This window comes from Salmo salar, chromosome ssa29, assembly GCF_905237065.1.
Source record: "Salmo salar chromosome ssa29, Ssal_v3.1, whole genome shotgun sequence".
NCBI lineage: Eukaryota > Metazoa > Chordata > Actinopteri > Salmoniformes > Salmonidae > Salmo > Salmo salar.
Genome location: NC_059470.1, coordinates 33,173,393 through 33,461,750, shown reverse-complemented (window position 1 = coordinate 33,461,750; position 288,358 = coordinate 33,173,393). Strand labels below are relative to the sequence as shown.

At 46.5% G+C, this 288,358-nt stretch overlaps 1 protein-coding gene across 1 annotated transcript; it reads left to right on the top strand.

Moving 5' to 3' along the window:
- Nucleotides 1–53,986: 53,986 nt before the first annotated feature.
- Nucleotides 53,987–267,914, top strand: LOC106590619 (docking protein 6). Its single transcript, XM_045711018.1, has 8 exons — nt 53,987–54,228; nt 103,456–103,563; nt 111,421–111,535; nt 213,494–213,613; nt 219,986–220,175; nt 224,022–224,154; nt 229,424–229,532; nt 267,637–267,914. The coding sequence occupies exons 1-8, from the start codon at nt 54,163–54,165 to the stop codon at nt 267,792–267,794; spliced, it is 999 nt and encodes a 332-aa protein (XP_045566974.1). The 5' UTR covers nt 53,987–54,162; the 3' UTR covers nt 267,795–267,914.
- The last annotated feature ends 20,444 nt before the right edge of the window (nt 267,915–288,358 follow it).

Here is a 288,358-nt window from a genome sequence, read left to right as displayed (position 1 = left end):
CTCCAGCCACATGAGGTCTAGCATTGTCTTGCATTAGGAGGAACCCAGGGCCAACCGCACCAGCATATGGTCTCACAAGGGGTCTGAGGATCTCATCTCGGTACCTAATGGCAGTCAGGCTACCTCTGGCGAGCACATGGAGGGCTGTGCGGCCCCCCAAAGAAATGCCACCCCACACCATGACTGACCCACCGCCAAACCGTTCATGCTGGAGGATGTTGCAGGCAGCAGAATGTTCTCCACGGCGTCTCCAGACTGTCACGTCTGTCACACGTGCTCAGTGTGAACCTGCTTTCATCTGTGAAGAGCACAGGGCGCCAGTGGCGAATTTGCCAATCTTGGTGTTCTCTGGCAAATGCCAAACGTCCTGCACGGTGTTGGGCTGTAAGCACAACCCTCACCTGTGGACGTCGGGCCCTCATACCACCCTCATGGAGTCTGTTTCTGACCGTTTGAGCAGACACATGCACATTTGTGGCCTGCTGGAGGTCATTTTGCAGGGCTCTGGCAGTGCTCCTCCTGCTCCTCCTTGCACAAAGGCGGAGGTAGCAGTCCTGCTGCTGGGTTGTTGCCCTCCTACGGCCTCCTCCATGTCTCCTGATGTACTGGCCTGTCTCCTGGTAGCGCCTCCATGCTCTGGACACTACGCTGACAGACACAGCAAACCTTCTTGCCACAGCTTGCATTGATTTGCCATCCTGGATGAGCTGCACTACCTGAGCCACTTGTGTGGGTTGTAGACTCCGTCTCATGCTACCACTAGAGTGAAAGCACCGCCAGCATTCAAAAGTGACCAAAACATCAGCCAGGAAGCATAGGAACTGAGAAGTGGTGTGTGGTCACCACCTGCAGAACCACTCCTTTATTGGGGGTGTCTTGCTAATTGCCTATAACAGAAGTGTGATTGACTTGGAGTTACATTGTGTTGTTTAAGTGTTCCCTTTATTTTTTTGAGCAGTGTATATATATATATATATATATATATATATATATATATATATATATATATATATATATATATATATTGTATCACCTTGTTGACTTGATCCATCTATTTATAACTAGAAATATTTTAACATGTTAATGAAGATGGAGATACACACATTGTCTGTGTAAAGGATGTCACGTAGCTGGCTTAGCGAGTAAAGCTTCCTCCTGATTTGGTTCGAACCCAGGACCTCTTGTGACCTTGTGACCTTTTTTATTTTATTTTATTTCACCTTTATTTAACCAGTTAGGCAAGTTGAGAACATGTTTTCATTTACAGCTGCGACCTGGCCAAGATAAAGCAAAGCAGTTTGACAACATACAACAACACAGAGTTACACATGGAGTAAAACAAACCTACAGTCAATAATATAGTAGAAAAATAAGTCTATATACAATGTGTGCAAATGAGGTGAGATAAGGGAGGTAAAGGCAAAAAGGCCATGGTGACAAAGTAAATACAATATAGCAAGTAAAACACTGGAATGGTAGATTTGTAGTAGAAGAAAGTGTAAAGTAGAAATATAAATAATGGGGTGCAAAGGAGCAAAATAAATAAATAAATACAGTAGGGGAAGAGGTAGTTGTTTGGGCTAAATTATAGATGGACTATGTACAGGTGCAGTGATCTGTGAGCTGCTCTGACAGCTGGTGCTTAAGTTGAAGCTGGTGAGGGAGGTAAGTGTTTCCAGGTTCAGAGATTTTTGTAGTTTGTTCCAGTCATTGGCAGCAGAGAACTGGAAGGAGAGACGGCCAAAGGAGGAATTGGCTTTGGGGGTGACCAGAGAGATATACCTGCTGGAGCGTGTGCTACAGGTGGGTGCTGCTATGGTGACCAGTGAGCGGAGATAAGGGGGGACTTTACCTAGCAGGGTCTTGTAGATGACCTGGAGCCAGTGGCTTTGGCGACGAGTATGAAGCGAGGGCCTTCTTACCGGTCATGAAAAAAATAAAAAATAAACAAGGGAGGTGGTGAGACTTCAGGCTGAGGAGTGAGCTTCCCCGTGTTTTTCATTTATTTATAATTTTTTTACATTTTTATCTCTTATTCTTATTTGCATTTTTTGAAACTGCACTGTCGGTTAGGGGCTTGTAAGTAAGCATTTCACTGTAAGGTCTACCTACATCTGTTGTATTCGGCACATGTGACTAATAACATTTGATTTGATTTGATTTGTCCTTCACACCAATGCTTGGATTTGAAGTATAGCCTAGTTTCGACTGCCCCGTATACTGTCTCTTTCCATAGCCACCATTTTAATAAAACAGTACATCAGCATAGATGGAATCATGACAATGTGCTGGTGCAACCAAGACAAGGAAGTCTACTTCACAACCAGTCTCTTGCATTCCCTCACTTGTGTACTACTGCTTCCCCTCTGAGACGTGCAAGACAATGTTGCCATCTAGGGGACATTGTTGTTAATCACAGGATGCATTCGTCTCATTCTCCTCATTCTCCTCAAGCAGCAAAAGGCAGGGCACTGAGAATATGTGAATTGTTAATAATTTACCCCCCTAGAGTCTATTGACGCACCGATGCGTCAATCTAAGAAACATAATAAAGAAATCCCCATCAAAATCCGTCAGTTTAAACTGGAAATGTCTGGTTTTTTTTATTGTTGCTGCGTCTCAATCAACCAATCAATCTAAAGTCAGTACCGTCAATGTGCCAACTTCTGTTTGTAGAGTCTGAAACTGAGATTCTGAGATTCTCACGAACATGATGATGATCTCCATTTTGCTCTACGACCAAGTCATCTGAAGATAACCAGTACCGGTTAAAACATATAAGGATGAAAGTAGTTTTGTGCCTTCCTCATCTGTCTAAATGATTATCACCCGGTAGCACTGACATCTGTGGCCATGAAATTATTTGGAAGGCTGGTCATGGCTCATATCAACAACATCATCCCAGACACACTGGACCCACTCCAATTCGCATACCGCCCCAACAGATCCACAAATGACGCAATCTCTATTGCGCTCCACAATGCCCTCTCCCACCTGGACAAGAGGAACACCTATGTGAGAATGCTGTTCATTGACTACAGCTCAGCGTTCAACACCATAGTGCCCTCAAAGCTCATCATTAAGCTAAGGACACTGGGACTAAACACCTCCCTCTGCAACAGGATCCTGGACTTCCTGACGGGCCACCCCCATGTGGTGAGGGTACGCAACAACACATCCGCCACGCTGACCCTCAACACAGGGGCCCCTCAGCGGTGTGTGTTTTATCCCCACCTGTACTCCCTGTTCAGCCACGACTGCATGACCGAGCACGACTCTAACACCATCATTAAATTCGCTGACGACACGACGGTGGTAGGCCTGATCACCGACGACGCTGAGATAGCCTATAGGGAGGAAGTCAGTGACCTGGCAGTGTGGTGCCAGGACAATAACCTCACCCTCAACGTCAGCAAGACAAAGGAGCTGATCGTGGACTACAGGAAACGGAGGGCCGAGCACGCCCCCATTCACATCAGCGGGGCTGTAGTGGAGCGGGTTGAGAGCTTCAAGTTCCTCTGTGATCACGTCACACCAACACAATCGGGATAGAGGGCCCGACAACCCCTCTTCCCCATCAGGAGGTTGAGAAGATTTGGCTTGGGCCCTCAGATCCTGAAAAAGTTCTACAGCTGCACCATTGAGAGCATCTAGATTGGCTGCATCACCGCTTGGTATGGCAACTGCTTGGCATCCGACCGCAAGGCGATACAGACGGTAATGCATACGGCCCAGTATTTGGGCCGAGCTCCCTGCCATCCAGGACCTCTAATTTATTTAGGTTTGCCATAACAAAGGGGTTGAATACTTATTGACTCAAGACATTTTAGCTTTTAATATTTTATTATTATATAGTTTTTTTCTTCTAACAAAATTCCATATTGGCACTATGGGGTATTGTGTGTAGATTAGTGAAACAAAATCAAAATTTAATTCATTTTAAATTCAGGCTGTAACAAAATGTGGAAAAAGTGAAAGGGGTATGAATGCTTTCTAAAGCCACTGTATCTACCTCAATTACCTCGTACCCCTGCACATCAACTCTACTGGTACCCCGTGTTTATAGCCAAGTTATTACCTCGTACCCCTGCACATCAACTCTATTGGTACCCCGTGTTTATAGCCAAGTTATTACCTCGTACCCCTGCACATCAACTCTACTGGTACCCCGTGTTTTTGCCAAGTTATTACCTCGTACCCCTGCACATCAACTCTACTGGTACCCCGTGTTTATAGCAAAGTTATTACCTCGTACCCCTGCACATCAACTCTATTGGTACCCCGTTTATATAGCCACGTTATTACCTCGTACCCCTGCACATTGACTCTACTGGTACCCCGTGTTTATAGCCAAGTTATTACCTCGTACCCCTGCACATCAACTCTACTGGTACCCCGTGTTTATAGCAAAGTTATTACCTCGTACCCTTGCACATTGACTCTACCGGTACCCTGTGTATATAGCCACGTTATTACCTCGTACCCCTGCACATCAACTCTACTGGTACCCCATTTTTATAACCAAGTTTTTACCTCATACCCCTGCACATCAACTCTACTGGTTCCCCGTTTTATAGCCAAGTTATTACCTCATACCCCTGCACATCAACTCTACTGGTACCCTGTGTTTATAGCCAAGTTATTACCGCGTACCCCTGCACATCAACTCTATTGGTACACCGTGTTTATAGCCAAGTTATTACCTCGTACCCCTGCACATCAACTCTATTGGTACCCCGTATTTATAGAAAAGTTATTACCTCGTACCCTTGCACATTGACTCTTCCGGTACCCTGTGTATATAGCCAAGTTATTACCTTGTACCCCTGCACATCAACTGTACTGGTACCCTGTGTTTATAGCCTAGTTATCATTACTCATTCTGTATTTATTATTACTTTTATTATTACGTGTTTTACTTTTCTATTATTTCTCTATTTTCTTTCTCTCTGCATTGTTGGGAAGGACCCATAAGGAAGCATTTCACTGTTAGTCTACACCTGTTGTTTACGAAGCATGTGACGAACAAACGTTTGATTGATTTGATTTGACCGGCTGTATCAACCCCTATAATAATCATGCTTTCAAGCATATCAGATTGCATGTTGTATACGAAAGGTATTCTCAACAGACTTCCTGTATTATTTAGGCTATGAAAAACACCTTAGAGCTCTGACACACTGGGTTGTAGCATGGATAAAACAACATCTCAGGGCACAACAGGGACTGTGAAGTGACTTACACACAAACACTCTATCACACTCTAACACACACATTCTACACAAACATTATTATTTATTTGGATTGTTTCTATATCATTGTATGTTACATTTGTCTGTCAGTGTATCAGTGTTTTCTTACTTGTTGTGTTTTATGTTTTTGTGTTGACCCCCAGGAAGAATAGCTGCTGCTTCGGCTAATGGGGGTCTGAGTAAAGCTACAATCATCAGTCAGTCATTGGGTTATCCAGAAACCTCTCTCTGCAGTCTCTGCTTCCATTGCTACCCTTCGAGTGAAGGACACAGAGGCCTTCCAACCATTCTCAGTTGAACTGTTATAGAGTAAATCACAAATGTGACACAGCGGCATCCTCAGGGAACATCTCTGCACCACCACAATGTGATACACACACAACACACAACACACACGCACATATATATAATGGCCTACGCACAGGGCAGAGGACCCAAGAAACAGGCATCAGCCCAACGCAGCCTGCTCAGTTATACTGTGAGCTGAGTGTGTATTTGACATTTAATCAAACCCAAATCCCACAGTGCTTATTAACATACCAGGGCTGAATGTGGGATGCTTTAAAAAGTCAGACCAGAGAAATCCGGACCGGGACATTACCAGAACTCTGCCAGAACGATCTCTCTCCTCTCTTCACTCCCTCCCTCACCCCCCACCTACACTGATAAGTGCTTACAAGGCAAACCGTTAAGCTTTGAGATTTTTCTCTGTCTCCGCTCTCTCTCTCTCTCTCTCTCTCTCTCTCTCTCTCTCTCTCTCTCTCTCTCTCTCTCTCTCTTTCTCCTCTCTCTCTCGCTCTCTCTCTCTTTCTTTCTTCTCTCTCTCTCTGTCTGTCTCTCTCTCTCTCTCTCACTTTCTCTCAATTCAATTACATTTCAATTTAAGGGCTTTATTGGCATGGGAAACATATGTTTACATTGTCAAATCAAGTGAAATAGATAATAAACACTTAGTGAAACAAACAATAAATTAACAGTAAACGTTACACTTACAAAAGTTCAAATGTCATATGATGTCTACATACAGTGTTGTAATGATGTGCAAATAGTTAAAGTAGTTAAAGTAGTTAAAGTACAAAATAAATAAACATAAATATAGGTTGTATTTACACTGGTGTTTGTTCTTCACTGGAAGACATTTTCTTGTGGCAACAGGTCGCAAATCTTGCTGATGTGATTGTACACTATGGTATTTCACCCAATAGATATGGGAGTTCATCAAAATTAGATTTGTTTATTTGAATTCTTTGTGGGTCTGTATAATCTGAGGGATATATGTGTCTCTAACATGGTCATACATTTGGCAGGAGGTTAGGAAGTGCAGCTCAGTTTACAACTCATTTTGTGGGTAGTGTGCACATAGTCTGTCTTCTCTTGAGAGCCAGGTCTGCCTATGGCAGCCATTCTCAATAGCAAGGCTATGCTCACTGAGTCTGTACATAGTGAAGATTTCCTTAATTTTGGGTCAGTCACAGTGGTCAGGTATTCTGCCACTGTGTACTCTCTGTTTAGGGCCAAATAGCATTCTAGTTTGGTCTGTTTTTTTGTATATTATTTCCAATGTGTGTCAAGGTCAACTTGACCTTTTTTGGAACACCATTATTTTTGTCTTACTGAAACTTACTGTCAGGGCCCAAGTCTGACCGAATCTGTGCAGAAGATCTGAGTGCTGCTGTAGGTCCTCCTTGGTTGGGGAACAGTAGACAGTAGAGATTTGACTTCAGATTCTAGTAGGGTGAGGCCGGGTGCTGCAGACTGTTTTAGTGCCCTCGCCAAATCATTGATATATATGTTGAAGAGGATGGGGCTTAAGCTCCATCCCTGTCTCAGCCCCCGGACCTGTGGAAAGAAATGTCTGTGTTTCTTGCCAATTTTAACCTCACATTTGTTTTTTGTGTACATGGATTTTATTATGTCAGATGTTTTTTCCCCAACACTACTTTGCATCAGTTTCTATAGCTGGCCCTGACCACTCTACTACGGCAAATGACCTCTTTCACTGGTCAGGACGTGACACACAGTCCTTTTTGGGTTGGAGGGTTTGTATTTTGTCCTGTAGTTCATTCAATGTATGTCACGACTTCTGCCGAAGTCGATGCCCCTCCTTGTTCGGGTGGTGCTCGGCGGTCGACGTCACCGGTCTTCAAGCCATCATTGAACAGTTTTTCATTTTCCATTGGTTTTGTCTTGTCTTCTTACACACCTGGTTCCAATCCCATTCATTACATGTTGTGTATTTAACTTCTATGGGCTACGTGGGACGCTAGCATCCCACCTGCGGGACACAGCCAGTGAAATATCAGAATGTTGAATGTCATAATTCAACTTTCTCAAACATACAACTATTTTACACCATTTTAAAGATACACTTCTCCTTGATGTAACCACATTGTCCGATTTCAGACAAAAATAATCACACAGCCACAGACGGGTTATTTTTACCCATGTTATTTTTGTACGTTGGTTTTGGGGTTTGTTTTTGTTAATAAAACTACTCCAGTTTAACAGAGGTTGGTTTCTCCTGCGCCTGTCTTCCCTGCCACCTACACATACGACTATGACAATGTAATTGGAGAATCCAGTGCGTTCTAGTAATCTTTAATAGTTGATTCTAAGATTTGTATTTGAACATATACTGTATATGTTTTTGCTGTTTGTTCTTTGTTATAGAGCAAAAACATGTGAGAAGTAGTTTATCCATACATCTCCGTTTTGGATAGATAACTCTTCATGTTGTTTGTTTAGAGTTTTCCAATTTTTACTGAAGTGGTTAGATTCTATGGATTCTTCAATTACATTGCGCTAATTACTGACTTTCTGTCTTTTTCTGTAGTGTATTGCTCTATTGTTTTAGTGATTCACCATAGTGAAGGTGTAGACTCTGGTTTTCTGGGTCTCTATGTTTTTGGTTAGATAGGTTTCTCAATTTCTTTCTTAGGTTTTTGCATTCTTCATCAAACCATTTGTAATTGTTGTTCATTTTCTTAGGTTGTCTGCTTGAATTTTTTAGATTTGATAGGGAAGCTGAGAGGTCAAATATACTGTTAAGATTTTCTACTGCCAAATTTACACCTTCACTATTACAGTGAAACATTTTGTCCAGGAAATTGTCTGGAAGGGATTGAATTAGTTACATTTACATTTTAGTCATTTAGCAGACACTCTTATCCAGAGCGACTTACAGTAGTGAATGCATACATTTCATACATTTTTTTTCTCCGTACTGGTCCCCCATGGGAATTGAACACACAACCCTGGCGTTGCAAACACCATGCTCTACCAACTGAGCCACAATTAGTTCCGTCCTAATAGTTATTTGGTAGATTTCCACACTGCGTTCCTTCTATCTATACCATTTATTAATTTTATTCAGCTCCTTTGGCTTTGATGCCTCATGATTGAGCAAAGCTCTGTTCAAGTAGAGTGTGATTTTTCTGTGATCTGATAGTGGACTGACTGTGAAAGCTCTAAAAAGACTCTGGGTTGAGGTCATTGATAAAGTAGTCTATATACCTACCGTAGGAGTCCTCTTGATGCCTACCATTGACTATGTACATACCCAGCTTGTGACAGAGCTGCAGGAGTTGTGACCTGTTTTTGTTGGTTATGTTGTCGTAGTTGTGTCTAGGGGGGCATATGGGGGAGGGAATGTTGTCAACTCCAGGTAGGTATTTGTCCCTCTGTGTGCTGAGGGTGTCAGGTTCTTGTCCAGTTCTGGCATTTTGGTCGCCACAGATATTACATGCCCCCAGGTCTAGAAATTGCATCCCTCTAGGATGGAGAAGCTGTCATCGTTAAAGTATGGGGATTCTATTGGGGGGATATAGGTAGCACACATGAGGACATTCATTTCCTTATTAATTTCTAGCCAGATGTAAAATGTTCCTGTTTTGACTAATTTAATAGAGTGGGTTAGGTCTGCTCTATACCAAATTAGCATACCCCCTGAGTCACTTCCCTGATTCACACCTGGTGGTAGTTTGGTGGATGGGACTAGTAGCTCTCTGTAACCTAGAGGGCAACCAGTGGGTTCCTGCTCTTTAGGCCAAAGGCAGATGACCTCAGACCTTGTATATTCCAGGATGAGGTAGTAAAAGCTTTGTTTTTCATAGTGTCTAGTGTTGTTTTTGTGTGGTTTAGGCCCGGACCATCACTGTAGGTGTGAGCAGAGCATATTGAGTATTTGATACATACCTCTTAGGTCGCAGGACAGGGGTTGGGCGGGTGTAACAGTGGGGTTTGGGCCTGTTGCTCTGCTCACGGCCTGGGCATATGTCCTGCTGTCATATTGAGGACCTTGCTGCAGGGGCGAGGGTTATGGGGTGGGCGGAGAGGGCATAGGTTTGATATGGGGGGGAGTGTGGCCAGGGTTTGTTTGGGGTGGTCTCAGCTGGTTGGGGTGTGGCTGGTGATGCTGTGGTCTGGGTGTAGGTCCTCTTGGCGTGGGTTCTCTCGGTGCAGGTCATTCAGGGTCTGGCAGGTCTGGGAGTGTCTCTCTCCGGTCTGGGCAGGTTGTCCGTTGCTCTGTTGCTCCTGTGTGAGGTGCTGGGGCTACGGTTGAGGGTGGTGTCCTTCAGGGTTCTTGCAAAAGTTGGGATTGCTGTCTTGTGGAGGTGGACCTGGTCGTAAAGGCTGTTCAAGTCCATGGTGGTGTGGTGGGCCAGGTAGACATTAGGTTTTGAGGCAAAGTCCCTAACCCACTCTATTAAGTTAGTCAAAACAGGAACAATTTACATCTGTCTGGAAATTAATGAGAAAATGATCTCAACAGAGAAAAATGTCCTCATGTGTGCTACATCCCCCAATAGAATCCCCATACTTTAACGATGGCATTAAGGCCCTTGCCTCGTCTCTCAGCTTTGTAGAGGTTACCAGTGGCTATGGGGGCCGATGCTCTCTCTCTCTCTCTCTCTCTCTCTCTCTCTCTCTCTCTCTCTCTCTCTCTCTCTCTCTCTCTCTCTCTCTCTCTCTCTCTCTCTCTCTCTCTCTCTCTCTCTCTCTCTCTCTCTCTCTCTCTCTCTCTCTCTCAATTATTTAGCTGTTTCATGTTCATGAACATTAGCCAAACAACACAGTGGTCTTGAAAGTGCGAAAAGCACTCTGACTGCTTTCATCCATGCATTACATTAAAATCATTAGCTTTTTGTGATTTCACAAAGGCAAGTGTACTGTAAGCTTCTGAATAAGGCAAGTGTACTGTAGGCTACTAAATAAGGCAAATTACATCACTAAGCATTTCTCTCTAACATCCCACAGAATGTGATTATTTAGTAGCCTACAGTACACTTGCCTCATTCAGTAGCCTACAGTACACTTGCCTCATTCAGTAGCCTACAGTACACTGCCTTATTTAGTAGCCTACTGTACACTTGCCTTATTCAGTAGCCTACAGTACACTTGCCTTATTCAGTAGCCTACAGTACAATGCCTTATTTAGCTACTAAATAAGGCAGTGTACTGTAGGCTACTGAATGAGGCAAGTGTATTGTAGGCTACTAAATAAGGCAAGTGTACAGTAGGCTACTAAATAATCACATTCTGTGGGATGTTAGAGAGAAATGCTTAGTGATGTAATGAATGCTGGCCTTTCTTGGAGAGCTACTCTGACTTTAGCTGTATGAATCATCTGGGCCTTGCACTCCTGATGCGGAACACCTATGAAAAATGGTCATGATTTATGGGGTCAATAGCTGATGAATTGCAAGATTGGAGGAACTGTCATATTTCCCATAGCTCAGCAGAACTCTGTGGGTTGTTGGACTTGACCTTGGTCAAGGTCTTTCTGTTCTTGAGCTTCTGTCTTCACACATACTGTATTGACCCAAATGTTAGCCGTCTGTGTATGACAGACCCATACGGTGATTTTGTATTTGACACTGCCTTCAGAAAGTAGTCATACACCTTGACGTATTCCATGTTTTATTGTGTTACAGCCTGAATTCAAAATGGATTAAATAGATTTTTTAATCTCGCCCATCTACACACTATACCCCATAATGACAAAGTGAGAGAAAAAAAAATGAAATTCTTGCAAATATATTGAACTTTAAATAAAGAAATATCTCAAGTATTCACACCCCTGAGTCAATGTATGTTAGAATCATATTTGGCAGTGATTACAGCTGTGAGTCTTTCTGGGTAAGTCTCTAAGAGCTTTGCACACCTGGATTGTACAATATTTTTTATACATTATTCTTTAAAAAAATTATTCAAGTTCTGTCAAGTTGGTTGTTGATCATTGCTAGAAAGCAATTTTCAAGTCTTGCCATAAATGTTCAAGCCAAACTGAAACTAGGCCACTCAGGAACATTCAAAGTCGTCTTGGTAAGCAACTCCAGTGTAGATTTGGCCTTGTGTTTTAGGTTATTGTCCTGCTGAAAGGTGAATGTCTCCCAGTTTCTGTTGGTAATTTAGACTGAACTAGGTTTTCCTCTAGGATTTTTTTTATCCTAAAAAACTCGCTAGTCCTTGTCGATGATAAGCATACCCATAACATGATGTAGCCACCACCATGCTTGAAAATAAAGAGTGGTTACTCAGCAGTAGCGGTGTGTGGGTAAAATCACTGAGGATGCCAAGCCAGGAAAAAAAGCCATATTACAACCTATGTGTTGTGATAATTGCCTTGTGTTCTCTATAACCTGGTAGTTCATATGCCTTGCGACCGTGACATATAGGCCTAAAAGCTGAGACAATAAGAAGACACAGTGGCAGAATAAATTCAACCTCACCTTTGTTTCATCACAAAAACCGGAGAACAACCTCTGTTCGGTGAAGTTCACAAAGCATATTGAATGTAACAAACAGTTACATGACCTACAGCATGGTCAAGCAAGTTAGTGTTTCCAACATTTTCGGACAACTAAACTATTGATTTAGAACGACGGAGAGTTACCGCAAGTCGCAAAGAAAACAGGAGCTGCCTCCACTATTCCTGCACCATTTCAACTTCAACATTTCATCAATTCACCTATGCTCCGTCTAATACAGTGACAACTAAAATATACCAAAATCGATTTAGTCCAGTGAATATAAGCTAAATATGATGTGGCTGTCCATGGTTCATATTGAACTCCCATTCTCTCAGGCCAGGGTTCACAATGTATGAATTTATGGTTGGATCAGAATTGCTAATATAATCATTGGCCAGTAAAGATAATTAAGTAAAACCACAAGTCCAAATCCTTATCTCCATCCATGGCTAATTTAGGAAAATGCCAATTTTAGCTAGCTAGCTAGCCACTGGAGGACAACAAGATGAAACAATCAAAGTTGTTTCTGTCAATGACGTACTGCTCTCAATGTGATGTGATTGGAAGGAAGCCAAATCCAAACTGGCTTCCCTTGACACTTTTTATTGGTGCGCCAGGGCCATCCACAGTTGAGCTCACTCAGTTGAAATCAATGCTGATTGGCTATTATTTTATACTTTTTTTTACCAAGGGAGGCCAAATGCTCAATGGCTTCCTTTATATTCAATGCTACATGCTGCAACAATGTCATTCTATGTTTGACCAGACAGCATCAGATAGATGGCCCTCACACACAGAGACAGAGGGGCACTGTTTCGCTCACTCGAATGCTTTCTCCAGGGAGACACATTCATCTACTTACGAATTAGAAAGGAAATTATGAAACACAGAGAGACAAAAGATGATATAATATGTTTTATATTTTTTGGGGGAAGCCTGGCTTCACTTCTCATCCATGAATACACAACACTGGTGGTATTGGTGATGGGCTGTGTTGGTTTTGCCCCAAACATAATGCTTTGTATTCAGGACATAAAGTTAATTACTTTGCCAAATGTTTTGACTTAGTGCCTTATTGTAAACAGGATGCATGTTTTGGAATATTTTTCCTTCATTTAACTTAATATTGTGTAGTAACGACAATGTTGTTGATCCATCCTCAGTTTTCTCCTATCACAGCCATTAAACTCTGTAATTGTTTTAAAGTTTTCAAATAGTTTTGGCCTCATGGTGAAATCCCTGAGAGGTTTCCGTCCTCTCCGGCAACTGAGTTAGGAAGGACACCTGCATCTTTATGGTGACTGGGTGTATTGATACACCATCCAAAGTGTAATTGATAACTTCACTGTGCGCGAAGGGATATTCAATGTCTGCTTTTAAGGGGCCCTCCTTTGTGAGGCATTGGAAAACCTCCCTGATCTTTGTGGTTGAATCTGTGTTTGAAATTCAGTGCTCGATTGAGGGACCTTACAGATAATTGTATGTGTGGGGTACAGAGATGAGGTAGTCATTCCAAAATCATGTTAAACACTATTATTTCACACAGAGGGAGTCCATGCAACTTATTATGTGCTTGTTAATTAAATGTTTACTCCTGAACTTATTTATGCATGCCATAGGAAAGAAGTTGAATACTTATTGACTCAATACATTTCAGCATTTTTTAAAACAAAATGTTTATTGATTTTCCTTCTTTAACAAGACATATATAAGCAGAAATATTACTTGATAAAAAATAACAGCAAAAACCACATCAAAAGTTAACAGCAACAAAACAAAAGTGTTACGAAGTTACATTTTACAGTGGTCTGATCCAATAGGATAGAACATATTTAGGACAAATTTCAGATGAAACACAGCGCCACAAGTCAATCGGATATCTCTCACCACCACCCCACATGCACACAAAGCATAGTACACTACCCAGAGTATCCTTCATTAGCCAATATTTCACCCACAACACTCTGCTCAACAAAATCCAAAAATGATCCCCAAACCTTTTCAAAGGTGTCTTGTTTGCCCTTAAAACCTGTTACGGCTAGGGGTTCTGCTAGCGGAACGTTTCCACAACATCCGGTGAAACTGCAGAGCGCGAAATTCAAAAACAATTATTAGAAACATTTAACTTTCATACATTCACAAGTGCTACACACCAAATTAAAGCTTAACTTCTTGTTAATCTAGCCACCATGTCAGATTTCAAAAAGGCTTTACGGCGAAAGCAAACCATGCTATTATCTGAGGACAACACTCCATCAAACAAACCCATGACAATCATATTTCAACCCGCCAGGCGCGACACAAAACTCAGAAATAACGATATAATTCATGCCTTACCTTTGAAGATCTTCTTCCGTTGGCACTTGAAAATGTCCCATAAACATCACAAATGGTCCTTTTGTTTGATACATTTCATCGTTATATCCCCAAAATGTCCATTTATTTGGCGCGTTTGATTCAGAAAAACACCGGTTCCAACTCGCCCAACATGACTACAAAATATCTAATAAGTTACCTGTAAACTTTGTCCAAACATTTCAAACAACTTTCCTAATGCAACTTTAGCTATTTTAAAACGTAAATAATCGATCAAATTTAAGACGGGATAAACTGTGTTCAATAGCGGACAAAATGAAAGTGGAGCGAGCTCCAGGTTACACGCCCCAAACAAAACATTCCACTTGGCTATACACCCAGAAAGGAAAGGGCTACTTCTTAATTTCTCAAAGGAAAAACATCAACCAATTTCTAAAGACTGTTGACATCTAGTGGAAGCCATATGAACTGCAACCAGATGCTTCAGAAATCTAGATTCATATAGAAACCTAATTGAAAACACAGTCACCTCAAGAAAAAAAAAATCCTGGATGGTTTGTCTTCGGGGTTTCGCCTGCCAAATAAGTTCTGATATTCTAACAGACATCATTTTAACAGTTTTAGAAACTTTAGAGTGTTTTCTATCCAAATCTCCAACTACATGCATATCCTAGCTCTGGGCCTGAGTAGCAGGCAGTTTACTTTGGGCACGCTAGCCCGAAGAGGTTTTAACCGTATATGTTATATTTTCCATTGTTAGGCAAGACGGCATTTCCCTAAGCCATTGGGCAATACTAGGCCTGTTCACACTTTTCCAGGCAAGAGCTATCAAGCGTTTTGCTTGCAACAAGCACATATTTATAAGTGTTTGTACTTGGTTCTTTAGATGAGGATTGATTGGGTACAACCCCAGGATAAATACTACTGATACTATTTGGGATATCATATGTGATACCCCCTTCCAAAAATCTTTAATTTTCTCACAATCCCACAGACTAAAAACAGAGTCCCTTTAAAGTTATTGCACATATAGCATATATCTGGAATTGTACTATTCCAGTTATTTAACTTAGCAGGGGTTACATATGTTCGCATCAACCAATTGTATTGCAATAGTTGTAGCCGAGATTTCATAGTCTGTGTCTGAGCCTTAGTACATATACTACTCCATTCGTCCAAGACTATGTCCACCCGAATATCTTCTTTCCAAGAGTTCAGTTTGTGTGGAAAGGATTCGGTTGAGCCAGAATCTAGCATGTTGTATAGAGCTGGAATTCGACCCCTACCATCACAATGGGTTGAGATCACATTTTCTAAAGTGGACAGAATGGGTTCTGTTAGGTTTTGGGCAGCCGTGAGGAAGCTCCTTAGCTGTAAATATATATATTTTTTTAAATCTAGGAATGTCACATTTTGCTAGTTGCGAGTTCTTGAAATTACATAAAAATACCTTTCCTTAAACCCTTGATGGCCCATAGTTGGAAATCCAGATCAGCTCTCCCAGGAATTAAACTGTGTTTTCCCCAGATAGGTCTAAAACATGACAAAGAATGCGTTTCATCAAGGAACTTCCGCACCTCATACCAAACATTGATCATATTAAAAACAAAGGGATTATTATATAAAAAATTGTGTCTTGATATCAGCTGAGTAAATGTAGAGATTAAGGGGTAATTTGGGTACAACTGAAGACATTTCAATCTCCATCCTCAAAGGGAGAGACTCCGGGGTAAAATAGTACATAGCAGTGTGAACCTGAGCTACCCAGTAGTTCCACTGGATATTCGGCAAATGGAGCCCCCCTCTGTCATACGGTAGGTACAATAAGGACAAGCGAACTCTGGGATGTCTGTTATTCCAGATAAATATAGTGAACATCTTTTTAAGCCTTGTAAAGAGGGATGGTGGCGGCAGCAAGGGAATGTTCTGAAATAGATACAAAAGTTTTGAGAGGACATTCATTTTCAGAATGTTAATCCGGCCAATTATAGATATAGGTAAAGATGACCATCTATCTATCGATTATGTTACTGAATCTATGACAGGGTCATAGTTAGTTGAGACTATGCGGTCAATCTCTGCCACAATACGAATGCCGAGATATGTAAAGCATTCCGTTGCATTCAAAAAAGAAGTCAGAGGTGTAGGTCTACGTCTTTCCTCCTCCTTTAGCATCATAATTGAGGATTTAGCATTATTTATTTTGTATCCCGAGAACACCCCAAACTCTTTGATTCAGTCCAAAAGTGCGGGTATGGAATTGCACAAGTCTGTAAGAAACAAAATTACATTGTCTGCATAAAGGGCAATTCGATGTTCCATCTGATCTATTCTGATACCTGAAATATTGGGGTGGGATCTAACAGCTATGGCTAGAGGCTCAATTGCTAGGATAAACAGGAGAGGAGAAAGAGAGTAGCCCTGCCTAAAACCCCTGCAGATGACAAAAGGTTTAGATACCGTATTAGTAGTAAGGATCTCTGCAGTGGGATTTGTATAGTATCTCTATCCATTTACAAAAGCTCTCACCAAAACCAAAACGAGTTAACACTTCAAAGAGGTAGGGCCACTGAACCCTGTTGAAGGCCGTCTCTGGTCCAACGACAGGATCGCAGTGTCTGTCAGCCCTGTTGAAGGCCTTCTCTGCGTCCAACAACAGGATCGCCGTGTCTGACGACCCAATTCTAGCACGTAGAACACTTAGAACTTTCCTAACATTATGAAATCCTTCACGACCTTGAATAAAGCCATTTTGGTCTCTACCCACCACATCCGGGAGAAAACCCTCCAACCTCCTCGCAAGTGCTTTACAAAGAACCTTAGTGTTAGAATTTAAAAGTGAAATAGCACGATAGGAATCACATTTGAGTGATCAGAGCTCCTCTCAAAGAAGGGGGCAGGAGACCATTTTCATAAGATTCCAAAAACATCTCCAGGAGGGGAGTAATCTCTTGTAGATCTCAATGGGCAGCCCATCAGGGCCAGATGCCCTCCCCGCACTCATACTATCAATTGCATAGGACATTTCCTCCACAGTCAGCTCAGCATTAAGAATATCCTTGATTCATCTGAAATATTGGGAAACTCCAATCTACCTAAAAAGCTAGCCTGGGTATCAGTTTCAGGAGGAAACTCCGGTGCATATAATTTTTAATAAAAGGATTTAAAGGTATTGTTTATCTCCCGAGGGTCTACCATCACAGCTCCCTCTGCATCCTGAATTTAATTTATTGCTCTCTCTGCTTGCTGCTGTTTGATTTGCCAGGCCAACAGCTTCCCAGCTTTTTCACCCTGGTCATAATATGATTAGTTTAGTCTCAATAAGCTTGCTGCAGCTCTACCAGCAGAAATTCTGTTATATTGAGCCCTGAGCAAGAGAAACTCCTTGTGTGCACCTGTGGAATTAGTGAGGACCATTTCTCTCTCCAGCATTTTAATTTTGGTTTCAAGTCATTTCATTTTTTTTATGAGTATTTTTTGACTTGGAGCTGGTGGAATGTATAATTTGACCCCTTATGAAGCTTTAAAGGCTTCCCATCTAGTACAAGATGAAGTCTGTGTCGTATTAATTGATTGCTGTTCAATATATTCTGTAAAACTTGCATCTTGCAATCATTTAGGTTGGAAGCTCCATTTAGGTGGGTCACCTACTAAATTAGAATTTAAAATATATAAGAGATGCTGGAGCATGTCATAGATGACAATGTTATTACAAAAACAATCTTCAATTTTAGAGCGAAATGCTGCTGAGATAAAAAAAAATAGTTGATTCAGGAATAGGTCTGGTGAGTGCTAGAGTAACAGAAGTGTTCCACATCATCTGGTTTCATTTCTCTCTAAATCTCTATTAAGTTGAAATCCTTCATAAAATGCTATTTTTATGCTGCTGCTACTCTCTGTTTATCATATATGCATAGTCACTTTAACTAGACATTCATGTACATACTACCTCAATTGGGCCGACCAACCAGTGCTCCCGCACATTGGCTAACCGGGCTATCTGCATTGTGTCCCGCCACCCACCACCCGCCAACCCCTCTTTTACGCTACTGCTACTCTCTGTTCATCATATATGCATAGTCACTTTAACCATATCTACATGTACATACTACCTCAATCAGCCTGACTGACCGGTGTCTGTATGTAGCCTCACTACTTTTATAGCCTCACTACTGTATATAGCCTGTCTTTTTACTGTTGTTTTATTTCTTTACCTACCTATTGTTCACCTAATACCTTTTTTGCACCATTGGTTAGAGCCTGTAAGTAAGCATTTCACTGTTGTATTCGGCACACGTGACAAATACACTTTGATTTGATTTGATTTGGTATGGTTTTCCTAGATGAGGTGTGGGAGTAGTTTGAACCCAAGGTGCGATCTTTAACAGGATCTAAAGTGCAATTAAAGTCTCCTGCAACAATATAATTACCTGGAAGTGTGGAAAGGTTTAAAAACAAATCATTAAAGAATTTAGAGTCATCTTCGTTGGGACCATACACATGAATTAAATTTAACTGCTCGGACAGCAAGGTACCCCATATAATAATATATCTGCCGGCGGGATCACACATTGTTTGCAATATCTGATATGGAATGGATTAATGGATAAGAATAATAACTCCCCATGCATGGCAACTAAATGAGGCTGCAATGACCTGCCCAGGCCACCTCTCGCATATCTTAGGAATGTTCGCCAGATAATAGATGTGAGTCTTGCAAAAATATGATCTTCGCCTGAAGTTGTTTTAATCTACTTATTAGCTGTTTAATTTTGGTGATTTGATGTAATCCCTTACAGTTCCAGGATGTAAATGTAACCTTAACACTATGAGTCATCGAATTTACCAGGGACACTTGAACTAAAACATTGCCCCATAAGAGCACATTGGATCAGCCTAATATGCCAATAGTCCTCTGTTACCACCATTAAAAAACACCCACAAAGCATGCTTTAAAGCACGTCATTGCACAAAAACACATGCCTAACAATCAACCACAAACGTGTGATTAACCCTCTTACCCAAAAGTCTCTAACAGACGTCCCCCTCCCCCTCTCAGTGACATTCCGTATAACGTGCTCAACAGATCCACACACATGTGAGGAGCCGCCTCTGTGTTTTTCCCCCCTCTGTACACCTTCTGCCCCGCCACTTGTCATTACACAATATTGTGGTCACCATTTAACAAAGAACCAAACAAAAGACCAGGAGTGAGCCAGAATATAAGACCAGCGTGATCTAGCCTCCTATAGGCCTAAATTTAAAAAAAACCCTGCACCAGGATGTTCCGATGCATAAAAGCAAGGTTTCATGGTACATAAAATTATAATAAGGCTTGGCCTACTTGTAAATTTGCCATGTTACTTTATTTCAATAGACAGTGCTACCATGTTACTAGATAAATTATAACATCTTGAACTGGCTTAAACTTTAAATACCTGCTTAGACAAAACCGAAAGCAACAGTTCGAAAAATGTCAAAACAATTGGTTAAAATGTAACTTTACGTTGCTAGTTTTTTATTTAACCTTTATTTAACTAGGCAAGTCAGTTAAGAGCAGATTCTTATTCACAATGACGGCCTACATCGGCCAAACCCAGATGACACTGGACCAATTGTGCGCCACCCTATGGGACTCCCAATCACGGCTGGTTGTGATACAGCCTGGATTTGAACCAGGGTGTCTGTAGTGATGCCTCTAGCACAAAGACCGCTGCGCCACTCGGAAGCCCAAGAGGCTATTGCCTCTTCTTCAGTGTTGCTCTGGTTCCACACCTCTGCCTAGCTTTTTAAGAAACGGCTGGTGTTTCAAAAATGTAGGAACAATCGCCGTGGGAGACCCTCAGGCGCACTGGAAAGATGATTCCATACCGGATAGCCTTAGCCGTAGCCGCCGCTTGACACTGTCAAAGCGTTTCTGCTGCTTGTGGACTTCCATCGAGAGATCTGGGAAGAACATAACTTGTCGATTCTTGTAGAGTTCTCTCCCTTTCACCCTGGCTACATTCACCATGCGCATCTTATCTTTATAGTTTAAGAACTTCATTATCAGAGCCCTCAGGGGTGTGTTGGGGGCAGATCGTGGGCCAGAAATCTGATGAGCTCTCTCAATGATCAAAGGAGAGCGACTCCATCTCCAGAGCCTCGGGAAGTCACCTCTCTAGGAATGAGCAAGAATCGCTCCCCTAGGTGCCTTCGGGGAGATGTACTAGTCTCAACTTCGATCTCCTGCTGCAGCCCTCCAAATCAACTAGTTGAGAGGTAAGCGATTCAACCTTTTCCTCAAGAGCGGTGGTCGTTGCCTGCAGGGTTATAATGTCTTTGGTTCCAGAGACACGTACCACAGCCTGAGAGATTTGCCCTGCACATTCTTTGATTTCGTTTTAACGTTGTCCACTGCAGACAGTACATTTTCGAATTTGATAGAGAATTCTGTATCTTGATGGCCTTGAGGATATCTTCGGAGCTAACGGCACTGTACGTGTTTATCGCCTCAGTCCTGCTTCCACCACTAGCACATGAAGCTAGCACGGCGCCTTCGTCCTCAGACTCGAAACTTTCACTTGTTAAGTCTGGCTTTTTGGTGTGACTTTTCTTTGTCGGTATTGTGGGTTTCGGAAGCTAATAATCTATTACTGCCTTTCCTGGTAGTTAAGCTTAAGGGTGAACTTATTTCAGGATTTATTTCAAATTTATAGCGGAGCTCAAAAAGATGCAACTGATCAGCTTTGCGCCAAATCCTCAGCTTTTTATTTTAAATTCAATTGTACACATTTTTTAAAACAGAATTCCACTTTGACATTATAGTGTATTGTGTGTAGGCCAGTTACACAAAATCAACATTGAATCAATTCTAAATTCAGGCTGTAACACAACAAAATTTGGGAAAAAATCAAGGGTTGTGAATACTTTCTGAAGGCGCTGTATACAGTATACTGTACACTGTAAATGGATTGTCATGAATTTGACAGTAATTTACAGGCAGCTCGCTGACAAGTAAACTTACGTTTTTTAATATTACAGTGTGCCTACTGTAATATAAATACGGTATCAAAGCAAGCACTGTGTAATGACACACAGTACAATAATGTAATCTTATTACTACTACAAAGCAGCATGACTCCTCTGTGAGAGGCACTAAACAAGTGTTTGAAGTGGGATTAAAACCTTCACCTCTAGGGGAGACAGCGACCTAAACGCAGTGCCTTAGACCGCTCAGCCGTCCTGACTACGCATAAATCAACTGAGTATCATGGTGTTAGCAGTTGATGCTATTCTTCAATAACACAGACCCCAGAGCAAAAATATATTAATTCAAAGAGAACAAATCATAGTTGCTATGCTGGAAAGTAGATGGCAGATGGTCATTCTTCCCTGTCCTCAGTGTTTTCTCCACAAAACAAATTGACAGGATGTAGTTTATACCCAGGCCTAGCCTATGGTTGACCAATTAGAATTCCTTGCAGTAAAATTGGGCCAATGGCCAAATAACAAGTATCACATTTCAGGCTCAATGTATGGACAATTCGGACCAATGAGAACATGCCACATGTAGCTATGAGTCCTGGACTGAAATTCCTCCCATGTCCCTGACCCATTATTCTTCAGTTCCCCGTTACAGAAAACAACTATTTCCAATAGGACATGGAAAAATACTCAACCATTTAAGGTTTAGGACCTGCTGCCATTCCAATCTGTCCCCTATACAATTTAAATTGATTGGGCACTATAACCACATAGTAGTTAAATTGGTACAACATTCTCACTCACAAGTGCAACAAATATAGACTCTTACAAGGCACGCCTCAATATGTTAATGAACCAGTACCATAATGGTACAACAGACACCGGTTAGTCAGGCTGATTGAGGTAGTATGTACATGTAGATATGGTTAAAGTGACTATGCATATATGATGAACAGAGAGTAGCAGTAGCGTAAAAGAGGGGTTGGCGGGTGGTGGGTGGCGGGACACAATACAGATAGCCCGGTTAGCCAATGTGCGGGAGCACTGGTTGGTCTGCCCAATTGAGGTAGTATGTACATGAATGTCTAGTTAAAGTGACTATGCATATATGATAAACAGAGAGTAGCAGCAGCGTAAAAAGAGCATTTTATGAAGGATTTCAACCTAATAGAGATTTGGAGAGAAATGAAACCAGATGATCGGGAATACTTCTGGTACTCTAGCACTCACCAGACCTATTCCTGAATCAACTATTTTTTTTTATCTCAGCAGCATTTCGCTCTAAAATTGAAGATTGTTTTTGTGATAACATTGTCATCTATGACATGTTCCAGCATCTATATATATATTTTGAATTCTAATTTAGTAGGTGACCAGGACTCCAGTACTCGAAATACAGCAATTTTCCCTCAATGCACCATCATTTAAAGGGTGCTGCAGTAAATCGTTTCTGAGTTTTTTTTCTGTTGATAATAACAAAAAATGACAGTATATATTACAGTTTTCTGTTACAGCGTAGGCCTACCTACAGTACACTAACATTTTATTCATGTTGTTGTTGCTGTATCTCTTCTTGCAAATATTGCTCCCCCCCTCAAAAAAAAGTAGAACAGCTTTTTAATGACACAAGTCTCATATTTAAGTCAAATAAAAAAGGCAATGTTTGTTTCTGTCAACATGTTTTTGAAAGAGGGAGAAGAGAGTGACACGTTTTGGGATTAAAGTAGGGGCATGTAACAACATGATCATGAGGACTAAACAACTTTGACAAATCTGACATTTGAGTGCAAACCCCTGAGAGGGGAGAAGACTATCAAAGCCTAGCTGTTTGTTGGTGGGGGATCTTGGTGTGAGCCCTGCGAACACAACAAATACAACAGAAAACAAATGCATTGTGTTTTACTGCGACTCTGAAAAGCTGACACTTAACAAGTAGCAATGCTCAAAGCATCAATCACCCCCCCCCCCCCATTGAGGGTAGAATATAGATTAATTTTTTTTCAGGGGAGAAATACATGCATTAATAGCAACATTAAGGGGATTGTGGTGGCAGGGAAGTGGCTGGTTGAAATGCTGTAGTCAGTTTATAACAAAAAATCTATTCTGTGAAACAAGCGGTATTAATTTACGATGTCCTCCTCTGAGAGGTTCACTCTAAACAAGCAAATGCGAGAGGACCATTTTCAGATTTCAAAGCGGAGAGCGGGTTGATATGTAAAAGGGTGTTTACTGACATAAAAAAAGGGCTTGATATTTCCTTAATCACTTTGTTTACACAACTTTTCTTACATAAGCCCCCCTCCTCTCTGCAGCTCACAATTCTATTCAACATAACCAATTCAAATTTTCTCTCTCTATTTATCTATCCATCCATCAATCTCTCTCTCAATTTTCTCTCTCAATTGTCAATTCAAAGGGGCTTTATTGGCATGGGAAACATATGTTTAATGAATTAAACAATAAACAAAAATGAGAAGCTAAAACAGATAAAGGGGGGTTCTTCTCTAGGTTCATCTCTCTGTAGGTGAGGGCTTTGGGGAGACTCTTCTCTAGGTTCATCTCTCTGTAGGTGAGGGCTTTGTGGTGGAATGTGTGGGCATCACTTCCATTTAGGTGGTTGTAGAATTGAACAGCTATTTTCTGGAGTTTGGAGTCCTAATTATGCTCTGCATGAATTGTTTGGGGTTTTACGTTGTACATGAAGCATATTTTTGCAGAATTCTACATGCAGAGTCTGAATTTGGGGGTTTGTCCCATTTTGTGAATTCTTGTTTGGTGAGTGGACCCCAGACCTCACAACCATAGAGAGCAATGTGTTCTATAACTGATTTAAGTATTTTTAACCACATCCTAGTTGGGATGTCGATTTTTATGTTCCTTATGATGGCATAGAAAACCCTTCTTGCCTTTTCTCTTAGATCGTTCACAGCCTTGCGGAAATTACCTGTGATGTTGATGTTTAGGCCGAGGTAGGTATAATTATTTGTGCGCTCTAGGGCAGCTGTGTCTAGATGGAATTTGTATTAGTTGTCCTGGCAACTGGACTTTTTTTTGGAACACCATTATTTTTGTCTTACTGAGATTTACTGTCAGGGCCCAGGTCTAACAGAATCTGTGCAGAAGATCTAGGTGCTGCAGTAGGCCCTCCTTGGTTGGGGACAGAAGCACCAGATCATCTGCAAACAATAGACATTTGACTTCAGATTCTAGTAAGGTTAGGCTGCGAACTGTTTTAGAGCGCTTGCCAGTTCATTGATATACAGTGCATTCAGCAAGTATTCAAACCACTTGACTTTTTCCACATTTTGTTACGCTAGACTTGTTCTAAAATTGATTAAATAGGGTTTTCCCTCATCAATTTATACCCAATATATTACACAATGACAAAGCAAAAACCCTTTGCAAATTTATTGAAAGTAAAAAACTTAATTATCAAATGTACATAAGTATTCAAATCCTTTACTCAGTACTTTGTTGAAGCACCTTTAGCAGTAATTACAGCCTCGAGTCTTCTTGGGTATGAAGCTACAAGCTTGGCACACCTGTATTTGGGGAGTTTCTCCCATTCTTCTCTGCAGATCCTCTCAAGCTCTGTCAGGTTGGATGGGAGAATCGATGCACAGTTATTTCCAGGTCTCTCCAGATCGGGTTCAAGTCTGGGTTCTGGCTGGGCCACTCAAGGAAATTCAGAGACTTGTCCCGAATCCACTCCTGTGTTGTCTTGACTGTGTGCTTAGGGTCGTTGTCCTGGTGGAAGGTGAACCTTCGCCCCCAGTCTGAGGTCCGGATCGGTCTGTGGCAGGTTTTCATCAAGGATGTCTCTGTACTTTGCTCCGCTCATCTTTCCCTTGATCCTGACTAGTCTCCCAGCCCCTGCCTCTGAAAAACATCCCCACAGCATGATGCTGCCACCACGATGCTTCAATGTAGGGATGGTGCCAGGTTTCCTCCAGACGTGACGCTTGGCATTCAGGCCAAGATCAATCTTGGTTTCATCAGACCAGAGAATTTTGTTTCTCATGGTCTGAGTGTCCTTTAGGTGCCTTTTGACAAACTCCAAGCGGTCTGTCATGTGTCTTTTACTGAGGAGTGGCTTCCGTCTGGCCACTCTACCATAGAGGCCTGATTGGTGGAGTGATGCAGAGATGGCTGTCCTTCTGGAAGGTTCTCCAATCTCCACAGAGGAACTCTTGAACTCTGTCAGAATGATCATCGGGTTCTTGGTCACCTCTCTGACAAAGGCCCCTCTCCATCGCCAGCTCTAGGGAGAGTCTTGGTGTTTCCAAATGGCTTCCATTTAAGAATTATGGAGGCCACTGTGTTCTTGGGGACCTTCAATGCTGCAGAAATGTTTTGGTACCCTTCCCCAGATCTGTGCCTTGACACAATCCTGTCTCGGAGCTCTACGGACAATTCCTTTGACATCATGGCTTGGTTTTTGCTCTGACATGCACTGTCAACTGTGGGACCTTATATAGACAGGTGTGTGCCTTTCCAAATCATGTCCAATCAATTCAATTGACCACAGGTGGACCCCAATCAAGTTGTAGAAACATTTCAAGGATGATCAATGGAAACAGGATGCACCTGAGCTCAATTATAATGTACAGTATACATACTCTTGGTCCTTTGTAATATGCCCGAAAGGTTTGGAGAGGTGATTTATCCATACATCTCCATTTTGGATAGACAACTCTTCATATAGTTTTTTTTTTAGTGTGTTTCAATTTTCCCAGAAGTGGTTAGATTCTATGAATTCTTCAATTACATTGATCTGATAGTCCCGTACTCCTTCAAACATTCAACATCCAGCTGCGTACCCCTCTAGCACCAGGGTCAGTGCACTCTCAAATGTCTTTTTTTTGCCATCATTGTAAGCCTGTCACACACACACTATACGATACATTTTTTAAACATAAGAATGATTGTGAGTTGTCGTCACAACCCGGCTCGTAGGAAGTGACAAAGAGCTTTTATAGGACCAGGGCACAAATAATAAAAGAATAATAATAAATAATTTTGCTCTTTATTAAACCATCTTACATATAAAACCTTATTTGTTCATCGAAAATTGTGAATAACTCACCACAGGTTAATGAGAAGGGTGTGCTCATAACTCTGCAATGTTGGGTTGTATTGGAGAGAGTCTCAGTCTTAAATCATTTTCCACACACAGTCTTTGCCTGTATTTAGTTTTCATGCTAGTAAGGGCTGAGAATCCACTCTCACATAGGTACGTGGTTGCAAAGGGCGTCAGTGTCTTAATTAACAGCGCGATTTGCCAAGGCAGGATACTCTGAGCACAGCCCAATCCACAAATCTGGCAGTGGCTTCTGATTAAATAAAATATTCATAGAACCGCTTATTGCAATTTCGATGTGGCTCTCTTGTTCAGATATTGGTAAGTGGACTGGAGGCAGGGCATGAAAGGGATAATGAATCCAGTTGTTTGTGTCATCGGTTTTGGGAAAGTACCTGCGTAATTGCTCACCCAACTCACTCAGGTGCTTCGCTGTATCACATTTGACATTTTCCGTCAGCTTGAGTTCATTTGCACACAAAAAATCATACCATGATGCAAAGACCTGTGTATTGTCCTTGTTAATGCAGACAGAGTAGAGCTCCAACTTCTTAATCATAGCCTCAATTTTGTCCTTCACATTGAATATAGTTGTGGAGAGTCCCTGTAATCTTAGATTCAGATCATTCAGGCCAGAAAAAACATCACCCAGATAGGCCAGTCGTGTGAGAAACTCATCATGCAAGCGGTCAGACAAGCGAAAATTAAGGTCAGTAAAGAAAACTTTAAGCTCGTCTCTCAATTCAAAAAACGTGTCAATACCTTGTCCCTTGATAACCAGCGCACTTCTGTATGTTGTAAAAGCTTTACATAGTAAAAGCCATATCATTGCATAGTGCTGCCCATATCATTGCATACTGCATAAAATACACGAGAGTTCAGGGGCCTTGCTTTAACAAAGTTAACCATTTTCACTATAGTGTCCAAAACGTATTTCAAGCTGTCAGGCATTCCCTTGGCAGCAAGAGCCTCTCTGTGGATGCTGCAGTGTACCCAAGTAGCATCGGAAGCAACTGCTTGCACGCGCGTTACCGCTCCAATATGTCTCCCTGTTATGGCTTTTGCGCCGTCAGTACAGATACCAACACATCTTGACCCGCAAAGTCCATTTGATGTCACACAGCTGTCCAGTACTTTTAAAATATCCTCTCCTGTTGTCCTGGTTTCCAGTAGTTTTCAGAAGAGGATGTTTTCCTTAATTGACCCCCCATAAACGTAACGGACATATACCAGGAGCTGTGCCAGGCCTGCCACGTCTGTTGACTCATCCAGCAGTAATGCATAGAATTTACCAGCTTGTATGCGAAGCAATAATTGTTTCAAAACCTCTCCTGCCATGTCACTAATGCGTCGTGAAACAGTGTTGTTTGATGAACACATTGTCTGTAGTTTTTTTGGCCTTTTTCCCCAGCATTGTCCCAGCTGTATCCGCAGCAGCAGAAAGAATGAAGTCCTCCACAATAGTATGAGGCTTACCTGTCCTAGCCACTCGGTAGCTCACCATATAAGACGCGTATATCCCCTTCTTATTAATGGTTTCTGTTGCTTTCATACATGTCTTACTACTCGAAAGTCATCTTAATTCTCGCTCAAAAAACTCCTGTGGCTTATTTTTCTAATTAGCATGTTTTGTTTCTAAATGCCTATGTAAGAGTGAAGCCACACTGTGGCTGAGGAAAGACACTAATCCCACAATAAATTGACCCCAAATCAATGTAGTTCACATTACATTTGCGCCTCTTCGATGGTCCAACGTCCCTGTCTGTTGTTCAGTGCTTTCCCGGGTAAGGGAGCAGTAGCTCTTCGGCTGCATCAGATTCACAACTGGCAGTGTCCATGCTAGCTGGGCTAACAACAAATGCGGAATTACTGATGCTAGCATTGGATGTGCTCATGGAAGCATAACAACTTGTGTCGTGGACAGGTGCAGGTGTTGTACTGCTGGTAGTAGCAGTACTACCAGTAGAGCTGGTATGTGTCTATGGACGTAGGCCTTACTAAATGGACTGTTTGAAAATGTGAAGATTTTTATAAATAATTAAAACATTTAAAAAAATGAGAATCACATTTTTGTTTGGCCTACCCCTGGGGGTAACTGTTTAGCTGATAGGTCAAATATACTGTTCAGGCTTCCTAATGCTAAGTTTACACCTTCACTATTGCAGGGAAACATTTGTCTAGGATCGATTGGATTTGCTGTTAGTGAATAGTTGTTTGATAGGTTTCTGCACTACCCTCCTTCCATCCATAGCATTTCACTTATTAGGGTTAGGCATCCCGTCAGTGGGACACCTGTTGACAACATCCGGTGAAATTGGAGGGAGCGCAATTCAAATAAATAATCTTAAACATTTATGAACATACAAGTATCTTATATCGGTTAAAAGCTTAAATTCTTGTTAATCTAACTACATTGTCCGATTTACAATAGCCTTTACAGCGAAAGCATACCATGCGATTGTTTGAGGGCGGCTCCCCACATCAACATATTTTTCAACCAGCACAGGATTCATAAAATCACAAATAGCGATTAAATAATCACTTACTTTTTGAAAATCTTCCTCTGTTTGCAATCCCAAGGGTCCCAGCTACAACATGCATTGTTGTTTTGTTAAAATCCTTCTTTATATCCCAAAAAGTCAGTTTAGTTGTCTCCATCGATTTCAGTGATCCACTCGTTCAACATGCAGACAAAGGAATCCAAAAAGCTACCGCTAAACTTTGTTAAAACAAGTCAAACTACATTTCTATTTAATCCTCAGGTACCCTAAAATGTAATTAAACTATAATATTTCATACGGAAAAAGGTATGTTCAATAGAAAAGTAAAATTAGCAAGTTCGCGTCCTCTTCTTTGCGTGCCCACAGACTGATTTCCAACTGTGACTCCTTGTATCAAAACTCAAAATTCTTCCTCGTTTTAGAAGATACAAGCCTGAAACCTTGAAAAAGACTGTTGACATCTAGTGGAAGCCATAAGAATTGCAATCTGGGAGCTGGAATTGCATAGGACCCATAGATTTCCATTGAAACAGCATGGGATCTCAACAACAAGAAAAAACATCCGTTTTTTTTTTCTTTGGCTTTTTGGCTACCATATCAATTGTGTTATAGTCTCATACATTATGTTAACATTTCTACAAAGTGTTTTCTATCCAATGGTACAAATTATATACATATCCTGGCTTCTGGGCCTGAGTAACAGGCAGTTTACTTTGGGCACGTCAGTCAGGCGGAAATTCTGAAAAAAGGTCCCTAGCCCTAAGAATTAATAACATGCAGTTTGTTTGTTTTCCATACCTCATGGTTGAGTATTGCTCTGTTCAAGTAGATTGTGATTTTGCTGTGGTCTGACAGGGGTGTTAGTTGGCTGACTGTGAACACTCTGAGAGACTCTAGGTTGAGGTCAGTCATAAAGCAGTCTACAGTACTACTGCCAAGGGATGAGCTGTAGGTGTACCTTCCGTAGGAGTCCCCTTGAAGCCTACCATTGACTATGTACATACCCAGCGTGCGACAGAGCTGCAAGAGTTGTGACCCATTTCTGTTGTTTTTTTTTGTCGTAGATGTGTCTAGTAGGACCTATCTGGGAGGAAATGCTGTCACCTCCAGGTAGGTGTTTGTCCCCCTGTGTGCTGAGAGTGTCAGGTTCTTGTCCAGTTCTGGCATTTAGGTCACCACAGACTAGTACATATCCCTGGGCCTGGAAATTATTGATTTTCCCCTCCAGGATGGAGAAGCTGTCTTCATTAAAGTATGGGGATTCTAGTGGGGGGATATAGGTAGGATGGAGAAGCTGTCTTCATTAAAGTATGGGGATTCTAGTGGGGGGATATAGGTAGGATGGAGAAGCTGTCTTCATTAAAGTATGGGGATTCTAGTGGGGGGATATAGGTAGGATGGAGAAGCTGTCTTCATTAAAGTATGGGGATTCTAGTGGGGGGATATAGGTAGCACTCAGAAGGATATATTTCTCTGTTGAAATTATTTCCTTTTTAATTTCTAGCAAAGTGTAAAATGTTCCTGTTTTAATTCATTTAATGGAGTGGGTTAAGTCTGATCTATCCCAAATTTGTATACACCAGGAGTCTCTTCGCTGTGTAACACCTGGTAGTTTGGTGGATGGGACTTCCATCTCTCTGTAACCTAGAGGGTAACCAGTGGGTCCATCTCCTCTGTACCATGATTCTTGTTGGATGACAATGTCTGTATTTCCAATTTCTTTGATGAAGTCTACATTCCTGCTCTTTAGGCCAAATGCAGATGACCTCAGACCTTGAATATTCTCGGATGAGATTGTAAAAGCTTTGTGTTTCAAAGTGTCCAGTGTTGTTTTCGTGTGGTTTAGGCTCGGACCATTACAGTAGGTGTGAGCAGAGCATGCTGAGCATCTGATACATACTGTAAGTATTCAGACCATTTGCTATGAGACTCTAAATTGAGCTCAGGTGCATCCTGTTTCCATTGATCATCCTTGAGATGTTTCTAAAACGTGATATGAGTCCATCTGTGGTAAATTCAATTGATTGGATATGATTTGGAAAGGCACAATATATAGGTCCCACAGTTGACAATGCATGTCAGAGCAAAAACCAAGCCATGAGGTTGAAAGGAATTGTCCGTAGAGCTCCGAGATAGGATTTTATCGAGGCACAGTTCTGGGGAAGGTTACCAAAACATTTCTGCAGCATTGAAGGTCCCCAAGAACACAGTGGCCTCCATCATTCTTAAATGGAAGAAGTTTGGAACCACGAAGACTCCTCCTAGAGCTAGCCGCTCAGGCCAAACTGAGCAATAGGGGGAGAAGGGCCTTGGTTAGGGAGGTGACCAAGAACCCGATGGTCACTGTGACAGAGCTCAAGAGTACCTCTGTGGAGGTGGGAGAACCTTCCAGAAGGATAACCATCTCTGCATCACTCCACTAATTAGGCCGTTATGGTAGAGTGGCCAGACGGAAGCGCTCCTCAGTAAAAGGCACATGACATGGTTTTGCGACTGCATGTGAAGAAACTTCAAAAGTTCTTGACATTTTCAGGATTGGCTGACCTTCATGCCTTAAAGAAATGATGGACTGTCGTTTCTCTTTGCATATTTGAGCTGTTCTTGCCATAATATGGACTTGGTATTTTACCAAATCTTCTGTATACCACCCCGACCTTGTCACAACACAACTGGTTGGCTCAAACGCATTAAGATGGAAAGAAATTCCACAAATTAACGTTTAACAAGGCACACCTGTTAATTGAAATGCATTCCAGGTGACTACCTCATGAAGCTGGTTGAGAGAATGCCAAGACTGTGCAAAGCTGTCATCAAGGCAAAGGGTGGCTAATTTGAAGAATCTCAAATTTAAAATATATTTAGATTTGTTTAACACCTTTTTAGTTACTACACAATTCCATATGTGTTATTTCATAGTTTTGATGTCTTCACTATTATTCTACAATGTATAAAAATAGTAAAAATAAAGAAAAACCCTTGAATGAGTAGGTGGGTCCAAAGTTTTGACTGGTACTGTATATAATTAAATAAATCAGACAATCATATCCCAATGATCTATAACAGGCCTAGGCTTGCTCCAAATCTGAACATAAAAAACGCATCCATACAGCATCGTGGGCTGGGAGCAGTGGGATAGGGGCTGTTCTGAAGTGGGTCGAGAGCTTCAACTTCCTTGGCGTCCACATCACAAAGGTCTTAACATGGTCCACACACAAGTTCCTTGGAGTCCACATCCCTAAGGACTAAACATTTGATTTGATTTGATTTGAACATGGTCATCGTGAAGAGGGCATGGCAGTGCCTCTTCCTCTTCTGGAGGCTGAAAAGATTTGGCATGGGTCCTCGGATCCTCAAAAAGTTCTACAGCTGCACCATCGAGAGAATCTTGACAGGCTGCATCCCCGCCTGGTATGCACCACCCTTGACCACAAAGCTTTACAGAGGGCGGTGGGGACAGCCCAGTACGTCACTGGGTCTGAGCTCCCTGCCATCCAGGACCTCTATTTTAGGCGGGGTCAGAGGAAGGCACAAAAAATTGCCCAAAACTCCAGCCACCCAGGCCAAAGACTGTAAATTCTGTTACCATCTGACAAATGGTACTGGAGCATCGGCTCTCGGACCAACAGGCTCCGAGACAGCTTCTACCCCCAAGCCATAAGACTGCTAAATAGTAAATTAAAGGTACACAAACTATCTGAACTGACTCTATCTTGCATTGACCCAACACACACTCACTAGACTATATATACACGCTCACACTACATTGACAATCCCACACCACACACACCTCCATTTCCTTGGTGTCCACCACCAACAAACTATCCATTTTTTCATTAACCTTTATTTAAACTAGGCATGTCAGTTAAGAACAAATGATTATTTACAATGACAGCCTACCAGGGAACAGTGGGTTTCCTGCTTTGTTCAGGGGCAGAATGACAGATTTTTACCTTGTCAGCTCTGGGATTCGATACAGCAACCTTTCAGTAACTGGCCCAACGCTCTAACCACTAGGCTACCTGCCGCCCCAAATCATGGTCGAAACACACCAAGACAGTTGTGAAGAGGGCACGACAACCATTGAGAGCATCCTGACTGGTTGCATCACCACTTGGTATGGCAACTGCTTGGCCTCCGACCACAAGGCACTACAGAGGGAAGTGCGTACAGCCCAGTACATCACTGGGGCAAAGGTCTCTGCCAGCCAGTAACTCTATACCAGGCGGTGTAAGAGGAAGGCCCTAAAAAATTGCCAAAGACTCCAGCCACCCTAGTCATAGACTGTTCTCTCTTCTACCGCACGGCAAGCGGTACCGGAGCGCCTGAACAGCTAATCAAAAGGCACACATTGACTCAGTTCTGGTACACCCTGTATAAAGCCTCCACATTGACTCAGTTCTGGTACCCCGTGTATAAATCCTCCACATTGACTCAGTACCGGTACCCCTGTATAAAGCCTCCACATTGACTCAGTACCGGTACCCCTGTATAAAGCCTCCACATTGACTCAGTACCGGTACCCCTGTATAAAGCCTCCACATTGACTCAGTACCGGTACCCCCTGTATAAAGCCTCCACATTGACTCAGTTCTGGTACCCCCTTTATAAAGCCTCCACATTGACTCAGTACCGGTACCCCTGTATAAAGCCTCCACATTGACTCAATTCTGGTACCCCTGTATAAAGCCTCCACATAGACTCAGTTCTGGTACCCCGTGTATAAAGCCTCCACATTGACTCAGTTCTGGTACCCCTGTATAAAGCCTCCACATTGACTCAATTCTGGTACCCCCTGTATAAAGCCTCCAAATTGACTCAATTCTGGTACCCCCTGTATAAAGCCTCCACATTGACTCCGTTCTGGTACCCCCTGTATAAAGCCTCCACATTGACTCCGTTCTGGTACCCCGTGTATAAAGCCTCCACATTGTCTCCGTTCAGGTACCCCTGTATAAAGCCTCCACATTGACTCCGTTCTGGTACCCCCTGTATAAAGCCTCCACATTGACTCCGTTCTGGTACCCCGTGTATAAAGCCTCCACATTGACTCCGTTCTGGTACCCCTGTATAAAGCCTCCACATTGACTCCGTTCTGGTACCCCCTGTATAAAGCCTCCACATTGACTCCGTTCTGGTACCCCGTGTATAAAGCCTCCACATTGACTCCGTTCTGGTACCCCTGTATAAAGCCTCCACATTGACTCCGTTCTGGTACCCCTGTATAAAGCCTCCACATTGACTCCGTTCTGGTACCCCCTGTATAAAGCCTCCACATTGACTCCATTCTGGTACCCCGTGTATAAAGCCTCCACATTGACTCCGTTCTGGTACCCCTGTATAAAGCCTCCACATTGACTCCGTTCTGGTACCCCCTGTATAAAGCCTCCACATTGACTCCGTTCTGGTACCCCCTGTATAAAGCCTCCACATTGACTCCGTTCTGGTACCCCCTGTATAAAGCCTCCACATTGACTCCGTTCTGGTACCCCTGTATAAAGCCTCCACATTGACTCCGTTCTGGTACCCCTGTATAAAGCCTCCACATTGACTCCGTTCTGGTACCCCTGTATAAAGCCTCCACATTGACTCCGTTCTGGTACCCCTGTAAAAAGCCTCCACATTGACTCCGTTCTGGTACCCCCCTGTATAAAGCCTCCACATTGACTCCGTTCTGGTACCCCTGTATAAAGCCTCCACATTGACTCCGTTCTGGTACCCCTGTATAAAGCCTCCACATTGACTCCGTTCTGGTACCCCCTGTATAAAGCCTCCACATTGACTCCGTTCTGGTACCCCCTGTATAAAGCCTCCACATTGACTCCGTTCTGGTACCCCTGTATAAAGCCTCCACATTGACTCCGTTCTGGTACCCCTGTATAAAGCCTCCACATTGACTCCGTTCTGGTACCCCCTGTATAAAGCCTCCACATTGACTCCGTTCTGGTACCCCTGTATAAAGCCTCCACATTGACTCCGTTCTGGTACCCCTGTATAAAGCCTCCACATTGACTCCGTTCTGGTACCCCTGTATAAAGCCTCCACATTGACTCCGTTCTGGTACCCCTGTATAAAGCCTCCACATTGACTCCGTTCTGGTACCCCTGTATAAAGCCTCCACATTGACTCCGTTCTGGTACCCCTGTATAAAGCCTCCACATTGACTCCGTTCTGGTACCCCGTGTATAAAGCCTCCACATTGACTCCGTTCTGGTACCCCTGTATAAAGCCTCCACATTGACTCCGTTCTGGTACCCCTGTATAAAGCCTCCACATTGACTCAGTTCTGGTACCCCTGTATAAAGCCTCCACATTGACTCCGTTCTGGTACCCCCTGTATAAAGCCTCCACATTGACTCCGTTCTGGTACCCCGTGTATAAAGCCTCCACATTGACTCCGTTCTGGTACCCCTGTATAAAGCCTCCACATTGACTCCGTTCTGGTACCCCCTGTATAAAGCCTCCACATTGACTCCGTTCTGGTACCCCCTGTATAAAGCCTCCACATTGACTCCGTTCTGGTACCCCGTGTATAAAGCCTCCACATTGACTCCGTTCTGGTACCCCTGTATAAAGCCTCCACATTGACTCCGTTCTGGTAACCCTGTATAAAGCCTCAACATTGACTCCGTTCTGGTACCCCTGTATAAAGCCTCAACATTGACTCCGTTCTGGTACCCCTGTATAAAGCCTCCACATTGACTCAGTTCTGGTACCCCTGTATAAAGCCTCCACATTGACTCCGTTCTGGTACCCCTGTATAAAGCCTCCACATTGACTCCGTTCTGGTACCCCTGTATAAAGCCTCCACATTGACTCCGTTCTGGTACCCCTTTATAAAGCCTCCACATTGACTCCGTTCTGGTACCCCTGTATAAAGCCTCCACATTGACTCCGTTCTGGTACCCCTGTATAAAGCCTCCACATTGACTCCGTTCTGGTACCCCTGTATAAAGCCTCCACATTGACTCCGTTCTGGTACCCCTTTATAAAGCCTCCACATTGACTCCGTTCTGGTACCCCTGTATAAAGCCTCCACATTGACTCCGTTCTGGTACCCCTGTATAAAGCCTCCACATTGACTCAGTTCTGGTACCCCCTGTATAAAGCCTCCACATTGACTCCGTTCTGGTACCCCTGTATAAAGCCTCCACATTGACTCCGTTCTGGTACCCCTGTATAAAGCCTCCACATTGACTCCGTTTTGGTACCCCGTGTATAAAGCCTCCACATTGACTCCGTTCTGGTACCCCGTGTATAAAGCCTCCACATTGACTCCGTTCTGGTACCCCTGTATAAAGCCTCCACATTGACTCCGTTCTGGTACCCCTGTATAAAGCCTCCACATTGACTCCGTTCTGGTACCCCCTGTATAAAGCCTCCACATTGACTCCGTTCTGGTACCCCCTGTATAAAGCCTCCACATTGACTCCGTTCTGGTACCCCCTGTATAAAGCCTCCACATTGACTCCGTTCTGGTACCCCTGTATAAAGCCTCCACATTGACTCCGTTCTGGTACCCCTGTATAAAGCCTCCACATTGACTCCGTTCTGGTACCCCTGTATAAAGCCTCCACATTGACTCCGTTCTGGTACCCCCTGTATAAAGCCTCCACATTGACTCCGTTCTGGTACCCCCTGTATAAAGCCTCCACATTGACTCCGTTCTGGTACCCCCTGTATAAAGCCTCCACATTGACTCCGTTCTGGTACCCCTGTATAAAGCCTCCACATTGACTCCGTTCTGGTACCCCTGTATAAAGCCTCCACATTGACTCCGTTCTGGTACCCCGTGTATAAAGCCTCCACATTGACTCCGTTCTGGTACCCCGTGTATAAAGCCTCCACATTGACTCCGTTCTGGTACCCCTGTATAAAGCCTCCACATTGACTCCGTTCTGGTACCCCTGTATAAAGCCTCCACATTGACTCCGTTCTGGTACCCCTGTATAAAGCCTCCACATTGACTCCGTTCTGGTACCCCCTGTATAAAGCCTCCACATTGACTCCGTTCTGGTACCCCCTGTATAAAGCCTCCACATTGACTCCGTTCTGGTACCCCTGTATAAAGCCTCCACATTGACTCCGTTCTGGTACCCCTGTATAAAGCCTCCACATTGACTCCGTTCTGGTACCCCTGTATAAAGCCTCCACATTGACTCCGTTCTGGTACCCCCTGTATAAAGCCTCCACATTGACTCCGTTCTGGTACCCCCTGTATAAAGCCTCCACATTGACTCTGTTCTGGTACCCCTGTATAAAGCCTCCACATTGACTCCGTTCTGGTACCCCTGTATAAAGCCTCCACATTGACTCCGTTCTGGTACCCCCTGTATAAAGCCTCCACATTGACTCCGTTCTGGTACCCCTGTATAAAGCCTCCACATTGACTCCGTTCTGGTACCCCTGTATAAAGCCTCCACATTGACTCCGTTCTGGTACCCCTGTATAAAGCCTCCACATTGACTCCGTTCTGGTACCCCTGTATAAAGCCTCCACATTGACTCCGTTCTGGTACCCCTGTATAAAGCCTCCACATTGACTCCGTTCTGGTACCCCTGTATAAAGCCTCCACATTGACTCCGTTCTGGTACCCCTGTATAAAGCCTCCACATTGACTCCGTTCTGGTACCCCTGTATAAAGCCTCCACATTGACTCCGTTCTGGTACCCCTGTATAAAGCCTCCACATTGACTCCGTTCTGGTACCCCTGTATAAAGCCTCCACATTGACTCCGTTCTGGTACCCCTGTATAAAGCCTCCACATTGACTCCGTTCTGGTACCCCTGTATAAAGCCTCCACATTGACTCCGTTCTGGTACCCCTGTATAAAGCCTCCACATTGACTCCGTTCTGGTACCCCTGTATAAAGCCTCCACATTGACTCCGTTCTGGTACCCCTGTATAAAGCCTCCACATTGACTCCGTTCTGGTACCCCTGTATAAAGCCTCCACATTGACTCCGTTCTGGTACCCCTGTATAAAGCCTCCACATTGACTCCGTTCTGGTACCCCTTTATAAAGCCTCCACATTGACTCCGTTCTGGTACCCCTGTATAAAGCCTCCACATTGACTCCGTTCTGGTACCCCTGTATAAAGCCTCCACATTGACTCCGTTCTGGTACCCCTGTATAAAGCCTCCACATTGACTCCGTTCTGGTACCCCTTTATAAAGCCTCCACATTGACTCCGTTCTGGTACCCCTGTATAAAGCCTCCACATTGACTCCGTTCTGGTACCCCTGTATAAAGCCTCCACATTGACTCCGTTCTGGTACCCCCTGTATAAAGCCTCCACATTGACTCCGTTCTGGTACCCCCTGTATAAAGCCTCCACATTGACTCCGTTCTGGTACCCCTGTATAAAGCCTCCACATTGACTCCGTTCTGGTACCCCCTGTATAAAGCCTCCACATTGACTCCGTTCTGGTACCCCCTGTATAAAGCCTCCACATTGACTCCGTTCTGGTACCCCCTGTATAAAGCCTCCACATTGACTCCGTTCTGGTACCCCGTGTATAAAGCCTCCACATTGACTCCGTTCTGGTACCCCTGTATAAAGCCTCCACATTGACTCCGTTCTGGTACCCCTGTATAAAGCCTCCACATTGACTCCGTTCTGGTACCCCTGTATAAAGCCTCCACATTGACTCCGTTCTGGTACCCCCTGTATAAAGCCTCCACATTGACTCCGTTCTGGTACCCCTGTATAAAGCCTCCACATTGACTCCGTTCTGGTACCCCTGTATAAAGCCTCCACATTGACTCCGTTCTGGTACCCCTTTATAAAGCCTCCACATTGACTCCGTTCTGGTACCCCTGTATAAAGCCTCCACATTGACTCCGTTCTGGTACCCCTGTATAAAGCCTCCACATTGACTCCGTTCTGGTACCCCTGTATAAAGCCTCCACATTGACTCCGTTCTGGTACCCCTTTATAAAGCCTCCACATTGACTCCGTTCTGGTACCCCTGTATAAAGCCTCCACATTGACTCCGTTCTGGTACCCCTGTATAAAGCCTCCACATTGACTCCGTTCTGGTACCCCCTGTATAAAGCTTCCACATTGACTCCGTTCTGGTACCCCTGTATAAAGCCTCCACATTGACTCCGTTCTGGTACCCCTGTATAAAGCCTCCACATTGACTCCGTTTTGGTACCCCGTGTATAAAGCCTCCACATTGACTCCGTTCTGGTACCCCGTGTATAAAGCCTCCACATTGACTCCGTTCTGGTACCCCTGTATAAAGCCTCCACATTGACTCCGTTCTGGTACCCCTGTATAAAGCCTCCACATTGACTCCGTTCTGGTACCCCTGTATAAAGCCTCCACATTGACTCCGTTCTGGTACCCCCTGTATAAAGCCTCCACATTGACTCCGTTCTGGTACCCCCTGTATAAAGCCTCCACATTGACTCCGTTCTGGTACCCCTGTATAAAGCCTCCACATTGACTCCGTTCTGGTACCCCTGTATAAAGCCTCCACATTGACTCCGTTCTGGTACCCCTGTATAAAGCCTCCACATTGACTCCGTTCTGGTACCCCTGTAAAAAGCCTCCACATTGACTCCGTTCTGGTACCCCCTGTATAAAGCCTCCACATTGACTCCGTTCTGGTACCCCTGTATAAAGCCTCCACATTGACTCAGTTCTGGTACCCCCTGTATAAAGCCTCCACATTGACTCCGTTCTGGTACCCCTGTATAAAGCCTCCACATTGACTCCGTTCTGGTACCCCTGTATAAAGCCTCCACATTGACTCCGTTTTGGTACCCCGTGTATAAAGCCTCCACATTGACTCCGTTCTGGTACCCCGTGTATAAAGCCTCCACATTGACTCCGTTCTGGTACCCCTGTATAAAGCCTCCACATTGACTCCGTTCTGGTACCCCTGTATAAAGCCTCCACATTGACTCCGTTCTGGTACCCCTGTATAAAGCCTCCACATTGACTCCGTTCTGGTACCCCCTGTATAAAGCCTCCACATTGACTCCGTTCTGGTACCCCCTGTATAAAGCCTCCACATTGACTCCGTTCTGGTACCCCTGTATAAAGCCTCCACATTGACTCCGTTCTGGTACCCCTGTATAAAGCCTCCACATTGACTCCGTTCTGGTACCCCTGTATAAAGCCTCCACATTGACTCCGTTCTGGTACCCCTGTAAAAAGCCTCCACATTGACTCTGTTCTGGTACCCCCTGTATAAAGCCTCCACATTGACTCCGTTCTGGTACCCCTGTATAAAGCCTCCACATTGACTCCGTTCTGGTACCCCTGTATAAAGCCTCCACATTGACTCCGTTCTGGTACCCCCTGTATAAAGCCTCCACATTGACTCCGTTCTGGTACCCCCTGTATAAAGCCTCCACATTGACTCCGTTCTGGTACCCCTGTATAAAGCCTCCACATTGACTCCGTTCTGGTACCCCTGTATAAAGCCTCCACATTGACTCCGTTCTGGTACCCCCTGTATAAAGCCTCCACATTGACTCCGTTCTGGTACCCCTGTATAAAGCCTCCACATTGACTCCGTTCTGGTACCCCTGTATAAAGCCTCCACATTGACTCCGTTCTGGTACCCCTGTATAAAGCCTCCACATTGACTCCGTTCTGGTACCCCTGTATAAAGCCTCCACATTGACTCCGTTCTGGTACCCCTGTATAAAGCCTCCACATTGACTCCGTTCTGGTACCCCTGTATAAAGCCTCCACATTGACTCCGTTCTGGTACCCCGTGTATAAAGCCTCCACATTGACTCCGTTCTGGTACCCCTGTATAAAGCCTCCACATTGACTCCGTTCTGGTACCCCTGTATAAAGCCTCCACATTGACTCAGTTCTGGTACCCCTGTATAAAGCCTCCACATTGACTCCGTTCTGGTACCCCCTGTATAAAGCCTCCACATTGACTCCGTTCTGGTACCCCGTGTATAAAGCCTCCACATTGACTCCGTTCTGGTACCCCTGTATAAAGCCTCCACATTGACTCCGTTCTGGTACCCCCTGTATAAAGCCTCCACATTGACTCCGTTCTGGTACCCCCTGTATAAAGCCTCCACATTGACTCCGTTCTGGTACCCCGTGTATAAAGCCTCCACATTGACTCCGTTCTGGTACCCCTGTATAAAGCCTCCACATTGACTCCGTTCTGGTACCCCTGTATAAAGCCTCAACATTGACTCCGTTCTGGTACCCCTGTATAAAGCCTCCACATTGACTCAGTTCTGGTACCCCTGTATAAAGCCTCCACATTGACTCCGTTCTGGTACCCCTGTATAAAGCCTCCACATTGACTCCGTTCTGGTACCCCTGTATAAAGCCTCCACATTGACTCCGTTCTGGTACCCCTTTATAAAGCCTCCACATTGACTCCGTTCTGGTACCCCTGTATAAAGCCTCCACATTGACTCCGTTCTGGTACCCCTGTATAAAGCCTCCACATTGACTCCGTTCTGGTACCCCTGTATAAAGCCTCCACATTGACTCCGTTCTGGTACCCCTTTATAAAGCCTCCACATTGACTCCGTTCTGGTACCCCTGTATAAAGCCTCCACATTGACTCCGTTCTGGTACCCCTGTATAAAGCCTCCACATTGACTCAGTTCTGGTACCCCCTGTATAAAGCCTCCACATTGACTCCGTTCTGGTACCCCTGTATAAAGCCTCCACATTGACTCCGTTCTGGTACCCCTGTATAAAGCCTCCACATTGACTCCGTTTTGGTACCCCGTGTATAAAGCCTCCACATTGACTCCGTTCTGGTACCCCGTGTATAAAGCCTCCACATTGACTCCGTTCTGGTACCCCTGTATAAAGCCTCCACATTGACTCCGTTCTGGTACCCCTGTATAAAGCCTCCACATTGACTCCGTTCTGGTACCCCTGTATAAAGCCTCCACATTGACTCCGTTCTGGTACCCCTGTATAAAGCCTCCACATTGACTCCGTTCTGGTAACCCTGTATAAAGCCTCCACATTGACTCCGTTCTGGTACCCCTGTATAAAGCCTCCACATTGACTCAGTACCGGTACCCCAGTATAAAGCCTCCACATTGACTCCGTTCTGGTACCCCTGTATAAAGCCTCCAGATTGACTCAGTACCGGTACCCCTGTATAAAGCCTCCACATTGACTCAGTACCGGTACCCCTGTATAAAGCCTCCACATTGACTCCGTTCTGGTACCCCTGTATAAAGCCTCCACATTGACTCCGTTCTGGTATCCCCTGTATAAAGCCTCCACATTGACTCTGTTCTGGTACCCCTGTATAAAGCCTCCACATTGACTCCATTCTGGTACCCCTGTATAAAGCCTCCACATTGACTCAGTTCTGGTACCCCCTGTATAAAGCCTCCACATTGACTCAGTTCTGGTACCCCCTGTATAAAGCCTCCACATTGACTCCGTTCTGGTACCCCCTGTATAAAGCCTCCACATTGACTCCGTTCTGGTACCCCTGTATAAAGCCTCCACATTGACTCCGTTCTGGTACCCCTGTATAAAGCCTCCACATTGACTCCGTTCTGGTACCCCCTGTATAAAGCCTCCACATTGACTCCGTTCTGGTACCCCTGTATAAAGCCTCCACATTGACTCCGTTCTGGTACCCCTGTATAAAGCATCCACATTGACTCCGTTCTGGTACCCCTGTATAAAGCCTCCACATTGACTCCGTTCTGGTACCCCTGTATAAAGCCTCCACATTGACTCCGTTCTGGTACCCCTGTATAAAGCCTCCACATTGACTCCGTTCTGGTACCCCTGTATAAAGCCTCCACATTGACTCCGTTCTGGTACCCCGTGTATAAAGCCTCCACATTGACTCCGTTCTGGTACCCCTGTATAAAGCCTCCACATTGACTCCGTTCTGGTACCCCTGTATAAAGCCTCCACATTGACTCAGTTCTGGTACCCCTGTATAAAGCCTCCACATTGACTCCGTTCTGGTACCCCCTGTATAAAGCCTCCACATTGACTCCGTTCTGGTACCCCGTGTATAAAGCCTCCACATTGACTCCGTTCTGGTACCCCTGTATAAAGCCTCCACATTGACTCCGTTCTGGTACCCCCTGTATAAAGCCTCCACATTGACTCCGTTCTGGTACCCCCTGTATAAAGCCTCCACATTGACTCCGTTCTGGTACCCCGTGTATAAAGCCTCCACATTGACTCCGTTCTGGTACCCCTGTATAAAGCCTCCACATTGACTCCGTTCTGGTACCCCTGTATAAAGCCTCAACATTGACTCCGTTCTGGTACCCCTGTATAAAGCCTCCACATTGACTCAGTTCTGGTACCCCTGTATAAAGCCTCCACATTGACTCCGTTCTGGTACCCCTGTATAAAGCCTCCACATTGACTCCGTTCTGGTACCCCTGTATAAAGCCTCCACATTGACTCCGTTCTGGTACCCCTTTATAAAGCCTCCACATTGACTCCGTTCTGGTACCCCTGTATAAAGCCTCCACATTGACTCCGTTCTGGTACCCCTGTATAAAGCCTCCACATTGACTCCGTTCTGGTACCCCTGTATAAAGCCTCCACATTGACTCCGTTCTGGTACCCCTTTATAAAGCCTCCACATTGACTCCGTTCTGGTACCCCTGTATAAAGCCTCCACATTGACTCCGTTCTGGTACCCCTGTATAAAGCCTCCACATTGACTCAGTTCTGGTACCCCCTGTATAAAGCCTCCACATTGACTCCGTTCTGGTACCCCTGTATAAAGCCTCCACATTGACTCCGTTCTGGTACCCCTGTATAAAGCCTCCACATTGACTCCGTTTTGGTACCCCGTGTATAAAGCCTCCACATTGACTCCGTTCTGGTACCCCGTGTATAAAGCCTCCACATTGACTCCGTTCTGGTACCCCTGTATAAAGCCTCCACATTGACTCCGTTCTGGTACCCCTGTATAAAGCCTCCACATTGACTCCGTTCTGGTACCCCTGTATAAAGCCTCCACATTGACTCCGTTCTGGTACCCCTGTATAAAGCCTCCACATTGACTCCGTTCTGGTACCCCTGTATAAAGCCTCCACATTGACTCCGTTCTGGTACCCCTGTATAAAGCCTCCACATTGACTCAGTACCGGTACCCCTGTATAAAGCCTCCACATTGACTCCGTTCTGGTACCCCTGTATAAAGCCTCCAGATTGACTCAGTACCGGTACCCCTGTATAAAGCCTCCACATTGACTCAGTACCGGTACCCCTGTATAAAGCCTCCACATTGACTCCGTTCTGGTACCCCTGTATAAAGCCTCCACATTGACTCCGTTCTGGTATCCCCTGTATAAAGCCTCCACATTGACTCTGTTCTGGTACCCCTGTATAAAGCCTCCACATTGACTCCATTCTGGTACCCCTGTATAAAGCCTCCACATTGACTCAGTTCTGGTACCCCCTGTATAAAGCCTCCACATTGACTCAGTTCTGGTACCCCCTGTATAAAGCCTCCACATTGACTCCGTTCTGGTACCCCTGTATAAAGCCTCCACATTGACTCCGTTCTGGTACCCCTGTATAAAGCCTCCACATTGACTCCGTTCTGGTACCCCTGTATAAAGCCTCCACATTGACTCCGTTCTGGTACCCCCTGTATAAAGCCTCCACATTGACTCCGTTCTGGTACCCCCCTGTATAAAGCCTCCACATTGACTCAGTTCTGGTACCCCTGTATAAAGCCTCCACATTGACTCCGTTCTGGTACCCCTGTATAAAGCCTCCACATTGACTCAGTTCTGGTACCCCCTGTATAAAGCCTCCACATTGACTCCGTTCTGGTAACCCTGTATAAAGCCTCCACATTGACTCCGTTCTGGTACCCCTGTATAAAGCCTCCACATTGACTCAGTACCGGTACCCCTGTATAAAGCCTCCACATTGACTCCGTTCTGGTACCCCTGTATAAAGCCTCCAGATTGACTCAGTACCGGTACCCCTGTATAAAGCCTCCACATTGACTCAGTACCGGTACCCCTGTATAAAGCCTCCACATTGACTCCGTTCTGGTACCCCTGTATAAAGCCTCCACATTGACTCCGTTCTGGTATCCCCTGTATAAAGCCTCCACATTGACTCTGTTCTGGTACCCCTGTATAAAGCCTCCACATTGACTCTGTTCTGGTACCCCTGTATAAAGCCTCCACATTGACTCCATTCTGGTACCCCTGTATAAAGCCTCCACATTGACTCAGTTCTGGTACCCCCTGTATAAAGCCTCCACATTGACTCAGTTCTGGTACCCCCTGTATAAAGCCTCCACATTGACTCCGTTCTGGTACCCCTGTATAAAGCCTCCACATTGACTCTGTTCTGGTACCCCTGTATAAAGCCTCCACATTGACTCCGTTCTGGTACCCCTGTATAAAGCCTCCACATTGACTCCGTTCTGGTACCCCCTGTATAAAGCCTCCACATTGACTCCGTTCTGGTACCCCCTGTATAAAGCCTCCACATTGACTCAGTTCTGGTACCCCTGTATAAAGCCTCCACATTGACTCCGTTCTGGTACCCCTGTATAAAGCCTCCACATTGACTCAGTTCTGGTACCCCCTGTATAAAGCCTCCACATTGACTCCGTTCTGGTACCCCTGTATAAAGCCTCCACATTGACTCCGTTCTGGTACCCCGTGTATAAAGCCTCCACATTGACTCCGTTCTGGTACCCCTGTATAAAGCCTCCACATTGACTCCGTTCTGGTACCCCTGTATAAAGCCTCCACATTGACTCCGTTCTGGTACCCCTGTATAAAGCCTCCACATTGACTCCGTTCTGGTACCCCTGTATAAAGCCTCCACATTGACTCCGTTCTGGTAACCCTGTATAAAGCCTCCACATTGACTCCGTTCTGGTACCCCTGTATAAAGCCTCCACATTGACTCAGTACCGGTACCCCTGTATAAAGCCTCCACATTGACTCCGTTCTGGTACCCCTGTATAAAGCCTCCAGATTGACTCAGTACCGGTACCCCTGTATAAAGCCTCCACATTGACTCAGTACCGGTACCCCTGTATAAAGCCTCCACATTGACTCCGTTCTGGTACCCCTGTATAAAGCCTCCACATTGACTCCGTTCTGGTATCCCCTGTATAAAGCCTCCACATTGACTCTGTTCTGGTACCCCTGTATAAAGCCTCCACATTGACTCCATTCTGGTACCCCTGTATAAAGCCTCCACATTGACTCAGTTCTGGTACCCCCTGTATAAAGCCTCCACATTGACTCAGTTCTGGTACCCCCTGTATATAGCCTCCACATTGACTCCGTTCTGGTACCCCTGTATAAAGCCTCCACATTGACTCCGTTCTGGTACCCCTGTATAAAGCCTCCACATTGACTCCGTTCTGGTACCCCTGTATAAAGCCTCCACATTGACTCCGTTCTGGTACCCCCTGTATAAAGCCTCCACATTGACTCCGTTCTGGTACCCCCTGTATAAAGCCTCCACATTGACTCAGTTCTGGTACCCCTGTATAAAGCCTCCACATTGACTCCGTTCTGGTACCCCTGTATAAAGCCTCCACATTGACTCAGTTCTGGTACCCCCTGTATAAAGCCTCCACATTGACTCCGTTCTGGTAACCCTGTATAAAGCCTCCACATTGACTCCGTTCTGGTACCCCTGTATAAAGCCTCCACATTGACTCAGTACCGGTACCCCTGTATAAAGCCTCCACATTGACTCCGTTCTGGTACCCCTGTATAAAGCCTCCAGATTGACTCAGTACCGGTACCCCTGTATAAAGCCTCCACATTGACTCAGTACCGGTACCCCTGTATAAAGCCTCCACATTGACTCCGTTCTGGTACCCCTGTATAAAGCCTCCACATTGACTCCGTTCTGGTATCCCCTGTATAAAGCCTCCACATTGACTCTGTTCTGGTACCCCTGTATAAAGCCTCCACATTGACTCTGTTCTGGTACCCCTGTATAAAGCCTCCACATTGACTCCATTCTGGTACCCCTGTATAAAGCCTCCACATTGACTCAGTTCTGGTACCCCCTGTATAAAGCCTCCACATTGACTCAGTTCTGGTACCCCCTGTATAAAGCCTCCACATTGACTCCGTTCTGGTACCCCTGTATAAAGCCTCCACATTGACTCTGTTCTGGTACCCCTGTATAAAGCCTCCACATTGACTCCGTTCTGGTACCCCTGTATAAAGCCTCCACATTGACTCCGTTCTGGTACCCCCTGTATAAAGCCTCCACATTGACTCCGTTCTGGTACCCCCTGTATAAAGCCTCCACATTGACTCAGTTCTGGTACCCCTGTATAAAGCCTCCACATTGACTCCGTTCTGGTACCCCTGTATAAAGCCTCCACATTGACTCAGTTCTGGTACCCCCTGTATAAAGCCTCCACATTGACTCCGTTCTGGTACCCCTGTATAAAGCCTCCACATTGACTCCGTTCTGGTACCCCTGTATAAAGCTTCCACATTGACTCCGTTCTGGTACCCCTGTATAAAGCCTCCACATTGACTCAGTTCTGGTACCCCTGTATAAAGCCTCCACATTGACTCCGTTCTGGTACCCCTGTATAAAGCCTCCACATTGACTCCGTTCTGGTACCCCTGTATAAAGCCTCCACATTGACTCCGTTCTGGTACCCCTGTATAAAGCCTCCACATTGACTCCGTTCTGGTACCCATGTATAAAGCCTCCACATTGACTCCATTCTGGTACCCCTGTATAAAGCCTCCACATTTACTCCGTTCTGGTACCCCCTGTATAAAGCCTCCACATTGACTCCGTTCTGGTACCCCTGTATAAAGCCTCCACATTGACTCCGTTCTGGTACCCCCTGTATAAAGCCTCCACATTGACCCAGTTCTGGTACCCCTGTATAAAGCCTCCACATTGACTCAGTTCTGGTACCCCGTGTATAAAGCCTCCACATTGACTCCGTTCTGGTACCCCTGTATAAAGCCTCCACATTGACTCAGTTCTGGTACCCCTGTATAAAGCCTCCACATTGACTCAGTTCTGGTACCCCTGTATAAAGCCTCCACATTGACTCCGTTCTGGTACCCCTGTATAAAGCCTCCACATTGACTCCGTTCTGGTACCCCTGTATAAAGCCTCCACATTGACTCCGTTCTGGTACCCCTGTATAAAGCCTCCACATTGACTCCGTTCTGGTACCCCCTGTATAAAGCCTCCACATTGACTCCGTTCTGGTACCCCGTGTATAAAGCCTCCACATTGACTCCGTTCTGGTACCCCCTGTATAAAGCCTCCACATTGACTCCGTTCTGGTACCCCCTGTATAAAGCCTCCACATTGACTCCGTTCTGGTACCCCTGTATAAAGCCTCCACATTGACTCCGTTCTGGTACCCCTGTATAAAGCCTCCACATTGACTCCGTTCTGGTACCCCTGTATAAAGCCTCCACATTGACTCCGTTCTGGTACCCCGTGTATAAAGCCTCCACATTGACTCCGTTCTGGTACCCCTGTATAAAGCCTCCACATTGACTCCGTTCTGGTACCCCTGTATAAAGCCTCCACATTGACTCCGTTCTGGTACCCCCTGTATAAAGCCTCCACATTGACTCCGTTCTGGTACCCCCTGTATAAAGCCTCCACATTGACTCCGTTCTGGTACCCCTGTATAAAGCCTCCACATTGACTCCGTTCTGGTACCCCCTGTATAAAGCCTCCACATTGACTCCGTTCTGGTACCCCTGTATAAAGCCTCCACATTGACTCCGTTCTGGTACCCCTGTATAAAGCCTCCACATTGACTCCGTTCTGGTACCCCCTGTATAAAGCCTCCACATTGACTCCGTTCTGGTACCCCTGTATAAAGCCTCCACATTGACTCCGTTCTGGTACCCCTGTATAAAGCCTCCACATTGACTCCGTTCTGGTACCCCTGTATAAAGCCTCCACATTGACTCCGTTCTGGTACCCCTGTATAAAGCCTCCACATTGACTCCGTTCTGGTACCCCTGTATAAAGCCTCCACATTGACTCCGTTTTGGTACCCCTGTATAAAGCCTCCACATTGACTCCGTTCTGGTACCCCTGTATAAAGCCCCCACATTGACTCCGTTCTGGTACCCCCTGTATAAAGCCTCCACATTGACTCCGTTCTGGTACCCCTGTATAAAGCCTCCACATTGACTCCGTTCTGGTACCCCCTGTATAAAGCCTCCACATTGACTCCGTTCTGGTACCCCTGTATAAAGCCTCCACATTGACTCTGTTCTGGTACCCCTGTATAAAGCCTCCACATTGACTCCGTTCTGGTACCCCCTGTATAAAGCCTCCACATTGACTCCGTTCTGGTACCCCTGTATAAAGCCTCCACATTGACTCCGTTCTGGTACCCCTGTATAAAGCCTCCACATTGACTCCGTTTTGGTACCCCTGTATAAAGCCTCCACATTGACTCCGTTCTGGTACCCCCTGTATAAAGCCTCCACATTGACTCCGTTCTGGTACCCCCTGTATAAAGCCTCCACATTGACTCCGTTCTGGTACCCCTGTATAAAGCCTCCACATTGACTCCGTTCTGGTACCCCTGTATAAAGCCTCCACATTGACTCCGTTCTGGTACCCCTGTATAAAGCCTCCACATTGACTCCGTTCTGGTACCCCCTGTATAAAGCCTCCACATTGACTCCGTTCTGGTACCCCTGTATAAAGCCTCCACATTGACTCCGTTCTGGTACCCCTGTATAAAGCCTCCACATTGACTCCGTTCTGGTACCCCTGTATAAAGCCTCCACATTGACTCCGTTCTGGTACCCATGTATAAAGCCTCCACATTGACTCCGTTCTGGTACCCCTGTATAAAGCCTCCACATTGACTCCGTTCTGGTACCCCCTGTGTAAAGCCTCCACATTGACTCCGTTCTGGTACCCCCTGTATAAAGCCTCCACATTGACTCAGTTCTGGTACCCCTGTATAAAGCCTCCACATTGACTCCGTTCTGGTACCCCTGTATAAAGCCTCCACATTGACTCCGTTCTGGTACCCCCTGTATAAAGCCTCCACATTGACTCCGTTCTGGTACCCCTGTATAAAGCTTCGTTATTGTTATTTTATTGTTGCTCTTTTATTTTTTTACTTTAGTTTATTTAGTAAATATTTTTCTTAAACCTGTATTGTTGGTTAAGGGCTTGTAAGTAAGTATTTCACAGTAAGGTCTACACTTGATGTATTCGGCACATCTGTAAAATTACATTTGATTTGATTTTACACTCAACATATGGTGCTGCTACTCTGTTCTTTATTTTATTCTTATTATTATCTATCCTGATGCCTAGTCACTTTACCCTGCCTTCATGTACATATCTACCTCAAATACCTTATTATTATCTATCCTGATGCCTAGTCACTTTACCCTGCCTTCATGTACATATCTACCTCAAATACCTTATTATTATCTATCCTGATGTCTAGTCACTTTACCCTGCCTTCATGTACATATCTACCTCAAATACCTTATTATTATCTATCCTGATGCCTAGTCACTTTACCCTGCCTTCATGTACATATCTACCTCAAATACCTTATTATTATCTATCCTGATGTCTAGTCACTTTACCCTGCCTTAATGTACATATCTACCTCAAATACCTTATTATTATCTATCCTGATGCCTAGTCACTTTACCCTGCCTTCATGTACATATCTACCTCAAATACCTTATTATTATCTATCCTGATGTCACTTTACCCTGCCTTCATGTACATATCTACCTCAAATACCTTATTATTATCTATCCTGATGCCTAGTCACTTTACCCTGCCTTCATGTACATATCTACCTCAAATACCTTATTATTATCTATCCTGATGCCTAGTCACTATACCCTGCCTTCATGTACATATCTACCTCAAATACCTTATTATTATCTATCCTGATGTCTAGTCACTTTACCCTGCCTTCATGCACATATCTACCTCAAATACCTTATTATTATCTATCCTGATGCCTAGTCACTTTACCCTGCCTTCATGTACATATCTACCTCAAATACCTTATTATTATCTATCCTGATGCCTAGTCACTTTACCCTGCCTTCATTTACATATCTACCTCAAATACCTTATTATTATCTATCCTGATGTCACTTTACCCTGCCTTCATGTACATATCTACCTCAAATACCTTATTATTATCTATCCTGATGTCACTTTACCCTGCCTTCATGTACATATCTACCTCAAATACCTTATTATTATCTATCCTGATGCCTAGTCACTTTACCCTGCCTCCATGTACATATCTACCTCAAATACCTTATTATTATCTATCCTGACACCTAGTCACTTTACCCTGCCTTCATGTACATATCTACCTCAAATACCTTATTATCATCTATCCTGATGCCTAGTCACTTTACCCTGCGTTCGTGTACATATCTACCTCAAATACATTATTATTATCTATCCTGATACCTAGTCACTTTACCCTGCCTTCATGTACATATCTACCTCAAATACCTTATTATTATCTATCCTGATGCCTAGTCACTTTACCCTGCCTTCATGTACATATCTACCTCAAATACCTTATTATTATCTATCCTGATGTCTAGTCACTTTACCCTGCCTTCATGTACATATCTACCTCAAATACCTTATTATTATCTATCCTGATGCCTAGTCACTTTACCCTGCCTTCATGTACATATCTACCTCAAATACCTTATTATTATCTATCCTGATGTCTAGTCACTTTACCCTGTCTTCATGTACATATCTACCTCAAATACCTTATTATTATCTATCCTGATGCCTAGTCACTTTACCCTGCCTTCATTTACATATCTACCTCAAATACCTTATTATTATCTATCCTGATGTCACTTTACCCTGCCTTCATGTACATATCTACCTCAAATACCTTATTATTATCTATCCTGATGTCACTTTACCCTGCCTTCATGTACATATCTACCTCAAATACCTTATTATTATCTATCCTGATGCCTAGTCACTTTACCCTGCCTCCATGTACATATCTACCTCAAATACCTTATTATTATCTATCCTGATGCCTAGTCACTTTACCCTGCCTCCATGTACATATCTACCTCAAATACCTTATTATTATCTATCCTGATGTCTAGTCACCTTACCCTGCCTTCATGTACATATCTACCTCAAATACCTTATTATTATCTATCCTGATGTCTAGTCACTTTACCCTGCCTTCATGTACATATCTACCTCAAATACCTTATTATTATCTATCCTGATGCCTAGTCACTTTACCCTGCGTTCGTGTACATATCTACCTCAAATACATTATTATTATCTATCCTGATACCTAGTCACTTTACCCTGCCTTCATGTACATATCTACCTCAAATACCTTATTATTATCTATCCTGATGCCTAGTCACTTTACCCTGCCTTCATGTACATATCTACCTCAAATACCTTATTATTATCTATCCTGATGTCTAGTCACTTTACCCTGCCTTCATGTACATATCTACCTCAAATACCTTATTATTATCTATCCTGATGCCTAGTCACTTTACCCTGCCTTCATGTACATATCTACCTCAAATACCTTATTATTATCTATCCTGATGTCTAGTCACTTTACCCTGCCTTCATGTACATATCTACCTCAAATACCTTATTATTATCTATCCTGATGCCTAGTCACTTTACCCTGCCTTCATGTACATATCTACCTCAAATACCTTATTATTATCTATCCTGATGCCTAGTCACTTTACCCTGCCTTCATGTACATATCTACCTCAAATACCTTATTATTATCTATCCTGATGTCTAGTCACTTTATCCTGTCTTCATGTACATATCTACCTCAAATACCTTATTATTATCTATCCTGATGCCTAGTCACTTTACCCTGCCTTCATTTACATATCTACCTCAAATACCTTATTATTATCTATCCTGATGTCACTTTACCCTGCCTTCATGTACATATCTACCTCAAATACCTTATTATTATCTATCCTGATGTCACTTTACCCTGCCTTCATGTACATATCTACCTCAAATACCTTATTATTATCTATCCTGATGCCTAGTCACTTTACCCTGCCTCCATGTACATATCTATCTCAAATACCTTATTATTATCTATCCTGATGCCTAGTCACTTTACCCTGCCTCCATGTACATATCTACCTCAAATACCTTATTATTATCTATCCTGATGTCTAGTCACCTTACCCTGCCTTCATGTACATATCTACCTCAAATACCTTATTATTATCTATCCTGATGCCTAGTCACTTTACCCTGCCTCCATGTACATATCTACCTCAAATACCTTATTATTATCTATCCTGATGTCTAGTCACCTTACCCTGCCTTCATGTACATATCTACCTCAAATACCTTATTATTATCTATCCTGATGCCTAGTCACTTTACCCTGCCTTCATGTACATATCTACCTCAAATACCTTATTATTATCTATCCTGACACCTAGTCACTTTACCCTGCCTTCATGTACATATCTACCTCAAATACCTTATTATTATCTATCCTGATGCCTAGTCACTTTACCCTGCGTTCGTGTACATATCTACCTCAAATACATTATTATTATCTATCCTGATACCTAGTCACTTTACCCTGCCTTCATGTACATATCTACCTCAAATACCTTATTATTATCTATCCTGATGCCTAGTCACTTTACCCTGCCTTCATGTACATATCTACCTCAAATACCTTATTATTATCTATCCTGATGTCTAGTCACTTTACCCTGCCTTCATGTACATATCTACCTCAAATACCTTATTATTATCTATCCTCCATTCTTGTGTATTCAATTTTATTCCTGTTGTGTTACAATTTTATTCCTCTTGTGTTAGAAAAAAAACGTTTTTTTTTTAACTCTTTATTGTTAGGAAGTGCTCGTAAGCAAGCATTTCACGGTAAAGTCTACGTCAGTTGTATTCATCGCATGTGGCAAATAAAATGTGATTTGATTTGAGAAGAGAGACCATTGTGCATAGCGAAGCCTTCTGTTTTACGCGCACTGCCTGCTGCTCCCCTGCAGAAGAGGTGATGGTGCGTTCCAGGCAGAGCCCCCCCACCCACCCTCTCTATCCATAGACTGAATGAAATCAGCTGACGAATAGTATCTCCCTACTGCTTGATGGAACGCGCCGCTGCGCCGAAGCCGGCTGTTGCCCGAGCGTTGACACCGCAGCAGGTTGCCCGTGTTGCTTTTATGTTGTGGATGTCGGACTGATTCCGCGTTGGTAGACTTTTTTTGTGGCCGAAAAGGAGGTTACTTTTCTGGGGCAGTGGCGGACCACGCTGACCATGGCCTCCAACTTCAATGATATAGTGAAACAGGGATACGTGCGGATACGGAGTAAGAAACTAGGGGTGAGTGACACTTTGCTGTATAGGAGGAGAGGCTTCTACGTAGAGTTATTTGCCGTCAGGGCAGTAAGGGAGGAAGGCAGGGAGGCAGGGGCAAGGAGAGCTGGATTAGAAGAGGTTTAGTTGCTCCGTAGGCAGCTGTACTGCTGTGAGCTTTACAGAGGAAAATAACAGATGAGCAAAACAACATGATTAACTTTCCTTCAGGGGTTGCATTTAGTTAAGATTTGTTTGCTTAGAATGTAAGATATGTAACATTTAACAGAATATGATGGCAATAACAATGTTTCAATTTGTTGAAGATTCACGTATATTATTATCTTGCAATAAATGGGACTCTTTTTATATATATTCTTTATCACCACAACGATAACTATGTTGTTAAAAGTTATAATTTAGGCTAAGTGCCAGATCACAGAGTCAACTCTATCATTGACAACAGCTGTTTGCGTTGTATTATATTTATAGTACTCCATGCAAGGCTTTGATGGATATAGATTGTGTATTGGATAAAGACTGGATAGTATCCGAGTGGGTGTGAGAGACAGGCTATGTGGATAATGTAGCCTAGGTTGCTATAGCTCTGGTCAGAGTTGTATTGACCGCGAAGCACTGAAACGGTAACTAAGTTATAACACGGTAATAACACTAGCATTTTGCTACACCCGCTATACCATCTGCTAAACACGTGTATGTAACCAATACAATATATATTTGATTTGATTTAATACACTTATAATAATAATAATAGCAATGGATTATGTTTATAACACTTGTCTATGTGCTCAAAGCACTTTACACGACATAGGCTACAGTGATCTGTACCACCGACTGGACAGCAGGTTACCAATAGTACCTGGTATTGATAATGGTACACTCTGTCACCCACAGTGTCTCTGCCTGATGTTCCCTGAGTCATAAAGACAGCGGGTGTATTTTTACATCACCGTTATATTCCAGGATGACTGTAGAGCAGAAACATGTCGCTCTGACCATGATGGGTGATGCTGGCTAATGATGTCTGCTTCCACTCTCACCGCCCCCGCCTCATCACGACATTGTCTTCATGCGTTAAGATTTCAGAATAAGACTTTTGTAATTCATTTTTCTATGATGAAACAAAAGAGGAAAAACACACACTGTATCCTCTACTTCCATTTTAAAGCACTCTAGTTACATTGCTATTCATATTTGTGTGTGTATAGTGTGTATAGTGTGATCTGGCACAGTCCTTCGCTGCAACTGTCAGTTAGATAATTCAATATTAATTCAGTGACTTTAAGACTATAAGCTTAAACATGCTCTCTAAGGCACCTGTATATACCGTTTTTTTTTTATCATAAAGAGCTTAAGTGAAGGACATTCTTCTGAAAAAGTGGTAAGAAAAAATCCAAGTATATTGAACATAAATATAAACGCAACATGTAAAGTGTTGGTCCCATTTTTCATGAACTAAAATAAAAGATCCCAGAAATGTTCCATACCCACAAAAAGCTTATTTCTCTCAAATTTTGTGCACAAATTTGTTTCTATCCCTGTTAGTGAGCATTTCTCATTTGACAAGAAAATCCATCCACGTGACAGGTATGGCATATCAAGAAGCTGATTAAACAGCATGATCTTTACACAGTTGCAATTTGTGCTAGGGACAATAAAAGGCCAATCTAAAATGTTCAGTTTTGTCACAAAACAGAATGCCACAGATTTCTCAAGCTTCGAAGGGGGCGTTCAATTGGCATAGGAATGTTCAGCAGAGATGTTGCCAGAGAATTGAATCTTAATTTCCCTACCATAAGCCGCCACGTCGTTTTAGAGAATTTGGCAGTACGTCCAACCGGCCTCACAATCGCAGGCCAGGACTTCCACATCCGGCTTCTTCACCTGCTGTGCTGGATTGTCTGGGGGAGGGGGGGGTGAATGCCGAGGAATAATTCTGTCTGTAATAAAGCCCTTTTGTGGGGAATAACTCATTCTGATTGGATGGGCCTGGCTCCCCAGTCGGTGGACCTGGCTCCCAAGTGGGTGGGCCTATGCTTTCCCAGGCCCACCTATGTCTGTGCCCCTGCTCAGTCATGTGAAATCCATAGATTATGGGGCAAATTAATTTCTTTAAATTTACAGATTTTCTTCTAAGAACTGTAACTCAGTAAAATCTTTGAAATTGTTGCATGTTGTGTTTATATTTTTGTTCAATATAATTGCAAAAGAGGACCACAACCTATATTAATTATCAAGGACTTGGGACTAAGGTTCTATCAGAGTCCTTTTCTTTTCTTTAAGTTCCAGATCTCAGAACTGTTTTGTTATGTCTTCCTCTTTGATGACACTCCGTCCAATCATTTTTAATGACAACCCAGCATTGTGTGCTTGGTTAGCAGATTGAACCTCACAGCACCAAGTTCAAATTTGTCTGCTTTCTGATTCTTAATGGATTTTTTCCATCTTAAATTGACTTTTTCACAAATCGGACACATTGCACATGTGGAGGACTTTCTAAAGATCAACTCTATGTGAATAACTAATTTCTGACCAAAATGTCAGATTGAACCTAATAGTCCCAAGGCTGTTGTGGAGGTGGCTATGCCAGGCCAGATCCCTTTCATCATGGTGGTTGTTATTTGTTTCACTCTGTTAACCTCCCCCAGCTTGTTGTTTGAATCCCAGTTATGAAACCATACTGTGATGGTCGTGTTTCACCTCTGATAAAGCATGTAGTGACTGACTGACAGACTGAGACACGAGGATAAAGGTCTGATACTGGCCGTTTGTTCTCCATTCTCTCCAGCCTTGGTGCTTGACTGTTTCTGCGTTGAACCATATCAGCGGTACCCCTGCTAACATATAACCTTAACCAAAAACCATTAGGGGGTAATACACAAAGCTGATCTTACTGTAAACCTTACTGTGCCATCTGTATCTTTCCCTCAATATCACTATGGCTGTCCTCCCTCTCTCTTGTCTCTCCCTCTCTCATCTCCTCCCTCTCTCTTGTTTCTCCCTCTCTCATCTCCTCCCTCTCTCATCTCCTCCCTTTCTCACCTCTCCCTTTCTCATCTCCTCCCTCTCTCTTGTCTCTCCCTCCCTCTCTCATCTCCTCCCTTTCTCATCTCCTCCTTCTCTCATCTCCTCCCCCTCACCTCTCCCCCTGTAAACATTACACTCACAGAAGTTCCAAAAGAATAAAGACATTACAAATGTCACATTATGTATATATACTGTACAGTGTTGTAACGATGTACAAATGGTTAAAGTACAAAAGGGAAAATAAATAAGCATAAATATGGGTTGTATTTACAATAGTGTTTGTTCTTCACTGGTTTACCTTTTCTTGTGGCAACAGGTCACGAATCTTGCTGCAGTGATGGCACACTGTGGTATTTCACCCAGTAGGAGTGGGAGTTTATCAGAATCGGGTTTGTTTTTCGAATTCTTTGTGGATATGTGTAATCTGAGGGAAATATGCGTCTCTAACATGGTCATATATTTGGCAGGAGGTTAGGAGGTTCAGCTCAGTTTCCACCTCATTTTGTGGGAAGTGAGCACATAGCCGGTCTTCTCTTGAGAGCCAGGTCTGCCTACGGCGGCTTTTCTCAATAGCAAGGCTATGCTCACTGAGTCTGTACATAGTCAAAGCTTTCCTTAAGTTTGGGTCTGTCACAGTGGTCAGGTATTCTGCCACTGTGTACTCTCTGTTTAGGGCCAAATAGCTTTCTAGTTTGCTCTGTTTTTTGTTTTCTCATGATTAGTTTGGGTCTAATTGTGTTGCTGTCCTGAGGCTCTGTGGGTCTGTTTGTGTTTGTGAACAGAGCCCCAGGACCAGCATGCATTGGGGACTCTTCTCCAGGTTCATCTCTCTGTAGGTGATGGCTTTGTTATGGAAGGTTTGGGAATCGGTTCCTTTTAGGTGGTTGTAGAATTTAACGTCTCTTTTCTGGATTTTGTTAATTAGCGAGTATCGGCCAAATTCTGCTCTGCATGCATTATTTGGTGTTTTGACACAAATATTAATTTCCACAAAGTTTGCTGCTTCAATGTCTTTAGATATTTTTGTCAGATGTTACTATTGAATACTGAAGTATAATGACAAGCATTTCATAAGTGTCAAAGGCTTTTATTGAAAATTACGTGAAGTTGATGCAAAGAGTCAATATTTTCAGTGTTTGATCCTTCTTTTCCAAGACCTCTGCAATCCGCCCTGACATGCTGTCAATTAACTTCTGGGCCACATCCTGACTGATGGCAGCCCATTCTTGCATAATCAATGCTTGGAGTTTGTCAGAATTTGTAGGTTTTTGTTTGTCCACCCGCCTCTTGAGGATTGACCACAAGTTCTCAATGGGATTAAGGTCTGGGGAGTTTCCTGGCCATGGACCCAAAATATCGATGTTATGTTCCCCGAGCCACTTAGTTATCACTTTTGCCTTATGGCAAGGTGCTCCATCATGCAGGAAAAGGCATTGTTCGTCACCAAACTGTTCCTGGATGGTTGAGAGAAGTTGCTCTCTGAGGATGTGTTGGTACCATTCTTTATTCATGGCTGTGTTCTTAGGCAAAAATTGTGAGTGAGCCCACTCCCTTGGCTGAGAAGCAACCCCACACATGAATGGTCTCAGGATGCTTTACTGTTGGCATGACACAGGACTGATGGTAGCACTCACCTTGTCTTCTCCAGACAAGCTTTTTTCCAGATGCCCCAAACAATCGGAAGAGGGATTCATCAGAGAAAATTGTTTTTTTGGGATTCAGTTCATTTGCATGGCAAAGAGGAACTTTGCAATTAATTGCAATTCATCTGATCACTCTTCATAACATTCTGGAGTATATGCAAATTCCATCATACAAACTGAGGCAGCAGACTTTGGAAAAAGTAATATTTGTGTCATTCTCAAAACTTTAGGCCACGACTGTACATGGAGGATATTTTTGCAGAATTCTACATGCAGTCTCTATTTGGTGTTTTTCCCTTTTTGTCTCTCTCTCTCTCTCTCTCTCTCTCTCTCTCTCTCTCTCTCTCTCTCTCTCTCTCTCTCTGTCTCTCTCCCTCTGTCTCTCTCCCTCTGTCTCTCTCCCTCTGTCTCTCTGTCTCTCTATCTCTGTCTCTCTATCTCTGTCTCTCTATCTCTGTCTCTCTCCCTCTGTCTCTCTCCCTCTGTCTCTCTCCCTCTGTCTCCCACCTCTGTCTCTCTCCCTCTGTCTCTCTCCCTCTGTCTCTCTGTCTCTGTCTCTCTGTCTCTGTCTCTCTGTCTCTCTCCCTCTGTCTTTCTCCCTCTGTCTCTCTCCCTCTGTCTCTCTGTCTCTGTCTCTCTGTCTCTGTCTCTCTGTCTCTCTATCTCTGTCTCTCTATCTCTGTCTCTCTCCCTCTGTCTCTCTCCCTCTGTCTCTCTCCCTCTGTCTCTCTCCCTCTGTCTCTCTGTCTCTCTCCCTCTGTCTCTCTCCCTCTGTCTCTCTCCCTCTGTCTCTCTATCTCTGTCTCTCTATCTCTGTCTCTCTATCTCTGTCTCTCTATCTCTGTCTCTCTATCTCTGTCTCTCTCCCTCTGTCTCTCTCCCTCTGTCTCTCTCCCTCTGTCTCTCTATCTCTGTCTCTCTCCCTCTGTCTCTCTATCTCTGTCTCTCTACCTCTGTCTCTCTACCTCTGTCTCTCTACCTCTGTCTCTCTCCCTCTGTCTCTCTCCCTCTGTCTCTCTCCCTCTGTCTCTCTATCTCTGTCTCTCTCCCTCTGTCTCTCTATCTCTGTCTCTCTATCTCTGTCTCTCTATCTCTGTCTCTCTCCCTCTGTCTCTCTCCCTCTGTCTCTCTACCTCTGTCTCTCTACCTCTGTCTCTCTACCTCTGTCTCTCTCCCTCTGTCTCTCTCCCTCTGTCTCTCTCCCTCTGTCTCTCTATCTCTGTCTCTCTCCCTCTGTCTCTCTATCTCTGTCTCTCTATCTCTGTCTCTCTATCTCTGTCTCTCTCCCTCTGTCTCTCTCCCTCTGTCTCTCTCCCTCTGTCTCTCTCCCTCTGTCTCTCTCCCTCTGTCTCTCTATCTCTGTCTCTCTCCCTCTGTCTCTCTATCTCTGTCTCTCTACCTCTGTCTCTCTACCTCTGTCTCTCTACCTCTGTCTCTCTCCCTCTGTCTCTCTCCCTCTGTCTCTCTCCCTCTGTCTCTCTATCTCTGTCTCTCTCCCTCTGTCTCTCTATCTCTGTCTCTCTATCTCTGTCTCTCTATCTCTGTCTCTCTCCCTCTGTCTCTCTCCCTCTGTCTCTCTCCCTCTGTCTCTCTCCCTCTGTCTCTCTATCTCTGTCTCTCTACCTCTGTCTCTCTCCCTCTGTCTCTCTATCTCTGTCTCTCTATCTCTGTCTCTCTATCTCTGTCTCTCTCCCTCTGTCTCTCTATCTCTGTCTCTCTACCTCTGTCTCTCTACCTCTGTCTCTCTACCTCTGTCTCTCTCCCTCTGTCTCTCTCCCTCTGTCTCTCTCCCTCTGTCTCTCTATCTCTGTCTCTCTCCCTCTGTCTCTCTATCTCTGTCTCTCTATCTCTGTCTCTCTATCTCTGTCTCTCTCCCTCTGTCTCTCTCCCTCTGTCTCTCTATCTCTGTCTCTCTATCTCTGTCTCTCTCCCTCTGTCTCTCTATCTCTGTCTCTCTACCTCTGTCTCTCTACCTCTGTCTCTCTCCCTCTGTCTCTCTATCTCTGTCTCTCTATCTCTGTCTCTCTCCCTCTGTCTCTCTCCCTCTGTCTCTCTCCCTCTGTCTCTCTATCTCTGTCTCTCTACCTCTGTCTCTCTCCCTCTGTCTCTCTATCTCTGTCTCTCTATCTCTGTCTCTCTCCCTCTGTCTCTCTCCCTCTGTCTCTCTATCTCTGTCTCTCTCCCTCTCTGTAGTGTGTCAGACAGCTGAGACTGAGTGGAATGGCATTTCTCTATTCAGCGCCCACACTGCACCCTCTGCCTAACCTCAACCTCAACACACACACACACACACACACACACACACACACACACACACACACACACACACACACACACACACACACACACACACACACACACACACACACACACACACACACACACACACACACACACACACACACACACACACACACACACACGTCATTGCACGGCTGCGCACACTGGTCCAACACGGAGGAATTGGCACAAAATCCAACACAAACAAACAAGCAAACAATCTGTTGCCAGAGTATGTGGTTCTTCAGTTAGATCTAATCAGAGTCTGTGGTTCTTCAGTTCGATCTAGGCTGGCTTTGTACCATAAGCTATTACTTGTTTTCTCTGCTCAGTTAATCTGCTCGGGAGACAGACTGACAGACAGACAGACACACAGACCCAAATTAAATGGTGGTAAACTGGTGGTGAAGCGCAGGTCGATGTATCTGTAATAACAGATTTATCTACCTACCGCTGTGTAAGGAATAGCTGCGATGGCAGAGGATATTGCCGTTGTCCCCATATCCTGTCCCTCTTTTTGAGAAACGGCAGACATAATCGGTGGGATAGACTGTCTTGGGAAGGGAGCAAAACATGACCTTTTAGTCATTCATGTAATTGCTTGAAGGCAGCTCCATGTTCCTCAGGTTGAGGTTAGTGCTGGAGACGGGAAGGCAGCTCCATGTTCCTCAGGTTGAGGTTAGTGCTGGAGACGGGAAGGCAGCTCCATGTTCCTCAGGTTGAGGTTAATGCTGGAGACGGGAAGGCAGCTCCATGTTCCTCAGGTTGAGGTTAGTGCTGGAGACGGGAAGGCAGCTCCATGTTCCTCAGGTTGAGGTTAATGCTGGAGACGGGAAGGCAGCTCCATGTTCCTCAGGTTGAGGTTAATGCTGGAGACGGGAAGTCAGCTCCATGTTCCTCAGGTTGAGGTTAATGCTGGAGACGGGAAGGCAGCTCCATGTTCCTCAGGTTGAGGTTAATGCTGGAGACGGGAAGGCAGCTCCATGTTCCTCAGGTTGAGGTTAATGCTGGAGACGGGAAGGCAGCTCCATGTTCCTCAGGTTTAGGTTAATGCTGGAGACGGGAAGGCAGCTCCATGTTCCTCAGGTTGAGGTTAGTGCTGGAGACGTGAAGGCAGCTCCATGTTCCTCAGGTTTAGGTTAGTGCTTGAGACGGGAAAGGATTTCTCTCATGGCTCTGTCTTAGTCATAACTAATGGATATAGGAAGCACCATCTAACTACTTTACAGTCTTCTGGCTGTGAATCAGGCTGCCATTCAAAAATCACATTCGTCTAAATGTTCACACACTGTAAATGTGCCATGAGGGAGTGCGAGACAGAGAGAGATGAAAACAGCAGCTCCAGGACAAGGTAGCACGTCTGGTGAACAGGTCAGGGTTTCATAGCCGCAGGCAGAACAGTTGAAGCTCGAGCAGCAGCAAGACCAGGTGGACTGGGCACAGCCAGGAGTCATCAGGCCAGGTAGTCCTACGGCTCAGGTCCTCCGAGAGAAAGAGACAGAGAGAGAGAGAGAGAGAAAAAGAGAGAGAGAATTAGAGGGAGAATACTTAAATTCACACAGGACACCAGATAAGAGAGGAGAATTACAACAGATATAACAGAGGGAGAGAGAATTGTTGATATTTTTTCAAAAGAGCGCTATTGAGAGAAATGGAAAGTGAGAGCATCTTGATTTAATCTGACCCTGATTTTTATGTATTTGTTTTTGATTGAGCATTAATCTTGTTTGAGCCCTTTTTAATTATTTTCCCTGTTTAAGGTGAGTAGCTACATCGAGATCAGTAGGAAGACCCATGTGTACCATTTTCCCCCTAAATTGTTTCGCCCCCTGCAACATGTTGTTTCCCCCTAAGTTGTTTCCCCCTGATTAAGTTGTTTCCTCCTAACTAACCTGTTTCCCCCTAACTAACCTGTTTCCCCCTAACTAACCTGTTTCCTCCTAACTAAGTTGTTTCCCCCACTGCACCATGTTGGTTTCCCCCTAACTAAGTTGTTTCCCCCCAACTGACGTTGTTTCCCCCTAACTATGTTGTTTCCCCCAACTAAGTTGTTTCCCCCTAACTAAGTTGTTTCCTCCTAACTAGGTTGTTTCCTCCTAACTAAGTTGTTTCCCCCTAACTAAGTTGTTTCCCCCTAACTAAGTTGTTTCCCCCTAACTAAGTTGTTTCTCCCTAACTAAGTTGTTTCCCCCTAACTAAGTTGTTTTCCCCTAACTAACCTGTTTCCCCCTAACTAACCTGTTTCCCCCTAACTAAGTTGTTTCCCCCACTGCCCCATGTTGGTTTCCCCCTAACTAAGTTGTTTATTCCTAAGCTGTTTCCCCCTAACTAAGTTGTTTCCCCCTAACTAAGTTGTTTCCCCCAAACTAATTTGTTTCCCCTAACTAAGTTGTTTCCTCCTAACTAAGTTGTTTCCCCTAACTAAGTTGTTTCCCCCCAACTAAGTTGTTTCCCCCTAACTAATTTGTTTCCCCCTAACTAAGTTGTTTCCCCCTAACTAATTTGTTTCCCCCTAACTAATTTGTTTCCCCCTAACTAATTTGTTTCCCCCTAACTAAGTTGTTTCCCCCTAACTAATTTGTTTCCCCCTAACTAAGTTGTTTCCCCCTAACTAAGTTGTTTCCCCCTAACTAAGTTGTTTCCCCCTAACTAAGTTGTTTCCCCCTAACTAAGTTGTTTCCCCCTAACTAAGTCGTTTCCCCCTAACTAAGTCGTTTCCCCCTAACTAAGTTGTTTCCCCCTAACTAAGTTGTTTCCCCCAAACTAATTTGTTTCCCCTAACTAAGTTGTTTCCTCCTAACTAAGTTGTTTCCCCCAACTAAGTTGTTTCCCCCTAACTAAGTTGTTTCCCCCCAACTAAGTTGTTTCCCCTAACTAATTTGTTTCCCCCTAACTAAGTTGTTTCCCCTAACTCATTTGTTTCCCCTAACTAAGTTGTTTCCCCCTAACTAATTTGTTTCCCCTAACTAATTTGTTTCCCCTAACTAATTTGTTTCCCCTAACTAAGTTGTTTCCCCTAACTAATTTGTTTCCCCTAACTAATTTGTTTCCCCCTAACTAATTTGTTTCCCCTAACTAAGTTGTTTCCCCCTAACTAAGTTGTTTCCCCCTAACTAAGTTGTTTCCCCCTAACTAAGTTGTTTCCCCTAACTAAGTTCTTTCCCCTAACTAAGTTCTTTCCCCTAACTAAGTTCTTTCCCCCTAACTAAGTTGTTTCCCCTAACTAAGTCGTTTCCCCTAACTAAGTTGTTTCCCCCTAACTAAGTTGTTTCCCCCCTGCACCATGTTGTTTCCCCCTAACTAAGTTGTTTCCCCCTAACTAAGTTGTTTCCCCCTAACTAAGTTGTCTCCCCCTCAAATCAAATCAAATCAAATTTATTTATATAGCCCTTCGTACATCAGCTGATATCTCAAAGTGCTGTACAGAAACCCAGCCTAAAACCCCAAACAGCAAGCAATGCATGTGAAAGAAGCACGGTGGCTAGGAAAAACTCCCTAGGAAAAACTCCCTAGAAAGGCCAAAAACCTAGGAAGAAACCTAGAGAGGAACCAGGCTATGAGGGGTGGCCAGTCCTCTTCTGGCTGTGCAGGGTGGATATTTATAACAGAACATGGTCAAGATGTTAAAATGTTCATAAATGACCAGCATGGTCAAATAATAATAATCATAGTAGTTGTTGAGGGTGCAACAAGCACGTCCGGTGAACAGGTCAGGGTTCCATAGCCGCAGGCAGAACAGTTGAAACTGGAGCAGCAGCACGGCCAGGTGGACTGGGGACAGCAAGGAGTCATCATACCAGGTAGTCCTGAGGCATGGTCCTAGGGCTCAGGTCCTCTGAGAGAAAGACAGAAAGAGAGAAAGAGAGAATTAGAGAGAGCATATTTAAATTCACACAGGACACCGGATAAGACAAGAGAAATACTCCAGATGTAACAGACTGACCCTAGCCCCCCGACACATAAACTACTGCAGCATAAATACTGGAGGCTGAGACAGGAGGGATCAGAAGACACTGTGGCCCCATCCGATGATACCCCGGACAGGGCCAAACAGGCAGGATATAACCCCACCCACTTTGCCAAAGCACAGCCCCCACACCACTAGAGGGATGTCTCCAACCACCAACTTACCGTCCTGAGACAAGGCCGAGTATAGCCCACAACGATCTCCGCCATGGCACAACCCAAGGGGGGGCGCCAACCCAGACAGGAAGACCAACGTCAGTGACTCAACCCACTCAAGTGACGCACCCCTCCCATGGACGGCATGGAAGAACACCAGTAAGCCAGTGACTCAGCCCCTGTAAAAGGGTTAGAGGCAGAGAATCCCAGTGGAAAGAGGGGAACCGGCAAGGCAGAGCCAGCAAGGGCGGTTCGTTGCTCCAGCCTTTCCGTTCACCTTCACACTCCTGGGCCAGACTATACTTAATCATAGGACCTACTGAAGAGATAAGTCTTCAGTAAAGACTTAAAGGTTGAGACTGAGTCTGCGTCTCTCACATTGGTAGGCAGACCATTCCATAAAAATGGAGCTCTATAGGAGAAAGCCCTACCTCCAGCCGTTTGCTTAGAAATTCTAGGGACAATTAGGAGGCCTGCGTCTTGTGACCGTAGCGTACGTGTAGGTATGTACGGCAGGACCAAATCGGAAAGATAGGTAGGAGCAAGCCCATGTAATGCTTTGTAGGTTAGCAGTAAAACCTTGAAATCAGCCCTTGCCTTAACAGGAAGCCAGTGTAGGGAGGCTAGCACTGGAGTAATATGATCACATTTTTTGGTTCTAGTCAGGATTCTAGCAGCCGTATTTAGCACTAACTGAAGTTTGTTTAGTGGTTTATCCGGGTAGCCGGAAAGTAGAGCATTGCAGTAGTCCAGCCTAGAAGTAACAAAAGCATGGATATATTTTTCTGCGTCATTTTTGGACAGAAAGTTTCAGATTTTTGCAATGTTACGTAGATGGAAAAAAGCTGTCCTTGAAACAGTTTTGATATGTTCTTCAAAAAAGAGATCAGGGTCCAGAGTAACGCCGAGGTCCTTCACAGTTTTATTTGAGACGACTGTACAACCATCCAGATCAATTGTCAGATTCAACAGAAGATCTCTTTGTTTCTTGGGACCTAGAACAAGCATCTCTGTTTTGTCCGAGTTTAAAAGTAGAACGTTTGCAGCCATCCACTTCTTTATGTCTGAAACACAGGCTTCTAGCGAGGGCAATTTTGGGGCTTCACCATGTTTCATTGAAATGTACAGCTGTGTGTCGTCCGCATAGCAGTGAAATTTAACATTATGTTTTCGAATGACATCCCCAAGAGGTAAAATATATAGTGAAAACAATAGTGGTCCTAAAACGGAACCTTGAGGAACACCGAAATTTACAATTGATTTGTCAGAGGACAAACCATTCACAGAGACAAACTGATATCTTTCCGACAGATAAGATCTAAACCAGGCCAGAACTTGTCCATGTAGACCAATTTGGGTTTCCAATCTCTCCAAAAGAATGTGGTGATCGATGGTATCAAAAGCGGCACTAAGATCTAGGAGCACGAGGACAGATGCAGAGCCTCGGTCTGACGTCATTAAAAGGTCATTTACCACCTTCACAAGTGCAGTCTCAGTGCTATGATGGGGTCTAAAACCAGACTGAAGCGTTTCATATACATTGTTTGTCTTCAGGAAGGCAGTGAGTTGCTGTGCAACAGCTTTTTCAAAATTTTTTGAGAGGAATGGAAGATTCGATATAGGCCGATAGTTTTTTATAATTTCTGGATCAAGATTCAAGAGAGGCCTTTCAAGAGAGGCTTTATTACTGCCACTTTTAGTGAGCTTGGTACACATCCGGTGGATAGAGAGCCGTTTATTATGTTCAACATAGGAGTGCCAAGCACAGGAAGCAGCTCTTTCAGTAGTTTAGTTGGAATAGGGTCCAGTATGCAGCTTGAAGGTTTGGAGGCCATGATTATATTCATCATTGTGTCAAGAGATAAAGTACTAAAACACTTTACTATCTCCCTTGATCCTAGGTCCTGGCAGAGTTGTGTAGACTCAGGACAATGGAGCTTTGGAGGAATACCCAGATTTAAAGAGGAGTCTGTAATTTGCTTTCTAATGATCATGATCTTTTCCTCAAAGAAGTTCATAAATGTATTACTGCTGAAGTGAAAGCCATCCTCCATTTGCGAAGGCTGCTTTTTAGTTAGCTTTGCGACAGTATCAAAAAGAAATTTCGGATTGTTCTTATTTTCCTCAATTAAGTTGGAAAAATAGGATGATCGAGCAGCAGTGAGGGCTCTTCGATACTGCACGGTACTGTCTTTCCAAGCTAGTCGGAAGACTTCCAGTTTGGTGTGGCGCCATTTCCGTTCCAATTTTCTGGAGGCTTGCTTCAGAGCTCGTGTATTTTCTGTATACTAGGGAGCTAGTTTCTTATGACAGATGTTTTTAGTTTTTAGGGGTGCAACTGCATCTAGGGTATTGCGCAAGGTTAAATTGAGTTCCTCGGTTAGGTGGTTAACTGATTTTTGTCCTCTGACGTCCTTGGGTAGGCAGAGGGAGTCTGGAAGGGCGTCAAGGAATCTTTGGGTTGTCTGAGAATTTACAGCACGACTTTTAATGCTCCTTGGTTGGGGTCTGAGCAGATTATTTGTTGCGATTGCAAACGTAATAAAATGGTGGTCCGATAGTCCAGGATTATGAGGAAAAACATTAAGATCCACAACATTTATTCCATGGGACAAAACTAGGTCCAGAGTATGACTGTGGCAGTGAGTAGGTCCAGAGACATGTTGGACAAAACCCACTGTGTCGATGATGGCTCCGAAAACCTTTTGGAGTGGGTCTGTGGACTTTTCCATGTGAATGTTAAAGTCACCAAAAATTAGAATATTATCTGCTATGACTACAAGATCCGATAGGAATTCAGGGAACTCAGTGAGGAACACTGCATATGGCCCAGGAGGCCTGTAAACAGTAGCTATAAAAAGTGAGTGAGTAGGCTTCATAGATTTCATGACTAGAAGCTCAAAAGACGAAAACGTCATTGGTTTTTTTTTTGTAAATTGAAATTTGCTATCGTAAATGTTAGCAACACCTCCGCCTTTGCCGGATGCACGGGGGGTATGGTCACTAGTGTAACCAGGGGGTGAGGCCTCATTTAACACAGTAAATTCATCAGGCTTAAGCCATGTTTCAGTCAGGCCAATCACATCAAGATTATGATCAGTGATTAGTTGATTGACTATAACTGCCTTGGAAGTGAGGGATCTAACATTAAGTAACCCAATTTTGAGATGTGAGGTATCACCATCTCTTTCAATAATGGCAGGAATGGAGGAGGTCTTTATACTAGTGAGATTGCTAAAGCGAACACCGCCATTTTTAATTTTCCCCAACCTAGATCGAGGCACAGACACGGTCTCAATGGGGAAAGCTGAGCTGACTACGCTGACTGTGCTAGTGGCAGACTCCACTAAGCTGGCAGGCTGGCTAACAGCCTGCTGCCTGGCCTGCACCCTATTTCATTGTGGAGCTAGAGGAGTTAGAGCCCTGTCTATGTTCGTAGATAAGATGAGAGCACCCCTCCAGCTAGGATGGAGTCCGTCACTCCTCAACAGGCCAGGCTTGGTCCTGTTTGTGGGTGAGTCCCAGAAAGAGGGCCAATTATCTACAAATTCTATCTTTTGGGAGGGGCAGAAAACAGGTTTCAACCAGCGATTGAGTTGTGAGACTCTGCTGTAGAGCTCATCACTCCCCCTAACTAAGTTGTTTCCCCCTAACTAATTTGTTTCCCCCTAACTAAGTTGTTTCCCCCTAACTAAGTTGTTTCCCCCCAACTAAGTTGTTTCCCCCTAACTAAGTTGTTTCCCCCTAACTAAGTTGTTTCCCCCTAACTAAGTTGTTTCCCCCTAACTAAGTTGTTTCCCCCTAACTAAGTTGTTTCCCCCTAACTAAGTTCTTTCCCCCTAACTAAGTTGTTTCCCCCTGACTAAGTTGTTTCCCCTAACTAAGTCGTTTCCCCTGACTAAGTTGTTTCCCCTAACTAAGTTGTTTCCCCTAACTAAGTTGTTTCCCCCTAACTAAGTCGTTTCCCCTAACTAAGTTGTTTCCCCCTAACTAAGTTGTTTCCCCCCTGCACCATGTTGTTTCCCCCTAACTAAGTTGTTTCCCCCTAACTAAGTTGTATCCCCTAACTAAGTTGTTTCCCCCCTGCACAATGTTGGTTTCCCCCTAACTAAGTTGTTTTCCCCTGACTAAGTTGTTCCCCCTAACTAAGTTGTTTCCCCCTAACTAAGTTGTTTCCCCTAACTAAGTTGTTTCCCCTAACTAAGTTGTTTCCCCCTAACTAAGTTGTTTCCCCTAACTAAGTTGTTTCCCCCTAAATAAGTTGTTTCCCCCCTGCATAATGTTGTTTCCCCCTAACTAAGTTGTTTCCCCCTAACTAAGTTGTTTCCCCCTAACTAAGTTATTTCCCCCTAACTAGGTTGGTTGAACTCAGAGCGCACCATTGACACAACAGGCCAGTAACGGAGGAGAACAATGGTTTTATTGTGGGAGAGATTCTCCTCTCACTGTGTATTGTCACTCTAAACCATGACAGGCTGGCCTGGATAGAGGGCATCACAAGATTTGCAACAGCTAGGCTAACTCACGAGGCAACTCTCTCAAACTTTAGCTTCTTGTTCCTGGTGGTGAGATTCTGTTAAGAGGCATGCGGTTGCAATGAACTTCCCATTTCTATAAACATAAACTTTTTGTTTTCAATTTTTGTAAATGTGAAGTAGTTGATCTAAAAAGATTGGTAAAGGAGATGTTAACTGACTAAGTCACCATCACTGACTGACTGTATCTACTGTACTACTGTAGGTAGTGGTGAGATTCTGGAATGGGCAGTCGGTCGTTCTTAACTATTGTCAACTGAGCTTCCCTCTTACATAGTTTCAAGTACACTTTCAGAGGGAGTATTGTCGTGTAAAAAGCCTAACTACTGTTTACTCAGTGATAGATGTTGTTGAAACCCAGTGTATTAATTCACAGATATGCAAGGCCAGGCATTGGCATGGCTTCGTTCGTTCGGGCCAATTGGTTTTTCTGTTTTCAGCAGCTCCTATCAGACACAAAAGAGCTGAAGACAAATGGCTGGCTCTTATTGGTCCTGATGAATGGTGTCTCACAGGATATGAGAAACAACACAGCCAACATTATTGACTGTGAAAAATGTGCTACTATTATAAATAAATCTCTGCCTTCAGACAGTGCTTGAACATTTCACATCATTGATCCCCGCTGCTTTTAATTATCAAAAGAGCTTTTTACTCCAAACAGGGACAAATGTTGCTATTAGAAGTTGGGGATGTCTAAGGCCCAATTGATGAAATAATGTGTCACACAGAAGGGCCGGTGCTCACAATGGGGCATTGTGTGCATCAATACACTTTCTTCTCCTCTGCTCTCCTCCTCCTCTCTGCCATTCTCTCTTGACAATGCCCGGGAGGTCCTAACCTTCTCTCTCATTCTGTCTCCTTCTTTCACTTCCTGTCTTTCTATGTGTACTCTGTCTTTCTGTCTTTGCCCTTTCTCTTTCCGTCTCCCTCTCTCACTCTCGATCTCTTAAATCCTCTCACTAATACATGTAACATCAAGCCGTCTGTCCTGGCAATCCCAACAACAGCTTTGTGTTTTCTGTGTGTTTGTGATGAACTGCTCTGTAAACTGCAGAGTTCACTAATCCACACACAGGGAGGGCAGGGAGGGAGAGAGGGAAGAATGGAGGGAGGAGGGGAGAAGTCACAGCTCAGCGCGGACGGAGGGAGGAGAGGACTCCCTAACACGTCAATTTAATCTCCCAAATCAATCCCTGCAGACCCGTATACCCTAACGCTCTGGCACCACATTTTAAAAGACCAAATCACAAAAGGCCATCTATATAAACTATATATACTATATATACTATATACACTATATACACTATATATACTATATATACTATATATACTATATATACTATATACACTATATACACTATATATGCTATATACACTATATATACTAAATACACTATATACACTATATGCAATATACACTATACTATATACACTGTATATAGTATATACACTATATAGACTATATACACTATATACACTATATACAATATACACTATACTATATACACTGTATATACTATATACACTATATAGACTATATACACTATATATACTATATACACTATATATACTATATACACTATATGCAATATACACTACGCTATATATACTATATACACTATATAGACTATATACAGTCGAAGTCGGAAGTTTACATACATCTTAGCCACATACATTTAAACTCAGTTTTTCACAATTCCTGACATTTAATCCCAGTAAAAAATCCTTATCTTATGTCAGTTAGGATCACCACTTTAATTTAAGAATGTGAAATGTCAGAAAAACAGTAGAGAGAATTATTTATTTCAGCTTTTGTTTCTTTCACCAAATTCCCAGTGGGTCAGAAGTTTACATACACTCAATTAGTATTTGGTAGCATTGCCTTTAAATTGTTTAATTTGGGTCAAATGTTTTGGGTAGCCTTCCACAAGCTTCCCACAATACGTTGGGTGCATTTTGGCCCATTCCTCCTAACAGAGCTGGTGTAGCTGAGTCAGGTTTGTAGGCCTCCTTGCTCGCACAGGCTTTTTCAGTTCTGCCCACAAATTTTCTATGGGATTGAGGTCAGGGCTTTGTGATGGCCACTCCAATAGCTTGACTTTGTTGTCCTTAAGCCATTTTGCCACAACTTTGGAAGAATGCTTGGGGTCATTGTTCATTTGGAAGACCCATTTGCGACCAAGCTTTAACTTCCTGACTGATGTCTTGAGATGTTGCTTCAATATATCCAGATAATCTTCGTTCCTCATGATGCCATCTATTTTGTGAAGTGCACCAGTCCCTCCTGCAGCAAAGCACCCCCACAACATGATGATGCCACCCCTGTGCTTCACGGTTGGGATGGTGTTCTTCGGCTTGCAAGCCTCCCCCTTTTTCCTCCAAACATAACGATGGTCATTATGGCCAAACAGTTATATTTTTGTTTCATCAGACCAGAGGACATTTCTCCAAAAAGCACAATCTTTGTCCCCATGTGCAGTTGCAAACTGTTGTCTGTCTTTTTTATGGCGGTTTTGGAGCAGTGGCTTCTTCCTTGCTGAGCGGCCTTTCAGGTTATGTCGATATATGACTCGTTTTACTGTGGATATAGATACTTTTGTACCTGTTTCCTCCAGCATCTTCACAACGTCCTTTGCTGTTGTTCTTGGATTAATTTGCACTTTTCGCAACAAAGTACGCTCATCTCTAGGAGACAGAACGCGTCTCCTTCCTGAGCAGTATGACGGCTGCGTGGTCCCATGGTGTTTATACTTGCATACTATTGTTTGTACAGATGAACGTGGTACCTTCAGGCGTTTGGAAATTGCTCCCAAGGATGAACCAGACTTGTGGAGGTCTACAGTTTTTTTTATGAGGTCTTGGCTGATTTCTTTTGATTTTCCCATGATGTCAAGCAAAGAGGCACTGAGTTTGAAGGTAGGCCTTAAAATACATCCACAGGTACACCTCCAATTGACTCAAATGATGTCAATTAGCCTATCAGAAGCTTCTAAAGCCATGACATAATTCTCTGGAATTTTCCAAGCTGTTAAAAGTCAGTCAACTTAGTGTATGTAAACTTCTGACACACTGGAATTTTCATACAGTGAATTATAAATTAAATAATCTGTCTGTAAACAATTGTTGGAAAAATTACTTGTGTCGTGCACAAAGTAGATGTCCTAACCGACTTGCCAAAACTATAGTTTGTTAACAAGAAATTTGTGGATTGGTTGAAAAATGAGTTTTAATGACTCCAACCTAAGTGTATGTAAACTTCCGACTTTAACTGTAATTTATCTCATCTGTTGTTACATGTGTGAAATTAGTTTCTGAAGTTTACGTACACTTCGGTTGGAGTCATTAAAACTAGTTTTTCAACCACTCCACAAATAGTAGTTTGTTAATAACAAGAAATTGTGGTTGAAAAACGAGTTTTAATGACTCAAACCTAACTGTATGTAAACTTCCGACTTCAACTGTATATACTATATACACTATATACACTATATATACTATATACAGTATATACTATTTATACTATATACACTATATATACAATATACACTATATACACTGTATACACTATATATACTATGTACACTATATATACAATATACACTATATACTATATTCACTATATATACACTATATATACACTATGTATACTATTTACACTATATACACTATATACTATATAGACTATAAACAGTATAAATACTATATAGACTACAGTGAGGGAAAAAGTATTTGATCCCCTGCTGATTTTGTACGTTTGCCCACTGACAAAGAAGTGATCAGTCTATAATTTTAATGGTAGGTTTATTTGAACAGCGAGAGACAGAATAACAACAAAAAAATCCATGTCAAAAATGTTATTAAATGATTTGCATTTTAATAAGGGAAATAAGTATTTGACCCCTCTGCAAAACATGACTTAGTACTTGGTGGCAAAACCCTTGTTGGCAATCACAGAGGTCAGACGTTTCTTGTAGTTGGCCACCAGGTTTGCACACATCTCAGGAGGGATTTTGTCCCACTCCTCTTTGCAGATCTTCTCCAAGTCATTATGGTTTCGAGGCTGATGTTTGGCAACTCGAACCTTCAGCTCCCTCCACAGATTTTCTATGGGATTAAGGTCTGGAGACTGGCTAGGCCACTCCAGGACCTTATTGTGCTTCTTCTTGAGCCTCTCCTTTGTTGCCTTGGCCGTGTGTTTTGGGTCATTGTCATGCTGGAATACCCATCCACGACCCATTATCAATGCTCTGAGGGAAGGAGGTTCTCACCCAAGATTTGACGGTACATAGCCCTGTCCATCGTCCCTTTGATGCGGGGAAGTTGTCCTGTCCCCTTAGCAGAAAAACACCCCCAAAGCATAATGTTTTCACCTCCATGTTTGACGGTGGGGATGGTGTTCTTGGGGTCATAGGCAGCATTCCTCCTCCTCCAAACACGGCGAGTTGAGTTGATGCCAAAGAGCTCCATTTTGGTCTCATCTGACCACAACACTTTCACCAGTTGTCCTCTGAATCATTCAGATGTTCATTGGCAAACTTCAGACGGGCATGTATATGTGCTTTCTTGAGCAGGGGGACCTTGCGGGTGCTGCAGGATTTCAGTCCTTCACGCCGTAGTGTGTTACCAATTGTTTTGTTGGTGACTATGGTCCCAGCTGCCTTGAGATCATTGACAAGATCCTCCCATGTAGTTCTGGGCTGATTCCTCACCGTTCTCATGATCATTGCAACTCCACGAGGTGAGATCTTGCATGGAGCCCCAGGCCGAGGGATATTGACAGTTCTTTTGTGTTTCTTCCATTTGCGAATAATCGCACCAAATGTTGTCACCTTCTCACCAAGCTGCTTGGCGATGTTCTTGTAGCCCATTCCAGCCTTCTGTAGGTCTACAATCTTGTCCCTGACATCCTTGGAGAGCTCTTTGGTCTTGGCCATGGTGGAGAGTTTGGAATCTGATTGATTGATTGCTTCTGTGGACAGGTGTCTATTTACAGGTAACAAGCTGCGGTTAGGAGCACTCCCTTTAAGAGTGTGCTCCTAATCTCAGATCGTTACCTATATAAAAGACACCTGGGAGCCAGAAATCTTTCTGATTGAGAGGGGGTCAAATACTTATTTCCCTCATTAAAATGCAAATCAATTTATAACATTTTTGACATGCGTTTTTCTGGATATTTTTGTTGTTATTCTGTCTCTCACTGTTCAAATAAACCTACCATTAAAATTATAGACTGATCCTTTCTTTGTCAGTGGGCAAACGTACAAAATCAGCAGGGGATCAAATACTTTTTTTCCCTCACTATAAACACTATTAACATTATAAACACCATAAACACTATAAACACCATAAACACTAGATATACTATATACACTATAAACACTTTATTCACTACAAACATTTTATACACTATATACACTATATAAACTATGTACACTATTTTTACTCTATATACACTATATTCTATATACAATACAGTGCCTTACAAAATGATTCATCCCCGTTGGCGTTTTTCCTATTTTGTTGCAGTACTACCTGTAATTTAAATAGATTTTTATTTGGATTTCATGTAATGGACATACACAAAATAGTCCAAATTGATGAAGTGAAACTAAAAAAAATACTTAAAAAAAAAAATTATAAAAAGAAAAACCCTGAAAAGTGTATGTATTCACCCCCTTTGCTATGAAGCCCCTAAATAAGATCTGGTGCAACCAATTACGTTCAGAAGTCACATAATTAGTTAAATGAAGTCCACCTGTGTGCAATTTAAGTGTCACATGATCTCAGTATATATACACCTGTTCTGAAAGGCCCCAGAGTCTGCAACACCACTACGCAAGTACAACAACAAGCAAGTGGCACCATGAAGACCAAGGAGCTGTCCAAACAGGTCAGGGACAGAGTTGTGGAGAAGTACAGATCAGGGTTGAGTTATAAAAAAATATCAGAAACTTTGAACATACCACGGAGCACCATTAAATCTAAGAATATGGCACCACAACTAACCTGCCAAGAGAAGGCCACCCACCAAAACTCATGGACCAGGCAAGGAGGGTATTAATCAGAGAGGCAACAAAGAGACCAAAGATAACCCTGAAGGAAGTGCAAAGCTCCACAGTGGAGATTGGAGTATCTGTCCATAGGACCACTTTAAGCACTCCACATAGCTGGGCTTTACGGAAGAGTGGCCAGAAAAAAGCCATTGCTTAAAGAAAAAAATAAGCAAACACGTTTGCTGTTCGCCAAAACGCATGTGGGAGAGTCCCCAAACATATGGAAAAAGGTACATTATGCATAGGTTTTTTTAATTGTATTTTTTTATTTCACCTTTATTTAACCAGGTAAGCTAGTTGAGAACAAGTTCTCATTTACAACTGCGACCTGGCCAAGATAAAAGCATAGCAGTGCGACACAAACAACAACACAGAGTTACACATGGAATAAACAAGCGTACACTCAATAACACAATAGGAAAAAAAGAAAGTCTATATACAGTGTGTGCAAAACAACAATTTAGCAAATTAACACTGGAGTGATAGATGAGTAGATGGGGATGTGCAAGTAGAAATACTGGTTTGCAAAAGAGCAGAAAAGTAAATAAAAACAATATGGGGATGAGATAGGTAGATTGGGTGGGCTATTTACAGATGGGCTATGTACAGCTGCAGCGATTGGTTAGCTGTTAAGATTAGAGGTCGGCCGATTATGATTTTTAACCGCCGATACCGATTATTGGAGGAGCCAAAAAATCCGGTACCGATTAATCGGCCAATTAGCGGCGTTTTGTTCGTGCGTTCAAGACACTATCCGAAGGGTAACGAAGGGTGACGCGCCCAGCGCGTATCGTGACAAAAAAAATCAAAATATTCCATTACCGTACTTCGAAGCATGTCAAACGCTGTTTAAAATCTATTTTTATGCGATTTTTCTCGTAAAATAGCAATAATATTCCGACCGGGAGTCGTTGTTTTCGTTCCAAGACTGAGAAAGTAAAATGGACTCTTCACGTGCATGCGCGCACCCGTCTCATTGTTCTCAGATCGACCACTTACCAAATGCGCTACTGTTTTTCAGCCAGTAACTGCAGAGTCATCATTCAACGTTCTGGCGCCTTCTGAGAGCCTATGGGAGCCTTAGAAAGTGTCACGTTACAGCAGAGATCCTCTGTTTTGGAAAAAGATGACAAAGAAGGCCAAGAAATGGTCAGAGAGGGCGCTTCCTGTTTGGAATCTTCTCAGGTTTTGGCCTGCCATATGAGTTCTGTTATACTCACAGACACCATTCAAACAGTTTTAGAAACTTTAGGGTGTTTTCTATCCAAATCAAACAATTATATGTATATTCTAGTTACTGGGCAGGAGTAGTAACCAGATTAAATCGGGTACATTTTTTATCCGGCCGTGCAAATACTGCCCCCTATCCCCATCAGGTTAATGACATCGCTGATGTTGAGGATCGGTAGGATAGTCCGTTTTACGAGGGTATGTTTGGCGGTGTGAGTGAAGGAGGCTTTGTTGCGAAATAGGAAGCTGATTCTAGATTTAATTTTGGATTGGAGATGTTTAATATGAGTCTGGAAGGAGAGTTTACAGTCTAGCCAGACACCTAGGTATTTGTAGTTGTCCACATATTCTAAGTCAGAACCGTCCAGAGTTGTGATGCTAGTCGGGCGGGCGTGGGCAGCGAACGGTTGAAAAGCATGCATTTGGTTTACTAGCGTTTAAGAGCAGTTGGAGGCCACGGAAGGAGTGTTGTATGGCATTGAAGCTCGTTTGGAGGTTAGTTAACACAGTGTCCAAAGAAGGGCCAGATGTATTCAGAATGGTGTCGTCTGCGTAGAGGTGGATCAGCGAATCACCCGCAGCAAGAGCGACATCGGTGATGTATACAGAGAAAAGAGTTGGCCCGAGAATTGAACCCTGTGGTACCCCATAGAGACTGCCAGTTGTCTGGACAACAGCCCCCCCCCCCGATTTGACACACTGAACTCTGTCTGAGAAGTAGTTGGTGAACCAAGTTTGAGAAACCAAGGCTGTTGAGTCTGCCGATAAGAATACGGTGATTGACAGAGTCGAAAGCCTTGGCCAGGTCTATGAAAACGGCTGCACAGTACTGTCTTCGTTTAGTACCTTTAGTATGATATCGTTTAGTACCTTGAGCGTGGCTGAGGTGAGTCTGCTGCCTTAGTTTGTATGATGGCAATTTGCATATACTCAAGAATGTTATGAAGAGTGATCAGATGAATTGTAATTAATTGCAAAGTCCCTCTTTGCCATCCCAAAAAAACATTTCCACTGCATTTCGGCCCTGCCACAAAAGGACCCGCTGACATCATGTCAGTGATTCTCTGGTTAACACAGGTGTGTTGATGAGGATAAGGCTGGAGATCACTCTGTCATGCTGATTGAGTTTGAACAACAGACTGGAAGCTTCTAAAGGAGGGTGGTGCTTGGAATCATTGTTCTTCCTCTGTCAACCATGGTTACCTGCAAGGAAACATGTGCTGTCATCATTGCTTTGCACAAAAAGGGCTTCACAGGCAAGGATATTGCTGCCAGTAAGATTGCACCTAAATCAATCATTTATCGGATCATCAAGAATTTCAAGGAGAGCGGTTCAATTGTTGTGAAGAAGGCTTCATGGCGTCCAAGAAAGTCCAGCAAGCGCCAGGACCGTCTCCTAAAGTTGATTCAGGTGTGGGATCGGGGCACCACCAGTACAGAGCTTGCTCAAGAATGGCAGCAGGCAGGTGTGAGTGCATCTGCACGCACAGTGAGGCGAAGACTTTTGGAGGATGGCCTGGTGTCAAGAAGGGCAGCAAAGAAGCCACTTCGCTCCAGGTTAAACATCAGGGACAGACTGATATTCTGCAAAAGGTACCGGGATTGGACTGCTGAGGACTGGGGTAAAGTCATTTTCTCTGATGAAACCCCTTTCCGATTGTTTGAGGCATCCGGAAAAAAGCTTGTTCGGAGAAGACAAGGTGAGCGCTACCATCAGTCCGGTGTCATGCCAACAGTAAAGCATCCTGAGACTATTCATGTGTAGGGTTGCTTTTCAGCCAAGGGAGTGGGCTCACTCACAATTTTGCCTAAGAACACAGCCATGAATAAAGAATGGTACCAACACATCCTCTGAGAGCAACTTCTCCCAACTGTCCAGGAACAGTTTGGTGACGAACAATGCCTTTTCCAGCATGATGGAGCACCTTGCCATAAGGCAAAAGTGATAACTAATTGGCTCGGGGAACATAACATCGATATTTTGGGTCCATGGCCAGGAAACTCCCCAGACCTTAATCCCATTGAGAACTTGTGGTCAATCCTCAAGAGGCGGGTGGACAAACAAAACCCCACAAACTCCAAGCATTGATTATGCAAGAATGGGCTGCCATCAGTCAGGATGTAGCCCAGAAGTTAATTGACAGCATGCCAGGGCGGATTGCAGAGGTCTTGAACAACTTCATGTAATTGTCAATAAAATCCTTTGACACTTATGAAATGCTTTTAATTATACTTCAGTTTTCCATAGTAACATCTGACAAAAATATCTAAAGACAATGAAGCAGCAAACTGTGAAAATGTATATTTGTGTCATTCTCAAAACCTTTGGCCACGACTGTACAGTATATCACTATATACACTATATATACTGTATATACTATATACACTATATATAATATATACACTATATATACTATATACACTAAATACCATATATATATATATACTATAATACCCTATATATACCATATATATCATATATACGTTATATACACTATATTTACTATGTATACTATATTCATTATATATACACTATATAAACACTATGTATATTATATCCACCATATACACTATATATACAATCACCCTACCTCAACCCAATTCAGATGGTTTGGGATTAGTTGGACTGCAGAGTGAAGGAAAAGCAGCTAACAAGTTCTCAGCATATGTGGGAACTCCTTCAAGACTGTTGGAAAAGCATTCCAGGTGAAGGTGGTTGAGAGAATGACAAGAGTGTACAAAAGCTGTCATCAAGGCAAAGGGTGTCTACTTTGAAGAATATAAAATAAAAAATATATTTTGAATTGTTTAACACTTTTTTGCTTACCAAATAATTCCACATGTGTTATTTCATAGTTTTGATGTCTTCACTATTATTCTACAATGTAGAAAATAGTAAAAATAAAGAAAAACCCTTGAATGAGTAGGTGTGTCCAAACTTTCGACTGGTGCTGTACATCAAACATTTTGACTGATATAACAAACAATTCCAAAATATAACATAGCATACTGTATATACAGCAATATTATTCAAATAATTCATTTCTCAAAGGCTAAATACAAGATTGAGGTGATTTGAAGCGTTTCCCTGTTATAGTTTAGACAGATTTCATGATATACCGTTTACCATTGCTGTGGTTTTTAGGATTCTCCATGGTGTTATTGTGTTCTACAGACACTAGAGATTCAGCTATAAAATCCCGATGCTGGAGGTCTCTATCATAGTTCCTTTAACACTGTCTCTTAATGCTGGAGGTAACTATCATATCTCCTTTAACACTGTCTCTTAATGCTGGAGGTCTCTATCATAGCTCCTTTAACACTGTCTCTTAATGCTGGAGGTAACTATCATAGCTCCTTTAACACTGTCTCTTAATGCTGGAGGTAACTATCATAGCTCCTTTAACACTGTCTCTTAATGCTGGAGGTAACTATCATAGCTCCTTTAACACTGTCTCTTAATGCTGGAGGACTCTATCATAGCTCCTTTAACACTGTCTCTTATGCTGGAGGTAACTATCATAGCTCCTTTAACACTGTCTCTTAATGCTGGAGGTCTCTATCATAGCTCCTTTAACACTGTCTCTTAATGCTGGAGGTCTCTATCATAGCTCCTTAAACACTGTCTCTTAATGCTGGAGGTCTCTATCATAGCTCCTTTAACACTGTCTCTTAATGCTGGAGGTAACTATCATAGCTCCTTTAACACTGTCTCTTAATGCTGGAGGTAACTATCATAGCTCTTTAACACTGTCTCTTAATGCTGGAGGTCTCTATCATAGCTACTTTAACACTGTCTCTTAATGCTGGAGGACTCTATCATAGCTCCTTTAACACTGTCTCTTAATGCTGGAGGTAACTATCATAGCTCCTTTAACACTGTCTCTTAATGCTGGAGGTACAGTATCATATCTCCTTTAACACTGTCTCTTAATGCTGGAGGTCTCTATCATAGCTCCTTTAACACTGTCTCTTAATGCTGGAGGTAACTATCATAGCTCCTTTAACACTGTCTCTTAATGCTGGAGGTAACTATCATAGCTCCTTTAACACTGTCTCTTAATGCTGGAGGTAACTATCATAGCTCCTTTAACACTGTCTCTTAATGCTGGAGGTAACTATCATAGCTCCTTTAACACTGTCTCTTAATGCTGGAGGACTCTATCATAGCTCCTTAAACACTGTCTCTTAATGCTGGAGGTAACTATCATAGCTCCTTTAACACTGTCTCTTAATGCTGGAGGTCTCTATCATAGCTCCTTTAACACTGTCTCTTAATGATGGAGGTCTCTATCATAGCTCCTTTAACACTGTCTCTTAATGCTGGAGGTCTCTATCATAGCTCCTTTAACACTGTCTCTTATGCTGGAGGTAACTATCATAGCTCCTTTAACACTGTCTCTTAATGCTGGAGGTCTCTATCATAGCTCCTTTAACACTGTCTCTTAATGCTGGAGGTCTCTATCATAGCTCCTTAAACACTGTCTCTTAATGCTGGAGGTCTCTATCATAGCTCCTTTAACACTGTCTCTTAATGCTGGAGGTAACTATCATAGCTCCTTTAACACTGTCTCTTAATGCTGGAGGTAACTATCATAGCTCTTTAACACTGTCTCTTAATGCTGGAGGTAACTATCATAGCTCCTTTAACACTGTCTCTTAATGCTGGAGGTAACTATCATAGCTCCTTTAACACTGTCTCTTAATGCTGGAGGACTCTATCATAGCTCCTTTAACACTGTCTCTTAATGCTGGAGGTAACTATCATAGCTCCTTTAACACTGTCTCTTAATGCTGGAGGTACAGTATCATATCTCCTTTAACACTGTCTCTTAATGCTGGAGGTCTCTATCATAGCTCCTTTAACACTGTCTCTTAATGCTGGAGGTAACTATCATAGCTCCTTTAACACTGTCTCTTAATGCTGGAGGTAACTATCATAGCTCCTTTAACACTGTCTCTTAATGCTGGAGGTAACTATCATAGCTCCTTTAACACTGTCTCTTAATGCTGGAGGTAACTATCATAGCTCCTTTAACACTGTCTCTTAATGCTGGAGGTAACTATCATAGCTCCTTTAACACTGTCTCTTAATGCTGGAGGTCTCTATGATAGCTCCTTTAACACTGTCTCTTAATGCTGGAGGTAACTATCATAGCTCCTTTAACACTGTCTCTTAATGCTGGAGGTCTCTATCATAGCTCTTTAACACTGTCTCTTAATGCTGGAGGTCTCTATCATAGCTCCTTTAACACTGTCTCTTAATGCTGGAGGTCTCTATCATAGCTCCTTAAACACTGTCTCTTAATGCTGGAGGTCTCTATCATAGCTCTTTAACACTGTCTCTTAATGCTGGAGGACTCTATCATAGCTCCTTAAACACTGTCTCTTAATGCTGGAGGTAACTATCATAGCTCCTTTAACACTGTCTCTTAATGCTGGAGGTAACTATCATAGCTCCTTTAACACTGTCTCTTAATGCTGGCGGTAACTATCATAGCTCCTTTAACACTGTCTCTTAATGCTGGAGGTAACTATCATAGCTCCTTTAACACTGTCTCTTAATGCTGGAGGACTCTATCATAGCTCCTTAAACACTGTCTCTTAATGCTGGAGGTCTCTATCATAGCTCCTTTAACACTGTCTCTTAATGCTGGAGGTAACTATCATAGCTCCTTTAACACTGTCTCTTAATGCTGGAGGACTCTATCATAGCTCCTTAAACACTGTCTCTTAATGCTGGAGGTCTCTATCATAGCTCCTTTAACACTGTCTCTTAATGCTGGAGGTAACTATCATAGCTCCTTAAACACTGTCTCTTAATGCTGGAGGTAACTATCATAGCTACTTTAACACTGTCTCAATCTCCCCCTTCTCTTCTTTCTCCTTCATTAATCATCACTCCATCCCTCTGGGCTCACAAATCAAATCAAAGTTTATTTGTCACTTGCGCTGAATACAACAGGTGTAGACCTTACAGTGAAATGCTTACTTACAGGCTCTAACCAATATTGCAAAAAAGGTATTAGGTGAACAGTAGGTAGGTAAAGAAATAAAACAGTAAAAAGACAGGCTATATATGATGTCGAGGCTATAAAAGTAGCGAGGCTACATACAGACACTGGTTAGTCAGGCTGGTTGAGGTAGTATGTACATGTAGATATGGTTAAAGTGACTATGCGTATATGATGAACAGAGAGTAGCAGTAGAGTAAAAGAGGGGTTGGCAGGTGGTGGGTGGCGGGACACAATGCAGATAGCCCGGTTAGCCAATGTGTGGGAGCACTGGTTGGTCGGGACAATTGAGGTAGTATGTACATGAATGTATAGTTAAAGTGACTATGCATATATGATAAACAGAGAGTAGCAGCAGCGTAAAAAGAGGGGTTGGGGGGGAGGGGCACACAATGCAAATAGTCCGGGTAGCCATTGTATTACCTGTTCAGGAGTCTTATGGCTTGGGGGTAGAAGCTGTTTAGAAGCCTCTTGGACCTAGACTTGGCACTCCAGTACCGCTTGCCTTGCGGTAGTAGAGAGAACAGTCTATGACTACGGTGGCTGGGGTCTTTGACCATTTTTAGGGCCTTCCTCTGACTCCGCCTGGTGTAGAGGTCCTGGATGGCAGGCAGCTTAGCACCGGCGATGTACTGGACCGGCCCGTAATCAGGCTTTTCTCAGGAAGCAGTATGATTTTTTTGTCTTAGAATTAGACATCTAATGACTTGTTATCTGATTAATATCTCTCTGCTAGCTTTCATCAGGGAGCTGTAAAGGAGTTGGTGGTCCCCATAACCAGCCGGAAATAGCCTAGTCTTGGCAGTCTGTGTGTGTGTGTTTGTACTCTGTGTGTGTGTGTTTGTTTGTGTGTGTGTTTGTTTGTGTGTGTGTTTGTACTGTGTGTGATTGTGTGTGTTTGTACTGTGTGTGTGTTTGTTTGTGTGTGATTGTGTGTGTTTGTACTGTGTGTGTGTTTGTACTGTGTGTGTGTTTAGATTGTGTGTGTGTCCGCAGACGCTACGTTTTATTTTGGGGGGGTATATATTTTTATTTCTATATATTTAAAAACAAATTTAAAGGGTAGATCATCTTTAATGTTGCAGTTAGATCGTAACTTCCATCAATGTAATTGTCTGCATCACTTCCAATCACCCACATACATACATACATACATACATACATACATACATACATACATACATACATACATACATACATACATACATACATATCTTTAAAATGTCCTTTATTACCCTACAACCCCTCCCCCAATTGGAGCAAACTAGTGAACAACAACGCTTAGGCCTGTATTTCCTGCTTATACATACTATATACATTTTATGGTCACAGTCTATTTTGCAATAGTTTTATTTTGTTTGTTTTTACTCTTGTCCTTCCTCAACCCTCAACTTTCTCCCATATATTTATGATGTCCATCCAGTTTGATTTCTATTTGCCATATCTTTCAAACTGTGCTCTTTCTAAAAGGTTCTTAACCTATATATGTTGCACACAGACAAGTGTTACAGAAGGAAACGTTCTTCTCTTGTTTTAATGAGGGAAACATCAGACATTTTAATACAAAGACTACTGCATTATGAAGAACTCCAGAAGCCAAAATCATTTTCATAATGAACCTTCAGCCTAAGAAACAATATTTACTTTAATAACACCTATTATTATTATTATTATTATTATTATTATTATTATTTGGGAATGAGTGTAATATGAGAGAGTTAACTTGGGCAATTTTGTTGATAAAGTTTTGACAGCTAGCATCTCTCACAACACTCAGCAAAGTGGTGATGCTTACTTCTATGTCTTCAGAGATGAGTCCTCTCTCTCTCTCTCTCTCTCTCTTTGCCTCTCTCTCTCTCTTTGACTCGCTCTCTCTTTGCCTCTCTCTCTCTGCCTCTCTCTCTCTGCCTCTCTCTCTCTGCCTCTCTGTCGCTCTCTGCCTCTCTCACCATCTCTCTCTGCTTGTCTCTCTCTCTGCCTCTCTCTGCCTCTCTCACCATCTCTCTCTGCTTGTCTCTCTCACACTCTCTCGCTCTCTATCTCTCTCTCTCTCTTTCTTTATCCCCTGATCTCTCTCTCTCTCAATTCAAAGGGGCTTTATTGGCATGGGAAATGTATTTATATTGCCAAAGCAAGTGAATTAAACAATAAACAGTGAAATAAAGAAACAAAAGTGAGAAGACCAAACAATATCAACATACAACTATTAGAAATGAACAGTAAACATTGCACAAAGGTTTCAATAAGATAAAGACATTTCAAGTGTTATATTATCAGCTATGTACAGTGTTTTAGCAATGTGCAAATAGTTGTAGGACAAATGGTAGGAAAGATAAATAAACAGTTAAATATTGGTGGTATTTACAATGCTGTTTGTGCTTCACTGGTTGCCCTTTTCTTGTGGCAACGGGCCACAAATCTTGCTGCTGTGATGGCACACTGCGGTATTCCGCCTAACAGATATGGGAGTTTATCAATGTTTGATTTGTTTTCAAATTATTTGTGGATCTGAGGGAAATATGTGTCTCTAATATGGTGATGCATTTGTCAGGAGGTTAGGAAGTGCATCTCAGTTTCCACCTCATTTTGTGAGCAGTGTGTACATAGCCTGTCATCTCTGGAGAGCCAGGTCTGCCTATGGTGGCCTCTCTCAATAGCAGGGCTTAGCTCGCTGAGTCTGTACATAGTCAAGGATTTTCTTAATTTTGGGTCAGTCACAATGGTCAGGTATTCTGCTACTATGTACTCTCTGTTTAGGGCCAAATAGCATTTCAATTTGCTCCATTTTTTTGGTTGAATCTTTCCAGTGTGTCAAATAGTTATCTATTTGCTTTCTCATAATTTTTTTGGGTCTAACTGTGTTGCTGTCCTGGGGCTCAGTGGGGTCTGATTGTGTTTGTGAAGAGAGCCCCAGAACCAACTCTCTCTCTCTGTTTCATCTCTCTCTCTGTCTCTCTCTCTGTCTCCCTCTCTCTCTCTCTCTCTCTCTCTCGCTGTCTCTCTCTCTGTCTCCCTCTCCCTCTCTCTCTCTCTCTGTCTCTCTCTCGGTCTCTCTCTCTGTCTCTCTCTCTCTCTCTGTCTTTCTGTCACCCTCTCAGGGGTGTTCTTTTAATAGTAAGAAGTTGACAGTTAATTTTTCTCCCCATATGGGGTGGCAGTAAGCTACTTGTCTGTCCTGCTGAGTACTATAATGTAAAACAGCTTCCTTATCACAGTTCCTGGATTACTGTATCTGCCTGCTTAAAATATACTGGTTTCTAATGAGTTTCAGTGTTACAGAGAAACCTGGAGTACTGTCTCATCTGGCCGCAGTATGATCCACTTTCTATTAAGACAGCTGCTAATGTTTCCTCAAGAGTTATTGCTCGAGGAATGAATTTGGGGGAAGGGCTGCCAAAGGAAGTACTACATGTAATATATATATATATATATATATATTTTAATCTAACCTTTATTTAACTAAATGCTTGCTTGTCGTACAACAGCAGCCTGGTATCACCACTTCATGGGGCCATAACGGAGAAAAGAATGACTCCCGCAGTCATAAAACAAATAGAAAACCAGAAGGTCTTGGACAGTTTTCTGGATGGTAAATGTCTGTGATGTAGCCTATACAACATGTGTAGGTCAGAGTGGTTGAGTGGTTGAACTTTTGACCCCTGGGCAGAATGTATGGTATGTTCAATGTGCAAGAAGAGAATATTGAACTGATTTGACAAAAGACTGTTTGAAGTACTCAGCAGCAAGCATTTAGATCAGACACATTTCAGTTGAAGGCATTCAGTTGTACAACTTGACTGGGTATCCCCCCCCCCTTTCTCTCTCATTCTGATGAAAAGTCTTAGCTAAAGTGATAATTGCATTCCATAATGGCTCCATGCTGAGAATACGCACAGTCACGCTGAATCACTGCCCGTTTATTCCAACAGAGTGTGTTCTTTAGTTGAAATGAGACAAAAACAACATGACAAACTCCATCGCTGCACTTCCTTTGACGTCTACTATGAGCTAAAAGGCTTTTTTTTCACCCCTCTTCCTCTCTAACAAAACACGTGTTTATTTTACAGCGTGTAATTAGATTTGGAAACTGTTATTCGGAGCTGGTGGCTAAATCAAGTTAGTTACAGTTAGAATATGCAAGAGATCCCTGTTGCTTCTAGTAGTCGTGGTGAAACTACAGTTATAATCTAGATATAGAACCTAGTCTATGTACAGCCCAGTCCCTGTTCAATGCATCATTGAATCAGCCAAAACATTGCTTCAGTATTCATGTATGGATACCCCATATCCTCTGGTTGTAAAAAATAACACATTGCAGATGTACAGTAGCTACTGCATGAGTGAGCCAGCCTAAACATCAGTACTGCTTTAGGAGCCAAGACATCAGTGCTATTTTAGGAGCCAACACGTCAGTACTACTTCTTTAGGAGACAAAACGTCAGTACTACTTCAGGAGCCAAAACATCAGTACTACTTTAGGAGCCAAAACACCAGTACTACTTTAGGAGCCAAAACATCAGTACTACTTTAGGAGCCAAAACATCAGTACTACTTTAGGAGCCAAAACATCAGTACTACTTTAGGAGCCAAAACATCAGTACTACTTTAGGAGCCAAAACATCAGTACTACTTTAGGAGCCAAAACATCAGTACTACTTTAGGAGCCAAAACATCAGTACTACTTTAGGAGCCTAAACATCAGTACTACTTTAGGAGCCAAAACATCAGTACTACTTTAGGAGCCTAAACACCAGTACTACTTTAGGAGCCAAAACATCAGTACTACTTTAGGAGCCAAAACATCAGTACTACTTTAGGAGCCAAAACACCAGTACTACTTTAGGAGCCAAAACATCAGTACTACTTTAGGAGCCTAAACATCAGTACTACTTTAGGAGCCAAAATGTCAGTACTACTTTAGGAGCCAAAACCCCAGTACAACTTTAGGAGCCAAAACATCAGTACTACTTTAGGAGCCAAAACGTCAGTAATACTTTAGGAGCCAAAACATCAGTACTACTTTAGGAGCCAAAACACCAGTACTACTTTAGGAGCCAAAACATCAGTACTACTTTAGGAGCCAAAACACCAGTACTACTTCAGGAGCCAAAACATCAGTACTACTTTAGGAGCAAAAACATCAGTACCACTTTAGGAGCCAAAACACCAGTACTACTTTAGGAGCCAAAACACCAGTACTACTTTAGGAGCCAACACGTCAGTACTACTTCTTTAGGAGCCAACACGTCAGTACTGCTTTGGGAGACTAAACATCAGTACTACTTTAGGAGCCTAAACATCAGTAGTACTTTAGGAGCCAAAACATCAGAACTACTTTAGGAGCCAAAACATCAGTACTACTTTAGGAGCCTAAACATCAGTACTACTTTAGGAGCCAAAACCCCAGTACTACTCTAGGAGCCAAAACATCAGTACTACTTTAGGAGCCAAAACGTCAGTAATACTTTAGGAGCCAAAACATCAGTACTACTTTAGGAGCCAAAACACCAGTACTACTTTAGGAGCCAAAACATCAGTACTACTTCTTTAGGAGCCAACACGTCAGTACTACTTCTTTATGAGCCAAAACGTCATTTCTACCTTAGCAGCATAAACATCAGTACTACTTTGGGAGCCAAAACACCAGTACTACTTTAGGAGCCAAAACGCCAGTACTACTTCTTTAGGAGCCAAAACACCAGTACTACTTTAGGAGCCAACACGTCAGTACTACTTCTTTAGGAGCCAACACGTCAGTACTGCTTTGGGAGACTAAACATCAGTACTACTTTAGGAGCCTAAACATCAGTTCTACTTTAGCAGCCAAAACATCAGTGAGTATTCAGCCAACTGTACTACTTTAGGAGCAATCCTCATGGTGTATCTCAACCACGGGGCTAGGATTACCATTCTTAAGTCCTCTGATGATATTACAGCATCAAACTCGCTCATATCTGTGCATGTCTGTTCAACCCGCTATCATCCAGAAGGCGAGGTCAGTGCAGGGACCGAGAGACTGAAAAACAGTTTTTATCTCAAGGCCATCAGACTGTTAAATAGCCATCACTAACTCAGAGAGGCTGCTGCCTATATACATAGACTTGAAATCACTGGAACACTAGTCACTTTAATAATGTTTAAATATCTTGCATTACTCATCTCATATACTGTATTCTACGCCACTCTGACATTGCTCGTCTCTCCACACAACAGCCAGCACCTTCACAGGCTAGCTAGCTTCCATTTGGTCTCCCCACACAGCCAACACCTGTGTGACTAGTTTATATACCTGTAGTATAATTATTATATACTAACTATCATTGCCATAGAAATCTGAGACCAGGCTAATGGTTAGCCTAATGCAATGACACTAATGTAGCATGCTAATGCCTAGGCTACAAATGTAAATCCCTACAATAATAATTTGGTGGGTGCTTATATTTGTCCAGTGTTTTTTGCATATCCCTTCTGCCCCTGAGACACCCTTGGAGAGTCAGGTCACAGCCAGGGTCCACCATTATCAATAGCAACCCTGGCGCAATTAGGGTTAAGTGCTTAGCTCAAAGGCACATCAGCATATTTTTCACCTTGTCGGCTCTGGGATTCAAACTAACAACCTTTCGATTACTGGCCAAATGCTCTAACCGCTAGGCTACCTTCTTCCCACAACATGGCTATTATGAGCTGGGGTTAAATGTAGATGTTTGTGTGTTGTGAGGGGTTACGCTATCTGTTTCCCATGCTGAGACAGAATGAATACAATACTAGTGAATGTAGGACCACACTCAGACAGCCATTCTCATACACAATAATAGATTGACTAGTACACTCAGAAGAAGATTGCCATGGCCTGTTCTGTTTGTCTCTGTTTGTGCTGGGCTGAAAACGTTGTCGTCAGACAGACGACGGATGGAGGGAGGGAGGGAGAAGGGTTATTCTTACATAGTCAAATCCCTTTTTGTTTTGGTGTTATTGTCCGTGAACACAGCTAGTGGCAAGCAGCTTCAGCCTTGTAGATAGATTAAATGGAAATTGCTCTCTGGCTGCAGAGGGATTGCTGACGGAAGCTGTAATACTGAGAGGCATTGGGATAAGGGATGTTTTAAAGAGCAGGCAATTGTCATAATGATGACTGAGAACAGAATCTTTCCACTGTGAATCAATTGCCAGAGTATGTTTGTAACGACGGTTGTAGAGAGGGGACCAAAGCGCAGCATGTTGAGTGCTCATGATGAAATTTATTTTAACACAGAACACTAAAGAAAATAACAAAAGCGAAAACGATCAGCTCACAGTTCTGTCAGGTACACAGACTAACTAAACAGAAAATACAACTACCCACAAACAGAGGTGGAAAAAAAACCCTACTTAAGTATGATCTCCAATTAGAGACAACGAGGACCAGTTGCCGCTAATTGGAGATCATCCCCCCAAAAAACAACATTGAAATAGAAAAACTAGAACTTAAACATTGAAATACAAAACATAAAAAAAACACAAAACACCCCCTGTCCCGCCCTGACCTACTCTACCATAGAAAATAACATCTTACTATGGTCAGGACGTGACAATTTTAAAATGCACCGTTCGTCCGTCACAGGCGGCCAGTGGCACCTTAATTGGGGAGGACTTGCTCATCGTAATGTCTGGAATGGAATCAATGGAATGGTATCAAACACATGTTTTCCATGTGTTTGATACCATTACATTTACTCCATTCCAGACATTATGATGAGCCGTCCTCCCCTCACCAGCCTCCTGTGACGTCCATAGTAGGTACATCCTGCTCACATCAAATATCACAGATACACACCAGTCATTACATTGGTAAACAGTTTCAAATAGCAATAAGGCACCGCAGGGGATTGTGCTATATGGCAAATATTCCACAGTTAAGGGCTGTACTTAAGCACGACGTAAAGCAACGCAAAGCCATGAACCACAACCCCCGCAGTGCCTTATTGCTATTATAAACTGTTTACCAATGTAATTAGAGCAGTAACAATAAGTGTTCTGTCATACCTGTGGTATACGGTCTGATGAACCACGGCTGTTAGCCAATCAGCCGTGGTTCCAACCACCCAGTTTATAAACTGGAATCAGAAATCCCACGAGGACAGAAATGTACAAAACAATGTATTCAAAAAAATGTTACTTGTTTCAATATTTTAAACCAATAACATCAAGCAGTACATAGGACTGTGACAGTCATGGAATGTTGGATGATGGGAATTATCTAGCCAAATGACCGCGGTCACCGTAGTAACCATTTGGACGCACATTTTCTCCTCTCCTCTCAGGTCCTGACTGCGTGTGTTGCCATAGAAATAGAATGGATAGAACGTCCGTCCCCATTCAGGTCAATGATGTCATAACAGGTGGACTGGCAGACAATGGGAGGTGCAAAGCAGGAAGTAAAATATCTGCTAAAATATGTGCTGTTATTTGTTGATTCAACTCAGTACACATTACAAAAAATACATTGCATTCCATGAGCATAGCATTTATTTAGTATTTTTTTGGGGGGGGGGGGCTTATTTTATTTTCATGACGGTCTACATCCATAACCGTTGGTTCCATGGTTATTCGGTAATTGTGCCTGCCCTACACGTTTAAACCATCTTGGAGCACACATTTTAACCAGCGCAGGACATGTTCTGGAACTGATGTGATTGTGATTGCAGGGTACTGTGCTGTAATCAGGTTCATTTATAAAAATAAAAAAAATCAATGTTGTCAAACTATGGCCAGTGCTACTTCTGTAGGAAACCTTCTGACAGTCAATCATGTATTATGTGACAGCCAGGGCAGGCCGGCTAGGCCCAAGACTCCAGAACTCAAGCAACCGTGTGTGTGTTTATGTGTGTGTGTGTGTTTGTATTGTACATATACTGTATGTGTGTCAGTGTATGCAGTGACATGAGCAATACACTGTGCTATTTCCAGGAAACATTCCCCCGTACCCTCCACTCCCCCACACTTGAGAAAGGAGAAACTTCAATATTGACCTATATCTCCTTGAGAATAATTTGGCTCCTATTTCGGTCCTGTTTTTTTATTTTAGTAAGAATGCTCTGTGAGGTGTGATGACTGAATCCGCTGCTGTGTTTGACATTCTACCTAATGTTCCTCGTTCCACGCTACAGTGGTCAACAAAGGCCAGGCATCCCCAGTGTAATAAGAAAACACAGGGACAAGCACTGCCTTGGTTGCCTGTGCTTGACAGGAATATTTGCATGAGAATGGAGTGTGTTTTGGAAACAGAGCCTGTTGGCTTATTGACGTAGCACGAGATAGTATAATAGTGTTGTCTGAAATAGGAAATCTACTGCTGAAGAGCAACAGCTACAGTGTTTCTCTGTTGCATTATAGTCTATTCACAGTCTGGAAGTCCTTTTTAAACAGCTCATCTATCCTGATGAAGACCAGCACTACATCATAGCAGGCTTCTCAACAGCTCTCTTTCTCTCTTTCTCTCTTTCTCTCTTTCTCTCTTTCTCTCTTTCTTTCTTTTTTCCCCCTTTTTTTTTAAACCTTTATTTAACTAGGCAAGTCAGTTAGGAACAAATTCTTATTTTACAATGACAACCTACCCTGGCCAAACGCTCCCCTAACCCAGACAACACTGGGCCAATTGTACACCACCATATGGGACTCACAATCACAGCCAGTTGTGATACAGCCCAGGATTGAACCAGGGTCTGTAGTGAGATGCAGTGCCTTAGACTGCTGCGCCACTCAGGAGCCCCTTGTTGCTTGTGTCAAAGTGACTGCAGAGCCTGTGTTTTGGCTGAGAGCCACACTATCCTCTACATCTGGTGTCATGTTATATAACAGTGTAGCACAGCCATAGTGTGTTACAGAGTTATCATGTCTCCACTCTATCCCATTAGGACATAGTGTATTACAGAGTTATCATGTCTCCACTCTATCCCATTAGGACATAGTGTATTACAGAGTTATCATAGTGTATTACAGAGTTATCATGTCTCCACTCTATCCCATTAGGACATAGTGTATTACAGAGTTATCATGTCTCCACTCTATCCCATTAGGACATAGTGTATTACAGAGTTATCATAGTGTATTACAGAGTTATCATGTCTCCACTCTATCCCATTAGGACAAAGTGTATTACAGAGTTATCATGTCTCCACTCTATCCCATTAGGACAAAGTGTATTACAGAGTTATCATGTCTCCACTCTATCCCATTAGGACATAGTGTATTACAGAGTTATCATGTCTCCACTCTATCCCATTAGGACATAGTGTATTACAGAGTTATCATAGTGTATTACAGAGTTATCATGTCTCCACTCTATCCCATTAGGACATAGTGTATTACAGAGTTATCATGTCTCCACTCTACCCCATTAGGACATAGTGTATTACAGAGTTATCATGTCTCCACTCTATCCCATTAGGACATAGTGTATTACAGAGTTATCATGTCTCCACTCTATCCCATTAGGACATAGTGTATTACAGAGTTATCATGTTTCCACTCTATCCCATTAGGACATAGTGTATTACAGAGTTATCATGTCTCCACTCTATCCCATTAGGACATAGTGTATTACAGAGTTATCATGTCTCCACTCTATCCCATTAGGACATAGTGTATTACAGAGTTATCATGTCTCCACTCTACCCCATTAGGACATTAAGACATGGATATTACATTAATGGACTAGTTTGGCCCATGAATGTTTGATGAGGAGCTATAGTCAAACACAGGGAAAGAGGGAGGCGGTAAGAAGAGGGATGAAGAGGTAAAGAGAGAAAGACATGGATGCAGTTAAGAGGGAAGAAGGAGAGAGAGAAAGTAAAAGAAAGAGAAAGAGATCCCAACAGAAAGATAGAGATGGGTGAGGGAAATGATGACTGCTATGATTGCTGTACCAACTGTCCAATATATTTTTTTAACAAATCAAATGATAAAGGTGGGCACCGTGGTACTGGGCTGCCGCTGGCCTGCCTGTCTGAAATTGATTGCAGATTGCCAAAAGCAGTGACTGTTGCAGGGCCTGGTCTGACAGCTGTAGGGCGGGTGCTGTATCTGTAAGGGGGGGGGGTGCTGTATCTGTAGGGGGGTACTGTAGCTGTAGGGGGGTGCGGTGGCTGTAGGTGGGGGTGCTGTGGCTGTAGCGGGGTGCGGTGGCTGTAGGGGGGGTGCTGTATCTGTAGGGGGGTGCTGTAGCTGTAGGGGGGGTGCTGTATCTGTAGGGGGGGTGCTGTATCTGTAGGAGGGGTGCTGTGGCTGTAGGGGGGTGCTGTAGCTGTAGGGGGGTGCTGTATATGTAGGGGGGGTGCTGTAGCTGTTGGGGGGTGCTGTAGCTGTTGGGGGGGTGCTGTAGCTGTAGGGGGGTGCTGTATCTGTAGGGGGGGTGTATCTGTAGGGGGGGTGCTGTATCTGTAGGGGGGTGCTGTAGTTGTAGGGGGGGTGCTGTATCTGTAGGGGGGTGCTGTATCTGTAGGGGGGGTGCTGTATCTGTAGGGGGGGTGCTGTAGTTGTAGGGGGGTGCTGTAGTTGTAGGGGGGGTGCTGTAGCTGTAGGGGGGGTGCTGTATCTGTAGGGGGGGTGCTGTATCTTTAGAGGGGGGTGCTGTATCTGTAGGGGGGGTGCTGTAGTTGTAGAGGGGGGTACTGTATCTGTAGGGGGGGTGCTGTATCTGTAGGGGGGGTGCTGTAGCTGTGGGGGGTGCTGTAGTTGTGGGGGGGTGATGTAGCTGTGGGGGGGTGCTGTGGCTGTAGGGGGGGTGCTGTAGTTGTGGGGGGGTGCTGTAGTTGTAGGGGGGTGCTGTATCTGTAGGGGGGGTACTGTATCTGTAGGGGGGTGCTGTAGTTGTAGGGGGGGTACTGTATCTGTAGGGGGGGTACTGTAGTTGTAGGGGGGTGCTGTAGTTGTAGGGGGGGGGGTACTGTAGCTACGTCCATATTGGTTACTCTTTATTAGGCTTTTTTATGTGAAGTGAGGTGACATCAGTAGAATGGCAGTGATATGGTAATTAGCTAATTATTGTACTTGAGTGTCTTTGGGATTCCTTAAAACCAGCACCGCTATGTACCATTTGGTATCAGGTGGAATTCCTTGAAGTACAAAAACAGAATCCTTTGAGTACCTGGGAAATAACAGCTGAAATAGGGATGAATAAGAAAATGTTACCCCAGGCAATGGTAAAAAAATTGTCATCCATCCATGCTGCTTGATTTCATATCAAACTTCCCTTTCTGGGAACATAGGTCAGAGTTCTGGTCTCCTCTCAACATTAGATGTGTCCTGTTTCTTACCCAGCACCTGAGATATAATGGATGTTGTTACTGTGAGCACCACACTCGTTCCTGAACAGAACTTCAGAGAGACTTTGCTATTTTTACCTGACGTGAGATTAGTCATATACATGAAGCTAGCTGTCATTGGAAATCATGTAGATGGTGTCTCAGCCCGTTCAGCAGGTAAGTAATGTGCCTTCGGGGGCAGTTCACTTTTATTGAGAGGCCAGACACATCTTCAATATTGGCAGAACTTTCACAATGTTCTGAACGGATGGACTTATCATCAGGGTCCACTTACAGGAAATTACAGAGGTTTCAAATGTGACTCATTACCAGGGTTTAAAAGGTTATTTCACCATTTCACTTCTAAAGGAGCACTTTTACCGCAGCTGTGTTATGTTGTGTTTTGATCAGGCTACATCATACTCTGGAAGATTTCACTACACAAAACGAAATATGGACCGGATTTTAAATCAGCATAGCAGTGAAGAGATTATAGAAAAACATGTAGAAAATGACTCTGTTATCAACTTCATAAAACCTAAAATGATTGCAATGTAACATTTTAATGAGGCAGTTTACTGTCTGTGCCTCTGCCTCTAGCATTTCTATGAGAACTGTATCCTGGAGACATACTCAGCCCTTCCACCCACATAGGATATCATTGACTTATGAACATTATGTACAATATCTGCCATTGCTAAATATTTACATTTTTTTCACCTCTTTGTGTGCTGAGGATTGAATCGTATTCTGATTTGAAACATCTGTAAAGAAGAGTTCTGATTTGGAACGTGTGTAAAAGTGTTCTGAAGTGGAACGTGTGTAAAAAGTGTTCCGATGTGGAACGTGTGTAAAAAGTGTTCCGATTTGGAACGTGTGTAAAAAGTGTTCCGATGTGGAACGTGTGTAAAAAGTGTTCCGATGTGGAACGTGTGTAAAAAGTGTTCCGAATTGGAAGGTCTGTGTTGTTCAGAACACTCATAATGACAGGTCAGGACAGGCCAGTGACTGCCATTGAGATTTCAGAGTGCAATCTGCCTCCGAGATCTCTGCCTCCGAGATCTCTGCCTCCGAGAGCTGTGCCTCCGAGAGCTGTGCCTCCGAGAGCTGTGCCTCCGAGAGCTGTGCCTCCGAGAGCTGTGCCTATGAGAGCTGTGCCTATGAGAACTGTGCCTATGAGAACTATGCCACCAATGCAGAGCGGACAAGCTACACTGATTTAATTTGTTCTTTTGGCCATAAATATAATATGTCTTTGTGAACCACAATTGTTCATGATTTGTACAATTGGTTTTTTTCCACACTGAAATCAATATACTGTAGTTATCGTTGTGTCCCTTGTGGACTTCTGGCATCAAACTCCTCTAAGAGCTTTTGCTTTGTTATACAATAAGGGACTAAAGGAACATGAAAAATACAATACTCTTTTTGAAAAGCTCTTGTAGACAAATGGAAAAGTGTTATTTGTTAAAAGACAGCAACATACCGTAGCTACAGTAGGATTCTCTGGGGGTAGTTCTCCACATAAATGTAAGGGCCAGTATAGTAGAAACCATGTGCTTTCATCTTCTGCTAATAAGATCACACCTCAACGAAAAAACACTGATTGAACCCTCACAACATCTTTCATCTTTAGAATTATTTTGTCTTTCTGGGAGATGAGGCTGTCTTTGTTCAAACACACACACACACACACACACACACACACACACACACACACACACACACACACACACACACACACACACACACACACACACATCTCTATCTCTCTCTCCTCCTCTCTCTGTATAGAAAAATGTTCCGAATAATGTCCCGGCATTCTAATTAGTCACACATTCTAGAAGCGTCAGCGTCTCATTCACCTCAATGTAATTAGAATCAGTGTTAAAGTCTTCCTGAATAAGACCCAGAAACACTGCCAACAGTCGGCACTCACTACAAAGCATTTGACAACCGTAGAACAGGTGAAATTAAGCCTTTTCCTTCGTACCTTTTGTTCTCATAAACACTGTAGCTATCTCTCTGAGTTTGCTTTGTTGCATCGTAATGACGTCTCGGCGTTCGCCGCGTGAATCACTTTGTCTACGGTAGGCAATGAATGGTTTTGTTTCAAGAGGTGATTTTGATGCAGCAGGATTCAGTTTCTAAATGACAGGCATACTATTGGCGATATAGATCATGATCAACGACCAGACAATTCTTGCCTTTTGGGCTTTAATGGTATGTGTGTTTTTCATACTTACGTAAAATATTACAAAAGTATTATTATTATTATTGACTATGGACTCTTTTGTGATAGCACTTTCTAGATACAGCTCACCATTACCTTAAGTGTCCCATGCTACGTTAAAGCGTTGTTGTGCACCTCTCTCTCTCTCTCTCTCTCTCTCTCTCTCTCTCTCTCTCTCCTTCGGTCTCTCGCTCGCTTGCTCTCACTCTCTCTCTCTCTCTCTCTCTCTCTCTCTCTCTCTCTCTCTCTCTCTCTCTCTCCCTCCCCCCTTCGGTCTCTCGCTCCCTTGCTCTCACTCTTTCTTTCTCTCCTCTCTCTTTCTTTCTCTCCTCTCTCTGTCTCGCCTCCTCTCTCTTTATTTCTCTCCTCAGCTCGCTCTCTCTATCCCATTCTCTCTCTTTTTCTTTCTCTCCTCCTCTTTGTTTATTTCTCTCTCTCCTCCTCTCTTTCTCTCCCTCTCCTCCTCCACTCTCTTGCTCTCTCTCTCCCACTCCTCCTCTCTCTCTCTCTCCTCCTCTCTTTCTCTCCCTCTCCTCCTCCACTCTCTTGCTCTCTCTCTCCCACTCCTCCTCTCTCTCTCTCTCTCTCCTCCTCTCTTTCTCTCCCTCTCCTCCTCTCTGTCTCTCCTCCTCTCTCTCTGTCTCTCTCCTCCTCTCTCCATTGTTTGTATCTGTATAATAGGCGTTAGCCTCACTTAAGTGGCCCTGAGCTCCATCAGTAGGATCAGAACAGGTAAGAATCCACTCCAGTCAATTACCTGGAGTGTGAAGTTCAGGCTCTGTGTTCCTTTTATTATTAAGCACATCAGATGAATAAACAAATGATTCCTGGATACACAATCCCCCCACGGCGACGATGCAGAGAGAGATAATCATTGAAATTCAGTTGATATTCACACAGATGATTATCAGCTAGCTATGTCTGACAGGAAATACAAATATCCTATTTTACAAGATGAAGCCCCGAGACATGTTATAGCCTTCATAAGTTCTAGTCCACTCCTTATAAATGCACTTCAGATAACTGCATACTTTGTTGGATTGCACTACAGTTTTCACAACAGTGTTTCAGTCTTCCCAAAGTTGTTACTGTTAACCGGATGCTCTGTTTAAATACACAATATCACAACAATCAGAGGACTGGGCCATTCACCACAATATCACAACAATCAGGGGACTGGGCCATTCTACACAATATCACAACAATCAGGGGACTGGGCCATTCTACACAATATCACAACAATCAGGGGACTGGGCCATTCTACACAATATCACAACAATCAGGGGACTGGGCCATTCTACACAATATCACAACAATCAGGGGACTGGGCCATTCTACACAATATCACAACAATCAGGGGACTGGGCCATTCTACACAACATCACAACAATCAGGGGACTGGGCTATTCTACACAATATCACAACAATCAGGGGACTGGGCCATTCACCACAATATCACAACAATCAGGGGACTGGGCCATTCTACACAAAATCACAACAATCAGGGGACTGGGCCATTCTACACAATATCACAACAATCAGGGGACTGGGCCATTCTACACAATATCACAACAATCAGGGGACTGGGCCATTCTACACAACATCACAACAATCAGGGGACTGGGCCATTCTACACAATATCACAACAATCAGGGGACTGGGCCATTCTATAAATAATACCAAGCTATTTATCAGGACTGGGCTGTAGGCTTGTATTTGGTTTAGATCACTCTGTTCCAGATGGAAAGATGCTTTATGCATTTACAGACTGTTAAGGGTGGAGGACAACATTTTTGCTTCCCCGCCTTTACAGATGCCATTAAGGTATTATATATTAAGATAGTAAAGTGGAGCCAGGAAGTCTGTGAGCCAAACTCATCAGTGAGCTATAAATCAGTCAATGACCACAGACATCTTTAAGGGCTGACATCTCAGAGTAAATCACACAGAATAATATAATGATGTGAAAGGTTAAGGATTTACACTGTCAGTGTCTGGTCTGTTATGGATGATATAGGTGATTGGTTTATCTGGATCCCCAGTAGCTTTTGCAGAAGCAGCTGCTACTCTTCCTGGGTTGCACAAAAAAAAAAAACGAAACATGACAAGTAACAAACCACTGATCAACTGATGTGGATGTACTACTAGACTAGGAAAATTCTTTACTACAAAGAATAAGATGTTCACATGTTGATAATTCTGCTCGGATTTAATGTATCTTTCATGAAAGCGCGAGAGAGCAGTAGAGGAGAGAGGGGAAGATGGAGAGTACACAGTGGCAGAATACCTGACCACTGTGACTGACCCAACATTAAGGAAATCTTTGACTATGTACAGACTCAGTGAGCATAGCCTTGCTATTGAGTCTCCAGGACATTCACAGTATTAGGCAAGACTGCCTTCACTTCTTGTGCACCAGAGGCATGGAATAGTCTACAATCCATGCTTCATCTAGATATGTTAGTGCAACTGAATGAATGTAAAATATTGACGGGAGACTCTGTTGTTGTTGTATGTTTTAATGATGTAATGTATTGATTGTTGCTGCCTTCTTGGCCAGGTCTCCCTTGAAAAAAAGACTGTGTCTCAATGGGCTTTTCCTGGTTAAATAAAGGTTAAATAAAAATAAAATAAAATTGAGAAAGGCCGCCGTAGGCAGACCTGGCTCTCAAGAGAATACAGGCTATGTGCACACTGCCCACACAATGAGGTGGAAACTGAGCTGCACTTCTTAACCTCCTGCCAAATGTATGACCATATTAGAGACACATATTTCCCTCAGGTTACACAGACCCACAAAGAATATATATATATATAAAATGTTTTTGATAAACTTCCATAACTATTTGTTGAAATACCAGTGTGCCATCACAGCAGCAAGATTTGAAAATGGCAACCAGTGAAGAACAAACACCATTGTAAATAAAACCCATATTTATTTATTTTCCCTTATGTACTTTAACTGTTTGCACATCATTACAACACTGTAAATAGACATACTGTAACATTTGAAATGTCTCTATTCTTTTGAAACTTGTGGGGGTCTGTTTATGTTTGTGAACAGAGCCTCAGGACCAGCTTGTTTAAGGGACTCTTCTACAGGTTCATTTCTCTGTAGGTGATGGCTTTGTTATGGAAGGTTTGGGAATCTCTTCCTTTTAGGTGGTTGTAGAATTTAATAGCTCTTTTTTGGATTTTTACAATTAGCGGGTATCGGTCTAATTCTGCTCTGCATGCATTATTTGGTGTTTTACAATGTACACGGAGGACATTTTTGCAGAGGTATGTATAGTTTTTAGTATGCTCTAGGGCAACCGTGTCTAGATGGAATTTGTATTTGTGGTCATTATTTGTGTCTTTTGTCAGGGCCCAGTTCTGACAGAATCAGTTCAGAAGATCTTGGTGCTGCTGTAGATCCTCCTTGGTTGGGGACAGAAGCACCAGATCATCAGCAAACAGTAGACATTTAACTTCAGATTCTAGTAGAGTGAGGCCGGGTGCTGTAGAATGTTCTAGTGCCATCGCCAATTCGTTGATATATATGTTGAAGAGGATGGGGCTTAAGCTGCATCCTTGTCTCACCCCACGGCCCTGTGGAAAGAAATGTGTGTGTTTTTTGCCAATTTTAACCTCACACTTGTTTTTTGTGTACATGGATTTTATAATGCCATATATTTTTCCCCCAACACCACTTTCAATGAATTTGTATAGCAGACCCTCAGGCCAAATTGAGTGAAAAGCTTTTTTGGCATCAACAAAGCATGAGAAGACTTGCTGTTGAAGCATATCCCACAGTAGTTATTAGGGTCAAATTTGCCTCCACTTTGTGGATTCGGGTTATCTGTCCTTGGTTCCAAATATTGGAGAAGATGCCACAGCTGAGGATGATGTTAAAGAGTTTAAGTATAGCCAATTGGAATTTGTGGTCTGTATATTTTATCATTTCATGTAGGATACCATCAACACCACAGGCCTTTTTGGGTTGGAGGGTTTTTATTTTGTCCTGTGGTTCATTCAATGTAATTGGAGAATCCAGTGGGTTCTGGTAGTCTTTAATAGTTGAATCTAAGATTTGTAATTTATCATGTATATGTTTTCGCTGTTTGTTCTTTGTTATAGGGCCAAAAAGATTGGAGAAGTGATTTCTGACATGCTGTTCCTTCTTTTTCCGTAGTGTATTTCTGTATTGTTTTAGTGATTCACCATAGTGAAGGTGTAGACTCTGGTTTTCTGGGTCTCTATGTTTTTGGTTGGATAGGTTTCTCAATTTCTTTCTTACGTTTTTGCAATCTTCATCAAACCATTTGTCATTCTTGTTAATTGTCTTAGGTTGTCTGCTTGAAATGTTTAGATTCGATAGGGAAGCTGAGAGGTCAAATACACTGTTTCGGTTTTCTACTGCCAAGTTTACACCTTCACTATTACAGTGAAATGTTTTGTCCAGGAAGTTGTCTGAAAGGGATTTAATTTGTTGTTGCCTAATTGTTGTTTGGTAGGGGCATAGGTCTGATATGGGGGGCCTATATAGAGCGTGTCCAGGGTTTGTTTGGGATGGTCTTAGCTTGTTGGGATGTAGCTGGTGAAGCTGTTGGCTGAGTATAGGTCCCCTTGTCGTAGCTTCTCTCGGTGCAGGTCCTTCGGGAGGGGGTCTTGCATGTCTGGAAGGGTGTCTCGCTGGTCTTGGTGGGGTGTCTGTTGCTCTGTTGCTCCTGTCTGAGGTGCTCTCTCTCTCTCTCTCTCTCTCTCTCTCTCTCTCTCTCTCTCTCTCTCTCTCTCTCTCTCTCTCTCTCTCTCTCTCTCTCTCTCTCTCTCTCTCTCTCTCTCTCTCTCTCTCTCTCTCTCTCTCTCTCTCTCTCTCAAAATTCAATTTCAATTTAAAGGCTTTATTGGCATGGGAAACATATATTTACATTGCCAAAGCATGTGAAATAGATAATAAACTAAAGTGAAATAAACCAAAAAAATGTACAGTAAACAAAAGTTCCAAAAGAATAAAGCCATTTCAAATGTCATATTATGTGCAAATAGTTCAAGTACAAAAGGGAAAATAAATAAACATAAATATGGGTTGTATTTACAATGATGTTTGTTCTTCACTGGTTGCCCTTTTCTTGCAGCAACAGGTCACAAATCTTGCTGCTGTGATGACACACTCTCTTCTTTCTCTTTCTCTTTCTCTCTCTCTCTCTCTCTCTCTCTCTCTCTCTCTGTGTGTGTGTGTGTGTGTGTGTGTGTGTGTGTGTGTGTGTGTGTGTGTGTGTGTGTGTGTGTGTGTGTGTGTGTGTGTGTAAGAGAGTGTGAGAGTTTTTACATGTGTGTGTGTGTCCCATTTTTAATCTTGACCTTGTTGTGGCCCTTTGGCACACGGTGTGTCCTAGTGTGTGTATATGTGTGCCTGTTACTGTGCATTAGCAGTGTACCCAAACAAATAGGTCTGGCTTGATAAATAGATGACTGCACAAACAGCCTAGATTAAACTGACCGAGAGGAAGGCATTTGCTCTGTGAGATATTCATGTGTTGATGCACCGGTGAGCATCTCATTGAGTATGGATTAATATCAATACAGATAAATAATGAGAGATGCTGGCTGGAACACTTGGAAAGGAGCTGGACAAATTAATCAGTGAAGATGGTTATTAACGTATTCAATTTGTTTGAGTTTTTTGTTGTTGTTTTATACACTTGTAAATGAATACCTTTCATTGTGTTATGATAACCATGTGTTTTCCATGGTTTGGGGGTTCTTCTGCTGGGGGGTTCTGATGGACCTAAAGGTTCTGACGGTGGTGTTCTCCATGTGTTCTCTATAGATCTTCAGGAGGTGTTGGCTGATGTTTAAGAAAGCGTCCAGTAAAGGCCCAAGGCGGTTAGAGAAATACCCAGACGAGAAGGCAGCATACTTCCGAAGCTTTCACAAGGTAAACACTAAACATCACTTTATATACTGTCACTGTTTTTTACTGTGAAATATCCATCAAACCTCTCCTCCGCTCAGTTATACTGTATATATAGATTCACCTAATTGGATGTCAAAATAATATGTTGTCTGGAAATGAAGGATACACCCAGTAGACAGAGAAGTTTTTAGGCACAGCATGAGACCAGACAGACAGATGTTCATTTGTCTGAGTCTGTTGACCCTTTTAACGCCGCCCGCCGCATCATAATTTAACCACAACCTTGAAGTTTACCCAATAACAAGCCCCAACCACCATTTCACCTCAGAAAATATAGCAGAGCACTTCTTTTATTACAGATAAAACGTAATAAATCAAATTACACACAAACCGACACCAAACAATATTGTTTTTCTCTTTATGTGTTACATATGGAGTACATGTTGCTAAGAAGGCACATTTTGACTCTTTATCTCGTTCTTCTGGGGCTTTTCTCTCCCTTTGAGGAGGATAATCTGGGTTCTAATATTTATTTGCCTGTTTCTTAAACCCTTTGAAAATACCCCAATTAGGCCTCATTATCAGTGGCTAGGAAGACGATATTAAGTGAGTAATGTGGCTCTGCTGTAGTAATGAGAGGAGAGGAGATGGAGCTTCATGTAGGGACTAGCTGGCCGGGACACCAGAGCATTTTGATGTGGCTGGGATTTTTAATGTGTGGCTGTATTGTGAGAGGGGTTCTTTAATGTGTGGCTGTATTGTGAGAGAGGCTCTTTAATGTGTGGCTGTATTGTGAGAAAGGTTCTTTAATGTGTGGCTGTATTGTGAGAAAGGTTCTTAAATGTGTGGCTGTATTGTGAGAGAGGCTCTTTAATGTGTGGCTGTATTGTGAGAGAGGCTCCTTAATGTATTGTGAGAGGGGCTCTTTAATGTGTGGCTGTATTGTGAGAGAGGCTCCTTAATGTATTGTGAGAGGGGCTCTTTAATGTGTGGCTGTATTGTGAGAGGGGCTCTTTAATGTGTGGCTGTATTGTGAGAGGGGCTCTTTAATGTGTGGCTGTATTGTGAGAGGGGCTCTTTAATGTGTGGCTGTATTGTGAGAGGGGCTCTTTAATGTGTGGCTGTATTGTGAGAGGGGCTCTTTAATGTGTGGCTGTATTGTGAGAGGGGCTCCTTAATGTGTGGTTGTATTATGAGAGGGGCTCTTTAATGTGTGGCTGTATTGTGAGAGGGGCTCTTTAATGTGTGGCTGTATTGTGAGAGGGGCTCCTTAATGTGTGGTTGTATTATGAGAGGGGCTCTTTAATGTGTGGCTGTATTGTGAGAGGGGCTCTTTAATGCTCTGTAACATGCTGTCTAAAACACTATCATTAATTATCAGACACGTGGCCACCTCATCAAGGGGTGGACTGACTGGAGGCCTATGTTGATTTAAGGTCGCTGCAGTAGGCGTATGTAACTGATACTTTTGAGGAAATCTTCCACTGCGTTGTGTTGTTTTGTTTGCATCAATTTCAAGCTACTGTTGATACACAGTAACCTCACATGTCATGCTTATAGGGTTAGGATGCAGAACATTTGGGAGAGTCCTACATCTGTCTATGTGAGCCAACATAGGCTACATAGAACTCATGGAATAGTCCAAGTATCACTTTGGAACACCAGTTTCTACTACACCATACCATCAACCTACCCTAACTAGAAACCGTGGATAGGCGGCAGCATTCGCGCAAAACTGAAAGAGCGAACCACTGCTTTTAACCGTGGAAAGATGACTGGCATTATGGTCGAATACAAACAGTGTTGTTATTCCCTCCACAAGGCAATCAAACAAGAGAAATGTCGGTATAGGGACAAAGTAGAGTCGCAATTCAACAGCTCAGACAAGAGACGTATGTGGCAGGGTCTACAGGCAATCACGGACTACAAAAAGGAAAACCAGCCAGGTCACGGACACCGACGTCTTGCTTCCAGACAAACTAAACACCTTCTTTGCCCGCTTTGAGGATAATACAGTGCCACCGACACGGCTCGCTACCAAGGAATGTACTATCAAAGGTTCCATCTGAGGGGCCCCAGAAGAGTGCTGCAGAGAAAACAGACACCTTCACTGATTCATAAACAACAAATAAAAACAACAATAGTGGATTTGTTTTTGTGTTTTGAAAGGTGCTGCGTGTTCTTTATATCATGAACAGGAGCCACTCTAAATATCTCCCTGGCTTACTGTTTTGGATGTGTCTAGGTCGGGAGTTCTTGACAAAGGCAGTTAAATAATGGAGCCAATGGTTTTGTGCATAAATATGTCCATAGAGTGTAAATAAGCAGTGAAGTGCAGAGCAGTGACCTATACAGAGTTTATGTCTCTGGGGCTACAGTTGAAGTCGGAAGTTTACATACACTTAGGTTGGAGTCATTAAAACTCGTTTTTCAACCACTCCACAAAATTCTTGTTAACAAACTACAGTTTTGGGAAGTTGGTTAGGACATCTATTTTGTGCCTGACACAAGTAATTTTTCCAACAATTGTTTACAGACAGATTATTTAACTTATAATTCACTGTATCACAATTCCAGTGGGTCAGAAGTTTACATAGACTAAGTTGACTGTGCCTTTAAACAGCTTGGAATATTCCAGAAAATTATGTCATGGCTTTAGAAGCTTCTTATAGGCTAATTGACATAATTTGAGTCAATTGGAGGTGTACCTGTGGATATATTTCAAGGCCTACCTTCAAACTCAGTGCCTCTTTCCTACCAAGGGCTCTCTATGGTCAGGGTGTGACAGTACCCCCCCAAAGGTGCGGACTCCGGCCGCAAAACCTGAAACCACACGGGGAGGGTGTGGGGGGGGTGATTTGTGTCGGTGGCGGCTCCGGTGCAGGTCGTAGCCCCCGCCCAGACTCCGGATCCGGCGCTGGGTTGGACGCCGTGCCTGGACTGGGCACCGGCGCAGAGGAAGGCTCCGGCCTTGGAGCGGGACTGGACACCGTGCCTGGACTGGGCACCGGCGCAAAGGAGGGCTCCGGCCATAGAGCTGGGTTGGCCGCCGTGCCTGGACTGAGCACCGGCGCAGAAGAAGGCTCCGGCCATGGAGCAGGACTGGATACCGTGCCTGGACTGGGCATCGGCGCAGAGGAAGGCTCCTGCCCTGGAGCTGGACTGGACGGCGTGCCTGGACTGGGCACCGGCGCAGAAGAAGACTCCAGCCATGGAGCAGGACTGGACACCATGCTTGGACTGGGCATCGGTGCATAGGAAGGCTCCCGCCATGGAGCGGGACTGGGCACCGTGCCTGAACTGACCACCGGTGCAGGAGGCTCCGGACTGTGGACCGTCGCAGGAGGTTCCGGACAGTGGACCGTCGCCGGAGGTTCCGGACAGTGGACCGTCGCCGGAGGTTCCGGACAGTGGACCGTCGCCGGAGGTTCCGGACAGTGGACCGTCGCCGGAGGTTCCGGACAGTGGACCGTCGCCGGAGGTTCCGGACAATGGACCGTCGCCGGAGGTTCCGGACAGTGGACCGTCGCCGGAGGCTCCGGACTGTGGACCGTCGCCGGAGGTTCCGGACAGTGGACCGTCGCCGGAGGTTCCGGACTGTGGACCTTCGCCGGAGGCTCCGGACTGTGGACCGTCGCCGGAGGTTCCGGACAGTGGACCGTCGCCGGAGGTTCCGGACTGTGGACCGTCGCCGGAAGCTCCGGACTGGGAACCGGCTCGCTGAATAGATCCATCGGCCAATTTTTTGGGCCACTATACCTATTTTGCCAATTGGACTTGGACACCTCTGCTACTCGGAACCCTACTAATCCATCACGATTTAAGCACAGCTGTCAGAGCAGCTCGCAGATCACTGCACCTGTAAGTAGCCCATCTGTAAATAGCCCATCCAACTACCTCATCCCAATTCTGTATTTATTTATTTATTTATTTATTTTGCTTCTTTGCACCCCAGTGTCTCTACTTGCATATTCATCTTCTGCACATCTACCATTCCAGTGTAAATAGCTATATTGTAATTACTTCGCCACCATGGCCTATTTATTGCCTTACCTCCCATATCCTACCTCATTTGCACACACTGTATATAGAATTTCTCTACTGTATTATTGACCGTATGTTTGTTTATTCCATGTGTAACTCTGTGTTGTTGTATGTGTCGAACTTCTTTGCTTTATCTTGCACAGGTCGCAGTTGTAAATGAGAACTTGTTCTCAACTTGCCTACCTGGTTAAATAAAGGTCAAATACAAATAAAATAAACTGGGAATGTGATGAAAGAAATAAAAAGCTGAAATAAATCATGCTCTCTTATACACTGCTCAAAAAAATAAAGGGAACACTTAAACAACACAATGTAACTCCAAGTCAATCACACTTCTGTGAAATCAAACTGTCCACTTAGAAAGCAACACTGATTGACAATACATTTCACATGCTGTTGTGCAAATGGAATAGACAACAGGTGGAAATTATAGGCAATTAGCAAGACACCCCCAATAAAGGAGTGGTTCTGCAGGTGGGGACCACAGACCACTTCTCAGTTCCTATGCTTCCTGGCTGATGTTTTGGTCACTTTTGAATGCTGGCGGTGCTTTCACTCTAGTGGTAGCATGAGACGGAGTCTACAACCCACACAAGTGGCTCAGGTAGTGCAGCTCATCCAGGATGGCACATCAATACGAGCTGTGGCAAGAAGGTTTGCTGTGTCTGTCAGCGTAGTGTCCAGAGCATGGAGGCGCTACCAGGAGACGGCCAGTACATCAGGAGACGTGGAGGAGGCCGTAGGAGGGCAACAACCCAGCAGCAGGACCGCTACCTCCGCCTTTGTGCAAGGAGGAGCAGGAGGAGCACTGCCAGAGCCCTGCAAAATGACCTCCAGCAGGCCACAAATGTGCATATGTCTGCTCAAACGGTCTGAAACAGACTCCATGAGGGTGGTATGAGGGCCCGACGTCCACAGGTGGGGATTGTGCTTACAGCCCAACACCGTGCAGGACGTTTGGCATTTGCCAGAGAACACCAAGATTGGCAAATTCGCCACTGGCGCCCTGTGCTCTTCACAGATGAAAGCAGGTTCACACTGAGCACGTGACAGACGTGACAGAGTCTGGAGACACCGTGGAGAATGTTCTGCTGCCTGCAACATCCTCCAGCATGACCGGTTTGGCGGTGGGTCAGTCATGGTGTGGGGTGGCATTTCTTTGGGGGGCCGCACAGCCCTCCATGTGCTCGCCAGAGGTAGCCTGACTGCCATTAGGTACCGAGATGAGATCCTCAGACCCCTTGTGAGACCATATGCTGGTGCGGTTGGCCCTGGGTTCCTCCTAATGCAAGACAATGCTAGACCTCATGTGGCTGGAGTATGTCAGCAGTTCCTGCAAGAGGAAGGCATTGATGCTATGGACTGGCCCGCCCGTTCCCCAGACCTGAATCCAATTGAGCACATCTGGGACATCATGTCTCGCTCCATCCACCAACGACACGTTGCACCACAGACTGTCCAGGAGTTGGCGGATGCTTTAGTCCAGGTCTGGGAGGAGATCCCTCAGGAGACCATCCGCCACCTCATCAGGAGCATGCCCAGGCGTTGTAGGGAGGTCATACAGGCACGTGGAGGCCACACACACTACTGAGCCTCATTTTGACTTGTTTTAAGGACATTACATCAAAGTTGGATCAGCCTGTAGTGTGGTTTTCCACTTTAATTTTGAGTGTGACTCCAAATCCAGACCTCCATGGGTTGATAAATTGGATTTCCATTGATTCTTTTTGTGTGATTTTGTTGTCAGCACATTCAACTATGTAAAGAAAAAAGTATTTAATAAGATTATTTCTTTCATTCAGATCTAGGATGTGTTGTTTAATTGTTCCCTTTATTTTTTTGAGCAGTATATTATAAGGACATTTCACATTCTTAAATTAAAGTGGTGGTCTTAACTGACCTAAGCCAGTGAATTCTTACTAGGATTAAATGTCAGGAATTGTGAAAAACTGAGTTTAAATGTGTTTAGCTAATGTGTTTGTAAACTTCCGACTTCACCTGTATATGTTATTTTACAACAGCTCTGTTCTGTTCTGAGAGGAGAGGAGAGGAGAGGAGAGAGGGATGGGGAGAGGAAAGGAGAGAGGAGGAGAGGGAGAGGAGAGGGATGGGGACAAGGAGAGAAGAGGATAGAGGAGAGGAGAGGAGAGGAGAGGAGAGGAGAGGAGAGGAGAGGAGAGGAGAGGAGAGGAGAGGAGAGGAGAGGAGAGGAGAGAGGAGAGGAGAGGAGAGGAGAGGAGAGGAGAGGGGGAGAGGAGAGCGATGGGGAGAGGAGAGGAATTGGGGAAGGGAGGACAGGGGTGGAGAGGAGAGGAGAGGAGAGGAGAGGGGAGAGGAGAGAAGAGGATAGAGGAGAGGAGAGGAGAGGGATGGGGAGAGGAGAGCGATGAGGGGAGGAATTGGGGAAGGGAGGACAGGGGTGGAGAGGAGAGGAGAGGAGAGGAGAGGGGAGAGGAGAGCGATGAGGGGAGGAATTGGGGAAGGGAGGACAGGGGTGGAGAGGAGAGGAGAGGAGAGGGATGGGGAGAGGAGAGCGATGAGGGGAGGAATTGGGGAAGGGAGGACAGGGGTGGAGAGGAGAGGAGAGGAGAGCTGCCTTACCACACATGTCCAGAAAGCTACAATGCTGATGTGGTCTCGGTTGGCAGTTCTGTGTTATAATCATCTTTCTGGAGGAAGATAGGAACCATTTTCTCTTCATATTCACTTCCTATCATAGAAAAGGCAGACAGATGGAATCAATGCTATTTTCTGGATAATGAATTCTATAGCTTAACTGAAAAATGGAATCGAATCCCAGATTTGAACAACGTCACCTTCACAATGCCCTGTTACGCAGTTTCACAACAGTCTTGACCATGTAAAATGCTGTTCCCGAAACATCTTAAGAAATATAAACATTCTGCATGTGACATGTAAGTACTGTCAGGTCTGAACTTTAACAGTCAGGTTGTTACTATATGGGCAACACACACACACACACACACACACACACACACACACACACACACACACACACACACACACACACACACACACACACACACACACACACACACACACACACACACACACACACACGTGCACACACACACGCACACACATTCTACAGTATATGGGCAGTGAGCCTACCTAATAAATTCCCAACAGGCTGGCATTGTGTCCACAGTTTGCTCTGAGCTTTACACTAATGTCTCTTATCTGTCCAGCAGCGAACGGAGATCGTTGAATAAAGCAGCACAGTAAATGAACAAGATATTCAATGAAACACGACCTTGTCTCTTTGTTTTATTCCATCACTCTCAGAGTTAACATCGTGTGGTAGCTTTTTGATTCTGCTCCTGAGTATCGATTGGATCTGTAGTGATTCATTTGCAAAGTGAAGGAGGTTCACCATGGCTCCTGTTGTGTTTTTAGATCGGGCCAGAGCTACGGAAATCCATACTCTCATTTAGTAGACTGAGTTGATCCAATTTAAATGGCCTACTTCATACAATTTACATTGATTTCCCTGATAAAATGATAGTAGTGGTAATGAATTTCATTCATATAGCTAATTTCAACAGGTCTCACAGAGCTTTGTTCAAATAAATATGATATGTATTTGATATATGATTAAATGTATTTTTGTTTTGTACTTCTGCATGTACAGAACATCACCAACAGTCATTTAAGATGATGAATTAGCTGTTCAGGGAACCAGCCGAACAACAAATTTACAAGGTGGATTACATCTCTGAACCTAACTTAACTAGACGATGTGTTCCCATGGATTTCCCCTCAGCTGTCATCCTGTTGATTTTGGCTAATGTTTTGTTGTTTTGTCTGTCTTAGATCACAGAGCTCCGCAGTATCAAGAACATTACACGGATGCCGAGGGAGACCAAGAAACATGCCGTGGCAATCGTCTTTTACGACGAGACGTCCAAGACATTTGCCTGTGAGTCAGGTAAGCAATGCAACCCTGGGGAACGGAACGAGGGAAGCAGCGAAGGAGGGATAGTGGGATGAAGAGTACACAGGAAATGGAGAAAACAGGAGAAGAGAAAGAAGGAAAGAGAAGGTTCCAGAGTTTGAGGGAGAAAGATGAGTACTGAAGATGTCCTAAGCACCAGACATTTGAATCTGTATTGTATTAGCTAGAAGGGGGTTTGTTATTGTGGCAGGGGGTGGGGGGTGGGGTTCTGATATTGAAGGGACTTAGTCATTACTTTGTTTGTGATTCAGACCAATTGTACATTGTAACAATATATTGTTGCAAACCCTCTGGATCCTGGTAGAGCAGAAGGGATGCTGTGATCTGATAGGTTGTAATGAATTCTGCTGCAGGGATTGGCTTAGTTAATAGTGTTAGAGTCTTTATAGAAAACTCAGGAGAAACAGAGGATGGATGGATATTGGATTCATAGGGATGGGTAGGGAAAAAGAGAGAGAAAGGTGGGGACTTTGAAAGAGAACGAGAGAGAGAGAAAGTGGGGATGATATATATATATATATATATATATATATATATATATCCACATCTCCTCTCTTCTCCTCTCTTCTCCTCTCCTCTCTTCTCTCTTCTCCTCTTTTCTCCTCTCCTCCTTTCTTCTCCTCTCTTCTCCTCTCCTCTCTTCTCCTCTCCTCTCTCATCTCCTCTCTTCTCCTCTCCTCTCTTCTCTCATCTCCTCTCTTCTCCTCTCCTCTCTTCTCCTCTCCTCTCTTCTCTCTTCGCCTCTCCTCCTCTCTTCTCCTCTCCTCCTTTCTTCTCCTCTCTTCTCCTCTCCTCCTCTCTTCTCCTCTCCTCTCCTTTCTTCTCCTCTCTTCGCCTCTCCTCCTCTCTTCTCTTCTCTTCTCTTCTCTTCTCTTCTCTTCTCTTCTCTTCTCTTCTCTTCTCTTCTCTTCTCTTCTCTTCTCTTCTCTTCTCTTCTCTTCTCTTCTCTTCTCCTCCTTTCTTCTCCTCTCTTCTCCTCTCCTCCTCTCTTTTCCTCTCCTCTAATCTCCTCCTCTCCTCTAGTTACAGGTTGTAGGTGATTTCAGGTTGTAGGTGATTTGTGTGTGTGCACGTGTGTGTGTGTGTGCACGTGCGTGCGTGTGTGTGTGTGTGTGTGTGTGTGTGTGTGTGTGTGTGTGTGTGTGTGTGTGTGTGTGTGTGTGTGTGTGTGTGTGTGTGTGTGTGTGTGTGTGTGTGTGTGTGTGTGAGATGTGCTGATGTGAGCTGTAGCAGTGGATCTCAGAGGGGAGATTATGTGCCTTATGGGGTGCAGTGAATTCTATCTTCGTCGTCGTCCTCTCTCTCTCTCTCTCTCTCTCTCTCTCTCTCTCTCTCAGACACACGGCTCAGCAGTTACACGCCCACGGCTGAGTCCCTTGCCATATGGAGGGCTGTGTCCTCCGTGTCCACCACAGGGTCATTCACTTCCTACCCTCACACACACACACACACACACACACACACACACACACACACACACACACACACACACACACACACACACACACACACACACACACACGCACACACACACGTGCACACACACACACATGTCCACCCTACCCAGGAGGCTAACCTGCATGTCCTTCACTTCCTAACCCTCTCTGTGGTACTGTTCCAGTATCAGCTCCTCCTCTCTGTGGTACTGTTCCAGTATCAGCTCCTCCTCTCTGTGGTACTGTTCCAGTATCAGCTACTGTCTGTGGTACTGTTCCAGTATCAGCTATTCCTCTCTGTGGTACTGTTCCAGTATCAGCTACTGTCTGTGGTACTGTTCCAGTATAAGCTACTCCTCTCTGTGGTACTGTTCCAGTATCAGCTCCTCCTCTCTGTGGTACTGTTCCAGTATCAGCTCCTCCTCTCTGTGGTACTGTTCCAGTATCAGCTCCTCCTCTCTGTGGTACTGTTCCAGTATCAGCTACTGTCTGTGGTACTGTTCCAGTATCAGCTACGCCTCTCTGTGGTACTGTTCCAGTATCAGCTCCTCCTCTCTGTGGTACTGTTCCAGTATCAGCTCCTCCTCTCTGTGGTACTGTTCCACTATACAGCTCCTCCTCTCTGTGGTACTGTTCCAGTATCAGCTCCTCCTCTCTGTGGTACTGTTCCAATATCAGCTCCTCCTCTCTGTGGTTCTGTTCCAGTATCAGCTCCTCCTCTCTGTGGTACTGTTCCAGTATCAGCTCCTCCTCTCTGTGGTACTGTTCCAGTATCAGCTTCTCCTCTCTGTGGTACTGTTCCAGTATCAGCTACTGTCTGTGGTACTGTTCCAGTATCAGCTCCTCCTCTCTGTGGTACTGTTCCAGTATCAGCTCCTCCTCTCTGTGGTACTGTTCCAGTATCAGCTCCTCCTCTCTGTGGTACTGTTCCAGTATACAGCTACTCCTCTCTTTGGTACTGTTCCAGTATCAGCTCCTCCTCTCTGTGGTACTGTTGCAGTATAAGCTCCTCCTCTCTGTGGTACTGTTCCAGTATACAGCTCCTCCTCTCTGTGGTACTGTTCCAGTATCAGCTCCTCCTCTCTGTGGTACTGTTCCAGTATCAGCTACTCCCCTCTTTGGTACTGTTCCAGTATCAGCTCCTCCTCTCTGTGGTACTGTTCCAGTATCAGCTCCTCCTCTCTGTGGTACTGTTCCAGTATTCAGCTCCTCCTCTCTGTGGTACTGTTCCAGTATCAGCTCCTCCTCTCTGTGGTACTGTTCCAGTATCAGCTACTCCTCTCTGTGGTACTGTTCCAGTATAAACTCCTCCTCTCTGTGGTACTGTTCCAGTATAAGCTCCTCCTCTCTGTGGTACTGTTCCAGTATCAGCTCCTCCTCTCTGTGGTACTGTTCCAGTATCAGCTCCTCCTCTCTGTGGTACTGTTCCAGTATCAGCTCCTCCCTCTCTGTGGTACTGTTCCACTATACAGCTCCTCCTCTCTGTGGTACTGTTCCAGTATCAGCTCCTCCTCTCTGTGGTACTGTTCCAATATCAGCTCCTCCTCTCTGTGGTTCTGTTGCAGTATCAGCTCCTCCTCTCTGTGGTACTGTTCCAGTATCAGCTCCTCCTCTCTGTGGTACTGTTCCAGTATCAGCTTCTCCTCTCTGTGGTACTGTTCCAGTATCAGCTACTGTCTGTGGGACTGTTCCAGTATCAGCTACTCCTCTCTGTGGTACTGTTCCAGTATCAGCTCCTCCTCTCTGTGGTACTGTTCCAGTATCAGCTCCTCCTCTCTGTGGTACTGTTCCAGTATCAGCTTCTCCTCTCTTTGGTACTATTCCAGTATCAGCTCCTCCTCTCTGTGGTACTGTTCCAGTATACAGCTACTCCTCTCTTTGGTACTGTTCCAGTATCAGCTCCTCCTCTCTGTGGTACTGTTCCAGTATCAGCTCCTCCTCTCTGTGGTACTGTTCCAGTATACAGCTACTCCTCTCTTTGGTACTGTTCCAGTATCAGCTCCTCCTCTCTGTGGTACTGTTCCAGTATCAGCTCCTCCTCTCTGTGGTACTGTTCCAGTATACAGCTCCTCCTCTCTGTGGTACTGTTCCAGTATCAGCTCCTCCTCTCTGTGGTACTGTTCCAGTATCAGCTACTCCTCTCTGTGGTACTGTTCCAGTATAAACTCCTCCTCTCTGTGGTACTGTTCCAGTATAAGCTCCTCCTCTCTGTGGTACTGTTCCAGTATCAGCTCCTCCTCTCTGTGGTACTGTTCCAGTATCATCTACTGTCTGTGGTACTGTTCCAGTATCAGCTACTCCTCTCTGTGGTACTGTTCCAGTATCAGCTCCTCCTCTCTGTGGTACTGTTCCAATATCAGCTCCTCCTCTCTGTGGTTCTGTTCCAGTATCAGCTACTCCTCTCTGTGGTACTGTTCCAGTATCAGCTCCTCCTCTCTGTGGTACTGTTCCAGTATCAGCTTCTCCTCTCTGTGGTACTGTTCCAGTATCAGCTACTGTCTGTGGGACTGTTCCAGTATCAGCTACTCCTCTCTGTGGTACTGTTCCAGTATCAGCTCCTCCTCTCTGTGGTACTGTTCCAGTATCAGCTCCTCCTCTCTGTGGTACTGTTCCAGTATCAGCTTCTCCTCTCTTTGGTACTATTCCAGTATCAGCTCCTCCTCTCTGTGGTACTGTTCCAGTATACAGCTACTCCTCTCTTTGGTACTGTTCCAGTATCAGCTCCTCCCCTCTCTGTGGTACTGTTCCAGTATCAGCTCCTCCTCTCTGTGGTACTGTTCCAGTATACAGCTACTCCTCTCTTTGGTACTGTTCCAGTATCAGCTCCTCCTCTCTGTGGTACTGTTCCAGTATCAGCTCCTCCTCTCTGTGGTACTGTTCCAGTATACAGCTCCTCCTCTCTGTGGTACTGTTCCAGTATCAGCTCCTCCTCTCTGTGGTACTGTTCCAGTATCAGCTACTCCTCTCTGTGGTACTGTTCCAGTATAAACTCCTCCTCTCTGTGGTACTGTTCCAGTATAAGCTCCTCCTCTCTGTGGTACTGTTCCAGTATCAGCTCCTCCTCTCTGTGGTACTGTTCCAGTATCATCTACTGTCTGTGGTACTGTTCCAGTATCAGCTACTCCTCTCTGTGGTACTGTTCCAGTATCAGCTCCTCCTCTCTGTGGTACTGTTCCAATATCAGCTCCTCCTCTCTGTGGTTCTGTTCCAGTATCAGCTCCTCCTCTCTGTGGTACTGTTCCAGTATCAGCTCCTCCTCTCTGTGGTACTGTTCCAGTATCAGCTTCTCCTCTCTGTGGTACTATTCCAGTATCAGCTACTGTCTGTGGTACTGTTCCAGTATCAGCTCCTCCTCTCTGTGGTACTGTTCCAGTATCAGCTCCTCCTCTCTGTGGTACTGTTCCAGTATCAGCTCCTCCTCTCTGTGGTACTGTTCCAGTATCAGCTCCTCCTCTCTGTGGTACTGTTCCAGTATACAGCTACTCCTCTCTTTGGTACTGTTCCAGTATCAGCTCCTCCTCTCTGTGGTACTGTTGCAGTATAAGCTCCTCCTCTCTTTTGTACTGTTCCAGTATACAGCTCCTCCTCTCTGTGGTACTGTTCCAGTATCAGCTCCTCCTCTCTGTGGTACTGTTCCAGTATCAGCTACTCCTCTCTTTGGTACTGTTCCAGTATCAGCTCCTCCTCTCTGTGGTACTGTTCCAGTATCAGCTCCTCCTCTCTGTGGTACTGTTCCAGTATACAGCTCCTCCTCTCTGTGGTACTGTTCCAGTATCAGCTCCTCCTCTCTGTGGTACTGTTCCAGTATCAGCTCCCCCTCTCTGTGGTACTGTTCCAGTATCAGCTACTCCTCTCTGTGGTACTGTTCCACTATAAACTCCTCCTCTCTGTGGTACTGTTCCAGTATAAGCTCCTCCTCTCTGTGGTACTGTTCCAGTATCAGCTCCTCCTCTCTGTGGTACTGTTCCAGTATCAGCTCCTCCTCTCTGTGGTACTGTTCCAGTATCAGCTCCTCCTCTCTGTGGTACTGTTCCACTATACAGCTCCTCCTCTCTGTGGTACTGTTCCAGTATCAGCTCCTCCTCTCTGTGGTACTGTTCCAATATCAGCTCCTCCTCTCTGTGGTTCTGTTGCAGTATCAGCTCCTCCTCTCTGTGGTACTGTTCCAGTATCAGCTCCTCCTCTCTGTGGTACTGTTCCAGTATCAGCTTCTCCTCTCTGTGGTACTGTTCCAGTATCAGCTACTGTCTGTGGTACTGTTCCAGTATCAGCTACTCCTCTCTGTGGTACTGTTCCAGTATCAGCTCCTCCTCTCTGTGGTACTGTTCCAGTATCAGCTCCTCCTCTCTGTGGTACTGTTCCAGTATCAGCTTCTCCTCTCTGTGGTACTATTCCAGTATCAGCTCCTCCTCTCTGTGGTACTGTTCCAGTATACAGCTACTCCTCTCTTTGGTACTGTTCCAGTATCAGCTCCTCCTCTCTGTGGTACTGTTCCAGTATCAGCTCCTCCTCTCTGTGGTACTGTTCCAGTATACAGCTACTCCTCTCTTTGGTACTGTTCCAGTATCAGCTCCTCCTCTCTGTGGTACTGTTCCAGTATCAGCTCCTCCTCTCTGTGGTACTGTTCCAGTATACAGCTCCTCCTCTCTGTGGTACTGTTCCAGTATCAGCTCCTCCTCTCTGTGGTACTGTTCCAGTATCAGCTACTCCTCTCTGTGGTACTGTTCCAGTATAAACTCCTCCTCTCTGTGGTACTGTTCCAGTATAAGCTCCTCCTCTCTGTGGTACTGTTCCAGTATCAGCTCCTCCTCTCTGTGGTACTGTTCCAGTATCAGCTACTGTCTGTGGTACTGTTCCAGTATCAGCTACTCCTCTCTGTGGTACTGTCCCAGTATCAGCTCCTCCTCTCTGTGGTCCTGTTCCAGTATCAGCTTCTCCTCTCTGTGGTTCTGTTCCAGTATCAGCTACTCCTCTCTGTGGTACTGTTCCAGTATCAGCTCCTCCTCTCTGTTGTACTGTTCCAGTATACAGCTACTCCTCTCTTTGGTACTGTTCCAGTATCAGCTCCTCCTCTCTGGTACTGTTGCAGTATAAGCTCCTCCTCTCTGTGGTACTGTTCCAGTATACAGCTCCTCCTCTCTGTGGTACTGTTCCAGTATCAGCTCCTCCTCTCTGTGGTACTGTTCCAGTATCAGCTACTCCTCTCTTTGGTACTGTTCCAGTATCAGCTCCTCCTCTCTGTGGTACTGTTCCAGTATCAGCTCCTCCTCTCTGTGGTACTGTTCCAGTATACAGCTCCTCCTCTCTGTGGTACTGTTCCAGTATCAGCTCCTCCTCTCTGTGGTACTGTTCCAGTATCAGCTCCTCCTCTCTGTGGTACTGTTCCAGTATCAGCTACTCCTCTCTGTGGTACTGTTCCAGTATAAACTCCTCCTCTCTGTGGTACTGTTCCAGTATAAGCTCCTCCTCTCTGTGGTACTGTTCCAGTATCAGCTCCTCCTCTCTGTGGTACTGTTCCAGTATCAGCTCCTCCTCTCTGTGGTACTGTTCCAGTATCAGCTCCTCCTCTCTGTGGTACTGTTCCACTATACAGCTCCTCCTCTCTGTGGTACTGTTCCAGTATCAGCTCCTCCTCTCTGTGGTACTGTTCCAATATCAGCTCCTCCTCTCTGTGGTTCTGTTGCAGTATCAGCTCCTCCTCTCTGTGGTACTGTTCCAGTATCAGCTCCTCCTCTCTGTGGTACTGTTCCAGTATCAGCTTCTCCTCTCTGTGGTACTGTTCCAGTATCAGCTACTGTCTGTGGTACTGTTCCAGTATCAGCTACTCCTCTCTGTGGTACTGTTCCAGTATCAGCTCCTCCTCTCTGTGGTACTGTTCCAGTATCAGCTCCTCCTCTCTGTGGTACTGTTCCAGTATCAGCTTCTCCTCTCTTTGGTACTATTCCAGTATCAGCTCCTCCTCTCTGTGGTACTGTTCCAGTATACAGCTACTCCTCTCTTTGGTACTGTTCCAGTATCAGCTCCTCCTCTCTGTGGTACTGTTCCAGTATCAGCTCCTCCTCTCTGTGGTACTGTTCCAGTATACAGCTACTCCTCTCTTTGGTACTGTTCCAGTATCAGCTCCTCCTCTCTGTGGTACTGTTCCAGTATCAGCTCCTCCTCTCTGTGGTACTGTTCCAGTATAGAGCTCCTCCTCTCTGTGGTACTGTTCCAGTATCAGCTCCTCCTCTCTGTGGTACTGTTCCAGTATCAGCTACTCCTCTCTGTGGTACTGTTCCAGTATAAACTCCTCCTCTCTGTGGTACTGTTCCAGTATAAGCTCCTCCTCTCTGTGGTACTGTTCCAGTATCAGCTCCTCCTCTCTGTGGTACTGTTCCAGTATCAGCTACTGTCTGTGGTACTGTTCCAGTATCAGCTACTCCTCTCTGTGGTACTGTTCCAGTATCAGCTCCTCCTCTCTGTGGTACTGTTCCAATATCAGCTCCTCCTCTCTGTGGTTCTGTTCCAGTATCAGCTCCTCCTCTCTGTGGTACTGTTCCAGTATCAGCTCCTCCTCTCTGTGGTACTGTTCCAGTATCAGCTTCTCCTCTCTGTGGTACTGTTCCAGTATCAGCTACTGTCTGTGGTACTGTTCCAGTATCAGCTCCTCCTCTCTGTGGTACTGTTCCAGTATCAGCTCCTCCTCTCTGTGGTACTGTTCCAGTATCAGCTCCTCCTCTCTGTGGTACTGTTCCAGTATACAGCTACTCCTCTCTTTGGTACTGTTCCAGTATCAGCTCCTCCCTCTCTGTGGTACTGTTGCAGTATAAGCTCCTCCTCTCTTTTGTACTGTTCCAGTATACAGCTCCTCCTCTCTGTGGTACTGTTCCAGTATCAGCTCCTCCTCTCTGTGGTACTGTTCCAGTATCAGCTACTCCTCTCTTTGGTACTGTTCCAGTATCAGCTCCTCCTCTCTGTGGTACTGTTCCAGTATCAGCTCCTCCTCTCTGTGGTACTGTTCCAGTATACAGCTCCTCCTCTCTGTGGTACTGTTCCAGTATCAGCTCCTCCTCTCTGTGGTACTGTTCCAGTATCAGCTCCTCCTCTCTGTGGTACTGTTCCAGTATCAGCTCCTCCTCTCTGTGGTACTGTTCCAGTATAAACTCCTCCTCTCTGTGGTACTGTTCCAGTATAAGCTCCTCCTCTCTGTGGTACTGTTCCAGTATCAGCTCCTCCTCTCTGTGGTACTGTTCCAGTATCAGCTCCTCCTCTCTGTGGTACTGTTCCAGTATCAGCTCCTCCTCTCTGTGGTACTGTTCCACTATACAGCTCCTCCTCTCTTTGGTACTGTTCCAGTATCAGCTCCTCCTCTCTGTGGTACTGTTCCAGTATCAGCTCCTCCTCTCTGTGGTACTGTTCCAGTATACAGCTACTCCTCTCTTTGGTACTGTTCCAGTATCAGCTCCTCCTCTCTGTGGTACTGTTCCAGTATCAGCTCCTCCTCTCTGTGGTACTGTTCCAGTATACAGCTCCTCCTCTCTGTGGTACTGTTCCAGTATCAGCTCCTCCTCTCTGTGGTACTGTTCCAGTATCAGCTACTCCTCTCTGTGGTACTGTTCCAGTATCAGCTCCTCCTCTCTGTGGTACTGTTCCAGTATCAGCTCCTCCTCTCTGTGGTACTGTTCCAGTATCAGCTCCTCCTCTCTTTGGTACTGTTCCAGTATCAGCTCCTCCTCTCTGTGGTACTGTTCCAGTATACAGCTACTCCTCTCTTTGGTACTGTTCCAGTATCAGCTCCTCCTCTCTGTGGTACTGTTCCAGTATCAGCTCCTCCTCTCTGTGGTACTGTTCCAGTATACAGCTCCTCCTCTCTTTGGTACTGTTCCAGTATCAGCTCCTCCTCTCTGTGGTACTGTTCCAGTATCAGCTCCTCCTCTCTGTGGTACTGTTCCAGTATCAGCTACTCCTCTCTGTGGTACTGTTCCAGTATAAACTCCTCCTCGCTGGGGTACTGTTCCAGTATAAGCTCCTCCTCTCTGTGGTACTGTTCCAGTATCAGCTCCTCCTCTCTGTGGTACTGTTCCAGTATCAGCTCCTCCTCTCTGTGGTACTGTTCCAGTATCAGCTCCTCCTCTCTGTGGTACTGTTCCACTATACAGCTCCTCCTCTCTTTGGTACTGTTCCAGTATCAGCTCCTCCTCTCTGTGGTACTGTTCCAGTATCAGCTCCTCCTCTCTGTGGTACTGTTCCAGTATACAGCTACTCCTCTCTTTGGTACTGTTCCAGTATCAGCTCCTCCTCTCTGTGGTACTGTTCCAGTATCAGCTCCTCCTCTCTGTGGTACTGTTCCAGTATACAGCTCCTCCTCTCTGTGGTACTGTTCCAGTATCAGCTCCTCCTCTCTGTGGTACTGTTCCAGTATCAGCTACTCCTCTCTGTGGTACTGTTCCAGTATCAGCTCCTCCTCTCTGTGGTACTGTTCCAGTATCAGCTCCTCCTCTCTGTGGTACTGTTCCAGTATCAGCTTCTCCTCTCTTTGGTACTATTCCAGTATCAGCTCCTCCTCTCTGTGGTACTGTTCCAGTATACAGCTACTCCTCTCTTTGGTACTGTTCCAGTATCAGCTCCTCCTCTCTGTGGTACTGTTCCAGTATCAGCTCCTCCTCTCTGTGGTACTGTTCCAGTATACAGCTACTCCTCTCTTTGGTACTGTTCCAGTATCAGCTCCTCCTCTCTGTGGTACTGTTCCAGTATCAGCTCCTCCTCTCTGTGGTACTGTTCCAGTATACAGCTCCTCCTCTCTGTGGTACTGTTCCAGTATCAGCTCCTCCTCTCTGTGGTACTGTTCCAGTATCAGCTACTCCTCTCTGTGGTACTGTTCCAGTATAAACTCCTCCTCTCTGTGGTACTGTTCCAGTATAAGCTCCTCCTCTCTGTGGTACTGTTCCAGTATCAGCTCCTCCTCTCTGTGGTACTGTTCCAGTATCATCTACTGTCTGTGGTACTGTTCCAGTATCAGCTACTCCTCTCTGTGGTACTGTTCCAGTATCAGCTCCTCCTCTCTGTGGTACTGTTCCAATATCAGCTCCTCCTCTCTGTGGTTCTGTTCCAGTATCAGCTCCTCCTCTCTGTGGTACTGTTCCAGTATCAGCTCCTCCTCTCTGTGGTACTGTTCCAGTATCAGCTTCTCCTCTCTGTGGTACTGTTCCAGTATCAGCTACTGTCTGTGGTACTGTTCCAGTATCAGCTACTCCTCTCTGTGGTACTGTTCCAGTATCAGCTCCTCCTCTCTGTGGTACTGTTCCAGTATCAGCTCCTCCTCTCTGTGGTACTGTTCCAGTATCAGCTTCTCCTCTCTTTGGTACTATTCCAGTATCAGCTCCTCCTCTCTGTGGTACTGTTCCAGTATACAGCTACTCCTCTCTTTGGTACTGTTCCAGTATCAGCTCCTCCTCTCTGTGGTACTGTTCCAGTATCAGCTCCTCCTCTCTGTGGTACTGTTCCAGTATACAGCTACTCCTCTCTTTGGTACTGTTCCAGTATCAGCTCCTCCTCTCTGTGGTACTGTTCCAGTATCAGCTCCTCCTCTCTGTGGTACTGTTCCAGTATACAGCTCCTCCTCTCTGTGGTACTGTTCCAGTATCAGCTCCTCCTCTCTGTGGTACTGTTCCAGTATCAGCTACTCCTCTCTGTGGTACTGTTCCAGTATAAACTCCTCCTCTCTGTGGTACTGTTCCAGTATAAGCTCCTCCTCTCTGTGGTACTGTTCCAGTATCAGCTCCTCCTCTCTGTGGTACTGTTCCAGTATCATCTACTGTCTGTGGTACTGTTCCAGTATCAGCTACTCCTCTCTGTGGTACTGTTCCAGTATCAGCTCCTCCTCTCTGTGGTACTGTTCCAATATCAGCTCCTCCTCTCTGTGGTTCTGTTCCAGTATCAGCTCCTCCTCTCTGTGGTACTGTTCCAGTATCAGCTCCTCCTCTCTGTGGTACTGTTCCAGTATCAGCTTCTCCTCTCTGTGGTACTATTCCAGTATCAGCTACTGTCTGTGGTACTGTTCCAGTATCAGCTCCTCCTCTCTGTGGTACTGTTCCAGTATCAGCTCCTCCTCTCTGTGGTACTGTTCCAGTATCAGCTCCTCCTCTCTGTGGTACTGTTCCAGTATCAGCTCCTCCTCTCTGTGGTACTGTTCCAGTATACAGCTACTCCTCTCTTTGGTACTGTTCCAGTATCAGCTCCTCCTCTCTGTGGTACTGTTGCAGTATAAGCTCCTCCTCTCTTTTGTACTGTTCCAGTATACAGCTCCTCCTCTCTGTGGTACTGTTCCAGTATCAGCTCCTCCTCTCTGTGGTACTGTTCCAGTATCAGCTACTCCTCTCTTTGGTACTGTTCCAGTATCAGCTCCTCCTCTCTGTGGTACTGTTCCAGTATCAGCTCCTCCTCTCTGTGGTACTGTTCCAGTATACAGCTCCTCCTCTCTGTGGTACTGTTCCAGTATCAGCTCCTCCTCTCTGTGGTACTGTTCCAGTATCAGCTCCCCCTCTCTGTGGTACTGTTCCAGTATCAGCTACTCCTCTCTGTGGTACTGTTCCACTATAAACTCCTCCTCTCTGTGGTACTGTTCCAGTATAAGCTCCTCCTCTCTGTGGTACTGTTCCAGTATCAGCTCCTCCTCTCTGTGGTACTGTTCCAGTATCAGCTCCTCCTCTCTGTGGTACTGTTCCACTATACAGCTCCTCCTCTCTGTGGTACTGTTCCAGTATCAGCTCCTCCTCTCTGTGGTACTGTTCCAATATCAGCTCCTCCTCTCTGTGGTTCTGTTGCAGTATCAGCTCCTCCTCTCTGTGGTACTGTTCCAGTATCAGCTCCTCCTCTCTGTGGTACTGTTCCAGTATCAGCTTCTCCTCTCTGTGGTACTGTTCCAGTATCAGCTACTGTCTGTGGTACTGTTCCAGTATCAGCTACTCCTCTCTGTGGTACTGTTCCAGTATCAGCTCCTCCTCTCTGTGGTACTGTTCCAGTATCAGCTCCTCCTCTCTGTGGTACTGTTCCAGTATCAGCTTCTCCTCTCTGTGGTACTATTCCAGTATCAGCTCCTCCTCTCTGTGGTACTGTTCCAGTATACAGCTACTCCTCTCTTTGGTACTGTTCCAGTATCAGCTCCTCCTCTCTGTGGTACTGTTCCAGTATCAGCTCCTCCTCTCTGTGGTACTGTTCCAGTATACAGCTCCTCCTCTCTGTGGTACTGTTCCAGTATCAGCTCCTCCTCTCTGTGGTACTGTTCCAGTATCAGCTCCTCCTCTCTGTGGTACTGTTCCAGTATCAGCTACTGTCTGTGGTACTGTTCCAGTATCAGCTACTCCTCTCTGTGGTACTGTCCCAGTATCAGCTCCTCCTCTCTGTGGTCCTGTTCCAGTATCAGCTTCTCCTCTCTGTGGTTCTGTTCCAGTATCAGCTACTCCTCTCTGTGGTACTGTTCCAGTATCAGCTCCTCCTCTCTGTTGTACTGTTCCAGTATACAGCTACTCCTCTCTTTGGTACTGTTCCAGTATCAGCTCCTCCTCTCTGGTACTGTTGCAGTATAAGCTCCTCCTCTCTGTGGTACTGTTCCAGTATACAGCTCCTCCTCTCTGTGGTACTGTTCCAGTATCAGCTCCTCCTCTCTGTGGTACTGTTCCAGTATCAGCTACTCCTCTCTTTGGTACTGTTCCAGTATCAGCTCCTCCTCTCTGTGGTACTGTTCCAGTATCAGCTCCTCCTCTCTGTGGTACTGTTCCAGTATACAGCTCCTCCTCTCTGTGGTACTGTTCCAGTATCAGCTCCTCCTCTCTGTGGTACTGTTCCAGTATCAGCTCCTCCTCTCTGTGGTACTGTTCCAGTATCAGCTACTCCTCTCTGTGGTACTGTTCCAGTATAAACTCCTCCTCTCTGTGGTACTGTTCCAGTATAAGCTCCTCCTCTCTGTGGTACTGTTCCAGTATCAGCTCCTCCTCTCTGTGGTACTGTTCCAGTATCAGCTCCTCCTCTCTGTGGTACTGTTCCAGTATCAGCTCCTCCTCTCTGTGGTACTGTTCCACTATACAGCTCCTCCTCTCTGTGGTACTGTTCCAGTATCAGCTCCTCCTCTCTGTGGTACTGTTCCAATATCAGCTCCTCCTCTCTGTGGTTCTGTTGCAGTATCAGCTCCTCCTCTCTGTGGTACTGTTCCAGTATCAGCTCCTCCTCTCTGTGGTACTGTTCCAGTATCAGCTTCTCCTCTCTGTGGTACTGTTCCAGTATCAGCTACTGTCTGTGGTACTGTTCCAGTATCAGCTACTCCTCTCTGTGGTACTGTTCCAGTATCAGCTCCTCCTCTCTGTGGTACTGTTCCAGTATCAGCTCCTCCTCTCTGTGGTACTGTTCCAGTATCAGCTTCTCCTCTCTTTGGTACTATTCCAGTATCAGCTCCTCCTCTCTGTGGTACTGTTCCAGTATACATCTACTCCTCTCTTTGGTACTGTTCCAGTATCAGCTCCTCCTCTCTGTGGTACTGTTCCAGTATCAGCTCCTCCTCTCTGTGGTACTGTTCCAGTATACAGCTACTCCTCTCTTTGGTACTGTTCCAGTATCAGCTCCTCCTCTCTGTGGTACTGTTCCAGTATCAGCTCCTCCTCTCTGTGGTACTGTTCCAGTATAGAGCTCCTCCTCTCTGTGGTACTGTTCCAGTATCAGCTCCTCCTCTCTGTGGTACTGTTCCAGTATCAGCTACTCCTCTCTGTGGTACTGTTCCAGTATAAACTCCTCCTCTCTGTGTTACTGTTCCAGTATAAGCTCCTCCTCTCTGTGGTACTGTTCCAGTATCAGCTCCTCCTCTCTGTGGTACTGTTCCAGTATCAGCTACTGTCTGTGGTACTGTTCCAGTATCAGCTACTCCTCTCTGTGGTACTGTTCCAGTATCAGCTCCTCCTCTCTGTGGTACTGTTCCAATATCAGCTCCTCCTCTCTGTGGTTCTGTTCCAGTATCAGCTCCTCCTCTCTGTGGTACTGTTCCAGTATCAGCTCCTCCTCTCTGTGGTACTGTTCCAGTATCAGCTTCTCCTCTCTGTGGTACTGTTCCAGTATCAGCTACTGTCTGTGGTACTGTTCCAGTATCAGCTCCTCCTCTCTGTGGTACTGTTCCAGTATCAGCTACTCCTCTCTTTGGTACTGTTCCAGTATCAGCTCCTCCTCTCTGTGGTACTGTTCCAGTATCAGCTCCTCCTCTCTGTGGTACTGTTCCAGTATACAGCTCCTCCTCTCTGTGGTACTGTTCCAGTATCAGCTCCTCCTCTCTGTGGTACTGTTCCAGTATCAGCTCCTCCTCTCTGTGGTACTGTTCCAGTATCAGCTCCTCCTCTCTGTGGTACTGTTCCAGTATCAGCTCCTCCTCTCTGTGGTACTGTTCCAGTATCAGCTCCTCCTCTCTGTGGTACTGTTCCAGTATCAGCTCCTCCTCTCTGTGGTACTGTTCCAGTATCAGCTCCTCCTCTCTGTGGTACTGTTCCAGTATCAGCTCCTCCTCTCTGTGGTACTGTTCCAGTATCAGCTCCTCCTCTCTGTGGTACTGTTCCAGTATACAGCTACTCCTCTCTTTGGTACTGTTCCAGTATCAGCTCCTCCTCTCTGTGGTACTGTTCCAGTATCAGCTCCTCCTCTCTGTGGTACTGTTCCAGTATACAGCTCCTCCTCTCTGTGGTACTGTTCCAGTATCAGCTCCTCCTCTCTGTGGTACTGTTCCAGTATCAGCTACTCCTCTCTGTGGTACTGTTCCAGTATTAACTCCTCCTCTCTGTGGTACTGTTCCAGTATAAGCTCCTCCTCTCTGTGGTACTGTTCCAGTATCAGCTCCTCCTCTCTGTGGTACTGTTCCAGTATCAGCTACTGTCTGTGGTACTGTTCCAGTATCAGCTACTCCTCTCTGTGGTACTGTCCCAGTATCAGCTCCTCCTCTCTGTGGTCCTGTTCCAGTATCAGCTTCTCCTCTCTGTGGTTCTGTTCCAGTATCAGCTACTCCTCTCTGTGGTACTGTTCCAGTATCAGCTCCTCCTCTCTGTTGTACTGTTCCAGTATACAGCTACTCCTCTCTTTGGTACTGTTCCAGTATCAGCTCCTCCTCTCTGTGGTACTGTTGCAGTATAAGCTCCTCCTCTCTGTGGTACTGTTCCAGTATACAGCTCCTCCTCTCTGTGGTACTGTTCCAGTATCAGCTCCTCCTCTCTGTGGTACTGTTCCAGTATCAGCTACTCCTCTCTTTGGTACTGTTCCAGTATCAGCTCCTCCTCTCTGTGGTACTGTTCCAGTATCAGCTCCTCCTCTCTGTGGTACTGTTCCAGTATACAGCTCCTCCTCTCTGTGGTACTGTTCCAGTATCAGCTCCTCCTCTCTGTGGTACTGTTCCAGTATCAGCTCCTCCTCTCTGTGGTACTGTTCCAGTATCAGCTACTCCTCTCTGTGGTACTGTTCCAGTATAAACTCCTCCTCTCTGTGGTACTGTTCCAGTATAAGCTCCTCCTCTCTGTGGTACTGTTCCAGTATCAGCTCCTCCTCTCTGTGGTACTGTTCCAGTATCAGCTCCTCCTCTCTGTGGTACTGTTCCAGTATCAGCTCCTCCTCTCTGTGGTACTGTTCCACTATACAGCTCCTCCTCTCTGTGGTACTGTTCCAGTATCAGCTCCTCCTCTCTGTGGTACTGTTCCAATATCAGCTCCTCCTCTCTGTGGTTCTGTTGCAGTATCAGCTCCTCCTCTCTGTGGTACTGTTCCAGTATCAGCTCCTCCTCTCTGTGGTACTGTTCCAGTATCAGCTTCTCCTCTCTGTGGTACTGTTCCAGTATCAGCTACTGTCTGTGGTACTGTTCCAGTATCAGCTACTCCTCTCTGTGGTACTGTTCCAGTATCAGCTCCTCCTCTCTGTGGTACTGTTCCAGTATCAGCTCCTCCTCTCTGTGGTACTGTTCCAGTATCAGCTTCTCCTCTCTTTGGTACTATTCCAGTATCAGCTCCTCCTCTCTGTGGTACTGTTCCAGTATACAGCTACTCCTATCTTTGGTACTGTTCCAGTATCAGCTCCTCCTCTCTGTGGTACTGTTCCAGTATCAGCTCCTCCTCTCTGTGGTACTGTTCCAGTATACAGCTACTCCTCTCTTTGGTACTGTTCCAGTATCAGCTCCTCCTCTCTGTGTTACTGTTCCAGTATCAGCTCCTCCTCTCTGTGGTACTGTTCCAGTATACAGCTCCTCCTCTCTGTGGTACTGTTCCAGTATCAGCTCCTCCTCTCTGTGGACCTGTTCCAGTATCAGCTCCTCCTCTCTGTGGTACTGTTCCAGTATCAGCTACTGTCTGTGGTACTGTTCCAGTATCAGCTACTCCTCTCTGTGGTACTGTTCCAGTATCAGCTCCTCCTCTCTGTGGTACTGTTCCAATATCAGCTCCTCCTCTCTGTGGTTCTGTTGCAGTATCAGCTCCTCCTCTCTGTGGTACTGTTCCAGTATCAGCTCCTCCTCTCTGTGGTACTGTTCCAGTATCAGCTTCTCCTCTCTGTGGTACTGTTCCAGTATCAGCTACTGTCTGTGGTACTGTTCCAGTATCAGCTACTCCTCTCTGTGGTACTGTTCCAGTATCAGCTCCTCCTCTCTGTGGTACTGTTCCAGTATCAGCTCCTCCTCTCTGTGGTACTGTTCCAGTATCAGCTTCTCCTCTCTTTGGTACTATTCCAGTATCAGCTCCTCCTCTCTGTGGTACTGTTCCAGTATACATCTACTCCTCTCTTTGGTACTGTTCCAGTATCAGCTCCTCCTCTCTGTGGTACTGTTCCAGTATCAGCTCCTCCTCTCTGTGGTACTGTTCCAGTATACAGCTACTCCTCTCTTTGGTACTGTTCCAGTATCAGCTCCTCCCTCTCTGTGGTACTGTTCCAGTATCAGCTCCTCCTCTCTGTGGTACTGTTCCAGTATAGAGCTCCTCCTCTCTGTGGTACTGTTCCAGTATCAGCTCCTCCTCTCTGTGGTACTGTTCCAGTATCAGCTACTCCTCTCTGTGGTACTGTTCCAGTATCAGCTCCTCCTCTCTGTGTTACTGTTCCAGTATAAGCTCCTCCTCTCTGTGGTACTGTTCCAGTATCAGCTCCTCCCTCTCTGTGGTACTGTTCCAGTATCAGCTACTGTCTGTGGTACTGTTCCAGTATCAGCTACTCCTCTCTGTGGTACTGTTCCAGTATCAGCTCCTCCTCTCTGTGGTACTGTTCCAATATCAGCTCCTCCTCTCTGTGGTTCTGTTCCAGTATCAGCTCCTCCTCTCTGTGGTACTGTTCCAGTATCAGCTCCTCCTCTCTGTGGTACTGTTCCAGTATCAGCTTCTCCTCTCTGTGGTACTGTTCCAGTATCAGCTACTGTCTGTGGTACTGTTCCAGTATCAGCTCCTCCTCTCTGTGGTACTGTTCCAGTATCAGCTCCTCCTCTCTTTGGTACTGTTCCAGTATCAGCTCCTCCTCTCTGTGGTACTGTTCCAGTATCAGCTCCTCCTCTCTGTGGTACTGTTCCAGTATACAGCTCCTCCTCTCTGTGGTACTGTTCCAGTATCAGCTCCTCCTCTCTGTGGTACTGTTCCAGTATCAGCTCCTCCTCTCTGTGGTACTGTTCCAGTATCAGCTACTCCTCTCTGTGGTACTGTTCCAGTATCAGCTCCTCCTCTCTGTGGTACTGTTCCAGTATAAGCTCCTCCTCTCTGTGGTACTGTTCCAGTATCAGCTCCTCCTCTCTGTGGTACTGTTCCAGTATCAGCTCCTCCTCTCTGTGGTACTGTTCCAGTATCAGCTCCTCCTCTCTGTGGTACTGTTCCAGTATCAGCTCCTCCTCTCTGTGGTACTGTTCCAGTATACAGCTACTCCTCTCTTTGGTACTGTTCCAGTATCAGCTCCTCCTCTCTGTGGTACTGTTCCAGTATCAGCTCCTCCTCTCTGTGGTACTGTTCCAGTATACAGCTCCTCCTCTCTGTGGTACTGTTCCAGTATCAGCTCCTCCTCTCTGTGGTACTGTTCCAGTATCAGCTACTCCTCTCTGTGGTACTGTTCCAGTATTAACTCCTCCTCTCTGTGGTACTGTTCCAGTATAAGCTCCTCCTCTCTGTGGTACTGTTCCAGTATCAGCTCCTCCTCTCTGTGGTACTGTTCCAGTATCAGCTACTGTCTGTGGTACTGTTCCAGTATCAGCTACTCCTCTCTGTGGTACTGTCCCAGTATCAGCTCCTCCTCTCTGTGGTCCTGTTCCAGTATCAGCTTCTCCTCTCTGTGGTTCTGTTCCAGTATCAGCTACTCCTCTCTGTGGTACTGTTCCAGTATCAGCTCCTCCTCTCTGTTGTACTGTTCCAGTATACAGCTACTCCTCTCTTTGGTACTGTTCCAGTATCAGCTCCTCCTCTCTGTGGTACTGTTGCAGTATAAGCTCCTCCTCTCTGTGGTACTGTTCCAGTATACAGCTCCTCCTCTCTGTGGTACTGTTCCAGTATCAGCTCCTCCTCTCTGTGGTACTGTTCCAGTATCAGCTACTCCTCTCTTTGGTACTGTTCCAGTATCAGCTCCTCCTCTCTGTGGTACTGTTCCAGTATCAGCTCCTCCTCTCTGTGGTACTGTTCCAGTATACAGCTCCTCCTCTCTGTGGTACTGTTCCAGTATCAGCTCCTCCTCTCTGTGGTACTGTTCCAGTATCAGCTCCTCCTCTCTGTGGTACTGTTCCAGTATCAGCTACTCCTCTCTGTGGTACTGTTCCAGTATAAACTCCTCCTCTCTGTGGTACTGTTCCAGTATAAGCTCCTCCTCTCTGTGGTACTGTTCCAGTATCAGCTCCTCCTCTCTGTGGTACTGTTCCAGTATCAGCTCCTGCTCTATGTGGTACTGTTCCAGTATCAGCTCCTCCTCTCTGTGGTACTGTTCCACTATACAGCTCCTCCTCTCTGTGGTACTGTTCCAGTATCAGCTCCTCCTCTCTGTGGTACTGTTCCAATATCAGCTCCTCCTCTCTGTGGTTCTGTTGCAGTATCAGCTCCTCCTCTCTGTGGTACTGTTCCAGTATCAGCTCCTCCTCTCTGTGGTACTGTTCCAGTATCAGCTTCTCCTCTCTGTGGTACTGTTCCAGTATCAGCTACTGTCTGTGGTACTGTTCCAGTATCAGCTACTCCTCTCTGTGGTACTGTTCCAGTATCAGCTCCTCCTCTCTGTGGTACTGTTCCAGTATCAGCTCCTCCTCTCTGTGGTACTGTTCCAGTATCAGCTTCTCCTCTCTTTGGTACTATTCCAGTATCAGCTCCTCCTCTCTGTGGTACTGTTCCAGTATACAGCTACTCCTATCTTTGGTACTGTTCCAGTATCAGCTCCTCCTCTCTGTGGTACTGTTCCAGTATCAGCTCCTCCTCTCTGTGGTACTGTTCCAGTATACAGCTACTCCTCTCTTTGGTACTGTTCCAGTATCAGCTCCTCCTCTCTGTGTTACTGTTCCAGTATCAGCTCCTCCTCTCTGTGGTACTGTTCCAGTATACAGCTCCTCCTCTCTGTGGTACTGTTCCAGTATCAGCTCCTCCTCTCTGTGGACCTGTTCCAGTATCAGCTCCTCCTCTCTGTGGTACTGTTCCAGTATCAGCTACTGTCTGTGGTACTGTTCCAGTATCAGCTACTCCTCTCTGTGGTACTGTTCCAGTATCAGCTCCTCCTCTCTGTGGTACTGTTCCAATATCAGCTCCTCCTCTCTGTGGTTCTGTTCCAGTATCAGCTCCTCCTCTCTGTGGTACTGTTCCAGTATCAGCTCCTCCTCTCTGTGGTACTGTTCCAGTATCAGCTTCTCCTCTCTGTGGTACTGTTCCAGTATCAGCTACTGTCTGTGGTACTGTTCCAGTATCAGCGCCTCCTCTCTGTGGTACTGTTCCAGTATCAGCTCCTCCTCTCTGTGGTACTGTTCCAGTATCAGCTCCTCCTCTCTGTGGTACTGTTCCAGTATCAGCTCCTCCTCTCTGTGGTACTGTTCCAGTATACAGCTACTCCTCTCTTTGGTACTGTTCCAGTATCAGCTCCTCCTCTCTGTGGTACTGTTGCAGTATAAGCTCCTCCTCTCTTTTGTACTGTTCCAGAATACAGCTCCTCCTCTCTGTGGTACTGTTCCAGTATCAGCTCCTCCTCTCTGTGGTACTGTTCCAGTATCAGCTACTCCTCTCTTTGGTACTGTTCCAGTATCAGCTCCTCCTCTCTGTGGTACTGTTCCAGTATCAGCTCCTCCTCTCTGTGGTACTGTTCCAGTATACAGCTCCTCCTCTCTGTGGTACTGTTCCAGTATCAGCTCCTCCTCTCTGTGGTACTGTTCCAGTATCAGCTCCTCCTCTCTGTGGTACTGTTCCAGTATCAGCTACTCCTCTCTGTGGTACTGTTCCAGTATCAGCTCCTCCTCTCTGTGGTACTGTTCCAGTATCAGCTACTGTCTGTGGTACTGTTCCAGTATCAGCTACTCCACTCTGTGGTACTGTTCCAGTATCAGCTCCTCCTCTCTGTGGTACTGTTCCAATATCAGCTCCTCCTCTCTGTGGTTCTGTTCCAGTATCAGCTCCTCCTCTCTGTGGTACTGTTCCAGTATCAGCTCCTCCTCTCTGTGGTACTGTTCCAGTATCAGCTTCTCCTCTCTGTGGTACTGTTCCAGTATCAGCTACTGTCTGTGGTACTGTTCCAGTATCAGCGCCTCCTCTCTGTGGTACTGTTCCAGTATCAGCTCCTCCTCTCTGTGGTACTGTTCCAGTATCAGCTCCTCCTCTCTGTGGTACTGTTCCAGTATCAGCTCCTCCTCTCTGTGGTACTGTTCCAGTATACAGCTACTCCTCTCTTTGGTACTGTTCCAGTATCAGCTCCTCCTCTCTGTGGTACTGTTGCAGTATAAGCTCCTCCTCTCTTTTGTACTGTTCCAGAATACAGCTCCTCCTCTCTGTGGTACTGTTCCAGTATCAGCTCCTCCTCTCTGTGGTACTGTTCCAGTATCAGCTACTCCTCTCTTTGGTACTGTTCCAGTATCAGCTCCTCCTCTCTGTGGTACTGTTCCAGTATCAGCTCCTCCTCTCTGTGGTACTGTTCCAGTATACAGCTCCTCCTCTCTGTGGTACTGTTCCAGTATCAGCTCCTCCTCTCTGTGGTACTGTTCCAGTATCAGCTCCTCCTCTCTGTGGTACTGTTCCAGTATCAGCTACTCCTCTCTGTGGTACTGTTCCAGTATAAACTCCTCCTCTCTGTGGTACTGTTCCAGTATAAGCTCCTCCTCTCTGTGGTACTGTTCCAGTATCAGCTCCTCCTCTCTGTGGTACTGTTCCAGTATCAGCTCCTCCTCTCTGTGGTACTGTTCCAGTATCAGCTCCTCCTCTCTGTTTTACTGTTCCACTATACAGCTCCTCCTCTCTGTGGTACTGTTCCAGTATCAGCTCCTCCTCTCTGTGGTACTGTTCCAATATCAGCTCCTCCTCTCTGTGGTTCTGTTGCAGTATCAGCTCCTCCTCTCTGTGGTACTGTTCCAGTATCAGCTCCTCCTCTCTGTGGTACTGTTCCAGTATCAGCTTCTCCTCTCTGTGGTACTGTTCCAGTATCAGCTACTGTCTGTGGTACTGTTCCAGTATCAGCTACTCCTCTCTGTGGTACTGTTCCAGTATCAGCTCCTCCTCTCTGTGGTACTGTTCCAGTATCAGCTCCTCCTCTCTGTGGTACTGTTCCAGTATCAGCTTCTCCTCTCTGTGGTACTATTCCAGTATCAGCTCCTCCTCTCTGTGGTACTGTTCCAGTATACAGCTACTCCTCTCTTTGGTACTGTTCCAGTGTCAGCTCCTCCTCTCTGTGGTACTGTTCCAGTATCAGCTCCTCCTCTCTGTGGTACTGTTCCAGTATACAGCTACTCCTCTCTTTGGTACTGTTCCAGTATCAGCTCCTCCTCTCTGTGGTACTGTTCCAGTATAAACTCCTCCTCTCTGTGGTACTGTTCCAGTATAAGCTCCTCCTCTCTGTGGTACTGTTCCAGTATCAGCTCCTCCTCTCTGTGGTACTGTTCCAGTATCAGCTACTGTCTGTGGTACTGTTCCAGTATCAGCTACTCCTCTCTGTGGTACTGTCCCAGTATCATCTCCTCCTCTCTGTGGTCCTGTTCCAGTATCAGCTTCTCCTCTCTGTGGTTCTGTTCCAGTATCAGCTACTCCTCTCTGTGGTACTGTTCCAGTATCAGCTCCTCCTCTCTGTGGTACTGTTCCAGTATAAGCTCCTCCTTTCTGTGGTACTGTTCCAGTATCAGCTCCTCCTCTCTGTGGTACTGTTCCAGTATCAGCTCCTCCTCTCTGTGGTACTGTTCCAGTATACAGCTACTGTCTGTGGTACTGTTTAAGTATCAGCTCCTCCTCTCTGTGGTACTGTTCCAGTATCAGCTCCTTCTCTCTGTGGTACTGTTCCAGTATCAGCTCCTCCTCTCTGTGTTACTGTTCCAGTATCAGCTCCTCCTCTCTGTGGTACTGTTCCAGTATACAGCTCCTCCTCTCTGTGGTACTGTTCCAGTATCAGCTCCTCCTCTCTGTGGACCTGTTCCAGTATCAGCTCCTCCTCTCTGTGGTACTGTTCCAGTATCAGCTACTGTCTGTGGTACTGTTCCAGTATCAGCTACTCCTCTCTGTGGTACTGTTCCAGTATCAGCTCCTCCTCTCTGTGGTACTGTTCCAATATCAGCTCCTCCTCTCTGTGGTTCTGTTCCAGTATCAGCTCCTCCTCTCTGTGGTACTGTTCCAGTATCAGCTCCTCCTCTCTGTGGTACTGTTCCAGTATCAGCTTCTCCTCTCTGTGGTACTGTTCCAGTATCAGCTACTGTCTGTGGTACTGTTCCAGTATCAGCGCCTCCTCTCTGTGGTACTGTTCCAGTATCAGCTCCTCCTCTCTGTGGTACTGTTCCAGTATCAGCTCCTCCTCTCTGTGGTACTGTTCCAGTATCAGCTCCTCCTCTCTGTGGTACTGTTCCAGTATACAGCTACTCCTCTCTTTGGTACTGTTCCAGTATCAGCTCCTCCTCTCTGTGGTACTGTTGCAGTATAAGCTCCTCCTCTCTTTTGTACTGTTCCAGAATACAGCTCCTCCTCTCTGTGGTACTGTTCCAGTATCAGCTCCTCCTCTCTGTGGTACTGTTCCAGTATCAGCTACTCCTCTCTTTGGTACTGTTCCAGTATCAGCTCCTCCTCTCTGTGGTACTGTTCCAGTATCAGCTCCTCCTCTCTGTGGTACTGTTCCAGTATACAGCTCCTCCTCTCTGTGGTACTGTTCCAGTATCAGCTCCTCCTCTCTGTGGTACTGTTCCAGTATCAGCTCCTCCTCTCTGTGGTACTGTTCCAGTATCAGCTACTCCTCTCTGTGGTACTGTTCCAGTATCAGCTCCTCCTCTCTGTGGTACTGTTCCAGTATCAGCTACTGTCTGTGGTACTGTTCCAGTATCAGCTACTCCTCTCTGTGGTACTGTTCCAGTATCAGCTCCTCCTCTCTGTGGTACTGTTCCAATATCAGCTCCTCCTCTCTGTGGTTCTGTTCCAGTATCAGCTCCTCCTCTCTGTGGTACTGTTCCAGTATCAGCTCCTCCTCTCTGTGGTACTGTTCCAGTATCAGCTCCTCCTCTCTGTGGTACTGTTCCAGTATCAGCTACTGTCTGTGGTACTGTTCCAGTATCAGCGCCTCCTCTCTGTGGTACTGTTCCAGTATCAGCTCCTCCTCTCTGTGGTACTGTTCCAGTATCAGCTACTGTCTGTGGTACTGTTCCAGTATCAGCGCCTCCTCTCTGTGGTACTGTTCCAGTATCAGCTCCTCCTCTCTGTGGTACTGTTCCAGTATCAGCTCCTCCTCTCTGTGGTACTGTTCCAGTATCAGCTCCTCCTCTCTGTGGTACTGTTCCAGTATACAGCTACTCCTCTCTTTGGTACTGTTCCAGTATCAGCTCCTCCTCTCTGTGGTACTGTTGCAGTATAAGCTCCTCCTCTCTTTTGTACTGTTCCAGAATACAGCTCCTCCTCTCTGTGGTACTGTTCCAGTATCAGCTCCTCCTCTCTGTGGTACTGTTCCAGTATCAGCTACTCCTCTCTTTGGTACTGTTCCAGTATCAGCTCCTCCTCTCTGTGGTACTGTTCCAGTATCAGCTCCTCCTCTCTGTGGTACTGTTCCAGTATACAGCTCCTCCTCTCTGTGGTACTGTTCCAGTATCAGCTCCTCCTCTCTGTGGTACTGTTCCAGTATCAGCTCCTCCTCTCTGTGGTACTGTTCCAGTATCAGCTACTCCTCTCTGTGGTACTGTTCCAGTATAAACTCCTCCTCTCTGTGGTACTGTTCCAGTATAAGCTCCTCCTCTCTGTGGTACTGTTCCAGTATCAGCTCCTCCTCTCTGTGGTACTGTTCCAGTATCAGCTCCTCCTCTCTGTGGTACTGTTCCAGTATCAGCTCCTCCTCTCTGTTTTACTGTTCCACTATACAGCTCCTCCTCTCTGTGGTACTGTTCCAGTATCAGCTCCTCCTCTCTGTGGTACTGTTCCAATATCAGCTCCTCCTCTCTGTGGTTCTGTTGCAGTATCAGCTCCTCCTCTCTGTGGTACTGTTCCAGTATCAGCTCCTCCTCTCTGTGGTACTGTTCCAGTATCAGCTTCTCCTCTCTGTGGTACTGTTCCAGTATCAGCTACTGTCTGTGGTACTGTTCCAGTATCAGCTACTCCTCTCTGTGGTACTGTTCCAGTATCAGCTCCTCCTCTCTGTGGTACTGTTCCAGTATCAGCTCCTCCTCTCTGTGGTACTGTTCCGGTATCAGCTTCTCCTCTCTGTGGTACTATTCCAGTATCAGCTCCTCCTCTCTGTGGTACTGTTCCAGTATACAGCTACTCCTCTCTTTGGTACTGTTCCAGTGTCAGCTCCTCCTCTCTGTGGTACTGTTCCAGTATCAGCTCCTCCTCTCTGTGGTACTGTTCCAGTATACAGCTACTCCTCTCTTTGGTACTGTTCCAGTATCAGCTCCTCCTCTCTGTGGTACTGTTCCAGTATAAACTCCTCCTCTCTGTGGTACTGTTCCAGTATAAGCTCCTCCTCTCTGTGGTACTGTTCCAGTATCAGCTCCTCCTCTCTGTGGTACTGTTCCAGTATCAGCTACTGTCTGTGGTACTGTTCCAGTATCAGCTACTCCTCTCTGTGGTACTGTCCCAGTATCAGCTCCTCCTCTCTGTGGTCCTGTTCCAGTATCAGCTTCTCCTCTCTGTGGTTCTGTTCCAGTATCAGCTACTCCTCTCTGTGGTACTGTTCCAGTATCAGCTCCTCCTCTCTGTGGTACTGTTCCAGTATAAGCTCCTCCTTTCTGTGGTACTGTTCCAGTATCAGCTCCTCCTCTCTGTGGTACTGTTCCAGTATCAGCTCCTCCTCTCTGTGGTACTGTTCCAGTATACAGCTACTGTCTGTGGTACTGTTTAAGTATCAGCTCCTCCTCTCTGTGGTACTGTTCCAGTATCAGCTCCTTCTCTCTGTGGTACTGTTCCAGTATCAGCTCCTCCTCTCTGTGGTACTGTTCCAGTATGCAGCTACTGTCTATGGTACTGTTCCAGTATCAGCTCCTTCTCTCTGTGGTACTGTTCCAGTATCAGCTCCTCCTCTCTGTGGTACTGTTCCAGTATCAGCTCCTCCTCTCTGTGGTACTGTTCCAGTATCAGCTCCTCCTCTCTGTGGTACTGTTCCAGTATCAGCTACTGTCTGTGGTACTGTTCCAGTATCTGCTATTCCTCTCTGTGGTACTGTTCCAGTATCTGCTACTGTCTGTGGTACTGTTCCAGTATCAGCTACTCCTCTCTGTGGTACTGTTCCAGTATCAGCTCCTCCTCTCTGTGTTACTGTTCCAGTATAAGCTCCTCCTCTCTGTGGTACTGTTCCAGTATCAGCTCCTCCTCTCTGTGGTACTGTTCCAGAATCAGCTACTGTCTGTGGTACTGTTCCAGTATCAGCTACTCCTCTCTGTGGTACTGTTCCAGTATCAGCTCCCTTCTCTGTGGTACTGTTCCAGTATCAGCTCCTCCTCTCTGTGGTACTGTTCCACTATACAGCTCCTCCTCTCTGTGGTACTGTTCCAGTATCAGCTCCTCCTCTCTGTGGTACTGTTCCAATATCAGCTCCTCCTCTCTGTGGTTCTGTTCCAGTATCAGCTCCTCCTCTCTGTGGTACTGTTCCAGTATCAGCTCCTCCTCTCTGTGGTACTGTTCCAGTATCAGCTTCTCCTCTCTTTGGTACTGTTCCAGTATCAGCTCCTCCTCTCTGTGGTACTGTTCCAGTATCAGCTCCTCCTCTCTGTGGTACTGTTCCAGTATACAGCTCCTCCTCTCTGTGGTACTGTTCCAGTATCAGCTCCTCCTCTCTGTGGTACTGTTCCAGTATCAGCTCCTCCTCTCTGTGGTACTGTTCCAGTATCAGCTTCTCCTCTCTGTGGTACTGTTCCAGTATCAGCTCCTCCTCTCTGTGGTACTGTTCCAGTATCAGCTCCTCCTCTCTGTGGTACTATTCCAGTATCAGCTCCTCCTCTCTGTGGTACTGTTCCAGTATACAGCTACTGTCTGTGGTACTGTTCCAGTATCAGCTACTCCTCTCTTTGGTACTGTTCCAGTATCAGCTCCTCCTCTCTGTGGTACTGTTCCAGTATCAGCTCCTCCTCTCTGTGGTACTGTTCCAGTATACAGCTCCTCCTCTCTGTGGTACTGTTCCAGTATACAGCTCCTCCTCTCTGTGGTACTGTTCCAGTATCAGCTCCTCCTCTCTGTGGTACTGTTCCAGTATCAGCTCCTCCTCTCTGTGGTACTGTTCCAGTATCAGCTTCTCCTCTCTGTGGTACTGTTCCAGTATCAGCTCCTCCTCTCTGTGGTACTGTTCCAGTATCAGCTCCTCCTCTCTGTGGTACTATTCCAGTATCAGCTCCTCCTCTCTGTGGTACTGTTCCAGTATACAGCTACTGTCTGTGGTACTGTTCCAGTATCAGCTACTCCTCTCTTTGGTACTGTTCCAGTATCAGCTCCTCCTCTCTGTGGTACTGTTCCAGTATCAGCTCCTCCTCTCTGTGGTACTGTTCCAGTATCAGCTCCTCCTCTCTGTGGTATTGTTCCAGTATACAGCTACTCCTCTCTTTGGTACTGTTCCAGTATCAGCTCCTCCTCTCTGTGGTACTGTTCCAGTATAAGCTCCTCCTCTATGTGGTACTGTTCCAGTATACAGCTCCTCCTCTCTGTGGTACTGTTCCAGTATCAGCTCCTCCTCTCTGTGGTACTGTTCCAGTATCAGCTAATCCTCTCTTTGTTACTGTTCCAGAATCAGCTCCTCCTCTCTGTGGTACTGTTCCATTATCAGCTCCTCCTCTCTGTGGTACTGTTCCAGTATACAGCTCCTCCTCTCTGTGGTACTGTTCCAGTATCAGCTACTCCTCTCTGTGGTACTGTTCCAGTATCAGCCCCTCCTCTCTGTGGTACTGTTCCAGTATCAGCTACTCCTCTCTGTGGTACTGTTCCAGTATAAACTCCTCCTCTCTGTGGTACTGTTCCAGTATAAGCTCCTCCTCTCTGTGGTACTGTTCCAGTATCAGCTCCTCCTCTCTGTGGTACTGTTCCAGTATCAGCTACTGTCTGTGTTACTGTTCCAGTATCAGCTACTCCTCTCTGTGGTACTGTCCCAGTATCAGCTCCTCCTCTCTGTGGTCCTGTTCCAGTATCAGCTTCTCCTCTCTTTGGTTCTGTTCCAGTATCAGCTACTCCTCTCTGTGGTACTGTTCCAGTATCAGCTCCTCCTCTCTGTGGTACTGTTCCAGTATCAGCTCCTCCTCTCTGTGGTACTGTTCCAGTATCAGCTCCTCCTCTCTGTGGTACTGTTCCATTATCAGCTCCTCCTCTCTGTGGTACTGTTCCAGTATACAGCTACTGTCTGTGGTACTGTTCCAGTATAAGCTCCTCCTCTCTGTGGTACTGTTACAGTATCAGCTCCTCCTCTCTGTGGTACTGTTCCAGTATCAGCTACTGTCTGTGGTACTGTTCCAGTATCAGCTACTCCTCTCTGTGGTCCTGTTCCAGTATCAGCTCCTCCTCTCTGTGGTACTGATCCAGTATCAGCTTCTCCTCTCTGTGGTTCTGTTCCAGTATCAGCTACTCCTCTCTGTGGTACTGTTCCAGTATACAGCTCCTCCTCTCTGTGGTACTGTTCCAGTATCAGCTCCTCCTCTCTGTGGTATTGTTCCAGTATACAGCTACTCCTCTCTGTGGTACTGTTCCAGTATCAGCTCCTCCTCTCTGTGGTACTGTTCCAGTATAAGCTCCTCCTCTATGTGGTACTGTTCCAGTATACAGCTCCTCCTCTCTGTGGTACTGTTCCAGTATCAGCTCCTCCTCTCTGTGGTACTGTTCCAGTATCAGCTAATCCTCTCTTTGTTACTGTTCCAGAATCAGCTCCTCCTCTCTGTGGTACTGTTCCAGTATCAGCTCCTCCTCTCTGTGGTACTGTTCCAGTATACAGCTCCTCCTCTCTGTGGTACTGTTCCAGTATCAGCTACTCCTCTCTGTGGTACTGTTCCAGTATCAGCCCCTCCTCTCTGTGGTACTGTTCCAGTATCAGCTACTCCTCTCTGTGGTACTGTTCCAGTATAAACTCCTCCTCTCTGTGGTACTGTTCCAGTATCAGCCCCTCCTCTCTGTGGTACTGTTCCAGTATCAGCTACTGTCTGTGTTACTGTTCCAGTATCAGCTACTCCTCTCTGTGGTACTGTCCCAGTATCAGCTCCTCCTCTCTGTGGTCCTGTTCCAGTATCAGCTTCTCCTCTCTGTGGTACTGTTCCAGTATCAGCTCCTCCTCTCTGTGGTACTGTTCCAGTATCAGCTCCTCCTCTCTGTGGTACTGTTCCATTATCAGCTCCTCCTCTCTGTGGTACTGTTCCAGTATACAGCTACTGTCTGTGGTACTGTTCCAGTATAAGCTCCTCCTCTCTGTGGTACTGTTACAGTATCAGCTCCTCCTCTCTGTGGTACTGTTCCAGTATCAGCTACTGTCTGTGGTACTGTTCCAGTATCAGCTACTCCTCTCTGTGGTACTGTTCCAGTATCAGCTCCTCCTCTCTGTGGTACTGATCCAGTATCAGCTTCTCCTCTCTGTGGTTCTGTTCCCGTATCAGCTACTCCTCTCTGTGGTACTGTTCCAGTATACAGCTCCTCCTCTCTGTGGTACTGTTCCAGTATCAGCTCCTCCTCTCTGTGGTACTGTTCCAGTATCAGCTCCTCCTCTCTGTGGTACTGTTCCAGTATCAGCTCCTCCTCTCTGTGGTACTGTTCCAGTATCAGCTCCTCCTCTCTGTGGTACTGTTCCAGTATGCAGCTACTGTCTGTGGTACTGTTCCAGTATCAGCTCCTCCTCTCTGTGGTACTGTTCCAGTATCAGCTACTGTCTGTGGTACTGTTCCAGTATCAGCTACTCCTCTCTGTGGTACTGTTCCAGTATCAGCTACTCCTCTCTGTGGTACTGTTCCAGTATCAGCTCCTCCTCTCTGTGGTACTGTTCCAGTATCAGCTTCTCCTCTCTGTGGTTCTGTTCCAGTATCAGCTACTCCTCTCTGTGGTACTGTTCCAGTATCAGCTCCTCCTCTCTTTGGTACTGTTCCAGTATCAGCTCCTCCTCTCTGTGGTACTGTTCCAGTATCAGCTCCTCCTCTCTGTGGTACTGTTCCAGTATACAGCTCCTCCTCTCTGTGGTACTGTTCCAGTATCAGCTCCTCCTCTCTGTGGTACTGTTCCAGTATCAGCTCCTCCTCTCTGTGGTACTGTTCCAGTATCAGCTTCTCCTCTCTGTGGTACTGTTCCAGTATCAGCTCCTCCTCTCTGTGGTACTGTTCCAGTATCAGCTCCTCCTCTCTGTGGTACTATTCCAGTATCAGCTCCTCCTCTCTGTGGTACTGTTCCAGTATACAGCTACTGTCTGTGGTACTGTTCCAGTATCAGCTACTCCTCTCTTTGGTACTGTTCCAGTATCAGCTCCTCCTCTCTGTGGTACTGTTCCAGTATCAGCTCCTCCTCTCTGTGGTACTGTTCCAGTATACAGCTCCTCCTCTCTGTGGTACTGTTCCAGTATACAGCTCCTCCTCTCTGTGGTACTGTTCCAGTATCAGCTCCTCCTCTCTGTGGTACTGTTCCAGTATCAGCTCCTCCTCTCTGTGGTACTGTTCCAGTATCAGCTTCTCCTCTCTGTGGTACTGTTCCAGTATCAGCTCCTCCTCTCTGTGGTACTGTTCCAGTATCAGCTCCTCCTCTCTGTGGTACTATTCCAGTATCAGCTCCTCCTCTCTGTGGTACTGTTCCAGTATACAGCTACTGTCTGTGGTACTGTTCCAGTATCAGCTACTCCTCTCTTTGGTACTGTTCCAGTATCAGCTCCTCCTCTCTGTGGTACTGTTCCAGTATCAGCTCCTCCTCTCTGTGGTACTGTTCCAGTATCAGCTCCTCCTCTCTGTGGTATTGTTCCAGTATACAGCTACTCCTCTCTTTGGTACTGTTCCAGTATCAGCTCCTCCTCTCTGTGGTACTGTTCCAGTATAAGCTCCTCCTCTATGTGGTACTGTTCCAGTATACAGCTCCTCCTCTCTGTGGTACTGTTCCAGTATCAGCTCCTCCTCTCTGTGGTACTGTTCCAGTATCAGTAATCCTCTCTTTGTTACTGTTCCAGAATCAGCTCCTCCTCTCTGTGGTACTGTTCCAGTATCAGCTCCTCCTCTCTGTGGTACTGTTCCAGTATCAGCTACTCCTCTCTGTGGTACTGTTCCAGTATCAGCCCCTCCTCTCTGTGGTACTGTTCCAGTATCAGGTACTCCTCTCTGTGGTACTGTTCCAGTATAAACTCCTCCTCTCTGTGGTACTGTTCCAGTATAAGCTCCTCCTCTCTGTGGTACTGTTCCAGTATCAGCTCCTCCTCTCTGTGGTACTGTTCCAGTATCAGCTACTGTCTGTGTTACTGTTCCAGTATCAGCTACTCCTCTCTGTGGTACTGTCCCAGTATCAGCTCCTCCTCTCTGTGGTCCTGTTCCAGTATCAGCTTCTCCTCTCTTTGGTTCTGTTCCAGTATCAGCTACTCCTCTCTGTGGTACTGTTCCAGTATCAGCTCCTCCTCTCTGTGGTACTGTTCCAGTATCAGCTCCTCCTCTCTGTGGTACTGTTCCATTATCAGCTCCTCCTCTCTGTGGTACTGTTCCAGTATACAGCTACTGTCTGTGGTACTGTTCCAGTATAAGCTCCTCCTCTCTGTGGTACTGTTACAGTATCAGCTCCTCCTCTCTGTGGTACTGTTCCAGTATCAGCTACTGTCTGTGGTACTGTTCCAGTATCAGCTACTCCTCTCTGTGGTACTGTTCCAGTATCAGCTCCTCCTCTCTGTGGTACTGATCCAGTATCAGCTTCTCCTCTCTGTGGTTCTGTTCCAGTATCAGCTACTCCTCTCTGTGGTACTGTTCCAGTATACAGCTCCTCCTCTCTGTGGTACTGTTCCAGTATCAGCTCCTCCTCTCTGTGGTACTGTTCCAGTATCAGCTCCTCCTCTCTGTGGTACTGTTCCAGTATCAGCTCCTCCTCTCTGTGGTACTGTTCCAGTATCAGCTCCTCCTCTCTGTGGTACTGTTCCAGTATGCAGCTACTGTCTGTGGTACTGTTCCAGTATCAGCTCCTCCTCTCTGTGGTACTGTTCCAGTATCAGCTACTGTCTGTGGTACTGTTCCAGTATCAGCTACTCCTCTCTGTGGTACTGTTCCAGTATCAGCTACTCCTCTCTGTGGTACTGTTCCAGTATCAGCTCCTCCTCTCTGTGGTACTGTTCCAGTATCAGCTTCTCCTCTCTGTGGTTCTGTTCCAGTATCAGCTACTCCTCTCTGTGGTACTGTTCCAGTATCAGCTTCTCCTCTCTTTGGTACTGTTCCAGTATCAGCTCCTCCTCTCTGTGGTACTGTTCCAGTATCAGCTCCTCCTCTCTGTGGTACTGTTCCAGTATACAGCTCCTCCTCTCTGTGGTACTGTTCCAGTATCAACTCCTCCTCTCTGTTGTACTGTTCCAGTATCAGCTCCTCCTCTCTGTGGTACTGTTCCAGTATCAGCTTCTCCTCTCTGTGGTACTGTTCCAGTATCAGCTCCTCCTCTCTGTGGTACTGTTCCAGTATCAGCTCCTCCTCTCTGTGGTACTATTCCAGTATCAGCTCCTCCTCTCTGTGGTACTGTTCCAGTATACAGCTACTGTCTGTGGTACTGTTCCAGTATCAGCTACTCCTCTCTTTGGTACTGTTCCAGTATCAGCTCCTCCTCTCTGTGGTACTGTTCCAGTATCAGCTCCTCCTCTCTGTGGTACTGTTCCAGTATACAGCTCCTCCTCTCTGTGGTACTGTTCCAGTATACAGCTCCTCCTCTCTGTGGTACTGTTCCAGCATCAGCTCCTCCTCTCTGTGGTACTGTTCCAGTATCAGCTCCTCCTCTCTGTGGTACTGTTCCAGTATCAGCTCCTCCTCTCTGTGGTACTGTTCCAGTATCAGCTCCTCCTCTCTGTGGTACTGTTCCAGTATCAGCTCCTCCTCTCTGTGGTACTATTCCAGTATCAGCTCCTCCTCTCTGTGGTACTGTTCCAGTATACAGCTACTGTCTGTGGTACTGTTCCAGTATCAGCTACTCCTCTCTTTGGTACTGTTCCAGTATCAGCTCCTCCTCTCTGTGGTACTGTTCCAGTATCAGCTCCTCCTCTCTGTGGTACTGTTCCAGTATCAGCTCCTCCTCTCTGTGGTACTGTTCCAGTATACAGCTACTCCTCTCTTTGGTACTGTTCCAGTATCAGCTCCTCCTCTCTGTGGTACTGTTCCAGTATAAGCTCCTCCTCTATGTGGTACTGTTCCAGTATACAGCTCCTCCTCTCTGTGGTACTGTTCCAGTATCAGCTCCTCCTCTCTGTGGTACTGTTCCAGTATCAGTAATCCTCTCTTTGTTACTGTTCCAGAATCAGCTCCTCCTCTCTGTGGTACTGTTCCAGTATCAGCTCCTCCTCTCTGTGGTACTGTTCCAGTATCAGCTACTCCTCTCTGTGGTACTGTTCCAGTATCAGCCCCTCCTCTCTGTGGTACTGTTCCAGTATCAGGTACTCCTCTCTGTGGTACTGTTCCAGTATAAACTCCTCCTCTCTGTGGTACTGTTCCAGTATAAGCTCCTCCTCTCTGTGGTACTGTTCCAGTATCAGCTCCTCCTCTCTGTGGTACTGTTCCAGTATCAGCTACTGTCTGTGTTACTGTTCCAGTATCAGCTACTCCTCTCTGTGGTACTGTCCCAGTATCAGCTCCTCCTCTCTGTGGTCCTGTTCCAGTATCAGCTTCTCCTCTCTTTGGTTCTGTTCCAGTATCAGCTACTCCTCTCTGTGGTACTGTTCCAGTATCAGCTCCTCCTCTCTGTGGTACTGTTCCAGTATCAGCTCCTCCTCTCTGTGGTACTGTTCCAGTATCAGCTCCTCCTCTCTGTGGTACTGTTCCATTATCAGCTCCTCCTCTCTGTGGTACTGTTCCAGTATACAGCTACTGTCTGTGGTACTGTTCCAGTATAAGCTCCTCCTCTCTGTGGTACTGTTACAGTATCAGCTCCTCCTCTCTGTGGTACTGTTCCAGTATCAGCTACTGTCTGTGGTACTGTTCCAGTATCAGCTACTCCTCTCTGTGGTACTGTTCCAGTATCAGCTCCTCCTCTCTGTGGTACTGATCCAGTATCAGCTTCTCCTCTCTGTGGTTCTGTTCCAGTATCAGCTACTCCTCTCTGTGGTACTGTTCCAGTATACAGCTCCTCCTCTCTGTGTTACTGTTCCAGTATCAGCTCCTCCTCTCTGTGGTATTGTTCCAGTATACAGCTACTCCTCTCTGTGGTACTGTTCCAGTATCAGCTCCTCCTCTCTGTGGTACTGTTCCAGTATAAGCTCCTCCTCTATGTGGTACTGTTCCAGTATACAGCTCCTCCTCTCTGTGGTACTGTTCCAGTATCAGCTCCTCCTCTCTGTGGTACTGTTCCAGTATCAGCTAATCCTCTCTTTGTTACTGTTCCAGAATCAGCTCCTCCTCTCTGTGGTACTGTTCCAGTATCAGCTCCTCCTCTCTGTGGTACTGTTCCAGTATACAGCTCCTCCTCTCTGTGGTACTGTTCCAGTATCAGCTACTCCTCTCTGTGGTACTGTTCCAGTATCAGCCCCTCCTCTCTGTGGTACTGTTCCAGTATCAGCTACTCCTCTCTGTGGTACTGTTCCAGTATAAACTCCTCCTCTCTGTGGTACTGTTCCAGTATAAGCTCCTCCTCTCTGTGGTACTGTTCCAGTATCAGCTCCTCCTCTCTGTGGTACTGTTCCAGTATCAGCTACTGTCTGTGTTACTGTTCCAGTATCAGCTACTCCTCTCTGTGGTACTGTCCCAGTATCAGCTCCTCCTCTCTGTGGTCCTGTTCCAGTATCAGCTTCTCCTCTCTTTGGTTCTGTTCCAGTATCAGCTACTCCTCTCTGTGGTACTGTTCCAGTATCAGCTCCTCCTCTCTGTGGTACTGTTCCAGTATCAGCTCCTCCTCTCTGTGGTACTGTTCCAGTATCAGCTCCTCCTCTCTGTGGTACTGTTCCATTATCAGCTCCTCCTCTCTGTGGTACTGTTCCAGTATACAGCTACTGTCTGTGGTACTGTTCCAGTATAAGCTCCTCCTCTCTGTGGTACTGTTACAGTATCAGCTCCTCCTCTCTGTGGTACTGTTCCAGTATCAGCTACTGTCTGTGGTACTGTTCCAGTATCAGCTACTCCTCTCTGTGGTACTGTTCCAGTATCAGCTCCTCCTCTCTGTGGTACTGATCCAGTATCAGCTTCTCCTCTCTGTGGTTCTGTTCCAGTATCAGCTACTCCTCTCTGTGGTACTGTTCCAGTATACAGCTCCTCCTCTCTGTGGTACTGTTCCAGTATCAGCTCCTCCTCTCTGTGGTACTGTTCCAGTATCAGCTCCTCCTCTCTGTGGTACTGTTCCAGTATCAGCTCCTCCTCTCTGTGGTACTGTTCCAGTATCAGCTCCTCCTCTCTGTGGTACTGTTCCAGTATGCAGCTACTGTCTGTGGTACTGTTCCAGTATCAGCTCCTCCTCTCTGTGGTACTGTTCCAGTATCAGCTACTGTCTGTGGTACTGTTCCAGTATCAGCTACTCCTCTCTGTGGTACTGTTCCAGTATCAGCTACTCCTCTCTGTGGTACTGTTCCAGTATCAGCTCCTCCTCTCTGTGGTACTGTTCCAGTATCAGCTTCTCCTCTCTGTGGTTCTGTTCCAGTATCAGCTACTCCTCTCTGTGGTAATGTTCCAGTATACAGCTACTGTCTGTGGTACTGTTCCAGTATCAGCTCCTCCTCTCTGTGGTACTGTTCCAGTATCAGCTACTCCTCTCTGTGGTACTGTTCCAGTATCAGCTCCTCCTCTCTGTGGTACTGTTCCAGTATCAGCTACTCCTCTCTGTGCTACTGTTCCAGTATCAACTCTTCCTCTCTGTGGTACTGTCCCAGTATCAGCTCCTCCTCTCTCTGGTACTGTTCCAGTATACAGCTACTGTCTGTGGTACTGTTCCAGTATCAGCTACTCCTCTCTGTGGTACTGTTCCAGTATCAGCTCCTCCTCTCTGTGGTACTTTTCCAGTATCAGCTACTGTCTGTGGTACTGTTCCAGTATCTGCTCCTCCTCTCTGTGTTACTGTTCCAGTATCAGCTACTGTCTGTGGTACTGTTCCAGTATCAGCTCCTCCTCTCTTTGGTACTGTTCCAGTATCAGCTACTCCTCTCTGTGGTACTGTTCCAGTATCAGCTCCTCCTCTCTGTGGTACTGTTCCAGTATCAGCTTCTCCTCTCTGTGGTTCTGTTCCAGTATCAGCTACTCCTCTCTGTGGTAATGTTCCAGTATACAGCTACTGTCTGTGGTACTGTTCCAGTATCAGCTCCTCCTCTCTGTGGTACTGTTCCAGTATCAGCTACTCCTCTCTGTGGTACTGTTCCAGTATCAGCTCCTCCTCTCTGTGGTACTGTTCCAGTATCAGCTACTCCTCTCTGTGCTACTGTTCCAGTATCAACTCTTCCTCTCTGTGGTACTGTCCCAGTATCAGCTCCTCCTCTCTCTGGTACTGTTCCAGTATACAGCTACTGTCTGTGGTACTGTTCCAGTATCAGCTCCTCCTCTCTGTGGTACTGTTCCAGTATCAGCTCCTCCTCTCTGTGGTACTGTTCCAGTATCAGCTCCTCCTCTCTGTGGTACTGTTCCAGTATCAGCTCCTCCTCTCTGTGGTACTGTTCCAGTATCAGCTCCTCCTCTCTGTGGTACTGTTCCAGTATCAGCTTCTCCTCTCTGTGGTACTGTTCCAGTATCAGCTCCTGCTCTGTGGTACTGTTCCAGTACCAGCTCCTCCTCTCTGTGGTACTGTTCCAGTATCAGCTCCTCCTCTCTGTGGTACTGTTCCAGTATCAGCTCCTCCTCTCTGTGGTACTGTTCCAGTATACAGCTCCTCCTCTCTGTGGCACTGTTCCAGTATCAGCTACTCCTCTCTGTGGTACTGTTCCAGTATCAGCCCCTCCTCTCTGTGGTACTGTTCCAGTATCAGCTACTCCTCTCTGTGGTACTGTTCCAGTATAAACTCCTCCTCTCTGTGGTACTGTTCCAGTATCAGCTCCTCCTCTCTGTGGTACTGTTCCAGTATCAGCTCCTCCTCTCTGTGGTACTGTTCCAGTATCAGCTACTGTCTGTGTTACTGTTCCAGTATCAGCTCCTCCTCTCTGTGGTACTGTCCCAGTATCAGCTCCTCCTCTCTGTGGTCCTGTTCCAGTATCAGCTCCTCCTCTCTTTGGTACTGTTCCAGTATCAGCTACTCCTCTCTGTGGTACTGTTCCAGTATCAGCTCCTCCTCTCTGTGGTACTGTTCCAGTATCAGCTCCTCCTCTCTGTGGTACTGTTCCAGTATCAGCTCCTCCTCTCTGTGGTACTGTTCCATTATCAGCTCCTCCTCTCTGTGGTACTGTTCCAGTATACAGCTACTGTCTGTGGTACTGTTCCAGTATAAGCTCCTCCTCTCTGTGGTAATGTTCCAGTATACAGCTACTGTCTGTGGTACTGTTCCAGTATCAGCTCCTCCTCTCTGTGGTACTGTTCCAGTATCAGCTACTCCTCTCTGTGGTACTGTTCCAGTATCAGCTCCTCCTCTCTGTGGTACTGTTCCAGTATCAGCTACTCCTCTCTGTGCTACTGTTCCAGTATCAACTCTTCCTCTCTGTGGTACTGTCCCAGTATCAGCTCCTCCTCTCTCTGGTACTGTTCCAGTATACAGCTACTGTCTGTGGTACTGTTCCAGTATCAGCTCCTCCTCTCTGTGGTACTGTTCCAGTATCAGCTCCTCCTCTCTGTGGTACTTTTCCAGTATCAGCTACTGTCTGTGGTACTGTTCCAGTATCTGCTCCTCCTCTCTGTGTTACTGTTCCAGTATCAGCTACTGTCTGTGGTACTGTTCCAGTATCAGCTCCTCCTCTCTTTGGTACTGTTCCAGTATCAGCTACTCCTCTCTGTGGTACTGTTCCAGTATCAGCTCCTCCTCTCTGTGGTACTGTTCCAGTATCAGCTTCTCCTCTCTGTGGTTCTGTTCCAGTATCAGCTACTCCTCTCTGTGGTAATGTTCCAGTATACAGCTACTGTCTGTGGTACTGTTCCAGTATCAGCTCCTCCTCTCTGTGGTACTGTTCCAGTATCAGCTACTCCTCTCTGTGGTACTGTTCCAGTATCAGCTCCTCCTCTCTGTGGTACTGTTCCAGTATCAGCTACTCCTCTCTGTGCTACTGTTCCAGTATCAACTCTTCCTCTCTGTGGTACTGTCCCAGTATCAGCTCCTCCTCTCTCTGGTACTGTTCCAGTATACAGCTACTGTCTGTGGTACTGTTCCAGTATCAGCTCCTCCTCTCTGTGGTACTGTTCCAGTATCAGCTCCTCCTCTCTGTGGTACTGTTCCAGTATCAGCTACTCCTCTCTGTGCTACTGTTCCAGTATCAACTCTTCCTCTCTGTGGTACTGTCCCAGTATCAGCTCCTCCTCTCTCTGGTACTGTTCCAGTATGCAGCTACTGTCTGTGGTACTGTTCCAGTATCAGCTCCTCCTCTCTGTGGTACTGTTACAGTATCAGCTCCTCCTCTCTGTGGGACTGTTCCAGTATCAGCTTCTCCTCTCTGTGGTACTGTTCCAGTATCAGCTACTGTCTGTGGTACTGTTCCAGTACCAGCTCCTCCTCTCTGTGGTACTGTTCCAGTATACAGCTCCTCCTCTCTGTGGTACTGTTCCAGTATCAGCTCCTCCTCTCTGTGGTACTGTTCCAGTATCAGCTAATCCTCTCTTTGGTACTGTTCCAGAATCAGCTCCTCCTCTCTGTGGTACTGTTCCAGTATCAGCTCCTCCTCTCTGTGGTACTGTTCCAGTATACAGCTCGTCCTCTCTGTGGTACTGTTCCAGTATCAGCTACTCCTCTCTGTGGTACTGTTCCAGTATCAGCCCCTCCTCTCTGTGGTACTGTTCCAGTATCAGCTACTCCTCTCTGTGGTACTGTTCCAGTATAAACTCCTCCTCTCTGTGGTACTGTTCCAGTATAAGCTCCTCCTCTCTGTGGTACTGTTCCAGTATCAGCTCCTCCTCTCTGTGGTACTGTTCCAGTATCAGCTACTGTCTGTGGTACTGTTCCAGTATCAGCTACTCCTCTCTGTGGTACTGTCCCAGTATCAGCTCCTCCTCTCTGTGGTCCTGTTCCAGTATCAGCTTCTCCTCTCTTTGGTTCTGTTCCAGTATCAGCTACTCCTCTCTGTGGTACTGTTCCAGTATCAGCCCCTCCTCTCTGTGGTACTGTTCCAGTATCAGCTCCTCCTCTCTGTGGTACTGTTCCAGTATCAGCTCCTCCTCTCTGTGGTACTGTTCCATTATCAGCTCCTCCTCTCTGTGGTACTGTTCCAGTATACAGCTACTGTCTGTGGTACTGTTCCAGTATCAGCTCCTCCTCTCTGTGGTACTGTTCCAGTATCAGCTCCTCCTCTCTGTGGTACTGTCCCAGTATCAGCTACTGCCTCTGTGGTACTGTTCCAGTATCAGCTCCTCCTCTCTGTGGTACTGTTCCAGTATCAGCTCCTCCTCTCTGTGGTACTGTTCCAGTATCAGCTCCTCCTCTCTGTGGTTCTGTTCCAGTATCAGCTACTCCTCTCTGTGGTACTGTTCCAGTATACAGCTCCTCCTCTCTGTGGTACTGTTCCAGTATCAGCTCCTCCTCTCTGTGGTACTGTTCCAGTATCAGCTCCTCCTCTCTGTGGTACTGTTCCAGTATCAACTCTTCCTCTCTGTGGTACTGTTCCAGTATCAGCTCCTCCTCTCTGTGGTACTGTTCCAGTATACAGCTACTGTCTGGTGTACTGTTCAAGGATCAGCTCCTCCTCTCTGTGGTACTGTTCCAGTATCAGCTCCTTCTCTCTGTGGTACTGTTCCAGTATCAGCTCCTCCTCTCTGTGGTACTGTTTCAGTATCAGCTCCTCCTCTCTGTGGTGCTGTTCCAGTATCAGCTCCTCCTCTCTGTGGTACTGTTCCAGTATGCAGCTACTGCTCTGTGGTACTGTTCCAGTATCAGCTCCTCCTCTCTGTGGTACTGTTCCAGTATGCAGCTACTGTCTGTGGTACTGTTCCAGTATCAGCTCCTCCTCTCTGTGGTACTGTTCCAGTATCAGCTACTCCTCTCTGTGGTACTGTTCCAGTATCAGCTCCTCCTCTCTGTGGTACTGTTCCAGTATCAGCTTCTCCTCTCTGTGGTTCTGTTCCAGTATCAGCTACTCCTCTCTGTGGTAATGTTCCAGTATACAGCTACTGTCTGTGGTACTGTTCCAGTATCAGCTCCTCCTCTCTGTGGTACTGTTCCAGTATCAGCTACTCCTCTCTGTGGTACTGTTCCAGTATCAGCTCCTCCTCTCTGTGGTACTGTTCCAGTATCAGCTACTCCTCTCTGTGCTACTGTTCCAGTATCAACTCTTCCTCTCTGTGGTACTGTCCCAGTATCAGCTCCTCCTCTCTCTGGTACTGTTCCAGTATACAGCTACTGTCTGTGGTAATGTTCCAGTATCAGCTACTCCTCTCTGTGGTACTGTTCCAGTATCAGCTCCTCCTCTCTGTGGTACTGTTCCAGTATCAGCTCCTCCTCTCTGTGGTACTGTTCCAGTATCAGCTACTGTCTGTGGTACTGTTCCAGTATCAGCTACTCCTCTCTGTGGTACTGTCCCAGTATCAGCTCCTCCTCTCTGTGGTCCTGTTCCAGTATCAGCTTCTCCTCTCTTTGGTTCTGTTCCAGTATCAGCTACTCCTCTCTGTGGTACTGTTCCAGTATCAGCTCCTCCTCTCTGTGGTACTGTTCCAGTATCAGCTCCTCCTCTCTGTGGTACTGTTCCAGTATCAGCTCCTCCTCTCTGTGGTACTGTTCCAGTATCAGCTCCTCCTCTCTGTGGTACTGTTCCAGTATACAGCTACTGCTCTGTGGTACTGTTCCAGTATCAGCTCCTCCTCTCTGTGGTACTGTTCCAGTATCAGCTCCTCCTCTCTGTGGTACTGTTCCAGTATCAGCTACTGTCTGTGGTACTGTTCCAGTATCAGCTACTCCTCTCTGTGGTACTGTTCCAGTATCAGCTCCTCCTCTCTGTGGTACTGTTCCAGTATCAGCTTCTCCTCTCTGTGGTACTGTTCCAGTATCAGCTACTCCTCTCTGTGGTACTGTTCCAGTATACAGCTCCTCCTCTCTGTGGTACTGTTCCAGTATCAGCTCCTCCTCTCTGTGGTACTGTTCCAGTATCAGCTCCTCCTCTCTGTGGTACTGTTCCAGTATCAGCTCCTCCTCTCTGTGGTACTGTTCCAGTATCAGCTCCTCCTCTCTGTGGTACTGTTCCAGTATACAGCTACTGTCTGTGGTACTGTTCAAGGATCAGCTCCTCCTCTCTGTGGTACTGTTCCAGTATCAGCTCCTCCTCTCTGTGGTACTGTTCCATTATCAGCTCCTCCTCTCTCTGGTACTGTTTCAGTATCAGCTCCTCCTCTCTGTGGTGCTGTTCCAGTATCAGCTCCTCCTCTCTGTGGTACTGTTCCAGTATCAGCTCCTCCTCTCTGTGGTACTGTTCCAGTATGCAGCTACTGTCTGTGGTACTGTTCCAGTATCAGCTCCTCCTCTCTGTGGTACTGTTCCAGTATCAGCTACTGTCTGTGGTACTGTTCCAGTATCAGCTACTCCTCTCTGTGGTACTGTTCCAGTATCAGCTACTCCTCTCTGTGGTACTGTTCCAGTATCAGCTCCTCCTCTCTGTGGTACTGTTCCAGTATCAGCTTCTCCTCTCTGTGGTTCTGTTCCAGTATCAGCTACTCCTCTCTGTGGTAATGTTCCAGTATACAGCTACTGCCTCTGTGGTACTGTTCCAGTATCAGCTCCTCCTCTCTGTGGTACTGTTCCAGTATCAGCTACTCCTCTCTGTGGTACTGTTCCAGTATCAGCTCCTCCTCTCTGTGGTACTGTTCCAGTATCAGCTACTCCTCTCTGTGCTACTGTTCCAGTATCAACTCCTCCTCTCTGTGGTACTGTCCCAGTATCAGCTCCTCCTCTCTCTGGTACTGTTCCAGTATACAGCTACTGCTCTGTGGTACTGTTCCAGTATCAGCTACTCCTCTCTGTGGTACTGTTCCAGTATCAGCTCCTCCTCTCTGTGGTACTGTTCCAGTATCAGCTCCTCCTCTCTGTGGTACTGTTCCAGTATCAGCTACTGTCTGTGTTACTGTTCCAGTATCAGCTACTCCTCTCTGTGGTACTGTCCCAGTATCAGCTCCTCCTCTCTGTGGTACTGTTCCAGTATCAGCTCCTCCTCTCTTTGGTACTGTTCCAGTATCAGCTACTCCTCTCTGTGGTACTGTTCCAGTATCAGCTCCTCCTCTCTGTGGTACTGTTCCAGTATCAGCTCCTCCTCTCTGTGGTACTGTTCCAGTATCAGCTCCTCCTCTCTGTGGTACTGTTCCATTATCAGCTCCTCCTCTCTGTGGTACTGTTCCAGTATACAGCTACTGTCTGTGGTACTGTTCCAGTATCAGCTCCTCCTCTCTGTGGTACTGTTCCAGTATCAGCTCCTCCTCTCTGTGGTACTGTTCCAGTATCAGCTACTGTCTGTGGTACTGTTCCAGTATCAGCTCCTCCTCTCTGTGGTACTGTTCCAGTATCAGCTCCTCCTCTCTGTGGTACTGTTCCAGTATCAGCTCCTCCTCTCTGTGGTTCTGTTCCAGTATCAGCTCCTCCTCTCTGTGGTACTGTTCCAGTATACAGCTCCTCCTCTCTGTGGTACTGTTCCAGTATCAGCTCCTCCTCTCTGTGGTACTGTTCCAGTATCAGCTCCTCCTCTCTGTGGTACTGTTCCAGTATCAGCTCCTCCTCTCTGTGGTACTGTTCCAGTATCAGCTCCTCCTCTCTGTGGTACTGTTCCAGTATACAGCTACTGTCTGTGGTACTGTTCAAGGATCAGCTCCTCCTCTCTGTGGTACTGTTCCAGTATCAGCTCCTTCTCTCTGTGGTACTGTTCCAGTATCAGCTCCTCCTCTCTCTGGTACTGTTTCAGTATCAGCTCCTCCTCTCTGTGGTGCTGTTCCAGTATCAGCTCCTCCTCTCTGTGGTAATGTTCCAGTATACAGCTACTGTCTGTGGTACTGTTCCAGTATCAGCTCCTCCTCTCTGTGGTACTGTTCCAGTATCAGCTACTCCTCTCTGTGGTACTGTTCCAGTATCAGCTCCTCCTCTCTGTGGTACTGTTCCAGTATCAGCTACTCCTCTCTGTGCTACTGTTCCAGTATCAACTCTTCCTCTCTGTGGTACTGTGCCAGTATCAGCTCCTCCTCTCTCTGGTACTGTTCCAGTATACAGCTACTGTCTGTGGTAATGTTCCAGTATCAGCTACTCCTCTCTGTGGTACTGTTCCAGTATCAGCTCCTCCTCTCTGTGGTACTGTTCCAGTATCAGCTCCTCCTCTCTGTGGTACTGTTCCAGTATCAGCTACTGTCTGTGGTACTGTTCCAGTATCAGCTACTCCTCTCTGTGGTACTGTCCCAGTATCAGCTCCTCCTCTCTGTGGTCCTGTTCCAGTATCAGCTTCTCCTCTCTTTGGTTCTGTTCCAGTATCAGCTACTCCTCTCTGTGGTACTGTTCCAGTATCAGCTCCTCCTCTCTGTGGTACTGTTCCAGTATCAGCTCCTCCTCTCTGTGGTACTGTTCCAGTATCAGCTCCTCCTCTCTGAGGTACTGTTCCATTATCAGCTCCTCCTCTCTGTGGTACTGTTCCAGTATACAGCTACTGTCTGTGGTACTGTTCCAGTATCAGCTCCTACTCTCTGTGGTACTGTTCCAGTATCAGCTCCTCCTCTCTGTGGTACTGTTCCAGTATCAGCTACTGTCTGTGGTACTGTTCCAGTATCAGCTACTCCTCTCTGTGGTACTGTTCCAGTATCAGCTCCTCCTCTCTGTGGTACTGTTCCAGTATCAGCTTCTCCTCTCTGTGGTTCTGTTCCAGTATCAGCTACTCCTCTCTGTGGTACTGTTCCAGTATACAGCTCCTCCTCTCTGTGGTACTGTTCCAGTATCAGCTCCTCCTCTCTGTGGTACTGTTCCAGTATCAGCTCCTCCTCTCTGTGGTACTGTTCCAGTATCAACTCCTCCTCTCTGTGGTACTGTTCCAGTATCAGCTCCTCCTCTCTGTGGTACTGTTCCAGTATACAGCTACTGTCTGTGGTACTGTTCAAGGATCAGCTCCTCCTCTCTGTGGTACTGTTCCAGTATCAGCTCCTTCTCTCTGTGGTACTGTTCCAGTATCAGCTCCTCCTCTCTCTGGTACTGTTTCAGTATCAGCTCCTCCTCTCTGTGGTGCTGTTCCAGTATCAGCTCCTCCTCTCTGTGGTACTGTTCCAGTATCAGCTCCTCCTCTCTGTGGTACTGTTCCAGTATGCAGCTACTGTCTGTGGTACTGTTCCAGTATCAGCTCCTCCTCTCTGTGGTACTGTTCCAGTATCAGCTACTGTCTGTGGTACTGTTCCAGTATCAGCTACTCCTCTCTGTGGTACTGTTCCAGTATCAGCTACTCCTCTCTGTGGTACTGTTCCAGTATCAGCTCCTCCTCTCTGTGGTACTGTTCCAGTATCAGCTTCTCCTCTCTGTGGTTCTGTTCCATTATCAGCTACTCCTCTCTGTGGTAATGTTCCAGTATACAGCTACTGTCTGTGGTACTGTTCCAGTATCAGCTCCTCCTCTCTGTGGTACTGTTCCAGTATCAGCTACTCCTCTCTGTGGTACTGTTCCAGTATCAGCTCCTCCTCTCTGTGGTACTGTTCCAGTATCAGCTACTCCTCTCTGTGCTACTGTTCCAGTATCAACTCTTCCTCTCTGTGCTACTGTCCCAGTATCAGCTCCTCCTCTCTCTGGTACTGTTCCAGTATACAGCTACTGTCTGTGGTAATGTTCCAGTATCAGCTACTCCTCTCTGTGGTACTGTTCCAGTATCAGCTCCTCCTCTCTGTGGTACTGTTCCAGTATCAGCTCCTCCTCTCTGTGGTACTGTTCCAGTATCAGCTACTGTCTGTGGTACTGTTCCAGTATCAGCTACTCCTCTCTGTGGTACTGTCCCAGTATCAGCTCCTCCTCTCTGTGGTCCTGTTCCAGTATCAGCTTCTCCTCTCTTTGGTTCTGTTCCAGTATCAGCTACTCCTCTCTGTGGTACTGTTCCAGTATCAGCTCCTCCTCTCTGTGGTACTGTTCCAGTATCAGCTCCTCCTCTCTGTGGTACTGTTCCAGTATCAGCTCCTCCTCTCTGAGGTACTGTTCCATTATCAGCTCCTCCTCTCTGTGGTACTGTTCCAGTATACAGCTACTGTCTGTGGTACTGTTCCAGTATAAGCTCCTCCTCTCTGTGGTACTGTTCCAGTATCAGCTCCTCCTCTCTGTGGTACTGTTCCAGTATCAGCTACTGTCTGTGGTACTGTTCCAGTATCAGCTACTCCTCTCTGTGGTACTGTTCCAGTATCAGCTCCTCCTCTCTGTGGTACTGTTCCAGTATCAGCTTCTCCTCTCTGTGGTTCTGTTCCAGTATCAGCTACTCCTCTCTGTGGTACTGTTCCAGTATACAGCTCCTCCTCTCTGTGGTACTGTTCCAGTATCAGCTCCTCCTCTCTGTGGTACTGTTCCAGTATCAGCTCCTCCTCTCTGTGGTACTGTTCCAGTATCAACTCCTCCTCTCTGTGGTACTGTTCCAGTATCAGCTCCTCCTCTCTGTGGTACTGTTCCAGTATACAGCTACTGTCTGTGGTACTGTTCAAGGATCAGCTCCTCCTCTCTGTGGTACTGTTCCAGTATCAGCTCCTTCTCTCTGTGGTACTGTTCCAGTATCAGCTCCTCCTCTCTCTGGTACTGTTTCAGTATCAGCTCCTCCTCTCTGTGGTGCTGTTCCAGTATCAGCTCCTCCTCTCTGTGGTACTGTTCCAGTATCAGCTCCTCCTCTCTGTGGTACTGTTCCAGTATGCAGCTACTGTCTGTGGTACTGTTCCAGTATCAGCTCCTCCTCTCTGTGGTACTGTTCCAGTATCAGCTACTGTCTGTGGTACTGTTCCAGTATCAGCTACTCCTCTCTGTGGTACTGTTCCAGTATCAGCTACTCCTCTCTGTGGTACTGTTCCAGTATCAGCTCCTCCTCTCTGTGGTACTGTTCCAGTATCAGCTTCTCCTCTCTGTGGTTCTGTTCCAGTATCAGCTACTCCTCTCTGTGGTAATGTTCCAGTATACAGCTACTGTCTGTGGTACTGTTCCAGTATCAGCTCCTCCTCTCTGTGGTACTGTTCCAGTATCAGCTACTCCTCTCTGTGGTACTGTTCCAGTATCAGCTCCTCCTCTCTGTGGTACTGTTCCAGTATCAGCTACTCCTCTCTGTGCTACTGTTCCAGTATCAACTCTTCCTCTCTGTGGTACTGTCCCAGTATCAGCTCCTCCTCTCTCTGGTACTGTTCCAGTATACAGCTACTGTCTGTGGTACTGTTCCAGTATCAGCTACTCCTCTCTGTGGTACTGTTCCAGTATCAGCTCCTCCTCTCTGTGGTACTGTTCCAGTATCAGCTACTCCTCTCTGTGCTACTGTTCCAGTATCAACTCTTCCTCTCTGTGGTACTGTCCCAGTATCAGCTCCTCCTCTCTCTGGTACTGTTCCAGTATACAGCTACTGTCTGTGGTACTGTTCCAGTATCAGCTCCTCCTCTCTGTGGTACTGTTCCAGTATCAGCTCCTCCTCTCTGTGGGACTGTTCCAGTATCAGCTTCTCCTCTCTGTGGTACTGTTCCAGTATCAGCTACTGTCTGTGGTACTGTTCCAGTACCAGCTCCTCCTCTCTGTGGTACTGTTCCAGTATCAGCTCCTCCTCTCTATGGTACTGTTCCAGTATACAGCTACTGTCTGTGGTACTGTTCCAGTATCAGCTACTCCTCTCTTTGGTACTGTTCCAGTATCAGCTCCTCCTCTCTGTGGTACTGTTCCAGTATCAGCTCCTCCTCTCTGTGGTACTGTTCCAGTATCAGCTCCTCCTCTCTGTGGTACTGTTCCAGTATCAGCTCCTCCTCTCTGTGGTACTATTCCAGTATCAGCTCCTCCTTTCTGTGGTACTGTTCCAGTATACAGCTACTGTCTGTGGTACTGTTCCAGTATCAGCTACTCCTCTCTTTGGTACTGTTCCAGTATCAGCTCCTCCTCTCTGTGGTACTGTTCCAGTATCAGCTCCTCCTCTCTGTGGTACTGTTCCAGTATCAGCTCCTCCTCTCTGTGGTACTGTTCCAGTATCAGCTCCTCCTCTCTGTGGTACTGTTCCAGCATACAGCTCCTCCTCTCTGTGGTACTGTTCCAGTATCAGCTCCTCCTCTCTTTGGTACTGTTCCAGTATCAGCTACTCCTCTCTTTGGTACTGTTCCAGAATCAGCTCCTCCTCTCTGTGGTACTGTTCCAGTATCAGCTCCTCCTCTCTGTGGTCCTGTTCCAGTATACAGCTCCTCCTCTCTGTGGTACTGTTCCAGTATCAGCTACTCCTCTCTGTGGTACTGTTCCAGTATAAGCTCCTCCTCTCTGTGGTACTGTTCCAGTATCAGCTACTCCTCTCTGTGGTACTGTTCCAGTATAAACTCCTCCTCTCTGTGGTACTGTTCCAGTATAAGCTCCTCCTCTCTGTGGAACTGTTCCAGTATCAGCTCCTCCTCTCTGTGGTACTGTTCCAGTATCAGCTACTGTCTGTGGTACTGTTCTGGTATCAGCTACTCCTCTCTGTGGTACTGTCCCAGTATCAGCTCCTCCTCTCTGTGGTCCTGTTCCAGTATCAGTTTCTCCTCTCTGTGGTTCTGTTCCAGTATCAGCTACTCCTCTCTGTGGTACTGTTCCAGTATCAGCTCCTCCTCTCTGTGGTACTTTTCCAGTATCAGCTCCTCCTCTCTGTGGTACTGTTCCAGTATCAGCTCCTCCTCTCTGTGGTACTGTTCCAGTATCAGCTCCTCCTCTCTGTGGTACTGTTCCAGTATACAGCTACTGTCTGTGGTACTGTTCCAGTATCAGCTCCTCCTCTCTGTGGTACTGTTCCAGTATCAGCTCCTCCTCTCTGTGGTACTGTTCCAGTATCAGCTCCTCCTCTCTGTGGTACTGTTCCAGTATCAGCTCCTCCTCTCTGTGGTGCTGTTCCAGTATCAGCTCCTCCTCTCTGTGGTACTGTTCCAGTATCAGCTCGTCCTCTCTGTGGTACTGTTCCAGTATCAGCTCCTCCTCTCTGTGGTACTGTTCCAGTATCAGCTACTCCTCTCTGTGGTACTGTTCCAGTATAAGCTCCTCCTCTCTGTGGTACTGTTCCAGTATAAGCTCCTCCTCTCTGTGGTACTGTTCCAGTATCAGCTCCTCCTCTCTGTGGTACTGTTCCAGTATCAGCTACTCCTCTCTGTGGTACTGTTCCAGTATCAGCTCCTCCTCTCTGTGGTACTGTTCCAGTATCAGCTACTCCTCTCTGTGCTACTGTTCCAGTATCAACTCTTCCTCTCTGTGGTACTGTCCCAGTATCAGCTCCTCCTCTCTCTGGTACTGTTCCAGTATACAGCTACTGTCTGTGGTACTGTTCCAGTATCAGCTCCTCCTCTCTGTGGTACTGTTCCAGTATCAGCTCCTCCTCTCTGTGGGACTGTTCCAGTATCAGCTTCTCCTCTCTGTGGTACTGTTCCAGTATCAGCTACTGTCTGTGGTACTGTTCCAGTATCAGCTACTCCTCTCTGTGGTACTGTTCCAGTATCAGCTCCTCCTCTCTATGGTACTGTTCCAGTATACAGCTACTGTCTGTGGTACTGTTCCAGTATCAGCTACTCCTCTCTTTGGTACTGTTCCAGTATCAGCTCCTCCTCTCTGTGGTACTGTTCCAGTATCAGCTCCTCCTCTCTGTGGTACTGTTCCAGTATCAGCTCCTCCTCTCTGTGGTACTGTTCCAGTATCAGCTCCTCCTCTCTGTGGTACTGTTCCAGTATCAGCTCCTCCTTTCTGTGGTACTGTTCCAGTATACAGCTACTGTCTGTGGTACTGTTCCAGTATCAGCTACTCCTCTCTTTGGTACTGTTCCAGTATCAGCTCCTCCTCTCTGTGGTACTGTTCCAGTATCAGCTCCTCCTCTCTGTGGTACTGTTCCAGTATCAGCTCCTCCTCTCTGTGGTACTGTTCCAGTATACAGCTACTCCTCTCTTTGGTACTGTTCCAGTATCAGCTCCTCCTCTCTGTGGTACTGTTCCAGTATCAGCTCCTCCTCTCTGTGGTACTGTTCCAGCATACAGCTCCTCCTCTCTGTGGTACTGTTCCAGTATCAGCTCCTCCTCTCTTTGGTACTGTTCCAGTATCAGCTACTCCCTCTCTTTGGTACTGTTCCAGAATCAGCTCCTCCTCTCTGTGGTACTGTTCCAGTATCAGCTCCTCCTCTCTGTGGTCCTGTTCCAGTATACAGCTCCTCCTCTCTGTGGTACTGTTCCAGTATCAGCTACTCCTCTCTGTGGTACTGTTCCAGTATGCGCTCCTCCTCTCTGTGGTACTGTTCCAGTATCAGCTACTCCTCTCTGTGGTACTGTTCCAGTATAAACTCCTCCTCTCTGTGGTACTGTTCCAGTATAAGCTCCTCCTCTCTGTGGAACTGTTCCAGTATCAGCTCCTCCTCTCTGTGGTACTGTTCCAGTATCAGCTACTGTCTGTGGTACTGTTCTGGTATCAGCTACTCCTCTCTGTGGTACTGTCCCAGTATCCGCTCCTCCTCTCTGTGGTCCTGTTCCAGTATCAGTTTCTCCTCTCTGTGGTTCTGTTCCAGTATCAGCTACTCCTCTCTGTGGTACTGTTCCAGTATCAGCTCCTCCTCTCTGTGGTACTTTTCCAGTATCAGCTCCTCCTCTCTGTGGTACTGTTCCAGTATCAGCTCCTCCTCTCTGTGGTACTGTTCCAGTATCAGCTCCTCCTCTCTGTGGTACTGTTCCAGTATACAGCTACTGTCTGTGGTACTGTTCAAGTATCATCTCCTCCTCTCTGTGGTACTGTTCCAGTATCAGCTCCTCCTCTCTGTGGTACTGTTCCAGTATCAGCTCCTCCTCTCTGTGGTACTGTTCCAGTATCAGCTCCTCCTCTCTGTGGTACTGTTCCAGTATCAGCTCCTCCTCTCTGTGGTACTGTTCCAGTATCAGCTCGTCCTCTCTGTGGTACTGTTCCAGTATCAGCTCCTCCTCTCTGTGGGACTGTTCCAGTATCAGCTTCTCCTCTCTGTGGTACTGTTCCAGTATCAGCTACTGTCTGTGGTACTGTTCCAGTACCAGCTCCTCCTCTCTGTGGTACTGTTCCAGTATACAGCTACTGTCTGTGGTACTGTTCCAGTATCAGCTACTCCTCTCTTTGGTACTGTTCCAGTATCAGCTCCTCTTCTCTGTGGTACTGTTCCAGTATCAGCTCCTCCTCTCTGTGGTACTGTTCCAGTATCAGCTACTGTCTGTGGTACTGTTCCAGTATCAGCTACTCCTCTCTGTGGTACTGTTCCAGTATCAGCTCCTCCTCTCTATGGTACTGTTCCAGTATACAGCTACTGTCTGTGGTACTGTTCCAGTATCAGCTACTCCTCTCTTTGGTACTGTTCCAGTATCAGCTCCTCCTCTCTGTGGTACTGTTCCAGTATCAGCTCCTCCTCTCTGTGGTACTGTTCCAGTATCAGCTCCTCCTCTCTGTGGTACTGTTCCAGTATCAGCTCCTCCTCTCTGTGGTACTGTTCCAGTATCAGCTCCTCCTCTCTGTGGTACTGTTCCAGTATACAGCTACTGTCTGTGGTACTGTTCCAGTATCAGCTCCTCCTCTCTTTGGTACTGTTCCAGTATCAGCTCCTCCTCTCTGTGGTACTGTTCCAGTATCAGCTCCTCCTCTCTGTGGTACTGTTCCAGTATCAGCTCCTCCTCTCTGTGGTACTGTTCCAGTATCAGCTACTCCTCTCTTTGGTACTGTTCCAGTATCAGCTCCTCCTCTCTGTGGTACTGTTCCAGTATCAGCTCCTCCTCTCTGTGGTACTGTTCCAGCATACAGCTCCTCCTCTCTGTGGTACTGTTCCAGTATCAGCTCCTCCTCTCTGTGGTACTGTTCCAGTATCAGCTACTCCTCTCTTTGGTACTGTTCCAGAATCAGCTCCTCCTCTCTGTGGTACTGTTCCAGTATCAGCTCCTCCTCTCTGTGGTACTGTTCCAGTATACAGCTCCTCCTCTCTGTGGTACTGTTCCAGTATCAGCTACTCCTCTCTGTGGTACTGTTCCAGTATAAGCTCCTCCTCTCTGTGGTACTGTTCCAGTATCAGCTACTCCTCTCTGTGGTACTGTTCCAGTATGAACTCCTCCTCTCTGTGGTACTGTTCCAGTATAAGCTCCTCCTCTCTGTGGTACTGTTCCAGTATCAGCTCCTCCTCTCTGTGGTACTGTTCCAGTATCAGCTACTGTCTGTGGTACTGTTCTGGTATCAGCTACTCCTCTCTGTGGTACTGTCCCAGTATCCGCTCCTCCTCTCTGTGGTCCTGTTCCAGTATCAGTTTCTCCTCTCTGTGGTTCTGTTCCAGTATCAGCTACTCCTCTCTGTGGTACTGTTCCAGTATCAGCTCCTCCTCTCTGTGGTACTTTTCCAGTATCAGCTCCTCCTCTCTGTGGTACTGTTCCAGTATCAGCTCCTCCTCTCTGTGGTACTGTTCCAGTATCAGCTCCTCCTCTCTGTGGTACTGTTCCAGTATACAGCTACTGTCTGTGGTACTGTTCAAGTATCAGCTCCTCCTCTCTGTGGTACTGTTCCAGTATCAGCTCCTTCTCTCTGTGGTACTGTTCCAGTATCAGCTCCTCCTCTCTGTGGTACTGTTTCAGTATCAGCTCCTCCTCTCTGTGGTGCTGTTCCAGTATCAGCTCCTCCTCTCTGTGGTACTGTTCCAGTATCAGCTCGTCCTCTCTGTGGTACTGTTCCAGTATCAGCTCCTCCTCTCTGTGGTACTGTTCCAGTATCAGCTACTCCTCTCTGTGGTACTGTTCCAGTATAAACTCCTCCTCTCTGTGGTACTGTTCCAGTATAAGCTCCTCCTCTCTGTGGTACTGTACCAGTATCAGCTCCTCCTCTCTGTGGTACTGTTCCAGTATCAGCTACTCCTCTCTGTGGTACTGTTCCAGTATCAGCTCCTCCTCTCTGTGGTACTGTTCCAGTATCAGCTCCTCCTCTCTGTGGTACTGTTCCAGTATCAGCTTCTTCTCTCTGTGGTTCTGTTCCAGTATCAGCTCCTCCTCTCTGTGGTACTGTTCCAGTATCAGCTCCTCCTCTCTGTGGTACTGTTCCAGTATCAGCTCCTCCTCTCTGTGGTACTGTTCCAGTATCAGCTCCTCCTCTCTGTGGTACTGTTCCAGTATCAGCTCCTCCTCTCTGTGGTACTGTTCCAGTATAAACTCCTCCTCTCTGTGGTACTGTTCCAGTATCAGCTCCTCCTCTCTGTGGTACTGTACCAGTATCAGCTCCTCCTCTCTGTGGTACTGTTCCAGTATCAGCTACTCCTCTCTGTGGTACTGTTCCAGTATCAGCTCCTCCTCTCTGTGGTACTGTTCCAGTATCAGCTCCTCCTCTCTGTGGTACTGTTCCAGTATCAGCTTCTTCTCTCTGTGGTTCTGTTCCAGTATCAGCTCCTCCTCTCTGTGGTACTGTTCCAGTATACAGCTCCTCCTCTCTGTGGTACTGTTCCAGTATCAGCTCCTCCTCTCTGTGGTACTGTTCCAGTATCAGCTACTGTCTGTGGTACTGTTCCAGTATCAGCTACTCCTCTCTGTGGTACTGTTCCAGTATCAGCTACTCCTCTCTGTGGTACTGTTCCAGTATCAGCTCCTCCTCTCTGTGGTACTGTTCCAGTATCAGCTACTCCTCTCTGTGGTACTGTTCCAGTATCAGCTCCTCCTCTCTGTGGTACTGTTCCAGTATCAGCTACTCCTCTCTGTGCTACTGTTCCAGTATCAACTCTTCCTCTCTGTGGTACTGTCCCAGTATCAGCTCCTCCTCTCTCTGGTACTGTTCCAGTATACAGCTACTGTCTGTGGTACTGTTCCAGTATCAGCTACTCCTCTCTGTGGTACTGTTCCAGTATCAGCTCCTCCTCTCTGTGGTACTGTTCCAGTATCAGCTACTCCTCTCTGTGCTACTGTTCCAGTATCAACTCTTCCTCTCTGTGGTACTGTCCCAGTATCAGCTCCTCCTCTCTCTGGTACTGTTCCAGTATACAGCTACTGTCTGTGGTACTGTTCCAGTATCAGCTCCTCCTCTCTGTGGTACTGTTCCAGTATCAGCTCCTCCTCTCTGTGGGACTGTTCCAGTATCAGCTTCTCCTCTCTGTGGTACTGTTCCAGTATCAGCTACTGTCTGTGGTACTGTTCCAGTACCAGCTCCTCCTCTCTGTGGTACTGTTCCAGTATACAGCTACTGTCTGTGGTACTGTTCCAGTATCAGCTACTCCTCTCTTTGGTACTGTTCCAGTATCAGCTCCTCTTCTCTGTGGTACTGTTCCAGTATCAGCTCCTCCTCTCTGTGGTACTGTTCCAGTATCAGCTCCTCCTCTCTGTGGTACTGTTCCAGTATCAGCTCCTCCTCTCTGTGGTACTATTCCAGTATCAGCTCCTCCTTTCTGTGGTACTGTTCCAGTACACAGCTACTGTCTGTGGTACTGTTCCAGTATCAGCTACTCCTCTCTTTGGTACTGTTCCAGTATCAGCTCCTCCTCTCTGTGGTACTGTTCCAGTATCAGCTCCTCCTCTCTGTGGTACTGTTCCAGTATCAGCTCCTCCTCTCTGTGGTACTGTTCCAGTATACAGCTACTCCTCTCTTTGGTACTGTTCCAGTATCAGCTCCTCCTCTCTGTGGTACTGTTCCAGTATCAGCTCCTCCTCTCTGTGGTACTGTTCCAGCATACAGCTCCTCCTCTCTGTGGTACTGTTCCAGTATCAGCTCCTCCTCTCTTTGGTACTGTTCCAGTATCAGCTACTCCTCTCTTTGGTACTGTTCCAGAATCAGCTCCTCCTCTCTGTGGTACTGTTCCAGTATCAGCTCCTCCTCTCTGTGGTCCTGTTCCAGTATACAGCTCCTCCTCTCTGTGGTACTGTTCCAGTATCAGCTACTCCTCTCTGTGGTACTGTTCCAGTATAAGCTCCTCCTCTCTGTGGTACTGTTCCAGTATCAGCTACTCCTCTCTGTGGTACTGTTCCAGTATAAACTCATCCTCTCTGTGGTACTGTTCCAGTATAAGCTCCTCCTCTCTGTGGAACTGTTCCAGTATCAGCTCCTCCTCTCTGTGGTACTGTTCCAGTATCAGCTACTGTCTGTGGTACTGTTCTGGTATCAGCTACTCCTCTCTGTGGTACTGTCCCAGTATCAGCTCCTCCTCTCTGTGGTCCTGTTCCAGTATCAGATTCTCCTCTCTGTGGTTCTGTTCCAGTATCAGCTACTCCTCTCTGTGGTACTGTTCCAGTATCAGCTCCTCCTCTCTGTGGTACTTTTCCAGTATCAGCTCCTCCTCTCTGTGGTACTGTTCCAGTATCAGCTCCTCCTCTCTGTGGTACTGTTCCAGTATCAGCTCCTCCTCTCTGTGGTACTGTTCCAGTTTACAGCTACTGTCTGTGGTACTGTTCAAGTATCAGCTCCTCCTCTCTGTGGTACTGTTCCAGTATCAGCTCCTTCTCTCTGTGGTACTGTTCCAGTATCAGCTCCTCCTCTCTGTGGTACTGTTCCAGTATCAGCTCCTCCTCTCTGTGGTGCTGTTCCAGTATCAGCTCGTCCTCTCTGTGGTACTGTTCCAGTATCAGCTCCTCCTCTCTGTGGTACTGTTCCAGTATCAGCTACTCCTCTCTGTGGTACTGTTCCAGTATAAGCTCCTCCTCTCTGTGGTACTGTTCCAGTATAAGCTCCTCCTCTCTGTGGTACTGTTCCAGTATCAGCTCCTCCTCTCTGTGGTACTGTTCCAGTATCAGCTCCTCCTCTCTGTGGTACTGTTCCAGTATCAGCTCCTCCTCTCTGTGGTACTGTTCCAGTATCAGCTACTCCTCTCTGTGCTACTGTTCCAGTATCAACTCTTCCTCTCTGTGGTACTGTCCCAGTATCAGCTCCTCCTCTCTCTGGTACTGTTCCAGTATACAGCTACTGCTCTGTGGTACTGTTCCAGTATCAGCTCCTCCTCTCTGTGGTACTGTTCCAGTATCAGCTCCTCCTCTCTGTGGGACTGTTCCAGTATCAGCTTCTCCTCTCTGTGGTACTGTTCCAGTATCAGCTACTGTCTGTGGTACTGTTCCAGTATCAGCTACTCCTCTCTGTGCTACTGTTCCAGTATCAGCTCCTCCTCTCTATGGTACTGTTCCAGTATACAGCTACTGTCTGTGGTACTGTTCCAGTATCAGCTACTCCTCTCTTTGGTACTGTTCCAGTATCAGCTCCTCCTCTCTGTGGTACTGTTCCAGTATCAGCTCCTCCTCTCTGTGGTACTGTTCCAGTATCAGCTCCTCCTCTCTGTGGTACTGTTCCAGTATCAGCTCCTCCTCTCTGTGGTACTATTCCAGTATCAGCTCCTCCTTTCTGTGGTACTGTTCCAGTATACAGCTACTGTCTGTGGTACTGTTCCAGTATCAGCTACTCCTCTCTTTGGTACTGTTCCAGTATCAGCTCCTCCTCTCTGTGGTACTGTTCCAGTATCAGCTCCTCCTCTCTGTGGTACTGTTCCAGTATCAGCTCCTCCTCTCTGTGGTACTGTTCCAGTATACAGCTACTCCTCTCTTTGGTACTGTTCCAGTATCAGCTCCTCCTCTCTGTGGTACTGTTCCAGTATCAGCTCCTCCTCTCTGTGGTACTGTTCCAGCATACAGCTCCTCCTCTCTGTGGTACTGTTCCAGTATCAGCTCCTCCTCTCTTTGGTACTGTTCCAGTATCAGCTACTCCTCTCTTTGGTACTGTTCCAGAATCAGCTCCTCCTCTCTGTGGTACTGTTCCAGTATCAGCTCCTCCTCTCTGTGGTACTGTTCCAGTATACAGCTCCTCCTCTCTGTGGTACTGTTCCAGTATCAGCTACTCCTCTCTGTGGTACTGTTCCAGTATCAGCTCCTCCTCTCTGTGGTACTGTTCCAGTATCAGCTACTCCTCTCTGTGGTACTGTTCCAGTATGAACTCCTCCTCTCTGTGGTACTGTTCCAGTATAAGCTCCTCCTCTCTGTGGAACTGTTCCAGTATCAGCTCCTCCTCTCTGTGGTACTGTTCCAGTATCAGCTCGTCCTCTCTGTGGTACTGTTCCAGTATCAGCTCCTCCTCTCTGTGGTACTGTTCCAGTATCAGCTACTCCTCTCTGTGGTACTGTTCCAGTATAAACTCCTCCTCTCTGTGGTACTGTTCCAGTATAAGCTCCTCCTCTCTGTGGTACTGTACCAGTATCAGCTCCTCCTCTCTGTGGTACTGTTCCAGTATCAGCTACTCCTCTCTGTGGTACTGTTCCAGTATCAGCTCCTCCTCTCTGTGGTACTGTTCCAGTATCAGCTACTCCTCTCTGTGCTACTGTTCCAGTATCAACTCTTCCTCTCTGTGGTACTGTCCCAGTATCAGCTCCTCCTCTCTCTGGTACTGTTCTAGTATACAGCTACTGTCTGTGGTACTGTTCCAGTATCAGCTACTCCTCTCTGTGGTACTGTTCCAGTATCAGCTCCTCCTCTCTGTGGTACTGTTCCAGTATCAGCTCCTCCTCTCTGTGGTACTGTTCCAGTATCAGCTACTGTCTGTGGTACTGTTCCAGTATCAGCTACTCCTCTCTGTGGTACTGTTCCAGTATCAGCTCCTCCTCTCTTTGGTACTGTTCCAGTATCAGCTACTCCTCTCTTTGGTACTGTTCCAGAATCAGCTCCTCCTCTCTGTGGTACTGTTCCAGTATCAGCTCCTCCTCTCTGTGGTCCTGTTCCAGTATACAGCTCCTCCTCTCTGTGGTACTGTTCCAGTATCAGCTACTCCTCTCTGTGGTACTGTTCCAGTATAAGCTCCTCCTCTCTGTGGTACTGTTCCAGTATCAGCTACTCCTCTCTGTGGTACTGTTCCAGTATGAACTCCTCCTCTCTGTGGTACTGTTCCAGTATCAGCTCCTCCTCTCTGTGGTACTGTTCCAGTATCAGCTCCTCCTCTCTGTGGTACTGTTCCAGTATCAGCTCGTCCTCTCTGTGGTACTGTTCCAGTATCAGCTCCTCCTCTCTGTGGTACTGTTCCAGTATCAGCTACTCCTCTCTGTGGTACTGTTCCAGTATAAACTCCTCCTCTCTGTGGTACTGTTCCAGTATAAGCTCCTCCTCTCTGTGGTACTGTACCAGTATCAGCTCCTCCTCTCTGTGGTACTGTTCCAGTATCAGCTACTCCTCTCTGTGGTACTGTTCCAGTATCAGCTCCTCCTCTCTGTGGTACTGTTCCAGTATCAGCTCCTCCTCTCTGTGGTACTGTTCCAGTATCAGCTACTGTCTGTGGTACTGTTCCAGTATCAGCTACTCCTCTCTGTGGTACTGTTCCAGTATCAGCTACTCCTCTCTGTGGTACTGTTCCAGTATCAGCTCCTCCTCTCTGTGGTACTGTTCCAGTATCAGCTTCTCCTCTCTGTGGTTCTGTTCCAGTATCAGCTACTCCTCTCTGTGGTAATGTTCCAGTTTACAGCTACTGTCTGTGGTACTGTTCCAGTATCAGCTCCTCCTCTCTGTGGTACTGTTCCAGTATACAGCTACTGTCTGTGGTACTGTTCCAGTATCAGCTCCTCCTCTCTGTCGTACTGTTCCGGTATCAGCTACTGTCTGTGGTTCTGTTCCAGTATCAGCTCCTCCTCTCTGTGGTACTGTTCCCGTATCAGCTCCTCCTCTCTGTGGTACTGTTCCAGTATCAGCTCCTCCTCTCTGTGGTACTGTTCCAGTATCAGCTCCTCCTCTCTGTGGTACTGTTCCAGTATCAGCTCCTCCTCTCTGTGGTACTGTTCCAGTATACAGCTACTGTCTGTGGTACTGTTCCAGTATCAGCTACTCCTCTCTTTGGTACTGTTCCAGTATCAGCTCCTCCTCTCTGTGGTACTGTTCCAGTAACAGCTCCTCCTCTCTGTGGTACTGTTCCAGTATCAGCTCCTCCTCTCTGTGGTACTGTTCCAGTATACAGCTCCTCCTCTCTTTGGTACTGTTCCAGTATCAGCTCCTCCTCTCTGTGGTACTGTTCCAGTATCAGCTCCTCCTCTCTGTGGAACTGTTCCAGTATACAGCTCCTCCTCTCTGTGGTACTGTTCCAGTATCAGCTCCTCCTCTCTGTGGTACTGTTCCAGTATACAGCTCCTCCTCTCTGTGGTACTGTTCCAGTATCAGCTCCTCCTCTCTGTGGTACTGTTCCAGTATACAGCTACTGTCTGTGGTACTGTTCCAGTATCAGCTCCTCCTCTCTGTGGTACTGTTCCAGTATCAGCTCCTTCTCTCTGTGGTACTGTTCCATTATCAGCTCCTCCTCTCTGTGGTACTGTTTCAGTATACAGCTACTGTCTGTGGTACTGTTCCAGTATCAGCTCCTCCTCTCTGTGGTACTGTTCCCGTATCAGCTACTCCTCTCTGTTGTACTGTTCCAGTATCAGCTCCTTCTCTCTGTGGTACTGTTCCAGTATCAGCTCCTCCTCTCTGTGGTACTGTTCCAGTATCAGCTCATCCTCTCTGTGATGCTGTTCCAGTATCAGCTCCTCCTCTCTGTGGTACTGTTCCAGTATCAGCTCCTCCTCTCTGTGGTACTGTTCCAGTATCAGCTCGTCCTCTCTGTGGTACTGTTCCAGTATCAGCTCCTCCTCTCTGTGGTACTGTTCCAGTATCAGCTCCTCCTCTCTGTGGTACTGTTCCAGTATCAGCTCCTCCTCTCTGTGGTACTGTTCCAGTATGAACTCCTCCTCTCTGTGGTACTGTTCCAGTATAAGCTCCTCCTCTCTGTGGAACTGTTCCAGTATCAGCTCCTCCTCTCTGTGGTACTGTTCCAGTATCAGCTCCTCCTCTCTGTGGTACTGTTCCAGTATCAGCTCCTCCTCTCTGTGGTACTGTTCCAGTATCAGCTACTCCTCTCTGTGGTACTGTTCCAGTATCAGCTCCTCCTCTCTGTGGTACTGTTCCAGTATCAGCTCCTCCTCTCTGTGGTACTGTACCAGTATCAGCTCCTCCTCTCTGTGGTACTGTTCCAGTATCAGCTACTCCTCTCTGTGGTACTGTTCCAGTATCAGCTCCTCCTCTCTGTGGTACTGTTCCAGTATCAGCTACTCCTCTCTGTGCTACTGTTCCAGTATCAACTCTTCCTCTCTGTGGTACTGTCCCATTATCAGCTCCTCCTCTCTCTGGTACTGTTCCAGTATAAAGCTACTGTCTGTGGTACTGTTCCAGTATCAGCTACTCCTCTCTGTGGTACTGTTCCAGTATCAGCTCCTCCTCTCTGTGGTACTGTTCCAGTATCAGCTCCTCCTCTCTGTGGTACTGTTCCAGTATCAGCTACTGTCTGTGGTACTGTTCCAGTATCAGCTCCTTCTCTCTGTGGTACTGTTCCAGTATCAGCTACTCCTCTCTGTGGTACTGTTCCAGTATCAGCTCCTCCTATCTGTGGTACTGTTCCAGTATCAGCTCCTCCTCTCTGTGGTTCTGTTCCAGTATCAGCTACTCCTCTCTGTGGTAATGTTCCAGTATACAGCTACTGTCTGTGGTACTGTTCCAGTATCAGCTCCTCCTCTCTGTGGTACTGTTCCAGTATACAGCTCCTGTCTGTGGTACTGTTCCAGTATCAGCTCCTCCTCTCTGTGGTACTGTTCCGGTATCAGCTACTGTCTGTGGTTCTGTTCCAGTATCAGCTCCTCCTCTCTGTGGTACTGTTCCCGTATCAGCTCCTCCTCTCTGTGGTACTGTTCCAGTATCAGCTCCTCCTCTCTGTGGTACTGTTCCAGTATCAGCTCCTCCTCTCTGTGGTACTGTTCCAGTATCAGCTCCTCCTCTCTGTGGTACTGTTCCAGTATACAGCTACTGTCTGTGGTACTGTTCCAGTATCAGCTACTCCTCTCTTTGGTCCTGTTCCAGTATCAGCTCCTCCTCTCTGTGGTACTGTTCCAGTAAAAGCTCCTCCTCTCTGTGGTACTGTTCCAGTATCAGCTCCTCCTCTCTGTGGTACTGTTCCAGTATACAGCTTCTCCTCTCTTTGGTACTGTTCCAGTATCAGCTCCTCCTCTCTGTGGTACTGTTCCAGTATCAGCTCCTCCTCTCTGTGGAACTGTTCCAGTATACAGCTCCTCCTCTCTGTGGTACTGTTCCAGTATCAGCTCCTCCTCTCTGTGGTACTGTTCCAGTATACAGCTCCTCCTCTCTGTGGTACTGTTCCAGTATCAGCTCCTCCTCTCTGTGGTACTGTTCCAGTATACAGCTACTGTCTGTGGTACTGTTCCAGTATCAGCTCCTCCTCTCTGTGGTACTGTTCCAGTATCAGCTCCTCCTCTCTGTGGTACTGTTCCATTATCAGCTCCTCCTCTCTGTGGTACTGTTTCAGTATACAGCTACTGTCTGTGGTACTGTTCCAGTATCAGCTCCTCCTCTCTGTGGTACTGTTCCCGTATCAGCTACTCCTCTCTGTTGTACTGTTCCAGTATCAGCTCCTTCTCTCTGTGGTACTGTTCCAGTATCAGCTCCTCCTCTCTGTGGTACTGTTCCAGTATCAGCTCATCCTCTCTGTGATGCTGTTCCAGTATCAGCTCCTCCTCTCTGTGGTACTGTTCCAGTATCAGCTCCTCCTCTCTGTGGTACTGTTCCAGTATCAGCTACTCCTCTCTGTGGTACTGTTCCAGTATCAGCTCCTCCTCTCTGTGGTACTGTTCCAGTATCAGCTACTCCTCTCTGTGCTACTGTTCCAGTATCAACTCTTCCTCTCTGTGGTACTGTCCCAGTATCAGCTCCTCCTCTCTCTGGTACTGTTCTAGTATACAGCTACTGTCTGTGGTACTGTTCCAGTATCAGCTACTCCTCTCTGTGGTACTGTTCCAGTATCAGCTCCTCCTCTCTGTGGTACTGTTCCAGTATCAGCTCCTCCTCTCTGTGGTACTGTTCCAGTATCAGCTACTGTCTGTGGTACTGTTCCAGTATCAGCTCCTCCTCTCTGTGGTACTGTTCCAGTATCAGCTACTCCTCTCTGTGGTACTGTTCCAGTATCAGCTCCTCCTCTCCGTGGTACTGTTCCAGTATCAGCTTCTTCTCTCTGTGGTTCTGTTCCAGTATCAGCTCCTCCTCTCTGTGGTAATGTTCCAGTATACAGCTACTGTCTGTGGTACTGTTCCAGTATCAGCTCCTCCTCTCTGTGGTACTGTTCCAGTATACAGCTACTGTCTGTGGTACTGTTCCAGTATCAGCTCCTCCTCTCTGTCGTACTGTTCCGGTATCAGCTACTGTCTGTGGTTCTGTTCCAGTATCAGCTACTCCTCTCTGTGGTACTGTTCCCGTATCAGCTACTCCTCTCTGTGGTACTGTTCCAGTATCAGCTCCTCCTCTCTGTGGTACTGTTCCAGTATCAGCTCCTCCTCTCTGTGGTACTGTTCCAGTATCAGCTACTCCTCTCTGTGGTACTGTTCCAGTATACAGCTACTGTCTGTGGTACTGTTCCAGTATCAGCTACTCCTCTCTTTGGTACTGTTCCAGTATCAGCTCCTCCTCTCTGTGGTACTGTTCCAGTAACAGCTCCTCCTCTCTGTGGTACTGTTCCAGTATCAGCTCCTCCTCTCTGTGGTACTGTTCCAGTATACAGCTTCTCCTCTCTTTGGTACTGTTCCAGTATCAGCTCCTCCTCTCTGTGGTACTGTTCCAGTATCAGCTCCTCCTCTCTGTGGTACTGTTCCAGTATACAGCTCCTCCTCTCTGTGGTACTGTTCCAGTATCAGCTCCTCCTCTCTGTGGTACTGTTCCAGTATACAGCTCCTCCTCTCTGTGGTACTGTTCCAGTATCAGCTCCTCCTCTCTGTGGTACTGTTCCAGTATACAGCTACTGTCTGTGGTACTGTTCCAGTATCAGCTCCTCCTCTCTGTGGTACTGTTCCAGTATCAGCTCCTTCTCTCTGTGGTACTGTTCCAGTATCAGCTCCTCCTCTCTGTGGTACTGTTTCAGTATACAGCTACTGTCTGTGGTACTGTTCCAGTATCAGCTCCTCCTCTCTGTGGTACTGTTCCCGTATCAGCTCCTCCTCTCTGTTGTACTGTTCCAGTATCAGCTCCTCCTCTCTGTGGTACTGTTCCAGTATCAGCTCCTCCTCTCTGTGGTACTGTTCCAGTATCAGCTCATCCTCTCTGTGGTACTGTTCCAGTATCAGCTCCTCCTCTCTGTGGTACTGTTCCAGTATCAGCTCCTCCTCTCTGTGGTACTGTTCCAGTATCAGCTCCTCCTCTCTGTGGTACTGTTCCAGTATGCAGCTACTGTCTGTGGTACTGTTCCAGTATCAGCTCCTCCTCTCTGTGGTACTGTTCCAGTATGCAGCTACTGTCTGTGGTACTGTTCCAGTATCAGCTCCTCCTCTCTGTGGTACTGTTCCAGTATCAGCTCCTCCTCTCTGTGGTACTGTTCCAGTATCAGCTCCTCCTCTCTGTGGTACTGTTCCAGTATCAGCTACTCCTCTCTGTGGTACTGTTCCAGTATAAACTCCTCCTCTCTGTGGTACTGTTCCAGTATAAGCTCCTCCTCTCTGTGGTACTGTACCAGTATCAGCTCCTCCTCTCTGTGGTACTGTTCCAGTATCAGCTACTCCTCTCTGTGGTACTGTTCCAGTATCAGCTCCTCCTCTCTGTGGTACTGTTCCAGTATCAGCTACTCCTCTCTGTGCTACTGTTCCAGTATCAACTCTTCCTCTCTGTGGTACTGTCCCAGTATCAGCTCCTCCTCTCTCTGGTACTGTTCTAGTATACAGCTACTGTCTGTGGTACTGTTCCAGTATCAGCTACTCCTCTCTGTGGTACTGTTCCAGTATCAGCTCCTCCTCTCTGTGGTACTGTTCCAGTATCAGCTCCTCCTCTCTGTGGTACTGTTCCAGTATCAGCTACTGTCTGTGGTACTGTTCCAGTATCAGCTACTCCTCTCTGTGGTACTGTTCCAGTATCAGCTACTCCTCTCTGTGGTACTGTTCCAGTATCAGCTCCTCCTCTCCGTGGTACTGTTCCAGTATCAGCTTCTTCTCTCTGTGGTTCTGTTCCAGTATCAGCTACTCCTCTCTGTGGTAATGTTCCAGTATACAGCTACTGTCTGTGGTACTGTTCCAGTATCAGCTCCTCCTCTCTGTGGTACTGTTCCAGTATACAGCTACTGTCTGTGGTACTGTTCCAGTATCAGCTCCTCCTCTCTGTCGTACTGTTCCGGTATCAGCTACTGTCTGTGGTTCTGTTCCAGTATCAGCTACTCCTCTCTGTGGTACTGTTCCCGTATCAGCTACTCCTCTCTGTGGTACTGTTCCAGTATCAGCTCCTCCTCTCTGTGGTACTGTTCCAGTATCAGCTCCTCCTCTCTGTGGTACTGTTCCAGTATCAGCTACTCCTCTCTGTGGTACTGTTCCAGTATACAGCTACTGTCTGTGGTACTGTTCCAGTATCAGCTACTCCTCTCTTTGGTCCTGTTCCAGTATCAGCTCCTCCTCTCTGTGGTACTGTTCCAGTATCAGCTCCTCCTCTCTGTGGTACTGTTCCAGTATCAGCTCCTCCTCTCTGTGGTACTGTTCCAGTATACAGCTTCTCCTCTCTTTGGTACTGTTCCAGTATCAGCTCCTCCTCTCTGTGGTACTGTTCCAGTATCAGCTCCTCCTCTCTGTGGAACTGTTCCAGTATACAGCTCCTCCTCTCTGTGGTACTGTTCCAGTATCAGCTCCTCCTCTCTGTGGTACTGTTCCAGTATACAGCTCCTCCTCTCTGTGGTACTGTTCCAGTATCAGCTCCTCCTCTCTGTGGTACTGTTCCAGTATACAGCTACTGTCTGTGGTACTGTTCCAGTATCAGCTCCTCCTCTCTGTGGTACTGTTCCAGTATCAGCTCCTTCTCTCTGTGGTACTGTTCCATTATCAGCTCCTCCTCTCTGTGGTACTGTTCCAGTATCAGCTCCTTCTCTCTGTGGTACTGTTCCAGTATCAGCTCCTCCTCTCTGTGGTACTGTTCCAGTATCAGCTCCTTCTCTCTGTGGTACTGTTCCATTATCAGCTCCTCCTCTCTGTGGTACTGTTTCAGTATACAGCTACTGTCTGTGGTACTGTTCCAGTATCAGCTCCTCCTCTCTGTGGTACTGTTCCCGTATCAGCTACTCCTCTCTGTTGTACTGTTCCAGTATCAGCTCCTTCTCTCTGTGGTACTGTTCCAGTATCAGCTCCTCCTCTCTGTGGTACTGTTCCAGTATCAGCTCATCCTCTCTGTGATGCTGTTCCAGTATCAGCTCCTCCTCTCTGTGGTACTGTTCCAGTATCAGCTCCTCCTCTCTGTGGTACTGTTCCAGTATCAGCTCCTCCTCTCTGTGGTACTGTTCCAGTATGCAGCTACTGTCTGTGGTACTGTTCCAGTATCAGCTCCTCCTCTCTGTGGTACTGTTCCAGTATGCAGCTACTGTCTGTGGTACTGTTCCAGTATCAGCTCCTCCTCTCTGTGGTACTGTTCCAGTATCAGCTCCTCCTCTCTGTGGTACTGTTCCAGTATCAGCTACTCCTCTCTGTGGTACTGTTCCAGTATACAGCTACTGTCTGTGGTACTGTTCCAGTATCAGCTACTCCTCTCTTTGGTACTGTTCCAGTATCAGCTCCTCCTCTCTGTGGTACTGTTCCAGTAACAGCTCCTCCTCTCTGTGGTACTGTTCCAGTATCAGCTCCTCCTCTCTGTGGTACTGTTCCAGTATACAGCTTCTCCTCTCTTTGGTACTGTTCCAGTATCAGCTCCTCCTCTCTGTGGTTCTGTTCCAGTATCAGCTACTCCTCTCTGTGGTACTGTTCCAGTATACAGCTACTGTCTTTGGTACTGTTCCAGTATCAGCTCCTCCTCTATGTGGTACTGTTCCAGTATCAGCTACTCCTCTCTGTTGTACTGTTCCAGTATCAGCTCCTCCTCTCTGTGGGACTGTTCCAGTATCAGCTTCTCCTCTCTGTGGTACTGTTCCAGTATCAGCTACTGTCTGTGGTACTGTTCCAGTACCAGCTCCTCCTCTCTGTGGTACTGTTCCAGTATCAGCTACTCCTCTCTGTGGTACTGTTCCAGTGTCCAGCTACTGTCTGTGGTACTGTTCAAGTATCAGCTCTTCCTCTCTGTGGTACTGTTCCAGTATACAGCTCCTCCTCTCTGTGGTACTGTTCCAGTGTCAGCTCCTCCTCTCTGTGGTACTGTTCCAGTATCAGCTCCTCCTCTCTGTGGTACTGTTCCAGTATCAGCTCCTCCTCTCTGTGGTACTGTTCCAGTATACAGCTCCTCCTCTCTGTGGTACTGTTCCAGTATCAGCTCCTCCTCTCTGTGGTACTGTTCCAGTACCAGCTCCACCTCTCTGTGGTACTGTTCCAGTATACAGCTACTGTCTGTGGTACTGTTCCAGTATCAGCTCCTCCTCTCTGTGGTACTGTTCCAGTATACAGCTACTGTCTGTGGTACTGTTCCAGTATCAGCTCCTCCTCTCTGTGGTACTGTTCCTTTATCAGCTCCTTCTCTCTGTGGTACTGTTCCAGTATCAGCTCCTCCTCTCTGTGGTACTGTTCCAGTATCCAGCTACTGTCTGTGGTACTGTTCCAGTATCAGCTCCTCCTCTCTGTCGTACTGTTCCAGTATCAACTACTGTCTGTGGTACTGTTCCAGTATCAGCTCCTCCTCTCTGTGGTACTGTTCCAGTATCAGCTCCTCCTCTCTGTGGGACTGTTCCAGTATCAGCTCCTCCTCTCTGTGGTACTGTTCCAGTATCAGCTACTGCTCTGTGGTACTGTTCCAGTACCAGCTCCTCCTCTCTGTGGTACTGTTCCCGTATCAGCATCCTCCTCTCTGTGGTACTGTTCCAGTATACAGCTCCTCCTCTCTGTGGTGCTGTTCCAGTATCAGCTCCTCCTCTCTGTGGTACTGTTCCAGTATACAGCTCCTCCTCTCTGTGGTACTGTTCCAGTATCAGCTCCTCCTCTCTGTGGTACTGTTCCTGTATCAGCTCCTCCTCTCTGTGGTACTGTTCCAGTATCAGCTCCTCCTCTCTGTGCTACTGTTCCAGTATCAACTCTTCCTCTCTGTGGTACTGTCCCAGTATCAGCTCCTCCTCTCTCTGGTACTGTTCCAGTATACAGCTACTGTCTGTGGTTCTGTTCCAGTATCAACTCCTCCTCTCTGTGGTACTGTTCCAGTATCAGCTCCTCCTCTCTGTGGGACTGTTCCAGTATCAGCTACTCCTCTCTGTGCTACTGTTCCAGTATCAACTCTTCCTCTCTGTGGTACTGTCCCAGTATCAGCTCCTCCTCTCTGTGGTACTGTTCCAGTATCAGCTACTGTCTGTGGTACTGTTCCAGTACCAGCTCCTCCTCTCTGTGGTACTGTTCCAGTATACAGCTCCTCCTCTCTGTGGTACTGTTCCAGTATCAGCTCCTCCTCTCTGTGGTACTGTTCCAGTATCAGCTAATCCTCTCTTTGGTACTGTTCCAGAATCAGCTCCTCCTCTCTGTGGTACTGTTCCAGTATCAGCTCCTCCTCTCTGTGGTACTGTTCCAGTATACAGCTCCTCCTCTCTGTGGTCCTGTTCCAGTATCAGCTTCTCCTCTCTTTGGTTCTGTTCCAGTATCAGCTACTCCTCTCTGTGGTACTGTTCCAGTATCAGCTCCTCCTCTCTGTGGTACTGTTCCAGTATCAGCTCCTCCTCTCTGTGGTACTGTTCCAGTATCAGCTCCTCCTCTCTGAGGTACTGTTCCATTATCAGCTCCTCCTCTCTGTGGTACTGTTCCAGTATACAGCTACTGTCTGTGGTACTGTTCCAGTATAAGCTCCTCCTCTCTGTGGTACTGTTCCAGTATCAGCTCCTCCTCTCTGTGGTACTGTTCCAGTATCAGCTACTGTCTGTGGTACTGTTCCAGTATCAGCTACTCCTCTCTGTGGTACTGTTCCAGTATCAGCTCCTCCTCTCTGTGGTACTGTTCCAGTATCAGCTTCTCCTCTCTGTGGTTCTGTTCCAGTATCAGCTACTCCTCTCTGTGGTACTGTTCCAGTATACAGCTCCTCCTCTCTGTGGTACTGTTCCAGTATCAGCTCCTCCTCTCTGTGGTACTGTTCCAGTATCAGCTCCTCCTCTCTGTGGTACTGTTCCAGTATCAACTCCTCCTCTCTGTGGTACTGTTCCAGTATCAGCTCCTCCTCTCTGTGGTACTGTTCCAGTATACAGCTACTGTCTGTGGTACTGTTCAAGTATCAGCTCCTCCTCTCTGTGGTACTGTTCCAGTATCAGCTCCTTCTCTCTGTGGTACTGTTCCAGTATCAGCTCCTCCTCTCTGTGGTACTGTTTCAGTATCAGCTCCTCCTCTCTGTGGTGCTGTTCCAGTATCAGCTCCTCCTCTCTGTGTTACTGTTCCAGTATCAGCTCCTCCTCTCTGTGGTACTGTTCCAGTATGCAGCTACTGTCTGTGGTACTGTTCCAGTATCAGCTCCTCCTCTCTGTGGTACTGTTCCAGTATCAGCTACTGTCTGTGGTACTGTTCCAGTATCAGCTACTCCTCTCTGTGGTACTGTTCCAGTATCAGCTCCTCCTCTCTGTGGTACTGTTCCAGTATCAGCTACTGTCTGACAGCTACTGTCTGTGGTACTGTTCCAGTATAAGCTCCTCCTCTCTGTGGTACTGTTTCAGTATCAGCTCCTTCTCTCTGTGGTACTGTTCCAGTATCAGCTACTCCTCTCTGTGGTACTGTTCCAGTATCAGCTCCTCCTATCTGTGGTACTGTTCCAGTATCAGCTACTGTCTGTGGTACTGTTCCAGTATACAGCTCCTCCTCTCTGTGGTATTGTTCCAGTATCAGCTCCTCCTCTCTGTGGTACTGTTCCAGTATAAGCTACTCCTATCTGTGGTACTGTTCCAGTATCACCTCCTCCTCTCTCTGTTGTACTGTTCCAGTATCAGCTCTTCCTCTCTGTGGTACTGTTCCAGTATACAGCTCCTCCTCTCTGTGGTGCTGTTCCAGTATCAGCTCCTCCTCTCTGTGGTACTGTTCCAGTATCAGCTCCTCCTCTCTGTGGTACTGTTCCAGTATCAGCTCCTCCTCTCTGTGGTACTGTTCCAGTATCAGCTCCTCCTCTCTGTGGTACTGTTCCAGTATCAGCTACTCCTCTCTGTGGTACTGTTCCAGTATACAGCTCCTCCTCTCTGTGGTACTGTTCCAGTATCAGCTCCTCCTCTCTGTGGTAATGTTCCAGTATCAGCTCCACCTCTCTGTGGTACTGTTCCAGTATACAGCTACTGTCTGTGGTACTGTTCCAGTATCAGCTCCTCCTCTCTGTGGTACTGTTCCAGTATACAGCTACTGTCTGTGGTACTGTTCCAGTATCAGCTCCTCCTCTCTGTGGTACTGTTTCATTATCAGCTCCTTCTCTCTGTGGTACTGTTCCAGTATCAGCTCCTCCTCTCTGTGGTACTGTTCCAGTATACAGCTACTGTCTGTGGTACTGTTCCAGTATCAGCTCCTCCTCTCTGTCGTACTGTTCCAGTATCAGCTACTGTCTGTGGTTCTGTTCCAGTATCAACTCCTCCTCTCTGTGGTACTGTTCCAGTATCAGCTCCTCCTCTCTGTGGGACTGTTCCAGTATCAGCTTCTCCTCTCTGTGGTACTGTTCCAGTATCAGCTACTGTCTGTGGTACTGTTCCAGTACCAGCTCCTCCTCTCTGTGGTACTGTTCCCTAATCAGCTACTCCTCTCTGTGGTACTGTTCCAGTATCAACTCCTCCTCTCTGTGGTACTGTTCCAGTATCAGCTCCTCCTCTCTGTGGGACTGTTCCAGTATCAGCTTCTCCTCTCTGTGGTACTGTTCCAGTATCAGCTTCTCCTCTCTGTGGTACTGTTCCAGTACCAGCTCCTCCTCTCTGTGGTACTGTTCCAGTATCAGCTACTCCTCTCTGTGGTACTGTTCCAGTGTCCAGCTACTGTCTGTTGTACTGTTCCAGTATCAGCTCCTCCTCTCTGTGGTACTGTTCCAGTATCAGCTCCTCCTCTCTGTGGTACTGTTCCAGTATACAGCTACTGTCTGTGGTACTGTTCCAGTATAAGCTCCTCCTCTCTGTGGTACTGTTTCAGTATTAGCTCCTCCTCTCTGTGGTACTGTTCCAGTATCAGCTACTCCTCTCTGTGGTACTGTTCCAGTATCAGCTCCTGCTATCTGTGGTACTGTTCCAGTATCAGCTCCTCCTCTCTGTGGTACTGTTCAAGTATCAGCTCTTCCTCTCTGTGGTACTGTTCCAGTATCAGCTACTGTCTGTGGTACTGTTCCAGTATACAGCTCCTCCTCTCTGTGGTATTGTTCCAGTATCAGCTCCTCCTCTCTGTGGTACTGTTCCAGTATAAGCTACTCCTATCTGTGGTACTGTTCCAGTATCACCTCCTCCTCTCTCTGTTGTACTGTTCCAGTATCAGCTCTTCCTCTCTGTGGTACTGTTCCAGTATACAGCTCCTCCTCTCTGTGGTACTGTTCCAGTGTCAGCTCCTCCTCTCTGTGGTACTGTTCCAGTATCAGCTCCTCCTCTCTGTGGTACTGTTCCAGTATCAGCTCCTCCTCTCTGTGGTACTGTTCCAGTATCAGCTACTCCTCTCTGTGGTACTGTTCCAGTATACAGCTCCTCCGCTCTGTGGTACTGTTCCAGTATCACCTCCTCCTCTCTGTGTTACTGTTCCAGTATAAGCTCCTCCTCTCTGTGGTACTGTTCCAGTATCAGCTCCTCCTCTCTGTGGTACTGTTCCAGTATCAGCTCCTCCTCTCTGTGGTACTGTTCCAGTATCAGCTACTGTCTGTGGTACTGTTCCAGTATACAGCTCATCCTCTCTGTGGTACTGTTCCAGTATCAGCTCCTCCTCTCTGTGGTACTGTTCCAGTATCAGCTCCACCTCTCTGTGGTACTGTTCCAGTATACAGCTACTGTCTGTGGTACTGTTCCAGTATCAGCTCCTCCTCTCTGTGGTACTGTTCCAGTATACAGCTACTGTCTGTGGTACTGTTCCAGTATCAGCTCCTCCTCTCTGTGGTACTGTTCCAGTATACAGCTACTGTCTGTGGTACTGTTCCAGTATCAGCTCCTCCTCTCTGTCGTACTGTTCCGGTATCAGCTACTGTCTGTGGTTCTGTTCCAGTATCAGCTACTCCTCTCTGTGGTACTGTTCCCGTATCAGCTACTCCTCTCTGTGGTACTGTTCCAGTATCAGCTCCTCCTCTCTGTGGTACTGTTCCAGTATCAGCTCCTCCTCTCTGTGGTACTGTTCCAGTATCAGCTACTCCTCTCTGTGGTACTGTTCCAGTATACAGCTACTGTCTGTGGTACTGTTCCAGTATCAGCTACTCCTCTCTTTGGTACTGTTCCAGTATCAGCTCCTCCTCTCTGTGGTACTGTTCCAGTAAAAGCTCCTCCTCTCTGTGGTACTGTTCCAGTATCAGCTCCTCCTCTCTGTGGTACTGTTCCAGTATACAGCTTCTCCTCTCTTTGGTACTGTTCCAGTATCAGTTCCTCCTCTCTGTGGTACTGTTCCAGTATCAGCTCCTCCTCTCTGTGGAACTGTTCCAGTATACAGCTCCTCCTCTCTGTGGTACTGTTCCAGTATCAGCTCCTCCTCTCTGTGGTACTGTTCCAGTATCAGCTCCTCCTCTCTGTGGGACTGTTCCAGTATCAGCTTCTCCTCTCTGTGGTACTGTTCCAGTATCAGCTACTGTCTGTGGTACTGTTCCAGTACCAGCTACTCCTCTCTGTGGTACTGTTCCCGTATCAGCATCTCCTCTCTGTGGTACTGTTCCAGTATCAACTCCTCCTCTCTGTTGTACTGTTCCAGTATCAGCTCTTCCTCTCTGTGGTACTGTTCCAGTATACAGCTCCTCCTCTCTGTGGTGCTGTTCCAGTATCAGCTCCTCCTCTCTGTGGTACTGTTCCAGTATCAGCTCCTCCTCTCTGTGGTACTGTTCCAGTATCAGCTCCTCCTCTCTGTGGTACTGTTCCAGTATCAGCTCCTCCTCTCTGTGGTACTGTTCCAGTATCAGCTACTCCTCTCTGTGGTACTGTTCCAGTATACAGCTCCTCCTCTCTGTGGTACTGTTCCAGTATCAGCTCCTCCTCTCTGTGGTACTGTTCCAGTATACAGCTACTGTCTGTGGTACTGTTCCAGTATCAGCTCCTCCTCTCTGTGGTACTGTTTCAGTATACAGCTACTGTCTGTGGTACTGTTCCAGTATCAGCTCCTCCTCTCTGTGGTACTGTTCCCGTATCAGCTACTCCTCTCTGTTGTACTGTTCCAGTATCAGCTCCTTCTCTCTGTGGTACTGTTCCAGTATCAGCTCCTCCTCTCTGTGGTACTGTTCCAGTATCAGCTCATCCTCTCTGTGATGCTGTTCCAGTATCAGCTCCTCCTCTCTGTGGTACTGTTCCAGTATCAGCTCCTCCTCTCTGTGGTACTGTTCCAGTATCAGCTCCTCCTCTCTGTGGTACTGTTCCAGTATGCAGCTACTGTCTGTGGTACTGTTCCAGTATCAGCTCCTCCTCTCTGTGGTACTGTTCCAGTATGCAGCTACTGTCTGTGGTACTGTTCCAGTATCAGCTCCTCCTCTCTGTGGTACTGTTCCAGTATCAGCTCCTCCTCTCTGTGGTACTGTTCCAGTATCAGCTACTCCTCTCTGTGGTACTGTTCCAGTATACAGCTACTGTCTGTGGTACTGTTCCAGTATCAGCTACTCCTCTCTTTGGTACTGTTCCAGTATCAGCTCCTCCTCTCTGTGGTACTGTTCCAGTAAAAGCTCCTCCTCTCTGTGGTACTGTTCCAGTATCAGCTCCTCCTCTCTGTGGTACTGTTCCAGTATACAGCTTCTCCTCTCTTTGGTACTGTTCCAGTATCAGCTCCTCCTCTCTGTGGTTCTGTTCCAGTATCAGCTACTCCTCTCTGTGGTACTGTTCCAGTATACAGCTACTGTCTTTGGTACTGTTCCAGTATCAGCTCCTCCTCTATGTGGTACTGTTCCAGTATCAGCTACTCCTCTCTGTGGTACTGTTCCAGTATCAGCTCCTCCTCTCTGTGGTACTGTTCCAGTATCAGCTACTCCTCTCTGTGCTACTGTTCCAGTATCAACTCTTCCTCTCTGTGGTACTGTCCCATTATCAGCTCCTCCTCTCTCTGGTACTGTTCCAGTATAAAGCTACTGTCTGTGGTACTGTTCCAGTATCAGCTCCTCCTCTCTGTGGTAATGTTCCAGTATCAACTCCTCCTCTCTGTGGGACTGTTCCAGTATCAGCTTCTCCTCTCTGTGGTACTGTTCCAGTATCAGCTACTGTCTGTGGTACTGTTCCAGTACCAGCTCCTCCTCTCTGTGGTACTGTTCCAGTATCAGCTACTCCTCTCTGTGGTACTGTTCCAGTGTCCAGCTACTGTCTGTGGTACTGTTCAAGTATCAGCTCTTCCTCTCTGTGGTACTGTTCCAGTATACAGCTCCTCCTCTCTGTGGTACTGTTCCAGTGTCAGCTCCTCCTCTCTGTGGTACTGTTCCAGTATCAGCTCCTCCTCTCTGTGGTACTGTTCCAGTATCAGCTCCTCCTCTCTGTGGTACTGTTCCAGTATACAGCTCCTCCTCTCTGTGGTACTGTTCCAGTATCAGCTCCTCCTCTCTGTGGTACTGTTCCAGTATCAGCTCCACCTCTCTGTGGTACTGTTCCCGTATACAGCTACTGTCTGTGGTACTGTTCCAGTATCAGCTCCTCCTCTCTGTGGTACTGTTCCAGTATACAGCTACTGTCTGTGGTACTGTTCCAGTATCAGCTCCTCCTCTCTGTGGTACTGTTCCTTTATCAGCTCCTTCTCTCTGTGGTACTGTTCCAGTATCAGCTCCTCCTCTCTGTGGTACTGTTCCAGTATACAGCTACTGTCTGTGGTACTGTTCCAGTATCTGCTCCTCCTCTCTGTCGTACTGTTCCAGTATCAACTACTGTCTGTGGTTCTGTTCCAGTATCAACTCCTCCTCTCTGTGGTACTGTTCCAGTATCAGCTCCTCCTCTCTGTGGGACTGTTCCAGTATCAGCTTCTCCTCTCTGTGGTACTGTTCCAGTATCAGCTACTGTCTGTGGTACTGTTCCAGTACCAGCTACTCCTCTCTGTGGTACTGTTCCCGTATCAGCATCTCCTCTCTGTGGTACTGTTCCAGTATCAACTCCTCCTCTCTGTTGTACTGTTCCAGTATCAGCTCTTCCTCTCTGTGGTACTGTTCCAGTATACAGCTCCTCCTCTCTGTGGTGCTGTTCCAGTATCAGCTCCTCCTCTCTGTGGTACTGTTCCAGTATCAGCTCCTCCTCTCTGTGGTACTGTTCCAGTATCAGCTCCTCCTCTCTGTGGTACTGTTCCAGTATCAGCTCCTCCTCTCTGTGGTACTGTTCCAGTATCAGCTACTCCTCTCTGTGGTACTGTTCCAGTATACAGCTCCTCCTCTCTGTGGTACTGTTCCAGTATCAGCTCCTCCTCTCTGTGGTACTGTTCCAGTATCAGCTCCACCTCTCTGTGGTACTGTTCCAGTATACAGCTACTGTCTGTGGTACTGTTCCAGTATCAGCTCCTCCTCTCTGTGGTACTGTTCCAGTATACAGCTACTGTCTGTGGTACTGTTCCAGTATCAGCTCCTCCACTCTGTGGTACTGTTTCAGTATCAGCTCCTTCTCTCTGTGGTACTGTTCCAGTATCAGCTCCTCCTCTCTGTGGTACTGTTCCAGTATACAGCTACTGTCTGTCGTACTGTTCCAGTATCAGCTACTGTCTGTGGTTCTGTTCCAGTATCAACTCCTCCTCTCTGTGGTACTGTTCCAGTATCAGCTCCTCCTCTCTGTGGGACTGTTCCAGTATCAGCTTCTCCTCTCTGTGGTACTGTTCCAGTATCAATAACTGTCTGTGGTACTGTTCCAGTACCAGCTCCTCCTCTCTGTGGTACTGTTCCCGTATCAGCTACTCCTCTCTGTGGTACTGTTCCAGTATCAACTCCTCCTCTCTGTGGTACTGTTCCAGTATCAGCTCCTCCTCTCTGTGGGACTGTTCCAGTATCAGCTTCTCCTCTCTGTGGTACTGTTCCAGTATCAGCTTCTCCTCTCTGTGGTACTGTTCCAGTACCAGCTCCTCCTCTCTGTGGTACTGTTCCAGTATCAGCTCCTCCTCTCTGTGGTACTGTTCCAGTATCAGCTCCTCCTCTCTGTGGTACTGTTCCAGTATCAGCTCCTCCTCTCTGTGGTACTGTTCCAGTATCAGCTACTCCTCTCTGTGGTACTGTTCCAGTATACAGCTCCTCCTCTCTGTGGTACTGTTCCAGTATCAGCTCCTCCTCTCTGTGGTACTGTTCCAGTATCAGCTCCACCTCTCTGTGGTACTGTTCCAGTATACAGCTACTGTCTGTGGTACTGTTCCAGTATCAGCTCCTCCTCTCTGTGGTACTGTTCCAGTATACAGCTACTGTCTGTGGTACTGTTCCAGTATCAGCTCCTCCTCTCTGTGGTACTGTTCCAGTATCAGCTCCTCCTCTCTGTGGTACTGTTCCAGTATACAGCTACTGTCTGTCGTACTGTTCCAGTATCAGCTACTGTCTGTGGTTCTGTTCCAGTATCAACTCCTCCTCTCTGTGGTACTGTTCCAGTATCAGCTCCTCCTCTCTGTGGGACTGTTCCAGTATCAGCTTCTCCTCTCTGTGGTACTGTTCCAGTATCAATAACTGTCTGTGGTACTGTTCCAGTACCAGCTCCTCCTCTCTGTGGTACTGTTCCCGTATCAGCTACTCCTCTCTGTGGTACTGTTCCAGTATCAACTCCTCCTCTCTGTGGTACTGTTCCAGTATCAGCTCCTCCTCTCTGTGGGACTGTTCCAGTATCAGCTTCTCCTCTCTGTGGTACTGTTCCAGTATCAGCTTCTCCTCTCTGTGGTACTGTTCCAGTACCAGCTCCTCCTCTCTGTGGTACTGTTCCAGTATCAGCTACTCCTCTCTGTGGTACTGTTCCAGTGTCCAGCTACTGTCTGTTGTACTGTTCCAGTATCAGCTCCTCCTCTCTGTGGTACTGTTCCAGTATCAGCTCCTCCTCTCTGTGGTACTGTTCCAGTATACAGCTACTGTCTGTGGTACTGTTCCAGTATAGGCTCCTCCTCTCTGTGGTACTGTTTCAGTATCAGCTCCTCCTCTCTGTGGTACTGCTTCAGTATCACCTACTCCTCTCTGTGGTACTGTTCCAGTATCAGCTCCTCCTATCTGTGGTACTGTTCCAGTATCAGCTCCTCCTCTCTGTGGTACTGTTCAAGTATCAGCTCTTCCTCTCTGTGGTACTGTTCCAGTATCAGCTACTGTCTGTGGTACTGTTCCAGTATACAGCTCCTCCTCTCTGTGGTATTGTTCCAGTATCAGCTCCTCCTCTCTGTGGTACTGTTCCAGTATAAGCTACTCCTATCTGTGGTACTGTTCCAGTATCACCTCCTCCTCTCTCTGTTGTACTGTTCCAGTATCAGCTCTTCCTCTCTGTGGTACTGTTCCAGTATACAGCTCCTCCTCTCTGTGGTACTGTTCCAGTGTCAGCTCCTCCTCTCTGTGGTACTGTTCCAGTATCAGCTCCTCCTCTCTGTGGTACTGTTCCAGTATCAGCTCCTCCTCTCTGTGGTACTGTTCCAGTATCAGCTACTCCTCTCTGTGGTACTGTTCCAGTATACAGCTCCCCCTCTCTGTGGTACTGTTCCAGTATCACCTCCTCCTCTCTGTGGTACTGTTCCAGTATAAGCTCCTCCTCTCTGTGGTACTGTTCCAGTATCAGCTCCTCCTCTCTGTGGTACTGTTCCAGTATCAGCTCCTCCTCTCTGTGGTACTGTTCCAGTATCAGCTACTGTCTGTGGTACTGTTCCAGTATACAGCTCATCCTCTCTGTGGTACTGTTCCAGTATCAGCTCCTCCTCTCTGTGGTACTGTTCCAGTATCAGCTCCACCTCTCTGTGGTACTGTTCCAGTATACAGCTACTGTCTCTGGTACTGTTCCAGTATCAGCTCCTCCTCTCTGTGGTACTGTTCCAGTATCAGCTCCTCCTCTCTGTGGTACTGTTCCAGTATCAGCTCCTCCTCTCTGTGGTACTGTTCCAGTATCAGCTACTCCTCTCTGTGGTACTGTTCCAGTATTCAGCTACTGTCTGTGGTACTGTTCCAGTATCAGCTACTCCTCTCTTTGGTACTGTTCCAGTATCAGCTCCTCCTCTCTGTGGTACTGTTCCAGTAAAAGCTCCTCCTCTCTGTGGTACTGTTCCAGTATCAGCTCCTCCTTTCTGTGGTACTGTTCCAGTATACAGCTTCTCCTCTCTTTGGTACTGTTCCAGTATCAGCTCCTCCTCTCTGTGGTACTGTTCCAGTATCAGCTCCTCCTCTCTGTGGAACTGTTCCAGTATACAGCTCCTCCTCTCTGTGGTACTGTTCCAGTATCAGCTCCTCCTCTCTGTGGTACTGTTCCAGTATACAGCTCCTCCTCTCTGTGGTACTGTTCCAGTATCAGCTCCTCCTCTCTGTGGTACTGTTCCAGTATACAGCTACTGTCTGTGGTACTGTTCCAGTATCAGCTCCTCCTCTCTGTGGTACTGTTCCAGTATCAGCTCCTTCTCTCTGTGGTACTGTTCCATTATCAGCTCCTCCTCTCTGTGGTACTGTTTCAGTATACAGCTACTGTCTGTGGTACTGTTCCAGTATCAGCTCCTCCTCTCTGTGGTACTGTTCCCGTATCAGCTACTCCTCTCTGTTGTACTGTTCCAGTATCAGCTCCTTCTCTCTGTGGTACTGTTCCAGTATCAGCTCCTCCTCTCTGTGGTACTGTTCCAGTATCAGCTCATCCTCTCTGTGGTGCTGTTCCAGTATCAGCTCCTCCTCTCTGTGGTACTGTTCCAGTATCAGCTCCTCCTCTCTGTGGTACTGTTCCAGTATCAGCTCCTCCTCTCTGTGTTACTGTTCCAGTATGCAGCTACTGTCTGTGGTACTGTTCCAGTATCAGCTCCTCCTCTCTGTGGTACTGTTCCAGTATGCAGCTACTGTCTGTGGTACTGTTCCAGTATCAGCTCCTCCTCTCTGTGGTACTGTTCCAGTATCAGCTCCTCCTCTCTGTGGTACTGTTCCAGTATCAGCTACTCCTCTCTGTGGTACTGTTCCAGTATACAGCTACTGTCTGTGGTACTGTTCCAGTATCAGCTACTCCTCTCTTTGGTACTGTTCCAGTATCAGCTCCTCCTCTCTGTGGTACTGTTCCAGTAAAAGCTCCTCCTCTCTGTGGTACTGTTCCAGTATCAGCTCCTCCTCTCTGTGGTACTGTTCCAGTATACAGCTTCTCCTCTCTTTGGTACTGTTCCAGTATCAGCTCCTCCTCTCTGTGGTTCTGTTCCAGTATCAGCTACTCCTCTCTGTGGTACTGTTCCAGTATACAGCTACTGTCTTTGGTACTGTTCCAGTATCAGCTCCTCCTCTATGTGGTACTGTTCCAGTATCAGCTACTCCTCTCTGTGGTACTGTTCCAGTATCAGCTCCTCCTCTCTGTGGTACTGTTCCAGTATCAGCTACTCCTCTCTGTGCTACTGTTCCAGTATCAGCTCTTCCTCTCTGTGGTACTGTCCCATTATCAGCTCCCCCTCTCTCTGGTACTGTTCCAGTATAAAGCTACTGTCTGTGGTACTGTTCCAGTATCAGCTCCTCCTCTCTGTGGTACTGTTCCAGTATCAGCTCCTCCTCTCTGTGGGACTGTTCCAGTATCAGCTTCTCCTCTCTGTGGTACTGTTCCAGTATCAGCTACTGTCTGTGGTACTGTTCCAGTACCAGCTCCTCCTCTCTGTGGTACTGTTCCAGTATCAGCTACTCCTCTCTGTGGTACTGTTCCAGTGTCCAGCTACTGTCTGTGGTACTGTTCAAGTATCAGCTCTTCCTCTCTGTGGTGCTGTTCCAGTATACAGCTCCTCCTCTCTGTGGTACTGTTCCAGTGTCAGCTCCTCCTCTCTGTGGTACTGTTCCAGTATCAGCTCCTCCTCTCTGTGGTACTGTTCCAGTATCAGCTCCTCCTCTCTGTGGTACTGTTCCAGTATACAGCTCCTCCTCTCTGTGGTACTGTTCCAGTATCAGCTCCTCCTCTCTGTGGTACTGTTCCAGTATCAGCTCCACCTCTCTGTGGTACTGTTCCAGTATACAGCTACTGTCTGTGGTACTGTTCCAGTATCAGCTCCTCCTCTCTGTGGTACTGTTCCAGTATACAGCTACTGTCTGTGGTACTGTTCCAGTATCAGCTCCTCCTCTCTGTGGTACTGTTCCTTTATCAGCTCCTTCTCTCTGTGGTACTGTTCCAGTATCAGCTCCTCCTCTCTGTGGTACTGTTCCAGTATACAGCTACTGTCTGTGGTACTGTTCCAGTATCAGCTCCTCCTCTCTGTCGTACTGTTCCAGTATCAGCTACTGTCTGTGGTTCTGTTCCAGTATCAACTCCTCCTCTCTGTGGTACTGTTCCAGTATCAGCTCCTCCTCTCTGTGGGACTGTTCCAGTATCAGCTTCTCCTCTCTGTGGTACTGTTCCAGTATCAGCTACTGTCTGTGGTACTGTTCCAGTACCAGCTACTCCCTCTCTGTGGTACTGTTCCCGTATCAGCATCTCCTCTCTGTGGTACTGTTCCAGTATCAACTCCTCCTCTCTGTGGTACTGTTCCAGTATCAGCTCCTCCTCTCTGTGGGACTGTTCCAGTATCAGCTTCTCCTCTCTGTGGTACTGTTCCAGTATCAGCTTCTCCTCTCTGTGGTACTGTTCCAGTACCAGCTCCTCCTCTCTGTGGTACTGTTCCAGTATCAGCTACTCCTCTCTGTGGTACTGTTCCAGTGTCCAGCTACTGTCTGTTGTACTGTTCCAGTATCAGCTCCTCCTCTCTGTGGTACTGTTCCAGTATAAGCTCCTCCTCTCTGTGGTACTGTTCCAGTATACAGCTACTGTCTGTGGTACTGTTCCAGTATAAGCTCCTCCTCTCTGTGGTACTGTTTCAGTATCAGCTCCTCCTCTCTGTGGTACTGTTCCAGTATCAGCTACTCCTCTCTGTGGTACTGTTCCAGTATCAGCTCCTCCTATCTGTGGTACTGTTCCAGTATCAGCTCCTCCTCTCTGTGGTACTGTTCAAGTATCAGCTCTTCCTCTCTGTGGTACTGCTTCAGTATCACCTACTCCTCTCTGTGGTACTGTTCCAGTATCAGCTCCTCCTATCTGTGGTACTGTTCCAGTATCAGCTCCTCCTCTCTGTGGTACTGTTCAAGTATCAGCTCTTCCTCTCTGTGGTACTGTTCCAGTATCAGCTACTGTCTGTGGTACTGTTCCAGTATACAGCTCCTCCTCTCTGTGGTATTGTTCCAGTATCAGCTCCTCCTCTCTGTGGTACTGTTCCAGTATAAGCTACTCCTATCTGTGGTACTGTTCCAGTATCACCTCCTCCTCTCTCTGTTGTACTGTTCCAGTATCAGCTCTTCCTCTCTGTGGTACTGTTCCAGTATACAGCTCCTCCTCTCTGTGGTACTGTTCCAGTGTCAGCTCCTCCTCTCTGTGGTACTGTTCCAGTATCAGCTCCTCCTCTCTGTGGTACTGTTCCAGTATCAGCTCCTCCTCTCTGTGGTACTGTTCCAGTATCAGCTACTCCTCTCTGTGGTACTGTTCCAGTATACAGCTCCCCCCTCTCTGTGGTACTGTTCCAGTATCACCTCCTCCTCTCTGTGGTACTGTTCCAGTATAAGCTCCTCCTCTCTGTGGTACTGTTCCAGTATCAGCTCCTCCTCTCTGTGGTACTGTTCCAGTATCAGCTCCTCCTCTCAGTGGTACTGTTCCAGTATCAGCTACTGTCTGTGGTACTGTTCCAGTATACAGCTCATCCTCTCTGTGGTACTGTTCCAGTATCAGCTCCTCCTCTCTGTGGTACTGTTCCAGTATCAGCTCCACCTCTCTGTGGTACTGTTCCAGTATACAGCTACTGTCTCTGGTACTGTTCCAGTATCAGCTCCTCCTCTCTGTGGTACTGTTCCAGTATCAGCTCCTCCTCTCTGTGGTACTGTTCCAGTATCAGCTCCTCCTCTCTGTGGTACTGTTCCAGTATCAGCTACTCCTCTCTGTGGTACTGTTCCAGTATTCAGCTACTGTCTGTGGTACTGTTCCAGTATCAGCTACTCCTCTCTTTGGTACTGTTCCAGTATCAGCTCCTCCTCTCTGTGGTACTGTTCCAGTAAAAGCTCCTCCTCTCTGTGGTACTGTTCCAGTATCAGCTCCTCCTTTCTGTGGTACTGTTCCAGTATACAGCTTCTCCTCTCTTTGGTACTGTTCCAGTATCAGCTCCTCCTCTCTGTGGTACTGTTCCAGTATCAGCTCCTCCTCTCTGTGGAACTGTTCCAGTATACAGCTCCTCCTCTCTGTGGTACTGTTCCAGTATCAGCTCCTCCTCTCTGTGGTACTGTTCCAGTATACAGCTCCTCCTCTCTGTGGTACTGTTCCAGTATCAGCTCCTCCTCTCTGTGGTACTGTTCCAGTATACAGCTACTGTCTGTGGTACTGTTCCAGTATCAGCTCCTCCTCTCTGTGGTACTGTTCCAGTATCAGCTCCTTCTCTCTGTGGTACTGTTCCATTATCAGCTCCTCCTCTCTGTGGTACTGTTTCAGTATACAGCTACTGTCTGTGGTACTGTTCCAGTATCAGCTCCTCCTCTCTGTGGTACTGTTCCCGTATCAGCTACTCCTCTCTGTTGTACTGTTCCAGTATCAGCTCCTTCTCTCTGTGGTACTGTTCCAGTATCAGCTCCTCCTCTCTGTGGTACTGTTCCAGTATCAGCTCATCCTCTCTGTGATGCTGTTCCAGTATCAGCTCCTCCTCTCTGTGGTACTGTTCCAGTATCAGCTCCTCCTCTCTGTGGTACTGTTCCAGTATCAGCTCCTCCTCTCTGTGTTACTGTTCCAGTATGCAGCTACTGTCTGTGGTACTGTTCCAGTATCAGCTCCTCCTCTCTGTGGTACTGTTCCAGTATGCAGCTACTGTCTGTGGTACTGTTCCAGTATCAGCTCCTCCTCTCTGTGGTACTGTTCCAGTATCAGCTCCTCCTCTCTGTGGTACTGTTCCAGTATCAGCTACTCCTCTCTGTGGTACTGTTCCAGTATACAGCTACTGTCTGTGGTACTGTTCCAGTATCAGCTACTCCTCTCTTTGGTACTGTTCCAGTATCAGCTCCTCCTCTCTGTGGTACTGTTCCAGTAAAAGCTCCTCCTCTCTGTGGTACTGTTCCAGTATCAGCTCCTCCTCTCTGTGGTACTGTTCCAGTATACAGCTTCTCCTCTCTTTGGTACTGTTCCAGTATCAGCTCCTCCTCTCTGTGGTTCTGTTCCAGTATCAGCTACTCCTCTCTGTGGTACTGTTCCAGTATACAGCTACTGTCTTTGGTACTGTTCCAGTATCAGCTCCTCCTCTATGTGGTACTGTTCCAGTATCAGCTACTCCTCTCTGTGGTACTGTTCCAGTATCAGCTCCTCCTCTCTGTGGTACTGTTCCAGTATCAGCTACTCCTCTCTGTGCTACTGTTCCAGTATCAACTCTTCCTCTCTGTGGTACTGTCCCATTATCAGCTCCCCCTCTCTCTGGTACTGTTCCAGTATAAAGCTACTGTCTGTGGTACTGTTCCAGTATCAGCTCCTCCTCTCTGTGGTACTGTTCCAGTATCAGCTCCTCCTCTCTGTGGGACTGTTCCAGTATCAGCTTCTCCTCTCTGTGGTACTGTTCCAGTATCAGCTACTGTCTGTGGTACTGTTCCAGTACCAGCTCCTCCTCTCTGTGGTACTGTTCCAGTATCAGCTACTCCTCTCTGTGGTACTGTTCCAGTGTCCAGCTACTGTCTGTGGTACTGTTCAAGTATCAGCTCTTCCTCTCTGTGGTGCTGTTCCAGTATACAGCTCCTCCTCTCTGTGGTACTGTTCCAGTGTCAGCTCCTCCTCTCTGTGGTACTGTTCCAGTATCAGCTCCTCCTCTCTGTGGTACTGTTCCAGTATCAGCTCCTCCTCTCTGTGGTACTGTTCCAGTATACAGCTCCTCCTCTCTGTGGTACTGTTCCAGTATCAGCTCCTCCTCTCTGTGGTACTGTTCCAGTATCAGCTCCACCTCTCTGTGGTACTGTTCCAGTATACAGCTACTGTCTGTGGTACTGTTCCAGTATCAGCTCCTCCTCTCTGTGGTACTGTTCCAGTATACAGCTACTGTCTGTGATACTGTTCCAGTATCAGCTCCTCCTCTCTGTGGTACTGTTCCTTTATCAGCTCCTTCTCTCTGTGGTACTGTTCCAGTATCAGCTCCTCCTCTCTGTGGTACTGTTCCAGTATACAGCTACTGTCTGTGGTACTGTTCCAGTATCAGCTCCTCCTCTCTGTCGTACTGTTCCAGTATCAACTACTGTCTGTGGTTCTGTTCCAGTATCAACTCCTCCTCTCTGTGGTACTGTTCCAGTATCAGCTCCTCCTCTCTGTGGGACTGTTCCAGTATCAGCTTCTCCTCTCTGTGGTACTGTTCCAGTATCAGCTACTGTCTGTGGTACTGTTCCAGTACCAGCTACTCCTCTCTGTGGTACTGTTCCCGTATCAGCATCTCCTCTCTGTGGTACTGTTCCAGTATCAACTCCTCCTCTCTGTGGTACTGTTCCAGTATCAGCTCCTCCTCTCTGTGGGACTGTTCCAGTATCAGCTTCTCCTCTCTGTGGTACTGTTCCAGTATCAGCTTCTCCTCTCTGTGGTACTGTTCCAGTACCAGCTCCTCCTCTCTGTGGTACTGTTCCAGTATCAGCTACTCCTCTCTGTGGTACTGTTCCAGTGTCCAGCTACTGTCTGTTGTACTGTTCCAGTATCAGCTCCTCCTCTCTGTGGTACTGTTCCAGTATAAGCTCCTCCTCTCTGTGGTACTGTTCCAGTATACAGCTACTGTCTGTGGTACTGTTCCAGTATAAGCTCCTCCTCTCTGTGGTACTGTTTCAGTATCAGCTCCTCCTCTTTGTGGTACTGTTCCAGTATCAGCTACTCCTCTCTGTGGTACTGTTCCAGTATCAGCTCCTCCTATCTGTGGTACTGTTCCAGTATCAGCTCCTCCTCTCTGTGGTACTGTTCAAGTATCAGCTCTTCCTCTCTGTGGTACTGTTCCAGTATCAGCTACTGTCTGTGGTACTGTTCCAGTATACAGCTCCTCCTCTCTGTGGTATTGTTCCAGTATCAGCTCCTCCTCTCTGTGGTACTGTTCCAGTATAAGCTACTCCTATCTGTGGTACTGTTCCAGTATCACCTCCTCCTCTCTCTGTTGTACTGTTCCAGTATCAGCTCTTCCTCTCTGTGGTACTGTTCCAGTATACAGCTCCTCCTCTCTGTGGTGCTGTTCCAGTATCAGCTCCTCCTCTCTGTGGTACTGTTCCAGTATACAGCTCCTCCTCTCTGTGGTACTGTTCCAGTATCAGCTCCTCCTCTCTGTGGTACTGTTCCAGTATCAGCTCCACCTCTCTGTGGTACTGTTCCAGTATACAGCTACTGTCTGTGGTACTGTTCCAGTATCAGCTCCTCCTCTCTGTGGTACTGTTCCAGTATGGAGCTACTGTCTGTGGTACTGTTCCAGTATACAGCTCCTCCTCTCTGTGGTACTGTTCCAGTATCAGCTACTCCTCTCTGTGGTACTGTTCCAGTATCAGCTCCTCCTCTCTGTGGTACTGTTTCAGTATCAGCTCCTTCTCTCTGTGGTACTGTTCCAGTATCAGCTCCTCCTCTCTGTGGTACTGTTCCAGTATACAGCTACTGTCTGTGGTACTGTTCCAGTATCAGCTCCTCCTCTCTGTCGTACTGTTCCAGTATCAGCTACTGTCTGTGGTTCTGTTCCAGTATCAACTCCTCCTCTCTGTGGTACTGTTCCAGTATCAGCTCCTCCTCTCTGTGGGACTGTTCCAGTATCAGCTTCTCCTCTCTGTGGTACTGTTCCAGTATCAGCTACTGTCTATGGTACTGTTCCAGTACCAGCTCCTCCTCTCTGTGGTACTGTTCCCGTATCAGCTACTCCTCTCTGTGGTACTGTTCCAGTATCAACTCCTCCTCTCTGTGGTACTGTTCCAGTATAAGCTCCTCCTCTCTGTGGGACTGTTCCAGTATCAGCTTCTCCTCTCTGTGGTACTCTTCCAGTATCAGCTTCTCCTCTCTGTGGTACTGTTCCAGTACCAGCTCCTCCTCTCTGTGGTACTGTTCCAGTATCAGCTACTCCTCTCTGTGGTACTGTTCCAGTGTCCAGCTACTGTCTGTTGTACTGTTCCAGTATCAGCTCCTCCTCTCTGTGGTACTGTTCCAGTATCAGCTCCTCCTCTCTGTGGTACTGTTCCAGTATACAGCTACTGTCTGTGGTACTGTTCCAGTATAAGCTCCTCCTCTCTGTGGTACTGTTTCAGTATCAGCTCCTCCTCTCTGTGGTACTGTTCCAGTATCAGCTACTCCTCTCTGTGGTACTGTTCCAGTATCAGCTCCTCCTATCTGTGGTACTGTTCCAGTATCAGCTCCTCCTTCTCTGTGGTACTGTTCAAGTATCAGCTCTTCCTCTCTGTGGTACTGTTCCAGTATCAGCTACTGTCTGTGGTTCTGTTCCAGTATCAGCTCTTCCTCTCTGTGGTACTGTTCCAGTATACAGCTCCTCCTCTCTGTGGTACTGTTCCAGTGTCAGCTCCTCCTCTCTGTGGTACTGTTCCAGTATCAGCTCCTCCTCTCTGTGGTACTGTTCCAGTATCAGCTCCTCCTCTCTGTGGTACTGTTCCAGTATCAGCTACTCCTCTCTGTGGTACTGTTCCAGTATACAGCTCCTCCTCTCTGTGGTACTGTTCCAGTATCACCTCCTCCTCTCTGTGGTACTGTTCCAGTATAAGCTCCTCCTCTCTGTGGTACTGTTCCAGTATCAGCTCCTCCTCTCTGTGGTACTGTTCCAGTATCAGCTCCTCCTCTAAGTGGTACTGTTCCAGTATCAGCTACTGTCTGTGGTACTGTTCCAGTATACAGCTCATCCTCTCTGTGGTACTGTTCCAGTATCAGCTCCTCCTCTCTGTGGTACTGTTCCAGTATCAGCTCCACCTCTCTGTGGTACTGTTCCAGTATACAGCTACTGTCTGTGGTACTGTTCCAGTATCAGCTCCTCCTCTCTGTGGTACTGTTCCAGTATACAGCTACTGTCTGTGGTACTGTTCCAGTATCAGCTCCTCCTCTCTGTGGTACTGTTCCAGTATACAGCTACTGTCTGTGGTACTGTTCCAGTATCAGCTCCTCCTCTCTGTCGTACTGTTCCAGTATCAGCTACTGTCTGTGGTTCTGTTCCAGTATCAGCTACTCCTCTCTGTGGTACTGTTCCCGTATCAGCTACTCCTCTCTGTGGTACTGTTCCAGTATCAGCTCCTCCTCTCTGTGGTACTGTTCCAGTATCAGCTCCTCCTCTCTGTGGTACTGTTCCAGTATCAGCTACTCCTCTCTGTGGTACTGTTCCAGTATACAGCTCCTCCTCTCTGTGGTACTGTTCCAGTATCAGCTCCTCCTCTCTGTGGTACTGTTCCAGTATCAGCTCCTCCTCTCTGTGGTACTGTTCCAGTATCAGCTACTGTCTGTGGTACTGTTTCAGTATACAGCTCCTCCTCTCTGTGGTACTGTTCCAGTATCAGCTCCTCCTCTCTGTGGTACTGTTCCAGTATCAGCTCCACCTCTCTGTGGTACTGTTCCAGTATACAGCTACTGTCTGTGGTACTGTTCCAGTATCAGCTCCTCCTCTCTGTGGTACTGTTCCAGTATCAGCTACTGTCTGTGGTACTGTTTCAGTATACAGCTCCTCCTCTCTGTGGTACTGTTCCAGTGTCAGCTCCTCCTCTCTGTGGTACTGTTCCAGTATCAGCTCCTCCTCTCTGTGGTACTGTTCCAGTATCAGCTCCTCCTCTCTGTGGTACTGTTCCAGTATCAGCTACTCCTCTCTGTGGTACTGTTCCAGTATACAGCTCCTCCTCTCTGTGGTACTGTTCCAGTATCACCTCCTCCTCTCTGTGGTACTGTTCCAGTATAAGCTCCTCCTCTCTGTGGTACTGTTCCAGTATCAGCTCCTCCTCTCTGTGGTACTGTTCCAATATCAGCTCCTCCTCTAAGTGGTACTGTTCCAGTATCAGCTACTGTCTGTGGTACTGTTCCAGTATACAGCTCATCCTCTCTGTGGTACTGTTCCAGTATCAGCTCCTCCTCTCTGTGGTACTATTCCAGTATCAGCTCCACCTCTCTGTGGTACTGTTCCAGTATACAGCTACTGTCTGTGGTACTGTTCCAGTATCAGCTCCTCCTCTCTGTGGTACTGTTCCAGTATACAGCTACTGTCTGTGGTACTGTTCCAGTATCAGCTCCTCCTCTCTGTGGTACTGTTCCAGTATACAGCTACTGTCTGTGGTACTGTTCCAGTATCAGCTCCTCCTCTCTGTCGTACTGTTCCAGTATCAGCTACTGTCTGTGGTTCTGTTCCAGTATCAGCTACTCCTCTCTGTGGTACTGTTCCCGTATCAGCTACTCCTCTCTGTGGTACTGTTCCAGTATCAGCTCCTCCTCTCTGTGGTACTGTTCCAGTATCAGCTCCTCCTCTCTGTGGTACTGTTCCAGTATCAGCTACTCCTCTCTGTGGTACTGTTCCAGTATACAGCTCCTCCTCTCTGTGGTACTGTTCCAGTATCAGCTCCTCCTCTCTGTGGTACTGTTCCAGTATCAGCACCTCCTCTCTGTGGTACTGTTCCAGTATCAGCTACTGTCTGTGGTACTGTTTCAGTATACAGCTCCTCCTCTCTGTGGTACTGTTCCAGTATCAGCTCCTCCTCTCTGTGGTACTGTTCCAGTATCAGCTCCACCTCTCTGTGGTACTGTTCCAGTATACAGCTACTGTCTGTGGTACTGTTCCAGTATCAGCTCCTCCTCTCTGTGGTACTGTTCCAGTATACAGCTACTGTCTGTGGTACTGTTCCAGTATCAGCTCCTCCTCTCTGTGGTACTGTTCCAGTATCAGCTCCTTCTCTCTGTGGTACTGTTCCAGTATCAGCTCCTCCTCTCTGTGGTACTGTTCCAGTATACAGCTACTGTCTGTGGTACTGTTCCATTATCAGCTACTGTCTGTGGTACTGTTCCAGTACCAGCTACTCCTCTCTGTGGTACTGTTCCCGTATCAGCTACTCCTCTCTGTGGTACTGTTCCAGTATACAGCTCCTCCTCTCTGTGGTACTGTTCCAGTATCACCTCCTCCTCTCTGTGGTAATGTTCCAGTATACAGCTCCTCTTCTCTGTGGTACTGTTCCAGTATCAGCTCCTCCTCTCTGTGGTACTGTTCCAGTATCAGCTCCTCCTCTCTGTGGTACTGTTCCAGTATCAGCTACTGTCTGTGGTACTGTTCCAGTATACAGCTCATCCTCTCTGTGGTACTGTTCCAGTATCCGCTCCTCCTCTCTGTGGTACTGTTCCAGTATCAGCTCCACCTCTCTGTGGTACTGTTCCAGTATACAGCTGCTGTGTGTGGTACTGTTCCAGTATCAGCTCCTCCTCTCTGTGGTACTGTTCCAGTATCAGCTCCTTCTCTCTGTGGTACTGTTCCAGTATCAGCTCCTCCTCTCTGTGGTACTGTTCCAGTATACAGCTACTGTCTGTGGTACTGTTCCAGTATCAGCTCCTCCTCTCTGTCGTACTGTTCCAGTATCAGCTACTGTCTGTGGTTCTGTTCCAGTATCAGCTACTCCTCTCTGTGGTACTGTTCCCGTATCAGCTACTCCTCTCTGTGGTACTGTTCCAGTATCAACTCCTCCTCTCTGTGGTACTGTTCCAGTATCAGCTACTCCTCTCTGTGGTACTGTTCCAGTATCAGCTCCTCCTCTCTGTGGTACTGTTCCAGTATACAGCTCCTCCTCTCTGTGGTACTGTTCCAGTATACAGCTACTGTCTGTGGTACTGTTACCAGTATCAGCTCCTCCTCTCTGTGGTACTGTTCCAGTATGCAGCTACTGTCTGTGGTACTGTTCCAGTATCAGCTCCTCCTCTCTGTGGTACTGTTCCAGTATCAGCTACTCCTCTCTGTGGTACTGTTCCAGTATACAGCTCCTCCTCTCGGTGGTACTGTTCCAGTATCACCTCCTCCTCTCTGTGGTACTGTTCCAGTATAAGCTCCTCCTCTCTGTGGTACTGTTCCAGTATCAGCTCCTCCTCTCTGTGGTACTGTTCCAGTATCAGCTCCTCCTCTCAGTGGTACTGTTCCAGTATCAGCTACTGTCTGTGGTACTGTTCCAGTATACAGCTCATCCTCTCTGTGGTACTGTTCCAGTATCAGCTCCTCCTCTCTGTGGTACTGTTCCAGTATCAGCTCCACCTCTCTGTGGTACTGTTCCAGTATACAGCTACTGTCTGTGGTACTGTTCCAGTATCAGCTCCTCCTCTCTGTGGTACTGTTCCAGTATACAGCTACTGTCTGTGGTACTGTTCCAGTATCAGCTCCTCCTCTCTGTGGTACTGTTCCAGTATACAGCTACTGTCTGTGGTACTGTTCCAGTATCAGCTCCTCCTCTCTGTCGTACTGTTCCAGTATCAGCTACTGTCTGTGGTTCTGTTCCAGTATCAGCTACTCCTCTCTGTGGTACTGTTCCCGTATCAGCTACTCCTCTCTGTGGTACTGTTCCAGTATCAGCTCCTCCTCTCTGTGGTACTGTTCCAGTATCAGCTCCTCCTCTCTGTGGTACTGTTCCAGTATCAGCTACTCCTCTCTGTGGTACTGTTCCAGTATACAGCTCCTCCTCTCTGTGGTACTGTTCCAGTATCAGCTCCTCCTCTCTGTGGTACTGTTCCAGTATCAGCACCTCCTCTCTGTGGTACTGTTCCAGTATCAGCTACTGTCTGTGGTACTGTTTCAGTATACAGCTCCTCCTCTCTGTGGTACTTTTCCAGTATCAGCTCCTCCTCTCTGTGGTACTGTTCCAGTATCAGCTCCACCTCTCTGTGGTACTGTTCCAGTATACAGCTACTGTCTGTGGTACTGTTCCAGTATCAGCTCCTCCTCTCTGTGGTACTGTTCCAGTATACAGCTACTGTCTGTGGTACTGTTCCAGTATCAGCTCCTCCTCTCTGTGGTACTGTTCCAGTATCAGCTCCTTCTCTCTGTGGTACTGTTCCAGTATCAGCTCCTCCTCTCTGTGGTACTGTTCCAGTATACAGCTACTGTCTGTGGTACTGTTCCAGTATCAGCTACTGTCTGTGGTACTATTCCAGTACCAGCTACTCCTCTCTGTGGTACTGTTCCCGTATCAGCTACTCCTCTCTGTGGTACTGTTCCAGTATACAGCTCCTCCTCTCTGTGGTACTGTTCCAGTATCACCTCCTCCTCTCTGTGGTACTGTTCCAGTATACAGCTCCTCCTCTCTGTGGTACTGTTCCAGTATCAGCTCCTCCTCTCTGTGGTACTGTTCCAGTATCAGCTCCTCCTCTCTGTGGTACTGTTCCAGTATCAGCTCCTCCTCTCTGTGGTACTGTTCCAGTATCAGCTCCTCCTCTCTGTGGTACTGTTCCAGTATCAGCTACTGTCTGTGATACTGTTCCAGTATACAGCTCATCATCTCTGTGGTACTGTTCCAGTATCCGCTCCTCCTCTCTGTGGTACTGTTCCAGTATCAGCTCCACCTCTCTGTGGTACTGTTCCAGTATACAGCTACTGTCTGTGGTACTGTTCCAGTATCAGCTCCTCCTCTCTGTGGTACTGTTCCAGTATCAGCTCCTTCTCTCTGTGGTACTGTTCCAGTATCAGCTCCTCCTCTTTGTCGTACTGTTCCAGTATCAGCTACTGTCTGTGGTTCTGTTCCAGTATCAGCTACTCCTCTCTGTGGTACTGTTCCCGTATCAGCTACTCCTCTCTGTGGTACTGTTCCAGTATCAACTCCTCCTCTCTGTGGTACTGTTCCAGTATCAGCTACTCCTCTCTGTGGTACTGTTCCAGTATCAGCTCCTCCTCTCTGTGGTACTGTTCCAGTATACAGCTCCTCCTCTCTGTGGTACTGTTCCAGTATACAGCTACTGTCTGTGGTACTGTTCCAGTATCAGCTCCTCCTCTCTGTGGTACTGTTCCAGTATCAGCTCCACCTCTCTGTGGTACTGTTCCAGTATACAGCTACTGTCTGTGGTACTGTTCCAGTATCAGCTCCTCCTCTCTGTGGTACTGTTCCAGTATACAGCTACTGTCTGTGGTACTGTTCCAGTATCAGCTCCTCCTCTCTGTGGTACTGTTCCAGTATCAGCTCCTTCTCTCTGTGGTACTGTTCCAGTATCAGCTCCTCCTCTCTGTGGTACTGTTCCAGTATACAGCTACTGTCTGTGGTACTGTTCCAGTATCAGCTACTGTCTGTGGTACTATTCCAGTACCAGCTACTCCTCTCTGTGGTACTGTTCCCGTATCAGCTACTCCTCTCTGTGGTACTGTTCCAGTATACAGCTCCTCCTCTCTGTGGTACTGTTCCAGTATCACCTCCTCCTCTCTGTGGTACTGTTCCAGTATACAGCTCCTCCTCTCTGTGGTACTGTTCCAGTATCAGCTCCTCCTCTCTGTGGTACTGTTCCAGTATCAGCTCCTCCTCTCTGTGGTACTGTTCCAGTATCAGCTCCTCCTCTCTGTGGTACTGTTCCAGTATCAGCTCCTCCTCTCTGTGGTACTGTTCCAGTATCAGCTACTGTCTGTGATACTGTTCCAGTATACAGCTCATCATCTCTGTGGTACTGTTCCAGTATCCGCTCCTCCTCTCTGTGGTACTGTTCCAGTATCAGCTCCACCTCTCTGTGGTACTGTTCCAGTATACAGCTACTGTCTGTGGTACTGTTCCAGTATCAGCTCCTCCTCTCTGTGGTACTGTTCCAGTATCAGCTCCTTCTCTCTGTGGTACTGTTCCAGTATCAGCTCCTCCTCTTTGTCGTACTGTTCCAGTATCAGCTACTGTCTGTGGTTCTGTTCCAGTATCAGCTACTCCTCTCTGTGGTACTGTTCCCGTATCAGCTACTCCTCTCTGTGGTACTGTTCCAGTATCAACTCCTCCTCTCTGTGGTACTGTTCCAGTATCAGCTACTCCTCTCTGTGGTACTGTTCCAGTATCAGCTCCTCCTCTCTGTGGTACTGTTCCAGTATACAGCTCCTCCTCTCTGTGGTACTGTTCCAGTATACAGCTACTGTCTGTGGTACTGTTCCAGTATCAGCTCCTCCTCTCTGTGGTACTGTTCCAGTATCAGCTCCTCCTCTCTGTGGTACTGTTCCAGTATCAGCTCCTCCTCTCTGTGGTACTGTTCCAGTATCAGCTCCTCCTCTCTGTGGTACTGTTCCAGTATCAGCTCCTCCTCTCTGTGGTACTATTCCAGTGTCAGCTACTGTCTGTGGTACTGTTCCAGTATCAGCTCCTCCTCTCTGTGGTACTGTTCCAGTATACAGCTACTGTCTGTGGTACTGTTCCAGTATCAGCTCCTCCTCTCTGTGGTACTGTTCCAGTATCAGCTCCTCCTGTCTGTGGTACTGTTCCAGTATCAGCTACTCCTCTCTGTGGTACTGTTCCAGTATCAACTCCTCCTCTCTGTGGTACTGTTCCAGTATACATCTACTGTCTGTGGTACTGTTCCAGTATCAGCTCCTCCTCTCTGTGGTACTGTTCCAGTATCAGCTCCTCCTCTCTGTGGTACTGTACCACTATACAGCTACTCCTCTCTGTGGTTCTGTTCCACTATACAGCTCCTCCTCTCTTTCCTCTCTGTGCCACATCTGTTTTCCCATCCAGGGACTGACCAGGACCAACCCTGCTTAGCTTCAGAGGCAAGCCAGCAGTGGGATGCAGGGTGGCACACTGATGAAGTGTTTGTGTTTGTGATTTTCCACTCAGCAGCTCTAATAGTCTCTGTGAGTTTAGACTTCAGATACACTCAGAGAACACAGGCTCAGCGAGGGAGGAAATGGACAAACACAGGCTCAGCGAGGGAGGAAATGGACAAACACAGGCTCAGGCTACAGAGTAATGTGTGTGTGTTTGTGTGTGTGTGTGTGTGTGTGTGTGTGTGTGTGTGTGTGTGTGTGTGTGTGTGTGTGTGTGTGTGTGTGTGTGTGTGTGTGTGGTAACGTTTTACCCTTCAGAACCTACATCTCCTATCCTTTCAGACAATAGGTTTGGAAAACAGCAAGCAAACTGAAATGTTATTCAAATCTGTTCATATACACCCCCGGGAAGAATATTACGCTTAAAAAAAAAAAAAATGGACAAGAGAGCACTTACAGTAGATATGGTCATTTTCACGTTTTCATAAATTCTTGACGTATACTAAGGCATTTGTGAAAATTCTATAGCAATATTTAGTTGGAAACGCCCATGCTTTATGACAATGAATAGACACTGCAGTAAATAAAACCTAATAAAAACATCTGTCTCGTCCAATTCTGGAGTCTACTCAGACCGGTGCGCCATAGCCAATCAGAGCTACAGTAGGCCTTTATGCAAACAAGCCATTTGCCACACAGGCCTGACATCATTCACTTTGAACTGGACTGTGTGTTTACAGGCAGTAGGACCTGTCATCATTCACTATGAACTGGACTGTGTGTTTACAGGCAGTAGGCCCTGACATCATTCACTATGAACTGGACTGTGTGTTTACAGGCAGTAGGACCTGACATCATTCACTTTGAGCGATAACAGAGACCAGAGCGATTACAGAGACCAAGGAGATTACAGAGACCAAGGAGATTACAGCGACCAGAGCGATTACAGAGACCAGGGAGATTACAGAGACCTGGGAGATTACAGAGACCAGGGAGATTACAGAGACCAGGGAGATTACAGAGACCAGAGCGATTACAGAGACCAGGGAGATAACATAGACAACAGAGAAGGAGATAAAGAACTTAGTCACTCATTTCATAGCTCAGTAACTCTTACCCAAACTGTAGTCTTACAGATATTGTAAGCAGAGCCTGTTGTCATCTTTAAAGGAAGACGTTGGTATTCACCAACAACTGTCTACTGCATCTATCTGCCCTGTGAGGAAGTGATACTTCGATTCATTGAAACCATCAGCCTCCAATTAAACAATTGAATAAGTATCACCAATTCTCCCTCCTCTTCTCCCACCACTGCCAAGATGAAAGTTGTCACCGTTTTTAGCTTTTTCAAAACTTGTGCCCACAGCAGCATATGTGGTGTGTGTGTTTGTGTGTTTTAATGTCACATGCACAAGTACAGTGAAATTATAAGGCTCTGGGTGTAGTGGGTGCGAAGTCAGGCGCAGGAAGCAGAGAGTACAGGGTAGTGCTTTATTTGCACACACGGCGAACATAAGCCATCCCACGAAAATACGGGGCGCACACAAAACAAATGCCCCAAACACTGGGGACTGAAACAGTCCGGAGAAAACCCACGACCGAAAACACGTCAGGCACAAGCGTGCACAGTAGCAACACACAAACAATCCCTCACACAGAGCATGCGGGCCTACTGGCTAAAATAACCCGACTAATCATCAGCCTAACACAAAACAGGTGAAACCAATAAACAGAAAGAGGAAAAAACGGAATCAGTGGCAGCTAGTAGGCCGGTGACGACGACCGCCGAGCACCACCCGAGCAGGAAGGGGAGCTGCCTTCGGTAGGAGTCGTGACAGAAATGCCTTTCTCCCAAACCCAACAGCGCACTAATCAATATCAATGTACAGTCGTGGCCAGAAGTTTGAGAATGACACAAATATGAATTTCCACAAAGTTTGCTGCTTCAGTGTCTTTAGATATTTTTGTCAGATGTTACTATGGAACACTGAAGTATAATTACAAGCATTTCATAAGTGTCAACGGCTTTTATTGACAATTACATGAAGTTGATGCAAAGAGTCAATATTTGCAGTGTTGACCCTTCTTTTTAAGACCTCTGCAATCCACCCTGGCATGCTGTCAATTAACTTCTGGGCCACATCCTGACTGGTGGCAGCCCATTCTTGCATAATCAATGCTTGGAGATGGTCAGAATTTGTGTTTTTTTTTGTCCACCTGCCTCTTGAGGATTGACCACAAGTTCTCAATGGGATTAAGGTCTGGGGAGTTTCCTGGCCATGGACCCAAAATATCGATGTTTTGTTCCCTGAGTCACTTAGTTATCACTTTTGCCTTATGGCAAGGTGCTCCATCATGCTGGAAAAGGCATTGTTCGTCACCAAACTGTTCCTGGATGGTTGGGATAAGTTGCTCTCTGAGGATGTGTTGGTACCATTCTTTATTCATGGCTGTGTTCTTAGGCAAAATTGTGAGTGAGCCCACTCCCTTGGCTGAGAAGCAACCCCACACATGAATGGTCTCAGGATGCTTTACTGTTGGCATGACACAGGAATGATGGTAGCGCTCACCTTGTCTTCTCCGGACAAGCTTTTTTCCGGATGCCCCAAACAATCGAAAAGGGGATTCATCAGAGAAAATGACTTGACCCCAGTCCTCAGCAGTCCAATCCCTGTACCTTTTGCAGAATATCAGTCTGTCTCTGATGTTTTTCCTGGAGAGAAGTGGCTTCTTTGCTGCCCTTATTGACACCAGGCCATCCTCCAAAAGTATTCACCTCACTGTGCGTGCAGATGCACTCACACCTGCCTGCTGAAATTCCTGAGCAAGCTCTGTACTGGTGGTGCCCCGATCCCGCAGCTGAATCAACTTTAGGAGACGGTCCTGGCGCTTGCTGGACTTTCTTGGGAGTCCTGAAGCCTTCTTCAAAACAATTGAACCGCTCTCCTTGAAGTTCTTGATGATCCAATTGTCACGCCCTGACCTTGGAGATCCTTTATTCTCTGTTTTGGTTAGGTCGGGGTGTGACTAGGGTGGGCATTCTAGTTTCTTTATTTCTAGGTTGGCTTGGTATGGTTCCCAATCAGAGGCAGCTGTCTATCGTTGTCTCTGATTGGGGATCATATTTGGGCAGCTTTTTCCCACCTGTTGGGTGTGGGATCTTGTTTGTTTATAGTTGCCTTGAGCACTACATAGCTTCACGTTCGTTTTGTTCTTTATTGTTTTTTTGCCGGTTCACGTAATAAAGATGATGAACCCAAATCATGTTGCATTTTGGTCCGATTCTTACAACAACGACCATGACACCGATAAATGGTTGATTAAGGTGCAATCTAACTGGCAGCAATATCCTTGCCTGTGAAGCCCTTTTTGTGCAAAGCAATGATGACGGCACGTGTTTCCTTGCAGGTAACCATGGTTGACAGAGGAAGAACAATGATTCCAAGCACCACCCTCCTTTTGAAGCTTCCAGTCTGTTATTCGAACTCAATCAGCATGGCAGAGTGATCTTCAGCCTTGTCCTCGTCAACACTCACACCTGTGTTAACGAGAAAATCACTGACATGATGTCAGCTGGTCCTTTTGTGGCAGGGCTGAAATGCAGTGGAAATGTTTTGGGGGGATTCAGTTCATTTGCATGGCAAAGAGGGACTTTGCAATTAATTGCAATTCATCTGATCACTCTTCATAACATTCTGGAGTATATGCCAATTCCCATCATACAAACTGAGGCAGCAGACTTTGTGAAAAATAATATTTGTGTCATTCTCAAAACTTTTGGCCACGACTGTAGTGTAGCACTAGAAATAACAAGGTAGAACAAAAACACACAAATACATATAAGAAAAAAGTAGCTATATACAGGGTCAGTAGCTATATACAGGGTCTGTTCCAGGGTCAGTAGCTATATACAGGGTCTGTTCCATTGTCAGTATGCTATATACAGGGTTAGTTCCTGTGTCAGTGTGCTATATACAGGGTCAGTTCTAGGGTCAGTGTGCTATATACAGGGTCTGTTCCAGGGTCAGTAGTTATATACAGGGTCTGTTCCAGGGTCAGTAGCTATATACAGGGTCTGTTCCAGGGTCAGTAGCTATATACAGGGTCTGTTCCAGGGTCAGTAGCTATTTACAGGGTCTGTTCCAGGGTCAGTATTTATACAGGGTCTGTTCCAGGGTCAGTAGCTATATACAGGGTCTGTTCCAGGGTCAGTAGCTATATACAGGGTCTGTTCCAGGGTCAGTAGCTATTTACAGGGTCTGTTCCAGGGTCAGTATTTATACAGGGTCTGTTCCAGGGTCAGTAGCTATATACAGGGTCTGTTCCAGGGTCAGTAGCTATATACAGGGTCTGTTCCAATACCATATTTACAATGTGCAGGGATACTGGAGTGCTGGAGGTCGATACTGTCTGTATTGGGGTAAGGTGACTAGGCATCAGGATATACAGTGCCTTCGGAATGTATTCAGATCCCTTGACTTTTTCCACATTTTGTTATGTTACAACCTTATTCTAAAATTGATTAGACGTGACGCTTGGCATTCAGGCCAAAGAGTTCAATCTTGGTTTCATCAGACCAGAGAATTGTGTTTCTCATGGTCTGAGAGTCTTTAAGTGCCTTTTGGCAAACTCCAAGCAGGCTGTCATGTGCCTTTTACTGAGGAGTGGCTTCCATCTGGCCACTCTACCATAAACACCTGATTGGTGGAGTGCTGCAGAGATGGTTGTCCTTCTGGAAGGTTCTCCCATCTCCACAGAGGAGAAGGGAGCTCTGTCAGAGTGACCATTGGGTTCTTGGTCACCTTTTTTAAAAATCAATTTTAGAACGAGGCTGTAAAAGCGACAAAATGTGGGAAAAGTCAGGGGGTCTGAGTTCTTTCCGAAGTCACTGTATGTGTTTGTGTGTTTGAGTGTGAGTGTCTGTGTCAGTGAGAGAGAGAGATACTTTGAGATAATTAATCTAGGATGCATCTCACTATTTCCTCATATCTATCCTGTTAATTGTTTTTTACACTCAGGCTTTCCACCAATGAATTATATCACCCTATTTTGATAATAGGCTATTGATTTTCTGCTGTTTCTGGTGATAACATCACTTGATCCCCTTGTGCTCCACTTGTGGACCAAATCTATCCATGAAAAAAATATTTGATGGCCTGATCCCAGATCTGTCATGGATGTGCTTTAGATGGACAGTACAGATTAGGGTTGTCACGATACCACGATACTCACAATACCACGGTTTTTCATAGCCAACTAGAAAACACAGAACTCTATGGCACTTTAAAAACCTGCTGTATATCAAATATTGTGTGATACAAAGGAAAAGGTGATGCCTAGTTATATCTGGGATCTCTATTGTCCTGTATAGGGGAGGAGGGGAGGAGGGGAGGAGGGGGAGAGAGAGAGGGTTAGGGGAGGGAGGGGACAGAGGGAAGAGAGAGAGAGAGGGTTAGCGGGAGGGAAGAGAGAAAAGAGGGAGAGGGTTAGGGGGAGGGAGGGAAGTGAGGGAAGAGAGAGAGGGTTAGCGGGAGGGAAGAGAGAAAAGAGGGATAGGGTTAGGGGGAGGGAGGGAAGTGAGGGAAGAGAGGAAAGAGAGAGAGGGTTGGGGGAGGGAGGGAAGAGAGGTAAGAGGGAGGTTTAGGGGGAGGGCAGGAAGAGAGGGAAGAGAGAGAGGGTTAGGGGAGGGCAGGAACAGAGAGAGGGTTAGGGGAAGAAATGGAACAGAGAGAGGGTTAGGGGAAGAGAGAGAAGAGAGAGAGGGTTAGGGGAAGAGAGGGAAGAGAGAGAGGGTTAGGGAAGAGATGGAAGAGAGAGAGGGTTAGGGGAAGAAATGGAACAGAGAGAGGGTTAGGGAAGAGAGGGAACAGAGAGAGGGTTAGGGGAAGAGAGGGATCAGAGAGAGGGTTAGGGGAAGAGAGGGAACAGAGAGAGGGTTAGGGGGAGGGCAGGAACAGAGAGAGGGTTAGGGGAAGAGAGGGAAGAGAGAGAGGGTTAGGGGAAGAAATGGAACAGAGAGAGGGTTAGGGGAAGAGAGAGAAGCGAGAGAGGGTTAGGGGAAGAGAGGGAAGAGAGAGAGGGTTAGGGGGAGGGCAGGAACAGAGAGAGGGTTAGGGAAGAGAGGGAACAGAGAGAGGGTTAGGGGAAGAGAGGGAAGAGAGAGAGGGTTAGGGGGAGGGCAGGAACAGAGAGAGGGTTAGGGGGAAGAGAGAGAGGGTTAGGGGAAGAGAGGGAAGAGAGAGAGGGTTAGGGGAAGAGAGAGAAGCGAGAGAGGGTTAGGGGAAGAAATGGAACAGAGAGAGGGTTAGGGAAGAGAGGGAAGAGAGAGAGGGTTAGGGGAAGAAATGGAACAGAGAGAGGGTTAGGGGAAGAGAGAGAAGCGAGAGAGGGTTAGGGGGAGGGCAGGAACAGAGAGAGGGTTAGGGGAAGAGAGGGAACAGAGAGAGGGTTAGGGGAAGAGAGAGAAGCGAGAGAGGGTTAGGGGAAGAGAGGGAAGAGAGAGAGGGTTAGGGGAAGAGAGAGAAGCGAGAGAGGGTTAGGGGAAGAAATGGAACAGAGAGAGGGTTAGGGGAAGAGAGGGAAGAGAGAGAGGGTTAGGGGAAGAGAGGGATCAGAGAGAGGGTTAGGGGAAGAGAGAGAAGAGAGAGAGGGTTAGGGGAAGAGAGGGAACAGAGAGAGGGTTAGGGAAGAGATGGAAGAGAGAGAGGGTTAGGGGAAGAGAGGGAACAGAGAGAGGGTTAGGGAAGAGAGGGAAGAGAGAGAGGGTTAGGGAAGAGATTGGGAAGAGAGAGAGGGTTAGGGGAAGAGAGGGAACAGAGAGAGGGTTAGGGGAAGAGAGGGAACAGAGAGAGGGTTAGGGGAAGAAATGGAACAGAGAGAGGGTTAGGGGAAGAGAGGGAAGCGAGAGAGGGTTAGGGGAAGAGAGGGAAGAGAGAGAGGGTTAGGGAAGAGATGGAAGAGAGAGAGGGTTAGGGGAAGAGAGGGAACAGAGAGAGGGTTAGGGAAGAGATGGAAGAGAGAGAGGGTTAGGGGAAGAAATGGAACAGAGAGAGGGTTAGGGGAAGAGAGAGAGGGTTAGGGGAAGAGAGGGAACAGAGAGAGGGTTAGGGGAAGAGAGGGAAGCGAGAGAGGGTTAGGGAAGAGAGGGAAGAGAGAGAGGGTTAGGGAAGAGATGGAAGAGAGAGAGGGTTAGGGGAAGAGAGGGAACAGAGAGAGGGTTAGGGGAAGAGAGAGAAGCGAGAGAGGGTTAGGGGAAGAGAGAGAAGCGAGAGAGGGTTAGGGGAAGAGATGGAACAGAGAGAGGGTTAGGGGAAGAGAGAGAAGCGAGAGAGGGTTAGGGGAAGAGAGGGAAGAGAGAGAGGGTTAGGGGAAGAGAGGGATCAGAGAGAGGGTTAGGGGAAGAGAGGGAACAGAGAGAGGGTTAGGGGAAGAGAGGGAACAGAGAGAGGGTTAGGGGGAGGGCAGGAACAGAGAGAGGGTTAGGGGAAGAGATGGAACAGAGAGAGGGTTAGGGGAAGAGAGAGAAGCGAGAGAGGGTTAGGGTAAGAGAGGGATCAGAGAGAGGGTTAGGGGAAGAGAGGGAACAGAGAGAGGGTTGGGGGAAGAGAGGGAAGAGAGAGAGGGTTAGGGGAAGAGAGGGAACAGAGAGAGGGTTAGGGGAAGAGAGGGATCAGAGAGAGGGTTAGGGGAAGAGAGGGAACAGAGAGAGGGTTAGGGGGAGGGCAGGAACAGAGAGAGGGTTAGGGGAAGAGAGGGAAGCGAGAGAGGGTTAGGGGAAGAAATGGAACAGAGAGAGGGTTAGGGGAAGAGAGGGAAGAGAGAGAGGGTTAGGGGAAGAGAGGGATCAGAGAGAGGGTTAGGGGAAGAGAGGGAAGAGAGAGAGGGTTAGGGGAAGAAATGGAAGAGAGAGAGGGTTAGGGGAAGAGATGGAACAGAGAGAGGGTTAGGGGAAGAGAGGGAACAGAGAGAGGGTTAGGGGGAGGGCAGGAACAGAGAGAGGGTTAGGGGAAGAGAGGGAAGAGAGAGAGGGTTAGGGGGAGGGCAGGAACAGAGAGAGGGTTAGGGGAAGAGAGGGAAGAGAGAGAGGGTTAGGGGAAGAGAGAGAAGCGAGAGAGGGTTAGGGGAAGAAATGGAACAGAGAGAGGGTTAGGGGAAGAGAGGGAAGAGAGAGAGGGTTAGGGGAAGAGAGGGATCAGAGAGAGGGTTAGGGGAAGAGAGGGAAGAGAGAGAGGGTTAGGGGAAGAGAGGGAAGAGAGAGAGGGTTAGGGGAAGAGAGGGAACAGAGAGAGGGTTAGGGGAAGAGAGGGAACAGAGAGAGGGTTAGGGGGAGGGCAGGAACAGAGAGAGGGTTAGGGGAAGAGAGGGAAGCGAGAGAGGGTTAGGGGAGAGAGGAACAGAGAGAGGGTTAGGGAAGAGAGGGAAGAGAGAGAGGGTTAGGGAAGAGAGAGAAGCGAGAGAGGGTTAGGGGGAAGAAATGGAACAGAGAGAGGGTTAGGGGAAGAGAGGGAAGAGAGAGAGGGTTAGGGGAAGAGAGGGATCAGAGAGAGGGTTAGGGGAAGAGAGGGAAGAGAGAGAGGGTTAGGGGAAGAGAGGGAAGAGAGAGAGGGTTAGGGGAAGAGAGGGAACAGAGAGAGGGTTAGGGGAAGAGAGGGAACAGAGAGAGGGTTAGGGGAAGAGATGGAAGAGAGAGAGGGTTAGGGAAGAGAGGGAAGAGAGAGAGGGTTAGGGGAAGAGAGAGAAGCGAGAGAGGGTTAGGGGAAGAGATGGAAGAGAGAGAGGGTTAGGGAAGAGAGGGAAGAGAGAGAGGGTTAGGGGAAGAGAGGGAACAGAGAGAGGGTTAGGGGAAGAGAGGGAAGAGAGAGAGGGTTAGGGAAGAGATGGAAGAGAGAGAGGGTTAGGGGAAGAGAGAGAAGCGAGAGAGGGTTAGGGGAAGAGAGGGAACAGAGAGAGGGTTAGGGAAGAGAGAGAGAGAGAGGGTTAGGGGAAGAGATGGAAGAGAGAGAGGGTTAGGGGAAGAGAGGAAGAGAGAGAGGGTTAGGGGAAGAGAGGGAAGCGAGAGAGGGTTAGGGGAAGAGAGGGAAGAGAGAGAGGGTTAGGGAAGAGAGGGAAGAGAGAGAGGGTTAGGGGAAGAGAGGGAACAGAGAGAGGGTTAAGAGAGGAGCGAGAGAGGGTTAGGGGAAGAGAGAGAGAGGGTTAGGGGAAGAGAGGGAACAGAGAGAGGGTTAGGGGAGGGCAGGAACAGAGAGAGGGTTAGGGGAAGAGATGGAACAGAGAGAGGGTTAGGGGAAGAGAGAGAAGTGAGAGAGGGTTAGGGGAAGAGAGGGATCAGAGAGAGGGTTATGGGAAGAGAGGGAAGAGAGAGAGGGTTAGGGAAGAGATGGAAGAGAGAGAGGGTTAGGGTAAGAGAGGGAAGAGTTGCGGGTGGTCAGAGGAGAGAGAGGGATGGGAGAGGAGAGAGAGGGATGGGAGAGGAGAGAGAGGATATTCAGCATTCATCTGGTGCTTTGTGTTCATGAACTGCTTGCCTCTTTTCATCAGGAGGGAATCCATCAGATACATTTTCCCCCAGTTACCGTTACCGGTACTCACGTAGGAGGGATTTTATTTATCCGAAGTACTGTATGATTCATCTGTGTGTGTGTGGACTTTTCTAACTTTGTGTGATCTAGATGCAGAGGAGTGGTGGAAGCTGCTGTGTGTTTGTGTGTGTGTGTTTAACTCTTGTTTTAACTCTTTGTAGAGCTGGATGCAGAGGAGTGGTGGAAGCTACTGTGTGTGGAGTGTCTAGGAAGCTGTCTGAACGACATCAGCCTGGGAGAACCAGACCTGTTAGCAGCGGGGGTGCAGCGGGAGCAGAACGGTGAGTCCCCAATTAGAACACTATCTAATGTCAATCCTGCCCCGAACTGGTTAGCAGTTTACTTGACTGGCCTTTATGTGTTAGTGCAACTGAGTCCTTAGAGGTTTGTGAGAAGGGAATGGTGAATCCACTATTAGCCCCTGCCACCAATAGAGGCCATTTCTCTACCCCCCCCCAACCAGCACAGGACTTGTAGGCAGTTTCATTACTGGCACATTTTGGGGCCAGTAATCAAACTGCCTACAAGCCCTGTGCAATAGAGGTCTCTCTGTGTGTGTGTGTGTGTGTGTGTGTGTGTGTGTGTGTGTGTGTGTGTGTGTGTGTGTGTGTGTGTGTGTGTGTGTGTGTGTGTGTGTGATTTGTTTATGTGTGTTGTGCATGTGTGTGTGTGTTGTGTGTGTATTTGTTTATGTGTGTTGTGCATGTGTGTGTTGTGTATGTGTTTTTGAGTGTGTGTGTGTACGTGTTTTTGAGTGTGTGTGTGTGTGTGTACATGTGTCTTCCTGGCCTAATGAGAGGTGCTGTGCATCACTGCCTCTCCTCATAATGAAGCTTGTCACAGAGATGGATGAGATGATAGAGGCTGGGGCTGAGGCCATGTGAAATCACTGTGCTTCCCACACATTCCCCCATCCAGTAAATAGAAAAGGAGAAAATGGAGAAAAGAGAGAAATACATAAAGAAGAGGAAAGGAATAGCTGTTATGTTATACCTAGACTAGCTGTGGAAATGATTGCAATGTGTGTGTGTAATTTGTACACTTTGGAAATCAAATAATAAAAAAACTGTTCTGAATGGTAAAGAGGTGGTATAACTGAATGGTAAAGAGTGCAACTGAAAATAATCTGGGCCAAGGTTTCATTTTGATTCCCCTAACAACCTCTTAAAGCTTTCATAACTTTGTGCCCTGCCCTTGTTTCTTGTTTATTTATATGAATCCGTCTTTTAATGAATCTGAACAGCCCATCTAGTCCAATGAACAGTAATAACCTTTATCTTCCCTCTCGCAGCTTCCATGTAAAACGACAGGGAATTCGGAAAATATTCCAACCCCTTGACTTTTTCCACATTTTGTTAAGTTACAACCTTATTCTAAAATGGATTAAAAAAAATCCTCATCAATCTACACACAATACCCCACAATGACGTCACAATACCCCACAATGACATCACAATACCCCATAATGACATCACAATACCCCCACAATGACAAAGCAAAAGCTGAAATACCTCATTTACATAAGTATTCAGAACGGTTGATATGAGACTCGAAATTGAGCTCAGGTGCATCCTGTTTCCATTCATCATCCTTGAGATGTTTCTACAACTTGATTGGAGTCCACCTGTGGTAAATTCAATTGATTGGACATGATTTGGAAAGGCACACACCTGTCTATATAAGGGCCCACAATTGACAGTGCATGTCTGAGCAAAAACCAAGCCATGAGGTCAAGGAATTGTCCATAGAGCTCTGAGACAGTATTGTGTCAAGGCACAGATCTGGGGAAGGGTATCAAAACATTTCTGCAGCATTGAAGGTCCCCAAGAACACAGTGGCCTCCATCAATGGAAGAAGTTTGGAACCACCAAGATTCTTCCTACAGCTGGCCACCTGGTCAAACTGAGCAAACGGGGGAAAGGGTCTTGGCCAGGGAGGTGACCAAGAACTCTATGATCACTCTGACAGAGCTCTAGATTGTCTTTGTGGAGATGGGAGAACCTTCGAGAAGGACAAACAGCTCTTCAGCACTCCACTAATCAAGCCTTTATGGTAGAGTGGCCAGACGGAAGCCACTCCTCAGTAAAAAGCACATGACAGCCCACTTGGAGTTTGCCAAAAGGCACCTAAAGGATTCTCAGACCATGAGAAACAAGATTCTCTGGTCTGGTGAAACCAAGATTGAACTCTTTGGCCTGAATGCCAAGCGTCATCTCTGGAGAAAACCTGGCACCATCCCTACGGTGAATCATGGTGGTGGCAGCATCATGCTATAGGGATATTTTTCAGCGGCAGGGACTGGGAGACGAGTCAGGATCGAGGGAAAGAAGAACGGAGCAAGGTACAGAGTGATCCTTAATGAAACTCCAGAGCTGCTCCAGAGTGCTCAGGACCTCAGACTGGGCTGAAGTTTCACCTTCCAACAGGACAACGACCCTAAGCACACAGCTAAGACAACGCAGGAGTGGCTTGAGGACAAGTGTCTGAATGTCCTTGAGAGGCCCAGCCAGAACCCAGACTTGAACCTGATCGAACATCTCTGGAGAGACCTTAAAATAGCTGTGCAACAACGCTCCCCATCCAACCTGACAGAGCTTGAGTGGATCTGCAGAGAAGAATGAGAGAAACTCCCCAAATACAGGTTTGCCAAGCTTGTAGGGTCATACCCAAGAAGACTCGAGGCTATAATCGCTGCCAAATGTGCTTCAACAAAGTACTGAGTAAAGGATCCTGGTATACTTTTGTAAATGTGATATTTCTGTATTTTATTTCAAATAATTTAGCAAAAATTTTGAAAAAACTGTTTTTGCTTGGTCATTATGGCGTATTGTGTTAAGGCTGTTATAAGGCTGTTAACTAACACGTGGAAGAAATCAATGGGTCTGAATACTTTCCGAAGGCACTGCATATTCATAACATCGATGTGGTGTGTGTGGGGGGGGGAGGGAGTGGGGGGTGTACTGAAGTATATCGTAGACAGCTCCACACTCAGCAGTTAGACTTCAGTTAGTGATCTCCAAACTACAGGGGCCGATAATTAAATCAAAGTTCATTTTCTTGCTGCTCCTAAAAATAGTGTAATGAGGAAGATTTGCTACCACTTGTTAGTTTGAGTCCGTTTTGATGAAGCGAAGAAGATGAAACGGGAGGACATATTTTAAGTGTATTGAGACTTCATTTCTCCTTAGCAACTGGACGCTGACCTTCACAATGCTCATCCTTCTGTCTCTCTCGCTCGCTCTCTGTCTCTCTCTTTCTCTCTTGCTCTCTCTCTCTCCCTCCTTCTTCTTCATCTTCTTTCTCTCAAGGAAAGAGGAAAATAAAAGAGTTCTTGATAAGGACAAGTGTTTTGTCTTTAGTCTTTATCAGTCTGTTACATAACGTTGAGAACTACTACATTTTAATGTTCTTATTACTTTTTATATCTGCCTCCTATTTTTTTCATCTTTTGAATGAAGTTCTACTGAACCCACTTGGAGTTCTACCCACCCACTTGGGAGCCATGCCCACCCACTGGAGAGCTAGGCCCAGCCAATCAGATTGAGTTTTCCCACACAAAAGGGCTTTATTACAGATAGAAATACTCCTTAGTTTCATCAGCTGTCTGGGTGGCTGGTCTCAGACGATCGTGGTTACACATCTGCGGTTGTGTCTGCGGTTGTGAGGCCGGTTTGACGTACTGCCAAATTCTCTAAAACGGCGTTGGAGGTGACTTATGGTGGAGAAATCAACATTCCTTTTTCTGGCAACTCTGATGGACAGTCCTGTAGTCAGCATGCCAATTGCACGCTCCCTCAAAACTTGAGACATCTGTGTCATTGTGTTGGTGACAAAACTGCACATTTTAGAGTGGCCTTTTATTGTCACCAGTACAAGGTGCACCTGTGTAAGGATCATGCTGTTTAATCAGCTTCTTGATGTGACACTCCTGTCAGGTGGATGTATTATCTTGACAAAGGGGAAATGCTCAATGACAAAAAGTTGAGAGAAATAAGCTTTTTGTGCGTATGGAACATTTCTGGGATCTTTTATTTCAGCTCATGAAACATGGGACCAGCACTTTACATGTTGTGTTTATATTTTTGTTCAGTATAATATTGTGTTAGGAGCTGTCTTTGTTATCCTTTCAGTACATGGATTTCATCTTCATGCAAGGTGGTTTGAATGCTAATTCTGGATTTTAAGTCGGCTGTACAACAGCATGGACTCAAATGCTAGTGATCATGTGGAGAAACTTATTTCAGTGACTCATGGGCCAGAAGTATGCAAAAGCCGAACTCTCAAACTGCTGATACTGGGTTGATTTAGTCCGTTTTTGACACTGTATGAGCCTTCTCAGTTCACTAATGGCTTCTGTCAAACAGATGAGACCTTTCATTCTGTCCGTCCGTCTGTCCATCTGTCAGGCACAATGATTTATACAGTACCGTTGAAAAATTTGGGGTAACTTAGAAATGACCTTTTTGAAATAAAAGCACATTGTTTGTCCATTAAAATAACATCAAATTGATTAGAAATACAGTGTTAATGTTGTAAATGACTATTGTAGCTGGAAACAGCAGATTTTTTATGGAATATCTACATAGGCGTACAGAGGCCCATTATCAGCAACCATCACTCCTGTGTTCCAATGGCATGTTGTGTTAGCTAATCCAAGTTTATCATTTTAAAAGGCTCATTAGAAAAAGCCTTTTTCAATTATGTCAGCACAGCTGAAAACTGTTGTCCTGATTAAAGAAGCAATACAACTGGCCTTCTTTAGACTAGTTCAGTTTCTGGAGCATCAGCATTTGTGGGTTTGATTATAGGCTCAAAATGGCCAGAAACAGAGCTTTCTTCTGAAACTTGTCAGTCTATTCTTGTTCTGAGAAATGAAGGCTATTCCATGCAAGAAATTTCCAAGAAACTGAAGATATCATACAACGCTGTGTACTACTCCGTTCACAGAACACTTCAGTTTGCATACCGCCCCAATAGCTCCAGAGACGATGCTATCGCCATCACACTGCACACTGCCCGATCCCATCTGGACAAGAGGAATACCTATGGAAGAATTCAGTTAATTGACTACACCTCAGTATTCAACACCATAGTACCCTCCAAGCTCATCATCAAGCTGGAGGCCCTGGGCCTCAACCCTGCCCTGTGCAATTGGATCCTGGACTTTCTGACGGGCCGCCCCAGGTGGTGAAGGTAGGAAACAACATCTCCACTTCGCTGACTTTCAACACTGGGGCCCCACAAGGGTGCGTGCTCAGGCCCCTCCTGTACTCCCCTGTTCACCCACGACTGCGTGGCCATGCACGCCTCTCACTCAAAGTCAACAAAACAAAGGAGATGATCGTGGACTTCAGGAAACAGCAGAAGGAGCACCCCCCTCGAGCAGAGGAGAAGGTGGAAAGTTCCTCGGCGTAGACATCACAGACAAACTGAAATGGTCCTCCCACACAGACAGTGTGGTGAAGAAGGCGCAATAGCGCCTCTTCAACCTCAGGAGGCAGAAGAAATTTGGCTTGTCACGCAAAACCATGACAAACTTTAACAGATGCACAAACGAGAGCATCCTGACGGTCTGTATCACCGCCTGGTATGGCAACTGCACCGCCCTCAACCGCAAGGCTCTCCAGAGTGTGGTGCGGTCTGCACAACGCATCACCGGGAGCAAACTATCTGCCCTCCATGACACCTACAGCACCCAATGTCACAGGAAAGCCAAAAAGATCATCAAGAACAACAACCACCTGAGCCACTGCCTGTTCACCCCGCTTCCATCCAGAAGGCGAGGTCAGTACAGGTGCATCAAAGCTGGGACCGATAGACTGAAAAACAGCTTCTATCTCAAGGCCATCAGACTGCTAAACAGCCATCACTAACTCAGAGAGGCTGCTGCCCACATTGAGATCTGATCACTGGACACTTTAATAAATGGATCACTAGTCACGTTAAACAATGTCTCTAAATAATGCCACTTTAATCATGTTTACATTTCTTACATTACTCATATCACATGTATATACTGTATTGAGACCCAATCACTGGACACTTTAATAATGTTTACATATCTTACATTACTCATATCACATGTATAAACTGTATTGAGACCCAATCACTGGAGACTTTAATAATGTTTACATATCTTACATTACTTATATCATATGTATGAACTGTATTTAAACCATCTATTGCACCTTGCCTATGCCGCTCAGCCATCGCTCATCCATATATTTATATGTACATAGTCTCATTCACCCCTTTACATTTGTGTGTATTAGGTAGTTGTTGGGGAATGATTAGATTACTTGTTAGATATTACTGCACTGTCGGAACTAGACGCACAAGCATTTCGCTACACTCGCATTAACATCTGCTAATGTGTGTGATCTGCTAATGTATGTGACCAATAACATTTGATTTGATTTTGATTTGTAGCCTTCGCTTTTACTGAAAAGCTTGAAAAGTGTTTAAAAACAGCCAAAAATAGGACTGGAATAGATTCTATCCAAATGTCAAATTCTTACTGTTGTAACAATGCTACTGTGTTAATCTGCCATTTCAAACATATTTTCTGTTTGTAAAATTGCCATGTTTTATTTCTTACTTGTAAGTCAAAATCTGTATTCGGTCAAAAAAAGCAAAAAATGTTTTTGTTCCAGAGCGGTTCAACGTGTACCTGATGCCCACTCCTAACCTGGACATCTATGGGGAGTGTACGATGCAGATCACCCATGAGAACATCTACTTGTGGGATATCCACAATGCCCGCGTCAAACTGGTTATGTGGCCCCTCAACTCACTGAGGAGATACGGACGAGACTCCACCTGGTTCACCTTTGAGTCAGGAAGGTATGTGTGTGTGTGTGTGTGTGTGTGTGTGTGTGTGTGTGTGTGTGTGTGTGTGTGTGTGTGTGTGTGTGTGTGTGTGTGTGTGTGTGTGTGTGTGTGTGTGTGTGTGTGTGTGAGAGAATCCATCTGGTTCACCTATGAGGCAGAAAGGTGCGGTCACAGTGACACACAGTCATCTGCCTGCGTATCTGTTTCATAGGAGTCTCATTCACATGTCTCCTGGATCTGACCTTAACCCCTTCACATGTCTCCTGGATCTGACCCTAACCCCTTCACATGTCTCCTGGATCTGACCCTAACCCCTTCACATGTCTCCTGGATCTGACCTTAAGCCATTCATATGTCTCCTTCATATATCAATCAATCGATCACATTTATATATAAAGCCCTTTTTACATCAGCCGATGTCACAAAGTGCTGTACAGAAACCCAGACAGCAAGCAGGATCTGACCCTAACCCTAACCCCTTCACATGTCTCTTGGATCTGATCCTAACCCCTTCACATGTCTCTTGGATCTGACCCTAACTCTAACCCCTTCACATGTCTCTTGGATCTGAACCTAACCCATTCACATGTCTCTTGGATCTGACCCTAACCCCTTCACATGTCTCTTGGATCTGACACTAACCCCTTCACATGTCTCTTGGATCTGAACCTAACTCTAACCCCTTCACATGTCTCTTGGATCTGAACCTAACCCTAACCCATTCACATGTCTCTTGGATCTGACCCTAACCCTAACCCATTCACATGTCTCTTGGATCTGAACCTAACCCATTCACATGTCTCTTGGATCTGACCCTAACCCCTTCACATGTCTCTTGGATCTGACCCTAACCCATTCACATGTCTCTTGGATCTGACCCTAATCCCTTCACATGTCTCTTGGATCTGACCCTAACTCTAACCCATTCACATGTCTCTTGGATCTGACCCTAACCCTAACCCCTTCACATGTCTCCTGGATCTGACCCTAATCCCTTCATACCTCTCTTGGATCTGAACCTAACCCTAGCCCTTCACATGTATCTTGGATCTGACCCTAACCCCTTCACATGTCTCTTGGATCTGAACCTAACCCCTTCACATGTCTCTTGGATCTGAACCTAACTCTAACCCCTTCACATGTCTCTTGGATCTGAACCTAACCCCTTCACATGTCTCTTGGATCTGACCCTAACCCTAACCCATTCACATGTCTCTTGGATCTGACCCTAACCCTAACCCATTCACATGTCTCTTGGATCTGAACCTAACCCCTTCACATGTCTCTTGGATCTGACCCTAACCCATTCACATGTCTCTTGGATCTGACCCTAATCCCTTCACATGTCTTTTGGATCTGACCCTAATCCCTTCACATGTCTCTTGGATCTGACCCTAACTCTAACCCATTCACATGTCTCTTGGATCTGACCCTAACCCTAACCCCTTCACATGTCTCCTGGATCTGACCCTAATCCCTTCATACGTCTCTTGGATCTGAACCTAACCCTAGCCCTTCACATGTATCTTGGATCTGACCCTAACCCCTTCACATGTCTCTTGGATCTGAACCTAACCCCTTCACATGTCTCTTGGATCTGAACCTAACTCTAACCCCTTCACATGTCTCTTGGATCTGACCCTAACCCTAACCCCTTCACATGTCTCTTGGATCTGAACCTAACCCATTCACATGTCTCTTGGATCTGAACCTAACCCTAGCCCTTCACATGTATCTTGGATCTGACCCTAACCCCTTCACATGTCTCTTGGATCTGAACCTAACCCCTTCACATGTCTCTTGGATCTGAACCTAACTCTAACCCCTTCACATGTCTCTTGGATCTGACCCTAACCCTAACCCCTTCACATGTCTCTTGGATCTGTCCCTAATCCCTTCACATGTCTCTTGGATCTGACCCTAACCCATTCATATGTCTCTTGGATCTGACCCTAACTCTAACCCCTTCACATGTCTCTTGGATCTGACCCTAACCCATTCACATGTCTCTTGGATCTGACCCTAATCCCTTCACATGTCTCTTGGATCTGACCCTAACTCTAACCCATTCACATGTCTCTTGGATCTGACCCTAACCCTAACCCCTTCACATGTCTCCTGGATCTGACCCTAATCCCTTCATACGTCTCTTGGATCTGAACCTAACCCTAGCCCTTCACATGTATCTTGGATCTGACCCTAACCCCTTCACATGTCTCTTGGATCTGAACCTAACCCCTTCACATGTCTCTTGGATCTGAACCTAACTCTAACCCCTTCACATGTCTCTTGGATCTGAACCTAACCCCTTCACATGTCTCTTGGATCTGACCCTAACCCTAACCCATTCACATGTCTCTTGGATCTGACCCTAACCCTAACCCATTCACATGTCTCTTGGATCTGAACCTAACCCCTTCACATGTCTCTTGGATCTGACCCTAACCCATTCACATGTCTCTTGGATCTGACCCTAATCCCTTCACATGTCTCTTGGATCTGACCCTAATCCCTTCACATGTCTCTTGGATCTGACCCTAACTCTAACCCATTCACATGTCTCTTGGATCTGACCCTAACCCTAACCCCTTCACATGTCTCCTGGATCTGACCCTAATCCCTTCACATGTCTCTTGGATCTGAACCTAACCCCTTCACATGTCTCTTGGATCTGTCCCTAATCCCTTCACATGTCTCTTGGATCTGACCCTAACCCATTCATATGTCTCTTGGATCTGACCCTAACTCTAACCCCTTCACATGTCTCTTGGATCTGACCCTAACCCTAACCCCTTCACATGTCTTTTGGATCTGTCCCTAATCCCTTCACATGTCTCTTGGATCTGACCCTAACCCATTCATATGTCTCTTGGATCAGACCCTAACTCTAACCCCTTCACATGTCTCTTGGATCAGACCCTAACTCTAACCCCTTAACATGTCTCTTGGATCTGACCTTAACCCCTTCACATGTCTCCTGGATCTGAACCTAACCCATTCACATGTCTGTTGGATCTGAACCTAACCCCTTCACATGTCTCTTGGATCTGACCCTAACCCATTCACATGTCTGTTGGATCTGACCCTAACCCCTTCACATGTCTCTTGGATCTGACCCTAATCCCTTCACATGTCTCTTGGATCTAACCCTAACCCCTTCACATGTCTGTTGGATCTGACCCTAATCCCTTCACGTCTCTTGGATCTAACCCTAACCCCTTCACATGTCTCCTGGATCTGGGATTGGTTTGGAAGCAGTAGAGGAAAACTGTTCCCATGGCTCCTGATAAACAACACACACACACCCATGTACACACACACACAGAGGAAGTTTGAACAACTCTAAACATCCCAGCATATCCAAGACACACCCCTCCAGGCCACACCCTTCCAGGCCACACCCCTCCAGGAAATTCTCTCCAGGGCACACCCCTCCAGGCCACACCCTTCCATGCTATGAGATGCCAGGTGTATCTGCTCCTGCCTGCGTACAGTATATCTGGATCTCATTGTTTCTCTGTGTTCTAACCTGTGTGTTAGTGATGATGTATCTGTAAGAAAACTCACTCCCTCCCCCCTCCCTTTCTCTCCCCCTACTCACTCCATCTCTCTTTCTACCCCATCTCTCTCGCTCTCCCACCACTCTCTTCACCATCTCTCTCTCTCCACCTTCTTTCTCTCTCCCCCTTCACTCTACCCCATCTCTCTCTCTCACTTCTCTCTATCTCCCCCTTCTCTCTCTCTCCCCTTCTCTCTTCCCCATCTCTCTCTCTCTCTCTCTCTCCCCCCTTCTCTCTTCCCCATCTCTCTCTCTCTCTCTCTCTCTACCCCTTCTCTCTAACCCTACTCTCTCTCTAGGATGTGTGACACGGGGGAGGGTCTGTTTACGTTCCAGACTAGGGAGGGAGAGATGATGTACCAGAGAGTCCACTCAGCCACACTGTCCATCGCACAGCAACATGAGAGGATGATGGAGGAGAAGACTTCACAGGTAACACACACAACACACACAAACATAACACACACACTACACAAATCAAATCAAATGTATTTATAAAGCCCTTCTTACATCAGCTGATGTCACAAAGGGCTGTACTGAAACCCAGCCTAAAACCCTAAACAACAAGCAATGCAGGTGTAGAAGTACGGTGGCTAGGAAAAACTCCCTAGAAAGGCCGGAACCTAGGAAGAACCCTAGAGAGGAACCAGGCTCTGAGGGGTGGCCAGTCCTCTTCTGGCTGTGCCGGGTGGAGATTATAACAGAACATGGCCAAGATGTTCAAATGTTCATAGATGACCAGCAGGGTCAAATAATAATAATCATGTATAATTACAAGCAATTCATAAGTGCCAAAGGCTTTTATTGACAATTACATGAAGTTGATGCAAAGAGTCAATATTTGCAGTGTTGACCCTTCTTTTTCAAGACCTCTGCAATCCGCCCTGGCATGCTGTCAATTAACTTCTGGGCCACATCCTGACTGATGGCAGCCCATTCTTGCATAATCAATGCTTGGAGTTTGTCAGAATTTGTGGGTTTTTGTTTGTCCACCTGCCTCTTGAGGATTGACCACAAGTTCTCAATGGGATTAAGGACTGGGGAGTTTCCTGGCTATGGACCCAAAATATCAATGTTTTGTTCCCCGAGCCACTTAGTTATCACTTTTTCCTTATGGCAAGGTGCTCCATCATGCTGGAAAAGGCATTGTTCGTCACCAAACTGTTCCTGGATGGTTGGGAGAAGTTGCTCTCGGAGGATGTGTTGGTACCATTCTTTATTCATGGCTGTGTTCTTAGGCAAAATTGTGAGTGAGCCCACTCCCTTGGCTGAGAAGCAACCCCACACATGAACGGTCTCAGGATGCTTTACTGTTGGCATGACACAGGACTGATGGTAGTGCTCACCTTGTCTTCTCCGGACAAGCTTTTTTCCAGATGCCTCAAACAATCGGAAAGGGGATTCATCAGAGAAAAGGACTTGACCCCAGTCCTCAGCAGTCCAATCCCTGTACCTTTTGCAGAATGTCAGTCTGTCCCTGATGTTTTTCCTGGAGAGAAGTGGATTCTTTGCTGCCCTTCTTAACACCAGACCATCCACCAAAAGTCTTCACCTCACTGTGCGTGCAGATGGACTCACACCTGCCTGCTGCCATTCCTGAGCAAGTTCTGTACTGGTGGTGCCCCGATCCCGCAGCTGAATTAACTTTAGGATACGGTCCTGGCGCTTCCTGTACTTTCTTGGGCACCCTGAAGCCTTCTTCACAACAATTGAACCGCTCTCCTTGAAGTTCTTAATGATCCGATAAATGGTTGATTTAGGTGCAATCTTACTGGCAGCAATATCCTTGCCTGTGAAGCCCTTTTTGTGCAAAGCAATGATGACGACACGTGTTTCCTTGCAGGTAACCATGGTTGACAGAGGAATAACAAGGATTCCAAGCACCACCCTCCTTTAGAAGCTTGCAGTCTGTTATTCGAACTCAATCAGCATGACAGAGTGATCTCCAGCCTTGTCCTCATCAACACTCACACCTGTGTTAACGAGAGAATCACTGACATGATATCAGCTGGTCCTTTTGTGGCAGGACTGAAATGCAGTGGAAATGCTTTTAGGGGATTCAGTTCATTTGCATGGCAAATAGGGACTTTGCAATGAATTGCAATTCATCTGATCACTCTTCATAACATTCTGGAGTATATGCAAATTGCCATCATCCAAACTGAGGAAGCAGACTTTGTGAAAATTAATGTTTGTGTCATGGTCAAAACTTTTGGCCACGACTGTACACACACAACACAACGCACACACAACACACACATACAATACACACACACACACACTACACACACACACAATATACACAATACACACAACACAACACACACGCACCACACACACACACGCAACACACACATACAATACACCCACACACACTCCCCACAGACACACACACACACCAGACAAACACAACACACACACACACAAGAGACACACACACACACAACACACACACACACACTACACACACACATACACACATCTACACACACACAACACCCACACACCCACAACACACACACACAACACACACTACACACACACACACACAATACACACTACACACACTACAGACACACAATACACAATACACAACACACATGCACAATACACACATATGCACACACACTACAGAAACACACCACACACACACACACAATACACACTACACACACACTACACAACACACATAGACAAATCACACATATACACACACACTACAAACACACACACACTACACACATATACACACAAAACACACGCACAACACACACACTACACACACACACAACACACACATACAATACACCCACACACACTCTCGACAGACACACACACCACACACACACTCCCACACACACAACAGACAAACACAACACACACACACACAAGAGACACACACACACACACACAAAACACACACACAACACACACATTCAATACACACTCACACAACAGACACACACGCCACAAACACACACACAAACACACAACATACACACACACACAGTAAACACATATACACACACAATACACACACACACACACATCTACACACACACACAACACACACACACACAATACACATTACACACTACAGACACACAATACACAACACACATGCACAATACACACATATGCACACACACTACAGAAACACACCACACACACACAACACACACACACAATACACACTACACACACACAGACAATACACACATAGACAATACACAACATATGCACACACACTACAAACACACACACACTACACACAACACACACATACAATACACACACACACACACTACACACACACACAATATACACAATACACACAACACAACACACACGCACCACACACACACGCACACACAACACACACATACAATACACCCACACACACTCCCCACAGACACACACACACACCAGACAAACACAACACACACACACACACAAGAGACACACACACACACACAACACACACATTCAATACACACATATAACAGACACACACGCCACACACACTACACACACACACAAACACACAACACACACACACACACACACACACACACACACACATATACACAATACACGCACACACTACACACACACATACACACATCTACACACACACACACAACACCCACACACCCACACAACACACACTACACACACACACACACAATACACACTACACACACTACAGACACACAATACACAATACACAACACACATGCACAATACACACATATGCACACACACTACAGAAACACACCACACACACACACACAATACACACTACACACACACTACACAACACACATATACACACACACTACAAACACACACACACTACACACATATACACACAAAACACACGCACAACACACACACTACACACACACACAACACACACATACAATACACCCACACACACTCTCGACAGACACACACACCACACACACACTCCCACACACACAACAGACACACACACAAGAGACACACACACACACACACACAAAACACACACACAACACACACATTCAATACACACTCACACAACAGACACACACACATCTACACACACACACAACACACACACACACAATACACATTACACACTACAGACACACAATACACAACACACATGCACAATACACACATATGCACACACACTACAGAAACACACCACACACACACAACACACACACACAATACACACTACACACACACAGACAATACACACATATGCACACACACTAAACAGACATTGAGTTCCAAAAGTATTCAGACAGTGACAGTTTTTGTTGTTGTTTAGGTTCTGTACTCCAGTACTTGTTCAGGTTCTGTACTCCAGTACTTGTTTAGGTTCTGTACTCCAGTACTTGTTTAGGTTCTGTACTCCAGCACTTGTTTAGGTTCTGTACTCTAGCACTTGTTCAGGTTCTGTACTCCAGTACTTGTTTAGGTTCTGTACTCCAGTACTTGTTTAGGTTCTGTACTCCAGTACTTGTTCAGGTTCTGTACTCCAGTACTTGTTTAGGTTCTGTACTCCAGTACTTGTTTAGGTTCTGTACTCCAGTACTTGTTCAGGTTCTGTACTCCAGCACTTGTTCAGGTTCTGTACTCCAGTACTTGTTTAGGTTCTGTACTCCAGTACTTGTTCAGGTTCTGTACTCCAGTACTTGTTTAGGTTCTGTACTCCAGTACTTGTTTAGGTTCTGTACTCCAGTACTTGTTTAGGTTCTGTACTCCAGCACTTGTTCAGGTTCTGTACTCCAGTACTTGTTTAGGTTCTGTACTCCAGCACTTGTTCAGGTTCTGTACTCCAGCACTTTGGATTTGAAATGATACAATGCCTATAAATTACAGCACTTTTTGTACATAGTCCCCCCCCCCATTTCTAGTGACAAATTCACTTATATGTGTATTAAAGTAGTCAAAAGTTTAGTATTTTGTCCCATATTTATAGCACGCAATGATTACATTAAGCTTGTGACTCTACAAACTTGTTGGATGCATTTGTTGTTTGTTTTGGTTGTGTTTGAGATTATTTGGTCCCTAACAGAAATTAATGGTAAATAATGTATTGTGTCATTTTAAAGTCACTTTTATTGTAAATCACAATAGAATATGTTTCTAAACACTTCTACATTAATGTGGATGCTACCATGATTACGGATAGTCCTGAATGAATCGTGAATAATGATGAGTGAGAAAGTTACAGATGCCCAAATATCATATCCCCAAGACATGCTAACCTCTCACCATTACCATAACAGGGGAGGTTAGCATTTTTATATCATACCCCCAAGACATGCTAACCTCTCACCATTACAATAACAGGGAAGGTTAGCATTTTATATCCCCAAGACATGCTAACCTCTCACCATTACAATAACAGGGAAGGTTAGCATTTTATATCATACCCCCAAGACATGCTAACCTCTCACCATTACAATAACAGGGGAAGTTAGCATTTTTGGGGGGGGTATGATATTTGTGCCTGTAACTTTCTCACTCTGTAACTGTTCCTTAAGGTGACTAAACCTAGAGATAACATTTGGATCCCAAATTGCACCCTATTCCCTATATAGTGCACTACTTTTGACCAGAATCTGTACACTTTCTTGAAAATTGGGCGCCATTTTGGACACATATCCACGTACTGAAGAAGATGTTGTTGTCTCTGTTTCAGACCCACTCCAACCAGACAATGTTAACCAAGTCCATCTCCCTGCCTCGCAGTGCCTACTGGCATCACATAATGCGTCAGAACAGTGTTGGAGATATCTACAGCTACCAAGGTACGCACAAGCTAGTCAAATCAAATCAAATGTATTTATTAATCCCTTCTTACATCAGCTGATGTCACAAAGTGCTGTACAAAAACCCAGCCTAAAACCCCAAACAGCAAGCAATGCAGATGTAGAAGCACGGTGGCTGGGAAAAACTCCCGAGAAAGGCCGGAACCTAGGAAGAACCCTAGAGAGGAACCAGGCTCTGAAGGGTGGCCAGTCCTCTTCTGGCTGTGCCGGGTGGAGATTATAACAGAACATGGCCAAGATGTTCAAATGTTCAGAGATGATGAGCAGGGTCAAATAATAATAATCACAGTGGTTGTAGAGGGTGCAACAGGTCAGCACCTCAGGAGTAAATGTCAGTTGGCTTTTCATAGCCGATCATTCAGAGTATCTCAACTGCTCCTGCTGTCTTTAGAGAGTTGAAAACAGCACGTCAGGTCAGGGTTCCATAGCTGCAGGCAGAACAGTTGAAACTGGAGCAGCAGCACAGCAGGTGGACTGGGGACAGCAAGGAGTCATCAGGCCAGGTAGTCCTGAGGCATGGTCCTACGGCTCAGGTCCTCCGAGAGAGAGAGAGAGAGAAAGAAAGAAAGAAAGAAAGAAAGAAAGAAAGAAAGAATTAGAGAGAGCATACTTAAATTCACACAGGACACTGGATAAGACAGGAGAAATACTCCAGATATAACAGACTGACCCTAGCCCCCCGACACATAAACTACTGCAGCATAAATACTGGAGGCTGAGACAGCAGGGTCAGGAGACATTGTGGCCCCGTCCAACGATACCCCCGGACATGGCCAAACAGGCAGGATATAACTCCACCCACTTTGCCAAAGCACAGCCCCCACACCACTAGAAGGATAGATTCAACCACCAACTTACTATCCTGAGAAAAGGCTGAGTATAGCCCACGAAGATCTCCCCCACGGCACGAACCAAAGGGGGGTTGCGCCAAGCCGGACAGGAAGATCATGTCAGTGACTCAACCTACTCGAGTGACGCACCCCTCCAAGGGACGTCATGGAAGAGCACCAGTAAGCCAGTGGCTCAGCCCCCGTAATAGGGTTTGAGGCAGAGAATCCCTGGTGGACAGAGGGGAACCGGCCAGGCAGAGACAGCAAGGGTGGTTCGTCGCTCCAGTGCCTTTCTGTTCACCTTTACACTCCTGGGCCAGACTGCACTCAATCATAGGACCTACTGAAGAGATGAGTCTTCAGTAAAGACTTAAAAGTTGAGACCGAGTCTGCGTTTCTCACATGGATAAGCAGACCATTCCATAAAAATGTTGCTCTATAGGAGAAAGCCCTGCCTCCAGCTGTTTGCTTAGAGATTCTAGGGACAGTAAGGAGGCCTGCGTCTTGTGACCGTAGCGTACTTGTAGGTATGTACGGCAGGACCAAATCAGAAAGATAGGTAGGAGCAAGCCCATGTAATGCTTTGCAGGTTAGCAGTAAAACCTTGAAAGTAGCCCTAGCCTTAACAGGAAACCACTGTAGAGAGGCTAGCACTGGAGCAATAAAATATATATTTTTGGTTCTAGTCAAGATTCTAGTAGCTGTGTTTAGCACTAACTGAAGTTTACTACCAAGGTACGTACAAATTACCAAGGTAAGTACAAGCTACCTAGGTACACACAAGCTACCAAGGTACGTACAAGCTACCAAGGTAAATACAAGCTACCTAGGTACACACAAGCTACCAAGGTAAATACAAGCTACCTAGGTACATACAAGCTACCAAGGTACGTACAAGCTACCAAGGTAAATACAAGCTACCTAGGTACACACAAGCTACCAAGGTAAATACAAGCTACCAAGATACGTACAAACTACCAAGGTACACACAGCAGAGCTCAGCTAGACAGCTCAACAGAAAATATTAGGTGAACGCGCATACACACACACGCACGCACGCACGCACTCATGCACACACATACACTACCAGTTGCCAGTAGTATTCTATACCCGTGTAGTTCAACATCCTCTTGGATGACTCTATGCACATAACATGAGATCACTAAACACAGACGCATATCTACACACACGCATATCTACACACACATATCTACACATGCATATCTACACACGCATATCTACACACGTATATCTACACATACATATCTACACACATACATATCTACACACATACATATCTGCACACGCATATCTACACACGCATATCTACACACGCATATCTACACACGCATATCTACACAAACATACGTACACATACAAGCAAACATACAATTATTGTATCAGTGGAGTACTGGCGCATTTGGACCAGATTCCCTGGTTCTCACTTTGCCATTGATTAATCTATAATGGGATAAAGCAGTGAAATAACCGTATTGTAATGGATAACAAGGTGAGAGATGTAAGATGGAATAAATGGAACACACCAGTCCTTTGTGTTTCAGTGGGCCCATAATGATCATATAATATAGCAAGCCTATGATAACCATTTAATAACATGATTATGACTATATTAATACTGTAGATTAAAGGAAAGTTTCACCTATTTTGATTTTTGTATTGTTTTTTGTGCATCTCTGAGTGATATTCTATCGATTCCCCTGGGTCAACGTATAACGCTCTACCCAGCAGACTGTCGACCAATCGCGTTCACTTTTTCCTGCTGCGTCACGCGGTTGCTAAGCTAATTGTCACGCAATCCTTTCTCAAAGTCAGTGTAAATGTGAAGAAACATGCCTAATGTCACGATTCCAAAGCTGTACGATATTACAGATAGCAAGTTAGTTATCTCATAACCCGGGAAAGATTTGTAATGTTGTAGTTCTTGTTGACGAAATTCGTGCTAATGTTGGGTTTTTGAGGTAGCGCCCAATAGACTCCCATTCAGTCCTTGAAGGAGAGTGCTCCTTGTCCCAGAATCACCCAGAATGCACTGCGCTGACCATTGATGTAGCATGGGCAAGGTTTCCCATCTCCTGAAAACTTTATATCTGTCGTTGCGAATGTCAGACTAAAGTACTCTGTGAGGCACATCGAATCTGCAGGTTGAACATGGTGAGATTGTAGACTCCTAAATTGATAGTGCAGTTTGTTTAGGTGATTTTACAACTAGCTAGCTACTTCAAATACTGATATTGTCTTTGATATTATTGTGTGTAGCTACGTTTGCTAGCTAGCTAGCCAGCCAGCCCATAAAGAGAGCATTGCATTGTGGATTTTGTAGTCAACTGAGTTGCAATAAATTTCCACAACGATTTTCCATGTTGCTACCAACCTTAAAAAAACCTCTTAAGGATACACCCCTTTTTTTCAATTTTTGTCTAAAATAACACAGCCAAATCTAACTGACTGTAGCTCAGGCCCTGAACCAAGGATATGCATATTCTTGGTACCATTTGAAAGGAAACACTTTGACGTTTGTGGAAACGTGAAAGGAATGTAGGAGAATATGACACAATATATCTGCTTAAAGATAATACAAAGAAAAAAACAACCGTTCTTTTGTATTTTTTTTGTACCATCATATTTGAAATGCAAGAGAAAGGCCATAATGTATTATTCCAGCCCAGGTGCAATTTAGATTTTGACCACTAGATGGCAGCAGTGTATGTGCAAAGTTTTAGACTGATCCAATTAACCATTGCATTTCTGTTCAAAATGTTGTATCAAGACTGCCCAAATGTACCTAATTTGTTTATTATTAACTTTTCATATTCCAAATTGTGCACTCTTCTCAAACAATAGCATGGTATTCTTTCACTGTAATAACTACTGTAAATTGGACAGTGCAGTTAGATTAATAAGAATTTAAGCTTTCTACCAATATCAGATACGTCAATGTTCTGGAAAATGTTCTTGTAACTTACAACCTCATGCTAATCGCATTAGCCTACGTTAGCTCAACCGTCCCGTGGAAGGGACACCGATCCCAAAGAAGATTTATGAAGCCAAAATGAAACATTTATTCACCAAAAATATTATTCTCACTTATTAGTGTTATTTAACACTGTAAATTAAAGGAATGTGTGGTTTTGGGTGGATTTTTCCTTTAACTGAGTATGTGCTGATTTGGGTGTGAGTGGATGTGAGAGAACCTGTGGACCAGACTAGCCGCCCTGTGGACCAGACTAGTCCCCTGTGGACCAGACTAGTCCCTTGTGGACCAGACTAGCCCCCTGTGGACCAGACTAGCCCCCTGTGGACCAGACTAGTCCCCTGTGGACCAGACTAGTCCCCTGTGGACCAGACTAGCCCCCTGTGCACCAGACTAGTCCCCTGTTTACCAGACTAATCCCCTGTGGACCAGACTAGTCCCCTTTGGACCAGACTAGTCCCCTGTGGACCAGACTAGTCCCCTGTGGACCAGACTAGTCCCCTGTGGACCAGACTAGCCCTCCATGAACCAGACTAGCCCCCTGTGGACCAGACTAGCCCTCCATGAACCAGACTAGCCCCCTGTGGACCAGACTAGACCCCTGACTGGGTGAATCCAGTTGAAAACTGTGATCACTAATTGATGTCACCTGTAAAATCCACTTCAATCAGTGTAGATGAAGGGGAGGAGACAGGTTAAAGAAGGATGTTTAAGCCTTGAGACAATTGAGACATGGATTGTGCATGTGTGCCATTCAGAGGGTGAATGGGAAAGACCAAATATTTAAGTGCCTTTGAACGGGGTATGGTAGTAGGTGCCAGGCACACTGGTTTGTGTCAAGAACTGCAACGCTGCTGGGTTTTTCACACTCAACAGTTTCCCGTGTCTATCAAGAATGGTCCACCACCCAAAGAACATCCAGCCAACTTGACACAACTGTGGAAAGCATTGGAGTCAACATGGGCCAGCATCCCTGTATAACTCTTTCGACACCTTGTGGAGTCCATGCCCCGACGAATTGAGGGGGGGAAGGGGGGGTGCAACTCAATATTATGAATGTATTAATGTTTTGTACACTCAGTGTATAATAACAATACAGTTAGTATTTTAATGCTGAATATGGTCTGATTTGGGTGTGAGTGGAAAGTGTTGGACTAGCCCCCTGTGTGTCACTGGCCGTGATGATTTTGCAATCAGCATGCTCAATTGGCTGAGTTGTGTTAAATACCCACAAGCACCCTGGAATAATGAAGGAACACTGCTTCTTGTCCCATCCAGCTCTGTTGTTTCGCCATATGTTTATTTCTTTATTTTTACTCTCTCATTCAGTTAATCAGAAAACCAGAAGTAAATTAGTTGCTTTCTTTGTGTGTGTGAAAGTTTCTGTTTCGATTAGACTTTGTCACTGGGGGGAAATGTCAGAGACTTTATGAATAGTTTGGTTGGCTTGGAAATAAAATGGGTACAGGTAAGGTAGCAGGGGTAACTGTATGAATAGAATCCATACACTTATTTGAACCCTTTCAGTAAATGTTAGCTACACACGGCACCTTTACATGTAGATCCAGTTTTGAGTGTTCATATCAAAAGTGGCAGGTTGACACTACTGTATAATATAATCTCATAATTGAAGAACACAAAGTGGCATTTGTAATATTTTGAGATGGTACATTTCGCTCAATATTCCATTGTTTTGGTGACATGTGCAAAGCATATATGATAGCTCAAAACCATGTTTCATCTTCAATTAAAGCTTTTGTTATTTCTGTTTTCTCTGATATACTTGACACTTTAATCAGTAAATATATAGAAAACAACTTCCCCTTAGTCAAAGAAGATAGCAATTACAGTTCCTCTCTACGTAAAAGTCTTAGCAATAACCATGAGACAGAATGACTAGCTTTTGATATCCTCACTAACGCTCCAGCATACTTTTTAATAGTATGCAGATTTTGCAAGAGGATAATGGTGCTCTGTGTTTTCCACTGAGAGATTGTTGATGCATAGAAATAATATGTACACTTTAAAGTTTTAAAGGCAAGAGAAAAACACGCCCCAACAACTGCCTGAAACACCCCAACGACTGTCTGAAACGCCCCAACAACTGCCTGAAACACCCCAACGACTGTCTGAAACGCCCCAATGACTGTCTGAAACACCCCAGCGACTGTCTGAAACGCCCCCAACGACTGTCTGAAACGCCCCAACGACTGTCTGAAACGCCCCAACGACTGTCTGAAACGCCACAACTGTCTGAAACACTCCAATGACTGTCTAAAACGCCCCAACGACTGTCTGAAACACCCCAATGACTGTCTGAAACACTCCAACGACTGTCTGAAACGCCCCAAAGCCTGTCTGAAACGCCACAACTGTCTGAAACGCCCCAACGACTGTCTGAAACACTCCAACGACTGTCTGAAATGCCCCAAAGCCTGTCTGAAACGCCCCAACACACCCCAACGACTGTCTGAAACGCCCCAACTGTCACGTCCTGACCAGTATAAGGTTAATTGTTATTGTAGTTTGGTCAGGACCTGGCAGAGGGTATTTGTTTTATGTGGTTCGGGGTGGTGGTTGTTGTAGAAGGGCATTTGATTTATGTATTCCGGGGTTTTTGGGCACTGTGTCATATTCATGTATTTCTATGTTTAGTCTAGTGAATCTGTTTCTATGTTTAGTTAATTGGGGTTGGGACTCTCAATTGAAGGCAGGTGTTGTCTCTTTGCCTTTGATTGAGAGTCCTATATATTAGGGTGTGTTTGGGTTTGTATTTTGTGGGAGATTGTTTCTTGTTTAGCGTGAGTGAGCCTGACGAGACTGTTTTGTTGATCGTGAGTATCGTTGTTTATTATTTTTGGTGTTCACTTTTGAGTTAAATAAACGTACAGATGAGCATCCACATTCCTGCTGCATTTTGGTCCTCCTTTCCCGATGACAACCGTGACACCAACGACTGCCTGAAATGCCCCAAAACACCCCAACGACTGTCTGAAACGCCCCAAAACTCTCCAACGACTGTCTGAAACGCCCCAAGGACTGTCTGAAACGCCCCAAGGACTGTCTGAAACGCCCCAAAATGCCCCAACAACTGTCTGAAACGCCCCAAAACGCCCCAACAACTGTCTGAAACGCCCAAACGAATTTCTAAAATGCCCCAAAATGCCCCAATGACTGTCTGAAACTCCCCAAAATGCCCCAACGACTGTCTGAAACGTCCCAAAACGCCCCAAAGACTGTCTGAAACGCCCCAAAACTCCCCAACGACTGTCTGAAACGCCCCAAAACGCCCCAATGTCTGTCTGAAACGCCCCAAAACGCCCCAACGACTGTCTGAAATGCACCAGCAACTGTCTGATACGCCCCAAAACACCCCAACGACTGTCTGAAACGCCCCAAAATGCCCCAACGACTGTCTGAAACGTCCCAAAACGCCCCAACGACTGTCTGAAACGCCCCAAAACTCCCCGACGACTGTCTGAAACGCCCCAACAACTGTCTGAAACACCCCAAAACTCACCAACGACTGCCTGAAATGCCCCAAAACACCCCAACGACTGTCTGAAACGCCCCAAAACTCTCCAACGACTGTCTGAAACGTCCCAAAACGCCCCAACGACTGTCTGAAACGCCCCAAGGACTGTCTGAAATGCCCCAAAATGCCCCAACGACTGTCTGAAACGTCCCAAAACGCCCCAAAGACTGTCTGAAACCTCCCAAAACGCCCCAAAGACTGTCTGAAACGCCCCAAAACTCCCCAACGACTGTCTGAAACGCCCCAAAATGCCCCAATGACTGTCTAAAACGTCCCAAAACGCCCCAAAGACTGTCTGAAACGCCCCAAAACTCCCCAACGACTGTCTGAAACGCCCCAAAACGCCCCAATGACTGTCTGAAACGCCCCAACAACTGTCTGAAACGCCCCAAAACGCCCCAACGACTGTCTGAAATGCCCCAAAACACCCCAACGACTGTCTGAAACGCCCCAAAACTCTCCAACGACTGTCTGAAACGCCCCAACGACTGTCTGAAACGCCCCAAGGACTCTCTGAAACGCCCCAAAACGCCCCAACAACTGTCTGAAACGCCCAAACGAATTTCTAAAATGCCCCAAAATGCCCCAATGACTGTCTGAAACGCCCCAAAACGCCCCAACGACTGTCTGAAACGTCCCAAAACGCCCCAAAGACTGTCTGAAACGCCCCAAAACTCCCCAACGACTGTCTGAAACGCCCCAAAACGCCCCAATGACTGTCTGAAACGCCCCAACAACTGTCTGAAACGCCCCAAAACGCCCCAACGACTGTCTGAAATGCACCAGCAACTGTCTGATACGCCCCAAAACACCCCAACGACTGTCTGAAACGCCCCAAAACTCCCCAACGACTGTCTGAAACGCCCCAAAACGCCCCGACTACTGTCTGAAACGCCCCAACAACTGTCTGAAACACCCCAAAACTCCCCAACGACTGTCTGAAATGTCCCAAAACGCCCCAACGACTGTCTGAAACGCCCCAACGACTGTCTGAAACGCCCCAACGACTGTCTGAAACGCCCCAACGACTGTCTGAAATGCCCCAATGACTGTCTGAAACGCCCCAATCACTGTCTGACACGCCCCAACGACTGTCTGAAACGCCCCAAAACGCCCCATCGACTGTCTAAAATGCCGCAAATCGCCCCAACGATTGTGTGAAACGCCCCAGCGACCGTCTGAAACGCCCCAGCGACTGTCTGAAACGCCCCAGCGACTGTCTGAAACGCCCCAGCAACTGTCTGAAATGCCCCAGCGACTGTCTGAAATGCCCCAAAACGACCCAGCGACGGTCTGAAACGCCCCAGCGACTGTCTGAAATGCCCCAGCAACTGTCTGAAATGCCCCAAAACGCTCCAGCGACGGTCTGAAACGCCGCAGCGACTGTCTGAAACGCCGCAGCGACTGTCTGAAATGCCCCAAAACGCCCCAGCGACGGTCTGAAACGCCCCAGCGACGGTCTGAAACGCCCCAGCGACTGTCTGAAACGCCCCAACGACTGTCTGAAATCCCCAAAACGCCCCAGCGACGGTCTGAAACGCCGCAGCGACTGTCTGAAACGCCCCAGCGACTGTCTGAAATGCCCCAAAACGCCCCACCGACGGTCTGAAACGCCCCAGCGACGGTCTGAAACGCCCCAGCGACTGTCTGAAACGCCCCAGCGACGGTCTGAAACGCCCCAGCGACGGTCTGAAACGCCCCAGCGACGGTCTGAAACGCCTCAGCGACTGTCTGAAACGCCCCAGCGACTGTCTGAAACGCCCCAGCGACTGTCTGAAACGCCCCAGCGACTGTCTGAAATGCCCCAAAACGCCCCAGCGACTGTCTGAAACGCCCAAACGACTGTCTGAAACGCCCCAACGACTGCCTGAAATGCCCCAAAGACAGTCTGAAACGCCCCAATGACTGTCTGAAACGCCCCAAAACAACCCAACGACTGTCTGAAATGCCCCAAAACACCCCAACGACTGTCTGAAATGCCCCAAAACTCTCCAACGACTGTCTGAAACGCCCCAACGACTGTCTGAAACGCCCCAAGGACTCTCTGAAACGCCCCAAAACGCCCCAACAACTGTCTGAAACGCCCAAACGAATTTCTAAAATGCCCCAAAATGCCCCAATGACTGTCTGAAACGCCCCAAAACGCCCCAACGACTGTCTGAAACGTCCCAAAACGCCCCAAAGACTGTCTGAAACGCCCAAAACTCCCCAACGACTGTCTGAAACGCCCCAAAACGCCCCAATGACTGTCTGAAACGCCCCAAAACGCCCCGACGACTGTCTGAAACGCCCCAACAACTGTCTGAAACACCCCAAAACTCCCCAATGACTGTCTGAAATGTCCCAAAACGCCCCAACGACTGTCTGAAACGCCCCAACGACTGTCTGAAACGCCCCAACGACTGTCTGAAATGCCCCAATGACTGTCTGAAACGCCCAATTCACTGTCTGAAACGCCCCAATGACTGTCTGACACGCCCCAACGACTGTCTGAAACGCCCCAAAACGCCCCATCGACTGTCTAAAATGCCGCAAATCGCCCCAACGATTGTGTGAAACGCCCCAGCGACCGTCTGAAACGCCCCAGCGACTTTCTGAAACGCCCCAGCGACTGTCTGAAACGCCCCAACGACAGTCTGAAACGCCCCAGCGACTGTCTGAAACGCCCCAGCGACTGTCTGAAACGCCCCAGCAACTGTCTGAAATGCCCCAGCGACTGTCTGAAATGCCCCAAAACGCCCCAGCGACGGTCTGAAACGCCCCAGCGACTGTCTGAAACGCCCCAGCAACTGTCTGAAATGCCCCAGAAAGGTTCCAGCGACTGTCTGAAACGCCCCAACGACTGCCTGAAATGCCCCAAAGACAGTCTGAAACGCCCCAATGACTGTCTGAAACGCCCCAAAACAACCCAACGACTGTCTGAAACGCCCCAACAACTGTCTGAAACGCCCCAACGACTGTCTGAAACGCCCCAGCGACGGTCTGAAACGCCCCAGCGACGGTCTGAAACGCCCAGCAACTGTCTGAAACGCCCCAGCGACTGTCTGAAACGCCCCAGCGACTGTCTGAAATGCCCCAAAACGCCCCAGCGACTGTCTGAAACGCCCCAACGACTGTCTGAAACGCCCCAACGACTGTCTGAAACGCCCAAACGACTCTCTGCAACGCCCCAACGACTGTCTGAAACGTCCCAACGACTGTCTGAAACGCCCCAACGACTGTCTGAAACGCCCCAACCATTGTCTGAAATACCCCAAAATGCCCCAACGACTGTCTGAAACGCCCCAACGACTGTCTGAAACGCCCCAATGATTGTCTGAAACGCCCCAAAACGCCCAACGACTGTCTAAAATGCCGCAAATCGCCCCAACGATTGTGTGAAACGCCCCAGCAACTGTCTGATATGCCCCAACGACGGTCTGAAACGCCCCAGCGACTGTCTGAAACGCCCCAGCGACTGTCTGAAACGCCCCAGCGACTGTCTGAAATGCCCCAAAACGCCCCAGCGACTGTCTGAAACGCCCCAACGACTGTCTGAAACGCCCCAACGACTGTCTGAAACGCCCAAACGACTGTCTGAAACGCCCCAACGACTGCCTGAAATGCCCCAAAGACAGTCTGAAACGCCCCAATGACTGTCTGAAACGCCCCAAAACAACCCAACGACTGTCTGAAACGCCCCAACAACTGTCTGAAACGCCCCAACGATTGTCTGAAACGCCCCAAAATGCCCCAACGACTGTCTGAAACACCCCAACGACTGTCTGAAACTCCCCAACGATTGTCTGAAACGCCCCAAAACGCCCCAATGACTGTCTGAAACGCCCCAAAACGCCCCAACGACTGTCTAAAATGCCACAAATCGCCCCAACGATTGTGTGAAACGGCCCAGCGACGGTCTGAAACGCCCCAACGACGGTCTGAAACGCCCCAGCGACTGTCTGAAACGCCCCAGCGACTGTCTGAAACGCCCCAGCGACTGTCTGAAACGCCCCAGCGACTGTCTGAAACGCCCCAGCGACTGTCTGAAATGCCCCAAAACGCCCCAGCGACGGTCTGAAATGCCGCAGCGACTGTCTGAAACGCCCCAGCGACTGTCTGAAATGCCGCAAATCGCCCCAACGATTGTGTGAAACGCCCCAGCAACTGTCTGATATACCCCAACGACGGTCTGAAACGCCCCAGCGACTGTCTGAAACGCCCCAGCGACTGTCTGAAATGCCCCAAAACGCCCCAGCGACTGTCTGAAACGCCCCAACGACAGTCTGAAACACCCCAACGACTGTCTGAAACGCCCCAACGACTGTCTGAAACGCCCCAACGACTGTCTGAAACGCCCGAACGACTGTCTGAAACGCCCCAACCACTGTCTGAAATACCCCAAAACGCCCCAGCGACGGTCTGAAACGCCGCAGCGACTGTCTGAAACGCCCCAGCGACTGTCTGAAACGCCCCAACGACTGTCTGAAACGCCCCAACGACTGTCTGAAACGCCCCAACGACTGTCTGAAACGCCCCAACGACTGTCTGAAATCCCCCAAAACGCCCCAGCGACGGTCTGAAACGCCGCAGCGACTGTCTGAAACGCCCCAGCGACTGTCTGAAATGCCCCAAAACGCCCCACCGACGGTCTGAAACGCCCCAGCGACGGTCTGAAACGCCCCAGCGACTGTCTGAAACGCCCCAGCGACGGTCTGAAACGCCCCAGCGACGGTCTGAAACGCCCCAGCGACGGTCTGAAACGCCTCAGCGACTGTCTGAAACGCCCCAGCGACTGTCTGAAACGCCCCAGCGACTGTCTGAAACGCCCCAGCGACTGTCTGAAATGCCCCAAAACGCCCCAGCGACTGTCTGAAACGCCCCAACGACTGTCTGAAACGCCCCAACGACTGTCTGAAACGCCCAAACGACTGTCTGAAACGCCCAACGACTGCCTGAAATGCCCCAAAGACAGTCTGAAACGCCCCAATGACTGTCTGAAACGCCCCAAAACAACCCAACGACTGTCTGAAATGCCCCAAAACACCCCAACGACTGTCTGAAATGCCCCAAAACTCTCCAACGACTGTCTGAAACGCCCCAACGACTGTCTGAAACGCCCCAAGGACTCTCTGAAACGCCCCAAAACGTCCCAACAACTGTCTGAAACGCCCAAACGAATTTCTAAAATGCCCCAAAATGCCCCAATGACTGTCTGAAACGCCCCAAAACGCCCCAACGACTGTCTGAAACGTCCCAAAACGCCCCAAAGACTGTCTGAAACGCCCCAAAACTCCCCAACGACTGTCTGAAACGCCCCAAAACGCCCCAATGACTGTCTGAAACGCCCCAAAACGCCCCGACGACTGTCTGAAACGCCCCAACAACTGTCTGAAACACCCCAAAACTCCCCAATGACTGTCTGAAATGTCCCAAAACGCCCCAACGACTGTCTGAAACGCCCCAACGACTGTCTGAAACGCCCAATTCACTGTCTGAAACGCCCCAATGACTGTCTGACACGCCCCAACGACTGTCTGAAACGCCCCAAAACGCCCCATCGACTGTCTAAAATGCCGCAAATCGCCCCAACGATTGTGTGAAACGCCCCAGCGACCGTCTGAAACGCCCCAGCGACTTTCTGAAACGCCCCAGCGACTGTCTGAAACGCCCCAACGACAGTCTGAAACGCCCCAGCGACTGTCTGAAACGCCCCAGCGACTGTCTGAAACGCCCCAGCAACTGTCTGAAATGCCCCAGCGACTGTCTGAAATGCCCCAAAACGCCCCAGCGACGGTCTGAAACGCCCCAGCGACTGTCTGAAACGCCCCAGCAACTGTCTGAAATGCCCCAGAAAGGTTCCAGCGACTGTCTGAAACGCCCCAACGACTGCCTGAAATGCCCCAAAGACAGTCTGAAACGCCCCAATGACTGTCTGAAACGCCCCAAAACAACCCAACGACTGTCTGAAACGCCCCAACGACTGTCTGAAACGCCCCAACGACTGTCTGAAACGCCCCAGCGACGGTCTGAAACGCCCCAGCGACGGTCTGAAACGCCCCAGCAACTGTCTGAAACGCCCCAGCGACTGTCTGAAACGCCCCAGCGACTGTCTGAAATGCCCCAAAACGCCCCAGCGACTGTCTGAAACGCCCCAACGACTGTCTGAAACGCCCCAACGACTGTCTGAAACGCCCAAACGACTCTCTGCAACGCCCCAACGACTGTCTGAAACGTCCCAACGACTGTCTGAAACGCCCCAACGACTGTCTGAAACGCCCCAACCATTGTCTGAAATACCCCAAAATGCCCCAACGACTGTCTGAAACGCCCCAACGACTGTCTGAAACGCCCCAATGATTGTCTGAAACGCCCCAAAACGCCCAACGACTGTCTAAAATGCCGCAAATCGCCCCAACGATTGTGTGAAACGCCCCAGCAACTGTCTGATATGCCCCAACGACGGTCTGAAACGCCCCAGCGACTGTCTGAAACGCCCCAGCGACTGTCTGAAACGCCCCAGCGACTGTCTGAAATGCCCCAAAACGCCCCAGCGACTGTCTGAAACGCCCCAACGACTGTCTGAAACGCCCCAACGACTGTCTGAAACGCCCAAACGACTGTCTGAAACGCCCCAACGACTGCCTGAAATGCCCCAAAGACAGTCTGAAACGCCCCAATGACTGTCTGAAACGCCCCAAAACAACCCAACGACTGTCTGAAATGCCCCAAAACTCTCCAACGACTGTCTGAAACGCCCCAACGACTGTCTGAAACGCCCCAAGGACTCTCTGAAATGCCCCAAAACGCCCCAACAACTGTCTGAAACGCCCAAACGAATTTCTAAAATGCCCCAAAATGCCCCAATGACTGTCTGAAACGCCCCAAAACGCCCCAACGACTGTCTGAAACGTCCCAAAACGCCCCAAAGACTGTCTGAAACGCCCCAAAACTCCCCAACGACTGTCTGAAATGCCCCAAAACGCCCCAATGACTGTCTGAAACGCCCCAAAACGCCCCGACGACTGTCTGAAACGCCCCAACAACTGTCTGAAACACCCCAAAACTCCCCAATGACTGTCTGAAATGTCCCAAAACGCCCCAACGACTGTCTGAAACGCCCCAACGACTGTCTGAAACGCCCCAACGACTGTCTGAAATGCCCCAATGACTGTCTGAAACGCCCAATTCACTGTCTGAAACGCCCCAATGACTGTCTGACACGCCCCAACGACTGTCTGAAACGCCCCAAAACGCCCCATCGACTGTCTAAAATGCCGCAAATCGCCCCAACGATTGTGTGAAACGCCCAGCGACCGTCTGAAACGCCCCAGCGACTTTCTGAAACGCCCCAGCGACTGTCTGAAACGCCCCAACGACAGTCTGAAACGCCCCAGCGACTGTCTGAAACGCCCCAGCGACTGTCTGAAACGCCCCAGCAACTGTCTGAAATGCCCCAGCGACTGTCTGAAATGCCCCAAAACGCCCCAGCGACGGTCTGAAACGCCCCAGCGACTGTCTGAAACGCCCCAGCAACTGTCTGAAATGCCCCAGAAAGGTTCCAGCGACTGTCTGAAACGCCCCAACGACTGCCTGAAATGCCCCAAAGACAGTCTGAAACGCCCCAATGACTGTATGAAACGCCCCAAAACAACCCAACGACTGTCTGAAACGCCCCAACGACTGTCTGAAACGCCCCAACGACTGTCTGAAACGCCCCAGCGACGGTCTGAAACGCCCCAGCGACGGTCTGAAACGCCCCAGCAACTGTCTGAAACGCCCCAGCGACTGTCTGAAACGCCCCAGCGACTGTCTGAAATGCCCCAAAACGCCCCAGCGACTGTCTGAAACGCCCCAACGACTGTCTGAAACGCCCCAACGACTGTCTGAAACGCCCAAACGACTCTCTGCAACGCCCCAACGACTGTCTGAAACGTCCCAACGACTGTCTGAAACGCCCCAACGACTGTCTGAAACGCCCCAACCATTGTCTGAAATACCCCAAAATGCCCCAACGACTGTCTGAAACGCCCCAACGACTGTCTGAAACGCCCCAATGATTGTCTGAAACGCCCCAAAACGCCCAACGACTGTCTAAAATGCCGCAAATCGCCCCAACGATTGTGTGAAACGCCCCAGCAACTGTCTGATATGCCCCAACGACGGTCTGAAACGCCCCAGCGACTGTCTGAAACGCCCCAGCGACTGTCTGAAACGCCCCAGCGACTGTCTGAAATGCCCCAAAACGCCCCAGCGACTGTCTGAAACGCCCCAACGACTGTCTGAAACGCCCCAACGACTGTCTGAAACGCCCAAACGACTGTCTGAAACGCCCCAACGACTGCCTGAAATGCCCCAAAGACAGTCTGAAACGCCCCAATGACTGTCTGAAACGCCCCAAAACAACCCAACGACTGTCTGAAACGCCCCAACAACTGTCTGAAACGCCCCAACGATTGTCTGAAACGCCCCAAAATGCCCCAACGACTGTCTGAAACACCCCAACGACTGTCTGAAACTCCCCAACGATTGTCTGAAACGCCCCAAAACGCCCCAATGACTGTCTGAAACGCCCCAAAACGCCCCAACGACTGTCTAAAATGCCACAAATCGCCCCAACGATTGTGTGAAACGGCCCAGCGACGGTCTGAAACGCCCCAACGACGGTCTGAAACGCCCCAGCGACTGTCTGAAACGCCCCAGCGACTGTCTGAAACGCCCCAGCGACTGTCTGAAACGCCCCAGCGACTGTCTGAAACGCCCCAGCGACTGTCTGAAATGCCCCAAAACGCCCCAGCGACGGTCTGAAATGCCGCAGCGACTGTCTGAAACGCCCCAGCGACTGTCTGAAATGCCGCAAATCGCCCCAACGATTGTGTGAAACGCCCCAGCGACCGTCTGAAACGCCCCAGCGACTGTCTGAAACGCCCCAGCGACTGTCTGAAACGCCCCAACGACAGTCTGAAACACCCCAACGACTGTCTAAAATGCCCCAACGACTGTCTGAAACGTCCCAACGACTGTCTGAAACGTCCCAACGACTGTCTGAAACGTCCCAACGACTATCTGAAACGCCCCAACGACTGTCTGAAATACCCCAAAATGCCCCAACGACTGTCTGAAACGCCCCAACGACTGTCTGAAACGCCCCAACGACTGTCTGAAACGCCCCAGCGACGGTCTGAAACGCCCCAGCGACTGTCTGAAACGCCCCAGCGACTGTCTGAAACGCCCCAGCGACTGTCTGAAATGCCCCAAAACGCCCCAGCGACTGTCTGAAACGCCCCAACGACTGTCTGAAACGCCCCAACGACTGTCTGAAACGCCCAAACGACTCTCTGCAACGCCCCAACGACTGTCTGAAACGTCCCAACGACTGTCTGAAACGCCCCAACGACTGTCTGAAACGCCCCAACCATTGTCTGAAATACCCCAAAATGCCCCAACGACTGTCTGAAACGCCCCAACGACTGTCTGAAACGCCCCAATGATTGTCTGAAACGCCCCAAAACGCCCAACGACTGTCTAAAATGCCTCAAATCGCCCCAACGATTGTGTGAAACGCCCCAGCAACTGTCTGATATGCCCCAACGACGGTCTGAAACGCCCCAGCGACTGTCTGAAACGCCCCAGCGACTGTCTGAAACGCCCCAGCGACTGTCTGAAATGCCCCAAAACGCCCCAGCGACTGTCTGAAACGCCCCAACGACTGTCTGAAACGCCCCAACGACTGTCTGAAACGCCCAAACGACTGTCTGAAACGCCCAACGACTGCCTGAAATGCCCCAAAGACAGTCTGAAACGCCCCAATGACTGTCTGAAACGCCCCAAAACAACCCAACGACTGTCTGAAACGCACCAACAACTGTCTGAAACGCCCCAACGATTGTCTGAAACGCCCCAAAATGCCCCAACGACTGTCTGAAACACCCCAACGACTGTCTGAAACTCCCCAACGATTGTCTGAAACGCCCCAAAACGCCCCAATGACTGTCTGAAACGCCCCAAAATGCCCCAACGACTGTCTAAAATGCCACAAATCGCCCCAACGATTGTGTGAAACGGCCCAGCGACGGTCTGAAACGCCCCAACGACGGTCTGAAACGCCCCAGCGACTGTCTGAAACGCCCCAGCGACTGTCTGAAACGCCCCAGCGACTGTCTGAAACGCCCCAGCGACTGTCTGAAATGCCCCAAAACGCCCAGCGACGGTCTGAAATGCCGCAGCGACTGTCTGAAACGCCCCAGCGACTGTCTGAAATGCCGCAAATCGCCCCAACGATTGTGTGAAACGCCCCAGCGACCGTCTGAAACGCCCCAGCGACTGTCTGAAACGCCCCAGCGACTGTCTGAAACGCCCCAACGACACTCTGAAACACCCCAACGACTGTCTAAAATGCCCCAACGACTGTCTGAAACGTCCCAACGACTGTCTGAAACGTCCCAACGACTGTCTGAAACGCCCCAACGACTGTCTGAAATACCCCAAAATGCCCCAACGACTGTCTGAAACGCCCCAACGACTGTCTGAAACACCCCAACGACTGTCTGGAACACCCCAACGACTGTCTGAAACACCCCAACGACTGTCTGAAACGCCCCAACGACTGTCTGAAATCCCCCAAAATGCCCCAACGACTGTCTGAAACGCCCCAACGACTGTCTGAAACGCCCCAACGACTGTCTGAAACGCCCAAACGACTCTCTGCAACGCCCCAACGACTGTCTGAAACGTCCCAACGACTGTCTGAAACGCCCCAACGACTGTCTGAAACGCCCCAACCATTGTCTGAAATACCCCAAAATGCCCCAACGACTGTCTGAAACGCCCCAACGACTGTCTGAAACGCCCCAATGATTGTCTGAAACGCCCCAAAACGCCCAACGACTGTCTAAAATGCCGCAAATCGCCCCAACGATTGTGTGAAACGCCCCAGCAACTGTCTGATATGCCCCAACGACGGTCTGAAACGCCCAAGCGACTGTCTGAAACGCCCCAGCGACTGTCTGAAATGCCCCAAAACGCCCCAGCGACTGTCTGAAACGCCCCAACGACTGTCTGAAACGCCCCAACGACTGTCTGAAACGCCCCAACGACTGTCTGAAACGCCCAAACGACTCTCTGCAACGCCCCAACGACTGTCTGAAACGTCCCAACGACTGTCTGAAACGCCCCAACGACTGTCTGAAACGCCCCAACCATTGTCTGAAATACCCCAAAATGCCCCAACGACTGTCTGAAACGCCCCAACGACTGTCTGAAACGCCCCAATGATTGTCTGAAACGCCCCAAAACGCCCAACGACTGTCTAAAATGCCGCAAATCGCCCCAACGATTGTGTGAAACGCCCCAGCAACTGTCTGATATGCCCCAACGACGGTCTGAAACGCCCAAGCGACTGTCTGAAACGCCCCAGCGACTGTCTGAAACGCCCCAGCGACTGTCTGAAATGCCCCAAAACGCCCCAGCGACTGTCTGAAACGCCCCAACGACTGTCTGAAACGCCCCAACGACTGTCTGAAACGCCCAAACGACTGTCTGAAACGCCCCAACGACTGCCTGAAATGCCCCAAAGACAGTCTGAAACGCCCCAATGACTGTCTGAAACGCCCCAAAACAACCCAACGACTGTCTGAAATGCCCCAAAACACCCCAACGACTGTCTGAAATGCCCCAAAACTCTCCAACGACTGTCTGAAACGCCCCAACGACTGTCTGAAACGCCCCAAGGACTCTCTGAAACGCCCCAAAACGCCCCAACAACTGTCTGAAACGCCCAAACGAATTTCTAAAATGCCCCAAAATGCCCCAATGACTGTCTGAAACGCCCCAAAACGCCCCAACGACTGTCTGAAACGTCCCAAAACGCCCCAAAGACTGTCTGAAACGCCCCAAAACTCCCCAACGACTGTCTGAAACGCCCCAAAACGCCCCAATGACTGTCTGAAACGCCCCAAAACGCCCCGACGACTGTCTGAAACGCCCCAACAACTGTCTGAAACACCCCAAAACTCCCCAATGACTGTCTGAAATGTCCCAAAACGCCCCAACGACTGTCTGAAACGCCCCAACGACTGTCTGAAACGCCCCAACGACTGTCTGAAATGCCCCAATGACTGTCTGAAACGCCCAATTCACTGTCTGAAACGCCCCAATGACTGTCTGACACGCCCCAACGACTGTCTGAAACGCCCAAAACGCCCCATCGACTGTCTAAAATGCCGCAAATCGCCCCAACGATTGTGTGAAACGCCTCAGCGACCGTCTGAAACGCCCCAGCGACTTTCTGAAACGCCCCAGCGACTGTCTGAAACGCCCCAACGACAGTCTGAAACGCCCCAGCGACTGTCTGAAACGCCCCAGCGACTGTCTGAAACGCCCCAGCAACTGTCTGAAATGCCCCAGCGACTGTCTGAAATGCCCCAAAACGCCCCAGCGACGGTCTGAAACGCCCCAGCGACTGTCTGAAACGCCCCAGCAACTGTCTGAAATGCCCCAGAAAGGTTCCAGCGACTGTCTGAAACGCCCCAACGACTGCCTGAAATGCCCCAAAGACAGTCTGAAACGCCCCAATGACTGTCTGAAACGCCCCAAAACAACCCAACGACTGTCTGAAACGCCCCAACGACTGTCTGAAACGCCCCAACGACTGTCTGAAACGCCCCAGCGACGGTCTGAAACGCCCCAGCGACGGTCTGAAACGCCCCAGCAACTGTCTGAAACGCCCCAGCGACTGTCTGAAACGCCCCAGCGACTGTCTGAAACGCCCCAGCGACTGTCTGAAATGCCCCAAAACGCCCCAGCGACTGTCTGAAACGCCCCAACGACTGTCTGAAACGCCCCAACGACTGTCTGAAACGCCCAAACGACTCTCTGCAACGCCCCAACGACTGTCTGAAACGTCCCAACGACTGTCTGAAACGCCCCAACGACTGTCTGAAACGCCCCAACCATTGTCTGAAATACCCCAAAATGCCCCAACGACTGTCTGAAACGCCCCAACGACTGTCTGAAACGCCCCAATGATTGTCTGAAACGCCCCAAAACGCCCAACGACTGTCTAAAATGCCGCAAATCGCCCCAACGATTGTGTGAAACGCCCCAGCAACTGTCTGATATGCCCCAAAACGCCCCAGCGACTGTCTGAAACGCCCCAACGACTGTCTGAAACGCCCCAGCGACTGTCTGAAACGCCCCAGCGACTGTCTGAAACGCCCCAGCGACTGTCTGAAACGCCCCAGCGACTGTCTGAAACGCCCCAGCGACTGTCTGAAACGCCCCAGCGACTGTCTGAAATGCCCCAAAACGCCCCAGCGACGGTCTGAAATGCCGCAGCGACTGTCTGAAACGCCCCAGCGACTGTCTGAAATGCCGCAAATCGCCCCAACGATTGTGTGAAACGCCCCAGCGACCGTCTGAAACGCCCCAGCGACTGTCTGAAACGCCCCAGCGACTGTCTGAAACGCCCCAACGACAGTCTGAAACACCCCAACGACTGTCTAAAATGCCCCAACGACTGTCTGAAACGTCCCAACGACTGTCTGAAACGTCCCAACGACTGTCTGAAACGTCCCAACGACTGTCTGAAACGTCCCAACGACTGTCTGAAACGCCCCAACGACTGTCTGAAATACCCCAAAATGCCCCAACGACTGTCTGGAATGCCCCAACGATTGTCTGAAACACCCCAAAACGCCCCAGCGACGGTCTGAAACGCCCCAGCGACTGTGTGAAACACCCCAGCGACTGTCTGAAATGCCCCAAAATGCCCCAGCGACAGTCTGAAACGCCCCAGCGACGGTCTGAAACGCCCCAGCGACGGTCTGAAACGCCCCAGCGACTGTCTGAAATGCCCCAAAACGCCCCAGCGACTGTCTGAAACGCCCCAACGACTGTCTGAAACGCCCCAACGACTGTCTGAAACGCCCCAACGACTGTCTGAAATGCCCCAAAGACAGTCTGAAACTCCCCAACGACTGTCGGAAACGCCCAAAATGCCCCAACAACTGTCTAAAATGCCGCAACACGACCTAACAACTGTCTGAAATGTCCCAACGACTGTCTGAAACGCCCCAACGACTGTCTGAAACTCCCCAACGACAGTCTGAAACGCACCAACGACTGTCTGATAAACCCCAACGACTGTCTGAAACGCCCCAACGACTGTCTGAAACGCCCCAACGACTGTCTGAAATTCCCCAACGATTGTCTGAAACGCCCCAAAACGCCCCAACGACTGTCTGAAACGCCCCAACGACTGTCTGAAACGCCCCAACGACTGTCTGAAACACTCCAACGACTGTCTGAAACGCCCCAACGACTGTCTGAAACGCCCCAACGACTGTCTGAAACGCCCCAACGACTGTCTGAATCGCCCCAACGACTGTCTGAAACGCCCCAACGATTGTCTGAAACGCCCCAAAACGCCCCAACGACTGTCTGAAACGCCCCAAAGACTGTCTGAAACGCCCCAACACACCCCAACGACTGTCTGAAACTTCCCAACTACTGTCTGAAATGCCCCAAAACACCCCAACGACTGTCTGAAACGCCCCAAAACTCCCCAACGACTGTCTGAAACGCCCCAATGATTGTCTGAAACGCCCCAAAACGCCCAACGACTGTCTAAAATGCCGCAAATCGCCCCAACGATTGTGTGAAACGCCCCAGCAACTGTCTGATATGCCCCAACGACTGTCTGAAACGCCCCAACAACTGTCTGAAACGCCCCAACGATTGTCTGAAACGCCCCAAAATGCCCCAACGACTGTCTGAAACACCCCAACGACTGTCTGAAACTCCCCAACGATTGTCTGAAACGCCCCAAAACGCCCCAATGACTGTCTGAAACGCCCCAAAACGCCCCAACGACTGTCTAAAATGCCACAAATCGCCCCAACGATTGTGTGAAACGGCCCAGCGACGTCTGAAACGCCCCAACGACTGTCTGAAACGCCCCAGCGACTGTCTGAAACGCCCCAGCGACTGTCTGAAACGCCCAGCGACTGTCTGAAATGCCCCAGCGACTGTCTGAAATGCCCCAAAACGCCCCAGCGACGGTCTGAAATGCCGCAGCGACTGTCTGAAACGCCCCAACGACTGTCTGAAATGCCGCAAATCGCCCCAACGATTGTGTGAAACGCCCCAGCGACCGTCTGAAACGCCCCAGCGACTGTCTGAAACGCCCCAGCGACTGTCTGAAACGCCCCAACGACAGTCTGAAACACCCCAACGACTGTCTAAAATGCCCCAACGACTGTCTGAAACGTCCCAACGACTGTCTGAAACGTCCCAACGACTGTCTGAAACGTCCCAACGACTGTCTGAAACGCCCCAACGACTGTCTGAAATACCCCAAAATGCCCCAACGACTGTCTGAAACGCCCCAACGACTGTCTGAAACACCCCAACGACTGTCTGAAACACCCCAACGACTGTCTGAAACACCCCAACGACTGTCTGAAACGCCCCAACGACTGTCTGAAATCCCCCAAAATGCCCCAACGACTGTCTGAAACGCCCCAACGACTGTCTGAAACGCCCCAACGACTGTCTGAAACGCCCAAACGACTCTCTGCAACGCCCCAACGACTGTCTGAAACGTCCCAACGACTGTCTGAAACGCCCCAACGACTGTCTGAAACGCCCCAACCATTGTCTGAAATACCCCAAAATTTCCCAACGACTGTCTGAAACGCCCCAACGACTGTCTGAAACGCCCCAATGATTGTCTGAAACTCCCCAAACGCCCAACGACTGTCTAAAATGCCGCAAATCGCCCCAACGATTGTGTGAAACGCCCCAGCAACTGTCTGATATGCCCCAACGACGGTCTGAAACGCCCCAGCGACTGTCTGAAACGCCCCAGCGACTGTCTGAAACGCCCCAGCGACTGTCTGAAACGCCCCAAAACGCCCCAGCGACTGTCTGAAACGCCCCAACGACTGTCTGAAACGCCCCAACGACTGTCTGAAACGCCCAAACGACTGTCTGAAACGCCCCAACGACTGCCTGAAACGCCCCAAAGACAGTCTGAAACGCCCCAACGACTGTCTGAAACGCCCCAAAACAACCCAACGACTGTCTGAAACGCCCCAACAACTGTCTGAAACGCCCCAACGACTGTCTGAAACGCCCCAAAATGCCCCAACGACTGTCTGAAACACCCCAACGACTGTCTGAAACTCCCCAACGACTGTCTGAAACGCCCCAAAACGCCCCAATGACTGTCTGAAACGCCCCAAAACGCCCCCAACGACTGTCTAAAATGCCACAAATCGCCCCAACGATTGTGTGAAACGGCCCAGCGACGGTCTGAAACGCCCCAACGACGGTCTGAAACGCCCCAGCGACTGTCTGAAACGCCCCAGCGACTGTCTGAAACGCCCCAGCGACTGTCTGAAACGCCCCAGCGACTGTCTGAAATGCCCCAAAACGCCCCAGCGACGGTCTGAAATGCCGCAGCGACTGTCTGAAACGCCCCAGCGACTGTCTGAAATGCCGCAAATCGCCCCAACGATTGTGTGAAACGCCCCAGCGACCGTCTGAAACGCCCCAGCGACTGTCTGAAACGCCCCAGCGACTGTCTGAAACGCCCCAACGACAGTCTGAAACACCCCAACGACTGTCTAAAATGCCCCAACGACTGTCTGAAACGTCCCAACGACTGTCTGAAACGTCCCAACGACTGTCTGAAACGTCCCAACGACTGTCTGAAACGCCCCAACGACTGTCTGAAACGCCCCAACGACTGTCTGAAATACCCCAAAATGCCCCAACGACTGTCTGAAACGCCCCAACGACTGTCTGAAACACCCCAACGACTGTCTGAAACACCCCAACGACTGTCTGAAACGCCCCAACGACTGTCTGAAATCCCCCAAAATGCCCCAACGACTGTCTGAAACGCCCCAACGACTGTCTGAAACGCCCCAACGATTGTCTGAAACGCCCCAAAACGCCCCAACGACTGTCTGAAACGCCCCAAAGATTGTCTGAAACGCCCCAAAACGCCCCAACAACTGTCTGAAATGCCCCAACGACTGTCTGAAACGCCCCAACGACTGTCTGAATCGCCCCAACGACTGTCTGAATCGCCCCAACGACTGTCTGGAATGCCCCAACGATTGTCTGAAACACCCCAAAACGCCCCAGCGACGGTCTGAAACGCCCCAGCGACTGTGTGAAACACCCCAGCGACTGTCTGAAATGCCCCAAAATGCCCCAGCGACAGTCTGAAACGCCCCAGCGACGGTCTGAAACGCCCCAGCGACGGTCTGAAACGCCCCAGCGACTGTCTGAAATGCCCCAAAACGCCCCAGCGACTGTCTGAAACGCCCCAACGACTGTCTGAAACACCCCAACGACTGTCTGAAACGCCCCAACGACTGCCTGAAATGCCCCAAAGACAGTCTGAAACTCCCCAACGACTGTCGGAAACGCCCAAAATGCCCCAACAACTGTCTAAAATGCCGCAACACGACCTAACAACTGTCTGAAACGTCCCAACCACTGTCTGAAACGCCCCAACCACTGTCTGAAACTCCCCAACGACAGTCTGAAACGCACCAACGACTGTCTGATAAACCCCAACGACTGTCTGAAACGCCCCAACGACTGTCTGAAACGCCCCAACGACTGTCTGAAATTCCCCAACGATTGTCTGAAACGCCCCAAAACGCCCCAACGACTGTCTGAAACGCCCCAACGACTGTCTGAAACGCCCCAACGACTGTCTGAAACACTCCAACGACTGTCTGAAACGCCCCAACGACTGTCTGAAACGCCCCAACGACTGTCTGAAACGCCCCAACGACTGTCTGAATCGCCCCAACGACTGTCTGAAACGCCCCAACGATTGTCTGAAACGCCCCAAAACGCCCCAACGACTGTCTGAAACGCCCCAATGACTGTCTGAAACGCCCCAAAGACTGTCTGAAACGCCCCAACACACCCCAACGACTGTCTGAAACTTCCCAACTACTGTCTGAAATGCCCCAAAACACCCCAACGACTGTCTGAAACGCCCCAAAACTCCCCAACGACTGTCTGAAACGCCCCAACGACTGTCTGAAACGCCCCAAGGACTGTCTGAAACGCCCCAAATGTCCCAGCAACTGTCTGAAATGCCCCAAAACGCCCCAACAACTGTCTGAAACGCCCAAACGAATTTCTAAAATGCCCCAAAACTCCCCAACGACTGTCTGAAACGCCCCAACGACTGTCTGAAACTCCCCAACGACAGTCTGAAACGCACCAACGACTGTCTGATAAACCCCAACGACTGTCTGAAACGCCCCAACGACTGTCTGAAACGCCCCAACGACTGTCTGAAATTCCCCAACGATTGTCTGAAACGCCCCAAAACGCCCCAACGACTGTCTGAAACGCCCCAACGACTGTCTGAAACGCCCCAACGACTGTCTGAAACACTCCAACGACTGTCTGAAACGCCCCAACGACTGTCTGAAACGCCCCAACGACTGTCTGAAACGCCCCAACGACTGTCTGAATCGCCCCAACGACTGTCTGAAACGCCCCAACGATTGTCTGAAACGCCCCAAAACGCCCCAACGACTGTCTGAAACGCCCCAAAGACTGTCTGAAACGCCCCAACACACCCCAACGACTGTCTGAAACTTCCCAACTACTGTCTGAAATGCCCCAAAACACCCCAACGACTGTCTGAAACGCCCCAAAACTCCCCAACGACTGTCTGAAACGCCCCAACGACTGTCTGAAACGCCCCAAGGACTGTCTGAAACGCCCCAAAACGCCCCAGCAACTGTCTGAAATGCCCCAAAACGCCCCAACAACTGTCTGAAACGCCCAAACGAATTTCTAAAATGCCCCAAAACTCCCCAACGACTCTCTGAAACGCCCCAACGACTGTCTGAAACTCCCCAACGACTGTCTGAAACGCCCCAACGACTGTCTGATAAACCCCAACGACTGTCTGAAACGCCCCAACGACTGTCTGAAACGCCCCAAGGACTGTCTGAACGCCCCAAGGACTGTCTGAAACGCCCGAAAACGCCCCAACAACTGTCTGAAATGCCCCAAAACGCCCCAACAACTGTCTGAAACGCCCAAACGAATTTCTAAAATGCCCCAAAACTCCCCAACAACTGTGTGAAACGCCCCAACGACTGTCTGATACGCCACAAAACGCCCCAACGACTGTCTGAACGCCCCAATGACTGTCTGATACGCCCCAAAACGCCCCAACGACTGTCTGAAATGCACCAGCGACTGTCTGATACGCCCCAAAACTCCCCAACGACTGTCTGAAACGCCCCAAAACGCCCCAACGACTGTCTGAAACGTCCCAAAACGCCCCAAAGACTGTCTGAAACACCCCAAAACGCCCCAACGACTGTCTGAAACGCCCCAATGTCTGTCTGAAACGCCCCAATGACTGTCTGAAACGCCCCAACGACTGTCTGAAACGCCCCAAAACGCCCCAACGACTGTGTAAAACGCCGCAAATCACTCCAACGATTGAGTGAAACGCCCCAGCGACTGTCTGAAACGCCCCAGCGACTGTCTGAAACGCCCCAGCGACTGTCTGAAATGCCCCAAAACGCCCCAGCGACGGTCTGAAACGCCCCAGCGACTGTCTGAAATGCACCAGCGACTGTCTGAAACGCCCCAACGACTGTCTGAAACGCCCCAAAACGCCCCAGCGACTGTCTGAAACGTCCTAAAACGCCCCAAAGACTGTCTGAAACGCCCCAAAGACTGTCTGAAATGCCCCAAAGACTGTCTGAAATGCCCCAAAGAATGTCTGAAATGCCCCAGCGACGGTCTGAATCGCCCCAGCGACGGTCTGAAACACCCCAACGACTGTCTGAAACGCCCCAACTACTGTCTGAAACTCCCCAAAGTCTGTCTGAAACACCCCAAAGACAGCAATTGGAAGGGAATGGCTGGTTTAACTGGTTCTCTTTTATTTCACGGGTTGTCATCTCTCTCTCCTCCTCCCTCTCTACTTCTCTCTCCCTGGCGCTTGCCTCCCTCTCTCTCTTCCCCAGCCTCTCTCTTTGTCTATCTGTCTTTCTCTCCTTTTCTGCCTCTCCCGTACACTCTCATTCTCTCTCCCTCTCTGCAACGCGAAGTGTTCAACAGTTATCAGCCTATCTGCAGCAGCATTAGCAATTCTAATAGCAGTGTTCTGATTTGATCCTTTCAGAGTGATGAAAGGGAATTTTACTCAAAGGAGGATAGGAAGTCTGTAAGGACAAGGCATGATGATAGGAGAGAGAATATGATGATAGAACTATCTCTGTTGCAACAGGCATAGATTAAATACGGGATAACTTGCAGATAATACATGTACTGTACAATTGGAATGTCTTATGCAGCACTATCTCATCCCCAGCCGCCTCTCTCTCTCTCTGTGGGTAGCAATTGAGCCTTAGTTATGAGCTTAGTACAATGCATATATTGGTTTTAAGGAGACAGAGTAGACTAGTCTCATCTATGTTGGTTTAAGGAGAGACAGTAGGCTCGTCTCATCTATATTGGTTTAAGTAGAGAGAGTAGACTAGTCTCATCTATGTTGGTTTAAGGAGAGACAGTAGGCTCGTCTCATCTATATTGGTTTTAAGGAGACAGAGTAGACTAGTCTCATCTATGTTGGTTTAAGGAGAGACAGTAGGCTCGTCTCATCTATATTGGTTTAAGTAGAGAGAGTAGACTAGTCTCATCTATATTGGTTTGAGAGAGAGAGTAGACTAGTCTCATCTATATTGGTTTAAGTAGAGAGAGTAGACTAGTCTCATCTATATTGGTTTAAGTAGAGACAGTAGACTAGTCTCATCTATATTGGTTTGAGAGAGAGAGTAGACTAGTCTCATCTATGTTGGTTTAAGGAGAGACAGTAGATTAGTCTCATCTATATTGGTTTAAGGACACAGTCTAGTCTTATAGCAGCACAGTCTTTTGGGAAGGTACCTAGTAGCTGGCACCGGTGTAACTAGGAGGCCAGCAGGGGATGACCAGGTACAGAAGGGTTGTGTGTGTGTGTGTTTTTTCTGTTAATGGAGGAATGCTTCTGTGTCTGTATCTCTCTCTCTGTGTCCCCTTGTCCTCCCTGTGCACCACCCCAGCAGCTGCCACCCCACCACCACACCAACCCAGCAGCTGCCACCAGGCCAGATAGGATGACATGACCTTCCCTTGTAATGAAAAGGCTCTGACAAATCACAGTCTGTTTCTCACTGAGGGAGAGTAAGGGAGGTGGGGGGGGGGGCTACAGTCCATGGTCTGTGTGTGTGTGTGTGTGTGTGTGTGTGTGTGTGTGTGTGTGTGTGTGTGTGTGTGTGTGTGTGTGTGTGTGTGTGTGTGTGTGTGTGTGTGTGTGTGTGTGTGTGTGTGCTATGCTCCACATGGGGTATTTTCGTCCAGAGCTTGGATCTTGACAAACCCACCCGCGCCCTCAGTCACACAAACCCACCCACGCCCTCAGTCACACAAACCCACCCGCGCCCTCAGTCACACAAACCCACCCGCGCCCTCAGTCACACAAACCCACCCGCGCCCTCAGTCACACAAACCCACCCGCACCCTCAGTCACACAAACCCTGCTGTTTATGGTCCAGCAGATGAACTGATCCGTTGTATTTTCTCACTTTGAGCTAGACTGTCACTTTCCAGCCTACATTGCATTGGGTAGAGAAAGGGATTCCCTTGGCAGAGACAGAAGAGCGGGCTGTGGTTGGCTGCACTCCAGCTGTTTCACAAATCTAATAAGGATAAAAACGAGAAGTGTCCCTCTTTCCCCTGTTTGCGGTCTCAGTGATTTTCAAAAGTGATGATAGGAGTGAACAGTGGAGGATCTGTACTGGGAACATTTTGAAGTGGATCATTTGACTTGTATGTGTGACTCACTCCACCTGTATGAAACCCACTGCTGTGATTGGCTTCACATCACCCATTTCACATCACACTGGCTTCTCTCGCTCTCTTTCCCCACCCCCTTTAGCTCCCTCTGTAATCAAATAGTCCTCATCCTCTCTCTGCCCCTGCTTCCACGCCCATGGTTTATGTGGAAGAGTCACTGGTAGGCAGACAGACAGACAAGCAGACAGACACAAAGGCAGACAGACAGAGAGACACACAGGCAGACACACAGGCAGACACACAGGCAGACATACAGGCAGTCATACACACAGGCACCACAGTGTGGAACACCTGCAGTATGGAACACCTACAGTATGGAACACCTGCAGTATGGAACACCTGCACCATAGAACACCTGCAGTATAGAACACCTGCACCATAGAACACCTGCAGTATAGAACACCTGCAGCATAGAACACCTGCACTGTAGAACACCTGCAGTATAGAACACCTGCAGTATAGAACACCTGCACCATAGAACACCTGCAGTATGGAACACCTGCAGTATAGAACACCTCCACCATAGAACACCTGCAGTATAGAACACCTGCAGTATGGAACACCTGCAGTATAGAACACCTGCAGTATAGAACACCTGCAGTATAGAACACCTGCACCATAGAACACCTGCACCATAGAACACCTGCAGTATAGAACACCTGCAGTATGACACACCTGCACCATAGAACACCTGCACCATAGAACACCTGCACCATAGAACACCTGCAGTATAGAACACCTGCACCATAGAACACCTGCAGCATAGAACACCTGCACCATAGAACACCAGCACTATAGAACACCTGCACCATAGAACACCTGCAGTATAGAACACCTGCAGTATAGAACACCTGCACCATAGAACACCTGCAGTATAGAACACCTGCACCATAGAACACCTGCAGTATAGAACACCTGCACCATAGAACACCTGCAGTATAGAACACCTGCACCATAGAACACCTGCACCATAGAACACCTGCACCATAGAACACCTGCAGTATAGAACACCTGCACCATAGAACACCTGCACCATAGAACACCTGCACTATAGAACACCTGCACTATAGAACACCTGCACCATAGAACACCTGCAGTATAGAACACCTGCAGTATAGAACACCTGCACCATAGAACACCTGCACCATAGAACACCTGCACCATAGAACACCTGCAGTATAGAACACCTGCAGTATAGAACACCTGCAGTATAGAACACCTGCACCATAGAACACCTGCAGTATAGAACACCTGCACCATAGAACACCTGCAGTATAGAACACCTGCACCATAGAACACCTGCAGTATAGAACACCTGCACCATAGAACACCTGCAGTATAGAACACCTGCACCAAAGAACACCTGCACCATAGAACACCTGCACCATAGAACACCTGCACCATAGAACACCTGCAGTATAGAACACCTGCACCATAGAACACCTGCACCATAGAACACCTGCACTATAGAACACCTGCACTATAGAACACCTGCACCATAGAACACCTGCAGTATAGAACACCTGCAGTATAGAACACCTGCACCATAGAACACCTGCACCATAGAACACCTGCAGTATAGAACACCTGCACCATAGAACACCTGCACCATAGAACACCTGCAGTATAGAACACCTGCAGTATAGAACACCTGCACCATAGAACACCTGCACCATAGAACACCTGCACCATAGAACACCTGCAGTATAGAACACCTGCAGTATAGAACACCTGCAGTATAGAACACCTGCACTATAGAACACCTGCAGTATAGAACACCTGCACCATAGAACACCTGCAGTATGGAACACCTGCAGTATAGAACACCTGCAGTATAGAACACCTGCAGTATAGAACACCTGCAGTATAGAACACCTGCAGTATAGAACACCTGCAGTATAGAACACCTGCAGTATAGAACACCTGCACCATAGAACACCTGCAGTATAGACACACCTGCACCATAGAACACCTGCAGCATAGAACACCTGCACCAAAGAACACCTGCAGTATAGAACACCTGCACCATAGAACACCTGCAGCATAGAACACCTGCAGCATAGAACACCTGCACTATAGAACACCTGCACCATAGAACACCTGCAGTATAGAACACCTGCAGTATAGAACACCTGCACCATAGAACACCTGCAGTATAGAACACCTGCACCATAGAACACCTGCAGTATAGAACACCTGCACCATAGAACACCTGCACCATAGAACACCTGCACCATAGAACACCTGCAGTATAGAACACCTGCACCATAGAACACCTGCACTATAGAACACCTGCACCATAGAACACCTGCAGTATAGAACACCTGCAGTATAGAACACCTGCACCATAGAACACCTGCACCATAGAACACCTGCACCATAGAACACCTGCACCATAGAACACCTGCAGTATAGAACACCTGCACCATAGAACACCTGCAGTATAGAACACCTGCACCATAGAACACCTGCACCATAGAACACCTGCAGTATAGAACACCTGCAGTATAGAACACCTGCACCATAGAACACCTGCAGTATAGAACACCTGCACTATAGAACACCTGCAGTATAGAACACCTGCAGTATAGAACACCTGCAGTATAGAACACCTGCACCATAGAACACCTGCACCATAGAACACCTGCACCATAGAACACCTGCACCATAGAACACCTGCACCATAGAACACCTGCACTATAGAACACCTGCACTATAGAACACCTGCACTATAGAACACCTGCAGTATAGAACACCTGCACCATAGAACACCTGCACTATAGAACACCTGCAGTATAGAACACCTGCACCATAGAACACCTGCACCATAGAACACCTGCAGTATAGAACACCTGCAGTATAGAACACCTGCAGTATAGAACACCTGCACCATAGAACACCTGCACTATAGAACACCTGCACCATAGAACACCTGCACCATAGAACACCTGCACTATAGAACACCTGCACCATAGAACACCTGCAGTATAGAACACCTGCAGTATAGAACACCTGCACTATAGAACACCTGCAGTATAGAACACCTGCAGTATGGAACACCTGCAGCATAGAACACCTGCAGTATAGAACACCTGCAGTATAGAACACCTGCACCATAGAACACCTGCAGTATAGATCACCTGCAGTATAGAACACCTGCAGTATAGAACACCTGCACCATAGAACACCTGCAGTATAGATCACCTGCAGTATAGATCACCTGCAGTATAGAACACCTGCAGTATAGAACACCTGCACCATAGAACACCTGCAGTATAGAACACCTGCAGTATGGAACACCTGCAGTATGGAACACCTGCACCGTAGAACACCTGCACCATAGAACACCTGCAGTATAGAACACCTGCAGTATAGAACACCTGCAGTATAGAACACCTGCAGTATGGAACACCTGCAGTATGGAACACCTGCAGTATAGAACACCTGCAGTATGGAACACCTGCAGTATGGAACACCTGCAGTATGGAACACCTGCAGTTTGGAACACCTGCAGTATGGAACACCTGCAGTATAGAACACCTGCAGTATGGAACACCTGCAGTTTGGAACACCTGCAGTATGGAACACCTGCAGTATGGAACACCTGCAGTATAGAACACCCGCAGTATGGAACACCTGCACCATAGAACACCTGCAGTATGGAACACCTGCAGTTTGGAACACCTGCACCATAGAACACCTGCAGTATGGAACACCTGCAGTATGGAACACCTGCAGTATAGAACACCTGCAGTATAGAACACCTGCAGTATAGAACACCTGCAGTATAGAACACCTGCAGTTTGGAACACCTGCAGTATAGAACACCTGCAGTATGGAACACCTGCAGTATAGAACACCTGCAGTATAGAACACCTGCACCATAGAACACCTGCAGTATGGAACACCTGCAGTTTGGAACACCTGCACCATAGAACACCTGCAGTTTGGAACACCTGCAGTATGGAACACCTGCAGTATGGAACACCTGCAGTATAGAACACCTGCAGTATAGAACACCTGCAGTATAGAACACCTGCAGTATAGAACACCTGCAGTATAGAACACCTGCACCATAGAACACCTGCAGTATAGAACACCTGCAGTATAGAACACCTGCAGTATAGAACACCTGCAGTATAGAACACCTGCACCATAGAACACCTGCAGTATAGAACACCTGCACCATAGAACACCTGCACCATAGAACACCTGCAGTATAGAACACCTGCAGTATAGAACACCTGCAGTTTGGAACACCTGCAGTATAGAACACCTGCAGTATAGAACACCTGCAGTATAGAACACCTGCAGTTTGGAACACCTGCAGTATGGAACACCTGCAGTATAGAACACCTGCACCATAGAACACCTGCAGTATAGAACACCTGCAGTATAGAACACCTGCAGTATAGAACACCTGCACCATAGAACACCTGCAGTATAGAACACCTGCAGTATAGAACACCTGCACTATAGAACACCTGCAGTATAGAACACCTCCACCATAGAACACCTGCAGTATAGAACACCTGCAGTATAGAACACCTGCAGTTTGGAACACCTGCAGTATAGAACACCTGCAGTTTGGAACACCTGCAGTATGGAACACCTGCAGTATGGAACACCTGCAGTATAGAACACCTGCAGTATGGAACACCTGCAGTATAGAACACCTGCAGTATGGAACACCTGCAGTATAGAACACCTGCAGTATAGAACACCTGCAGTATGGAACACCTGCAGTATAGAACACCTGCACCATAGAACACCTGCACCATAGAACACCTGCACTATAGAACACCTGCACTATAGAACACCTGCACCATAGAACACCTGCAGTATAGAACACCTGCAGTATAGAACACCTGCACGCCTGCACATAGAACACCTGCAGTATAGAACACCTGCACCATAGAACACCTGCACCATAGAACACCTGCAGTATAGAACACCTGCACCATAGAACACCTGCACTATAGAACACCTGCACCATAGAACACCTGCAGTATAGAACACCTGCAGTATAGAACACCTGCACCATAGAACACCTGCACCATAGAACACCTGCAGTATAGAACACCTGCACCATAGAACACCTGCACCATAGAACACCTGCAGTATAGAACACCTGCACCATAGAACACCTGCACTATAGAACACCTGCACTATAGAACACCTGCAGTATAGAACACCTGCACCATAGAACACCTGCACCATAGAACACCTGCACCATAGAACACCTGCACCATAGAACACCTGCAGTATAGAACACCTGCAGTATAGAACACCTGCAGTATAGAACACCTGCAGTATAGAACACCTGCAGTATAGAACACCTGCAGTATGGAACACCTGCACCATAGAACACCTGCAGTATAGATCACCTGCAGTATAGAACACCTGCAGTATAGAACACCTGCACCATAGAACACCTGCAGTATGGAACACCTGCAGTATAGAACACCTGCAGTATGGAACACCTGCAGTATAGAACACCTGCAGTATGGAACACCTGCACCATAGAACACCTGCAGTATAGATCACCTGCAGTATAGAACACCTGCAGTATAGAACACCTGCAGTATGGAACACCTGCAGTTTGGAACAACTGCACCATATAACACCTGCAGTATAGAACACCTGCACCATAGAACACCTGCAGTATAGATCACCTGCAGTATAGAACACCTGCAGTATAGAACACCTGCACCATAGAAAACCTGCAGTATAGAACACCTGCACCATAGAACACCTGCAGTATGGAACACCTGCAGTATGGAACACCTGCAGTATGGAACACCTGCAGTATAGAACACCTGCAGTATAGAACACCTGCAGTATGGAACACCTGCAGTATAGAACACCTGCAGTATAGAACACCTGCAGTATAGAACACCTGCACCATAGAACACCTGCAGTATAGAACACCTGCAGTATAGAACACCTGCAGTATAGAACACCTGCAGTATAGAACACCTGCAGTATAGAACACCTGCAGTATAGAACACCTGCAGTATGGAACACCTGCAGTATAGAACACCTGCAGTATAGAACACCAGCAGTATGGAACACCTGCAGTATAGAACACCTGCAGTATAGATCACCTCCACCATAGAACACATGCAGTATAGAACACCTGCAGTTTGGAACACCTGCAGTATAGAACACCTGCAGTATAGAACACCTGCAGTATAGAACACCTGCAGTTTGGAACGCCTGCAGTATGGAACACCTGCAGTATAGAACACCTGCAGTATAGAACACCTGCAGTATAGAACACCTGCAGTATGGAACACCTGCAGTATAGAACACCTGCAGTATGGAATACCTGCAGTATGGAACACCTGCAGTATGGAACACCTGCAGTATGGAACACCTGCAGTATGGAACACCTGCAGTATGGAATACCTGCAGTATAGAACACCTGCAGTATGGAATACCTGCAGTATGGAATACCTGCAGTATGGAACACCTGCAGTATGGAACACCTGCAGTATAGAACACCTGCAGTATGGATCACCTGCAGTATAGAACACCTGCAGTATAGAACACCTGTTTCAGTTCATCTCAAAAGTTGCCTGCCCCAAACCCTGTGTACTATAATTGCTTTCCTTTAGCCTGTTAGATTGGATAGTCTAGTGTTCTTGACCTCATTAAATTTTGACTGTCATTAAGATCTCTCAATGAATAACACCACCCAGTATCCATTATTAAGACCAGTCTCGGTGAAAAACACCACACAGTATCCATCATTAAGACCAGTCTCAATGAATAACACCACCCAGTATCCATTATTAAGACCAGTCTCAGTGAAAAACACCACCCAGTATCCATTATTAAGACCAGTCTCATTGGAAAATACTACCCAGTCATTAGACCAGTCTTACACTCCTTCCATTATTACCAGTCTCAGTGAAAAACACCACCCAGTATCCATTATTAAGACCAGTCTCAGTGAAAAACACCACCCAGTATCCATTATTAAGACCAGTCTCAGTGGAAAATACTACCCAGTATCCATCATTAAGACCAGTCTCAGTGAAAAACACTACACAGTATCCATTATTAAGACCAGTCTCAGTGAAAAACACCACCCAGTATCTATCATTAAGACCAGTCTCAGTGAAAAACAAAATCCCAGTATTTATTTACATCCCTGTTTCCACAGATATTCAATAACAGGAAGTCTGAAGCAATTTTGACAATTCATTTGAATTAAGAAAGAGAGGAGTTTTTATTGAGGTTGTTTTGTGGTGCAGAGAAATATGTTAAATGTTTAGGGCTGTACAGTACAACAAAGCAAACACTGGGAACTGTACATCACAGTAGGCTGCTGAAGGGGATGACAGCTTGTAATAATGGCTGGAACAGCATAAATGGAATGTCATCAAACACTTGGAAACCATAGAAACCATGTGTTTCATGTATTTGATACTATTCCATTCATTCCGCTCCAGTCATAACCATGAGCCTGTTCTCCCCAATTAAGGTTCCACCAATCTCCTCTGGTACATACCTACCTACCTAGCACGTACCTATCTACCTACCTACGTACGTAAGTACGCACCTAGTACCATACCTACGTATGTAATTACATACATACACATCACAAGAGGCTGCTGAAGGGAAGACAGCTCATCATAATGGCTGGAATGGAGTAAATGGAATAATATCAAACACATGGAAATATATTTGATGTATTTAATACCATTCCACAGATTCCTCTCCAGCCATTACCACAAGCCCATCCTACCCAATTAAGGTTCCAACAGCCGCCTGTGATACACATTTGCACTCCTACTGAAACGCAAAATTATTAAAACCCAAAACAAATACCTTTAAGTTATACAACCTATCTTGTCTCATCTTCCAAGCTTTGCAAATAAAAATTGCAACCAGGAATAATTATGTTCTGAATAGCCATTCAAGTCTTTCTTCATCAGTGCTCCAGAATAGTTCTGGTTTCTGTTGTTGCATTTTTTCAAACAAGGTCACTCTTAAATCATCATATAAAAGGACAGTCAAATAAAAAGTGCAGTTCATTCTCTATCTCCCCTAAATCACAGACAGTACATAGCCGCTCATCTTCAACGATGACATTGAACATACCTACTTCAATAGCCAGAGGCAGTATCTCGGTTCTCAACAAGGACCTTTGATTTGTTGTTAGGTGACATGTGACATAGAGTTCTGGATCATAGCTGTTTTTCATCTAGTTGTAAGTTCTGTGTTTTTGTTTTAGCCATATATCAGTTGACCCATTTTGTCTTTGTAGGTTAAGGGTTAACTTGTGTTAGATTGACATTGCCTCGTAACTGGTATCTAAATATGTTTTCTAGATCATCTTCCTTAAATATGTAATTGAGTTCCTTTGTCCAGGGGTAGTTGTGTGTTTTATCCCAGTTGAAATAGTATTTGTTATTCTGTCCTCTTGCATATTGATAAGACGGTTCCATAAACATTTGACCATTCTGCCTTATTTCACCGGGCTCCCATCTCATGTCTCCTTGAATAGCAAGGCTTGGGGAAAGCTTATGCACTCCAAGGGAACATCTTATGGCTCTGTTTTGACTAGAGTTAGCTGTTTGTAGAATGAAACAATGTAAAGTATGTACCACGGGAGGCTGTTGAGGGGAGGAATTGCATCAAACACATAGAAATGGAAACCATGTGTTTGATGTATCTGATACCATTCCACCCCTTCCTCTCCAGCCATTAGAACGAGCCCGTCTTCCCCAGGTGCCACCAACCTCCTGTGGTATGTACTAGTATGGGCATTGGGATGTAGTGTAGCCAGAGAGACGGTCCTCTTCCTCACCACGGGCCTTCTGTTGTTTCCAGGTACAAGCCTGACGATGACCCTGATGACCCGAGCACAGACCTTCCCCAGCTTCCTCTCTGGAAAGACAGAAGAAGAGCAGTCCTCACAGCGCCAGGAAGAGGCACTATCCCCCTCCAGTGGCTACGGCTCAAACTGCAGCCAGGTGACGCTCCAATGACAAGTACCTTCAGAACAAAACTGGACATTCCAACACTTTAGAAAGCCTGTAGAAATATGTATAGGAACATGTATGATATCATTTTATCTTAATATATTATGATGATAGTGTTAATTGTAGACAGGTACATTATATATATATATATATATATATATATATATATATATATATATATATATATATATATATATAGATATATATAGATATATATATATATATATATAGATATCTATATCTATATATATATATATCTATATCTATATCTATATTATATATATATATATATATATATACTTATGAAAGGATTATTGGGGGACACCTGCTGGATCCCGTTCATTAGGGAGATCTGTTCTACCTTTCTGTAATGTTTGTGGCCGTTTCAGTCTGTTCACCTGCAACAAGCACCACATCCTTCCATTTGAAAATGGTCTGCTTGTTCAAGAGTACAGGTCTGTACATATAGTATGTGTACAATCATCCCAACTTCAAAAGGCATGAACAAATACATACGATGAAAATATTAGCAAAGTCTGAGAAGTAGTACTGTAGGCTTAGGATTTCTAACTCTGCCCCTTGTGGGCTCCCGAGTGGCGCAGTGGTCTAAGGCACTGCATCTCCATGCTTCAGATGTCACTACAGACACCCTGGTTCGAATCCAGACTGTATCACAACTGGCTGTGATTGGGAGTCCCATAGGGCAGCGCACAATTGGCCCACAGTTGGCTGGTGTAGGCCGTCATTGTAAAATAAGAATTAATTCTTAACTGACTTGCCTTGTTAAATTACATTTAAAATACAGTGTCAAGAAAAAGTATGTGAACCCTTTGGAAATACCTGGATTTCTGCATAAATTGGTAATACAATTTGATCTCATCTTCACATTCTTCTTAAACGAATAATACACAAAGAATTATGTTTTCATGTCTTTATTGAACACACAATGTAAACATTCACAGTGCAGGGTGGGAAAAGTATGTGAACCCTTGGACTTAATAACTGGTTGACCCTCCTTTGGCAGTATTAACCTCAACCAAACGTTTTCTGCAGTTGCGGATCAGACCTGCACAACGGTCAGGAGGAATTTTGGACCATTCCTCTTTACAAAACTGTTTCAGTTCAGCAATATTCTTTGGATGTCTGGTGTGAACTGCTCTCTTGAGGTCATGCCACAGCATCTCAAACGGGTTGAGGTCAGGACACTGACTGGGCCACTCTAGAAGGCGAATTTTCTTCTGTTGAAGCGATTCTGTTGTTGATTTACTTCTGTGTTTTGTGTCATTGCTCTGTTGCATCACCCAAATTCTGTTGAGCTTCAATTGGCGGACAGATAGCCTAACGTTCGCCTGTAAAATGTCTTGATAAACTTCCGAATTCATTTTTTTGTCGATGATAGGAAGCTGTCCAGGCCCTGAGGCAGCAAAGCAGCCCCAAACCATGATGTTCCCTCCACCATACTTTACAGTTGGGATGAGGTTTTGATGGTTGGTGTGCTGTACTTTTTTTTCTCCACAGATATTGTTGTGTGTTCCTTCCAAACAACTCAACTGTAGTTTAACTCTGTCCACAGAATATTTTGCCAGTAGTGCTGTGGAACTCCAGGTGCACTTGAAAACTTCAGACATGCAGCAATGGTTTTTTTGGACAGCAGTCGCTTCCTCCGTGGTGTCCTCCCATGACCACCATTCTTGTTTAGTGTGTTACGTATCGTACACTCGTCAACAGAGATGTTAGCATGTTCCAGAGATTTCTGCAAGTCTTTAGCTGACACTCAAGGATTCTTCTTAACCAAATCAAATGTATTTATATAGCCCTTCTTACATCAGCTGATATATTAAAGTGCTGTACAGAAACCCAGCCTAAAACCCCAAACACCAAGCAATGCAGGTGTAGAAGCACGGTGGCTAGGAAAAACTCCCCAGAAAGGCCAAAACCTAGGAAGAAACCTAGAGAGGAACCAGGCTATGAGGGGTGGCCAGTCCTCTTCTGGCTGTGCCGGGTGGAGATTATAACAGAACATGGCCAAGATGTTCAAATGTTCATAAATTACCAGCATAGTAGTAATCACAGTGAACAGGTCAGGGTTCCATAGCTGCAGGCAGAACAATTGAAACTGGTGAAGCAGCACGGCCAGGTGGACTGGGGACAACAAGGAGTCATCATGCCAGGTAGTCCTGAGGCATGGTCCTAGGGCTCAGGTCCTCCGAGAGAGAGAAAGAAAGAAAGAGAGAAAGAGAGAATTAGAGAACCTCATTGAGCATTCTGCACTGTGCTCTTGCAGTCATCTTTGCGGGATGGCCATTCCTAGGGAGAGTAGCAACAGTGCTGAACTTTCTCCATTTATAGACGCTTGGTCTTACCGTGGACTGATGAACAACAAGGCTTTTAGAGATACTTTTGTAACCCTTTCCAGCTTTATGCAAGTCAACAATTCTTAAACTTAGGTCTTCTGAGATCTCTTTTGTTCGAGGCATGTTTCACATCAGGCAATGCTTCTTGTGAATAGCAAACTCAAATTTTGTGTGTGTTTTTTATAGGGCAGGGCAGCTCTAACCAACATCTCCAATCTCGTCTCATTGATTGGACTCCAGGTTAGCTAACTCCTGACTCTAATTAGCTTTTGGAGAAGTCATTAGATACGTTTTCTAACCTGCACTGTGAATGTTTAAATTATGTATTCAATATAGACAAGAAAAATACAATTATTTGTGTGTTATTAACTTAAGCACACTTTTGTTTGTCAATTGTTGTGACTTAGATGAAGATCAGATCAAATGTGATGACCAATTTATGCAGAAATCCAGGTAATTCCAAAGGGTTCACATACTTTTACTGTATATATTGTTAACAAGCGGTTTGTTGCCTTCTGTGTGGAGCCCTCAGAACTGTTCTGACTACTGGTGTTTCACAGACCTTGCACCTTGTCCTTCAGCCACAGAATGAAGTGCCTTGTGATGCATGCAGACTGCAGTGTGACACTACTGTACCAGACACAGGCCTCTGTCTCTGGGTCTGTGTCTGTCATTGTTAGCGATGATTACGGTACATCTCTGGAGCAAGACATTCTAAAAAATAGTCTTGTCAATTTGTATTACATTTTTTTCAGTCTTGTCATTATCTGAGAAATGATACAGTTTCCACCAATTCACAGTTTCCAAGAACACGAAGTCAATGTTCACAAGAAAAGACAATCTGTTTATTGAGGTACGCAGATTAGCATATTTGTCCAAAACTGTTTGTCCTATTAATTATTTGGTCAAAGTTTGATTATTTATTTTCATAGCAGTAGATATGTTTATATGGAATCCCAAAAACGTCCAAGGCACAGTATAAAATAATAACCATGAATATCATGTATTTAGATCACACAATTAGCTGTTTGTTTAGTTCTACTTAACACATATGTGAATCAATTGAACCTCAACGTTGGTTGGATTAACAAAGAAAGTGCCCTTCTACAAAAGGTTCTCATTATCTATTTGTTACGATGTTAACTGTGTAAAACTGGAAAGGGAGGAATCAGTTCCAGTTAGTTTGGAGTATTTATACGACTATGGTAAGGAGAGAAAGTATTTCCAGGTTGTCCTGTGACATTCGTCATTTGCTGTTTTCCACGTTACATTTCCTTCTCCTGTTGTTTATGTCAGCCATCTTGTTTTAATAAAGTTGAGGAATGCACAGGAGGTTTTCTGTCCGGCACTACACTACACATTGGTAATGTTACTACCACCACAATGTTAGTTTGATGTTAATGTCTAAATAGTCACACACTATATGCGTTTGTGTGTTTGTTTTTTTTACTTTGTTAATAGCACTTTTAATACATTGAGTGTAGGATTACTTTATTCACTCATTCAATGTATATACTGTATGTAATATGTTTTTTTCCGATGAGGTAAGAGAATAAATTGAATGTACATGCTGTCAAAGTATAATATTTATTATTTTTGTATTTCTTCTGTGTCTTCTTTGTCTGATGACGATACATTTCTCAGTTGATTTACCCAGCGTGTAACCGGGCTAAAAACAGTTGCATTAGTAAGCTACCTGATAAGCCGGTTAGTGATGAAGTAACTAGGGCAGAAATTCAATCAAAAGCACGTTGCAATGTGCTTTAAAAGTCGATTTTGCAGACATTCGCGAAGATCGCGTTCATGGCAAGCGCTGCGGATGTCAGCTGAGCGTAAATTACCTTTAACAGTTAAGTGCAATGCGCTTGTTTAGAACACACCTTTTGATTTAAACCCGGTCTAACACTCCTAGAAAATACCAATTGATGTCACGGTTGGTTTTTATTTAGTTCACATGAAGTCATTAAAGTCACAGAGAAACAGACTGTATCAGCACCTATTGTACGCTTAATACATTATTGACAAGACTAAAACCCTATATTCCCACATCGTCCATTCTTCTTCCTCTTCCTGCTGAGAGCCCAAAAATGTCTTTCATTCCCAAGACCTCCGTTATGTTCTTAGCTATGAATATCATTTTAATTTTGTCTAATCGCAGTATTCACATATACTGAGTGTACAAAACATTAAGAACACATTCCTAATATTGAGTTGCACCCCCCCCACCCCAACCCCCATTTTTGATACACGCAGGACACTGTTGAGTGTGAAAAAACAGCAACGTTGCAGTTCTTGACACAAACCTGTGTACTTGGCACCTACTATCAGACCCCGCTCAAAGGCACTTACATTTTTGTCTTGTCCATTCACCCTCTGAATGGCACACACGCACAATCCATGTCTTAATTGTCTCAAGGCTTCAACATTCTTCTTCAACCTGTCTCCTCCCCTTCATCTACACCGATTGAAGTGGATTTAACAGGTGACATCAATAAGGGACTGTAGCTTTCACATGGATTCACCTGGTCGGTCTATGTCATGGAAAGAGCAGGTGTTCTTAATGTTTTGTATACTCAGTGTAGATTCTACAGTTAGAATGAGAATTCATATTTGATCTATGGCTTAGATGCAAGGAACATCCACTGTTTCATCTGATGACCATCATTTTACATCAGAGAAATTCAATGACAACATTCCATGAGAATCCACAGGACTCCATTTGCATGATAACAACCAGGAAATACAGCATTCCCTGAGGATGATTGCTTTGTTCTTTGTCACACAATTGAGTTAGAGACGACTGTGAGGATTTGAATAGGGAATGTGATAGTTTATAATGGTGAACACTTTTAATGACAGTTTGCTTAGGGAGTTACTGAGTTCTGCATGTGAAGCCTTCAACGATACATCTTTAGGTCAGACGGGGGATCTGTAACACAGCACTGAGGTCAGAGGTCAGACAGGGGTGTGTAACACAGCACTGCTCCCTATCTCGTCCTCTTAGTGTGTGGACGTATGGTGTGCATTTTGACCTACACTGGCATATCTCCCCTCTGATTGGTCCCCTTCCTCATCCTGTCATGCACAGGCACGTTCTGATATATATATATATTAGAGATGTGCCACAGGCTGATTCATGGAAACAAGAGGATACTCTATGATGAACCTAATACTATTATGTTAATACCCAGTATCCACATGATCAGGAAATGACGAGAGATAATGTTATATTTTTACCTGTCTCTGAGCTGGATGAAATGAGAGATAATGTTATATTTTTACCTGTCTCTGAGCTGGATGAAATGAGAGATAATGTTATATTTTTACCTGTCTCTGAGCTGGATGAAATGAGAGATAATGTTATATTTGTACCTGTCTCTGAGCTGGATGAAATGAGAAATAATGTTATATTTTACCTGTCACTGAGCTGGATGAAATGAGAGATAATGTTATATTTTTACCTGTCTCTGAGCTGGATGAAATGAGAGATAATGATATATTTTTACCTGTCTCTGAGCTGGATGAAATGAGAGATAATGTTATATTTTTACCTGTCTCTGAGCTGGATGAAATGAGAGATAATGTTATATTTTTACCTGTCTCTGAGCTGGATGAAATGATGAGAGATGTTATATTTTTACCTGTCTCTGAGCTGGATGAAATGAGAGATAATGTTATATTTGTACCTGTCTCTGAGCTGGATGAAATGATGAGAGATATTATATTTTTACCTGTCTCTGAGCTGGAGGCAATTTGATCCTGTACTCCTCTCTCCTCTTCTTCTTTCTGGAGAGACAGACATAGACAGATAGTAAGACAGAGTCAGAGAGAGATCCTGAAACAGAGAGAGAGAGTCAGAAAGAGAGAGAGTCAGAGAGAGAGACAGAGTCAGAGAGAGAGAGAGATTCAGAGAGAGAGAGAGAGAGAGAGAGAGCAGAGAAAGAGTCAGAGAGAGAGAAGCACAGAGTCAGAGAAAGAGACTGAGAGTCAGAGAGAGAGACAGAGTCAGAGAGAGAGTCAGAGAGAGAGAGAGAGATTCAGAGAGAGAGAGAGAGAGACAGAGAAAGAGTCAGAGAGAGAGAAGCACAGAGTCAGAGAAAGAGACTGAGAGTCAGAGAGAGAGACAGTGTCAGAGAGAGAGTCAGAGAGAGAGAGAGAGAGACAGAGAGAGAGTCAGAGAGAGAGAGAGAGGCACAGAGAGTCAGAGAGAGAATGACAGAAAGAGAGACAGAGTCAGAGAGAGAGAGAGGGAAAGACACACAGAGAGTCAGAGAGAGAGACAGACAGACAGACACACACACACACACACACACACACACACACACACACACACACACACACACACACACACAAACACACACATTATCCTAGCCCACACTCTATTGTAAGTACAACACCTACACTTTAACCTTTTCGCTGTGACAGCAAAATGAAAGTGCACTATTTGAGCAAAACTATCTTAGACATATGGTGCGGGGGAAGGGAGGGATGGATGGAAGAAATAGAATTTCACAGCAAAAAGTTTATTCCCTAACAAATGAGTACCTGCAGTACTCCCTATTTAACTTTAACTGGGATGACTAATGTATAGTCTGGGAGAGCTATTTACCTTTAACTGGGATGACTAATGTATAGTCTGGGAGAGGTATTTACCTTTAACTGGGATGACTAATGCGTAGTCTGGGAGAGGTATTTTACTTGTAAGAATATGTGGAACTTTTCTATTTATCACATACAGATCACATATCCATATCCACATATCCATATAGCTTGACTGTGAAAAGGCAATGTGTAGAAAGGGACCTTCCTCAATTCATGCATTCATCAATGTGAGTTCACAGAATATGTTTTTGAAGTTTACCTAGACTAAACTAGAGTAAAAATAGCTGTATATTGTCCCTGCATGAAGAAAGAGTAGGGGAAGTCAACTCTTACCTCTGCCAAATGACCAGTATTGGAATGACAGAGAGCAGGATTAACAGGCCTCCTACTCCTCCACTAACATAGATGTAAATCAGATACGCAGAGAGGCTGAAATCAACTGAGAACGGAGAGAGAAAAGAGAGAATTGAGGGAGAAAAAAGAGAACAGAGGTAGAAAAGAGAGAACGAACGGAGAAAAGATGAATGGAGGGAGAAAATAGAGAACAATGGGAGAAAAGAGAGAATAATAGGAGAAAAGAGAGAACGAACGGAGAAAAGAGAGAACAGAGGGAGAAAAGAGAGAACGGAGGGAGAAAAGAGAGAACGGAGGGAGAAAAGAGAGAACGGAGGGAGAAAAGAGAGAACGGAGGGAGGAAGAGAGAACGGAGGGAGGAAGGGAGAACGGAGGGAGAAAAGAGAGAACGGAGGGAGAAAAGAGAGAACGGAGGGAGAAAAGAGAGAACGGAGGGAGAAAGAGAGAACGGAGGGAGGAAGGGAGAACGGAGGGAGAAAAGAGAGAACAGAGGGAGAAAAGAGAGAACGGAGGGAGAAAGAGAGAACGGAGGGAGGAAAGAGAGAACAGAGGGAGAAAGAGAGAACGGAGGGAGAAAGAGAGAACGGAGGGTGAAAAGAGCACATTAGATACTTGTATCTAAACCTGTTTTCAAAATGGTGAGTGGGTCACAGTTAATTCCTTTTGAGGTGTGGCTTAAAGAGGGTAGGCTGGGTAGAAACATTGTTTTTGTCGACTTGGTGGGTTACAAGAACTCCAAAAACGTTAGGTAATCATTGCACAAAATAGGTGGCCAACCACATCCCCCTCTCCCCACACACCACCACGCATGTAGAGATTATAGAATATAAATACTTCTGTTTTGCAAACCAACAGCTTGCACCACATCCTGTGTCACTTTAGTCTCTCACTGTGTGTACCATCTCAGTCTAGATCATTATTATCATGGAAAATAAAACTTTTCTACCCAGGATTTCAAGGTCACAATGTCACTGCACAACTAAATACATGTTTCACTGTATTAGTAACTAAGTACAACATCATATGTCTAACTGACCTAATCATGTTTAAACTCTGACCTCTCACCTGGGCTAGGTTCTGGTTCTCTGGTGTGGATGTCCGTTTCTTCTTGACCTTCATCTGTGAACAGACTAAACAAAGTTAGAGAAAATACAGAGAAATTATATGGTTAAGTTGTAATAATAATGACATAGTAATAACACGGAGAGTTTCAAGAAAACAACCACCATTACCAGTCAAAGCATTTGGTACGAGCTAGTCACAAACTGCATTCCATTATTTCAAGTGAAAACAACATATTCTAAATGAAAATAGACAAGAAGTCGTGTACAGTTAGTTACCTGCATCATCCTCCTCCACCAATATATCTCTGACCCAGGATCCTCTGGGGAAGGTTTGAACAGAGCAGTGGTAAACCCCAGTGTCCTCCTGGGTGACGTTAGTGATGGCGATACTGCCGTCCATGGGTGTGGACTTCAGGAACTGGATCCTGGTCTGGTAGGACTGGGAAATGGACACTCCATACACGGCTATAGGGACCTTGTCAAATCGGATCCGTTTGGACCAGGAGACCATGGTGAGCTTCCCTTCCCACGGACACACACACACTAGAACCATCCCCTCCTCCAGCTTCACCGTGGTTACACCATCTGTCTGCTGCACAGAAACTGGACACGTCGGAGGACATCTTTTTATACATGTGCACAGTCGTATATTTATTACATTTTACCTGGTCAGTTCCTCAGGAATGTGAGTAATTCCCGATAAACTTTTTTTTCGTGACCTAAGATAATCTCCGGCTTAGTTTTAACTCTGTAATGGAATGAATATGGAGTTTAAGCACTCAGTATACAGTTAACCACTGGAATTATGACATGGAGAATATGCAAAAAGCAGAATGAAAAGAACATAGGAAGAGCCCTCATCACGGAGTTCTGAGTCGGATGCTCCGATGGAAGATGAAGCAGTCATCACCTTCAATTCCCTCTTTTGAGTCTCTCCCCTGGGTATCACTAATTAGGAAAATATGAGCCCACACACAAATCAACAGAAATGACCATAGCTGATGATCAAACAGGTTGGTCTTCAATCAGACCTCCATCTGGAGAACCTATCAAAAACAACAATCCTCTAGAGAGGTAGCTATGCTGACAGAAGAAGTGTGTCTTTCTCGCAGTATTAGTCCTGTCAGAATAAAAGGGGAATGTTACCCACAGCCCCCATCTAAAGACTAACTCATTAATAGTCTGTGTCTGAGTCTTCTAATTCACAGTTAAAGAAATATGATGAGATAATTGGTGTTCCTACAGTCTTGTAATTCAGGGTTTCCCCAACTTGGTCCTGGGGCCCCTCTGGGTACACATTTTGGTTTTTGCCCTAGTACTACACAGCTGATTAAAACAACTAACTCATCATCAAGTTTGGATTATTAGAATCAGCTATGCAGTGCTATGGTAGAAACACAATGTGCACCCAGAGGGGCCCCAGACCGAGTTTGGAAAACCCTGTTCTAATTAAGTGTTGAAGAAAGAGAGAATGTCTGAATACAGTCTGGTTGTTATGGAAACGTTCACTGATAATAAATGCTGTTTCAGAGAGAAACCGCGTTTAAAGTTGTAATCAAATATCTCACGGTAAGCAATCTTCAAGCAACTAATTTTCTCAAAAGTGGGGTTACAAGTTTATCAACTTTTAAAGCAGAATTACTGTCCCATTGTGTAATGCATGATATACAATGTTCTAGCTCTGAGTCTCTACTTTTATCCAATTTAAAAAACACAATTTCAAATTTTGCTACATAAGACCGAATAGAGCTGGTCGGTTTAGTAAATACTAAAACACAACTGGGTGAACATGTCAGTAATAATATTTCATGTTTAGAGACTTTTAACAGCAGTGAACTTACATTTTTCCAAATGTAAGACAACAAATAGCCTAAAATAAACTTCTACCTAAATCAACCACTTTCAAGTACTCTTCTTTATAATCCATTATGTACAAGTACTCAAACAAGTGCTAAATGTATATAGGTTCAGAAATGTTGTGAAATAGCACAGTTACAAATAGAAATGAAACTGGATGGACATCAGAAATAGTGGAAGGACTAAAAACAAACAAAATATAACTATTGTAAAATAGATTGTGTCTGTAAAATGTGTATAAGATGTATAAACTGAAGGTTGAAGCCTAAGTGTTTATTAGTTTACTCCAATTGGGGGAAGGGTGGTGGGGTTTGCGAGGAATAATAAAGGTATATTGTAAAAAAAAGTATGTATATCTATATAGGTATGTTTATGTATATATGTGTATATCTATGCATATGTGTATGTATACAGATATATATATTTACCAAAAAAAAGATATGGGGGATTGGAAATGATGCAGACAATTACATTGATGGAAGCAACAATCTTTCCGCTATATTAAGCTGATCCACCCCTTTTAAAAAAAATAGTTATATTTCCCTGATCAACATTCAATGTTAAAACAACCATACCTGTGAGACTGGAGAGAAGGATGAGTGCCCTGTCGTACCAGTGGTCCTTTTGTACGGCCATCTTGACTCTCTGAGGCACAACGGAAGCTGCATTGATGAGATGAGAGGCACCAGGGCTGCACTTCCTGCTAACTGTCGCTCTCTCTCTCTCTACAGAGAAAGACTATGTACCAAATGGCACCCCAGGGCTCTGGTCAAAAGTAGTGCATGATATAGGGAATAGAGTGGCATTTAGGATACAGTCATATACTTTTGTCCCTGGGAGGGGGCCAGGGGGACACACTTTATGCTAACCCATGGTTAGCTCATTTTACACAGAGGGACACTTTATGCTAACCCATGGTTAGCTCATTCTACACAGAGGGACACTTTATGCTAACCCATGGTAGGCTCATTCTACACAGAGGGACAGTTTTTGTACAGGCTAAGTGATGCAGTGGATGGCAAGCTCAGTCCTGCTAGCTTATGCTATTAGGCTACTACACAGAGGTGCTGTGTTTTGCAGTGGCTTATTGAAATCTGTTTACTAGTAATTACCAAGATCTATTTATCTACTGGTCATTTTTGTTTGTAGCACCACTTTATGTGTGTAGTATGTAGTAGGTTCTTTCATGTAGCTGTCCTCCTGGTGGGGGAGAAGATAGGTTCCTTCATGTAGCTGTCCTCCTGGTGGTGGAGAAGATAGGTAACTCCATGGAGTCCTCCCGGTGGGGGAGAAGATAGGTATCTCCATGTAGCTGTTTTCCTGGTGGGGGAGAAGATAGGTACCTCCATGTAGCTGTTTTCCTGGTGGGGGAGAAGATAGGTACCTTCATGTAGCTGTCCTCCTGGTGGGGGAGAAGATAGGTTCCTTCATGTAGTCCTCCCGGTGGGGGAGAAGATAGGTACCTCCATGTAGCTGTTTTCCTGGTGGGGGAGAAGATAGGTACCTCCATGTAGCTGTTTTCCTGGTGGGGGAGAAGATAGGTACCTTCATGTAGCTGTCCTCCTGGTGGGGGAGAAGATAGGTTCCTTCATGTAGTCCTCCCGGTGGGGGAGAAGATAGGTACCTCCATGTAGCTGTTTTCCTGGTGTGTGAGAAGATAGGTACCTCCATGTAGTCCTCCTGGTGGGGGAGAAGATAGGTACCTTCATGTAGATGTCCTCCTGGTAGGGAAGAAAAATATTTCTAGTTTTGGGAACAATAAGGAATCAGTCCCCATCTCTTTAGACTAGATCATCCATTAGCCTACTGTACATCAACACAGCAAACATAATCTGAAGGCTGAGACAAAGAACACATTTGTTATGGTGTTGTTTGGAAGGCTCACCTTCCTCCCTCTGCCACGTCTGACTGACTCCATGTGGAGGTGTCTGTGGACCTGTTGTATCTGCTCCACACAGCTGTCAAGCTACAGGAACACACAGAGACACAGAGAGAAAGAGACAGAGAGACACAGAGACACAGAGAGACACAGAGAGACGTAGACACAGAGACGACTCAGAGACACAGAGACTCAGAGAGAACTCCTAGATGTTACTGTAGACCTAAACACAGAAACACAGAGAGACAAAGACATAGAGAGACAGAGAGAACTCCTGGACTGTACTGTCTAGTTACAGCTACACACAGAGACACAGAGAGACAGAGACACAGAGACACAGAGAGACAGAGACACAGAGACACAGACAGACAGAGACACAGAGAGACAGAGACACAGAGAGACAGAGAGAACTCCTAGGTGGTACTGTAGAGCTAATCACAGAGACACAGAGAGACAGAGACAGACAGCGTGGTTCTGAGCAGTGTGTTCCAGTATCCTAAACAGCGTGGTTCTGAGCAGTGTGTTCCAGTATCCTAAACAGTGTGGTTCTGAGCAGTGTGTTCCAGTATCCTAAACAGTGTGGTTCTGAGCAGTGTGTTCCAGTATCCTAAACAGCGTGGTTCTGAGCAGTGTGTTCCAGTATCCTAAACAATGTGGTTCTGAGCAGTGTGTTCCAGTACCTTTAGCAGCGTGGTTCTGAGCAGTGTGTTCCAGTACCTTCAGCAGCGTGGTTCTGAGCAGTGTGTTCCAGTATCCTAAACAGTGTGGTTCTGAGCAGTGTGTTCCAGTACCTTCAGCAGCGTGGTTCTGAGCAGTGTGTTCCAGTATCCTAAACAGTGTGGTTCTGAGCAGTGTGTTCCAGTACCTTTAGCAGCGTGGTTCTGAGCAGTGTGTTCCAGTACGTTTAGCAGCGTGGTTCTGAGCAGTGTGTTCCAGTATCCTAAACAGTGTGGTTCTGAGCAGTGTGTTCCAGTACCTTTAGCAGCGTGGTTCTGAGCAGTGTGTTCCAGTACGTTTAGCAGCGTGGTTCTGAGCAGTGTGTTCCAGTACCTTTAGCAGCGTGGTTCTGAGCAGTGTGTCCCAGTACCTTCAGCAGCGTGGTTCTGAGCAGTGTGTTCCAGTACCTTCAGCAGCGTGGTTCTGAGCAGTGTGTTCCAGTACCTTGAACAGTGTGGTTCTGAGCAGTGTGTTCCAGTACCTTCAGCAGCATGGTTCTGAGCAGTGTGTTCCAGTACCTTGAACAGCGTGGTTCTGAGCAGTGTGTTCCAGTACCTTTAACAGCGTGGTTCTGAGCAGTGTGTTCCAGTACCTTTAGCAGTGTGGTTCTGAGCAGTGTGTTCCAGTACCTTTAACATCATGGTTCTGAGCAGTGTGTTCCAGTACCTTTAACAGCATGGTTCTGAGCAGTGTGTTCCAGTACCTTTAACAGCGTGGTTCTGAGCAGTGTGTTCCAGTACCTTTAACATCATGGTTCTGAGCAGTGTGTTCCAGTACCTTTAACAGCGTGGTTCTGAGCAGTGTGTTCCAGTACCTTTAACATCATGGTTCTGAGCAGTGTGTTCCAGTACCTTCAGCAGCGTTTTTCTGAGCAGTATGTTCCAGTACCTTTAACAGCATGGTTCTGAGCAGTCGGGCTGTATGCTTGCTGAGATTTAAGTGCTTTAGCTGTCTTCTTCTTCGTTGGGTCCTGTGTGATAGAAAAATATCTCATTTACCTGATTTGTTTGATATTAATAGTTATCAATTAATACTTAAGAAATAGAAGGATATTTCTGTCCTATTTGTGTGTTTTTATGTTCTCCACTCTAGTTGACTGCAGCTAACCTGGGCATATGGTCACTGGAGATGGCTTGAGCTGACAAATGAGTTAAAGACTGCATTACATAGACAAGATGTGGTGGGTGTAACCGAGATAGAGATAGCCAGGATGAGTTTAGAACGATTCCTCATTGTCTGAAAATCATCCTTGCATCTGGGAAACTAAGCCAGGGTGGTGTTAAGAAAACAACCCATGTGCAGATAAAAACAGGATGAACCCAGAGTGGCTTATTGTCACGGGCTGGCTCGAAAAAACAACAGGAGAGGTAGAGTCAGGCGCAGGAGACTGAGAGTTCTTGACCACACTTCTTTATTCAAAGCAACTGGAATGTGGGCGCCAAAAGTATAGGGGCGCAGCCCTTACATTATTCTGCGGTGGTGTACACAATGAAAATAAACCACAGGCAGAGGGAAAAACCCAGTACACGTTTCTCTAGCACAAAAAACCCGGACAAGCAACACAATCACGTACAAACACATACATCCTACACTAAACTAAATAACCCCCCCTTACTAATGACTAACCCAAAACAGGTGCGTGCCTACCTAGACCTAACCAACAGAAAGTGAAACAAAAAGGGATCGATGGTAGCTAGTAGGCCGGCGACGACGACCGCCGAGCTCCGCCCGGCCGAGGAGGGGCGCCACCATCCGTCACTGTCGTGACACTTATGATGCTCCTTGGTCTTCATGAGGGTGTTGAACCAACCATGACTGACTATTGCTAGTGTCAGCTATATATAGTACTCTGCATTTGTGTAAAGGTTAGGTTACTTGGTCCAACACTCAAGGGTGGGGGGGTCGACCAGCCTCATTATTGCAATAATGAATCGACATTAAATAAAGATGATTGTTTGAAGAAATGACTAAATCTTTCTCAGTACTGAATTTCCACAACACCTGAAAGACACGCTTCTCCAAACACAAAGACAATGCAACAGGTGATGCAGAACGTGACATCCACTTTTATAGAGTATTGACAGCATTTTCCCCTATCCAATATCCCAGAGCTCTAGACCAATCAAAGTGTGTCTAGAGCTATGTTACCTGCAGCAGTAGTTCACAGAGCTGTTGACTGGAAGTGCTGTTCAGGGCCTCGGACAGAGGGGTCAGCTAGGGGTCAGGGTGGTGACCTCTATGGTTCGTCTCTTGGCCTCAGACAGGATGACACACGGAAACTGTAGTGCTGCAATGTGGAGGGGAGGGTCACTGCATGTCTGGTCCACACTCACTGACAACGTGGCTGGAGGTAGACACAGATAGACACACAGATTAACACATGCATCGGATGAGCACACACGCATGCATGTGCGCGCACACACACACACACACACACACACACACACACACACACACACACACACACAGTGGTGTAAAGTACTTAAGTAAAAATACTTTAAAGTACTACTTAAGTAGTTTTTTGGGGTATGTGTACGTTACTTTACTATTTATATTATTTACAACTTTTACTTCACTACATTCCTTAAGAAGATATTGTATTTTTTCATCCATACATTTTCCTTGACACCCAAAAGTACTCATTTGTTTTTTGAATGCTTAGCAGGACAGGAAAAGTCAAATTCACACACTTCTTAAGAGAACATCCCTGGTCACCTCTACTGCCTCTGATCTGGTGGACTCACTAAACTCACATGCTTCGTTTGTAAATTATGTCTGAGTGTTGGAGTGTCCCTGTGGCTTTCCGTAAATAAAATAAAAAAATCAAGAAGATGGTGTCATCTGGTTTGCTTAATATAAGGAATTTGAAATGATTCATACTTTTACTTTTGATACTTAAGTATATTTAAAAACAAATACTTTTAGACTTTTACTCAAGTGGATTTTACTGGTTGACTTTTACTTGAGTCATTTTCTATTAAGGTATCTTTACTTTTACTCAAGTATGATTGTCACGTTCTGACCAGTAAAGGGGTTATTTGTTATTGTAGTTTGGTCAGGACGTGGCAGGGGGTGTTTGTTTTATGTGGTTCGGGGTTTGTTGGGATATGCACTTATGTAAGAGGGGTGTTTGTTTTATGTGTTCCGGTTTTTTTTTAGTCTATGTTCTTGTTAGTTTATTTCTATGCTAGTTCTAGTCTTTCTATGTCTATGTTAGTTAATGGGGTTGACCTTCAATTGGAAGCAGCTGCTCCTCGTTGCTTCTAATTGAAGGTCTTATTTAAGAGGGGTGTTTTTGTAATGGGATTTGTGGGTAGTTGTCTCCTTGTTTAGTGTTTGTGCACCTGACAGGACTGTTTCGTTATCGTCGTTATTTTTGTATACGTGTTTGTTTCGGTTTTCCCTTCTTTCTGCCATTAAAAAAAAGAAGATGAGTATACATATTCCCGCTGCGTTTTGGTCTGATCCTTACGACACCCGTTACGATGATAGTTGGGTACTTTTCTACCACTGTGTGCACACACACAAAGCAGGATAACAGGAGGGAAAGAGTGAATGATTAGTGGATGTTTACATTTAAATGAATGAATCAACATCGTGCAGCCCTGTAAAACCAAATCCTTAAATCCCTTAAAGCAGACTGCTTAAGACTTGTTCACACCTCAGGCACTTCTGTCTACAAAACACACACTGTCATCAATCACACACAGCTCAGCATTAATCTTTCACAGGGCTCATCAGATTTCCCTGCAGCCCCATTAGACAAAGAGAGGAAAACGAGGAGGTGGAGAAGGAAGGAGGAAGTAGAAAGGAGGAGGAGGATGTAGAAAGGAGGAGGAAGAGGAGGAAGAAGAGAGGAGGAGAAGGAGGAAGAAAGGAGGGAGGAGGCAGGAGGAGGAGAAGGAGGAGGGATGAAGAAGAAGAGAGGAGGAGGAGGAAGAAGAGGAAGAAGAGAGGAGGAGAAGGAGGAAGAAGAGAGGGGGAGGAGGAAGAGAGGAGGAGAAGGAGGAGGAAGAGGGAGGAGGGGGCAGGAGGAGGAGGAGAAGGTGGAAAGAGGAGGAAGAGGGAAAATGAGAAAGAGGGAGGAGGTGGAGGAGGAGGAGGGAGGGATGGACATACTGCATGCTCCCTAAGTTCCTAGAACAATTCCAAGACACACCTGTGAATGTTTTGCAGCGTCTCCCCAGTGCTGCAGAGCCACATGGGTAGGCTGCAGAGCCAGATGGGTTGGCTGCAGAGACCGACGGATAGGTTGCGGATACAGATGGGTAGGTTGCGGATACAGATGGGTAGGTTGCAGAGCCAGATGGGTAGGTTGCAGAGCCAGATGGGTAGGTTGCAGAGACAGAGGGGTAGGTTGCAGAGACAGATGGGTAGGTTGCAGAGACAGATGAGTAGGTTGCAGAGACAGATGGGTAGGTTGCGGATACAGATGGGTAGGTTGCAGAGACAGATGGGTAGGTTGCAGAGACAGATGGGTAGGTTGCGGATACAGATGGGTAGGTTGCGGATACAGATGGGTAGGTTGCGGATACAGATGGGTAGGTTGCAGAGACAGGTGGGTAGGTTGCAGAGACAGATGGGTAGGTTGCAGAGACAGATGGGTAGGTTGCAGAGACAGATGGGTAGGTTGCAGAGACAGATGGGTAGGTTACAGAGACAGATGGGTAGGTTGCAGAGACAGATGGGTAGGTTGCAGAGACAGATGGGTAGGTTGCAGAGACAGATGGGTAGGTTGCGGATACAGATGGGTAGGTTGTAGAGACAGATGGGTAGGTTGCAGAGACAGATGGGTAGGTTGCAAAGACAGATGGGTAGGTTGCGGATACAGATGGGTAGGTTGCAGAGACAGATGGGTAGGTTGCAGAGACAGATGGGTAGGTTGCAGAGACAGATGGGTAGGTTGCGGATACAGATGGGTAGGTTGCGGATACAGATGGGTAGGTTGCAAAGACATCCTTCCTCACCACAGTAGCCAGCAACATCAACATGTCTGTCCAGCACACACACACACACACGCACAGTACCACAGTGTGTGTACTACAAGAGAGACCCAGAGAACGAACACACACACACACACACACACACACACACACACACTACAGTGTAAATCTATGTACAAGCTGAGGAGCTTAAACAAGACATAGACAGGACTGGTGTGAATATCTTTAATGAGGTTAAATTGGGGATCTGAACACACTTTTAATGATGTCTTCAGATGAGGACAGAACACTGAACAGCACTTCATTATGATTCATTCAGCTGGAATGTTTTTTTTATTTTATATTACATTTTTTATTTTACCGCTTTTTCTCCCCAATTCTGTGGTATCCAATTGGTAGTTACAGTCTTGTCTCATCGCTGCAACTCCTGTACGGAGAGTCGGAGAGGCGAATGTCGAGAGCCGTGCGTTCTCCGAAACACAACCCATCCAAGCCGCACTGCTTCTTGACACAATGCCCAATTAACCCGGAAGCCAGCCGCACCAATGTGTCAGAGGAAACACCGTGTGTCAGCTTGCACTGCGCCCGGCCCGCCACAGGAGTCGCTAGTGCGCGATGGGACAAGGACATCCCTGCCAGTAAAACCCTCCCCTAACCCGGATGATGCTGGGCCAATTGTGCGCCGCCCCATGGGTCTCCCAGTCGCGGCCGGCTGCGACAGAACCTGGACTCGAACCCAGAATCTCCAGTGGCACAGCTAACACTGTGATGCAGATCTGGAAAGCTGCCTGACTTTTAATGCCATATAATGGCTGCCCCTAATAATGATACAATCCTGTTGTAACCGATAACCTCCAGTCCATGGAGACATTATGTTGTCTATTGGTTAGGTCTGTTGAGAATCCTATAGGCCTAACATGACCCAAGTCTTTGGTATCAAGCGTGAAGACAGAACTGGAACAGAGTCAGGACACACACACACACGTATAGCTACACACAGGTGCACTCATTGATACGTACACACATCTCAAGGCAGTGTACACTCCTAATGGAATCAGATGTTATCTTTATTAAGGTAGAGCAATCAGTGGGTAGATGTGAAAACAACATATTTTACTCCAAAGTGAAGGCATGAAATCGACCCCTTTCTTATCCCTCTAGTATCCCAAATCAAATCAAATGTTATTTGTCAAATGTTCCCGAATACAGGTGTAGACCTTACAGTGAAATGCTTACTTACAAGCCCTTAACCAACAGTGCAGTTTTAAGAAAAATACCTACAAAAAAATAAGAAACAAATGTAACAAATAATTAAAGAGCAGCAGTAAAATAACAAGCGAGGCTATATACAGGTGGTACCGGTACAGAGTCAATGTGCGTGGGCACCGGTTATTCGAGGTAATTGAGGTAATTATGTTCATGTAGGTAGAGTTATTAAAGTGACTATGCATAGATAATAACATAGAGTAGTAGCAGCATAAGGGGGGGGGGGGCAATGCAAATAGTCTGGGTAGACATTTGATTCAACCACAGGACATGGGTTTCTCATGGGCCAAAACCCTTCTACAAAACCTGTTTTCTTCAAACAAGCTCTCATTACACCAACACAGCAGAGGACGGATACTCATTACACCAACATACAGCAGAGGACTGATACTCATTACACCAACATACAGCAGAGGACTGATACTCATTACACCAACATACAGCAGAGGACTGATACTCATTACACCAACATACAGCAGAGGACTGATACTCATTACACCAACATACAGCAGAGGACTGATACTCATTACACCAACATACAGCAGAGGACTGATACTCATTACACCAACATACAGCAGAGGACTGATACTCATTACACCAACATACAGCAGAGGACTGATACTCATTACACCAACATACAGCAGAGGACTGATACTCATTACACCAACATACAGCAGAGGACTGATACTCATTACACCAACATACAGCAGAGGACTGATACTCATTACACCAACATACAGCAGAGGACTGATACTCATTACACCAACATACAGCAGAGGACTGATACTCATTACACCAACATACAGCAGAGGACTGATACTCATTACACCAACATACAGCAGAGGACTGATACTCATTACACCAACATACAGCAGAGGACTGATACTCATTACACCAACATACAGCAGAGGACAGATACTCATTACACCAACATACAACAGAGGACTGATACTCATTACACCAACATACAACAGAGGACTGATACTCATTACACCAACATACAGCAGAGGACTGATACTGTCTTACGGTGGTACTAACTGGCATGTCTGTCTCCAGTTACCTCCTGGTCTTCCGGTAGTGTGTTTGAAGTGTTCAGCTCACAGGAAACAGAAACAGGGTTAAAGTCCACCACTTTAGACAGGAAACAGAAACAGGGTTGAAGTCCATTACTTAAGCCAGGAAAATGAAACAGTGTTAAAGTCTTTCCACTTCAGACAGGATCAGAAACAGGGTTGAAGTCCATCACTTAAGCCAGGAAAATGAAACAGGGTTAGAGTCCATCACTTTAGACAGGAAACAGAAACAGGGTTAGAGTCCACCACTTTAGACAGGAAACAGAAACAGGGTTAGAGTCCACCACTTTAGACAGGAAACAGAAACAGGGTTAGAGTCCACCACTTTAGACAGGAAACAGAAACAGGGTTAAAGTATTTCTACTTCCGACAGGATCAGAAACAGGGTTAAAGTCCATCACTTCAGAGAGGAAACAGAAACAGGGTTAAAGTCCATCACTTCAGAGAGGAAACAGAAACAG

Excerpts from the sequence above, each read along its gene's own strand:
- LOC106590619 (XM_045711018.1), top strand. The coding sequence starts at position 54,163 with ATGGCCTCCAACTTCAATGATATAGTGAAACAGGGATACGTGCGGATA. Across the intron at positions 54,229-103,455 it reads TACGGAGTAAGAAACTAGGG|ATCTTCAGGAGGTGTTGGCT; the intron begins GTGAGTGACACT and ends TGTTCTCTATAG. Across the intron at positions 111,536-213,493 it reads GACATTTGCCTGTGAGTCAG|AGCTGGATGCAGAGGAGTGG; the intron begins GTAAGCAATGCA and ends AACTCTTTGTAG.